General features: G+C 52.6%; 6 protein-coding genes across 8 annotated transcripts; 3 read left to right on the top strand and 3 right to left on the bottom strand.

The window, feature by feature from the left end:
• Positions 1-71145: 71145 nt before the first annotated feature.
• LOC119102528 (glutamate receptor ionotropic, kainate 2) lies at positions 71146-124867 on the top strand. 2 transcript variants are annotated; one of them, XM_037225912.1, is made up of 19 exons: positions 71146-71265; positions 82304-82413; positions 101920-102084; positions 102389-102573; positions 103182-103354; positions 104776-104917; positions 105656-105826; positions 106530-106682; positions 107680-107778; positions 109122-109229; positions 113400-113606; positions 113888-113972; positions 114791-114929; positions 116271-116408; positions 117490-117693; positions 118556-118785; positions 119108-119226; positions 120807-120953; positions 122899-124867. In XM_037225912.1, the coding sequence occupies exons 2-19, from the start codon at positions 82314-82316 to the stop codon at positions 123088-123090; spliced, it is 2757 nt and encodes a 918-aa protein (XP_037081807.1). In that variant the 5' UTR covers positions 71146-71265; positions 82304-82313; the 3' UTR covers positions 123091-124867. The 2 variants fall into 2 exon arrangements, with proteins under 2 accessions (XP_037081807.1, XP_037081806.1); XM_037225911.1 differs by lacking the exon at positions 116271-116408 and adding an exon at positions 116049-116186.
• Positions 124868-124984: 117 nt separating this feature from the next.
• Positions 124985-129539, bottom strand: LOC119102527 (glyoxylate/hydroxypyruvate reductase A). The gene is made up of 6 exons (XM_037225910.1): positions 129365-129539; positions 128852-129021; positions 128017-128233; positions 126695-126782; positions 126019-126289; positions 124985-125184 (listed from the first exon to the last, which is right to left on the bottom strand). The coding sequence occupies exons 1-6, from the start codon at positions 129486-129488 to the stop codon at positions 125053-125055; spliced, it is 1002 nt and encodes a 333-aa protein (XP_037081805.1). The 5' UTR covers positions 129489-129539; the 3' UTR covers positions 124985-125052.
• Positions 129540-130158: 619 nt separating this feature from the next.
• C3G (C3G guanyl-nucleotide exchange factor) lies at positions 130159-185314 on the top strand. Its single transcript, XM_037226459.1, is given in 19 exon segments — positions 130159-130250; positions 135610-135670; positions 158335-158454; positions 164452-164549; positions 168478-168617; positions 170452-170590; positions 173191-173538; positions 174109-174291; positions 174708-175013; positions 175233-175278; positions 176097-176295; positions 176829-176919; positions 177393-177582; positions 180876-181050; positions 182301-182480; positions 182739-183075; positions 183383-183532; positions 183811-183926; positions 184234-185314. Coding segments are annotated over 18 exon segments (2973 nt in total). The 5' UTR covers positions 130159-130250; positions 135610-135642; the 3' UTR covers positions 184361-185314.
• Positions 185315-187210: 1896 nt separating this feature from the next.
• LOC119103521 (uncharacterized) lies at positions 187211-190413 on the bottom strand. The gene is made up of 4 exons (XM_037227100.1): positions 190149-190413; positions 189161-189285; positions 188160-188394; positions 187211-187770 (listed from the first exon to the last, which is right to left on the bottom strand). Exons 1-4 carry the CDS (start codon positions 190255-190257, stop codon positions 187310-187312), a joined length of 930 nt encoding a protein of 309 aa, XP_037082995.1. The 5' UTR covers positions 190258-190413; the 3' UTR covers positions 187211-187309.
• Positions 190414-190450: 37 nt separating this feature from the next.
• On the bottom strand, positions 190451-213622 carry LOC119103009 (SUN domain-containing ossification factor). The gene is made up of 11 exons (XM_037226458.1): positions 213533-213622; positions 213040-213125; positions 211751-212036; positions 210947-210984; positions 198224-198873; positions 197079-197317; positions 196366-196539; positions 194765-194909; positions 191253-191348; positions 190575-190952; positions 190451-190467 (listed from the first exon to the last, which is right to left on the bottom strand). The coding sequence occupies exons 2-11, from the start codon at positions 213066-213068 to the stop codon at positions 190451-190453; spliced, it is 2052 nt and encodes a 683-aa protein (XP_037082353.1). The 5' UTR covers positions 213069-213125; positions 213533-213622.
• A 35838-nt stretch (positions 213623-249460) lies between these two features.
• On the top strand, positions 249461-287622 carry IntS3 (integrator complex subunit 3). 2 transcript variants are annotated; one of them, XM_037225631.1, is made up of 20 exons: positions 249461-249479; positions 249834-250239; positions 254947-255114; positions 256571-256713; positions 256941-257063; positions 257598-257738; positions 258263-258393; positions 258767-258912; positions 259264-259413; positions 260050-260211; positions 260454-260634; positions 261119-261250; positions 261627-261834; positions 262229-262378; positions 271212-271376; positions 272003-272117; positions 276221-276425; positions 285712-285874; positions 286298-286763; positions 287467-287622. In XM_037225631.1, exons 2-20 carry the CDS (start codon positions 250165-250167, stop codon positions 287536-287538), a joined length of 3096 nt encoding a protein of 1031 aa, XP_037081526.1. In that variant the 5' UTR covers positions 249461-249479; positions 249834-250164; the 3' UTR covers positions 287539-287622. The 2 variants fall into 2 exon arrangements, with proteins under 2 accessions (XP_037081526.1, XP_037081525.1); XM_037225630.1 differs by lacking the exon at positions 249461-249479 and adding an exon at positions 249506-249532.
• The last annotated feature ends 736 nt before the right edge of the window (positions 287623-288358 follow it).

Raw genomic sequence — 288358 nt, 5'->3', positions numbered from 1 at the left:
CTTTTCTCCTTGCTCAGAGAGACTTCCCATCCACTGGATTGATCCATTCAAGCGGTGGATGTGAACCGCGCTCCCGCGTTGGATCGGACCGAAGCGAACGATGAAGTGATTGGATCCACACTGTAAAGCCTGGTCTATGGTATCTCCCCATCTGGCAGCAAATCGATTTTCAATCCGCCACCATCGGGTGAAGCACAGTGAGGAGAAATCGGATAGCTTTAAGAAAAAGTCCACTCAACCAACGTCCCAGATATGGCGAATTAGACGCAGTCGCTCCCGAGGAGCATCTGATGAGGCTGCTAAATTCTCTGAGAATCAACTCAGCGCGCACCAACCGCGGCACGGCTATTGTGAAATGCTGAACCCGGCCATTGTCAAACGAATTTCGTTTTGAAGCTCCAGGCGCATTGTATTGGTCCCGCTAGATAACCATAGCATGTATCCCCGCATCGGCCCGGCTGGATGGCCGTAGCACGTACGCCCCAAAACTTCGAATGTTCCGGATATAGTTTAATATACCATGTAATGGGAATATATGCTTGAGAATATGCACGTCGTTTTGGTCAGTCTGTACATCGATGCACGTGGTAGAGAGGTCTGCCAGCCGACCTGGCCCCAGCGCAGGACGTGAGTCAGACGAAGGGACTCGGCAGGGATTAGATGTCAGTGCAGCAGTACTAGAGCGCCCGCTCAGGGGCTTCCCGGTCAGATGGTGCATCCGGGCAAACATCCAGTCATGCGCGCCCTCATCGACCACATCATCGACGTAGATAAACAGGAAATGAAAACTGCAGTGATTGAGTACAAGGCGAGAGTGCTGATGTGTGACGTAAGTAGCCGCAGTTAGTTTTTCAAGGATTTTGCTTATTCGGTCAACGAATGACCACACACGGCTGAGAATGTCTCGTTACCTACCATCTTCTCAGTGTGGAGCGCTGAGTGCATTTTACAGTGCGACTCCCATCAGCTTCATGGCCAATGCTATTGTTGGGTTCCGCCGCACAGTTAACAATACCGGGCTCACCAGTGCTCAATATTCTGATCCATATGAAAAATCAATCTATAGTATTCCAGTGAGCTTTAGAATGCATAACTTGAAGAGTCCAGATCGTTCAACCCCTACCAATAAGGCGAATCATCGCTTCTAAACGGCTGCTTACGTCGTCCACGTCATGTGCAGCAGCATGCCACGCATACTCGTCCACGTCATGTGCAGCAGCATGCCACGTAAACTCGCCCACTGCACGTGCAGCAGTATGCCACATAGACAAGTCCACTTCATGTGCGGTTATATGCCACGTAAACTAGTCCACGTCATGTGCAGCAATATGCCACGTAAACTCGTCCACGTCATGTGCAACAGTATGCAACGTAAACTCGTCCGCGTCACATGCAGCAGTATGCCACGTAAACTCGTCCACGTCATGTGCAGCAGTACACCACGTAAACTAATCAACGTCATGTGCAGCAGTATGCCACATAAGCTCGTTAGCGTGCCGAACAGCAGCGCCTTGGTCTTTAGTAACGTGTCGGCGGGCCCGCTGGGGGAAGGCCGGGCTGGGCATTGCCTGTCACGCTGGGCGGCCTGATTGCTAGCTGTCTGATCTCATCGGACTGGCGAATAAGTCACCGCTAAGCGTAGGCACGCTCGCAGGATAAGTGCCAGTGGGGGCCGCTTGTCGGCGCACTATTAGCCACTTGACCTGTTTACATTCCCCCACTGGGTCAAGGCTGCATCCGCCAGGGTGCTGCCAATGTTTGCTGCGCTGCATCGAAGTATGGACCGTACCCGGAGGCATAATTCCGAATGCATACGAGTCTATGTGACTGGTATGGGAAAAACATACATAAGTAGACCAGCAACACTGGGTATGTCAGTCCGGCCAAAAGACTCGTTGGAGGCATGTAATGTGTGTTGTTATGTGTACGAAGCTCTCGGAACAAGCGTGCCCGGGACGGCGTCGTGACGGTAAGAGCTGTCGGCTTCGTGATGGTAATGGCTGCCGGCTTCGTGACGGTAAGGGCTGCCGGCTTCGTGACGGCAAGGGCTGCCGGCTTCGTGACGGTAAAGGATGCCGGCTTCGTGACGGTAAGGGCTGCCGGCTTCGTGACGGTAAGGGCTGCCGGCTTCGTGACGGTAAAGGATGCCGGCTTCGTGACGGTAAGGGATGCCGGCTTGGTGACGGTAAGGGTTACCGGCTTCGTGACAGTAAGGGCTGCCGGCTTCGTGAGGGTAAGGGCTGCCGGCTTCGTGACAGTAAGGTTTGCCGGCTTGGTGACGGTAAGGGCTGCCGGCTTGGTGACGGTAAGGGCTGACGGCTTCGTGACGGTAAGGGCTGCCGGCTTCGTGACGGCAGGGATCTACCCAGGCTGTCTTGCGTCGGGCAGCAATGATTACACCTGCGCGCAGTGGTGGCATATGCGAGAATGCTTTCAAACTTTCAAATTCAGTGTTTGGAGCTCGCACCTACGGTAAACAGTGGGCTGTTTCCTCACCTATAGTGGGCAGTTGTCGGTAAACTTCACGGGTTGTCATACTCCGAAGACCCCTATGGTTCACAACCCCCGAGATGGGTCTCTTCGCATTTCGAGAGTGCAGCCTTTAAGAGTCTGAAGAACGATCTTCACAATGATGGGCCATTCTTCAAACTAACAGCTCCGCGCGTAGCCGGACTCACCTTCGAAGAGATCGGCATGAATCTCCTGTCTCTTGTAACGTGAGGATGTTTGGATGGCCACAGATGACGCAGCGTTTTCATATTCAGCTCGATTTTTCATATCCAAATGGACATTGAGCATCTGGATTCCAGAAATTATGTTATTTACGGCAAATGCCTCCTTTTATCTAACAAATATGTTTTAGACGATGATTGTTGACAGTGACCCGACGGTTTATGAAATCATCAGAAAGTGCAAGAGGCCTTGGATATCCGGGCGGTGTAGCATTCAGCCTAGGTGAGCTGGACTTTGTTCGTTGGGCACTCGATGCATCATGTCTCTTGATGTGTTGTGCTTCACGCACCATAGTTGTTGAATGCATTGGTGTGAGGGAATGCAGCTTGTCACAGCGACTTCCGCTGCTTGTTAATGGCTACAGTGCTCCACTACTGGATTTTACTTGCGACACGTCTATGACTCTCAATTTGAGGTGTTTCCCTATCTAGTGCACCGTCTCATATTGACGCGCGCGCAGTGTCCTGCGGCCATTGACTGGTGATCACGTCGATGTAACGATAAGCGGCATTTTTGCTACCAATAATTGCAGCGCTTCTGTTGTCCATGATGAGTTCGGTTGCTGCAGTAAACCATTTTGCTGCTGCTACTGAACAAAATTATACCACGGCCTTGGCCTGGGTTGATGTATGTGCCCAGTGGGGAAAGGTTGGTACCCCATGTGGTTTGCGAGCGGGAGAAGTTGCCTAGTCCTTCGTCGATTTTTCCTTCGATCGCTCAATCCGGAGATTCCGGCTGGACCGCGGCGGACGCCATATTTTAGCGTTGGTGCCAACGTCGGGCCGAGGCGCCACTGACGGTAGCGGCAACCCCCCCCCCCCCTCCCCCCCGCTCCGCGGCGACACCCCTTCCCCTCCCCCCCCACCCCCCAGCTCCGCGGCGACGCGGGAGGCGGCGTCGGCGATTGACGGTGACGGCGGTACCAACGGCTCAGAGCCTAGAGACGGCTCTTGTTTACAGGTACTGGCGAACAAGCCGGGACTGCACTACATCTGGCCGGCACGGATGCCTGCCTCTGGCAATGTGCCACTAACCCGACACTGTTGTCCGTCCCTGGCATTGCTGCCTCGCTCAGACACTACAGCCTTGCTGCGACACCGCTGACACGTCCCGACACTGCTGACTCGTCCCGACACTGCTGACTCGTCCCAACATTGCTGCCTCCCTCCCATACTGCTGTCTCATCACCGGCTTTCAGAGCCTGGTCGCACCCTGGTCAACAGAGATGGTAGAATACTTATACTTTTGGGAAAGGATGGGTAAGGCATACGAATTTCTAGTCTAGAAAACTGAAAGATCGCCACCTTATATCATCCGCCATTGTCAACCAATGTGATTGTGTCACGCAAGTTCAAGATCGATATTCAACTTCTAAAAGCCGCAAGAAGTCAGGATGCGTTTTGGCATCACTGCATGACAGATCATATGAGCTTTTGTTACCACACAATATTGATCCACAAGCGTTATTTTTCTTAGTTCTTTACCTGCCATGACATTACACAGGAATACCATCTAAAATGTGACAGGCATGAATGCCAAGATAATTGTGACGCCGCTTTTACAATTGGGTTATTTTCAGCATGAAAATGCTCCCGACCTTCGACATCATTGAGCATTATGTTCGAATGGACACAGTCGTTGTCACTTTGCGTGGTTAGCGTAAAGGTCCCGCGCCCTCGTTTGACTGGAATTTCAGGATTTAGTTTTATGTGGTAGTTGCTGTGTATGAAGTAACTACGTTTCACAGACATTGCTTACGTTTGTTCGACAGGTCATGCTTCCTGAACGGGTCACCACGAGCCTTTACGTCACGGGCGCGTTGCTAACGCAAAGCCAGCGGAAAGGCATCAAACGTTGAATAAGCCCTGTCACAGCCGGCGGATCTTTGCTAAATTTGAACCGGCATAGAGGTGACCGCCCCTCGCCACCAAATGTGATGTCATCCTACCGCCTGTTTCATGTTACCAAATATCGGATTATTTCTGCTAGGCAAGTAGCGCAAAGAGCTCACAATGTCACATTCAACATTTATTATGTCCATACACAACGTGCAGATTCTGTATGTACATGAACGGCTTAATAATTTTATTGGCGTCCAGTTTCACTTACGGTCTCTAAAACATTACAGTTGCATCATTATTGTACTTCATTATTATACTTATCTACTTCAAAAAGAAAGCAAAAGACCGGATTAGACACCTATTTTTGATCCGATGCCTGCCAAACAACTGACTAAAACACCAGGTGGTTGTTATTTCGATACGCTTAAACTAATTTGTATAGTTCACGAAGAATCCAAGAGATGTCGACAGCGTGGGCACTTACGCGGCAAATGCCGTCATAAATTCGATTCCTGGTACGCGCGAGTCCAGACTGGGTGGAGCTCAGGTTGGGTGGGAGTCCGAACAGAAGCATGACCTTCACTGCTCTGTCCGTTCTCTTATTCTTTGGGACATCCGTAGCGACATATTAAGGCCAATCACGAGCAGGGGTCATTCTCAGCTTGGCGTTTCATTCGAGCCGTAGCAGGTAGGAAGAGCTTGATAGCTAGATAGCCGACCGATTGTTGAATGTCAGGGGTGCTATCCGAAATGAATGGAGGTGACTGAAGCGAGCCGCTTAATTCGATGGGCCCACGAGTAATTAAAATCTATAAAATTGCTTACCGGGGACAGGCACCGCACATGAGATGCCGCCTTTCCTGCGAGGGTGTCTGTGCCCTCGGAACCCGGCGCATTGACATGAAGACACTGCCGCGCACGCTTTTTAGCATACGCATCTCGATCGGTTTGATTCCGACAATCTCTGCATTCGTGTGCTGAGGGCCTGCTTCCCTGCTAACAGTGACGGCAGACCTCACATCATGAGCTGCATAACCCCGTCCAACACGTCTGATTCAAGGAAAGACAATCATCCATCTTAATCTCAAATCTATACCGGCGAGCCATCCGAGCTCTCCAGACATTGCCCAATGCTTATGATTCCAATCATGACCAAAGCGGAAGAGCGGATGGCCGCACAGCGGCACTTCTCCCATTAGCTTTGCTCCAAATATCCTTTCGTCGACCCTTGATCGACTTGAACCAATGTTTCGATGTGACTGGTCGCGACGTCATTCTGCACGAACTAAGCCTCAGGTGTTGGCACTGAGAGATCTATGGCATATCACTACCGTAACAGACAAAGGGTAGCTCGGCGGAACCACTCGGGGCGAATCGGGTGTAACCGCGTGTTAGGAAGGGACATCTACCAGGGCTCAGTCCTGGCGCCGGTTCCTCTCATTGTCTTCGCCAACATTACGCTCCTATTTCTTTTTGCGAGGGATAACGTTGTACAGCACGTAGAAGGCATGCTGGTGAGTGCGCAAACGCACTCAAAGTCAACGCGACCAAATACTGAGTTGGCTCCTAAGACAACAGTCCAAATTTGCCCAACGCATAACAAATCAGTGAACGTCCGTGATGATCTGCCGGCTTTGCAGTCGGATGAAATATTGGACACCTGTCCTTGAAAAATTCATGTCGAGGGATTCTCTGCGTCTCTCTTGAGCCGTTGGTGCGTTGGGTATATGGTGATCAGCCTCTTCCTATGTACGAAGATCTATTCAAATGTAGTCAGCATTCTCGTCACTGCTCTCGCAGCTTCGTAACTCCAGTCTTGTTTACCGCCGTATGATAAATTGGGGCAACCAAAAAAGGAGAAAGCTCACAAGCTTGAAGCATACTTATCTAATGTTTGAACGACCAAAATTTGATAACATCCTTGACCCACGAGACGACTTGGCTGGTTTCCGCCACCACAGCCAGCTGACTTCGCACGTTGAACCAGACGCACAAGTCTCCTCCTGATCAAGGCGAGTAATCACCTCCGGAGTTTTCTCCTGAGTGAAGAGTGTAACGGGGAATGAAGCACCAGCCGGAATGCATCACTGCCAGTCTCTCGCTTAATAATCGAAGCCGGGAAAAGGCACTCAAGCTCCAGGAGATCGTCCCTCCACAGCCGCCCCCCCCCCCCCCCCGCCTATTGAGGAGATGCGTCATTCAGGCTTTGTTCACGCTCTGAATAGGCGGATTAGCTTAAGTACTGAATATTTTCAGGTACGTGCGTGTTTGACTGAGCGTGGGAGCAGCTTGAGTGCCTTTCTATAATCTACACATCCCGTTAGACCAGTTGCGTAGTAGGCATTGTATCCATCGGGTAACCCCATCACTTGGTGGGGTTATAATCATTAAGTCGCTACATAAATATATTGGGCATGTAAATTCCAATTCCGAGCTGGGGTCGTCGATAGAAAGTTCAATCCAAAGTTAAGGATGTCAATATATAGTTGCATTACATTGATAAAACTGTCAATGTGATGTCAGATAGGCATAACGGCAGCCAAACAATTGTATAACTTCGCACGGCAGATAACCTTCCAGACTTATGTTTTAAGCGAGATCAAGCAGCTGTTTCAGGCGAGGGAAGGCCGGCGGGTACGAGCGCCTGTGATGGCATCACTTGTCCCTGCTATTTCAGCACAGCCACATGGCAGGCACGGCTCAACAAAAAACTATGTTGATCTCTACCCTTGTGGGTTGCATGTTAAGTTTGAAGATTGACGGATTGATGTTCTGCCAAGCCTGAGCACTGATATTCCCGTGGTAGAAGGACTGAATCACAAATGAAAGCGGCAGCCAACGAAGGGACGGAAAGGTTCCACCTCGGACGAGGACAAGAACCCAAATGGCGGTATGTTGTGATGAGCTTCCAGTAACATTACATGAATATAATTTGGTCACCTGGTGCAGCCGCAATAGCAGGGGTTTAGTGTACAGGAGCAGCCAGAGGTGTGATTTCCTCTACAGTTGGGGAGGAGCATTCCCCCCCCCCCCCCCCGCTCTCTTAATTACAACCCATTCATACCACTCATACCTCAACCCACTTGCACCACTCCATCCTGTTGCCCACATCACATGGCATGGGCACCCCTGGATCTACCCACACCATGGAGTCCTCTAGTTCACACCAACCCGTTACACATTTCTGATCAGTTCTACCTACACCTTACCCATCCCTTTGATTGAGTTTTGCCGCACGTAACCGCTTCATTATGAAAAAGATTCCGGAAGGTTTCCGCCTGCCCCGATAGCGGCCTAGTTTGTTTGAGTGTCCGCCCTCTGATTTAATCAGTGGCGAGTCGGGTTTCAATCGCTTTATGCACTTGTCGTTTGCCTCCGACTGGGATGTTCTGTAGCACATGGCGGCAGCCGCGCTTACGTTCAGATGATGCTAGATGGCGGGACTGGGCGTGCCGAGCACTGTATCGCGTAAAGTTTTCTCTGCAAAATTTTGCTCATGACACGGAATTTTATGATTGGACAGTGGGGCAGCACTCGCACACGAGCACTGCTTAGCGGGGATACTGATCTCAGAAATGTAGCTTGTCAGAGGGTCATGCTCAATCTTAAAAGCGAAATTTATGTTTGCGTTAGTTTGCATACAAACATTTTGTTTTCCGCTAGAAGCTGCAGGAACAGCGAACGTGGAGCTAATGATGATCAAAGCAAATGCAAGCAGTAAGGTTGCGTGGTGTTCATATGAGGCATCTAAATAACACTTCGTATCAGTCTTATCCATACTCGCGCCCATGCCTGAAATTTTCCAAGCATTAAAATAAACCCAAACGGTTTATTCAAATGCTTGATGAATGAACCGTTGGTACCCTTAAAGATGAAGCCACTATTTTCAACAACGGGTTTATCAAACCTGCGAAGTGTTCTATTGCCGTGCATCTCTATTCAGAACTGTCTGCCATAAAGTCTGTACTCAGTGCATTTCGCTCCATTAAAAAACTAGGACCACGGAGCGTATTAAAAAGCATTTTACTTGATCACCTTCTTCCCTTCTGCAGGATCTGTCAGCTTTCATCTTGACCCTATCAAGCACGGAAACCCTTAGCCTTAATCCATTCGTCAACAAGGAAAACATCTGGCCTGTTTATGCACACACTTCTACTTCATGGTGTGTCATTACACCGCATATATTTCATCCATTTTGCACACATGCACCCTCGCAATCTTTGGAGAAAAAAGGGTGACACGGAGCGTGCCAGTAGCCATGGGCCGCGCCATGTTGGACCCAGAGTTGACACCAAACGGCTACCATTGGGTGTGCACAAACGGTCACCTGTCTTAACTAATACTTTTGGATGTTATGTGCAAACGATTCCGGAACAGACTAACATTAAGAGGGAGTGTCCCACCTTTGGGGCATATTTCAAATGTATACTGAAGTGAAAACGCAGGAATAATCATGTCTAAGCACTAAGTTGTGCCGCTGCAGCACCGTTAAGACATAATAATAAGGATATCCATTGTTATTATTTTCGAGCCCAACTTAAACTGCCAACGCTCTGTAACAACATCACGCCTCCTTCCTGCAGTCGCAACCACTGTCGTCCATGACAACGACCAAGTGTGCTTAGGCTGGTGCGAATAAAGGAAGGTTCGTGATCGGTCCAGCGGGCAAGAGCATGTTGCCGAGGAGTTGGCTGGTTGAAGACGGAACCGGTGCGTCACATGGCTCATGTGATGGATGCGTATTGAAACATACAGAGCTCATAACGTCCATTGTTCAAAGCGTCCAGGATCGCAGCATCCAGCGTTCACAACTTTCAGAGGCCGTCCAATATCCCTGAACAGAGGAGAATCAGAAAGTCCAGGCTCGCAGCGTCCAGAACCGCAGCACCCACAGTTCAAAACGTCCAACGCTCATGAAGTCCAGTGTGCGTGAGATCCACAGGTTGGGATACTGTCCCAATTGCTCGCAACCCTTCACTTAATGGTTTGGATATTACCCGATAGAGGGCTACCGTAGCCGTTTTCGCCCGCCGCAGCCGACGAGTGACGTCATGCGGTACAGTGTTGTCCAGTTAAACCATTGTGCATGGATATGGACAACGTTTTGTTGGAGCACGCAACTTTGCCGCGTCAGCACGCCCTTGGCAGCAGGCGCATCAAATAATTCAAGCTTTGATCCCTGGCTCGTGGCATCGGAAATAGCTGGCTACTCAACAGTACCTGCACGGTAATCGTGAAAATCAGTTGTCGGGGTGCCTGCTGTTTAGTATTGTGGGCTACGGATAAAATTCACCGCGGTATTTGGTTCCGCCTTTTACTATATGTCTTGGTGATGTTCCGCAACTCGCTTTTTGAAGGAAGTGATGACTGATGTGTGAAGCTGACTGAGTTTGATGACTGCTCCAGGTAGGCGCGCATGTAGATCCCAGCTCCTGGCATGCTAACCTATATTGGTTCTGATTTCAGTTGGCTATTTATATTGTTGGCTATTTATCTTTACATTTATATTCATTATCATATAGTTATATTTATATTTACATGGCTGGCAATGTATATTTAGCTTCCTCTCCCTCCCCCGCAATTGCAAATTCTTTCATACGCCCCTGCAAACAGGGCTTATTCCCAATTTTACATACCTTTGCTATCAAAGAGACGGGGTGATGGCTGTCTCATCAGCTGAATACGGAAACTACTCCCTGGTGAGACACGTGCAATGGCCTACCAACAGACAGTTCATTTCTTCAATTAGGTACGGTTAAAAGGGGACGAAGTTTCCCAAACTAAGATGGTTGGCTGAGCGATAAAAAAACAAAGAAGAATACCGTGGTAATATGCCAACACATTGATTTCCCTCCTAATTTGGCTCACTTTTTCATAAATCTGCAGACTGCAGCCCAAGTTACGGCGGGGGATGAAACCCCTGCAACTGAATAGGGAACGGCACCCCTGGTTGCAAGTAAATAGGCCGTAAAAAGCAAACGTTGGCTGCGAATGTATTTAACTGCCTGTCAAACGTCATGCAAAACACTGCGCACGTGCCGCACTTAAAGGCGCTGTTGATTCACCATCTGCGCAGTGGAGCCCAGTGTATGTCACCGAGCTGGCCTGCGATATATAAGGTAGATGAATTGGGAGAATAATGAGCTTGCATTCGCCATACGCATCATCAGTCTTGACCGGCCTCCTCCCTTTTACACTTCAGGACCTCCTAAGTATAAAATTTGTGGGTCCGGCAGCACCAGTCTGGATTTTGTCGAGACGGGCGCATGACGCGCCGCAGACGGGTGATGGTGGTATGGTGGTTACTGGTTAAGGTGCTCATCTCTGGACTTTTCCATCCTGGAATGGGGTCCTGGCCACACCACTACCGCATCCCACATGCCTAATGCCTGATAAATACGTGATAAAGGCGTTCCACCTCGAAATAGCCCTCGCAGCCGGTGAGATGTAAAGCCACAACCAGTATTACAGCCCGTCTGAGAAACAAACCGCCGCCCGCCGAATTCGCAGGCAATGCAAATATCTGTATATATTTGAAAATAGATAACTATAATTATAAAAATATTAAATCTCTGCATATATGTGCACACAATAATGTTGAATCGGTTGAACGCGGAACTCGAACATACAGGTCAGCCCAGAGCCTGCCCAGCTCGACCGGCAGCTACGAACGCGGCGGGCCGGCGGGCAAGGCAGTCCAGCTGCCAAATGAAGATCGCAGTCACACGCGCGCCGTCCCCCGTCCCAGAATGGAGCCACGCCACGCGCACGAGGCCTGTCCGTGGGGCAGCCCGTGTGCGGTTGAAACACTGCCAACTCAATCGGGAACCCCGCCACCTTCGCGTCAGAGCCCCTGACCCGGTTGTACCCGGTTCTCCGCGGTACAGATTTCGGCGGACCGGACACCCGGACATGTCGGACATCCCGGCATTTTGCTCGAGCTGGACGGGAGCCGCTCCTCCCCCCTCCGCCTTCTTCTTGACAGGCGCCTTAGCGGAAGAGCCTCGTGTCAATCAGGGGCCAGCACCGGACAAGGTCCCTCCCCCGTTTTCTTTAGGCCCAAATGCGTCGGACCGGGATCCCTATGCCATTTATTAAACCTACCACGCAAGGGACCTTTTAGGGACGGTGAGTGGCCCCGCGTTGATCCAGGGTCAACCATCCCGGTCAAAGGGCCTTTGGCGCCAAAGAGAGAGCAGCAATGTATCACGTGTATCAATAGTAACTGATAGGCAATCAGAAAGGGAACGGAAAGGCCCTTCAGCTTCAATCGGGAAATGCCTGGGGTCTCAAGTCTTGGCTGAAGACAATATTGGAGTTTGGCTGTCGAAGGGGAGGGGGCGGGAGAAGGGTGAGGGGTCCAGGAACCCCTTGGGAGGAGCCTTTTTCGGAACCGTGATGTCCAAAAAATGACCATGCTGAATGAGAATAACAAAGATATTGCCAAACAAAAGTTCAGATAATACCGTAGCAGCGTCCAGCAGCCCATGAAGCCCTCCTGGTATACTCGAGGACCCCTCTGGCTGCTCAGTTGGTACTTACTGGTCACCAGGGGTACTCTGGTATTCAAGGGCCCTTACACCTACTTAGACCTCTGTTACCCTTCAGGCCATGGACACTACGAGAACGGGGAAACTACTCGGATACCCAGGTCACTCAGCAGTCGCATTCACCGCTCAGTTACCCCCAGTGGCGCACACAGGAGATGTACAGGGGCAAGTGCCTCTTTTCCCTCTCCCCCCGCCTTAGAGCTGTGGGGACAGACAATCAAAGACCCAATTCGTGGTTACGAAGGGCCCGAAGGGCTCGGCGGAAATTGTATTAGGAATTCCGGTCCTACGGCCCGGGCCCTCAATAGCTGTCAGAGGGTCGTTTGCGCCGATCGCGGGCCTCCGGAGTCGATGAAGGCCTCTACATCGATCAGGCACCACCAGGACCGAACAATTCCAAACAGGAACAGGACCGGGTGCGTGACTTACATTGGTCATGGCCCCTGACAGAATGAGAGGCCCTTTGTTAGAGTGGGCCAGTACGCTTATCAGTGGGTTCTGTATTGGCAAGGGCGGAGAGCGCTGGAACATTGGGTGTTTTGAGTGTCACGGATGAATGATGCTATCTGTCAATGATGAGTACCTGTAATACGCAAATCCTTATATCTGTGCTGGGATATGTATATAGTATGTTTGCACATACCTGGTGTTACAAAAACTGATGTCTGTAGGTATAAGATCCATGTAAGAACAAGCATGAGATCATTTCAAGCTTATAAACGTACTACGATATTAACTTTGTCTGAAAGTGTCAGTCCAGAAAATGTCTAATGAAGGACGGGGCGTTAAGAAAGGTAAGAAATACCAGAGGCCAGTTTTGTAAACACAAAATTATCGCCGCTCCTTGCTAAAAAAAAGTAACTCAACCAAAAACACCTCCGCTTACCAAGTTCTATAAACGGTGCTGAGACCCGGTGTAAATTTGCCTGGCGACGGCTTTTTTGGACTCAGCCATCTCTTGCCTATCAGAAGTATCAGATACTATTGTACCGCGAACGAACATCTTTTGTTATTTTTATGATGGTTGATTGTGCTTATTGAGAACGGCAAATAGTTTTTGTTGTCACAAATCAGGTTGTACAAGTGTCTTATGCGTGTAATTTGTTAATTTTTGTATCGCAATAGCATTTTAACATCTATATTTAAAACTAATTTCCACCCCAGCGGTAGGCAGTTGTCACAGGTACACAGGAACATATAGCTCGCCGTGTGAAACTTTTGCGTTTTCTGACTAGCTGATAAGGGTGTGAAACATTCCGAGCTGCGTAAAAAAGCCAAAAATATTCACGGTTTTGCCGAGCAGATATAAAGTAAGCGTGGCATGTAGCTCATTGGTAAAATTTATTGCTGAGGCACATGCCAGATCTGAATAAAATAGCATTGCATGGGAAGGCGCTTGGCCATTATGGACGCTCTTCTGTTCGCCTTTGCAGCAAGATACGTTTTACGGAATCTGAGCTGCTTGTACAAAGTAATAGGAGCACGGCAGATAACTTCGTGTGAGAAGGTCGGTCCCTGTCTAGAGGAGGGTGGGGAGGGTCATGCCCATCCCCCTTTAGCTTGCTGGTTGTAAGTGCATGCTCAACCACAAGCACATCACAAGTAATTCGATGAAAACAAGGAAATGCATACTTTGAATAAATTACCCAGTTATTACCACCTTGGCGAGATATTGCGCACAAAATGAGAGGAAATGGCGTTTGAATTATGGTACCGTGAGGTGAGACACCTTCCCACTATCACTGACTGGAATGCTATGGTTGATGTACCCCCTTCCCCGCCATGCCCTAGATTAATTCGGGGAGCCGTCAAAACGTACATGATTGCAGCGTGCAGTGTTCATATCGTCCAGGATCGCAGCATCAAGCGTTCATAGCATTCAGAATGCGTCCAATTCCGTGCCCAATGGGGGCGCTCATTAGGTCCAGGGACGCAACGTCCAGAGTCGTATAGTCCAGTGTGCAAAACGTCCAGTATCCATAGCAACCAGGCTAGTTTGATTCCTGTCCGTAAATAGCACCACAGAAGCGTCTTTGAGTCCCGCCGCTATCTTCCTCTTTTGTCAACAGATAGCAGAGTCAACCTGGCATTCCACTGATGATCACGTGATGCGTGCAGTAAAGCATGGTTACTATTAATTACTTAGAGGCCTGGTGGCCATGTCCGGACTGGGCGCGACCGCGCCCCGGGGCTTCACTAGCGGATTGGGCGCAGGCGCGCCGGGCGGCGGCGCGGCCGGAGACATGGTGGGTGGCGCCGGCTCGGCGGGGACCGCTGCGCCCGCGGCGTAAGCGGGCTCTCCCGCCCTGCCGTTGCCGCCGGGCTCCCGAAAGCCGGGGTACACTCAGTTACTCAGGGGCCCTTCACATTGGTATCGGGTCGGGTTCTTTCCACTTGCTTGGAGGACCCCGTGCTGTTGCTGGGGCCCCATACAAGGTAACTTTCCGAGGCACTCGGTGCTCACGGGCTTCTCTTCATTGGCCTACGGTTCTTTCCCTTTTTGAGCTTATTTGCTGAGGACCCTTCACTTGTCAGAGCTCTCTCTGTTAATCTCACGGGCACTCTTGCTCACTTAGGGGCGTTAATTTATTTGCTCTGATCATCGGTTAATGCCCTTTGTTCAGGGGGTACTGTGCTCTGGCCGGACCCTACATGTTAGCCTGCCGGGGTACTCCCGACCGTTCCTGGGTTCCACCATATAGGTGTTAGGTTCTTCCCGCTTGTTATGAAGACCCTTCACTGTTCACTGAAGCCTGTTTGTTGGCCTGCCACGGCAGTTTCGATTATTCAGGTACCGTTCTGATTGGTCTCGGGTTTTCCCATACTATACGAGGGCCTACGCCTTTAACGGAAACCTAGATCTTAATCATTTTGATTGGGGCTTTACTTGTTACCCACTGATGACTGAAATTGCGGCTAAGCCGATTACGCCGAGGAATTTGTCCTCGTCATTGTCGAACATAATTTTACACGCCGCCGGCGTCCTGCATGCTACTTCCGTTGTGTATTGAAGTGACGAGTATTATACTTTTTACGATCATACGCTACGTTTTAAAATATTTTGAGGGATAGGATATTCCGTATTCCCCTGCAACAGACAAAACAAAACTATTTATTTGTCCTCAGCCATCAGCTGATCTCATCGACTACCCGGCTAACCATATAGAAGCTAGGAATCAAGCTTGTGCTTGATTTTGATGGCATTTAGCAGTCAATTTAAGTGTGTGTTGCTTAGTTTTCTTCGAAATGCTTAGCCTTAAAAAGACAGGATCCGATATGATCCCACGAAAATGAACAAACTCCATGTATCTGCATCCGAAGCACGCCTAGTTTTCTAGGGCTGTGCGCGGTAAGCTAGGTTCCCGTACACAAGCTGCATACATAAGAATATTAAAACTCAATGGCCCGAACACGAGGAATTTTGGTGGATACAACCCTAACTCTAGGGTGCTCATAAAGTAAGAGGCCTTCTCCAGTTTTCTAGTTACCGTGGAGTTTACTGCTTCCGATCACCCCGATATGGTGTGTTAATTTTGGCCGGCGCTTTTGTCCGAGTCGCACAGAGTGTTTAATAGTGATATGTACATATATATATATATATATATATATATATATATATATATGTATATATGTATATATATACATACTTTTATAACGACAGATACACGAAGCTCGCAAAGCATGCACGATATATGACTGCTGACTGACTCTTCTATGTATCGGGCTCCTCATTTTATTTCGGCGCCTAAAGCACTTTAAATCAGAGCACAAAACACGAGCATGCCAACCAACCATAAACTTTTCGCTGGACAGCACCCACTGCCGTTTTGACTTGGCAATAATTCTTCAGCCGTGCAGAGGATATTATTAGCACCACGCGCCGTGAATAACACAATCAACACAGCAAATCACAACGCTGCATGTCAGTCACCCAATACCGAGCCATTCATCAGTGCCTCGCTCCTCGTCTAAGTGACTCATTTGTATGCTACTCCAAAGAGATGATTCAGTACTGTTATACGTTTGTTTGCTCGGAAGTCGTTTGTGGTCATGAATGAGTAATGCATCCAGAATGTTTGGTTTTATTGTTTTGTGTGTAAATGATAGAATTCCAGTGTTTTGTGCAAGCGCTCGGCGCGCGAGGAGAGTATTGTGGTCGGGCTGTGCGTGATTCCTTGGTGCCCCGTCGGTGAGGTGCTCTGTGAAACGTCGGAATAAAAATGCAGTTACACCATTGTGGCATACGAAACCTTGCGGCAACACCTGGCAGCGGTCAGCAGACGGGTGGAAATGACCACGCACCGGAAATCGCCACTTTCCAACGCTTTATGAAATAAATGGGTATGTGTGTAAAAGGTGTCCCGGGCCGGGCGTTTCACCAGCGCAATTTTTAGATTGGTAGTCGGGACGGATTACGGGAAGGCGCAATGGAAAGGCCCAATCGCGCAATCCCTCTTGCTTGTAATGAAGCAGGTGCTGAATCCGTTCAAAGAATCAACTGGTCAGCCAACTAAATTGCATTGATAAAGCAAGCGTTGTGGTCACCAGCTGAAGTGCATTACGTCCATCCTGGAGTCCCCAGCGGCTTTTAATCTGGTGATAGCCCCCAGGACTGTACAGAGACCCTCACAAGGATGCATCACAACCGGTCCCCTCCTCGATGCGGCTTGCCCTCCAACTGAGACATCCAGCAACGGATCGGCGCAGGGGCCTTCGCTAATGCAAACAGACTAAATACTGGCATGGAAAGTCCAATAACTGGTACTGAGACACTAATTCGCCTTATCGGTTCCTGGTTGAAACGGTGCAAAGTATTTCCCGTCCGGTACTGGTGTCCCTGACTGGCACAGGGCTCTCCACTGTCTCATTGTACATGAGAACCCTCTTTTGTCATTTCTCATGAATCCTTCCATTGTCAGGAGGGTCCAGACCAGCACAATGGGCCCTTTGACATAAAGGAGCCCATCATCGTCCCCATTCAGCTAATGTGCTCCTGGCGGACCTGGGGCTCACTGCCGACACATGGTCTCCTGCTAGGGACTGTCGTCACTAACCGGCAAGGTGGGTCCTTCATTCTTTTAGGTGTCCCGACCAATGAAGAATGCTTTCTAATTGGCATTTAGAGATCTTGGACCAGTCTCTGCTTGGGAAATAACCCCTGGGCCCTAGAATAGCACGGAACGTATTGTTCAATATGGCTGTTCTCAGTCAGCTGTTTTAAATAGAGACACAGTCGCAAGGGTCTCCGGTCAGTGCTAGAGACACTCTTACATTTTAAGGTCCAGCCTCCGGGCTGTGATCCCTCCATATGACCTCTGGCCTGCCCTTCGGACCCTTTAATCGGGTCCTTGATATTCGGCTCCAAGGGGCCAAAAAAGGACCCCCGGGACCCATGAGACCCTTCGAGACTAAGAGGGAGGTGGGTAGAGTCGTGCTTTATCGGGTTCCCCGTGAAAATAAAGCTTTAAGGGTCATTTAAGTGCCCCTGGAATTTTGCACCGTTTTAAAATGAATGTTTAGGCTGATTGCGGTGTTCCAATTTAAATTGGTAGCTCATAGAAATAAATGTTATGATACCTCACAATCAAGGTTCTTGATGCCTTTTCACCGAAGGAGACGAGCCAGGATTTCAACAGTGTGAGGCAGGGCAATTTTGGTTCCCCCTGTATTTCGGTGCCCCTTGAAAGAGAAGTTTTGGACCACCTTCAATTGTTCTTTCAATCGCTCACTTGCATTTGGTGTCTCAAGGAAAAAAATGCAGTGGTGGTCCGAAAGAAAGGTGCTGCTTGGCAGAATGCACCGATGCAGGATTTCGTTAATGGAGAGGCACGGGCATTGTGATGACTCGTCGTAAGGTCCCAATGACAGCGAAAGCTGTTGGAGCCTGTTTCCCTCAACAGCGCACCCCTCCCTTGAACGGTCCGATTCAGATTTTTTCCAAAATGAAAGGCACACCGATTGTAATGGCGCTGGACTTTGGTGCCCTTTTAAAGTTATGGTTTTGGGCTTTTTAAATGACCCGCTTTGATTCAGAATCCCTTGGCCATCAAGATGATGTCGCCAAGCAAGGACGGTTTTTGTGCCTCATTGTCCGAGGGTCCGACCCAAGATTTTCTGAGGGCGGAAAGCTCAACAAATGTATGCCCCTGTAATTAATGGCGCTTTCAGAATAAGGGGTTAGGGCCCCCTCTGGTACTCTCTGGAACTGGCTGGTTCTTGAAAATAAGGTTATGTTGCCACGAAATGAATGATTTGGTGCTCCCTCACCGCATTGGCCGACGCAGAGTTTCGTTGGGAGTGCGGCACAAACGTCGCGGTGCCTCTGCAGTTTGGTGTCTCATAAAATATAGGTTATGTGGTTCAGAAATGGAGGTATTGTTCCCCTTTTGCCATGAGATTTGGTGCCTCTTTGGATATCAAAATCTACTTGAGCCTTCGGACCCGTCCCTGCTTTGTGGTGCCTCAGGAAGTGTGTACCTTTGGAAAATAAAAGCTAAGATGCCCTTCAAAGAAGTTTTTTGGTGCTTCCTTTTGGAACGAGCAGATCAAGAATTTTGCAGGGTTGAAGGGCATAGATATTGTGATGTCCATGGATTTTGAACCCTGTTTGAAACCAAAGCTTTGGGAAGGTTGAATTGCCAACTTAGATAGAGGGTCTCTTCAAAATAAAGGTTATGATGTCGCGAAATGAAAGTGATGGTGCCTCAAACTAATCATTTTGGTGCCCCCTAGCGCAAGGGGCCAAGACGGGATTTCGTCAGGGTGGAAGGCACAACAACGCCTCTATCCCTGAAATTTGGTTCATTAAAGAATGAATGTTGTGGGCCAGTTATGGTGCATCCGGATGTCAGCGCCTATCAAAAATAAATATTTGTGGTAATTTGTGGTGCCCGTGAAATTTTGGGACCTTTTTAAAAAAGGTTATGTGGATCCAAAATGAGGATTTTGCTGCCCCTTCATCATGATATTTTGTTCCCCCTCGCCCCAACAGACAGGAGGCATAATGGATGAAGTCTTTTAATGGATGAACATGGATGTGCTCTGTAGTCATCTGCAGAGCACAGGACTACCCAGACAGGAAAATAAGTGGATCTTTTCTTATAAAAAGTGGGCGACCAAATCTTAACATACAGGGCTCATCATGGCCGGTGATGCGAACGTGGCATGTGCCTTTATGTGTGATGTGTGTTGGCTTAAAGCCGTTTACCCGTGTAAGTGATACCTGACGCATGATGTGCGATGCCTGTTCAATTGAAATCGTTTGCGTGTGTAAATGATTGGCGATGTGGGATGCCTGTTTTCTTCAACTTGCTTGCATGTTTGGATGAAGCGTGATGCGTGATGCCCATCTGCGTGTATTCGTTTGCATGTACACATACGTTCGCGCATTATAATTCTTAGATAGGCACTGCATCTTTGTAATGGCTGGCAATCGCTTTTTGTTCAATCCCCTGAATGTTGGTGTCCTTTGAAAACTTTGGCTTGCTGTTTAAAAAAAAACCCTGAAAATCGGATAGGATAATAGGCAGGGAATTTTGAAATTGCTTCTGCTATTGTTTCCATAAAGGCATGTTGCCGAAATGTCAACCGAGCTATGTCTCCATTCTCCTGGTTTTCCTCTGAAGAACAAGGCTAATACTACTGTCTTATTCATGTGAATAATGTTACTCGCTAATGCACCGAACAGCTTACGTAATTTATCTTGTGCTTGTTCTCGCATGGATCTTATACCCACATACATCAGTTTTTGTAGCGCCGGTTATGCGCAAATAATGCTGGCTACGCGGGCCCGGGCCGCAGGGCCGGGATTTCTAATACGATCGCCACCGAGACCTTCGGGTCCCTCGAAGCCACGAATCGGGTCTTTGGTCGTCTGTCTCAATAGCCCTAGGAAGGCCGAGGGCGGGCACGGGCATTTGTACATCTTACGTGTGCGCTGCTGGAGGTACCTGGGCGGTGAATGCGACCGCTGAGCGACCAGGGCATCCTAAGCAGTTTTCCAGCTCCCTTAGTGCCCATAGTTGAAGGGCGACTGAGGTCTAAGTAGTCGTAAGGGCCCTTAGATGCCAGTGTATCCCTGGCGACCAGGAAGTCCCGACTGAGTGGCCAAAGGGAGTCTCCGAGTTTATCAGATTTTCTTAGTTTCTTAGTTTATATAGTTATCGTCCAGGGTTTACTTCTTGGATTGATATACGCTGCTACGGTATTGTCCGAATTTTTATTTGGCAATATTGTTTCTTTTCTCTATGGTGGTTTTTTGGATTTTACGGTTCCGAAAAGAGCCCTCCCCATGGGGTTCCTGGACCTCTTGCCCTTCTCCCCCCCTCCCCCTTCAACAGTCAGACCCCCAACAACCTTCAGCCAAGACATGAGGCGGCGCGCATTTCCCGATTGGGGCTGAAGGACTTTTCCGTCCCCTTTCAGATTTCCAAACGGTTATTATTAATACATATGATACATTGGTCCCCTTTCTGACGCCGAAGGCCCTCTGACCGGGATGGTTGACGCTGGATCAACGCGGGGCCACTCACCGGCCCGAAAAGGTCCCATGCGTAGCGGGTTTGATAAATGGCACAGCGATCCCAGTTCGACGCAGTTGGGCCCTAAAGAAAACGGGCGGAGAGACCTTGTCCGGTGCTGCTTCCTGAGTGACACGAGGCTGTTCCATTAATGCACCCGTCAAGAAGGAGGGGGGGGGGGGGGCTCCGGTCCAGCACGACCGAGATCCCGAGATGTCCGGCATGTCCGGATGTGCGGACCGCCGGGATGTGTACCGTGGCGAACCGGGTGAAACCGAGTCAGGGGCATCGGGCTCTGACGCGAAGATGACGGCGTGCCCGACTGAGCTGGCAGTGTTTCGACAGCGGACGGGCTGCCCCACGGACAGACCTTGCACGCGTGTGGCGGGGTTTTGTTCTCGGGCGAGGAACGGCACGCGCGTGAATGCGTTCTTTATTTGACGGCCGGGCTGCCTCGTCCACTGGCCCGCCGCAGGCGTGGCTGCCAACCGGACCGTCAAGCTGGGCAGCCTCTGGGCTGGCCTGTGTGTCCGAGCTCCGCGTCCAACAGATTGTACATTATTTTTCCCACATACATATAGTGATTGAGCGGTAACATTGTCCGCAAATTTGGGGGGCGGCAGTTCGTTTGTCAGACGGGCTGTGATACCGATTGGGGCTTTACGTGTCACCGCCTGATATGGCTATCTTGAGGGGAACGCCTCTAATACGTATTTACCAGGCCTACGTGGGATGCCGTTGTGGTGTGGCCAAGACTCCATCCCAGGATAAAAGATTCCAGAGATGAGCACCTTAACCACTAACCACCATGCCACGGACGCCCCTCTGCGGAGCGAATCTGCGTTTCGATAAAGCGTTTTATTCGATAGATCGATATCGATTCGATAAAGCGTCGATAGAGCGTTTCAATAAATCCCAGACTGATGTTGCTGGGCCCCAATTCTGTAATTAGGAGGTTATGAGGCGTAAAAGGAAGAAAGCGTGTCAAGACTGATGATGCGTATGGCGAATGCAAGCTCATGATTCTCCCAATTCATCTACCTTGTAAATCGCAAACCAGCTCAGTGACACGCACTGGGCTCCGCTGCTCAGATGGTGAATCAACAGCGCCTTTAAGTGCGGCACGTGCGCAACGTTTTGCATGACGCTTGACAGGAAGTGAAGTACATTCGCAACCAACGTTTGCTTTTTTACTGCCTATTTACTTGCAACCAGGAGTGCCGTTCCCCATTCAGTTGCAGGGGTTTCATCCCCCACCGTAACTTGGGCTGCAGTCTGCAGATTTATAAAAAGTGAGCCAAACTAGGAGAGAAACCAATGTGTTGGCATATTGCCACGGTACTCTTCTTTGTTTGTGTTTTTGTCGCTCAGCCAACCATCTTAGTTGGGGAAACCACGTCCCTTTTTAAACGTGCCTAATTGAAGAAACGAGTTGTTTGTGGGTAGGCCATTGAACGTGTCTCAGCAGGGAGTAGTATCCGGATTCAGCTGATGAGACAGCCCTCATCCCCTCTCTTTGATAGTAAAGGCATGTGAAATTGGGAATACGCCCTGTTTGCAGGAGCGCATAGAAAAACTTGCAATTGCGGAGGGAGAGGAAAAAGCCAACTAAAATCGTTAACAATATAGGTTAGCATGCCAGGAGCTGGAGAGCTATATGCGCGCCTACCTAGAACAGTCATTAAATCAGTCAGCCTTATACAGCAGTCATCAATTTCTACAAAAAGTGAGAAACATCACCAACACGCATAGTAAATAACGGAACCAGTACCGCGGAGTGTTTTATCCATAGCCTGCAATACCAAACAGCAGGCACACCCACACAAGTGCTTTTACCATTACCGTGCAGCTACTGCCGCGTAACCAGCTATTTCCCATGCCACGAGCCAGGGACCAAAGCTTTGAATTATTTGATGTGCCGGCTGCCAAGGGCGTGCTGACGCGGCAAAGTTTGTGTGCTCAAACAGAACGTTGTCCATATCCATGTGGTTTAACTGGGCAGCACTGTACCGCATGTTGTCACTCGTCGGCTGTGGCGGGCGAAATCGGCCACGGTAGCCCTCTATCGGGCAACATCCGAACCAATAGGTTAAGCGTTGCGGGACGGTATCCCATCCCGTGGACCTCACGCATGCTGGACTTCATGAACACTGGACGCTGCGAGCCTGGACTTCCTGGTTCTCCTCCGTTTAGGGATATTGGACGGTTTCTGAATGTTGTGAACGCTGGATGCCACGATTCCAGACTTTTTTACCACTGGACGTTATGAGCTCCGGACGTTTCAATACCCATCCCCCGATTCATCTCCTGTTGTAATGACACTGCTTACAACCCCGCGTATAAATATTTCGCTGTTTGGTGCATGCCTACACGGTACCTATCTACCAAGGAACACGTCTGGGTATCTCTCCATCCACCCCCTGATCTCACCAGGACCAACTTACCTTGGTGGCAGAAAAACGAAAGTAGGTCGTAGAATCTAGGCAAGCAGGTCTAGTGGGGTGTAGGATCCAGGCTGGCAGGTAGGCTGCTTTTCAGATACACAACCAGGCGCAGTTACGTATGTCTTCACTCCAAACAACGCGAGCCCGCTGGTATTGGTCTATGCATGCACATGTATCTCTAGAAGCTTTGCGTATGCATCCATTATCAGGTTCTAAGGAGTTGAGGGCTCTACTGTGGCCAAAATTTCCGAGTTTTTTTAACAATTCAAACCTGACAAAAGTATTATGCCTTTTACTCGCTTCCATTCTTTTCAGCCGAAATCTCAACCCGCATTTATCCGCTGTCAATCGCATACCCCCACCTGCAGCCGCGCCGACAAAACTGACACTACCGACAGCTGCTATTTCAAGGACGGCACGTGCCGAAGGCATCAACGGCAAGGTTGACAACGACGCTTGGCGATGGTGAACAGAAACAAAAGTTTTACTACTTGGCGCATGGACGCTTAAGAGGTGCCATGGTTAGCGCCGACGGCGGGCCGCTTGACAGCCAACGCTAATGTTCCAAAATCCATTTTCGGTGCGGTGTGCGGATGCAAAAAAGCTTGAAGAGATGTCGATATCTCATATCAAAACGAGCCTTAAAAAACAGCGAGTTCACCGTTGAAGTGATAGCATGTAAGCAGAACGCATAGGGGCGTCCGTATTTTTTGTTGAACTTCTCGTAAAGATGCATATATTGTATTACCATCTGCCCATCTGCCCATATATTAGGTATATATATATATATATATATATATATATATATATATATATATGGTCTAGCGTTCAATATGCACTAAAGGTGTCCTTCCGAGTGGACGACCATTTGCTACTAATCCCAGATCTTTTTCCTTTCCAGACCGCCAGCAAAACACGGTCGCATCGGGTTCTTCCTCTGAAAGACCCTGGCGGAATCCTGATCCTGAATTTTGATTAACTTTGAAGAAGTGTCTATCATGCGCATTTACATAAATAATACCCTGAAACCGCTGTTCTGTGTTTCTGCTAGACGCCTCTGTGTATTCGCTGATTAAAAGCCTTCATAACTTGGGTTCAGGTTAAACAGGGGCAGGTAATTGATAAATGTCCCGACTCATTTATCAGACACTAAATACCCAACGAGGTAACACGTTTCAGTGATTAACTTGAATTGGTGAGCATCAGATAATCGGCATGTGGTCAACATTACGTCCTTTCATTGAAGAGAAATGCTTTACATAAATTAAAGAGGCACTGAATAATGGTTGTTCATACAGAGACATGGTCTTGCAATAATCCTGCAAACATCTTTCTCACGCTAGTAGGATTATCAACAGCTTGGATTAAGTTGTATCACAACAATGGCAACATTAACCATGTGCATTAATGAGCTGCGCAGACCAGCCCCTACTGCCAAAATGGATTGCAAATATAATGGCATGTAATGGATTAATTACATGCTGTAATGCTTCAGTAGGTTCAAAATGCTGTCAAGATCATAATGAAGAAACAAATTGGTACCCTGCACCCTGCAACATAGGTGCTAGTGTTTCTTTCAGTTTACGAGCATCACCACGTTGTCCTGTTTAAACACGAGCATAAAGATAGGGTCAGGTATCGACATATCACATTTTATTGGGAGTCAGTAGACTTAAAGAATATCAAAATAATGCTCTCTCTCAGAAGTACAAACCTCGCACGCACACTCCCCATCATATCAAAATCAGTACAAGCCACTGGCACGTACCACCAGTGATCACAACCATTTCAAGCCCCTAATTCTCATTTTTTATTAAATAAGTGTGATTCCACACTTGCAGAGCTCGCGGTACTATCAAATTGCAGGTTTTCTCGCAATTTCCGCAATTCACCGTGAGCTCTCTTTCAAACAAAATCCCAACCCGGGTTCATAGTAATGCAGCATAAGAGGTTGTACCAGAAGGACACGATTTTTTTGTTCAAGATTCAAGTTTGTCGTGCAGTATGTGTTAAATATTTAGCAATATGTATAATATATATATATATATATATATATATATGCGTGTGTGTGTGTGTGTGTGTGTGTGTGTATTTATAAAATTACTGTAATGTTTTCTCGGTTGTATAATGCCTAGCTAACCCATAAACCCTTGCAAGACTCTTTGCCCCGGTGAACACGGCACCAACCGAGCTGTCCGTGAGAAATACGAGATTAGAAGAAGACAAACACCAACAGGAGAAAAAAGACGGGGTAGCCGTTGCGTCTCATTTTTAAAACATTCGGGAGAGCGCCATTCCTTTTTCAGTGTCATACTTTTTTGCAGATAGTGGCGTTCTTTTTTACAACTTCGGCTCATGGCCTAGATATAAGGAAGAACGCCCCGTTGACAAGGACTGCCGCACAATCCGAAAGTGCTCTCGCTTACGTTCGCGACAGGCATTCAGTAGCGAAATCTTACTAACAGCCAGTCACCTTCCGCGGATTGTATCATATGTGCCGCATCATCGCTTTTGCGAATGCATCAGCGGCCGTGCTGTGTTTGACCATAAGCAGAAAACAGCCTGTAATATCACGGCGATTGTATGGCCTTTCTATGACATCATCATTGCGGAGGGTGCTTTGAAATAGTTTCTCAATAAACCTTTTGCCACTTTTGCGGGCGTATAACTCAGGAACCAGAGGATTTTGAAAAGGATATGACTGTGAACTGCATCAAAAGGTCCTCATGATGGCTATTTCAGTTCAAAACTCCATGTAAAGGTGGAACATTCCCTTTAAGTGTCATTGCATGCGTGGATATTTGACAGAGTGGTGGTGGGCATTGACCTAGCTGCTTTGATCTGGGGGTGGCCTCACCCCCCCCCCCCCCCGCCCTTCGCTTGGCATGTTGTCATCTTATGCCATAATGCAGGGGCGGATCCAGGATTTCGTCAAGGGGGAACATGCAACATTGCGGGACCACTTGAAGTTTGGTGCCCCCTCCAAAAAATATCCTTGCCTTTTGGTCATTACATTTTAAGACAAGTCGTATGTAACGTACATACAAACACGCACACCCATACTTGTGTGCCGTGCTTTACGGGACACCTGGCTCAACCGTCACTACCGAGAACCACCCGAACGAATGGCGGCATCGCAGCCAAATTGGAAGGCCATGCAGCCAATTGGCCGTTTAGGAACAGGATAGGTCGTTCGAGTGGTCAAGCTGCCATCTTTAGCTTACACTGGCAATTGAAAATACCGAGGACATAGTGATAACAGAGGACCGTGTGTGACTTTTCTGTCATATTCAGCTGTGTATTGAGGACCAGGAGTTGCACCTGTAAATTAAGGACAAAGGGTCAAAGGCTCTTAGGTCGGGGGCATCGAACATCATTCAGAAGGACTCCTTGGGGGTTGCTGGGAAACTGAGGGCCCCTTTACCGGTGAAAGACGATGTCGAACAGTCTGTTTTGAATATATGTCGATAAATGTATCGCTTGAAACCAACATGTTAATTAATCAGCGAGGCAACGACCATTTCATAAGCCAGTGTCGCGGCCGCCTTTGAAAGATGACGGCGACAAACCAAACACGGCCAGATATCAATATGCTACCTTGTGCACAAGTGCGCAGCCAGAGCCTTGGCAATGGGCCAGGGGCACGCACAAGGTTGATAAAGGGTTCCCCAAAAGTGAAAGCCCCCCCCCCCCCAAACAAAAATTTCACTGGCATTGGAGTGCCCCATCGTGCCGGCCGGGGCTCTGAATGTTCTTCCAGCCGACCTTTCTGGCCTTTGGGCCCTCAAACCAGGCCCTTTATCGTAAATCCCGAGGCCCTTCGGGTCCCCTGAAACCTTAGGCAGGGGGAACGTGCCCCCTGTGGCCTTCCCTCCTCTGCGCTCCTGCTTGCGCGTCAGGCTGTTGGTTTGCGTTCAGATGTACGCAAATAACGGCGGATCGTAGGCTTTCTGCTGCTTAAATCATTCATCTATAATATAACAATCGTTTTACTTTATTTTATCATGGTGCCCTTTCCGGTCGTCCCGTTAAAGTATAAATCCAGTCGGATAAATAGTAGCACACGCCATGTTAATACCTGCTAGACATTCTTCATGAAAAAGCCCCGCCCAGGCCGGTTGATATCACCAACGGATTTTGGCTCCATCGACCTCCATACGATATTGGCTCCATGCTGCGGAATCGCCTCGGACCGCATAACAAATGACTACAGTTCATTAAACCACCCGATGAGTGTTTGCCCCGACGGCTGGACACCCGGGCCACTAAATGTTTCCGTCCCCAACGGCCCGATTAGAGTAGGAGAAAGAGCAACCAACGCCTTTTGGGTTTCCATGACCCTTTAGCACTAATAGTGCTAACAGTGCTAAAGCATCATCAATGGTGCGGTCGGCGGTACACTACTCGACGGCGGTTTTCCCAAAGCTTCTGCTGTTGCAACTGTTGCAGCAGAGGGCGGCCGGGGCTGAGGAGCGGGCAACGGATGCGACGCTCCAGACAGCGGTGGGAAAATTGACTCGGGGTGCTGCTGGAACTGTTTATCTGTTGACCGAGCTACTGCAGTTTCAGGTGCCTCGGCGGATAGCCGCCCTTCATCTCATTCGCAGGTGACTCCGACGGTCTTTTCTACAATGTCGGTGTTCCAGTCAGTATACAAAGCGCCATGTTGCTCGACCCTGCTCGCAAACATCGGTGTCTTAGGGCAACAGCACACAGCCTCTAATGCTGTGGATGTGACTGGCGGTGCGAGTGCGCGGCGGCCTCCATTGGTGGGGCACACAGTTTGTGACCCGCTGTTGGGATACGGCTTGTGCCGGCGTCAATGCAGTGGTTTACTTCATGATGGCCTCTTTTATGCGACTGAGTGTGGGTGAATGCTTCGCTGCTGGTGTAACTGTGAGTCACGTGCTCGCGCTACCTGTTAAATGTGCCTTTCCCACGGCTTGCGTATGTGTTGGGTTTTTATATACGTGTCAATTACGCATATGGACTTTCTTCATACAAGTGGAATCCATGGTGCGGCGGGACGTAGCAATCAGCTGCTGACCGAGGAAGGAGGACCGTGAAACACTAAAATCAATGAGTCAGTCGTTACAGTCATTGCAGTCAGTCACTGAAGCCAAACGAGCTGCCTCATAAAGATGTCGGCTGGATGGCTGATGCGAGATTTCGTGCTCGACGCCCACGAGTCCATTCCAGTCTTCAAAAACTAGTCAAAGGCCCCTGTGACCCACCACTTGCCACTGTAACAAGTGTGCTTTGGTTAAGTGTAGTGGTGTCAGATTTGCCAACGGACTTCAAAAATGACGTAGAGAAAGAAGCATTTGCATTGAATCCTGTATTGGAAAGATGCAACGGGAAAATGACACACCTAATTTGTTTCCAAATTGACATTCAGGTATAACGCATTTTTACCAATGGGATGGGTCTGTTTCCGTGCTTAGGTGTCATCTTCCGCACATAATTGCAAATCTCGCCACACTGCCCTCGGTGAGCACCGCTTTCTTACCGTTCATCAGCTCCACCTACACAGATTGCTACTATAAACAGGAGCAACAAGGAGATCGTTCTTGTCGTTGCGAAATTTACGAGCGAGCATCACCCAAACGTGAACGAATTCGACATCTAATGTGTAAGTCACCGAGACTCACTTCGCCTTACGACATGCCCTAACAATCACGTTATGGACAGGGATTTAACATCTCTCCATGAGCGCTAGGACAGGGCATTTTCTGCTGACAGGGCACGTAAGCATGCAGCTTGGCCAGAAACCTCCATGCGGCTAACAAACATGGAGACAAAGAGAAAACAAACAAAGATTTCTTCTCCGGAAACAAGTCTCCCTTCCCTTCCTGGCTTTTTGTCCAGATAGGACATTTGCGACCTCCACCGCACAATTGTCTTCACCCATGTCCTCCGGATCGTCCTCTTCTGCCATTGGTGCGCTGTTGAGGTGGTCGACCTCGTCCAGATTTTTCCCTTTGCAGACAGAGATGCCATTTTTGGTTTATTGGTTTTATACAACACGCATCACATCGCAGCCTACTCCTGTACATTTTGCTTTGATCCTGAGCATAAAGCACAGCGACTTTAAAACATGGAAAAAGGAAAACAACATAACTGACCCAAAACGGAAAGCCAACTGCATTCTCGCTCCGTTGTTTCGTAATCTACGAACTACACACTATGCACAACTACATCTTTAGAATACCGCTCCGTATTTAAGATCATCTAGCAAATGCATACAATTTGGCTCCAATGGTAATTTGCAGGCCGTCTAATGCTTGAAAGCGGAACTTCAAATACTCACATCCTTAACGAGTGTCTCTCTCGGGGAGTGATCTGGAAAGCCGAAAACGGGTGAGATATAAGACATTTCAGTTCAGAGCAGGATCGTGGCCCACACGTGAAAGAAAGCTGTGCTTGTGTTTTGAAGCGTGGGCATGCACTACGCTGATGACTCACGGGTGGTGGAATTAACATAGCTGTGCAATAGTCGTGTCCCGAAAGATAGCTTTCCAGTTCACAGCAAATCTGTGAATGAATATCGGAGGCCACAGGCCTCCCGTCCCCGTCTATATTACCCATCTTGTTAGAGCACATATACTGCCGTCAAGAAAAAGGAAGTGGTGGGGCGACGATGGGGGCGGAGAGAGGGGGACAACAATCAATCGTACTAAGCTCTAGCCACGCAGCCGAACTTAACCTGAAATTCGGCCAACGACAGCAGAGTGGCCAACATTCATCGTCAACACGATCAGCAGCTACCGTGATTCGGACGGCCCCCATGCATGGTACGCGCGCCCGTTGGCAAACTATGGCGTGCCTGTCTTCACTCCTATAGCCACGCACGCACAGCTGCGATGGGAATCGATTTAGAGAAGAGCAACAGTTTAAGTATCAACGCTGCCCGCATACGGCAAGTGTAAATCCATGACCTAATGTCCTAGGCTAACTACGCCCTGCACATGCCATGCTGTTCATGCATGCCATACGGTTAACAGTCGTAAGACAGCGAGGCATAACCGAAACGAGTTGTGGTAAAAAGCTTATTGCCTCTAAGCTTAAACAATCCATCAATAAGAAATGACGAAACTACGACATACAGGCGGCGGTGGCCTACAGACCGTCATCCCAGCCTCCGGACGAGTACGCCGCCCTAGCCCAAGTGTATGTCTACTGGCTGGTTGGTAAGAGTGGACAGCTTTCTGATCACTGCCATATCGCGGGTAGTGCAGGATGAAGGTAGTGTGCGCCATGATGCAAACAATATGATGTATTTGATTTATGATTTTGTATGGAGCGTGTATTGTGAGTGTGATTGCACGCGATATGTGAATGCATCAACAAAAATTACAAAAAAAAAACAGACAACCAACCCGCTGACCTGACCATCGCATTTGAAACTATCCGACGTCACACCGTGATGCTGGCCGCAAAACAGATGGGAGGCAGCTCCAATGCACACCAACGCCGTAACTGTTTTTGACAACGTGACACGCTGGAAGACCAATCGGCTGCGGATGCGGATTCCTGGCTGCGGATGGGCTTCTCCGCGCCATTGCGAGACATTCGTCTGTCTAGCCCCCGCAGACGAGATCTCTTCGCAGGCATTTTGGTCTGCCCGGAGTGCGCAGACCAAAACCATGCTTAGTGTCCCCTCGATGGATTTTTGCCAACACCGTTGTGGCCCGGAGCCGGATGTGGCAGCCAAACCCGCTACCACAAGCTATGCTCAGTGAGCGGCCGGACCCCACGCTCATGAAAGCGTTGGTGATTCCCGCGCAAACAAACCGGCGTTGGTGATGTGTATGATATATATATATATACATATATATATATATATATATATATATATATATATATATATATATATCATTGATCCCGTCGTAAAATGCGTAAAACAACATATAGTAATGATCCAAGGCTTGGTTCAATCGTCCTATTCATGGAAAATTATTAAAGAAACAATGTTGCATCAAACATCCTAAGCCATACACATTTCACATACAATGAAAAAACCGAGACTGCCAGCGACTAAAAACTTTTTAAAGCAGCTTCTGCACCCCGCCTGTTCGAATTTGGCGGCGAAATTGCTTCCGAGGCCTATTTCCACCATCGCCAATGCTTTTCATTGTTCTTCGGGTGGCCGTGCCCGCGGCAAATAATCTCGAGGACCCATGAGCTCGATCTCTTGACCCGAATACCCCAAAATCCGTCCTTCCCGAAGAATATCATGCTCCATATTACAAAAGCATATGAAAATGCTGTTGCGCGGAAGTCCTTAAACATCCCAAATATAGCCTGAGTTGCCTTTGTTGCAGTAAACTTTCCGGAGGAGGTCCTTCTTTAACTCTCCCAATGGTATACATATAGGCCATCTGAAAAAAATTGTATTTGCATGTTTTCAATAAAGAATGACGCCATGCACCGGTGGTGTCACAGAGGAGCACTAAATGTTGACAAAACCATTAAATGACGCGGATGCGGGTGTACCTACATAATTGCAGGCCGCGATATGTTAGTGGTGTTGGTGGTGGTGGTTGTGGCGTTGGTTGCAGAATAAAGTGGGGCTGGTACAGTCGACACATGCTTGCATGGAGCTGGGACCCAGCAATGAGGCTGGTGGAATGAGATACCAAAATGACGTTACACTGAGGTCACGCACCATGCAGGAGCTGTTATGGTCACAGACTGGTAGGGGGGGGGGGGAGAGGCAGACATTGGTGGTGTTGGCAGGATCAGACGCTGGTGAAACTGGCAGGGCAATGGGGTCAGCTGCATGGAGCCGACACTCGCATGGAACTGGAGGGGTCAGACACCATGGTGGGATGGGTAGACCCAGACATTGTGGTGGGGTGCATAGTGTCATGCACTGTAATGACATCCTAGTGGTTAAGGCACTGATAGGGGTGGTGGAGCCAGGCAGTGTAGTGACATATTTGTGGGGATCGGACGATGCAGTGGTGTTCGCAGTGTTGGACAATGTGATGGGATAGATGGAAAAAGAAAAGTATACATGAAATGCTAGGTTAGAAGCTGATGCCAACAAATGCTACATGGCACAAATGCTGCACAGCTTCTTCAGAGTAGTCATTTCCTAAATAATTTAAGACTTTCCTGACATCAACTGACCTGAAACCAGCCGGTCGCACCAAGGCTTTCTGGTCTTCAATCGCTTCAATGTCCAGTGGCCATCACATCACCTGAAACAGCAACAATGCTAAAAAAAATATTAAGTGGGTGGAGATTAACTAAGGACTAAGTAAGTAATTTTTGTTTTTAGCGCCCCAAAGGTGTTCATTGTATCTTAAACGAGAAGGACGGATGGACTTCCCGACATAGATTGAAACAAAACAAGGAATACCCCTTTCGGCGACCATTTTTGGGCAAAGCATGCTCAGGCTGAAATCGAGGGAGGTATGGACCCTATGCTCCTTTTAGAGCCCAAAGTCGTCTACAGAGCAGAGGACCACCCAGGCAGGGAAAAATTTAATCCATTCTTGCAAAAAATCAGCGACCAAATTTTAACATACAAAGCCCATCCCGACCGGTAATGCGAACGTGATATGTGCCTGTATGTGAGATGTGAGCTAGCTTAAAATAGTTAACATGTGAAGTGACTCCTGACGCGTGATGTGCGATGTCTGTTCAATTGAAATCGCTTGCATGTATAATTGATGCGTGACTGCGATACCTGTTTACCTCAACTCGCTTGTATGTTTGAATAAAGCGTGATGAATGATGCCTACTTGCTTGAATTAGTTTGCATGTACACGTATTGTCGCCTATTCTAATTCTTAGATAAGCACTGTATCGTGGTAACGGCTAGCAATAACTTTTTGTTTAATCCTCTAAGAGTTGGTATCCTGTAAAAACCGGCTTTCTATTTCCAAAAAAGCTGAAAAATCGAGTAGGGTCACCAGCAGGCAATTTTGAATCGATTTCTGCTACTTTTTCGATATAGGTATGTTGCCGCAATATGAACTCAACTATATCTTTATTCTCCCGGTTTTTCTTCGACGAATAAGGCTATTAATATTGTCTTAGCTATGTGAAAGATGCTCCTCTGCTAATGCTATTGCACTGAACAACTTACGTAATCTTGCACAACATTGATTTGAGCCAACTGACGGCCGTTACGTCTGAAAATTTATTCACAAAGCCGGATATGAACGACGCAACAGTCATATGATGGCTTGCCTTAATCGCGCTATGGCCAATGAAATGGCAGGATTTGAAGACATTACGCGTTGTGGGTGCCTGGGTGACCTTGAAATAGTCACCACAAAATGATATACGCATCTTTGCAGGTGTGTAGCTCAGAAACTAGAAAGGTTTAGAAAATTAGGAGGGTGCTTAAGAATGGCAGGACTGTGAAACATACTGAATGATCTTCAAGATGGCTAATTTCAGTTGAAACCCATACAAATGTGGCACACTCCCTTTTATGCTCCAGTACGTACCACACACTAAGGTTCCGATGTATGGAAAACCTTACGTTTGTAATGATTTCCCCTTCAAGGCTAAATTAGTGCCCAAAGCCTCTAAAAACGTGTTGTTCTGGGGGGATGGGGAACATGTCCGTAAGTACCTAACGGCAACATTTTTGAAATGTAACACATCACCCACTGCAAATGCATGAGAAAAACTGCAAGCATCCCCCTTACAAACGTCTGGTCTAGCGTGATAAACCTACCCAGACAATTGCATAATATTGCTGAAGTCAATCTCTTCAACCACCTTCAAAAGCTAACACACTGCCACTTCAGAAACAATCCTTATCGGCACACCATTCTCTAATCAATCAAGACTGATCAGTCCTCTATTAGCTACAGTTGTCGGAAAAGAGGGTTCACCAATCCCCTTCGAATATTCACTACTCACTTTTCCAAATCTTGCCGGACGACAATAACTTACATCCAACGTAAGCCCAGTCTTCTCGTTCGAGAGGCCACACACCGCAACGTCACCGCCGCGCTTGTTCCAAGAACGCGCAATGGCGGCGATAGAGCTACGTATCCCATGTGACAATACAATTTACATTAATATCTTTCATCACCAGTTTCAACGTGATTCAAAGTGATTTAAATGCTTACACCAAACGCAAACATCTTACAAGTGATGAGACCATATCATGGAGCAGCGTGATTTCGCATTTCCTTATTCATCTCTATTTTCTTCCACGTGACCTTGCCACCTGAAAAACTTACACACGCGCGCAGTTCGTCCAAGAAAACACACTTCACACAACCGGAAGTAATAATGCGCATAATGACGTCTTTCGAGGACCAGCTGAAAATCGAATAAACATGTTCAAACAAGACTAACTATATCATTTAAGGCCCCTGAAAATCGAGGTCCGGCATTTGGACCTCGGTAATAACTACCGGACCTCGGCAGTGACGGGTTGTTGGGTGTGTAAGCGGATTTGGTCGTCTGTTTTCACGGCACATAAGAGCACACACACACACACCACACACACACACACACACACACACACACACACACACACACACACACACACACACACACACACACACACACACACACACACACACACACACACACACACACACACACACACACACACACACACACACACACACACACACACACACACACACACACACACACACACACACACACACACACACACACACACACACACACACACACACACACACACACACACACACACACACACACACACACACACACACACACACACACACACACACACACACACACACACACACACACACACACACACACACACACACACACACACACACACACACACACACACACACACACACACACACACACACACACACACACACACACACACACACACACACACACACACACACACACACACACACACACACACACACACACACACACACACACACACACACACACACACACACACACACACACACACACACACACACACACACACACACACACACACACACACCACACACACACACACACACACACACACACACACACACACACACACACACACACACACACACACATATATATATATATATATATATATATATATATATATATATATATATATATATAGGTACGTGTATATGTATGTATTTATTTACTTATTCATTTATTTCATAAATATGGAAACCCATCTTACTGTGCATGGTCTCGTAAGGCTAGATGTGCTACGCATGCATACACGGAACTGACTCACTCTCTACAGATCATGTTAAGTGCTGTGGCTAAGTGTTTCGGAATAACGGGCAAAATAAACTTCAGTTAGGTGCTAACAACCATCAAAACCGAGCATGGACTTGATTCCTAGCTTATATTTTTAAGGCTAGCCGGCTGGGTTGATGACTAGTGCAGATTTTTTCCTCTGTTTTAAGGGAGAACAACATATCCTAGCATTTGAAATATGTTAAGAACGGGAACACTAGTATAATAAGTATCATACACCCAATAGCTAATAAAAATGGCACATGCGACGCCGGCGGCATGTCAAATTATGTTCGGTAATTGCGCGTAAAAATTCATCAGTGCACATTCGACCACTGCTTAGAGGCGAAGGCACCAAGGCTAATAGGGACGAAATCTGAGCGATCATGGGTGCCGCAGGAGGCCAACAAGGTGGCTTCCGTCAACAAGTATACGGTCTGCAGAGCAAGCAAAAAGGACCCAAGACCAACGTCGTGGGCCCATGAGCGAAAGGTAGTGCCTCGGCAGGCTGACATATAAAGCCCCTCCCAGAGCACAGAACCCCCGAGCGAGGGGGAATTATCCAAGACCGTCAATCAATAACCCCTGTGGGATCAAGAGTGCGCGGGCCGGTTAACAACACGAGCCACGATAGGAGTGAAGAGTTGTCCGCAAATGAGACCAAAGGGACAGAGCCCTCGATCGAAGTAGATGGTGCCTGAGCATTAAATGTCCCCGTGCCGTACCTTAAAAAACTCCAGTAACAGCACAAGGCCCTCCAAGCAATTAGGAAGAGCCCGAGACTTGAATGAGGGGCCCCTGAGCAACTGAGTGTACCCTGGCATACGGGGTGTGGAAAAAGCGTAAAGAGCCTTTCGAGCGAATTGGGACAATCCGCAGAGGAAAACCTGATCGATCAACAGTGCTCAGGCATGGAGGCAGATAGCGTCCTAACAGCACATTGGGCCCTACGAGAAAATGCAAAGAGATCAAGGGCAACGTGGAAAGCTCCTTAGCGGTCAGACTGACCCGGCAAGTGGGCATTTAGGGTCAGGAAACCAACAGCGTAATGAGCTTCAAAACTGCCCCCAAAGCAACACCTTCTCAATCCGCAAAAAAATGAACTTGGTCTGTTTATTAACTCTTAACTTTTGCAAACAATTGCTCTTGGTCGTATGTAGGCGCAAAGGCTTCCAATTTTGTTGTGTTTTTTTTTTTGTAAGAAAACCACGTCTGTTTAGCCGGTTATGGGCCCCTTCGGAGCCTTCAGGTCCCCTCGGCATGGTCCATGGGGCGTGGTCCCGTGCCTCCCCCCCCCCCCCCTCTGCATCCACCACCGGCCCGAACAGCTTATTAGATGGGACCCGCCAAAAACATAGGGCCATCCATTCAAAAGTAAATACTCACGACACAATGCGTAGGGCTCTGAACGATCGAGTGCGCCCGAGCAGGTTAACATACAGGGGCCCCTATCAAGAGCGTGGAGCCCTCCATTCAAATAGAAAGTACCCAAGACCCAATGTATAGGACCCCCGAATGATTGAGTGTGTCCGAGCAGGTTACAAGATAACGTTCCCAAAAAGAGCGTAGCGCTCTCCATTCAGAGGGGAAGTATTCAAGACCCAATGCAGAGGACCCCCGAATAATCCAGTGCGTCAGAACAGGTTAACATATAGGGCCCCCGTCAACAGCGTAGGGCCCTCAATTCAAATAGGAAGTACCAGAAACCCAATGAAGAGCGCCCCCGAATGATCCAGTGTGCCGAGCATGTTAACAAAAAGGGCCCCCAACAAGAGCGTAGGGGTCTCCATTCGAATGGGAAGCACCGAAGAACTTATGTGAATGGCCCCAGAACGATAGAATGTGCCCGAGCAGCTTATCAGAAAGGGCCCAAGAAGAACGTAGGGCCCTCCATTCAAGTAAAATTACCCAAAACCCACTGCGGAGGGCCCACAAAAGATGGAGTAGACCCGAGCAGATTATCAGGTGGTCCAGATGGGATTGTAGAGCCCTAAATTCAAACACCAAGACCCAATGTGCAGGGCCCCCGGACAATTCAGTGTGACCGAAGCGGCGAACAGATGGGGTCCCCGACAAGTACGTAGGGCCCTCCATTCAGATAGGAAGTGTCCAAGACACTATTTGGAGGGCCCCGGACATTCGAGTGTGCCCGAGCAGGTTACCAGCTGGGGCCCCGGCAAGAGCGCACCGCCTTCCGTTCAAATATAAAATACCCACGACACGATGTAGAGGGCCCGAATAATCGAGTGCGCCAGAGCAGGTTAACAGATAGGGTCCCCGAAAAGCGCGGGGACCCTCCATTCAAAAAGGAAGTACTCAAATCCACACGTAGGGTCCCCCACGATCGAATGGGACCGAGCACTTTATCAGAAGGGTCCCGACAGAAGCGTAAGGACCTCCATCCAAATAAAATGTACCCAAAAGTTTTGGGCCAAAACCCGGCGCGGAGGGCCCCCAAAAGATGGAGTGTACCCGAACAGGTTATCAGATGACCCCGATAGGTGCAGAGGGCCCTAAATTCAAACACCAAGAACCAATGTGCAGGGCACCCCGAGAAATCCAGTGTAGCTGAGGGGACCAACAGAGGAGGCCCCGGCCCCTTGTGCGTAGGGCGTAGGGCCCATTTAAATTCAACGTGCCCAAGGCACAATGTAGGTGGCCCCCAAATGATTGAATGTGCCCGAGCAGGTTATCAGATAGCCCCCCCCCCCAAAGCGTAGCGTCCCTTCCCCCCCCCCCCCCCATAAAGAAAAGAAGTACCCGAGGCCCAGTGTGAAGGGTCCCCGAACGACTGGTGTGCCCAAGCAGGCTATCAGATGGACCACCGACAGGAGCGTAGAACCCTATGCAAGCGACAGAGAATTGGAAGCGCCCTAGGCCAATGAAGAGGGCCCATGAGCATATCGCAAGTGTGTCGATAGGTTAACTGAGACCCACGTAAAGGGTCACTGAGCAGCCGAGAATACCCCGGCAAGTTAAGATATACGACACCGGCTATGGTCTACAGGGCCTTTCTGGTGAATGGAAAGAACATGTGGAAGGACCCGTGATTGACAAGAGTGCCTCGGCACGCTAGCAGGGAGGGCCCAACAACAGCGCAGGGCCCCCGAGCAAATGCAAATAGATAAAAGGCAACGTGGAATGCTCCTTAACTATCAAAATGATCCTGCATGTGGGCAAATAGGTTTCTCAGAAACAGCATGGGTCCCCTAAACAGTGTAATGAGGCTTAAAATTTCCAGTCCACAACTTTTCAAATCATTGAATAATTCTTTTGACTTCTCATAGGCCATCCACTTTGTCCACAACTGTTCTTGGTCGCCTGGAAGACCAGAGATATCCAGTTTTGTTGCGTTTTGTGTTTTAAAAAAACTGCACCTGCTCGGCCGGCGACGGACCCCCTCGAGGCCAGTGGGCCCCTTTGGGACCCAAGGAGGAGGGCATGGCCCCGTGCCCCCCCCCCCCCTAGATCTGCTCCTGTATATATCCAATATTCCGCTGTTGTGATAATAACTGGTAATTCACTGAAAGTGTATGCAATTCATTGCTTTCATTCAGTTCCCTGTGATATGCTTGTGGTTGAGTGTTCACTTAGAGCCAGGGAACTGAAGGAGAGGGGGGGGGGGGGGCATGACCATCCCCTAGCGCCACTGGTCGGGGACTGGCCCTCTCACACGAGGTTATCTGCTGTGTTCCAATTACTTTTTCATACAGCTCAGAATCCGCAGCGCATAACCTCCTGCAAAAGCGGGGAGAACAGCGACCATAATTCCCAAGGGCCTACCCATGCAATACCATTTTATTCCGATCTGATACGTGCTCAACAATGGATTTTTCCAATGAGTTACCTGTCACGCTTACTTTTTTCTGCTCGGCATAACCATGAATATTTTTGGTTTTTTTATGCAACTTCATGCTTCATACATTGATACATTGCTTCATACATGATTCATACATTATTCAGCTAGTCAAAAACGCAAAGGTTTCGCACGCCGAGCTTTATCTTTCTGTATACCTTTGACCGCCGCCTACTGCGCAGGTGGAAATAAGTTTTGAATTTAGATGTTAAATTGCTACGATATAAAAAACAAATCACATGCATAAGGCACTTGTTGAACCATATTTCAAACAACACAATCTGTTTTTCGTTCTCAAAAGGCATAATCGCCCATCGTAAAAATGAAAAGGTGTCTGTTTGCGGTACAATAGCATCTGATACTTCTGATAAGCAACAGCTGATCTTGGGTCTGAAAAAGGCGTCGCCAGTGAAAGCCACGTCGGGTGTCAGGATCGGTTATTAAACTTGGTGAGCGAAGGGAATTTTTTATTGAGGTATTTTTTGGCAAGGAGCGGCAATTTAAAAAACTGGCCTCTGATTTTGGTGTTTAAGGTGTGTGCACATATATATATATATATATATATATATATATATATATATATATATATATATATATATATATGTACATCTCTCTCTCTCTCTCTCTCTCTCTTTCTCTCTCTTTCTCTCTCTTTCTCTCTCTTTCTCTCTCTTTCTCTCTCTCTCTCTCTCTCTCTCTCTCTCTCTCTCTCTTCTCTCTCTCTCTCTCTCTCTCTCTCTCTCCTCTCTCTCTCTCTCTCTCTCTCTCTCTCTCTCTCTCTCTCTCTCTCTCTCTCTCTCTCTCTCTCTCTCTCTCTCTCTCTCTCTCTATTAAACGCTCTGTGCGACACGGGCAAAAGCGCCGGCCAGAGCTAGCAATGCACCATATCGGAGTGATTGTAAGCACAAACTCCACGGGAACTAAATCTCCACATATGTACACCACGAAAATACTAGAAAACTTGAGAAGGCCTCTTTCCTCGTGAGCATCCTAGAGTTCAGGGTTCCATCCACCAAAAATCATTGCATTGCGGCCAGTGAGTTTTCACATTCTTCTGCATGCAGTTTGTATGGGGGAACCAAGTTTACTGCGCGCAACCCTAGAAACAGGGCGTGCCACGTGTGCAAATCCATCAAGCTTGTTCCTTTTCGCCAGATCATGGTGGATCCCGTCATTTTAAGGCTAATTATTTCTGAGAAAACATGCCAACATATACTTAAATTGACTGCTAAGTACCATCCAAATCAAGTACCAGCTTGATTTCTAGCTTATATACGACTAGCCGGGTAGTTGAGATTGATGAGACCAGCTGATGGCTGAGGACTAATGCAGAATTTTTGCTTTGCCTGCTGCAAGGCGGTAGAGAATATTTTCTTCTTCAAGGGGCATGAAAACGTAACGTATAGGTAAAATAACTCACAATTTTAATGAACAACTGATTAAATCGAATTCGATTTTCAATTCATTCATTCAATTCAAAATTCCATTCATTGGCATAATCGGCATAGCCGCAAATTCAGTCATCAGTCGGTAAGACGTAAAGCCCCAAATCAATATTATTAAGATTTAGGTCCCCGTCAAAGGTGTAGACCCGACCAGTAAGGATGGCACCTGAGTGACCGAAACTGCCGTGGCAGACCAACAAAAAGGCTCTCGTCAACAGTGAACGGTCCTCATAGCAAACAAAAAGAACCTAACACCAATATGTTGGGACCCCTAAATGATCGGGAGGACCCTGGCTGACATATAGGGTACAGCCAGGGCCCATGATCCTATAAGCAAAGGGGAATAACCCAAGATCGGTGTAAAGGAGATAAAGTCCCTGTGTGATAAAGAGTACCCGGGCAGGTCAACAGAGAGGGCTCTGACAAGTGAAGGGTCCTTAGCAAATAAGTTCAAAAGGGAAAAAGTCATAGATCAACGAAGAGGGCCCATGAACATCGGGTGCCTCGGTGCGTTACCTTATGTGGGCCCCAGCAACTGCACGGGGTCCTCCAAGCCACTGGAAAGAACCCAATACCAATATGAACGGCTGCTGAGCAACCGAGTACCTTGTGCAGCAGCGGCGGGGCGAGAGAGCCCGCCTGCCCCGCGGGCGCAGCGGTCGCCGCCCGAGCACCGCGCCGCCTGCCACGTCTCCGGCCGCGGCGCCTGTGCGAGTCTGCCGGCGAGCCCCGGGGCGCGGTCGCGCCCAGACTGAATACGGCCACCAGAGCCCCGTTCTTCATGACCGAATGGAAACCCATTCCTTACTTCGAGTAAGCCCAGTCAATGGGTGACGAAGCTACCGACTTACCTATGACGTCACGGCCCAAGCCCATTCCTTATTTGGCCGAGATGCAAAGTAAGTGCGGTAGCTCGTGGTTATTTACATAGCAACGCATAGCAACGCTCACGACGCACTTGCGGATGGGGTAGCGTGGGTATGGGGGGTTTCCTAGACCCTCTAGATCTGCCATTTATAAGTTACGCTATTGCCATAGAGTAGTTTACTACTGTTGGTTAAAAACGCTTTAGTCAGGCTTACTTGCTTTACCTTAATGATAGTTTGTCAGGGGTTGCAGGTCGCGGCATACCTGGCCGAGGCGCAGTAGGTACACTGATGCGTCAGCCATCATTGCCTGCTTAGTAATTCGATCGCAAATGAACTCTTACATGCATTGTTACTTAAATCCTTTGCCCAGATGCTACTGCATTATATCGGTGAAAGTATTCCTGTAATGCAAGCTGATTTGTTTCATAAGTCTGATTGATTATTTTGAATTACCGGATCACAGGCATGGGTTGGTAGAGGTCAACCAAACAAGCTTGCAGTTGTGCGACCTGTAAGCATGATGGTTATGCTGCACGAAAATTATATTATTGATATGGTTGCACCTATTTTCTATGCCACTTCTTCACTGGCCTGTACCTTCATTGCATGCCTGACAGATATGAACAACGTGGAGATGGCGTAATTTTGGAACCCCGATGTTGAGTAATGTGTCATGGTGACATTACCTAAAATGTATGTTAACAGATTAAGGACTCGTATGTATTTCAGCATACCTTATTAATAGGTAACAGGGATCTGAGGTCAATTTTACTGATTGCATGCTAGTGGTATTAAAGCATGTGGAAGTACAAGACAGGAATATAAAATTGTCATAGCTGAACATTTTTATTGATGATAGAGGTCATATGCATAATTTTCAGAGACTTGTTCTGTACACATCAGGCTATGGCCTGCCCTTATCTTAATTGCATTGAATCTTCATAATGTGGTCATTATATATGCATACTTTGTCAAAGAAACATTCACGATGGCCATGACTTTGTCTGCTGTGTCTGACAGGCAGTGAGTTGTAAAAAATTGAATGTTCGTGAAGTTAGCGATTTATTCGGCGATTTTTTCAGCGACGAGTTCCGATTTCCCTGAAAAACGGTTTCATGGTCAATTGCAGCATGAGAACACCAAAAATGACCCTCATTTTGCAATATCATGTGACCTTCAAGGACAAAAGCTGGGTCAAAGGACGGGGAACTCGATATCACCCAGAAATTACCGGCCGATTTTCAACTAACAAATGTCAGAATATTCAACACAGAAAGAACTAGCGTCCGTCAAACAGTCCTAACCTCTCAAGGTCACCCTTCATGGTCAAACACAGGCTCAAAGACGGGGAACTCCACATCACCCAAAAATTACCGACTGATTTTAAACTTGGAAGCATAGGAATGCTCACCACCAAAAGAAATGGCGTCTGTCAAAAAGTCGTGACCTCTCAAGGTCACTCCTTAGGGTGAAACGCGGGTTTAAAGGACGGGGAACTTCATATCACCCAAAAATTGCTGTCCGATTTTTATCTAGCGAAGATAAAAAATCGCCACGGAAAAAGCTAGCGTCCGTCAAAATCCCCCGACCCCTCAAGGTCACCCTTCAAGGTCAAAGGCGGGCTCAAAGAACGGAAAACTTCATGTCACCCTTAAATTACCGGCCGATTTTTAACTTACAAAGATCAAAACATTCACCACAGAAAGAGAAAGTGTCCGTCAAAAAGTCTTCACCTTGCAATATTCCGATGTTTGCAGGTTTAAAATACGCCAATAATTTTTGGGTGATTTGGAGTTCCTGTCCTTCGAGCCCACGTTTCACCTTGAAGGGTGACCTTGAGAGATCAGGATTTTTGACGGACGCGCTCTTTTTGTAATGAATGTTCTGATTAGGTGAATCAAGTGAAAGTTTGTTTGTTTGTTTCTGGTTAGGTGAAAAGGCGAACTGAAGGGCGACCTTCAGAGGTCAGGACTCTGACTGACGGTGAGGTCTTTCTCAATGTCTTTCTCTGGTGGTTATTTTGATGTATTAAAGTCTAAATTCGGCCGGTAATTCAGGGTGATATAGAGTTCCCCGTCCTTTGAGCCCGCGTTTGACCTTGAAGGGTGAGCTTCAGAGGTCAGGACTTTTTGACGGACGCTAGCTCTTTCTCTGGTGATTATTTTGATCTCTTTGAGTTTACAATCGGCCGGTAATTTTTGGGTGATATGGAGTTCCCCGTCCTTTGAGCCGGTGATTGACCTTTAAGGGTGACCTTGAGAGGTCAGGTTTTTTTGACGGACGCTACTTTTTCTGTGGTGAATGTTTTGATTTTTTGTAAGTTAAAAATCAGCCGGTAATTTTTGAGTGATATGAATTTGCCCGTCTTTTTAGCCTGCGTTTGATCTTAAAGCGTGACCTTCAGAGGTCAGGAAATTTTGACAGACGCTGCTCTTTCGCTGATGAATGTTCTAATGTTTGTAAGTTACAAATCGGCTGATAATTTTGGGGTGATATGGAGTTTCCCGTCATTTTAGCCCGCGTTTGACCTTGAAGGGTGACCTTGAGAGGTCAGGACTTTTTGACGGACGCTAGCTCTTTTTGTGGTAGATGTTCTGATCTTTGTAAGTTAAAAATCGACCGGTAATTTTTGGTTGATATGAAGTTCCCCGTCCTTTCAGCCCGCGTTTGATCTTGAAGGGCGACCTTGAGAGGTCAGGACCTTTTGACGGACGCTAGTTCCTTCTGTGTTGAATATTCTGACGTTTGCAAGTTGAAAGTCGGCCGGTAATTTTTGGGTGATATCGAGTTCCCCGTCCTTTGACCCAGCTTTTGACCGTGAGGGCCACATGATATTGCAAAATAAGGGTCATTTTTGGTGTTCTCACGCCACTATTGACCTTGAAAGAATTTTTCAGGGAAATCGGAACCCGTCGCTGAAAAAAAATCACTGAATAAATCGCTAGCTTCACGGACATTAAAAATTGATGCATGACGTAGATGTCATCATGTTGTATTTAAGTATTGTTGGAATGAAATTTTACCGTCATGATGTAACCTAACTAGTCAATTATAGAAGGCAGTGGACGCTTAATTCCTAAAATGTTATGTGCCACGTGTTCACACATGTAGATGAGATTTGGCATGCACTAGGCGATCAAACAATGAAATTGCCACACTGCGTGTTGCCCAAAGTAATCCTAGTAACTGGGTGTACACAAATTAATGTCTTTCTAGATGTGGAAAGTCTCCAAACTTTTCAGTCTATGGTCCTTCCAAAGACACCCCCTGCTGCTCCTTAACTGTCTGTTTCCAAAAAGTGTGTTTGTGCTGATTTGAATGTATTGAATTGACTGTTCTTTCCCATCCGCTTTTATCTTTCTCAATCTCCACATTACAACATTTGGCTGGAGCAAGCTGCATACATCATCATCTTTGCCATGAGGTAGTCAGCCATGTGCTGTCGCTTTGTGATGCCCATGCATTGCACTTGCAGGTAAAACTAAGCCGATAGCACTCAAGGCTGCAGCGGAATATTTCTGGGTTGTACAGGGACATTGTGAACGTAGATCCTAGATCAAATAAGGTCCTAAATTTGCATTCACGTCAACCTGTTTTGGACTCAGAATGCTCAACTTCGTTCAGGATCAATCAGGGGAAAAATCACACTACACAGTTTTAGCCATGCGCGCTCGAACGTCTTTAACAAAAACTCCGACGCCCGGCGTTGCAGTCTCCAGGGGCCGTACCGCGTTGGTCCTGTGTCTAGTATTAGGCGGGGGCTAACGGGCGGACAAAAGCGACAACTTTTTTGAAGGAAGTACATTTGGACGCTTTAGGAGTAATTGGAACGCTCAAAAGGTGTTCCGAAAGTATATTTCATCCGTGCGATTTTAAGATTCTTCATATGAACGGATTAGCTTTCATAGCACTGCGAACCGTTGCAAGAATTGGATGGTAGAACTAGACAAGTAAAGGAAGAATCTCTTCTTCCGTGTTACTGTCGCTGTTGATCTCTTCAGGGGATGAGCTCAAAATAACTGAAGTTCAATGCACGCCACTGTCTAATTTCTTAGCGGCACCAATTGATTTTAAAAGACTTTTGACAGCATTATTTCACGATGGCTGTTCTCGGGCGCCAGGCGCCAACCCCACCACCCGGTGTTAGCTGCACTGGTCAAAGCCGCTCAGTCTCATGTAAACTGCACTTCCGGTCGCTGGTGCTCTTGCTCCTAGGATTGTGAGCACGCAAGCTCCAAACTGTTTTATGCAGTCCATTTCACATGATGATCCCGAACAAGGATGACGCCTCGTTTGTGTTGACCTTTTTATTTTTGATCTCATTTGATTCACCCTGTTAAACACAAGAAAACCCCTTTTCTTTTCCGAGCCAGGGACGCAGCGGGTAGACCAAAAGGGGGCACGTTATATTTACCGGTCGGGAGCTTCAGGGCATTCGGTTGCGGCTTCAGGGCATTCGGTTGCGGCTTGGGGTGCCTGCCGGCCGTCACGCCGGTTGGTTGGGGTGCCTGCCGGCCGTCACGCCGGGGACACAGGGGCGGCGTCCCCTGGTCTATACGGAAGCCCTTTGAGGGATACATCATGCCTAGGTCGCTTCCCTGCCGCTGGAGGCCGTCGGATCCGGCCATTTGTACTGAAATAGACATAGGGATCCTCCTTAATTCAAAAGATCTCTTATCGTCGCAGGTGTCCAATAGTTGGCACAGAGGCCAGCATTCGGCACAACGGGCCCCTGGCTGACATTGGATGGGGAGCCCTCCATTTGGTATCGGCGCTCTGCCTGACAAAGGGCTTCCATTATCACAACGCGGACTCACATAATTTAGTCTCATCTTCACTCTCATTTTCACCAGGCCTTGAGCAACGCAAGAGGCCCTTGGCTTTTGGGGTCCCGTCCCTGTCTCTGTCCAGCAGATATTGCCCTAGGCGATTCGAGGCCCCTTGCAAACAAAGGTCCCGACCAATGCAAATAACGGGTTTTCATTTTGTCCATGCTTAGAAAATGGGCCCCCAGGGCCCAGACCGACACGGAGCCGACTGTTCGGTGCTGGTAGTTTATGACTCGAATAGTCACACTGTCCCCAGTGTGTCCTCAATTGGTGCAATAGGCCTTCTAACTGACATTTGATGGCCCGGCCCTGCCTCCGTGCCCTCCAATCAGGCACTTGATCATCGATCCCGCGGGACCCTTCGGCTCCTTTGCGAGCCCTTCGAACACTGACTCAGGGCTAGTCTGAGCTCTTTGTAGATACTGTACTCATGTTAGGCACTGTGGTCCCCGGATTGACACAGAAGCCACTCATTGACTTAAGTACCCCGGCCAATGTAAATCGCGGATCTCGGCCCTGTATTTGCTAGATAAATAGGCCCTGAGTCCCAGACCTAAACCTGATTATAATCTGGTGACGAATCCTATGAGTGCCACGATCGTTTAGGCTCTACCATAGCAGCGACTTCCGCAAAATAGGATTGATGAGGACGAGCGGGAAAAAACTAACGCCATATACACAAAGAAGATAGGCTACCTCCCGGATTTGACCCAGTGACCTCCCAGTGACATTATGGAGTCGGAGTCCTCCCTAAACAGAACAGAAAAATACAGGCCTGGTCTGATACGTTTGCTTGCGCCGAAAGATGTTATCGTTGGGCATCATCATAATTTTGTTTGGCGTCGGTCGTCGAAACCAGGTTTCTCTAATCCACGTTGAGTCGCTGGTGTGTGGTTTCAGATGTTGGGCGTATATGGCTTGGGGGCAGGGAGGGTAAGTTGATTTGCGCGACTTATAATGTCTGCCATCGAAATCCCCGCTGATTGCCGCAAGGCGGGTGCAAGTGCATCACTCCCGTTAGGCTTGTCTGACATGGCCTGTGTTGGTGGTCGTGGTTGGACGATTACCGCTATTGGTTCAGTCGGCTTCGATTGATCGTCATGTTTTTGTAACTGTTTTATCGAATATTCATGTTGAAGTGAAGGCCGACACATTTCAAGGGTTCCTCCGAATGTAGACGTCAAGTGTCGTTTTGTTTTCATTTTCCGATAAGCCATTGTAGCAAAACAACGCAACTTGCCGCGGTCTGTATAACTTAAACATTTTTGAATAATACCAAAACACTCCAACAATAGTGTGACGCTAGATTAAACATGAGGGTTCAGTGGCCCACCCAAAAAATACAAATTGACCCCCATGAGCTTTGGTAGCATTTATGACACAAATGCTTTGACACATAAGTGTATTACAAATATTGCAGAAAGCACGTTGAAAAACAAGGGAAATGAAATGTATTGCCTTCATGGTGGTGAGCGGGGAGTCAAATAAGATTTCTCCCGCGGGGTCGGCTACTTCAAATGGAAATTCTGAGCTATTCAGAACGATTGCGAGAAAACTGATCATACTGATTATAAAGATGTGGTATACTCCCCTGAAGAACACTACAAACTCTATAAATTATGGTGCAATAGCTCCGTTGTTCGCGTTGCTGTTACCAGTAATCCGTTCACGGGATTAGCCTCAAAATTGCACTGAACTGTGTGCCCCAATATAACACCTGAAGGGTGAAAATTGATTTTGCAAGGTCATCGGTTCGTTTTCCCACGCCCACCGCCCATCGCCTGGTGCTGGCTATGGCAATCGCAGGGCTTCTCCTGGAACGTCCGAGCATCGGTAATTTTGCTCCCAAAGATTGTGAACGCGCCCGCTTGAAACTTTTTTCAGTGTTGTCAGTAGGTACCGATGGTTTTGTGCACCATTTCATGAAACAATATAACCACCATTGCACAAGTTGTATCCAAGACCACTAAACGAATATGTGAAGCTTATTGCCATATTTCAGGCATGAGTTGTAGCACCACAGAAGCTTGATATAATTTCAATACTGACTGGTGATGGAACTGTGATTCGTCTCCGTGATGTCAATAACATGGTTGAGGATTCCACGTAAAACGTGATGGCCACCTGCTTTATATGCGTGGTCTTTAGCCGGACATCCTTCCCACACACTGCAGTGATGTTTGGGCAAAGCACATCGCTCTTTTTGAAAGTGTGTACAATATAGCGATAAGTTTAGATTTACGCAGGTCAGTGAACTATTTTCCTGAAACTAGCTGTCAATACCTGTACTACAGTTGTCCAAAATCCCCAATTCTCTGGTTAATCTATTTAGTGTTGGTACCCACGGGCTTATCCGGGCCTGCAACGGGCGACCGCCAGCAACCGCGCCCTGTTTCCGTGGGGTGGAAACGCTTTAAGAGAGGGTGGGTAGAGGAAAAACTACCAGCTATGTCCTGATTGCCTGGAAGACGGAACGCTCAGATTGATGCGCGGACGCAGTTCACAGGGTGCTCTCATGTTGGCGCGCTGCTAGTAAAGATACGGCATGCTGCTGGCAGATTGAAAAATTACGTCACGCTCACCCATCCCTCTACGTACCGAGCGCAGCGGCGGCACCAGTCAATCGATAAAGCCCGATGGTGGTCATTCAGGGCCTCCTAAGGATGAGATGTTGTCTCCTGTCCGTCTTTGATGCGATAGGAGATGCTTCTTGCGTCGTCTGAGGCATCCTGTCGGCATGATGCAGCGTCCGGAAATTTCATTGAGACGCAAAAAGATATGTTTGGCACAAGGGATAGCCCCTTGCCCCTTTACAAATGGCAATGGGGCTATCCCTTTGCCCCCTGATAATACGCCGCTGCCCGATTAGCTTATGGGGTGCCAGACACGTAGGAGATGCCAGGGAAATCGGTGTAAAATATTCATATCATCCCTATGCCATTAAGGTGACGCTTCTGTCAAAGTTTTCGCCACGGTTTTCGTTTTGAGCGCTTGTCCTGCTGGTCCGGAACGGGGTCCGGGGCGGTGGTCTGGTGGTCTGGCATATGGCAGTGGTCTGTCAGCCTGTTCGTGGGCAGCTGTCTGTGATATTGGTATATGGGTCTGGTCTCTGGGGGTGGCCTGCGGTGGTGGTTGATCTGCGGCAGGGGTCGTCGGTAATGGATTTGTGGTCTGGTTCGTGGCAGCGGCCCGCGGTGAACATTTGGTGGCCTGGTCCGGGTCAGTGGTCCAGCTGGTAAGCTGGTGGCGGCGGACTAGAAACCTGGTCTGACGTGGGCCCGGCCGGCAGCCGACGAGGGCCGCCGCCCACCCCTGACCCGGCGCCTAGGCGGCGTCGGGTCTCGGAGACGGCGCCGACGGCCGGGCCGGCGCTGTAGCGCTCCATCGGCCGGGCCAGACCACGGCGTCCGCTCCCGTCCGACAACTCCAACGCGGTCGTGAGGAATCGGAACCATTCCAGTTTGACGAGCTCAAATGCAGGCTACAAAGTAGAGCCAAAGCGGGACCCGGCGAAATGTCGGCGGCCAATGCTCGCCGTGACTCATGTGCCATGTGGCGGCGTAGAGCCAGGACCGGCTTTAACACCGTAATGTACAAGTGCTACCGTCACCCTTCGGTCAGACGAAAGTGGGGCTGACTCGACACGGTATAAAGGCGTTAGAAGACAGACGTCCCTCCTGTACTTCTCCTTTTAGCCGCTCTCTTGCTCTGTTAGCTGGGCACGGAGTAGCCTGATCAGTGGGTGGCACAGATGGCTCTTGGCTCATAGGTCCTATATTTGTCATCCTAACTTCCAATGCTTTGCTTTCTAGCCTCTAATTATAAGCAAGCTTCTAATGTGTTGGTGTTATCACGGCCTTTTCAAAAGGCTTTGGATAGCAAGGGCTCAGTCTCAAAACAATGCTTGCAAAAATGCGGTCAAATTATTTTCCTACGAGTAAGAACTCTTGTGCACCGTCTAACGGTTTGAAATTCAGCCCACGGTGACCGAAAAAAATCAATGGGATCTAATTATCACTTGTAATTCGAGTGGTATAAAAGGCCTCCCACAAAACTGGACTGTGCTCCTCGAGCTCACTGGGCGTAATTCAAATATGTGTGCTTAGTCTGGCTTAGTTCGCCCTGCGTGCTTAGCTTTATGTTTCCAAGCAGATAGAAGGATGCTGATGTGGTACCAGTCACGGCAATATGCACGATGAAGTGGAGCACATTTGTTACTTTAACGCGCCCTCGATTGCGTGCTGGTCTTCTCGTGGTTATGGTGAGTCGTATAACCCGGTGGTGCGCGATTAGAAAGCCTTTCTGCTAATGTGGATCAGCCTCAGCCAGCCTATCACACGCCAAGCGTGAGTCAGTGCCTGTTTTATGAGCAATCACTACCACGCTTTGACAGGCCCTGATCCTGTCTCTTTTTGGCATGGAAATGCATACGCGTGATTTTTTATCCTTACTCGAGATACTCGAGTGATATACTCACTATACCTATCTTAGTACACCTAGCATACTGTTTAGTACTTAGTATTCTACCAGTCTGGTAGAATAACGAACATGGTATTCAGAGGCCCTGTCTTGAGCTAAAAAACCTCACATACATATATTTCCAATAGGAGAAATTCAGGCTTTCATGTATATCACCGAAGGCTTATGATACCTTTCCGTAAGGAAGGAAAGATAGACTGTGATATATATCAGCCGTCTTCACTAGCTTCAGTGGAATGCTTCACATTTGAAGATACTGAAGCAAGCATCAAAGATGATGAAACAAGCTCGCTCATAACTATTTGTATATGTTTTAATTGGAAAAGACTGCTCTAATCGGTACCATTCGCTGATTAATAAATATACTTCGCAAGCGTCGTCGTACCTTCCGTAACATTGATTGGGAGCCAACTGACGGCTCTTATATATGGAAATCGCGCTCACGAGCGCCAAATATGAACACTTCGATAACTGTAGTTGCCTTGGCCTTGTTCGCCGCATGGCTTATGGAATCGCAGGATTTGGATGACGTGTTATGACGTCATGCATGCCAAGGTGGCTTTGAAATTCCCATGCCGACGCACTTTTTCCGATTTAAACGGACGTGCAGCTTAGAAAATAGAGCAGCTTAGGTCCTAAGAAGGTCAGGGTTGTAAACAGCACCGAAAGGTCTCTAAGATGGCTATTTCAGTTCAAAACCCCATACGTGGAACATTCCCTTTCACTACGTAAAACAAGTGACGCGACCTCCAAAGGTTGGGTATTTAATTCCTTGTTGATAACAATATTAGGTAGCTACAATGTATTGGAGACCTCGGCGACGAAGGGCAATCTGCATATGTTTGGACTTTGGACGTGGCTTATGGCATAGAGCAATTCGGGTGACGAGTGAGTTCAGACATTCTAGAGCAGGTTCTTTACATTTAGGTATACTAATGCAGGTTCCCCTACGCGGCAATTTACTTTGAAACATGTGTTTCACCGGTCTGCAAGCTATTTATCGCTTGCAGGTCTTTCTTGTTATAATCAAATTCAAAGGCTATTTTTCGATGATCTACACGTACTTTCCGTCGACCTATGCTCAGACCGTGTTCTCCACCCAACATCATCTGTGTTGATGGCCAGGCACATATGTCGGCTCGTTATACCGATCGACTCCACTGGCTGTTTCCACGCCGTGTTTACCCTCAGGGCTGTTTTTAGGCCAGGAAGGTTTTCTCCTGCCGCTTAAACAGACCATGTTGCTCAGCTATGACGAGCTTTTCGAACGACGCAGGCTTCACCTCAGTGAGGCTAAGGACCTTGTGATTTTTATTTTCATCATCTGTTGAATTTGGTCCAGAATATTGTCATCTGGACTGATAATGGGAGTTTCGGGTGGCAACTGAGCGTGACTTCGTGCCCATCTTTAACTGCGCTATTTTCTTTTATCTCCTGAACCATTGATGGCACATACCATCCGGACTCACCCGTACTGAAAGCCAGAACGATCTCGTCAGCGTTAGTAGGGGTGAAGTCCTCGTGCCATGGCGTATTTCCGTTGTCAGCAGGCAGCAGTCCAGGATTTCTCACTGTTGTCAGCAGGTGGCAGTCCAGGATGTCTCACAAGTGGCGAGCCTGTTTTGTGTTTCTAGTAAACTCACTTAAATGCCATATTACAGATGAACTCTTGACTAGTGGGATTGAACTGAACCGGATTCTACAAACACAATCTGTGAAGAGTTATGCCCTGCAGCTAGTCCGCACCGTAACTTTGGTCGGATGAGTTTGGCAATAGGTGATTGGTATTTCCACCCCTCGTACGTCAGTGACCGGGTGTTACAGATTGCACCGTTGTCGAGAACATTCGGTTGGCCATTCGAGAACTTGGATAACTTCGCAGAACTGTGTGGTGGTGTAAGGGACAAACCGGAAATAGGTACCGCAGCCGTTATCCTATGTGCTTTACACACCAATGAGTAGTGATCCTGATCCATAAACATGCAGCAAAACAGTGGCGTCATCAGGTCACGTCATGCGGCGGACAGCCGGTCCAGGGCAGCGGTTGCCGACAGCAGGCGGAAGCGGGGCTCTCGCCTGCTGTCGGTGGGCGGCAGCCTTGCTCAGAGAGGCGACCAATGTCCGAAAGAAGGGCCCTTTTCTCTGACTACATTCTACAGGGGAACCCTGGAATTATGGTCTTTGCCGTATTTTGTTTGGTCAGGTGGTATGTAAACCTTCCGTACTGGTTTCTGCCTAAAATGCTGCGGCAAAACTTATCTCTCAAAAAAGCGAAAAGCAGCCTGCGAAATCCAGGCACATGAAAGCCTTGGCAAACTATGGGTCATTGATTTCGATTTGAAATTCTGACCAGCCTGTGCCCCGGCCGTATTTTTACATCTAAACTGTGGAGGAAGATGTTTCCCAACGACCCAATGTGTCTACCCATTCATGGTATTTCATCTCCCCAGGGAAAACAATGTTGAAATGAATGAACGATTTCAGGAAAGCTGGATAGTCTCATCTACCAAATGGCATTGATGAGCCGAATAGGTAAGATTGTGCACCGGTGTGACACAACTGGAGGTGCATATCTAGCGTGACAACCATGGCCTTCATCTATTCCCCCCTCCTACGTCGCCGGGCTTGCTGCCCAGCAAAACTTTCCTGAAGTATACCCTGAGCCTGACCACCTGAGCCTGACCACCTGAGCCTGGGCCTGACTAAAATTGCTAGATTCTGACATAAGCTTCAGACCTTCTCCCTGCTTGTGTCTTGTTCCTGACGTCCGCAGATGGTGACATCCGCCACCGCATGGAGCACGTCCTTAATGCAATATCCTGTTGAAGCTGAAGGTCGCTTTTGTATACTTGGTGACTGGCTCTATTTTGAGCCTATCCTGGCTGAAAGGCTCAGCTTTGTGTTTAGAAGACCTAATATTGCTCTAGTTCAAGGTTCTGCCGTTCGACCATGCCTTTGTTGCCGTTTTGTAAAGCTTGATACAGACGTCATTGCCATTCAGTTGGGATCGGACATGGCATTGAAAGAAGAATAGATATTGCCAATCAATTAGAGCTTTATAAGCACGCGCTGGACAAACTGGACCGCGCAGGCTGCCCCAGGTGACATCCATTTCAACGTGATCTGCGCCCGTGTCATATGCGCTCCACTTGTTATTACCACTTCGACGTTTCGGCAAGAATGCTAATCTGTTGGTGGATGGGCCATTATTGATGACCCTGAGTCGGTGGACCAGTAAGTGTCAGAAGCTTTGCCTGTTTATCAATTGCTCTTTCTGGCAAGGTATTCGCGTCATGAATGTATCGAGCTACGATGCCCGCATCTGGTGAGTATACAGACGGACCCGATTATAGCTCAATTGGTCTACCATTACAAGCGGAAATATGCCCGGTGTTGGGACTGAGGTCATATTCCGGCTAGGGTTGATTGCCCTTGGAACACAAAGCTTTCAGTCACTTCTGACCAGGTAGATTAATTAGGGTGCCACGTAAATTACAGAACAGATGTTTAATGTAATATGTACGTTCCTCACAAAATTCCCTGCATGATGTTTGTTAGAAGTTCAAGTTGTTTCTGCGTATACGGGGCAAGGAAAGGCGCGTTTACACTGCCACCTATATCGTCTCTAGCTCCATTTTGCCCGCAGTGTCGCTGACAGACTGGCCTACTGGTTAATGGTCGATGCACATCCGCCGTGCGCTCATCGCCCTGTGACCGACTCCGTCGTGTGCCCACCGCTCTCTGAGCCACCCGCCGTACGCTCATCTCTCTCTGACCAACCCGTCTTGTGCTCACCGCTCTCTGAGCCACCCGCCGTACGCTCATCGCCCTCTGACCGACCCGTCTTGTGCTCACCGCTCTCTGAGCCACCCGCCGTACGCCCATCGCCCTCTGACCAACCCGTCTTGCGCTCATCGCTCTCTAACCCACCCAAAATGGGACACAACCAAGGGCCAGTCATCACTACTTGGTTTGAGACTAATAGACGGTGCCTGAGTCTGAGTCCCGGTGGACCTAAAGTCTCTTCAGTCCCAATGATCGAGTTACCATCCTTACTCTTGCTATATGAGACCTTGCAATGTCGACTACCGTGGATTTTTTCGCGGAAATGTGTTTTATGTTGCTAGGAGATCTAAACAAGCTAAGATGCTACTTGCGCAACTCTTAACATTCCTCAGAATTCAGGATGGCGGCCGCCACCATCTCAAATGTGGGTCAAGTTTCATAACTTTATCTTGACGGCTTGGAGGGCCACGTGATCCAATTTTTCAGGCATTTCAATGTCAGAGACCCTCTTTCTGTCATCATTGGTCATGTATTGGATAAATGTTAATGTCAAATCGAGAGTCAAAAATCAAACTTGACCATGAATCACCAAAGTCACCTGTAGTGATCGACTTATGCTATTTCTTCTCGTACTCATTGCACGGGTACACCTTGCAGCAGCCGCATGTGTTATATGCAAGACACATGTATTATAGGACACTATGACACGTGCATACACATGTTCGATCGGGTGCACTATAGTTTCCGCTCAGAAACTCATAACGTAATTACCCAGAACTTGTTGAAGTTCCGTTACAGTGACTTTTATTTGAAGCCAGACTGCCTACTGTCTGGGAAACAGTGTGAGCCGAAAGACAGCTGGACCCACGCAGCTGGGTGCAGGTCGAACAGTGTGAAACTGTAAATAAGCACAGTAAAGAAATAATGTTTCAGTGACAGTTGGAGAACCTCTCAGGCTAGAGTCATGTCCTTTGTTACAATTCTTCCTGGGTTGTTTCTGTGCTGTTACTGTGCTGTTCACCGTCGCAATCGTCTCAATAGCAGTAGTCACTCCCGAAGCGTTCCGGGAAGAAGTGGCCTGCAGCAGCGCCGCTGAAAGCAATGCAGGCAGCGTTGCACGTTGCAGCTGCAACACTCATAGCGCAGGTCTTTGGCATACAGACGACTACAAGTGTTCGGGAGAAATCGTATGCTATTGTGGTTGCACAACCAAGCAGATGGACGTTGAAGACAGCGAAGGGGCGCTAGGTTTACATAGTGACGATAGCTGAAAAGTAGCACAGTTATGTGACAGATGATGGTTGGTGACATTGTGCTTGAGGTGTCTAGATTTCATGACACTGCATATTGGAGATCTTTCCTGTGTTTGTCATTTGACCACTGATTTGGCGTTAGGTTAGACCTTGCAACCCAATGATAAGTCCAGAAATAAACTTGTCACCCATGCTAGCACCAAATAAGAAATATTTCACTACCATTTATGTTATCCAGATAAAAGTAAGAAAATTGATCAACATTCAAGGCGGTGGTGACCGTCAACTTTAATTCTAAAAGTGTTTAAGTCATATAGTAACCAAGATATTAATATAGTAACCAAGATATTAAGCCAGACTAGTAACCAAGCCAACCTGGCCTTGTTCTTTAGGTATAACATGCCTCCGCGAAAAGACTTGTGGTAGTTGGCGTTGCGGAGTCAACAATTTTGCAGCTTGAACACAATCCAAGCTTGATGACCGTCCTGCCAATCATGCTTGAGAGTCCGAATCACGAGTTTAAGGGATTTGACACCGAGTCTTAATCCTGACCTATGACGTGAGTCCTAATTTAGATCTCGAGCATAGAATCTGGAGCCTAATCTATTAAGTTCTATACAACTGAACCGTACGTGGTGTGACTCAGAGTCAAAGTCCTCGAACAATGCGTCCGGGCTTCATTTCTAGGTTTCCACGTGTGAATGGATGTTCGCGTCCTGTGATTCGATATGGGATCGTGTGGCATGAAAGTCATCAAGAACATTAACTTTTGGTAGGGATACAGTCAAGAGTAATACCCGAATGCTGTAAAGGGAAATATGCCACATTGGTGTGATGTTTTAACTGAAACAGCCACCTTGAAGATCATTTGGTGAAGTTTGCGGCCCTGCCCTTCTTAAAACATGAACCCCTCGTTTCTGAGCCACACGCCAGCGAAGGTGTGCAAACCATTTCGGAGAGATTATTTCAAGGTCAACCAGGCATCCGTGACGTCATAAAAACGTCAATCAAGTCCCATCATTTCGTTAGCCATTTGGCGATCACGGCCAATATAGATACCATTGCCGATTCGCTCATATCTTGCGTTCGTGAGCACGATTTCCAGATATAATGGCCGCCGAATGGCTCTCAATCAATGTTGTGCAAGGCACGATGATGTAAATAAATAATGACGTATTGAGAAGAAAATTTGCTTAGCAGAGATAATTGTGTTGCCTACAGTAGCCTTTTCCACTTAAAAATAGGCCAATAATTATAAATGAACTGATTTCATCATATCCGATGCTTCAATATTTTCCAATCTGGAACATTTCCTTAAACACGCACCCGAGAGGCGGCTGGATACCACACGTTCGGCTGGGGGTGAGGTTGGATCAATTTGACCATCCCCGCTTAGATCTCAAAAATTAAGAGAGAATCCAATTCCAACACATCCACCAAATTCATCGGGTGAATTGGTCCGTAGGGTAAATCACTTGTGTCAAAATTTGGGGTTCTAAGTCATGATCTTTATGTCAGTAACGTCAAACTAGGTCTGACTCCAAGTTTGGTGTCGAAAGTGCCCCTAGGCTACCTTCCGCAGCCGCCTTCCACCAAAATAACTGATCTAAGATGAAGGTCACTGGTGTTCATCTCAGGTCAATGAAATCGTTTGACCTCAAGAAGGTCATTGTGACCCAAAACGCACGGAATTGTTTTGATTTTTTTAATTCAGATAAGCGACAAAGATAACTCTTGGCAGTTCCTAAAAATTGATCTGGGTCGTTTCAGGCCAGTGACCTACATTGGCTTTTAAAAAGTCCAAGAAAGATGCTTGTTGCGGTCTCCGTCATAAAAATTCAAAACAAGCATCAGAAGCTATCCCCTAATGCAAGCTTCCAGTAACCAAGCAAGTTCGTTTTGACCTCGGTGTGACCTTCATACTTCATCCAAAGTCAATAGAATTGAGCGGGATCCCTAAATTTAATTTCTAATTGCCTTAAAAACTATCTCAGAGATGCATTACGTCGTCCGAACTGCAATGTCGCATCAAATTGAACGATTCCCCGGCAATCAGCTTCGCTGACAGCCACGGCCTAATTTTGACATGGCATCGATCAGTGACCTTACAAAGTGCATCTTAAGAGTTTATACCAAATAATCCGCTGTTTGATTTCCTACAGCTATGCAAAGTGTGGTGTGGCTGCGTTGCGCCATTCGAATGTTATTTTGGAAGAACCTGCGGGGTCCAAACTGACCCCTCACCCGGGCACCTGTTGAACCTTTACATGATCTCTCCATGTCCCCCAGCTTTCCCTGTGTGACGTAGTTCTAGTTCTTTGGTTTCTCCTCCCTCAAATGTATAAGGTGCACGGACATGGCATGAAGTGTCATGACGTACCGCTTTTATTCCTAACAATAACCGACATGTGTACCCTCTTCATTCGGTGTCTTTTCGGCGAATGCTGGTGGCGTAGAAATCAGGCACGGCCTAACAAAATTGTTCATGTCTAATAACGTTAATTTGTCGCACGTACGACATCATGTTGTCTGGCTTGCTACGTCACACAGTCGTGATACTGGATCTGGTAATGCCTTGTGCTGTCAGCCCTACAAACACCTGGCCTGTGCCACGAGCGAAACTTTTGTGCCTTGTCGGACGTCTGATTACGGCCATGGTGGATCTAACATTGGTGTCAGTGTTGCACCACTTCAAGTATTCCAGCATTAGTCGTGCATGTTCCTCGAAAATCTTGCGCTGCTCCCCTGAAGCATATTTTTTTCAAACTGGCTTCTTCCCGCTTGCTCAAACAGTTTTTGTGATGCGATTGCAGATTAGTACTTGGATGTTTGTGGGTGCTAATAATAGCCCTCATGGCCCTCCAAGGTGGATGCTTAAAGATACTAGAAAGCCATGAATAGTGTTATGAACAATTGGTAAAGCGCAGCTATAACGTAGCCTTGGAAGATGCTAACATGTTCCACGTAGGGCACAGGAGCTAAAGTTAGGTAGCAGCTCATGCGTGGGGCATGTGTGCTGTCACCATACCACAGTCATAAAAGCACTCACATTGAGTTAAAAATGACTAGTGGTGCAATGGGTGCTCGAACTTCCTGCTTGCAAAGGAAGCGTTTACCTTCATTTCAGTACCACTCCCTCCTGTTGGCGACGCACAATACTGCCGCTGACGGTTTACAAAACTTTTTGCCTTTGGACGGCGGAATGGGTATCGTGGACGAGCGCGTATCCACGGCCTGCAGCTACACTGTGACCGCGCCCTTGTAAGAAGTCACAGACTGCCTCTGACCTACGTGCAAACCGACAGTGTGTAAATATATTCACGAGATGTTGTTTGACACGGCTTTGTTACTGATGAAGACCAGGGAGAGATCATCATCAAAGGCAACTGTACCCCACAACCCGATGCTGATACGCCATTCAGAAGGCTACATAGAGATGCCAGGATTATTTTTGGCCGACAGCTGTTCGATGTTCGGTGTAAGTTGAATCTAGTCCCAGTGGTTTGTTAAGCTGTTCCTTTGAGCCCTCCCCTGACTTACTCATGTCCTGTTGTGGACACGACTATAAATAGGACACTGGTGCGTTCTGACGTGCAGAGGGCTCGAAACATACTTGTTCCATCCCGCCAAACGCAACGAACCACATCGCTGACCTCAGCCGATGCAAATGAGGAAAAGCGTTGTTCAACGCTTGGGGGTGGCCTCATCTTTCTGACGCTCTTCAGTCCTGAGGCGACCGAAAATGCACACTTCCAGCACCTGGAAATGCTCATGTGTCACACGGCGAGGGTTCACAAGGCGTAAATTGTAGCCTCATACGGAAGGCTGGGTGGTAGACGGCAGCTAATCTCTTTTTATGTGCCGCATTTGGAACATGGCCATCTTAGCAATGAAATATGTGCTTGCACCGAATAAAATAGAGATCTTGGGTCTGTAAACGGCATCATACGTGTTCGTTTGTACCCAAAGGCGCGGAAATCCACCAGCCGGACGACTCCATAATTGTTTAAAACAAAACTGCCGTGTACAACGGTCCAAGCATGTGGTGTAATTAACGCGCACGTTGAAAGTGTCGAAACATTGCCTCGCGCTTTGCGGCAAATGAATTGGGAAGCTATAAATTCTCTCTTTTCAGCCTCTGATTATGATCTGAGCCTCTGAACAGATTATGATCGACAACCATCTCACAGATGACGTGGCAACTACGGCAGCAACATATGATATGTGACCAAACGATAAAAGTGATCGCTTTATGAAATCCGTGCAAAGTTGCGACTTACTCTCCTGACTCATTTGGCATACTTTTCCGTCAGTTTTTTGTTTTGTAGTGATGATAATGTGGTAGTTCTGGACTCAGAAGGATCCATTTGGGGGCGGGGGGGATAGCTGTCCGTTCATTGTACACTGTGTTAGCTCATACTTCATAGATTTACTAAGATACAGTACAATTTATCAATTTAGGATATATTAAGTTTCTTATCCAACCCGTAACATTTTTCGAAATAGATTCAAAACCGCGGCGGTAGTCTCACAGAGCCTTTAAGTTGACGTCACATCAGTTTCCGACTCCGGCTGAAAATGGCACGTCTGTGTCTTGCCAGCCCACTGAAACAGACGGCCGGAGATGGTGTTGCTCAGATGGGAGGACATGCGCTTAGCGGCCGGCTAGCGAGCCGAGTGGTGGCATCAATTTGCCAACAACTAACAACTTGTTCAAACCATCAACAACTTTAATTAAGTTGGTGCGGGGCCCTGTCAGTCCGGTAGTAATGAAATACGCAACGGAATTATGGGATCCTCGGGGCAACATGGCATTCCTTCGCACACATCTGAAACAACTTGATCGTAGTGCACATAGTTACGCCCGCCTGCACATGCGCATTGTGCAAAATCCCAAGCACCATTGGCGACGTAGCAACAAATCCCTGTCCGTCTGCACTCCTCGTATATAGCGGCATTAGCGTTGCCGCAGCACGGCGTCTCATAGTTGGGTCCGCCGGCGTCACCTCACGCCTGTGTTGCCGGCCCGCGCGAAACCACAGGCCAGCCGGCTCCCGCGGAGCGGCAGAAGGGCACCCGGCTCCCGCAGAGCCACAGAAGGGCTGGCGGCCCGCGCGAAACCACAGGACAGCCGGCTCCCGCGGAGCCGCAGAAGGGCACCCGGCTCCCGCAGAGCCACAGAAGGGCTGGCGGCCCGCGCGAAACCACAGGCCAGCCGGCTCCCGCGGAGCCGCAGAAGGGCACCCGGCTCCCGCAGAGCCACAGAAGGGCTGGCGGCCCGCGCGAAACCACAGGCCAGCCGGCTCCCGCGGAGCCGCAGAAGGGCAACCGGTTCCGCGGAGCCACAGAAGGGCTGGCGGCCCGCGCAGAGGTACAGGGATGCCGGCTCGCGCGGAATCACAGATGCTTAGCCGGCTCCCACGGAGTCACAGAAGGGAAGCCGGCTCCCGCAGAGCCACAGAAGGGCACCCGGCTCCCGCAGAGCCACAGAAGGGCACCCGGCTCCCGCAGAGCCACAGAAGGGCACCCGGCTCCCGCAGAGACACAGAAGGGCACCCGGCTCCCGCAGAGCCACAGAAGGGCAGCCGGCTCCCGCAGAGCCACAGAAGGGCAGCCGGCTCCCGCAGAGCCACAGAAGGGCACCCGGCTTCCGCAGAGACACAGAAGGGCACCCGGCTCCCGCAAAGCCACAGAAGGGCACCCGGCTCCCGCAGAGCCACAGAAGGGCAGCCGGCTCCCGCAGAGCCACAGAAGGGCACCCGGCTCCCGCAGAGCCACAGAAGGGCACCCGGCTCCCGCAGAGACACAGAAGGGCACCCGGCTCCCGCAGAGACACAGAAGGGCACCTGGCTCCTGCAGCGCCCAACCGTTTGCTCTCCGTCGCCAGCTGGCCTCCTCTCGACCAACCCCGCGTCGGGTCCGAGGGAACAGAACTTGTCTCTGGTTACAGGCCGTGTAAAACGCTGTGAGCCAGTCCGACTTGTGTCATCCAGCGCATGGCTAGTGAGATGAGGATGCACCGGTTGCGTTATTTCGGCTTTTTCTGTCCACCAACACTTGCCAGAAGTCTGGCGGAAGCAGATTTTGCAACAGGAGCTGTTTGTGATGCTGAAAAGCGTGCAGAAGCTATTTCATTGATCACTGCGTTTCACAAACCAGGTTTTAAGATAAAGCCCCGTAAGAAGGCGAAATGAGTTCGCCTCTTACCACTTATTTGTTCGCTGTGAGCTCTGGCTACGTCTGTTCTACTTCCATTTACATCCATCCATACGACTTGCGGCGGCTGAGCGAGACCTTCTCCAGACATTCCGTGCTTGTTTTCATAGCCGTTAGAAGGGAAGACTATGCCCGTCTCCCTCCGCTTTTCGTGAAAGCGAACCGTGATCATGTGAGCACGCAGGTAATACAATGTGATATTTGCTCTCCCACTTTTGGGAATGTTCACACATCCATGCTAGCTTTACCGGTGGGCATAACAAGGTTGGGTGAGGGCGCCGCTAATACGGCACTGACGATAGAGGCACAACACCTGCTAAATTCTTTTTCGAAGAACTGCTTTGGTCACGTCTAGTGAAGAATCATGCTGCCTGTTTTCTCTGGCATAACTATTTGTCAATGAATGTTATATGTTATGTACAGGTATAATTATTTATTTGCATTTATCGACAAAGTAACATAACGGGAACGAAAGTCAGCTATGTTGAACAGCAGCCACAGGGCACATAACCCCAGGTCACGACTGAAGCTTCATCACGGTGTGAACGCGGTTCTTGGCTCGCTGACGCCTAAAGCGATCGATGAGCCAGGCCAGCCTCGTCGCCTCTAAGGAATTGGGGGGAGGGCGCGCCCCTGGAGCCTCTCTCAACCGGCGGACAGCTGACTGAAGTCAGCAGCCCGGGCGCCAAGCGGGATAACAGCAGCTGACGGGAGCGGCAGCAGTTTTGACAGGTGGGTAGTGGGTACCCGGCAGGACTCCATGCTAAAACAAAATAACTTGGATTAATGTGCTCAAAGATGGCGACGATGGTCGACCAGATCAGGTCAGGTGCTCTCTGAATGTCGCGAAGCTGCCAACTCAAATGCCGTCCATAAGATAATATACATGTGACTGCTAGATCATATGGTTATTTGTGGCAGTAGAAGTACTTTTGACATTGCTTCAGATTTAGGTCATTTTGCCCCCCGAGCCCTAACCTATCACTTTTGACAGCTGGCTTGAGGCGGCGTCTGCGGCATGGATACGAGTGCGTCAGCGAGGCTGCACGCCGCTCGCGCTCACATGGGGCGGGTTATGTGGGGCAGAGCGGCGGGCGCGGCTACAGCCGGCAAGCAGACAAATGTGGGGCGGAGCGGCGGGCGCAGCCACAGCCGGCAAGCAGACAAATGTGGGGCAGAGCGGCGGGCGCGGCCACAGCCGGCAAGCAGACAAATGTGGGGCGGAGCGGCGGGCGCGGCTACAGCCGGCAATCAGACAAATGTGGGGCGGAGCGGCGTCCGCGGCCATAGCCGGCAGGAGACAAATGTGGGGCGGAGCGGCGGGCGCGGCCACAGCCGGCAAGCAGACAAATGTGGGGCGGAGCGGCGGGCGCGGCTACAGCCGGCAATCAGACAAATGTGGGGCGGAGCGGCGGGCGCGGCTACAGCCGGCAAGCAGACAATGGGGCGGAGCGGCGGGCGCGGCTACAGCCGGCAAGCAGACAAATGTGGGGCAGAGCGGCGGGCGCGGCCACAGCCGGCAAGCAGACAATGGGGCGGAGCGGCGGGCGCGGCTACAGCCGGCAAGCAGACAAATGTGGGGCGGAGCGGCGGGCGCGGCCACAGCCGGCAAGCAGACAAATGAGGGGCGGAGCGGCGTCCGCGGCCATAGCCGGCAAGCAGACAAATGAGGGGCGGGGCGGCGTCCGCGGCCATAGCCGGCAAGCAGACAAATGAGGGGCGGAGCGGCGGGCGCGGCCACAGCCGGCAAGCAGACAAATGAGGGGCGGAGCGGCGGGCGCGGCCACAGCCGGCAAGCAGACAAATGTGGGGCGGAGCGGCGTCCGCGGCCATAGCCGGCAGGAGACAAATGGCACGGCCTGTCGCTGCCGTTCCATTACCGTGACAGGTGATTGGGCGCCACGCGCGCTGCCACGCTCTCGTCTGCCGGCGGCGGAGGCCTGTCAGGTCTGTATCACCGAGCGATAAGACGTCTAGTGGCGACAGGGGAGCGTTCTGGTGCGTCGTGGATCAGTGCCAGCAGCGATATGGTTTTATCGCCCGTCGTCAGAGTTGTCCAAGCTGCTCGGATCGCAGTAGGCGGAGATATTATATTTGACGGCTGACGGTGGGACGAACAACGCAAGCGAGCGGCGTTGTGAAGATGGGGAGCTTGTCTGGCCCACCGTCTGGTCACATTTGCTCCTACATTAAATTACATTATGAGTCTCTGCTGCCTTGAGTCTGGGATTTGATACGGCTGGGGCGTGATTGCACCATGGAGCTCGTCCAAGCCCGTGTCTATTCCGTCCGATACCCGATGCCTGGGGCTTTCTCGCCAGATGGGCCCGTAGGTCCCTCAGTGGATGTCAGATTGCGTGAGCGCTGCACCAGGTCACAACTCCGTGGCTCCTTCGCCCGATCCCTCATTATGTGCGCCTCTCACTTGATGTCTACACCCACTTGTGTGTCCCACCGCGGGCTATGTCCAGTACGTCTACCTTCCCTGCCGTCCCAAACCATGGATCCCTTACCGAATGTCTGAGTCCTGGTGTAGCTCGCGACATGTCTGAGTCCCTGTGTCCCGCGCGGCATGTCTCAGCCTGGGGGTCCTAATCGGATGTCTAAGCCTGTGAGTCCCCGCCAGATGTCTAAGTTCGTGAGTTCCCGCCAGATGTCTGAGTCCGTGAGTTCCCGCCGGGTGTCTGAGTCCGTGAGTCCCCGCCAGATGTCTGAGTCCGTGGGGGGGATTCTGCCGGATGTCGGAGCAGTAGCGCGGGCAGGAGGGCGAAGGGGGCACGTGCCCCCCTCCCACTTAGGTTCCGAGAGGCCCTTTGGGCCCCTCGGGACCTACCATCATAGGCCGAAAGGCCGGTCAGAGATCGTATTCAGATCCGAGGGCTGGGCACTCGCCCAGGTCCGAGGGCTGGGCACTCCAATGCTAGTCAGAGGGCCCTGTGAGCTGATCAGCCCCCCACCCCTTGAGTCGATAAGAGCCCATATCTTGGGTCATATGTTCATTATATGTATGATACCACCAGTAACGCACAGTCTGTTCCGTGGCAGCATGGGCCTGAGGGCCCATTTCCCAAGCAGTGACACAGCCGGAGCCAGCGATTTGCATTGGTCGGGGCCCTAATGTCTGTCAGAGCCCCACAGTGCCTAACAGCGGCATTCTTTGGCAGGGGGCCCTCAGCTGGCCAGACGTAGTGTTTCAGAAGTCCTGAAAAAGCCTGGAGGGCCCACCGGGGCCGACGATATAAGCCTCGATTGGAGGCCACAAGGGGCTAGTCGAAGTCTTAAGCAGGGGCCCGGCCTGCGGGGACTGGCCCTCAAATGGCAAGTAGAGGGTCCTTTGCGCCGATCGGGGACCACCTGAGTCGATATGGGCGTATATGTGGGTCAGGCGCCACCAGTGCCGCACTGTCGGCTCCGTGTCGGTATGGACCTGAGAGCCCAATTCCCAATCAACTGCAAAGCCGGGGCCAGTAATTTTCACTGGTCGGGGCTCCTGCATCTTTCAGGAGCCCGCAAAGTCTAACAGAAGGTCCCGTGCTTGCAAGGAGCCCGAGCCTATCGGGGGCAGCGTTCGATAGGCCCGAAAAGGGGCCTGGGCGGCCCACCGAAACGGGCGATCAAAGGCCCGGATGGAGGGCATCAGGGCCCAAAGGCTTTATGTCACAAAAAATCGCGGCCCGTAAGGCCTTAAACTGAAATACCAGTCAGAGGACCTCTTACACCGTTTGAGAACCCCCGAGACAATGCGGGTGCTTAAGTCTGTTAGAGACAACAAACATCGGACTGTTGGCTCCCTATGAATCTGAACCCTGGGGGCCCATTTCCCGACCAGATGCAAGGCCGGTGGCCTTGGGTTGGCCACGATTTGCATTGGCCTGGGTCCCTGAAACAATGGATGGGGCCCTTGCGTCGGTTAGGGACCCACAGTGCCTAAAACGTGGTCACCTTCGGCTAGCGGCCCCTAGTCGGTCAAGGGCTTTGAGGAGGTCCGAAGAGGGACCAAAAGGCTCTTCGGAACCAAGGGTGAAGAGCCCAATTGAACTCAGACCTGCCCCCCTCCTCCTCCCCTTCATGTCGTGATTTTAAATGTTAGCCAGATGGCTTCTTTAAGGGCCCTGCTATTAGGGTTATCTTTCCCTTTTTAGGACCTCGACAAGGAGCTAAGCAGTCGGCTGCGTATCCGTCTGACCTCTGAGACCTATTTCCCAAGCAGGAACGAGGCCGGGGCCCGCAATTCTTAATATTCGGGGTTCCTGACACAATGAGGGCTTCCGTGTCTGGCAGGGTCCACAAATCCTAGCAGGGGTCAAGTGGCGGCAAGTGCCCCAGAGTCGACTAAGAGCGGTATTAGAGGGACCCGAAAAGGGGTCGAGGGGTTTCTCTCTCGAGGGGTAAAAGATCAAAGGTCCGATTTTAAAGCCTAAGAGGCCAGGGCGGCTGTCCGTAGGTCACATTAAGGACGTATCAAGGTAACAAGAAGATTACAAGGAGGTTAAGGTCGCACACGGCCCGCAGGGCCGTGATCTCAAATAACAGTGAGAGGGCCTCGTGCACCGATTAGGGACCTCTGAGACAGAATGGTCCTCTATTTCAGCAAGAGATCACCAAGAGCGAACATCGGTCGGTGCCTTGCGAGAATGCGGAGCTTCTGTATCGTTCAGGGACCCACAGTGCCTAACAGGGTAGTCTCTGTCGACAAGGGGCCTCGAGTTGGTCAGGGGAGATTTGCTCAGCAGGGACGGGGACGGGATTCCAAATGATAGAGGACCCGTTGCGTTGGTTGGGGCCCTCTGATAATGAAAGGAAACATGAGAACTTATGAAGAGTGTTCACATTAAAGCAATGAAAGGGTTCTGTGCCAGTTACGGCCCCCAGTACCGAACGGTGGGCTCTCCAAACCAATTTCAGCATGGGTCCGTTGAGCTGAACTGGAGTTCATGTGCCGGTGATTGAACTGCCTGCGGCGGCAGGGATGCTGTTGCATCAGTGAGGCTTCCTGCGTCATCCGGAGTCAAATGCGTCTGTCAGAAGGCCTCCCGCGTCAAGGAGCAGACAAATGCGATGTGACGAATACCTCTAAGGGCCGCCGGATCGGCCAGGGCATCCCGCCCCGTGTAGCTAGGGTGGCAGCCGGGAGAGACCCTGCGGTGGGACGAAATGGCACAATGGTACCGGGAACAATAATGTGCCCTCTAGTGATCTACTTAAGAGGCCCATTTCCTGGAAAGAAGTATGGGTATTATTAGTGTTGGCGTGGCTTCCGCGAAGCGCTTCGCTGTTCTGTAGTGCGTTTTCACGCGCTCGACAGATGTTAATTGTCTTCTGCAGCGTCAGCGAAGACTCGGCGAGAAGAAGTCGCAGCGTTTCTTCACACCGGATGCCGGTTACGATCCTGTCCCTGAGTCTGTCGTCCATACAGTGGGCACAGAAGTCGCAGAATTCCACCAGTTCCTTTATCGCCATCAAGTAGTCGTCGAACGACTCTCCATTTGCTTGCGGTCTTGTGTAGAATTCCTACCTGTCGAGGATGACGCTCCTTTGGCTCCTGCGGTGCTTCTCCATCTTGTCCAGCAGGTTGTCTGCTTAAGTGGTGTCGTTCACGCCCAGAGAATAGCGCACCACTCGCGTCCATTCATCGTCGAGGAGTGCCAGTAGCGCTGCTCGTTGCTCTTTGATGGGGAGGGAGTCGAGGCCTGTGAGAAGACGGTAGCCTTTGTGCTTCTCTCGCAGGTCGAGAACTCTCTCAGGCTAGCGGAGGTGGCTAGCGACGGCGTCGTCTGCGGGCTTGCCCCCTTGTCTGCCCTGCAAAGCCTGAGTCACAAGATCAGCCGTCCGTTGTTCACGCCGGATAGCGACTTCAACTTGGTCTTTCAACAGATTAGTGAGGTCCGCTATGGCAGCGGCAAAATCATTATTTCCATCCGCCATCGTGTCAAAACGCCCGCCTCCACCGGGACTTGAACCTATTGGATGCCTTTTTGGTGTCGTGTACTTTTCATGTGCTTTTCATAATCATTCGGCTTTGACTGGCCCGACTTCAGTGCCGTACTTGTGCCGAGAGGTACTTGAGGAAAAATATGCAAAACATGACATTCGCATGATATCACCTTACCGACCACGCCATGTCAAGTCCTTAGTTTGTTGGCACACACGATTAAACCAATCAAGCGATCTGTCCTTCTTTGGACACGCGCACACCCAGCCGACTTGGCGCATCTACTCTCACAGACAAGGTTGCCGTAATCGGCATATCGAACGGCAGCATGGGCTGCCCACACGTGACGTCACTAAACCCTAGCACGAACACCACAAATAAAGTGGGCAGAAATGAGCTCTAAAATGAACAATGTCAACCTATGCTTGCCGAAGAACTTAAGTATTTTGGAAAACGGAGTGGTGAAAGAAATTGCGTCAAAAGGTTTGAGCCTGCGCGCCCGCAATCTCGGGAACACGGACAGCAATGATGTGGGTTGCAGTTTCCGAGAGAAGAAGCAGCAGCGTTGACCACTGCAAGTAAAGCCACGCGGCGGGCGCCGGACGCGCAGAACGGCCTCATAGAATAATGGTTCCAAAAGTCTTCAAAGTTGATTCGTACCGTTCGAAGGCAAGATTCGGCGTATCCTTTTTAAAAACTGAAACTGTCTCTGGATAGATAAGCAGTTACAAGAACACGAAAAAACAGGGGTTCTTTCTTCACACTTCCAGTTCCACCATCAGATTCCAGCACCACTTCGCGATGCTGTTAAGGCCAATCCGTTCTTGCTATCAATGTAAAAACGCACAGGTGAAAGATGTGCTGGGACTGCCTTCTTTATGTGCGATTCGATGTTACAAAGCGTTTAACGTTATTTTTTCAGATGCATTTATCATTTTCGTCCACGCGTTAGTCAAGGCTCAGTGTTAGCCTCAGGGCCGATCCCGTGCGATCTACGAAGACAGCAACGCCTGGTGAGGAGTTTTTCCTTGCTAAGATTTGCGAGCGCGCATGCTCAATACTACGTTATATAACGCGTATCAATAATCAGCTCTGATTGGATATTGAACACTTTCAGACAAGCATGGCTGGGCCATGTTAATACAAGTTTTTGACCCATTTTGATCTAGAATCTACATTCGCGGGGTCCTTAATATTTATGTACCACACAGACGCCAATTCTGGCAAAGCCTTTAAGCCCCATTGGTTGAGAGAGAGAGAGAGAGAGAGAGAGAGAGAGAGAGAGAGAGAGAGAGAGAGAGAGAGAGAGAGAGAGAGAGAGAGAGAGAGAGAGAGAGAGAGAGAGAGGGAGAGAGAGAGAGGGAGAGAGAGAGAGAGAGTCCCTTGGACTATTTTAACCTGAAGAGCTGCAAAGACTTTTTCTGGAGTCGTTCAACGCATGATTTCTTTAGCTTATCGACTATGGAGTTCAGGCAGAATTGATCTCGCCATAGCTCGTATTCCAGTTATAGAAGGTAGAAATTAAATACATAAAAGAAAAACATGCCCTCATTAACAAAAGATTATGTTCAAAAACTACGCTTTATATATATATATATATATATATATATATATATATGGCCATACCATTTATCTTTAAGGGGGGAGGGCTAACTATCAGCAGGTTCTTTGTTAACCCTATGCCCACTTGTTACAAGGCTCTGGCTGCGCACCTGTGCCTCAGTCCGCGAGTCTCCGCCGGATGTCTGGGTCCGTGAGTTCCCCTGAATGTCTGAGTCCGTGAGCCACGGCCGGATGTCCGAGTCCGTGAGTCCCCCTGAATGTCTGAGTCCGCGAGTCTCCGCCGGATGTCTGGGTCCGTGAGTCCCCCTGAATGTCTGAGTCCGAGAGCCACGGCCGGATGTCCGAGCCCGTGAGCCCCCGCCGGATGTCTGAATCCGCAAGCCACGGCGGACATCTGAATCCGGGAGCCACAGCCGGATGTCTGAACCCGTGAGTCACCGCCGGATGTCTGAGTCCGTGAGTCATGGCCGGATGCCTGAATCCGTGGGCTACGGCCGGATATGTGGGCCTGAGGGCTCTGTCGGATGTCGATGCACGGTGGCCGGTTTGATGCCGCAGGCAGTACGCCCAACGCCACATCACCGCCTGCGGCGCAGCTGTTCTTGGCAAGAGATCGGCCATCATTGTTGCACAGTGGATGATTCAGGACCCAGCAATTCATAATTGATAGCAGATACCGTGTGCCATCAGAAACAAGACGGGAGCGTTCCACGTACCGTTCGTGGCGCCCCCTACCGATGGGTTCTGGAGCTCTGACACTACCCGAGTCTGGCACGTTAGGTTAGAGTACAGAAATCCACGCTGCCAAAGGTTTGGGAAACGCTTAGGTATGCTACTTCGTGCCCCTGTCCTCCGGACTGAGGCAGCATAACCAAACAAGCCCAATGTCAAGTGTCTATAATCAAGTTCATTTGAATTAACTGCTTGCACTGCGCTTATTATTGTCATTCCCACGTGACTCAAGTCTGGATGCATCACGGCATTATCGGTCTCTGTCGTTACAAACTCCCTTTAAAAACCGGCAAGATATTTACAGGCGAAAGCTTATCCGAACGGCACTTGGAATCATAAGTACAAGTATAATTTTACAATTGGTAACAAAGAGAATTTACGTAAAACTGTCTGTCGCCTGCGTGGATCCTCTAGCCCAATCCCGACCGAAGTTGTCAAAACACCTGCAGCGCATTTTGGCCTGGTTTTAGTCTGACTTCGACAGCCACACGTGGCTCCGACAGGTGCGCTTATATTCACTGCGACGTAGCGTCGACAGCCCCCCCCCCCCCCCCCCACTGCCGCCACCGACGTAGCTGATCGCCCCCCGCCTGACCCCGGCCGGGAGCCTCCGACCAGGCCGTTCGTTTGATGCGGCGACCTCTTCCAGTGCGTCCGCCGGGCTGCAGCAAGATGGCGCCGCTACGTGCCCCTCGGTAGAAGATATACGGGCGCGTGCAACGGGCCGACAAAAATAAGTCTGAGATCGGGCAGCGCGGTAGTGCAGCACAAGTGCGCGCGGCGCCCGGCGGGTGCGGCGCGGCCCGGGCGCCAGGTGTGGGAGTGTCCTCCCCCCCCCCCCCCCCTCCGTCGGCTGGCCGCGTAGCGCTCGGCTCGGCAGGAGCGCCCGTATAGTCGGGCGTCGGAGGTTGGGGCATGACCGGCCGGCGAGGCTTGCGGCGCGGCTCGCGAATGTGACAGGGTCTACAACGGTTCGTCACGTCATTTGAGGTGAGACGAGGCGCGGATCGCGGAGCTGTGAAGAGTTCGTTCGATGATGTCACGAATCAGATCTTATGTCTGCCTGGTCAGGACGCCTGGTGGGTTTAGACGCCAGCTTCGTCAAACGCCTGATATCCTGGTGCTTGATTTCGCGCTGCTTTAGTGACTTTAGTACTTGAGTATTGGCTGAAATATTCACAGCTCACGTAAGTATCACAGTTGATTGGAATCCTGAATTTTACGGCAAGCACTAGACGCTAAAGCCAAATACCCGGGCACATTCCAATATTAGTACAGTGATTCACCAAATCGCCAACGTTGCCAGACGAGACTGACTTGGAATGCGTTTCAGCACCTGATTGATGACTACCTAAATGAGGCATGGACATAATAGAAAATTCATGAAGGATCAGGCCTACACCAAGATTGTCTTTAATTCAATGCTCAGAAAGTTTTGGATAAACGCACCGGAAAAGTATGCTCTTCCGGTTTACTTCGCATCTTTCTTTTCACCAGAAGCTTTTCATTGCGTGGTAACCAGTAGGACGGCGTGCAAGGTCTTCAATGTGTGTAAATAGCTGGAGACCGAGCCAATGGCCCGGCAGCCTCCCCCCCCCCCCCCCCGAAGATGTGTTATTTGGTCAAATTCGGTCCACTATATGTTTCACGAGCGAGTGAACGATAATTTGTTTTCAATTTTTGGCCATCCTTACAAGTTTTTTGTTTCAGCAGCACAACAGTCACGACGATCAAATAGTGCATGCTTTTGATGACTCATGATGATCAAATATGCGCGTTGTGACTTTTTAATTCAATTTTCGGCTTTTCTTATGTTGCGTAATATTCGAGCATAATTTGGGGGGAACCACCATCGGGGACGAGGCGCTCACAGAAAACACTTCAACACCCCTGATGTCATTTTGTGACAAGGAATGAGGGAGTGATAATAACCTGTAGTTGACACCACCATGTCGTTTACCACCGAAAGCTGAGCAAATGGTGCCCGCCGCCTTTACGACCCGCGCAACAAATGTTATCAATGCATTAGAGTATCCCTCGGTTATGTGTCTACCAAGCAGAGCAGTGAGGTGCAGTCCATGCACACCACGCACAGATACATACATGCATACGGCGTTGGTTGAAGGTTGGATGCCGTTGAGCTCGATACTTCCAGACGGTTTAGATCCTCTAAATCGGATCATTCAAAGCGAGCTAAATTTTTTTGGTGACTGTAACAAGGATGTTGAGAAATTGCATACATTTCTGCAACATATCCGTCATAACTTAGCTGGACTGGATGCCAATAATCCTTGCCTGACCCAATCCCCCTTTTTGTTCAGGCCGCAGTGTTTGACATTGCGGGTCGGTCTCGGAAACTATGACGCCTTAGTCTATTACGTCTAGGTCGCACAGTGCTGAGACCGCTCAGTAATTGGTAGACATTACATCCGCTTACGCCGTGCATTTGTGAATGGACCTGTCGCTCGGATAATCGCCCTCGCCCATAGTTGCACAGCGTTCCGGCCAGTTACCATTTTTCCGGCCATCGCCAGGTGTTTTTGAGTTCTAAGGGTTGCGTGGCGTTCGGTTTTCAGCCATGTACTAGCTTTGACCCGAATTCCTCCTCGATGTGATCGGGCTTCGTCTGAGCCGGTCTGAATTTTGGATAGTTACCCACACTTTTGCCAGAGGCATGCATTCTTCAATTGTTTGCCAGGTAAAAACATAACCATGCAACAAATTCATTGTTGCATGGGTTTGTTAAAAATGATATTTCATCTCCGATCTTCACGTGAAACCGTAGTGATAATAAAGCACTGTTTTCAAGAAAATCGTGACACTGGTTGCTAGAGAAATGACAGTTATTTCTACTGTGATACGGGCTGTCTACTTTTGTTGGCGTTTTAAAACGACTATCAGTTTTTGTCGTGAAGCAGGTCCTGTCCCGCTTATGACCTGCAACGATACGTAATGAATCCAAGTTTTTTCGCCAAATTTTGATTTGTCTCGATTGCTCCGTCATCCGAACCACGTTTGGCTCGCCGATGGGCTCATTTTTCGTCGTCCTTTAGTGGTGTATTTGCGTGGGCGGGGGCGCGTATTTTCGGTTGTGGGAGGCAGAGACGGGGTTAACCATGGGTGGCCGAATTCAGCTCGTATTGCGGGCCTCCCAATGCAAATCACAGACCTGATGAGTTCAAAGTTCTTATGCTCAGTTGAGGCAGCGACCTTCAGTAGGTCAGAAGGCGCTGGTTAAAGGACATCGTAATGCTAAATAACAAATATTTGAAAGGTGCTCAATACTTCGAGCTGTGCTCATTCCCAAAAATGAAAATGGCTCAGAATGCCTTGGTAAAATACCACACTTAACAAGAAGACCCGGGAATGCACAAAATTTTCCGTTTTGTCCAGCCACTGCTGCTAAAAAAAGTTAAAAAAGATTAATCATCCAAGCTCTTAACACTTCGTATATAAGTACACGTCAGCGGCTACCGAAAAAGGTGGCTTTGTCGGAACTTTATAAAGTCTCACAGAACACTAGATAAGCACATTATTTGCCACAATTATTAGCCATCACGAGCATTGTCTGGACCTCAAGAACGTGCATAACCTAAAATTGATATAATACCAGATGCTATGACGAACTCTGCGCGTTCAGCGTGGGGCGAAGATTCCTAGTTTGCATCGACCCTTATATTTTGGGGTCTACATTCATTGTCTTAAGCTGATGTTGAAGTTGTTATTCTAAACCTAGTACTTGTTGCGCTATGCCTCATTGTTGCACGTCGATCTACTATGCATTCTTGTAGAGTTATGTACACTCTCGGTAACCACGCGTCTCCAAGGTGTTCATTACATCGGTCACGAATGCTACACTTGGTTTTTCCTACATTAAATAGCCCCGAGCGCAGGTTACAGGACACCTCGTATGTTACGTTATGCCGCGCGCATTTACCTTTCAGGTCATTCACCCATATATGACAAGTTTACCCGAGCTCGGCACATTGGTGTCTAGCGGTTATCGTATAGCATGGACTTCTAGGACCACTAGCCCGCGCTACACTAGCGCCGTGCATATCACTCGATCGCAAGGCGGCATTTATTTGTGAACACACCTCTTCGTCTATAAAAGGGAGTTTCACACAGACATGGCGTGTTAATTTCTTCGCCTTTTTACAATTTCTACGCCAACAATTGAAAGCGTATGCCATAGGCGGCAGACGTCCCTCGGTGTTCTGGGTGTCCATTTTCACAGAAAATAGGGAACCGGTTCGTTGTTTGATAAAGTTCTGTTGATTAGTTCATCGGGTTGTCACACAGAATCTGTGTCGAGCAATGGGTTGTCTTACTGATGCGTCCTACTATTATGCACTGGCATATCTGGCCACTTGTAGGGGAAATTCATCTAATTTTGCCTGTTTGTGGACAGTGAAAACTACCAGTCTTATACAGGGGTGAGAAGAGTGCGTTTTCTGTCACTGACGAAATTTCGAACCGTCTAAATTGTCACCTGCAACAGAATCTTTCAGAAACTGTTGCAGCATAACTCTAAATACAATAAACCAAATGACAAAGACCAATTTAATGCAATGTTTAATGCAATGTTTAATGCAATGTTCAATGGAATGTTTAATCCAGTGGTTATGCAATGTGGTATAACCATCAAACGTTTTTGTTTCGGGAGCTCATTGGCACTCAGGTATAATTTGTTGGCCATCAACCACTGAATGATGATTGAGACTTAACTAATAAAATTATTAGATAAAGACAACTTAACATAACCAGCTTGGAGGCGTGTAGTTCCCTGCTCAGACAGGGTTAGGGGGCTGTGCCTCCGAACCATGGATGTACTTTCCCATTTTCATTTATCAATTTTAAGCACTATTCTTCATTTATCACAATTTTCAGGGCTTAGCCCGCCAAACTAACTTCAAGAAATTACACATCTGCTCCCAACTGTGAAAATAAAGTGCGCCAAATCTGTGGCGAAACCTGTTTTGAGTGCATTTCGGAGACAGACGTTGTCATTCTTTCTCGCCCCCACCTTCGATCCCTCAATCTTACGCATTTTGCAAAACTGCATCCCTGTAACCCTATATTTAGCGACAACATGGTACTGCAAGCACCTTACAATATCACCTTTGGTTTTGTGCCGTCATTGTGCAATCAGCTGAGCGCGCAGGCGACTTTCACTATCTTCGCATAATCGTTACCGATGCAAAATCGTTATCGATGCCTACACTTCCTAACATGATCCCAATCACTTAGAGCAAAACTCATGCAATATTGGTATTAACGGATGTATACGACATTTTTGAACACCTCCATCTTCATTCAGCTTGGTGCGTAATATGATAAAAATAAAGCGTTTTATCTCACGCCTGTCCACCGATCGCAGAGCCAGAGGTGGAACGGGCAATGTGAGAGGCATACAGCAGTGATACTCTGTCTCTTACCTCAAAGCCGTTGTTACTCTCAGCAGCAGACTGCTCCGGATAAATTTTTCGCATGTGTCGCTCCAAGGTCCTCCGCTTACCCCTGGAGCTAGAGCTCAGGCATCCACAAACAATCCTCCTAGGTCGGCAGGGCTTCTCAACGCTATTTCATTAAAAAGCTGACGATTAGCTACGTTCTTCTAGCAAGTCAGCTTGTCACGACATAAACGTAACGAACAGCAGCCCAAAGCCTCGCACTGAACCTGACGTATTACCACGTGGCGAGCGATCAAGCCCCACTGTATCGAATGGCACGACGCTTTAACGACGCACATCTATTGCTATGACGCACCTTCATTCACCTTTGTCTCGTCCGTAGTGGCGTACGTAAGTTTTCATAATGGGGACAAAGCTCGCAATTTGCGTTGTTGTTTTAGATTAGTTTTGCGTGCCGCATACGCGTTTTTTGCATGGCGCATAACATCGCATGATTTCTTTCTGCTCATGCTTTTTGTTCACCTCACTTTTAAGTCACCAGACATCACTCGATCGCAAATTTCAGCGCGTCAAAAAATGTATGAGGGTGGCACATATTTCTGTGGACCCCTCTCCTTGAACACGCCCTTATCTGTGCCCTCTTTCACCATGAAAATACCAGAATAATTCTGATAAAAGTCGTTCAGCAAACCCTTTACTGCAGCCAATCCAAGGTGAGTCAGCACACAGGCCGGGCTAGGCCAGTGCAGGCCAGGCAAGGTCGGTGTGGGGCTGAGGGAAACTTAGAGGCTCATGGCACCATAACTTGTCTAGTTAAGTCCTGTCTTATTGCAAATTCGCTGTTATTAATTCAAAAAATTGGTACGTGTTGTGGAGCAAGTGTCACATTGGAGGGTTTCAGTCCAAAATTAGATGAGACACCTTAACAACGGATACGGTGATACAAAGTTTGCTTCCTCGCGTAACATTAGCTGAGAAGCATTGCGTAGGCGCTGAACAATCGAAGCAGCGTTCGCGTGTTCGGGATTTCCAGTGCGAGAATATTTCCATTGACAGGATTCGCCAGTAGTGTGTTCGGTTTGCTATGACGACAGATTGCACAAATAGTGTCGGGAACACTACGCTTCAGACACACGAGGAAACCTGCGTCTATCTTTACACTACGTTTCAAACAAGCGCCCCGACGAAAGAGGTACGAGAACCAGGGTGTCAGATGGAAAGAGACTGGGCCTTTGACTTTCTGAAAAGCAGCCTCTGGCGCTTTTGGTGTTGACTGATAACTTCTGGCAACCATGATCGTGGCAAGTGCATTTAGCTGCGGACGCCGCTTCGATGGTTCAGCGCCTATGCAATGCTTTTCAGCTAATGTTCCGCAAGGAAAAAGTTGGTACTTCCGCAACCCATGTTGAGGTGTCTCATATTAGTTATAAGGTCCTGCCCTTTCACTCGATTCACCTGTAAGTGCGAGTGTATTCGGCAATTCGGCATCTTTAAACCTGTTTGGGACAGTCCCCACGTTTTAAAAGTTGTGGAAGGCGGGAGAGGGGTGCCCCAAGTCCCCCGCGGGGGCGCCGCCCCTGCGTATTTGCACCTGTGCAGTCATCGCTCGCAGGGGTTGAACAAATGCAATTCCCTTTAGTGATTAAATATTGATAGAAGGCCCAAGGGTGCTCTCCAATGTAATCGTACTTCACTGCTGGATTTGAGTACCCGCTAGAATACCTTTTTGGGAGAGCACAAAACATAAATATACTGAAAGCCTAGTATCCAGGACGAGTGACGGGAGCCAAGAACTTGGGAATGAAAGCAAAAGAAGTATGCCTGAAACTACAGATGGGCGCTCCGGTGTTCTACGGTAAATAGAGTGATTAGATGGAAATAAAAATCGATATTCCATTCGAAGCGTTGGAAGTTACGGCGGGTGAGGGTTCTGTATATGGCTGGCTGAGTATGGCTGAGATGACTGTGTATGGCGTTTGGGTCAACCAGATTTATATAACTCCATGCATGAGAGTGGTGTCCGAAAAACATGACTGAGAAACGCCACGATGGCAAAGCAGAAATAATTTCGCCAGGCTATGGATGCAAGAAGCAGTGAGCAGACCGTTCAGGAAGAGATTAAGAGGAAGAGATGTAAAGGTAACAGCACGTGACCGCCATGTCCATGAAAGGAAAAAGTGTCCATGATGTCCACAAGATCTGCATGTAAAGCAGGAAGCATGGCGTGAAGAATGGTGAGAAAACATAAACAGAATTGACTGAAAAATATTCAAATCTTTTGCTTCCAATATCAGTTAACCTATGCTGATATGTGCTGTAGTGAAGCACTGAAGCGAATGAAAATTATGATTCGCATCATCGATGCCAAGTGTGTGGGTCCATCACGGGAGTATAGGCATGTAACTGCATGATATGCAAGCATGTCGATGCAACTTAAGTTCATACGCTTGTTCACAAAGACGCTGGTGCCTGCAAAACATAATAAACCGCGATTGTTGCACTTACCATGCACTATTCCCTTGAAATCAAACGAGTTCAGAACATTGGTATCTGAAAAGGTCGCAACACGTGTAGGTGAAATATGGCACGGTTTTCTTCTCCCTTACCTGGCATCCATCTTATGCTAGCGTTATGCCAATTTTCTTGTCCAACTTTGGAAAAGTTCCGGCACTTGTCAGATCATTATGAGACCAAAATCGCCAAATGTTGCACCACTACACTAATGTTTGCATGACATTACAGCATGAGACTATTTGCAAAAGTGGTGATATTTGAAATACGTACAAATGGTTTGTTTTAGTTGGGATATTTGTCTTCGGAATCAGTGGCCACAAGCAGGAAATATTCAATCTCATGTCGGCTAAAAATGATCTTAGCATGTTGATAAACCTGATGGCATATGATAACTAAAATATCACGTTTGGCATTGCTACTGAATCTATGCTCGCGTTTGCCTTTACAGATCCGTTTCTAGCGGACATATGCCTGGCTTTTAATGTTGGTTTATGGTACCTCCTTCCCCTCATCAAAACGAGGCCCTAAAATGCTCGTTTCGTCTAGTTCTTTCATTATCACTAGTCTTTAGCTGCCGGATCACATGGGCTATTTTGCAAGTAGGCTTTGGCTCGCAGTTCTCACTTATTGCTTCCAAATCCAATATACGATTAAAAGTTCCAGTCAGTTCGTCACGAATGCCACACCCTCGTTTCTGGATTCGATTAATTCACTCACAAAGCGTTTCATCCCAAATCCTGTTCGTCACGGACTCATTCTTCAACACCAGCTTGGATTGCTATTTGACAACACTCTGTCACTGAAATGCTGTCTGAGATCAAAAATATCTACATATATGCTTAAGTACGCATGCACGCTGCATAAGGTAAGCTCATCGAGTAAAGACGTAACAGTTTCTAACAATGCTTTCAGGTGAGATTCTGGCTCTTATTGGTGCCTTTGATTTTATGCTGAGTCTTGGTTGTTGCTGGATCATGATGATATTTCCAGGCTGGCTCCGGGTTCTTGTAGGATCTCTGGCAATGTTATTGGCTAAACTTTTGTGCTTAATGGATCCAGCGGCACAGTGTAAACTCTTCGTTCTTGCTGGACCCCCCGCCCCCCGCCCCCCCAGCATACTTCAGGCCATGTTTTGAATTTTTGTTGGAGTTGTTGTATCGCTCCAAAAGCAGTGTGATCAGCGAGTAGACAACAATACGACCAGAGGGTTGGCGGGCAGACCGGTCGGCAGCTCGATCGATGGTCGCCCTTGCTTGCGCCGATACCAAGAGGACACCGCTTCGGAATCGAAGAGCCGCTCCTGCAGGCCGTCGGCGGTGGGTAGCGACAGAGGCCGTGTCCCTAGGCTAGGATTTCTCGCCGCGTAGAGTGAGCCGGTCCGTCACGTCGTCCGGCGCCTTGACCAGCGCCAGGAACATGAGGCCGGGGGAGGGGGGGGGGGGCGACATTCTGTGACGTATGGACATCCGTCGCTCGGCTCGTGGCCGTCGATAGGCGTGGCGGCTCCGAGATTGTCACGTCGTTGACGAGTGGGACGATGCCCATATGCGGGTATATAGCCAGGCAGGTCCGGGGCTAGCAGCATGCCACCTCGTGTCACACGGGCCGTTACCCGCGCCGGGTGAACAGCTCGTCGATTTATCATATTCAGTATACTGAAAGTGATGTCATACTATCAAGATGGCCCAAATGGCGTTCAGTCGTATTTCATATTCTACTACATCCTATGACATCTAAAACTCAACCAAAATTATGCTTAACACCAGGCAGGACACAGATCACTGACATACTAATATTTCCTATGTATACATATATATATATATATATATATATATATATATATATATATATATACTCCCTTACTCCCACGAGACACCATCTCATTGTTAAACTCACATCTCAACCAGCACTTCTAAGCAGACGTTAACAGGTACGCCATGCTTGCGCCTACTCTGGTATATTACCCCAAACCTTACCTTAATTATCTTTATTTCCTCGGTCATAAAACGGCATCACATCACTGCGTCGGATAAGCCGTCAAAACAAATTGAGCACTTCAAATAAAAAGCGAACAGCATGGAGAGCGACAGCTTGGTTACGTCGGTCCTGCCAGCGTCATCTCTCAGGTTATCCGAAGTTTTACGTTCTAAATTAACTAGATATGTCTTATAACACCGGTATTTTGCACACAACCAGCCGAGGCAAAAAAAGAGCGTATGAGCGTTTTCCCCGATGCCGCGGAGTTAATCACCACGGCAACTCGGGTTTGACGGGGCTTAAGGCTGTGACGACACCAAATCCTCTGACCAACAGAGGCTTAGAATGATGTCTGATGTCATTTGCCCGTCCCGGTGGCTCAGTTGGTTAGGGAACCTGCCTCCCGATTCACCCACCCGTGGCGGGGTGGGTTCGACTCGCTTTAGGCGCTCGCTGCTTGCCCTTGACAGATATGGCCTGCGGCCGGTGGCAGCGGTCGCGATAAAGGTCAGTTGACGTCAGGGGGCAGGACGGACCGTGCCGAGCATCGCGGCACGTTTAACTTTCGCCACCAAATGCTGCCGTTGCCTGGAATTGCGCGATTGGATGATAGGGGTCAGGGCTCACACAAGAAGCACTGCTTAGCGTGAGCGCTGATCCCGAGATCAAATTTATTTTTAAAAATGTCCGAATGGACAGCAGGGGCTTAGAAACAGTGACGCTTTTTGTAATGCTTAAGATACCGGAGCGCCCCCGTCCCCCTGAGTGCATTCACGGGACTGATAAAGGTTCCTGTGAACAAGCACCGTCAGCCCGTGGAATCGCGTCTATGACTGATGGCACATGCGCAAACAGACACAGTATGTGACTGATACAGGCCACATAGTATGAACAAAATTCTGCCACTGTTAGCACAGATCTTGCCGGATCCGGCGTTATAAACTCATGTTTGCATGCTGGGTATAAAGATATCGTCTTTTCCATTTTGAGTTAATTCTGCTTGTCGCAGAACGTAATGAACAATTTTCACGCAGACAGAGTCGGCCAAATTTTAGCGTTATGCCCGCTATATTATGTCATCGCTGGTCTTATTCTCTTTTCTTCGGGCCCTGATCCAAGATATGTTCGCTAGTCCGGAAGGGATGGCTCTACTACCTGTGATTTTCCGGTCGTGTTTAAACAAGCGGGGGTTTTTTTCATAGTACGCTGTTGCATCAAAATATCACTAATTTAAGCGAATGCCGACAAAGTCCTCTTCGCCCGTCGCATATGGTTTCCCAGTCAGTTGTGATGTCGCCAGTTATGAGGGCTAAGCCTAAGTTTCTCGCATCGTTGAAGAATGCAAGTGCCCCCTATATCGTACAGCTTTTTCTGCTCTGTTTTTTTTTGAAAGCATGAATGGACGAATATAAAATAAATAAACAGATTGAATGGAGAGCCAACAATAATCTAAATGTGATATTGAAAGGCGTTTTATCAGTAATCTTGCGTGACCTATTACATGCAGGGGTCGAGTTTTTGCTCTCAAGTGGCTCATATGCAACATGATCACGAGTCTCTTACTGAGAGGCATGCCCATATTAAAAACGACATCATTGGATCCGTGTATTTTTTGCGCGGAACAAAAAAGAGTATTTGAGTGGAAGTCGAGCAAAGTATGACGCACCTAAATGACAAAATATTCAAAATCACCATAACAGGAAATAAGAATGCCATGAAATTGTGCCAGCTTGTTGCTTAGGAAGGGAGCGACTAAATTAGTTTCTGGAGAATATTATCGGACGGAGCATTCATTTCAATGTTGTTGGGCGGATGCATCCTTGCTTCAGGTCAAGAGCGTGCATGTATCATCCCATAGTGGTGCAGCCTGAGAGCGGCGACCCACGGACCTCAGGCTCGTGCTGCATGACTGGCCCTGTCACGACCTTAGAGCGGCGGCCTTCGGACCTCGGACGCTCGCTGCATGACTGGCCCTGTCACGACCTTAGAGCGGCGGCCTTCGGACCTCGGACGCGCGCTGCATGACTGGCCCTGTCACGACCTGAGAGTGGCGGCCTTGGGACCTCAGACGCGTGCTGCGTAGCTGGCTCTACCGAGCGTAACACCCCGATGCCTGCTTGCAGGTGTCCCCTGATGAGGGGCGGGATGGCTGCCCGCCTACTGTGGCTGTACGCTATCGGGCTTCAGGCGTCTTCCGTCTGGACAGCGCACGAGTACGGCGAGGTCTCTATCGGTGAGAAACTTCAGGCGTCTTCCGTCTGGACAGCGCACGAGTACGGCAAGGTCTGTGACGTTGAGTGCCGCTGGTCCGAGAAGTCTCCGCTGTCGCCGCCGCTGAGCCCCCGCTGCTGAACACTCTGTTGGCACGAGCCTCAGGACCGTGCAGCGTCGGAGCAGGGTGTGAGACGTTGCAGACGGGATCGTCCAATGGGTTTCCGTTTGGTCTGGCCGCTCTATCCGCTGTCTCCTTGTGTAAGCTCTTCTGGTGTTGCGCCGCTCCGCGTTCGTGTTCGTGGCGTGCTGTCACGTTGTTCTGAACTGAATTTACCTCACATCAGAATCTTGGCACCACCTCCCTTTGTCAGCTGTGGGAACGCCTTATAACTAACGGCGGGCTGAATGGTCACGGTGAAACACAGACCGGAATCAGAACTACCCAGCGTTGTAAATTACCAACATTCGAGGACACCCAGGCTACTGGTGTCCACGTGCCCTGGGATGAGTGCTTGCAGTGCCGAAGCAGGTCGATGTTGATGATGTTCTGTGAGCCTGTGTAGTGTTTGGTGTTTTATTTACAGGTCCACAGAAACTATTTCATTACATTGCAATACTACAAAAGTGTGCATTAACAATCAAACTGTCATTACAATTATCTGATCAGGGAGCCATGAAATCGGCCAAAAGCATGCGAACATAGAAATTGGCACAAGCGTTTTTTTTTTTTAGAAGCATCATGGTACAAACCAGGATGTGAGTTACATCGCAAGGTAACCAAATCCATCGCAATACAACACATTGTCGCATTTGAAAAGTCTCATGAATGTCTGCAGGAGGAGGATGGCTGCTGTGCACGCTTATTATGGACTTTTTGCACGGCGCTGACATGAACTATATGAGAAAAGGGAAAAAAACGCTGCATAGTACGAGATCAACAACGTCATATGTTTGTCATGTGATCTTGAAATCTATTCCCTGCGGTTTGATCGTCAAATCTTGACCTTTGTATGCCTTCACTTTTGTGCAGAAAGGCAGGAAACGGCTCGAGAGCCGTGAGGATTGGCGAGATACGTTGTCAATTGTTGATGTGTGTTCATTTACATGCACATTTCCCCACTACTATAGCGGGAACACCGCACTGTTCCAAAAAGCATCACTCAGCATCCTTCAACGCATTAAAATGTAATGAAAGAGCTTCAGTATCGCAACTTACAAGTTTATGAAGTGTTCTCCTTTAAGTACCATGACTTTGCAGTAGCTTCTGGCCACCCCAACAATTCCATTTTTTGTCGGAAGCTCAATGTCATAAATTTGCTTTTCACATGTGACCGATGGTGTCTTTCTGGCTCGTGATCTGGTTTCAGCATCAATCTTCTCATGGAATATATTTGGAGGCATCACCTACTGGACTCAGCTTCCATTCTAACAGCATCCTGTTTACCAAACGCCCGATAAAGATTTGTAGTGTTATATGCTATGCAATGGTGTTCTTTTCTTCGCATACCAGAGCATGAGTGCCAGGCCAAAGCGTACACAGCTGGAACTTAGAGTACAATCTGAGCAGCCGTACGCAAGCTCAGTTACCTAACTAATCATGTTAAATGAGATATACATTAATATTGTAAAGTTAGCGGGCCGCCAATATGCTTAGATAGTGGATGAAAAGAACGGTTCATCCCGTCCAGGTGTTTGTAAGCGTCCAACCAGAGATAGTTTATTTTCCTTGAGCGTGGCAAGATCGAGCAGTGTCGTATTTCGTGTTTGCTGCAGCAGCAAAGCTGGGGCCTGGCAGACGGCGCTCCGTCTGGCCACCTGCGCTGCCTGTCTTCGTCACCAGCCAGCGGCTGTTGCTCTAGCCCTGGTGCTTCCGCGGCAAGCCAGATAAACTTCCGAGCTTCCGGACAAGCAATCCTGCAGACAGATGGCGCAGGAATCGTGGATTGGAGATGTAGATAGGAAAGAGAGCGCTGATGTGGGGTGTCTTCTCATTCTGAAAGACGGGATGTACTACATCGAGGAAAGAAGGGTAACTGCTTGTCATAGCGTACGCTCTTCCATGAGTTTACGATGACACGGACAGATACTCGTAGCTTATGTCAACTAGCGACTCCCTGTATGAGTGGGAGGGGCATGAATGGACTTCACGGAGAAAGCTGTCCGCAACTCTTGTCGAACGGGTGTCTTGGCTATCTGCCGGATGGGCGGAGCCTTGTCGGCTACCTGCTCTCTGAGAAACTAAACACAGCAGAGCCTAAATAAAAACGAGAGCGTATACATTACTGATCATGGCTGTTGACAGCTACATGTACCGCAACCACTGCACCAACTTTCATGATATCGTCAGCAATCAATCCTGGCGGTCCAGTAACCCTCCCCTCTCCATTTTTCGATGCAAGGGCAAGAAAGCAGTGAAATATCATCAAATCTGTCATTTAAGTATCTTACGCCAGGAAAATACAGGCTCAAAGTACTGGAGACAGAACTGCAAAGTCCTTACCGATCAACTCAGCGTGCACTAATGACGTAGCACGTTCGAAGATCATGAGCATGGAAATGATCCAAGGTCGTAAAATGGCCCAATCCTTATATCCCATTTGCTGAGTGACACGCTTAGCAGCCATCTGGCCAATTTTCCCAACAATTCCAACAATCGGTTCAGCATGGTTATCTTTCTCGCCTTTGCATGTTTTCGTTTGGCGGTCTGGACCTTAGTCACGGCTCAACCAATGACAAGCATTGAAGCCGTCTGACGATCACAAGCTCTGAAACAACTTGATCGATTTTCACTTCTCACGACACCATCATCAATCTATTCATCATAGCCAATGTGCGTGTCCTTTTTTTCAATTTTGCGACCTTGTCATAGGTTAAGTGTCAGTAAAGGAACTAAATGCTGCGGACAATCGTGTCACCCGAAACCACCCGGGTGTGTTTCAAGAAACCTTCGCGGATAGCCACACAGACATGTGAAGATACATACATGAAACAGCACCGCTTTCGCGCCATCAGCTAAGACGGCCTCCGATTACCACACACAACATAAACATTGGTGGGTTGATAATAACTGTTAGCATAATGACTGTCTAAAACAGCAAGAGCAACGTTTTCACGACCCTGCCTGAGTTATGGAAGCCTGGTCCCATCTTTGTCCCCCAGGCCCCATCGATCACACCAAGGCGTGTTCAGACCAGATGCTCTTCGGTACGCTGGTACCGCCACCAAACATTTCCCCAGGGGCGTGAGCTAGCATTCCCACTCGCTGCGCGGTCTCCGGCACTAGGCACACCAGCGCTGTGTACTCTCTCGGAGAAGTGGCGACCTCGCAGCCCAGGAGCCGTAGCTGACAGGCCGGCGGGTGCTAGACGCTGGCTGGTGCTGCCAGTCATCGAACTCAGTGACGCTTGAAGTCACCAGAACTTTCTGCATGAACCCTCAACACTGCTATGGTGAGATGAAATGCCGCTTCGGGTCATTTGAAGGCATACAGGACATTTTTAGACACGGATAAAAGGGATTGTAGAAGCTGATCATGGTCTCCAAACGCTGCAGTAGTTCCTGCATGGGTGGGAAAGCCGACATGATATCGGATGCTTCAACGTCTGACCCGCGCTGGAACTAAGCTCGAGCCGTAGGAAGACTTACCCCTGATATCATCCAAGCCAGCCACCCAAAGACCCATCTCCCCCAACCCGCTTCCTGTTTGTTGGCGGCACGCCGCACGTGCCCTGATGACCTATGACCTGCCAGCGGACATCAGTCGGCGCCCGCGGCGTGGCTGCTGGCGCCGGCCGGTCGGTCGGCGTCGGTTTACGTTGGCCGCCTGCCGGTCGCAGGAACGCTAATGCATTGTTTATGATTCGACAAGGAGGTAAATTAGCCCCGGTGGGCCTCGGGTGGTCGTGGCCTGCCCTGTGAGGTGGGTCAGGCTCCGACCACGAATAGACACTTGGGGCAGCGGTGTCAAAACCTTGAGTTGTCGACACATGGGGTGGTGGCGGAGATGCGTAGTGGGCTTCCTTCTAGAAGTATGGCCCCGTTTGATTCATGCTACTCGTCAAGCAAGGTTTGGCTAGAGCACGTGTCATACATGCGAGTATCTTGTGATATAGGCCATGGCGTAGCACCGACGCCATGTTGGAATGCTTTGGCGTCCCTCCATGTCGCTTCCAGGATGTGGTAGTGAATGGCCCGCGAGGCCAAAGGCTTGGACCAGTTGGGCGGCAACAACGCTGGTCGTGAGTCACCTCAAGTCAGATGAAAGCTGTTTTCGATTGACCTTTGACATCTAGGCTTCTCGATGGGTATACCCTTCCAATGTGTCAGTCATAAGATCTTACTACCTGTGGAGCATCGCTCACTCTCGCCTCAGCATGTGTGCTTGCGATTTAGGGGAGAACGGCTATGGGAACGGCTCGCATTGCATTAAAATGTCCTTTCAAGATTGTAGAAGGTGGATGTGCACTAGTATTGTGATGACAGACAATTTATATATATATATATATATATATATATATATATATATATATATATATACATCTTGTGATGTCTTCGTCCAGCGGTTCGGCTCAGCTCGGTCATAAAGAGAGGGACGTGTAGCGACGCGGCGATCTGTATTGGACCGAGTCCAGTGGCGTCCTGCCCCTGCTATCCCTAGCAGACACGACATAGCATTTAGATCGGGTGAGCTACCACTCATAAGTCAGCTTGCATACACGCACCTATCACGCCTCCCGTACGGTCCGCCACGGGACGGCGGTCAGCGCCCGTGGGGGTAGACCGCATTCCACCGCGAGGCCGAGACCGCGTCGCGACACAGCAGGGGCGGCATGCTGTACCGCCGGGCCGGCTCACATCTCCCCCCCCCCTTCGGGACTGCTGGAGGAGCAGTTCTTAGATGTCGTAGCCCAGGCGGCTTGGTGTCCTTTGGCGAACGCTCCGTCGAAGAGCTGATGGCGGCGGGAGCTGAAATCGTACTCGACGATAAGGTGCTGGGCCTCTCCTTCTGATAGCGAGGTAGTCGTCGGTCCGTGTGATGTCACACACACACATACACACACGCACGCACGCACGCATACGTATATATGTATATATATATATATATATATATATATATATATATATATATATATATGTGTGTGTGTGTGTGTGTGTGTGTGTGTGTGTGTGTGTGTGTGTGTGTGTGTGTGTGTGTGTGTGTGTATTGTGAGCACGCCCAGCCCCGGCCCGGCGGCCCAGCAGGCCGCCCCTGCCGTGTCACGGCGCGGCCTTGGCCGCACGGTGGAATGCGGCCTACCGCTGCGGGCGCTGGCCGCTGTCTCGTGGCGGTGTATATATATATATAGATAGATATATATATATATATATATATATATATATATATATATATATATATATATATATATATATATATATATATATATATATGTTAGATATATGCCTCTCTCTCTCTATTCCAAAGCCTTGAATTTCGAATACCTTTTGTTTTGGGTGACTGCTACTAAAGTGTGATTTAAAACTCTAATATCTTGCATTGATAAGTCAGTACTATTAGCTTTATTCCTCGGAAAAACCAGGAGAATGGAGATATAGTTATGTTGATATTTTGGCAACATGCCTTTATCGAAGCAATAGCGAACAACTCTAGTATTCTGGGTGGATAGGTCTGCCTATTGGTCACAATGAATTTGGTTTTGCGCCTACTCTGTTTTCAAATTCGGTTCTGTATTGCCTTAGGCCTGCACATGTATTTCAGGCTGCCCTGTCAAGGTATGACTCTGAAAGATTCGCATTATATCATCAACGCACCTTTAATTTGGACAGTGCTTAAATCACCTAACCACTTCCACGCAATACGTTCGCCTACGCCGTGCAGCTGGCTTCGCGTCTTCACTTCATCTGGTTGCCGACACCTCGCAGCATCCTTTAAAATCCGAAAGCGGGCAGATTCACGATTTACGCACAATTGCGCATGATAATCTGCACGCAACGACCCACACCGCTTTTGTCAGCACGATTACCGGTTTTCGCCTTCGTTAGGATTATCAAGTCGCGTGTCGTTGCGGCGCCCAGATGGAGAGCTTTGGGTTTATCTCCGAACCGCGTTCTTCATATTTCTCGCAAGTTTAAATCGCAACGTTGCAGAAGTACGTCGCCCAGCAAACAGGCTGCATTAAACTGCCTTCACAATACTAAAGGATATTTTTTTAAAAAACTGTGCATCTTGTAGCTAAAAGCTTGGGGGCGGGGTGATCATCGGTAGCACAGACCAAATTTAAGTCTATCATCACTGGTGCGCAAGGTGTGACCCAGAAACGTTTTCTGCGACTGCCAGCAATTCAGGGGCGTGCAGAGTTTGTGGCTGTCATGGAAGCCTCATGGTATTGAAAACTGGACAGCTATGAATTGGTAATTCTTACACAGAGTTTTCGACCTTAGATGGACCACGAGGTATCGGTAAAATGACTTCATGGAACAAATATTAGTAATCATTATTACTGTAGTTCTCAAGCTGTGGTTGTGCTCACTCGTGGTCACTGGTGATCGTAATCACACCTTTAAACGTCGGGCACTATCAATATAACCAATGTCTCCTTGATGACTCCGTTTAGCCTGTATTCAGTAAAAGAACTCTGAGCTCATCATGCAGATTGGAACAGGAGCTAAAGTTTTTCTTTTTATATCAAGTTTAATCGAATATTTCATTAAATTTTTTGACATGTGTTTGTCCTGAGGTATGGTGGCTCCGATTCGCATACATGCCTGATGAGCATTCGTACATGAAATTGACCAAACTGGGTAGGGGCGAGTTGGCATGACCGTATTGGAAGTTAGAGAAACATACATAGATAGACATAAATGGGATATTTGATGTCAAGTGGCCATTGTTTGTTTAACTTTGTATATCAAGAGAGAAACAAATAGAACATACTGGTTGTTCTGATACCAGAGGCGGATCCAGGATTTCGTCAAGGAGGGGACCGCGCAACATTGTGCGGCCCGCTGGAGTTTGGCGCCCCCTCCAAGAAATATCCTTGCAATTCGGTCATTGCATGTTAAGAAAAGTTGCATGTAGCATATATATATATATATATATATATATATATATATATATATATATATATATGGGTACCTATATGTATGTGTGCATTCACCTTTTCATTTATTTAATAAATACGGAAATTCATCCTACTGTGCACAGCCCTGAAAAGCTAGGTGTGCTACGCACGCATACATATAGAGCTCACTCATATTCTACGGGTGATGTTAAATGCTGTATTTTTGAGGCTACGTATTTCGGAACAGCAGACAAAATAAACCTGAGTTAATTGCTAACAAGCATCAAAACCAAGCATTGACATGATTCCTTGCTTATGTATTTACGGCTAGCACGAATGGGCGATGTAATCAGCTGATAGCTGATGACTAGTGCATAATTTTGACTTTGTTATAAAGGAGCACAACATATCCTAGCATTCAAAATATGTTTTGGATGTTAAAACCACAGACTTCTCCGTTTTACGGGTGCGTTTTCTTTTGTCTGCCTTGGGTAATGGTGACAACTCTCCTAGCAGCATCCTTGCAGACGCGATCCTTCCGCTCGCTGGAACTCCTCCGCTGGGGCCAGCGCCGTTTACCTCGCCAGCTCTCCCGCTGCGACTAGCGTCACACTTCGCGCCAGCTCTCCCGCTGCGACCTGCGTCACCCTCCGCGCCAGCTCCTCCGCTGGGGCCACCGCCCCCCATCTCGCCAGCTCCTCTGCTGTGACCAACGTTACCCTCCGCGCCAGCTCCTCCGCTGGGACCATCGCTGCCAGCCACGCCAGCTCCTCCGCAGGAGCCAACACCGTCAGTTCCACATCCACTGGGCTCTGTTTCATCCGTCAGCAGCGATGGCGCGTAGTCTTCTTCTGTGAAGACGTTTTCGTCGGAAGACCAAAGACCGGTCACTTCGAAGCCCTTGATGGCTCTTTCGGGTGTTGCATCCGGTTGAACGCTTTGCCGATCAGCTGCCGAATCTCGTAGACGGTGATACCTCTGGCTCGGCTTGTCCGCAGGTAGTTTTCTGCCGCGACGTTGTAGCCGGATTTGAGTGACTTGAGGACGGATCGGTCGAGAGGTTGCATCTTGTACGAAGAATGCGGTTGCAGGGTCAGCATATGTATGTGGTGTTCCCTGGCGTAGACGATGGCATGAAGATACTTTTGGGACTGGTGTCCATCCAGTATGATCAGCTGTGGGTTGTTGTCGCTGCTTTGCGTCCACTGCTGAAAGTGCACCAGCCACTTCAAGGACAGTTACCCGTTCGTCCATCCTGAATCACTGGTACCAGCGATGGACTCTGGAGGTGTCCCATTCATGAGCTTGTCCAGCAGACGCTTTCTCGGCCAGTTCATCATCGGAGTTATGCAATATCCCGCGGTGCTGCAAGCAGCAACACCTGTCACAAGTTCGTCTCTTTCCGCACTAGTCAGCGCTCCGACGCAACGTTTCCCACACTTGGCCAAAACCTTTTAGGGTGTCTGGACGGTGGTAACACCAGTTTCGTCCATATTCCAAACCTGTCAGCTCTCGAACTTGAACTTTTCAAGAAGATCTTTAAAGATCTCGAAAAACTGAGCCACAGCGTCTTTGGTGAAGCCAATCGCCCGTTGGATGCTGGCTAGTTGCGGGTTTGTGAGGCTAATATCTGGGTCAAGGTTCCGAAAGTCGAATATTCCGGCGGATCCGTCTCGAAAGAGATGCGGGAGTTTCATACGTTCAGCCACCTGAAATGCCAGCCTCCGTAAGTCCACGGTAGTTAAGCCAAAAAGGCGACTTTCCATTTCAAGAATGTGTTCTTCGAAAGCCATTTCCACATCGGAAGGAATAACTGTGTCGTACCTTCCAAGATGCTGCTCTCCCGGATGTTTCACGTTACCGTCGTGATGACGTCGGAGTGTTCTAAGTGGCACACCATATTTGCGTGACACCTCCCGCACATCCAGTCCTTTTTTGAGAACATCCGGAGATTTTATAATGACAATATCGCCATATTTCATGCGCTGTGATTTTCGTTGGTATGCCCGCGCCATGCCTGAAACAGTCACTTTTATTGCGGCTGCGCGTATACACCCTCCAAAACGAAGGGCGGTTACGCACCGGGCTTATGCACCATCCAAAACAGAGGGTGGTTACGCACCGGGGTCCAAAATGGAGGGTGGCTACGCACCGGGCTTATAAACCCACTAAAAATATTTCAGATGGTTGTGCGTGTCAAGCATACGCGGATTGCCAGCCTTAGAGGGAAGCAAGTGCAAATATGCAGAATCACGTGCGAACAATCGGCTCTATGCGTCGTAGGCACCAAACGATCACGAAATCCATCAATTGGCTCTGAACCAGTCCTATTCTGACCACAAATTTTCGGCCGCCGGGCCCGCATCTCCAATGGATGGATGGCTAGCGTGCTGGTCTCGCACGCGGTAAGCCTGGGTTCGAATCTCGACGACGGCCGCTGCTAAGTGGGTGGGTTCATGGTCTATCGGCGCGGCGTGATGATGCCAACTCGATTCACCTCTAAGCGGAATTAATTCTAATTTGGACCTTTCGTACCGGGCAGCAGCGTAGTTAATGCCAGATGGAGTCTAATGCCAGAGGGAGGACTTAAGATAAAGAGGGCTCCGTCCCTCCATGGGGAGGGAGTCCATACCCTACAGAGATATTGAGGATCCCATGAAGGTTGACCGTAAATCTAAATGAGGCCAGCAACTTGAGTATACAGTAATTGAACATGTGTAATGTGTAACCATTATATGTAATGTAATGTGTAAAATGTGTAAACATTAGTGAAAAGTTAGGTGCACACTACCCTTCCGGGCAATTGCTTCAAGATCATTCCGTCCCAGCCCGGGGAGTCTACCAGTTGCCATTCTAGCGACGTGGAGGCAGCTTCGCCTGATGGGTTCGTCCGGAGACCCTCACAGATGTACGTGCTACAATGGTGCCCTCCCTGGCACGGAAGGCCCTTTGGCAGCTCCTGGCCGGGACATTTGACCCGGAATAGGCGCAAGAGCCCTCATTGGGGCAACAAAATCTCTGATAACCGCAGGCGATGCAATAACTGGCTCAGAGACCCATGCTTGGTCAGCGGACGCTTGGCTAAAACGGGGTGAAGGGCCCCACAAGGGCCCGGTCACCCCTGGCCGACTCGGGACTCCTTCCGTCACAGGACCCCCTGTTGGACACTCTGGGGGCCTAACCGTCAAAAGACCACTGATCGTTGTAGGGACTCCGACCAATGCAAATCGCGGGCCTCGGTCTCGTTCCTGCTAGAGACCTGGGGCCCCAGGGCTCAGAACAACACGGAGTCAACTATTCGGTGTAGTGGCCTCCGGCCAGAATCGGTGCCCGCACTGTCCCAGGGTTCCACAATCGGCGAAAGAGGCATATTGGCTGACATTTGGGATCACAGCCATACGGCCCCGGATGACCTGCAGCCTTTCGACCCTTACGGCTATTCAGCTTTCCCATCGGCCCGTTTATCGTCACTCTTGAAGGGCACATCGGTCTTTCTTCGGGCACCCACGTACGCTCTCTAACCAACTCGGCGGCCCTTGTCAACACCGGTCCTCCGGTTAGGCGCTGTGTATCCCTGGCCGACACAGGGGCCCCACATTGGCTAGGGGTGCACTGACCAATCTAAATCTCGGGTCCTGACCTTGTCCCTGCTTGGGAAATGGGCTCCCAGGCCCAGGCCGGGGCCCAATCGGTGCAACGGGCCCTCTGGTATTTGAGGGTCCGACTCGCGCCCCCCTCAATGACCTTTAGCCAGCCCTTCGGGTTCCATATCGGATTTACGGTGCTCCCATTTGAGATTTCGTCGCGGTCACCTGAATGACACCTCAGGCTTAGGATCAATCACTTTCTCTCCGCGACAGTCCGACATCAAGGGCAAACTGAGTTCGGGAGAGGGGCAAAAAAGTGGAAAATAGTAAAACTATCCCCCAAAACATACGGTAACAAGCAGGGGCGGATCCAGAGAGGGGGACCACGGGGCATGCCGTCCCCCCCCTCCCTCTTTGGTCCTGAAGAGGCCCATTGGCTTCGGGGCCCATAGCGGGCCGAACAGGCGCAGTATTTTTAACACAAAACGCAACTAAAGCGGGCATCTCTGGACTTCCAGGCTACCAAGAACAGCTATAAGCGAAACTGAAGGGCCTATGAGAAGTCCCAAAAATTACTCAATTATTGAAAAGTTGTGAGCTGGAAATTGTAAGCCCCATTACACTGTCTAGGGTCCTATGCTGTTTCCGGGGACCTATATGTCCCTTGCACGTTAATTTCAGTCGTTTAGGAACATTCCACGTTGTCCTTCATTTCTTTGGATTTGCTCGGAGGGCCCTGCACTGTTGTTGGGGCCCTTCCTGTTAGCGTGCCGGGGAACTCTTGCCAATAACGGGCCCGTCCACGGATTATTTCCATTCGCCAGAAAGGCTCTCTGAGCGGTAGCCAGAGTAGAGTCCCATACCTTAACCTGCCTGGGTTTTCTCGGTTGCTCAGGGGCCCTTTATGTGCGTATCGGTTAACCTACCGACACATTTGCGATACGCCCATGGGTCCTCTACACTGGTCTAGGGCGTTTCCAATTCTCTGTCACTTGCCTAGGGCCCTACACTCTTGCCGGGGGCTCATCTAATGGCCTGCTTGGGCACACTCAGTCGTTAGGGGACCGTCTTCATTGGGCTTTTGGTACTTCTTTTCTGACTGGGGAGCTTACGCTTCTGTGGAGGGGGGGGGGGGGCTATCTGATACCCTGCTCGGGTACATTCGATCGTTCGGGGGCTCTCTATATTGGGCCTTGGGCACGTTCTATTTGAGTGGGGCCCTACCCACTTGCCGGGGGCCCCTCTGTTCGCCTCCTCGGCCACACTGGGCTACTGATGGGCCCTGCATATTGGTTCTCGGTGTTTGAATTTAGGGCCCTCTGCCCGTATCGGGGTCATCCGATAACCCGGTCGGGTACACGCCATCTTTCGGGGCCCTCCGCATGGGGTTTTAGGTACTTATTATTTGAATGGAGGGCCTTAAGCTCCTGTCGGGGCACGCATCTGATAAGATGCTCGGGCCCATTCGATCGTTGGGGACCTCTACGTCTGGTTTTGGGTACTTTCTTTTCTGATGGAATGCCCTCCGCCCTTTTCGGGGGCCCTATCTGTTAACCCGCTGTGGCGCACTCTGTTATTCGGGACCTTCTACATCGTGCCGTGGGTGATTCATGTTTGAACGGAAGGCCCTACGCTCTCGCCGGATCTGTTAACCTGTTCGGGCATACTCGAATATCCGGGGTGCCTCCACATTGTGTATTGAATACTTCGTATTTGAATGGAGGGCCTTACGCTCTTTTTGGGAGCCTTATCTGTTAACCTGCTCGGGCACACCCGATCATTCGGGGACCCGCTACATTGGGCCTTGGATACTTCCTATTTGAATAGAGGGCCCCAAACTTTTGCCGGGGGCCCTATATCCTAGCCTGTTTTGGCGCACTCGATCGTTCAGAGCCCTAGGCATTGCGTCGTGAGTATTTTTTATCTGAATGGATGACCCTATGTTTTTAGCGGGTCCCATTTATTCAGCTGCTCGGGCCGGTGGCGGATGCAGAGGGTGGGGGGGGGGGGGGGGGGGCGGGGGAGGCACAGGACCATGTCCCATGAGCCATGCCGAGGGAGCCTAAAGGCTCCGAAGGGGCCCATAACCGGCCGGACGGACGCAGTTTCCTTACAACAAACGCACAACAAAATTGGATGCATTTGGGCCTACAGATAGCCAAGAACCATTGCTAGCAAAAGTAAAGAGTTCATAAGTAAACAAGGTTCATTCTTCGCTGACTGAGAGAGTGTGGCTTGGGAGAAGTTTTACGACTCATTACGCTGTCTAGAGGCATTACGCTCTTGGCTAACTGTCCCTATATGTCCACGTGCTGCGTCAATCTGATCGCTCAGGAGCTTTCCACGTTACCCTCGATCTCTTCCCATTTTTTCGTAGAGCCCGATGTGCTGTTGGGACGCTATCTGCCTCGTTGCTTGAGCGCTGTTGATCAATCGGGTTTTCCTCTACGGATTCTTCCCGTTCGCCCGAAAGACTACACACACTTCTTCCCAGGCCGCATATGCCAGAGTACACTAAGTTGCTCAGGGGCCCTTCATATAAATCGCAGGTACTTTCTACTTGCTCGAAGGGCCTTTTGCCGTTGCTAAGGCTTTTATAAGGTAAGGCACGGAGACGCTCGATGCTCAGGTGCCCTCTACTTTGATCGAGGGCCCTCTCCGTTTGGTCTCATTTGCGGCTGACTTTTCACTCCTATCGAGACTCGTTTTGTTAACTTGCCCGTGCACTCTTGATTTCACAGGGGTACTAATTTAAAGTCTTGAATAATTCCCCTTTGCTGGGAGGGTCCTGTGCTATGACCGGGGCTTCATAGGTCAGCCTGTCGAGGCACTACCGATCGTTTAGGGGCCCACCACGCTGGCCCACCACGTGAGTTCTTTTTGCTTGCTCTGAGGACCCTATACTTGTTGGCGGGAGCCACTTTGTTGGTCTCCTGCGGCACCCATGGCCGCTCAGGTTCCGTCCCTATTGGCCTTGGTGCCTTCACATTTGAGCAGCAGTTGAATACGCGCCGATGAATTTTTACGCACAATTTCCGAACGTAATTCTACATGCCACCGCCGTCGTATGCGTGATTTCCACTGGCTATTCAGTGTGTCACACTCATTTAGATTTATGGTCAACCTTCACGGTATCCCCAATATCCCTGTAGAGTGTGGACTCCCTCCCCCTAGCATTAGAAACTACGGTGCTGTCCGATATAAAAAGCCCTATTTAGAATACATTTCGCCAAGAAGTGAACCGAATTGGCATCATCACGCCGCGCCTATAGACCATGAAGCCATCCGCTTAACGTCGGCCGTCGTCGAGATCCAAACCCGGGCTTACCGCGTGTGAGACCAGCACGCTAACCATCCACCCAACGGAGATACGGGCCCCGCGGCCGAAAATTCGTGATTAGAACAGAAATGGTTCAGAGTGAGTTGATGGATTTCGTGATCGTTTGATGTCTACCACGCATAGAACCGACTTTTCGCACGTGATCCTGCATTTTTACACTTGCTTCCCTCTAAGGCTGCCAATCCGCGTAAGCTTGACGCGTACAACCACCTGAAAGATTTTTGGAGGGTGTGTAAGCCCGGCACGTAACCGCCCTCTGCTTTGGAGGGTGTATAAGCCCGGTGCGTAGTCGCCCTCCGTTTTGGAGGGTGTATACGCACTGCCTTTTATTGCACGCTGCCCAACTACAATATAAACACATTACGGTTGTTAACTTTAACGACATTTATAAGTTTAAAAAGTTAATCAACTGACAATATCGTTATCTTCCTGCAGTTGTCTTTGCTTAAAACTGTGTCCCTTAAAGGTTTTAAAATAGTTACGCAGATTAAACTTGGGTCAACCAGTCATTCAAAACCGATATATCAGGAAATATCAGGCAATAAAAGGCACAAAGTGGGCAAGCCGCCCCATGGGGCTTCTTACCTCACGACCTACTGTGGCGTTTTACCCCGACCAGTTAATCGGATGAAAAGCGGCGCCAAGAACGAGAACCAACACGATTTCAACACCAAACAGTGAGGTGATTTTGGGTTCAAATTACGATATCTCGATCTGCATTAACGGTTCTGAGCTGCAGTGTGGTATAAGCGATTGCCTTAGTTTAATATTGGAGTCCCAAAGTAGAAAAAAGCGTTCGCAAGCACATTTTCATTTTTATCTTTCCAACACCATCCAGGTTCCAGGTTCGTCGAGTTCCTCACGTGCGTCAATCTAGCAGCAGATTGACATCCAGTTGCCAGTTCGATATTTCGGGGCGTCACGATCGCCTCAAAATTTGGTGAGCATGGCCTTATTGACACACCGATTCTGAAAATCACTATCGTTGGCGTGGGATTCTGCGTAACTTCCGGTTATAAGGCGCGTAACATCGCCAGATTAACGTTGCGGGGCGTTTCGATTGCCTCCAGATTTGGTGTACAGGGCATTCACAACACGCTGACTTCGAAAAAAACATGTCTTTGGGGTGGAATTTTGCATAACTTCCGAGTTATACCACGCATAACACTCCAGTTGGATATTGCTCGGCGTCTCGATTGTCTCCAAACTTGGTGTACAGGGCCTTCTTAACGCGCTGATTCCGAAAATCACTGTCTCTGGGGTGGTATTTTGCGTAAGTTCCGAGTTATACGACGCGTAACACCCCAGTTGGATATTGCAGGGCGTCTCGATTGCCTCCAAATCTGGTGAGCAGGGCCTTCTAAACATGCTGATTCCAAAAAACGCTGTCTTTGGGGTGGGATTTCGCGTAACTTCCGAGTTATACGACGCCTAACACCCCAACGTGATAATGCGGGGCGTCTCGATTGCCTCCAAACTTGGTGTACATGGCCTTCTTAACACGCTGATTACGAAAATCGCTGTCTCTGTGGTGGGATTTTGCGTAAATTCCGAGCTATTAATTATAACTTCCGAATTTGCGTAACTTACGAGTTGTACGACGCGTGACGCGTTACGCGCCTTGTAACTCAGGCGTTATGCAAAATCCCACCCCAAAGACAATGATTTTCGGGATCAGCGTTTGGAACAGGCCCTGTACATAAAATTTTGAGCGAATCGATACGCCCCGCAACATCGAACTGGGGTGTTACGCGTCGTATAATTCGGAAATTACGCAAAATCCTGTCCCAAAGACACTGATTTCGGAATCAGCGTGTTGAGAATGGCCTGTGCACCAAATTTTGAGGAAATCGAAACGCCCCGCAACGTCGATCTGGCGATGTTACGCGCCTTGTAACTCGAAGTTACCCAAAATCCCGCCCGAAAGACCGTGATTTTCGGAATCAGCGTGTCGAGAAGGTCGTGCTCACCAAATTTGGAGGCGATCGTGACGCCCCGGAATATCGAACTGGCATTTGGATATCAATCTGCTGCTAGATTGACGGATGTGGGTTCGTCACGGTCTGCCAGCATGCAGCCCGCATTTTGTTTGTTTGACAGAGCAGAAAGTGCTTCCCGGAACTTTTAAAATTCTAAGATATCTTGATGGATCGTTTTATCCCGGCGGGGCGTCTTGCCCCACCTTACCCTACATAACGAACTAGAGGAGCATTGCAATGAATTTGCCGATACTGGGTTATTGTGCTACATTCAGGGGCGGACCTAGTATATCGTCAAGAGGGGCCACGGTACATTGTGGGGCCCTGGAGTTTGGGACCCCCCCCCCCCCCACCAAAAAAAATATCCTTGCATTTCGGTCATCACATTTTAAGTATATTTACCACCTCATTTATTCAAGTACGGAAACCTGTCTTACCGTGCACAGCTCCATTAAGCACATGCGTGCCGCGCATGCATGCGCATAGAGCTCACTCATTTTCTACAGATGTCTTTAAATTCTGTGATTTCGAGAAGAGTGTTCCGGAACAACAGGCAAAATCAACTTGAGTTGGCTGCTAACAACCATCAAAACCAAGCAAAGACTTGATTCCTAGCTAATGTATTTACGGCTACCCGGCTTGGCGATATAATCAGCTGATGGCTGTTGACTAATGCAGAATTTTTCCTTCGTTATTGGGGGGGGGGGGGTGGGTACCACATATCAAAGCATTAAAATTATGCTCAGAGCATGATGCACTACTATAATAAGTGTCACCCGCTCAATAACCGATGGGAATGACACATACGACGTCGGTGGCATGTAAAATTACGTTCGGCAATCGCGCATAAAAATTCATCGACGTATGTTCAACTGCTGTTCTAAGGAGCAAGGCACCAAAGCTATTAGCGACGGAACCTGAGCGATCATGGGTGCCACAGGAGGCCAACAAAGTGGCTCTCGTCAACAATTATAGGCCCTCAGAGCAAGCAAAAAGAACGCAAGACCAACTTGGTGGTCCGCGAAACGATCGGTAATGCCCCGGCAGGCTGACATATATGGTCCCAGCCATAGCACATGATCCTCCGAGCAAATGGGAATTATCCGAGACCATGAATTGATACCCCTGTGCCATCAAGAGTCCACGGACAGGTTAACAACACGAACCTCGATAGGAATGGAGAGTCCTCCGCAAATGACATCAAAGGAAGAGAGCCCTTGATCAAAGTAGAGGACCCTGAGCATCGAGTGTATCCGTGCCTCACCTTACAAGAGCCCTATCGACAGCACAAGGCCGTCCAAGCAAGTGGAAAGAGCCCGATACTTAAATGAAAGGCCCCTGTGCAACTGAGTGTACCCTGGCATATGGGGCCCCAGAAAAAGTGTATAGTCTTTCGGGTGAATGAGAAGAATCCGTCAAGGAAAAGCTGATCGACCAACAGTGCTCAGGCATGGAGACAGATAGCGTCCCAACAGCACATTGAGCTCTGCGAGAAAATGCAAAGAGATGAAGGGCAACGTGGAAGCGATCATATTGTCCCGGCAAGTGGGCATATAGGGTCAGGCAACCAACAGCGTAATGCCTCTAGACATCGTAATGAGCCCCAAAATTTTCCCCAAGCAACACTTTCTCAATCAGCGAATCGGGTGCGCCAGAGCAGGTTGACAGACCCCGAAAAGAGCGATGGGGCCTCAATTTAAAAATGAAGTACCGGAAACCAGATGTAGAGGTCCCCACGATTGAATGGGCCCGAGCATCTAATCAGAAGGGCCCCGACATAAGCGCAATGCACTCCATTCAAATAAGAAGTACCCAAAACCCAATGTAGAGGGCCCCCGAATGATCGAGTGTGCCCGGGCAGGTTTACAGAAAGGGCTCCCAAAAAGAGCGCAGAGCCCTCCATTCAGTTAGGAAGTACTCAAGACCCAACGCAAGGGACCCCCGAATGATCCAGTGCGTCATAGCAGGTTGATATATAGGCCCTCCGTTATAGAGCCCCCCGAGCAAACGTAAAAAAATGAGGGCTAACGTAGAATGCTCCTTGACGATCGAAATGATCCTGCAAGTGGGTATATAGATCCCCAAGAAATGGCATGGGGCCTCTAGACAGTGCACTGAGGCTTAAAATTACCAGTCCGCAACTTTCCAATCATTGAATTATTTATTTTTTTACCTCTCACAGACCCTTCACTTTCGCTTATAATTGTTCTTGGTCACCTGAAAGTCCTGAGACACCAAGTTTTGTTGCAATTTGTGTTTAAAAAAATTGCACCTGTTCGGCCGGCCATGCGCTCCTTCGGAGCCAACAGGCCCCTTCGGGGCCCATGGCGGGAAAGACCTGTACCCTCCTTTGGATCTGCCCCTGGTAACGGTACAGTCACGATCAAGTCTTGTTCAATATTTCGAGCAAGGCTAGTTTTAGGTAGAGTAAACCTGGGTTTGAACACCCACATGCCAGGCACTCCAACCCCCCTCCCCCCCGCCAAGCACTTCCCTGCATGAAATGTGCTAGGAAGTGGCAACCCTGGAATGAAACAGCTGGCGTCTGTAAACCGTTTTATTATTCTTTTCCATTTTTCTCGTTATTTGACCCATTGGTCGTTACTATTCGGATTGGCGCTGCTCGTGTAACCCATGGAACCTATTGTTCAATTCCAAATGAATGAATTACCTATCCAAAAACTGTAAAAACTTGTTGAGCCACTAGTACCTTCAGTCCCAAAAAGGGAAGCTGTAACAAAGCCGTAGGCGAAATGATCCCCGTTGTTTGGTTACAGACTCTTTAGATGTGCTCCCTCTCCCCCTCCCCCTCCCCACAGCCGCCCTTTGAATGCACCACTGCCCTTACTCGGTAAGAAATTATGGTTGCGACCAACTTCATCTGGTCGAATGGATGCTGGCTGCTTATGTCGGTAGTTTGGAAAACTTTCTGCGCTTATGTGCACCCTCTGTGGGAGACCTGTGCGATGAAACAGATATACATGTGTCGGTTTCTCATCGCTGACAGCCATGTTTCCTCACAAAACAGACGGCACGTGACGAGACTGCTCCGCTGCGTCAGCGGTCTCCGCCAGCCGAGCCCAATCCGGCGTCTGACGTGGCTGAGCTGCGGGGGTCAGATGGACTCGGTGACGCTGTGCTGAGCTTCGGGGGTCAGATGGGCTGGGTCAAGCCGTGCTGAGCTTCGGGGGCTCAGATGGGTTCGGTGACGCTGTGCTGAGCTTCGGGGGCTCAGATGGGCTCGGTGACGCTGTGCTGAGCTTCGGGGGTCAGATGGACTTGGTGACGCTGTGCTGAGCTTCGGAGGCTCAGGTGGGCTTGGTGAAGCCATGCTGAGCTGTGGGGGCTCAGCTAGCCAGGTATTTGCTGCCCGAGAGCTGTCTGGTCTCAGACGGCCAGGCCTCTGCCGTCCGGTCCGTGCCCATGAGGCGCCCGGTTTCAGACGGCCAGGGCCTTGTCGTCCGGTCCGCACCCGTGAGGCGCCCGGTCTCAGAAGACCAGGGCCTTGTCGTCCGGTCCGCACCCGTGGGGCGCCCGGTCTCAGACGGGTGCCGTCGCCAGGTGCGCTGCTGACGATGACTGAGCCGGAGCAGTCGCTGGTCGAGGTCGCCCTGAAGCAGGCCGTTCTGGCGGTCAACACGAACGGCGGTAACCGCTCCACCAGCCTCAGCCTCCAGCTGGAGCGACTGCTTGTCGAGGAGGACACCTTCGTTGCCTCCAAGCGAGGTTGGTCGATGCCGCTGACTCACTGCACCTCAGGAGAGGACTTGCGGGATGTGCCGTTTTTATCTGGCACGCCTGCGAAGCTTGTCTTGTCCACCTTGCGAATGTACGGCTTTTGTCAGACTGCGCTAAATATACGGCCGCCGGCGCATCCATCGATATGCGCGCCAATGTTGCCATATTAAGGGCTTCATTATTGGCGTACGGCTGTTGCCATTCGCCGTTTACTGATGAATTTCAACTCGTTTAGTAGTCAGGGGCTGTCGTCCCAGCTAACTCGCCCCCCCCCCCCTCCCCCACTCGCCAGTGTGCCGATTGTTTGGTCTGGGCGTGGTGGCTATCTTCGGGCCCCATTCGGAGACGATGGCCAGTCACGTACTCTCCATGTGCGACCACAAGTCGGTGCCGGTGCTGGAGACCAGGTGGAACTACGGGGCCCGCCGGGAGCCTCTTTCCATAAACCTGCATCCGCACCCCGGCACACTCAGCAAGGTCGGTGGCGCTCGAGGCGTGTGCTGACGGAGAGCGTGTTAGCTGCGGAGGTGGCGTTTAAAACCAGTCGGCTGGCTGTCACGCTCATTGTGCACATCATCAGTCATAGTTGTGCGTGTACATCAGGCTCTTGACAGGCCTTTTTTCGTGTCTTTAAAAAAAATTGTAAGTGATGTACGCGTGCCCTGAGACACAACTCAATGGCAATATTATCTGCAGTTATGTGTCGAGCTGTCGGCAGAAGAGTTATTCCTTTGTCTTCCGGTAACCATGTTGTAACCTGCAACTATGGTAAGATCGATATTGTAGCTCTAATTTTTGATTGAGCCGTTTTTTATGAAGGATTGTCGGGTAAAAATCGAAAACATTTTCAGGTTTTCCGAAATTTGTTTGAGAATCCACATTCCAAATCCATAAAATCCCGTATAGCAAATTTGTATGTAACTTGGTTTGTTGATTGCAACCTTTAACACACACAAATAACTCCAAAACAAAAGTGTTTAAACCTAATTCCGAAAACACTTTTAATGGCTTCACGCAATTTTTCGTAAAAAAAGGCTATTAGCTATTGACGGCGACACGTGAGTGACTCCCGGATGGTTGGTCAGGCATTGTCGGACATCATTCGATCGTCGGGATGGCAGAGCTTCACAGTCATTTACGAGGACAACCAGTCCCTGATGAACGTACAGGAGGTGCTGAAGCTCACGCTTGTCGATGACTCCATCAAGATAAACCTGCAGCAACTGCCCGTCAAAGACTACAGGACTGCAGACTACAGGCAAGGATAGAGGGCGGTTAGAGTATCGTCTCGTGCATGGCGCACCGCAGGGGTCCCGCCATTTTGAGTTCAGCGGTATATTGTCAGTCGGACCTAACACCGGCATTTTGAGTTCAACGGTATATTGTTAGTCGGACCTAACACCGCCATTTTGATTTCAGCGACATATTGTCAGTCGGATCTAACACCACCATTTTGAGTTCGGCGGTAATTGTCAGTCGGACCTAACACCGCCATTTTGAGTTCAGCAGTATATCATCAGTCGGACCTAACACCGCCATTTTGAGTTCAGCGGTATATGGTCAGTCGGACCTATTACCATCTGACTTCACCACAATAGCCACCACTGGTGATTACCTTCATGGACGTTATAAAAGCACGATCCCCGCGGTTGAGTATGTCAAGCCTCTTGCTTACATCCCATATATGGACATAGGATGCTCACACATGTGGTGTTTGATTTATTTTCGACATCATCAACAATCTTGATCTTGTTGTAAGGTCCCTATTTTGACCATTCAAGACTTGGATCTCCCCCCGCACCAAAAAATCGTGATTTATTTGTCTAAGAATGTTAATGAGATCCGGAAATCCCGCCCATGCCCGAAAATACTTGTTCAACCCACGAGTTCAAGAACGCCGGAAATACTAGTTATGGGTCATGATATGCACTGTAATTGCAACTCTCATTAGCGCCATAATTATACGTAATTGTATCACAGCGGTTCTATTGGTAACTGTACAATATTGTGATTAGTCCTCATGATAAATGTACCCCGTGATTATGGGGCATCGTATGAGTTAGGATGCAGTCAGTTTCGGGCACGATGTTGAACGTGTATATTACGTTATCGGCTGTGCTACGCGTTTTTTGTATTAAGTGACTGCTACACAGCACCGGGATTGCTCACGATGGCAGACAATGTCAATGGTGGTCATAGTAGAGGGTCAAAATCACTGGCCATTTCATCATGTTACGTGGTGATTGACCATGATCTCGAAAGCGCTTTTGGGACATAGCTGTGATTGACGGCTATGATATGCACCGGGACTTTGCATCACTGTATATCACTGCGGTTATCGACCATCATTACATTTTGCTACTTAGTTTAGTACATGGCACAGGCGATGTGCCCTCGCGATACGTGTGCTATATTTACACCACGATTATTAGTTGGCATGCACTGTATGTTCATCATAATTGTATGTGATTTGTGTTCGTGGTGTTGTGTTATTGGATTGTTTTCCCATTCATTATTTTCGTCTTGTAATTGACGCTTTTTGTCGTTATGCAGCCAGGACGTGCCTCGTCACCATTTAGTATGGTGTCGTAGGATGCGTATAACCAATTCACGGACCATGATCATGCTTCCGATTTTATCATGTGAATGTTGTTGATCGCGTGATCATGTTTGCCACAGGCACATCCTGCGGAGGATGCGCGATGAAGGGGAGGTGAACTTTGTCGTGGATTGTCGCACTGATAAGGTGTTGAAGTTCTTGAAGGATGCTCAGATGGTGGGCATGATTATCAAGAAGTATTCGTACTTCATAACGTCTCTGGTAAATATGGATCAAGAAGTATTAGTACTTCATAGCGTTTCTAGTAAATATTGCACTGTGTTACCCGATCTTTACAGTTATTGCCTTTTGATTGGACCCCGTAAAATGTTTCAGATGATGAATGAAAGGCTTGTATAAACGCATAGGCGCACCTGTAGCGGGATTTCTATTCGTTTTGACAACATGAGAACGCACGATGTTATCCGGTCGTAAATGTAATGCGCCAGTAGGACGAGCAGGCGAGGCAGCCCGCAAACTGTATTCATCATGGGTTAGTTGGGCTACTCAGAGTATTGTGTCTGTTGTTCTTGGGCATCAGTTGTATTGTGACTAGTTCATCACACGACGACCTGGACTGCCCGTCCGAACGGCTCGTTAAACACAGTTTTTGAAAGTGCGCTGTGCGGGGGTGCAGGGTCGTATTTATTTTGGGGCGGGTGAAGTCCCTACCGTAACTTACCCGGCCTAGCCCGCCCAGCTTGACAGAGGCCTCCCAGTATTGGACACCACCTGGTGTAAAGCCGGGGTAATACAACCGAGAAAAAACTAATGATGTCTTAACATGTCAATTTGGGTGCAAGTGAAGCAGCCCAGAGCCAAGCTCGAACTGAAATTGGCAATAACTGAATTAATCGATCCCATGCGGAGTGTCCAGCTGAATGGGAAGAACCCCTGGCTGTGCCGCCCCTCCCAGTGATCCTGCGCCACTGAGCTCGCCGCCCGCCCGGCCCGCCACAGGATCTGCAGACGCTGCGGCTGGATGACTTCCGCTACAGCGGCAGCAACATCACGGGCGTGCGCCTGCTGGACCCGCTGAGCCCGCACGTGGGGCGCACCCTGGTGGAGTGGCAGCGGCTGGAGCTGGAGCGCGGAGGGCCGCGGCTGGAGCTCTCCAACCGCCAGCTGACGGTACGGCCGCGGCCGCCGTTCGACCGGCCGCCGTCGCGTGGCAGTGACGTGACTCGGGGATGTTGTGACGCGCTGAAGGCGTAGCGGGAGGGGGGTTAAATGGCCTCACGAATCGGACGCGACAGTCCTGGGAGCCGTTTCAGGCGATGCACTCACCAATGGATATGCAGATGGTGGCCACTGTTCAGCATTTGAAGCTCTGAAGCGTCAGGGACGTACTCTGTACGGTTTCGGCGGCTAGACACCTCCAGCGGACGGCGCGGTGGCGGTCCGTTGGCAAATGGCGTTGGCATCGGCATTGGCAAATTGGCTCGGCTGCCCTCCTGTGTCAGTCACCGCGACAAACTCGCCTTAGTAGCTGCGTGGTGCGCTGGTACCATGCCATCAATTTGACAAGACTGCTGTAGAGTGCCCAGTGTCATTTTAGGCCATTTCATCGGCCAATGACATCTTGGCTAGGTGTCATTAATAATTTCTCATTTAGCACTGAAAAGAACGCCGGCATTGGAACATTTTTAAAAAAATTAGGATCATTGTATACGCGCAAAGTCATCTACTTCAAAAGCCAAGGCAGGCCAAAAATGAACTAAAGTGAACATGAAAAGAGACCGACATTTTTCACTTTGCGGAGTGTGACTGCCTTTTTGTCTCGTTTACTATCCCTCCCCACCCCCACCAACCCCGACGTTGTGTTCCCTTACAGACGGGCGCGGCGCTCACCTATGACGCAGTGACCCTGCTGGCGCACGCCATCGATGAGCTGCAGGGACCGCTGCCCCTGGAGACGGTGTCCCTGGACTGCGGCTCGGACGCCATATGGCCGCATGGCGAGTCGCTTATCAACTACATGAAGCTGGTAACTATGGCAGCGCGTCCGCAGCCAGAGTTATGCGGCCTCCCTGACCTGAGCAGCGGTGTACAATTAATGGGAGCCATGGACATCTATAGCAGCGACATCGTTTAGTTGGCAGGCTTTTCGCTTTCGTGACGCATTCGATCTTATCGACATTACCTGTCGCAGCTTGCACCCTCCGAGCTGGAGGCGAGTTTGTTGGTTCCTGCGATCTGCGTTTCAACAAACATTTCAGCACCACGGCAAACATGCAGCCAGAGCGGTGATCATCCTTCGGTGGTCACGCACGCCGCCCCGTCGCATTTCTCTGACACGCCTCGAGTTTCGATGGCGCTTGTGCACCACTCACCTTACGCCACGTCTTTGTTTGAGGTAGCGTACGTTGTGGTCGTGACGCGGACGCAGTATTGCCGGAGAACACTGTGCGACGCCAGGCTCCCGAGCCGGTGAGATAGCGCACGTTGTGGTCGTGACGCGGACCCAGTATCGCCGCAGGGTACTGTGCGAACCCGGGCTCCCGGGCCCATGGCAGAGCGCACACCGTGGTCGTGACGCGGACCCAGTATCGCCGCAGGGTACTGTGCGAACCCGGGCTCCCGGGCCCATGGCACAGCGCACACCGTGGTCGTGACGCGGACCCAGTATCGCCGCAGGGTACTGCGCGAACCCGGGCTCCCGGGCCCATGGCACAGCCCACACCGTGGTCGTGACGCGGACCCAGTATCGCCGCAGGGTACTGTGCGACACCGGGCTCCCGGGCCCATGGCACAGCCCACACCGTGGTCGTGACGCGGACCCAGTATCGCCGCAGGGTACTGTGCGAACCCGGGCTCCCGGGCCCATGGCACAGCGCACACCGTGGTCGTGACGCGGACCCAGTATCGCCGCAGGGTACTGTGCGAACCCGGGCTCCCGGGCCCATGACACAGCGCACACCGTGGTGACGCGGACGCATTATCGCCAGAGGGTACTGTGCGACAATGGGCTCCTGGGCCGGCAGGTGAAGTTTGACGGCCTGACGGGCCCGGTCGAGTTTGATACTGACGGGCTCCGGAAGTCGTTCAGTCTGGATGTCATCCAGCTGCAGGAGCAGGACCTGGTAAGAAAGCCACCCCTGGGCGTCAGCCGCCACCACGCCGACCTGCTATGACGCACATTGCAGGGGCAGCTATGTCAGCAGGTAACCCGCCGGTATGTCACGAGACTAGCCCATGAGGTGATTCGATTTGGCTCAGCTGCCAAAAGTAGTGCATTCGCGCAACCAGTCGGGCGGCAGACGCTGTTGCTTCCTCTGTTCCAGGGACTTCTGTCAGATGTGTCTGACTTAAATCTTCACTCCATGTTTTCAACCCACAGTTGTTGTTCCCATCGCTTGAATGAAATGCTCCACATTCTAAAGATACTGAAGCAAGCATGACATATGAAGTGAGTTCACTTGTCATTTTTGGTACGCTTTTAAGTGGAAAATAATGCTCATGACAACCAAGTTTCTCTTCTTAGTGAAAATGCTACTGAATACGTCCTCGCTTTTGCCGCATGCGGAGGTCACTTTCCCAGAGCATGCACAACGAAAACTAGAATAGCTGAAGCAAAGCGGAAAAGGTCTACTGGTAGCCATTCTAAGACATTACTTGTCTTGTTTTTAATGACGCACCTTTTAGAGGTCATAGCCCATAATGGAGGTCAAGTAAGCTTATGGAAACCATTTGTTGAAGCAAATATCACGCTATTACACGGAAAAAGATATGAATGGCCTGCCGTTGATACACTGCACAATCAAATCGTAATTTGGTGTGGGTGACAATCACCTGTTATGTGCTGCGCCCGGTGGCATGGCCGAGATCTGTGGACATCGCCCCCACCATCATCCGAGCTAGGCGGAATCGGCAGCGAGAACCGACGCGCTGGATAACTGCCAAATTGCAACAAACATATGCTAGCGTGACCTGCAACAAGGCAATTTAATCCAAAATCGGAGCCAAAATGTGATCCTCCGAAATTGTTTCGTCTAAGGAATGGACCCATCTTAGCCGCGAAAGATCTGAATCGCCAGGTATTTTTTATGGAATCACGCTATGGTGCAGTTGATTGAACCAAAGAAAACAATAAAGAACATGAAGTCCACTTGGGGAGCCACCAAAACGTCCTGCTCACAGATAGTCATTTGTGAATATGCACCAGGTGAAAAAGGGCTCGCAATGGCTAAGCTCGCAAAACTGTATTTGAACATCCGGCTTTCCCCGTCGTATACAAGTAAAAACTTATCTGAATTCAGAGTCAAGTTGAGAGAATGTTAAAATGGGACGTTAAAACGGTGCTGGTAAGTTGGATGAGCAGTGGGATTCTGCAAGAGTATGAGCCGATGTGTGGCCGTGTCTCAACACATGTAGACGTCAAAAAAGGTCGCGTGCCCGACTGTTAGCGATGGCGTTCGGTCCCCAGGTCAAGATTGGTTCGTGGTCATCTGCCGGCTCCGAGATGGTCCCTATAAAGTTACCAGAGCTGCAGACGGCCCAACCGAATCGGACCATCGTCGTGACAACAGTCATGGTGAGTCGACTCGGGTACTGGTGGAGCGCGCTCTAGGTTCTGAACTGTCTCGCCGGAGTTGACCGACTGTGCTGCAGGCGCGAGAACAATGAGCCAACCATGGTGCATGATGGTGCATGACTGTGCACAGTACTTGCTTTCAGCTTTACTTGTGAGGGGCATCTTAGACTGATACTGATAAATTTGTCTTGAAAACGTCGAACGTCTGAATATCGAAAATTGTCGAATGCTTGAGAAAAGCGATCCAACATACGACAATATGACGTCAGAGAGGGTTCGTTCTGGTTGCTGCACTCTATATGTAGTGACACTGATCGCACTATAATTACACCACGATAATTACAGCACGAATCAAACACCGATGATGATGCACTATGGGACACTTTTCCAGGGAGCTAGGATCGCTTTTCAACTAGGGTGGTAGTGAAAAATTTCATCGCAAAAAGACCATGCGGGAGTGAAAAAATCAATTAAAAAAAGATGGAACTTATGAGCTCGTTACTGATGCTTCAGCAAACAAAGACATCTATTTCAGGTTGGCATAAACGTAATATCAGGAACCTGACAAAGCCATTTCGTTTTTTAACATCTTAGGCCATTAAAGTGAAACAGAATACATTAACACGCGCTCGGGTGAGGGATGGGGGGAATTGACCCCCCCCCCCCCCCCCCGAGGGCTTTTCCCGAATGGTTTCTGAACGGCGCAGTGTAGCCGCGCCAAATTTTGCATAGCTGTAGAAAATTGCATAGCGGATAGTTTGACATACAAATTTTAGATGTACCTTGTAAGGTCGCTGACCTATGACAGGTCAGTCAGCCCATGGTTTCAGCGAAGGCAATTTCTAGGGAATCATTCAATCTGATATAACAACGGAGTGTTTGACGAAGACGTACATCTCTGAGATGCTTTCTTAGGCGCCAAAAATATTGAATCAGCAAATTACGTTGACCTAAGGTCAGGTATGATGGTCAGACCAAGGTCAAAACCAACCTGACTTATTACTCTAGGGCTTGCTGTATGGGATGGCTTCTGGTGGCCACTTCGAATTATTGACAGCAGGAACCGCATTATACATCTTCAATTGACTTCTTGGAGGTCAGAACAGCCCACTGACCTAAGATGACCCTGGTCGAACGTTTTGTTTTAGGAACATACTGCCTAGAGTAATCTTTGTCGCGCATTCAAGTGCTAAACGCAGATCAGTCTTGTATCATTTTGGTCACCATGACCTTCAAAGGATCAAACAAGGTCAATGACCTCAAATGGGCTTGTGAACTTTTCATTAGAGACAGTTGCCTAGGTTCTGGGGGCGCTTTGGAGACCAACCTGGAATTTGACCTTATTTGATCTTATTCGACCTGAAGGTCATGACCTAGGAAGCTGAAACCCCAACCTAAGTGAGTTCACGTATAGGTCAAGACACCCTGTAAATTTGGTGTCTCTAGCTTTCTTAGTCCTCGAGATCTCAGAGGGGGGTCAAATTGACCTCCCCCCCCCCCCCACACACCTGAGCGAAGGGCATTTCGCCGGCCAACCGGGGGCGTGTTAAAGCATGGTAATTTCATGACAGTATTATGAGCATAACAAATTATTAACACCAATAATTTGATGCTGCACCTTTCAGTTCCCTTCCACAGCACTTTTAAAACAAAACGAAGCAAAGGAATTCAATAGCAAAATAACAACAGAAAATTGAACAAGCATAAAACACTCAAACAAAAAAACCTTGGACTGCTACACACCAGCCCATCACCAGGTCAAACACAACGGACATACTTCTGGCTTCTTTTAAGATGGGGTCAGGGAAAACAAATATTTTGTCACTGTTTCTTACAAAATACCAATGTTTATTTCCATGAAAGTGGCCTTGCCTAACCTGAAGAGGCCTTACATCATCTCATCCTGTTTAACCTGTTTGTATCACAACAGCAGTTGTGGGTTACTGATTCTTGCACAATTCCTATTGCCACTTGCCATGCACTTGACCAACTTAACCTAACTTAAAGTAGCCCATTTGATGAACATCATCTCAACTCACCTATCTGTTGACAACAGCACTTGTGATAAAAACATGACATTAAAGCTAGTTTTTGGCTGGTTCCAACTTGCATTTTTATTCAGTTCATTTGTGCATGCCTGTTGACATCAAAGTTGACAACACACAAATCAAAACACTTTAAATCACTTTGAACAACTCATTTTGATTGTCATGGCTAATCTATGTCAAGGGCAATAATGGGTATGCTCCGCAAAACAGCCTCTCTTCTCCAAAAATAAGACAACTTTTAGATGGCCATATCAGTATTGCTGCTTGCCTTTTCAGCTGCAGCAAATGCATCCATTTTGGCTTGTTTATTCATACTTAAGGACAGAGTTTGAGATGTTTGCTTCACATTTTAAATGGGGTGGTCTGACTATTTGTTACCTACCAATATTTAACTCATATTATAATTGCTATGCAGCTTAGAGTATCCCTGTGTTAAAAATATAGTGCATATATACAGTACAGTTATTTGCCGGTCAGCAAACCATGACAGCTACAGAAAACATGTGGTTAACACAGCCATAAGGGACCACTTTAACAAATTTGGGCCAAATAACCAAGAATGCAGAACAAAATAAGCCCATTGCATGCCTTGCTGCATCATAATTTGTCTTATGGCAAAACTCGATGCATTAAAACAAAAAAATGGCTAACTTTGGTTACCAATCATGTGTTGGAAGCAGGTAACGTAAGCAATTCCTTGGTCTGCAGGGGACTTACTGGCTTCTTACTGCTCCCCAAAAAACAAAAATTCAGTACCTTTTGCATGGTCTGCTGGCAGACAGAGTCATCCGACTCACTCCCCAAATATAAATATAAATCATGCCCACCAACCGTCGATATTAAAATGCGAAACAAGTAAAAGGTGTACATGAGAACTAGCTCCATAGGGCAGAATTTCGCCATCAAACACTTTTGTATTAGCTGCGTCAGGTTTGTCCCAAGGCTCTGTATGGCATCATTTATTTTAATGCTAATGCCTTGCCGGGTAGCCTGGTGAGTCAGACACTCGAAAGGCTTGGATTTATCATTATTGAGCACCGCCATAAACCAAGAGAACGGTTAACCGAAGGTTTAAGAGGGCAAAAATGGCGATAAAAGTAAGTTCTGTGCTTCAAATTGTCTCCTTCATTCCCTGTGAATTGTTCACGCTTGGGTGCATATCAAACATGTTTGGGCGGCTGGCGAATAAATCCAATTTATGTATAAAATAGGTACAAGTTTGCAGTTGGAGCATCTTGCAGAGAAGTTGGTCAAAATTTTCAGCAGCAGATGGTAACTCTAAAGACAGTCGAAAAGGAAGGAAAAATACAGTGATATGACACTGGTAGGATACCAGGAAAAACAAAAGTAGCTAAATGAATATAAAGACTGGTATTTTTCTCGAAAAATTTTATAATCAGCTGCTTTGACTTATTCTGTTAATATAAGTGCTCGAATGGTGATATTCATCTTGTAAGTTTAATTTATAAGGCATTTCTTGAACTTTTCATTCATGCATTTCGGGAGCGATGCAATTTAGTGGTCAAGTTTGTTTGGGAAAAAGAAATACGTGGAGTAAAATTCTCTACCAGGCCTTCCTGGTGTTTGCACCAGGCTCTACTTTCGTGGCGTGGTGGTGAGACCAAAAGAATAGGGGATGTGTAAAAACCTTGCATTCAGCGCACGGCTGCATATTGTGATGCATTTTGTAAAAAACTAAAATTAATGCATGCAAACGGGTGGGGTCGCTGGGGTTCTTGGGCTTGGAGGTACCTGGCGCCCTTGCTCTGTGCATACATAGACATGATTCAGATGTAGGTGAGGCGGGACATAGCCATTAGTGTCCAGGTTCTGCGGAGCCTCGTTTATGCTTGGTGGTTTCAAGTGGTTTTGGTCAAGGCTCGGTTTTGGATGACATCTCAAAACCTCAGAAAGGGAAATAGGGGTTTGGCAAGTGTGATTAGACAATGTCAGGCAGGAGTAAAAAAATTCACATAAAATATGGGGAAAGGGAGTGAAAAATTTCTCCTCATAGGGTGTTGCTTTACACCCAAAGTGGGCAATTCTAGGACACTGCACTTTTATGTGGTTTACATCATCATGCAAGCAGCGACCCGAATAAGCCTGGTGCTAAACTCCGCAGAAGAAGCCGTACACCATGCTGAAGCCGTCCTCCACGCTGCGACGCGGCAACGATCGCTTTGAAGGTATCTGTGTCGACCTGATGGATAAGCTGGCCGAGGCGCACAACTTCAATTACACGCTGATCGTCAACCGGGCAGGCACGGCAGGCAAGCCCGACCCCGTCACCGGCAGATGGAACGGCATGATCGGGGACCTGCTGGAGAATGTGAGTCAGGTGGCCGCGGCTGCAGAATCTGTATGCACAGGCCCTCCCAGAACTTCAGAAAATTTGTGCAGAGTCTTTGGTGCACTTGGACCCAAAGAAGGTCCCAGATCCCGATGCCCGGTGTGGGGGCACGTCCTCAGATGGGCCAGTCGTCCTACTCTGTCACTTGCCTACGATGGCAGTAGGTCGTGGCCGAACGTGACGATGCTGATTCACAGACTGTCGACCGGTGGTAGCGGCGTGCCACGTGCGTGACTAATTACCGTGCCCAACAATTCCAGAGGGCGCACCTGGCCGTCGCGGACCTCACCATCACGGGCAGCAGAGGCAAGGCCATCAACTTCACCACTCAGTGGATGAGTCTCGGTATGCTGCTACTCTGACTCACTGCTTCTTGCCACATGGCGTGCTGTTTATAAATTAGCTTGTGTGAAATCCCGGTAGTATAATGAGAGAAAGCATTGCATGTGTTGGAGGAAAATGTTAAGGTACGTTCACTTACAACACGTCGCTGCTTTTGATGTAGAGATGCTTTACGCTCTTTTGAAGAGCTTGGTCATGTTAAATCCAAAAATGCGATATTGTTTATCACGATAGATTTGGGTGTACATGCCCGATATTTACCTTCTTCTCATCCCGCAAAAATCAAGTCCAAAAATATCAACCTGTTTGTTGTCGCCGACCATTCGTCAAACTTGGACCAAGTTTTCTCGGAGACACAGGTTTTGGGGGTCGTAGAGAAAGATCCATTACAACCGCACACCGTTATTATTGTGTTCCAATGCATCTCGCTCGGTGACACTCCATATATGAAACAGCATATGCCTAGGACCTCTGGATTTTTGGTTTTGTGTGTTGGCAGCATTTATTGTGACAACAATGGATCTTGAATAGACCAGAAGGTGTTTCTTAGACGACGCCATCAAGCAAGAATTGGCTGTGAAGAACTCGACGTTTCTGGCTGTATTCATGGCCACGAGTCCACTCGTGGCCATAAGTTCTCGGGATTGTTCGTGACTATGAGCACAGCTTGAAACTTTGAGCTGCGTCAATGAAGTCAATGCCTCCTTCAAAACGTGGTCCAAACAGTACCAACCGGTATAATGAAGGCCATTGTTGTCAGAACAAGACTCCTAGCATACAATGCTGAATAAAGCTAATGTAAGTGAACGTCCGACTCACAGGGATCAGCTTGGTATACACGAAACCGATGAAGCAGCCGCCGTCGCTCTTCTCCTTCCTCTCGCCCTTCTCGCTTGAGGTGTGGGCGTACATGGGCATGGCCATGTTCGGCGTCTCATTCCTCATGTTCGTCCTAGCCAGGTAAGTCATCTTTGCGCGAGGAAATCACACCGGTACACAAAGTTTGCTGGAGACAAGCAAACACTGGCCATGGTATTAGTTTAGCTTTCAGCAAATCTTTATCGCTGCGTTGGTATGTGGTTGTTTTTATCCTGTTTGCCTCCTGTCGCCACGTAATCCAGCGTTTCATGTGGTCGCTGCTTCTGATGGCTCCAAGTGGTTAGGTTAAGTTATGGCAGCGTGTATGCGCTGCTGTTCCGGTAAGCTGCGGGGATTTTATGGAGGCGCAGTCCAGCCCACTCCTGGAAACTTGTCAAAACGGTCTGTCCGCGGTACGGGACCTGCCATTCGAACGGGATGCCACACCAGGTTTTTGAGGCGTGAAACAGCTGTGACTGTAAAGGCGTCCGCGCCAAGTGTGGAGCACCTGCATCTGTATTCTGATTCAGCAACGATTTGGGCTGAACGATGACAACTGGCGTCCAGAGCAACTGGCTTGTCTTTCTGATGCCTTAGAGAATATTGCTACATTTTGGGCATTGTCATCTCGTTTCTGCGTCATACGGGCTGCCAGCTGTTGGCGGCTCACTTGACTCGCACTGGTCCGGAGGAGAACAGGCTGCTCACGACCTCACCTTGCTGAATGCGATGGTCTGTGCCTCAGAGCCGGATAGAGCCTGTCTTTTTCACGTGAGTCATAGTTCACTGGGCAGTGGCGTTGATACAGGCATCCGTGTTTGGCTCTACCGCACTACCTGCTGCCGACTGCCACCCGTTTCATGGCACGGAGGGGGGAGAGGGGGCGAAGCTGGTCGGCTTCCGTTGCCCTGACCTGACGAGCGGGACCGAGCCGCTACCCTGACCTGACAAACAGGGCCGGGTCGCTGCCTTGACCTGACGGGCAAAGCCGAGCCGCTGCCTCGACCTGACGAGTGGGGCTAGGCCGCTATCTTGGCCTGACGAGGGGAGCCGGTTCGCCGCCCTGACCCGACGAGCGGGGTCGGGCGGTGCCCTGACCTGACGAGCGGGACCGGGCCCCTGCCCTGACCTGACGAGCGGGACCGGGCCGCTGCCCTGACCTGACGAGCGGGGCCGGGCCGCGGCCATGCTGACTGGTCCCGTGCAGCGCTGCCTTTGCAGGTTCAGTCCGTTCGAGTGGTCGGCGCCACACCCCTGCCACACCGATCAGAGCACGCTGACCAACAAGTTCGGCGTGCGCAACTCCTTCTGGTTCAGCTGCGGCTCCGTGATGCAGCAGGGCTCCGACATCCTGCCTCAGTAAGCCGGCGACGCGGCGGTGGCGCCGCGCCGCGGCGGCCGCCGCAAGCTGGTGCGGCCTGACGCCGGCCTGACCTGTTGCAGGTTCAGCCCCTACGAGTGGGAGAATCCGCACCCGTGCAACGATGACCCCGACGAGCTCGAGAATGTGCTTAATATCAGAAACAGTTTCTGGTTTTCCATTGGGTCACTCATGCAGCAGGGTTCCGATATTGCGCCCAAGTAAGATGTTCGACAGTTTGACTGTTGCTCGCGCTAACAGACAGTTAGTTGCGCATAACGCGAAGTGTGCGAGTTTCCCCATCACTCAGTCTTACAGTGTGTTATTTCAGTGGACGTCCATAAAACGTTCGCGTTAAACTGCATGATCGCAACGGCGTAAAGTTTGCGTAAAAACGGTGCATTAATATGCCTCGGCAGGTCTGAGATTTTTCTTAGGTAGTGTAGAACCAACTGCCAGTCCCAATTCACAGACGGTGAATGAGATCCGTAGAGATTGCATGACGTAGGCTTGTAATGCCCCGAACGTTTCTCGGGTTTAATTATATGTGTTACCTTTTTAGTTATATGGGCGTTATCTTTTATTCTAACAAGCCGATGCGCGGTAAAATAACCGTTAACAAAGTAACTCGACTTTAAGACAGACGTATCAAAGATTCGTCCACCTACCATGACACCGCAGGGAGAAAAAATGTAGCAGAGAGGATACAAACTACCCTTTTCTTTGTATTGCCTTTAGGTCCCAGACTCAGGCTGTTGCAGCAACACAGTCTCCCGTCAGCTTTTGTGTCATCCTTTTGTTTCCCGACATGTGAAATTATTTTGAAATTGTCGACCCTTTAAAAAAAAATCCCTGCGGTCTTGCTAACAGAGCACTATTGTGTGTCTTCTTGGGCGTTGGAAGGGCCGTGTAAGTGATAGAACCACCAAGCACTTGTTGAACGCCGCGTCGTTTCGCATTGTAGGTGAAGCATTTAAGGTACGATCATATGTAGTTAAGCAACCGTAGCATGTCTGAGTGACGATGCAGAACGTGTAATGCGTGCTGACTCGACTGCAAACCAATGCCCCCTTATGCATGAAGAGTTGTGACCGTTATTAATTGAAAGGGCCAATTGTGTCACGCAAGTTCCAAAACGTCAGAAAAGTCACGTAGTATTAACTGTCCTTTTCGCAAAATGATGGTGGTTGGTTTCTTAAAACAATAACATATTCGTCATGAACAAACATGTGGCGTTTTCACGTTACCTGCTTTTTGCCACATGGTGAGAATATTCCGCCAAGCAGCCATCCTGTTGCCCAGGGCGATGTCAACCCGTATGATCGCCGGCATCTGGTGGGGGTTCACGCTCATCATGATCTCCTCCTACACGGCCAACCTGGCCGCTTTCCTCACCATCGAGACGCGGTACTCCCCAATCGAGAGCGCCGACGACCTGGTCAAGCCGCGCAACAAGGACATCAAGTACGGCCTGTTCGCCGGCGGCTCCACAGCCGACTTCTTCAGGTTAGTGGCCCAAACGCGTCCAATGGTAATCAAGGAGCGGTTGTTCTCCGACGACTCCATGGTGGACTGTTCAGGTCATCGAGTGCGCCATATACCGAAGATGTCGAGTCGCGTCGTTCGCCCTTGGTCGCAGGGCGGACTTAATCGGGTCAGTGGGCACGTCGGATAACACATGAAAGGAAAAAAGAGTTTCTCCACATGTGTAGTCGGCTCCTCATTTACAGGCCGGTGTTTGCATGATCTAATTTTGGAAACAGCAGAAAGTGTTACCCATGTGATGAGTCGCGCGGGTGCAGGAGGTTGTCAAAGTTGTTGTGCCTAGCCGTCGCATCGCGTACCTTTGAACGAAAAGTACCAACATTGTGTTTTATTCGGCGGAAGTGCAACCCTGCCATTTTTCGGGAATGTTGTTGATCTCCAGCAACACCTTGGAACGTTGGCAAGGCAATATTCATGTAGAGGCAACCCAATGTAAATGTTATTCCTGAGTCACTAGCGCCGACGTGCCGTGACCCCCTGTTTTTCTTCTGCTCGAAATCATCCCCATCTCTCACACAAACACACACACACACACACACACACACACACACACACACACACACACACACACACACACACACACACACACACACACACACACACACACACACACACACACACACACACACCACACACACACCACACACACACACACACACACACACACACACACACACACACACACACACACACACACACACACACACACACACACACACACACACACACACACACACACACACACACACACACACACACACACACACACACACACACACCTCACCGCGCCAAAGCATCTGATCGGCATCCTCTGCTCCCACAGGAAATCAAAAGTTCACCCCTACAACAAAATGTGGGATGTGATGAACAAGACCAAGGGCGTGTTCCGCAGCGACGACGAAGAAGGCATCGAGGCGGTGATAAAGAGCAACGGCAAGTACGCCTACTTCATGGAGTCATCCTCTCTTGAGTACTATGTGGCGCGACGCTGCAGCCTGACACAGGTTGGCGGACTGCTCGACAACAAGGGCTACGGCATCGGCGTCGCTGACCGTGAGTGTTGGCGGCAGGATCGTCGCCCGGCGCCAGTGTACGGCGCTCTGTACTGTCTGCAGGACGATATGGGCTTGCAAGCGTGACGGTGTCGCATAGCTGTGACGACACGTTTGGTACATTTGGTGTCAGCATAACGTTATCGCATCCGCTTGCGTCTTTTATTTCAGGCCGTGAAATATTGAATTGGTTGCCGTGGCACAGCTCGCCCTCGTCCTGCGCTCTGGTCATTTCATGTACATCTTGCGATCGTGTTCGTGGAGTCTGCTGTCACGCCACGATCAGTCAATGACTTCTGCTGGGCTCCGTCCCGGCGCGGCAGACTCGCCAGTCCAGGCGTCCGAACTTAGCGAGACCATCATCAAGCTGCAAGAGGAGGGCATGCTCGCGCAGCTGAAGAACCGCTGGTGGAAGGGCGAGACGGGCGGCGTGAACTGCGACGTGAGTCACCACCCGGGTCATGACCTGAGTTCACCGTCCACGGTTACCATCTGGAGTCATTGTCTGGAGTCAACACCCAGGTCACCACAGGTTATCACCACTTAGCGTCGTGGCCAAAGGTCACCACGTGAGATCACTGCCACAACCTGGGATCACCGCGCATTGTCACCACCGGGGGTCACCACAGATACATATATGTTGATTAGGCACCTCCATTCGATGAGCTAAGTGTTGTTCATGTCAATGCACGACAGCATAGTTTAACGCATGCGAGAAAAGCAATAACAATTATCCACAAATGATCCAAGACCAATCCTCAATTCAATGCTTCAGTATTGCATAAGCTTCCATTATTTCCCAAGCATAACTCTATAAAATATAACAAAGTTGGGTCACATCACCTGGACCCCGTTCGATGAATAGAGCCGGAGATTGAATGACCCCGACCACCAGGGGTCATCACCCGGGGTCACCAACTGGTCATCTTCAATTATCAACACCTGGGATCGTCACCCTGGACCCCTACAGGATTCATTACCCACTGCCATCGCCCAAAACCGCCACCTGGGATGACCGCCCGAGGTCATCACCCGGGTCACCATCCAAATTCACCATTTGGTGTCATTGACTGTGGTCACCACCCAGGGATATCACCCTGCCTGACCTCCCACGGTCATCACTCTCAGTCATCACTCAAGGTCATCACGGAAAGTCAACCCGGAGGTCAACGATGGCCAGAGGTCCTCATCTTGGGACAACGGGCCTGGCTATTATCTGGTGCACAGGCATGCCACGACGATGGGGGCGACAACGCAACAATCCAGTGAATCATCTTACTGCACGAAATTCTTTTGGACAGCGGCGTTAAGAGAGTGCCAGCGTTCAGTCCTAAATGAATAATTAAAAGTTCTTGAAGAAACTGCGTAGGTCGTCGTGGCATACTCTCTTTATTCATTTCATGTATTTTCTTTTGGTGGTAGTCTTTGTGTTACACCCTGTAATTCTGCAAATTCTGTGCCTGTGTATAGAACGTAGTAAAGGTGATGACAACACAGTGGTGCTTCAACTGTGGCGACGCTTCAACAAAATGAAGGCATAAGTCAAAGCGCGAAAGCGTCAATGCCACAGATATTTCAATACTTTTTTATTAAAAGGCTGGTTGTGTGATGCGAACTTTGCGCCCGTTGTGAGATTTGTTTTAGGTTTTACAAATGTTTTAATGCAGCTGTGGGCTTTCCGATCACAAGAACGAATATTAACAATACTTGGTTTTTTGTGGAATTACGAGGCACATTTGTGTTTTTTTTTACGCTCAAGAAGCATCCTAATGCTCTTTAAAAAGTGTGTAGGTGAAATCCGAGGCTTCGTACGCGATCTTCTTCGAAAGCCATGTTGTTTTGCATTGACTTCGCTTTATTGACACCTTGCACATCCTCCCGGCTGGCGGACCCATCATGGCACTTAACCTAGCACGTCTGAAATATTTTCTCAGCTTCAGCGCCTTCCCTAGTGAGAATCTCATCTCAGTGACCCTGCGGCCGTGACGCGGATTTGTTCTCACGCGTGACCCCCTGCCCCAGGCGAAGAAGAAGAAAGGCGTCAAACCCCTGTCGCTGAAGAACGTGGGCGGCGTGTTCGTGTGTCTCATCTTCGGCCTGTCTGTGGCGACCCTGGTGACCGCCGTGGAATTCCTCCTGGAGGCGTACCGCAACAGTCGAGACGAGGGTGTGAGTGGTCGTCACATACTGTCACGGGTCTGCGGCGAAGACCTGACTCCGTGTCAGAAACAGAGCCTCCGTGTCGCGAGTCGGAATTCGAGTCGTAAATTCCCCACAGTGTACTAGCCACAGTCCCATCGTTTTCATAGTTCATGTGTCCGAGTTTGAAGAGCCTGAACTGGCTTTGCCTGTGAGCTGTTGGCCGGTGAGTCCGAGGCAATGCCAGTGTCTTCAAGGTCGGGGGCACGAGTCGATCTGATTCTTACGGAACCGCAAAGACACAGACAGTATCATATTAGTTTCCCAGGGAAAGAGGCCGTCAGGCACAATCATATGCCGCGTAGCGACCTGGTCTGTAGACATTTATCCTCCACACCATGTTTTTGGTATACATGAACCCTCGCGCTGGCGGGCGGCGAAGAGTTACCGGCAACCTATGTATCTCGGGGACAATTTTTGGAATAACTCCAGAACGATTCGCGCTGTCCGATACTAGTAAGGCCGCGTTCCTCATCAAGTCAGAAGGGACCGTATTATTAGTGGGCACAGATCAGATCAATAGCCTTAACAGGTTTTGAGTGGACGATCTCGTACGGAACAAAACGGTTCTGAATACAGCACTTGCTAGTACTGCATTATTACATTTTAACACTTCTGTCTGGCAAACTTGTCTACACGTCGACACCATTTTATCTTCAAGCTGCGGTCTGATATTATAAAAGATCACTAGCCTAATAAGACCTTTGTCTAATTTCGAGTGGTATGCTCTCTAATCGCGTAAGGTATAACTTGTAGCTCTTGTATTACTCAACGGCTCCGCTCGTACCCCGCAGGAGACATAGTATCCGTTTTATACGTCCTATCAACACAATTTGATAAAAGCCTGTATGTCGCCAGAATTGATATGGTCCTTCCATCATCTACATGACACATTCTGCATGGAAGCTTTATCATAGGCACCTGGACTGCGTTCATCGTCAAGATGAACGCAGTCAGAACGCATCCCTGGCTGGACAACTGATGGGCCGTGGTCAAACACCACCTGTGTGTTGTGGGTTGAACATTTACATTTTTGATGGTCAAATCATTCAGTTGTTGAAGCTCCGCGGCCACCTGAAGGCGAATGGGAAAACATTTAGACGACCTGATGGACTGTTACCGCGACCTTCAATTAATAAAAGGCTTGCTAGAAAATGGCTAAGGGTAGTTCAGATTGGCATATCTAAAGACGTTTCATTTGTGATTGTACCTTTTTCCGTCTAATAACGCATGTGAAACAGGTATGTACCTGCCTCAGGTGAGACCTAAGCTGTCAAAGGTCTCCGTCGGTGAGTGAGTTACCATCGTAACACGGACGAAATCATTGTTCAGACTATCGTGCTCGTCAGGTGTGTTAGGATGTACACCCACACGCTAGACATGGTGTATATCACGCACATACTAACACAACAGACGAGCACGATATTCGAACAATCAGGCCATGGGCAATATTAGTGCCGCGTCTCAATCATTTGTTTGGAAAATTTGAGTGGCGTAGCCCAACTTCACGCAATATACCGCAACCACTTTAACCTAACCAAGCACGAGTTATCTAGAGCAAACCTGATGCCCTCCATGCAAATCTCTCATTTAGTTGGAGGGACGGAAACAGTTCAACTCACACACCCCATAATTACGAGGACAACTACCCGTGCACTGCACACCAAACTAGCTCTCTTCAAAATTCGCACTCTGGTCTTTTCCTACGCAAGCGTTGCGTGTGTGCACTCAACCGACGACATCATGACACTGCCCACGGCCAAGCCGTGGGCAGTGTCACCATACCGTACCCAGGCTTGGCTGGGCTACGTCTGTCACACCAGCGGGGCCCCTGCCTCCCTGCGCGGCGATGCTCGCCGGGCGTCCCCCATCTGAGCCGACCTGATCTGACCTGAAACGTCTGGCCTGCGCGCAGGTTCCGTTCGCGGCCGAAGTGGTGCGCGAGCTGCGCTTCGTCTTCCGCTTCCGCGGCAACACAAAGCCGGTCAAGCGGCCAGTGACAAGCGCCGGCGAGGCTGAAGACGTCTTCATTCCGTTCAGCACCGACAGCTCGCTGCAGTACGCGCCGGCCGGCTTCGGCTTCCCCGGACGCGATCCGCTGACCTGAGCGGCGCCCGTTCGGCGGCGAGTGCGTCCGCGCCGGGGGCTACTGGAAGGGTTAGCGCGGTTGCGCGGCAGACCCATCCGGGCCGGCCCGAGCGTCGGCGCTGCCGTCCTTGTAGAAGCCAACAGCTGATGTGCCGTTACTGGGGTTTGGTGGTACGGGACTGTCCCCAGACGACCGAGCGCGGTCAGTGGTCACGGAGAGGCCGCGTGTGTCACGACATCGGCATCGGCAGACTGGTCGGATCTGGGCCGAGGACCGGAGCTGAGTTGAACATGGCCAGGGCGCGAGGTCGGGACGAGTGGCGCAAGACGCGGCCGAACCCGCCAAGGCAGGTCTGCCACAGCCGAGTCCTGCGCGGAGGCAGATCGCGCGGCGCAGTGCAGCACAGTGCGCGCTGTTGAAGTGGGTGTTGTAACGACACGACCGGTGGCTTGCTGGTCCTCTCTGTCGTTACGGGAGCCTAACGCCTAACGGACTTGGTGCGGCTTGACTGAGTGCGGTGCCACTACCGGCTGCTTGTAACGGTAGGGTGCACCGTCCACGCGTGCGCTATCACACGGACTCATTTGGCCTCGTGTCGCCCGATCATCACACCATGTGGGTAACCGAGGAAGGATCACGCATGCGGTGGTGAGCCCACTCATGTTTCAACGGATAGCACTCTTGACAATATATTTGTATCCAGCGGTTCGTTCGAGATTCCATCAGCGCTACAACGCCCATGGTGATTGCAACCGACGGCCGGCAACCATGAACGTGCATTTTCGAAACAGGACAAACTTACGGGGTCAAAGCACGGTCCAGGCGATTTCGAATAACGAAAACAATGTCGTATCAAGGACAGCTACGCCACAGGTCGCTTACACAGGCGCGCATGTTCGCAAGGCCGGGAGCTGGGCCGCGTCGCGGCGGTAAACAAAGTCAGTCTGTGAGTACCTCAGACAAATACAACGTATGACGCACGCGCCACTCACCGACACACGATGGTCAATGGCAAGACGACGACGTTCCGAAATATCACTGTATTTCGATTTAGGCACAACTGTCTAAAACAAGTCGCGTATGACGAATGACAGTCGGTCGCACAGCGTCCTGCTGCAATCGAAAAACTCAACTGACAGTGAGCCAGGCTTCTTCAAACATCAGCCCCGCTGTCCACATATGTGTGAGTCAGGCACAAATATACTTTATTTCACTATTCATTAGTCATGCACGTAAAATGATAACGCCCAGCGCAGCATGAGCTCCAGCACAGTGGGGCAGACTAGCCGGAAGTAGAGTATTCACCGGCTGCTAACCCGAGCGTGCCCAGGGCCACCCCGCACGGAGTCCAGCGCCAGACGGTCCGCAACAGATGCGGTAAAACACGGCAGGAAGACGGATACGGCACGGGGGCCATGCCACCACCAACGTCAATCCTCAGACACATCACGAGTCACACACTCCACACTGATAGAGTTACATCAACTGACACCACCGCGGACTGCTGCGTTGTCGGTGGCTATCTGTCAAAACACAACCGATCTTTTTCGCTCCCTACGCGGCTGCCCATTTATATTTTGATGCTTCTACTACTAAATTTGGAAAGGAATAGTACACACCTGCATTCTGCCCACCCTTCATCCCTAATATTGACACCTTCGTGCAACAGATCCGACAATTTCGTATGGTGCGTATTGACGCTCGAAGTCAATACGAACCAGTGCGAAGTCACTCGAGATAGAGTCATGGTTTGAACTTCCAGCAAATTCGATCTCCTCGCAATATCCGCCCTCCCCCCCCCCCCCCCCCCTTCCTCTCATCTGAAGCGCTGCCACCGGCCGGCCGGCGGCGGGTAGGGACGACGGCTCGCTGGGCGGCCGTGCAGCAGGGCGCCGCGGCGGCCAGACCCAACCAGCCGCTCAGTAGCCCCTGCGCCAGTCGAGCCGGTGCAGCAGCGACCGTCCGGACCCAGCCAGTGGCTCAGTAGCCCCTGCGCCAGTCGAGCCGGTGCAGCAGCGGCCGGCCGGCCAGGTGGCGCTCCAGGTTGTCCAGGAAGGTGCGGCCCACCTCGTCCAGCCGGCTGATGTTGCCCACGTGCGGACTGATGGTCACCTGCCGACGGCGCTCCGCACGTCAGCGCGGCGCCTCTCTCACGCCCGGTCCGGTGCAGCGCTCTTGTGCTCTCCGCGGGGCCGCCGACTGACGGCTGTGACACCGCTCTCCACAGCGACCAGTCCGCTCACTGCTGGGCCGAGCTCATCGCCGAGAAACGCTCCTCATCTCTGGCGTGGGGACTAACGCACGCCCGGGGGCAAAACCGGAAAACCGGACACATGAGCGCCGCATTCAGGCGTCGCTCACGGTAGAAACAAACCAGCGCAACAGTTAAATCCGTGGCAGGAGCCAACTACCTTTGTAGCGCTTTAAACGAACACATACAAGTCTCCTATTGCACTGAATTGCGGTGGATCGCATAACCGGACATCACCGATGGTCAAGCTTGTATTGCACAAGCCAGCGTGCGTAATCCTCTCCTTTGCTATGAAAGAACCTACTAAATACCATCCAAACGGTTGCAAAGTCTCTGGTCACGCCATGCAGTATGGTCATAATCCCACCGCTACGCGATTCTCCGCACTCGGGATTGATGTGGGCTCTTGCAGCCCACGTTTCCCTCGCAGATCTCATCACCTTACCGCCCGCATCGTAAAACGTTTCTTAGGAACTGTCGCGACCTGTTGTACCACTTTGTATTGCTGTCTTCCCTGCCTGCTCCCCTCCTGGCTTCCGCGGCTCGAAACGGTCTATCCTGATGACCCTCAACCCGTCAATCTCCCAGAGCGATCTAACCTATTCCAAACTGAGCTCCAAGGTCAAGAGTAGTCTAGCCTGCCCCTGAATGGCCTCCCACGTCCCGATGCAGTCCAGCCCGGTTCCCTGACTGACCTGCTCCATGTCCCAGAGTGGGCTGTCGGCCGGCAGCGGCTCTGTCTCGAACACGTCCAGCACGGCGCCAGAAAGTTGGCCGGCACGCAGCGCCTCCACCAGGTCCGCCTCGCGCACCAAGTCGCCCCGGCCGGCGTTGACGAGCACGGGGCCACCCCTCAGCTGACCAAGCACGGCTGGCGACAGCAGGCCGCGCGTGGCCGGCGTGCTCGGTAGCAGGTTGCAGACGTAGTCGGCCGATTGCATGAGCTCGCCCAGTTGGCCGCTCGTGCTGCCGGGCGGGTATGGTGGTGGTGGTGGTGGGGGTGAGCTACGGTCGCCCAGCAGACCCGGGGAGACCGGGTCCAACGCACGGCGCTAAGCCCAGGGTGCGGCAACCGCAGGTGGCAGATCAGATACACCAGCCCCGGCTGGGCAGACCGGCCCATGCTGGACAGGCCAGCCCCGGCCACCGCATGGCCACACGAGGTCGAAGCGCAGCTGAACGGACATCGGGGCGGCACGCACGGTCGACGCCTGTCCTAACTTGCTTGAGGGATGTTGAGTAAGGCATTCTTCTCCACACACTGCAGTGCCTTCCGGCCTTCAGTACACTGAATCAATAAAATTATGTCTCACACACTAACTGTTCACTCACAACGGCAGAAAAAGGGGTCCCGTGACCAGTTCGACTTACAACATCTTGTCGAAGATTTCGTCAGGGGCCTTCTCCGTCCTCGCGAGCCCGTGCACACGACACCCCAGCTGCTTGAAGAGAAGGCCAGCTGCAAACGGGGGTGGGGTGGGGTGGGGCTGTTACTACTTAGTTACTGGGGGCTTTCCGGCGCTTTGGCTATGCGGTCCTGTAGCGCTCCGCGGGCAGCAACCAACATGTGTCGCCAGAAAAGGTGAGGAGCGTGCGAACTACCATCTCCAGGTATTCAAAACGTCACAGGTCGGCACAGCATAGGCGAAAGCAAAATACACAGCCTGCATGCGCTTTGAAGGCGTTCCTATCATTTTCGAGTCGCATCCTACGCTGTTTTCCAAACAACATGGGATAAGCACCGACCTGTAATTTACGAAGATGCGAGCACGACTAAAGGCAAGCTTCGAAAATTCATTTTAAGGCAACCCTCATGATTCATTGACAGCCAGTGATAATCATCCGGAGCAAAAATGCCAACCCCACGCACACGCTCCGCTAAAAGCCCATAGTGCTGAAGGAACACAATTACTTAGCCACTGATGGTACCCAGCACACTTATTTATTACAACTGGTAGTGTTAAATTCTTGTTTTAGTTGGTTATTTTGCGTCACCTTTGCTGTCATGCATCATTGACTTGTGTTAGAACCAGTTTTCTTGCTAAGCATGAAAGTCGTCGATTAATTATGCTACACATTCCATTTCAGACCCTTCCCGGTCATGCAATGGCCATGCCAAACTCCCCTCCCCTGCTGATCGTGTGGTGTAAGCGTAACATCCCTAACAGGTAACATCCGTTCCGCTCCTTCACGCTCGAGGTGCAAAAGAAAGACAAGCGCATTACTTGAATGAGCGGTAGCGGAAGACATCCGGCTTTGAAGATGGAAAATATTTAAAAAACATAAAATGACTTACAACCACACCGAGCAAAACGCCGTGCTGTCTAAAACACCCCTCCCCCCTTGTCATGCTTCAGTCATGCTCCATCCCAACCCTCTGCGCCTCCATGTGACGCGCAATGCATGGCCCCTAGCTAGCTGTGTACGTGGGCACGGGCGACAGCACCTCGGTAATAACGGGCCATTTTCTACGGAGGCTATGGGACCACACATAAAACTGTGAATGATCTCCCCAGTCCGTCACCCAAACGCCACTTGACGCGCCTGCGTCTCAACACGCACCGCACGTGCTCTGCCAGCTGTTCTCGTCTAGTCCTACACCACTGCCGCTTCGCTGGTCATGCCACCTCTCGCTGGCAGCCGGGACGACGCAGCTGCCGGAGCGGTGTGTGCGCGTGCGGCTGGTGCCTCACCCTGATAGCCCATCTGGCCGGTGCCCAGCACGCCGATGGTGAGCTGGGAGAGCGGCCGGTACATGTGGCCGCGCTGAGCCCAGCGGTGCTGGCGCTGTGCCTCCCACAGCCGCTGAAAGCCGCGCTCGTGGCACAGCACAGCGGCCAGCACCCACTCAGCCAGCTCGCGACCGAACTTGGCGCTGGCGAACCGTGTGATGGCAAACGGCGGTTCAGGCTGTTGACACAGAATGGTTCTTAGATAGGTTCTCACTGTGTTGGATGATGTGTCAGTCTTAAGTGAAAACAACAGTGCAGACGTGTTAAAAATTGTGATGCTCAGTATGTATACTGCATGTGCTGCTCACTGATCCAAACATGTAGACCTGGGTCAGTTTGTTGATGATGCAGTCAGACATCCAAAGAAATAAATCCACTTTTAACAAAGGTTTTTACCTGAGTGGTGTCAGTTTGTATACTTTTGGGTCATTGGTCACTCAATATTGAAAAAATCCAGGTTTCTATGATCTGCATGTGCATGATGTATAAATGTATGAACAGAGCACCATCAAGAAATCATACCTTTCTGTCAAAGTCCCCTTGACCTCTTAAAAAGGGTGTTAAACCATTTTATCTTCTTTAACCCTGATCCAGTTTCAAGCCCAAAATCATCTCATGGTTCATTAATCAGTACCAGTGTCTGTATACTATTTGCTAATGTACACTTTGTTAGCACCAAAAGAACCAACATAGGTTGGTGACCACACACTGAAAACATTACCATGGCTGATTACATGAAGTGCATTTCCTAGTGACTAATGCATGAATATTTACATTTTTACAGCTGGAAGCATACCTCATCTGGTTGGTATTGCTCCAAAAGCTCATTAATGCCAGCAAAGGTCATCTGGGCCCACTGGAGCTTAGGCACAGAATAGAGTCTGCTTCCTAGCAGCCCAGGAGTAGTAAGGAGCACCTCAGCCTTTTGCAGCTCCTCTGTGTAGTCAGTTGGCATGGCTTCATTCCCTGTGGTATATCAGTAATTGCATCAATTAACACTCCATGTTTGGTGTGAATCTTTGGCTTTGGTGCAATCTAGGAAATATTGGTGTTACCACAGCAACTAGAAAACTCCCTCCAAAACAATTCTTCATGCTCCTAAAAGGTGACTGTCCAAAAATGGAAAGTCTGTCTGAAACAATAAAATGCATTTTGTGACATTTCCTCCAAAATGATACAGCCTGAAAAGGCATAATTTCAAGTATTGCAGTGCAGAGAATTGCATACCCATATGTAGGGGTGTCACAGTGGCCTCAGAATTATGGCAACATCCGGAGAAATGGCGCCATAGACTCTGACACAGACGCACCTTCAACAGGAAGTTCGACATAGCTGCAGGACTCCGGGCCGTTCTTCGAAAGGTACTTGAGAGCCAAGGCCAAATCTGTTCGAGGCAGCATGATGTGTACTCTGCAAGCCTTTAATGACGCCATGGCAGTGCAACTAGGCAACTATCTGGCCACCACAACCCCTCCCCCTGGGCTCAGCAGGCTTGAAGCGTTGTAGAATAAGACTACGCGAGGTATTCGTATTTTGCGCGCATTGAATGTCTTAAGCAAACAGATGAACTCGCTAGCACCGAAACGGGTAATTTCACAGCTGTTCATGTAGCCATCAATATCGTCAACAATAGATGATCTCAATAGTCTAAAGACTCATAGATCTTGATTTGAAATATGCATTTTTATCTTTGAATCTGAGCATATTGCCCTTAAATGAGTATCATTACCTACAATTTTACTTTTGGATCACCGTGCTTGTGATGACGTAAGATTAACAGCTTTTTGTCTTTTAAAAGTGGTAAGAAATTTCCCCCACATTGTCGTGAGTGAAGGTAACTCAAAATTGAGAAGGTAAGATTAGCTATTGTGTGCCATCTTGATAGAACGCAGTGGCTTAAATTAGTTGAAAATACTTGTTTAGCAAGATATACGGCAGTAGGAATGTTCCCTAGCGACAATACTTTTTTACTTCCTTCGACGACAAAGGGAAAGGGGGTAATATTATGCACGGATCTGGCGCTTTTGTTCATCTTGCGTAAATGCTGCAGCGATTTATGGTGCTTTGGGTGCGAGTGGGCGGGGGACGTTGTCGGCTGGCAAATGGGAGGGGATGCGCGGGGTTGATCGGTGCTCCGGTACATTTTGGAAGCCTTTTACAAGCTTAAACGGCTGCCAGTCACCGATATTATATTTGTGAGTACGTGGGTATGTTGTTTTTGTCATGTTAAAAACAAACCACATAGCTAAGACTCGCTGTTCGCTTTATTCGAGACTTCCATCCGCCTCGGACAGGCTTCCGTTTGTTTTGTGGAACTTAAAATATGTGGGATATGTGCAACGTGCATGCCATACAGCAGATGAAGGCAATTATATCTGGCGTGATGTAGTTGTTCTCAGCATTCCTTTACTGGTTAACATTTTCTGGCATCAGGAAATGCTGTGGACTCAGCTGCCTGCCTGATGGAAAATCAGTCAAAGAAATTATCAATCATTATGCATAACTTTTGAGTACAACCTTATTGTCTTCTAATGTCTGCCATTGTTAGATTGCACTCCAGGTATCTTCCATAGATCGGCAGCATTTTACCCTTGCATGTAGGTAGTCATATATAGGTCAGGGTGTACTTTCCTACCTAACATTAGAAAAATCATTGTACACCATTTGTTGTGTTTAAGGCAGGACATATCATGAACAATCACAAAACAGGTAGATTCATGATCTTACCTTCAAATGTTTTATAATTACTATGGCGAGCTCCCGAGCGCTGCACCTGCACACAGCGGCCGCGACACCAGTGCCATTACTGTGCGCGGTCACAACATTGCTGCGCATCAAGCAGCATCAAGAACCATAAAAATGTAGGGGGCCAAGGTAACAAGAATCCATGGAATTTGATCCTCGACGCCAATGGGACAATGGGTTGCAGGGGGATTGGGTGGGGAATGTAAAGCAAAATGAGAACATTGCAGCTAAATAAAAGCTCACTATATGGTGCCTATATGTGGCGTGGAACACAGACGCCGATGGGATGCTGGGTGGAAGGGGATATAGGGTGGGGAGGTTAGGTTAGGTTTGGTTCAGTTTGGTTCAGTTCAGTGGGTTGGGTTTGGTTCAGTTAGGTTAGGTTTGGTTCAGTTAGGTTAGGTTTGGTTCAGTTAGGTTAGGTTTGGTTCAGTTAGGTTAGGTTAGGTTAGGTTAGGTTAGGTTAGGTTAGGTTAGGTTAGGTTAGGTTAGGTTAGGTTAGGTTAGGTTAGGTTAGGTTAGGTTAGGTTAGTTAGGTTAGGTTAGGTTAGGTTAGGTTAGGTTAGGTTAGGTTGGGTTAGCTTAGCTGAGGTTCTGGTCTTAGGTTCTATATATATATATATATATATATATATATATATATATATATATATATATATATATGACATAGACTTAATGGTATTGCTCATACAGGATGTTGACCTACTGGAAAGGTTGTGTGCTAAAACTTCCAAATATAATGCTGTTGGTGCTGACCAGCCCCTAAAACTGAAATACAAGAACTTGCACATGCTTCTTCTTTTGCAATAACACTTGGCTGGAGCACAGTGATATCATAAGTACATATGCATAGTTATCTTTATTTATCATGTAATGACCTTCCAGAAAGTAAAGGCAAAGCCTAAAGCTGCAGAATTTTTATTGTAAAGAGCAAATGTATGAAATAATAGCCAGCAATGTGCATGAATATGGATCTGATGCATTTATATAAATTTCTAGAAGCAATATCATTTCCTGAATTTATTCATAATTGTATTCACAGATGATTGAATTCCTTCCCTTACTGCAATGGAATATGAGCTGAGGGTCTTTTTCAATTGATAAATTGCTGTGATGCATGGAGGAAGACCATAGAAACATTATGCATGAGCTTTATTAGATCCAGATATGCTATATAGTACATGGAATTAGCATGGACCTACACATGCTCAACATAAGGAATGATAGATATTTAAGATGTGTGTGGACCAATATGAGCAGCAATAGTTGTTATAACTTGTAAGCCCAGTTTGAACCAAGTATTTATACAAAACATGTTGTATGCAGGTATTACATGCAAGTGAGGAACACACCATTGGATGTACTTAACATTTGTTTTTGTTGGGACCCTGAATTTGTAATTTGGCTATTCACCCACAGGCCATCACCACCAAATGGGGATATCTGTTTTTTTTAAATTTCATTCCTGCATAAGTATGTAGTGAAGATCAGGCTAAAGGGTATGTTTCACATTTGAAGATATTAAAGTAAGCATGAGATATTATGGAACAAACACTGATTGAGAGCCAATTGGCAGCTAGAAACTGTGCTCATTATTTTTTTTACCTTATTGTCACATGGCTTATGGAATGACAGGGTTTGGACAAGGTTATTATGGCTTCATGAATGCGAGGGTTACTTTGAAGTGCTCTCCCCCATACACCTATCTCATTTTTGCAGGTGTGTAGCTCAGAAACTAAGGGGCTTAGGCCTGAAGAATGGCATGATTGTGAACAGCACTGAAGGGTCTTCAAGATAGCTATTTCCATTCAGAACCCCTTATAAATTTGGAATATTCCTCTTAAGTATGAAGAATGTCAATATGAATTCATGACATCAAACTTTTGGCTTCTCAGCAGCCTCTGCATGTACAAGGTAGCTGCTTATATGTTTCACATGGACCCTGAACTCTGATATCTGACCTGTCTGGCTGATTGGCTAAGCCTGAGGCACCTTTATCCTGAGTTGGCCAGACTGCTATTTTTTCTTGATACTGGTGATGCTGGTGGGCTGGACCTAGATAAGGGAAGAAGTAACAGACAGTGAACACTATGCATATCATAGAACAGATTTAACATGCCTGCCACATAGGCAACAGAATATTGCCACTCTGGCAACCACCCACCAGCTGCATTCCCAGTTGGCATCTTGGGGCTAGGAGCCAGCTGGGTAGCAGCCTTTGAAGATCTTGCATAACCCAGAGGCCCCTCAAAGGGTAAGATAATTGTCGCTGAGTCATTTGTTTTTGTATAAACCAAAAAAATGTTTTCAGCTTTTGGTGGGTACAGTTCCTACAATGGTGTTGCCTGATGGCTGTTGTATACACCAGAACTCGCAGCTGGTAAAGCTGGTATGTGCTGTTTCTAGAAATATCAGTGATTTCATCTGCACAAATTGGCTCTATTTTTACCATGAGACTACACATTGTACAGAAAACCTGATGTCTTATGATGTCACTGAGTCCATCATCCTGCTCATCACCTTCCTGGGACTATCTGTTCTCTATGATGTGGCAAGTGCAGTGCAGTGTGTAAAACAAATAACAAATATAGTGTATAAACTAAACAGTGGTTAATGAATGTATGTTCACCTCATAGCTGCCACCTGCCCTTGTTTTACATGGCCATGTGTATTTGTCAAAGTAGGGTTTATTTGTCTTCATTTTTTATGTATGTTAAGGGGAGTGTTCTTCATCCTCTTTCATAACCTTTTGCATAACCTTATCCATGTTTACCTCCAGAACAATCCAGAAACTAGAACTAATCTATACCCTAATGTGATACTGACGCTGCACGTTAATTCGCCCCGACCCACAGCATGATTTCGAGTGAAGAACCACTCTCACACAAGGCATCGTCTGAAGTCAGTGGGTACGGTAACGGCGACAGCGGACAGCGGTGGCGATCCGTTTGTCACGCTGTGCTGTCGTGGTGCTCGGGGCGGGAGCAGGCGTTCCATGACGTCACTACAGCCTCCGTTGCTCCGGTGGCGCAGATGGCGTGCGCGGCTACCCTGAGCCGGACTGGCTGGGTCACTGCCTCTAGGCGTGTGCCTGCTGTCGGTATCGGAATGGACACCGTGCCCCCCTACCCCCTCACCACAACTTCAGCAGTGCGCAGGGGGTGGGGGTAAAGCTGGCATAGGGTACTTCACCGGGCAAGACAGGAGGACCACCCTGCCAGCAGTGCGCAGGGGGTGGGGGTAAAGCTGGCATAGGGTACTTCACCGGGCAAGACAGGAGGACCACCCTGTCAGCAGTGCGCAGGGGGTGGGGGTAAAGCTGGCATAGGGTACTTCACCGGGCAAGACAGGAGGACCACCTCGGCCAGTGTCCAGCGTTTTCACAGCCTACAATAACGAGGCGCAATCATGTCGTGACCTGCATTTAAAACGGCGCGACGGAAGGATCTTTGCATTATATATGTCCGTATCAATGCATATGTATCGCTATCACTAGCCCATATCGATTCGTTATACGACTGGAACTGCTCTGCTTTAGTTATGCATAGCTGACGGTGGTTATCGTGGGGCTATCGTGGTCTCATAGATTCAATTGGCTCGCTCGGTTCGATGGCGCCGGCCTGTACATAGCCTTCCGGGCGATGCCTCTTATCGTAATTTTACTTGGCTCGGCGCGTTTTGTAAGTGTAGTTCGTGACTGCCGTGCTCACCATAAAACTTCTCCGTTACAATCTCTGGGACTTATTGAATTACACTGCTTTGTTTCATGTTTTGATGTGAGCAGAAGCGCCGGTCTTTTGTCAAACCTTGCCCGTGGTCTAACCAGGCCACGCCGCGGCGGAGGCGGCCGAGCCGCGCCGGACGCCACGTCGCCCCCCCCCCGCCCCCCCAAGAGATCCGCTCGCTGCGCGTGCATCCGGGACGGGCCGGCCGGCGAGCCGTGTCCCGATCTTTGCACCTGTGCCCCGATCTCTGCACCTGTGCCCCGATCTCTGCACCTGTGCCCCCATCCCTGCACCCGTGTCTGGATCTCTGCACCTGTGCCCCGATCTCTGCACCCGTGCCCTCATCCCCGCACCCGTGCCTGGATCTTTGCACCTGTGCCCCGATCTCTGCACCCGTACACCCATCCCTGCACCCGTGTCTGGATCTCTGCACCCTCGTCCCGATCTCTGCACCGGCGCCCTGCTGTCCGTGCGCCGCTGACGGTCAGCAGCCAACACAACCGGCCGCTCTTCCAAACAAACAGAGGCGGCGGCCGCTGGCCGAACCGCCGGCCGGGCGCCGTCAGCGCCGGCCAGCGCTGATGCGGGACGCCACGCCGCGGCACGCGGTCGCGGCTGCCGCGCGCGCGCCGGCCGTCGGCCGCGGTCCGACGCGTCGTGCCCGACACCGGCGGCAGGCCGACACTGTTTACCGGCCGGGCGGAAGTTTATGCGTGGCAGCGGTGGACGGAAATTGCTCGCGGGCGTGGTGAAAGTTCATGATTAGTTTGGGAGGCGGCAGCCGGGCGAGTAGCCTCCAAACACTGTGCGGGCGGGAAGGGAATGAGACTCAGGTGTGCATACGGGCTCGGTCGCGACGAGTGTCAACGACTATGCGCCTCTGTGTTTTGACGCTGGCAGAAAGGTCAATGAGAGACTGATCCGACTGTGTAGTCCGCCGCTCTCGATTTCAGTCGTTTATAATTTGCGGGACGTATTGTTTATTGAATGTCGATAGTCGCGTCGCAATTGAAATGCCTGCACTGCAAACAGGGTGGCGGGTCCTCTGGCGGCGCCGTCGGCTTCACGTCCACTTGTGTTTCAGGCGCTATGGCGAAGTTCCGCTAGCTCGGCTGCCATGGACGCCCTCGCCGTGGACGGCTCAGGTGGGTCTACCGCGGCGCGGCCACGCACTCGCCCCTCTGCCGGGCCGGCCAGCTGACCGGTGCCGGTGCCGGCCCCTGCCGGCCGGTGCCGGTGCCAGCGCCGTGGTGTTTTGGCCGGTTGTGCTGCACGAGGACGGGTGTCCAGCTGCTGTTGGCCTGGCTGGGATCAGGCCGGGCGCTGACGTGACACTTGTTTTCGGCCGGGCACAGTGCATGTAGTTATCGTCAGTTGAGTCTCAGGGGGGCTCGTAATCCGTGACGGTCGTGCATGTAAAAGTTGATAAGCTTTTCCACTTGATTTCGTGACTAGGTATGTCGCAGGGAAGAAAATTGTGGCAATGTTCAAAAGGCGACGCGAAATTCTTCATCGTTCATTTTCGCAACAGAAGGCTTTGATTGCATTTTGTCGTACCGCGGACTCCTAGGGCTGTTCCAGTATTACAATGCACGTATTAATTCAGCCGGAAGGTTATAGCCATTAACTGCAGTTAGGCATATGATGTTTGAGATCTGAAAGCAAACTTGGTAAGCCCAAACGTTTCTGTCATACCTGCATGAAAGCTAACTAAAAGCAAGCCGTGCCAGAGCTTCCAGTTATCATGGCTCATTTGCTTCAGCATCGTGTTTGGCGTAATATTATGAACGCCCTGCACATTCTTGCACGATATATTTTTCCAGTAGTTCTATTTTGCCCTTTGAAGACGCTTGTTGAGATTTGGCCGTCCGGGTTATTAATTTTCTATATGGGAACTTGCACTGGGGTCGTGAATGAATTGCCGTCTGACTGGAAAGTCATTTCACCGGATTTTTCGCAGTTGCGGTACTCATACAAGTAAGAAAGTGTCACTGCCTAGACGCCCGGAAACTGCAGGCACGTACGTGCATCAGGCTGCTCAGACGAGTGGGGAATGCAGACGGGCCAGTATTGACTGATCAGACGTGCTGGGAATGCAGACATGCTGTGCCGTGCCGGCACTGACTGATCAGACGTGGGGTAATGTAGACATGCTATGCCGTGCCGGTATTGGCTGATCCGACGTGGGGGGAATGCAGACATGCTGTGGCGTGCCGAAATTGGCTGATCAGACGTGGGGTAATGTAGTCATGCTGTGCCGTGTCGGTATTGGCTGATCCGACGTGGGGGGAATGCAGACATGCTGTGGCGTGCCGACATTGACTGATCAGACGTGCTGGGAATGCAGACATACTGTGCCGTGCCGACATTGGCTGATCAGACGTGGGGTAATGCAGTCATGCTGTGCCGTGCCGGTATTGGCTGATCCGACGTGGGGGAATGCAGACATGCTGTGCCGTGCCGACATTGGCTGATCAGATGTGGGGTAATGTAGTCATGCTGTGCCGTGCCGGTATTGGCTGATCCGACGTGGGGGGAATGCAGATATGCTGTGCCGTGCCGACATTGGCTGATCAGACGTGGGGTAATGTAATCATGCTGTGCCGTGCCGGTATTGGCTGATCCGACGTGGGGAGAATGCAGACATGCTGTGCCGTGCCGACATTGGCTGATCAGGCATGGGGGAAATGTAGATGGGCCAGCGTCGCACCCCTCCAACATGTGGCAAATACATACACGCGGACATGAGATTGCTCCGGACGTTTGAGTAATGCGGGCATGACAGCCTTTGCTGGCTTAGGCGTTTGGCAAGTGCAGACAGGTCAGCATCAGATTTCTCTGACATATGGCAAGGGCATACGAACCATGAGGCTGCGGAGACGTCGGGCAAATTCCCGCGTAATTACGGAAGCTACATTTCTGATTATGGCTGCGACATGACCGCTACTCGAGCGGGTTTATAATGGCCATCTGTCTAACGAACGGTGCATGGAGCGTTTAATGGAATTCGCAGCTCGCCGAGCACCTGAGATTGTGACAACCTCAAGGGTGGGAACAGACAGTGGGTTGTAAGCCCGGCAAGCTTGTGATCGGAGTACAGCATCTTAATACATGCAGCATGCAGCTAGAAGTGATAATGAATTACGTCCGGTAAAGCTCAGTGACCGGATTTACATGGCAAGTGCATTTCGTCTGCGAGTGGATGCATCTCGTTTGCGTAAGTCACGGCTGAAGAAGATTTTCGGTTGGTGTGCCAGGTCCGAAAATAATACATATTGGATATCGTCCGACACGGATGGCGTTTGGCATTGCGTTTCGGGTGAATCTTAGCGACCGCGCACCTGTGCACATGATAACTGATCAAGACCCTCATGTTACCTTGAGCAGTTTTTGCGGAAAGGGTTGTCCACTCAGGCAAGCGAAACGTTTGACTTGTGCAGCGCCCACTCACCTTAGTTGAGAAGGAAAAAGGTGTTGGGCTGCAGCTATAACATGTTGCTTGGTCGTGGAACGCCCCACAGCTTGTCGCTCCACCGCGTTATAAATGTGTGAACGGAACTGGAAAGAACCCGTTGCTGAAGGTTCTTGTGTGATTGGGTGCGCTCTTCAGTCACCCGCACCACCCATCTCGGCTTTGGTATGTCGACCAGCGCCTCTAAGTGCACATGTTGCATGCGATTCGTGCAAACGGTGTGTGTGTTCTACCATGAATCAACCGTTTCAGAAGTGTTTATTTATGACTCCCAGCTCACAGCAAAACAACCGAACAGGCCTCCCAGGCGTGCTGCTTGGGTGCGCCGTCTGCTGTCCGTTAGCTGTAGAGAGGACCGGGCCTCTACTGACGTGCTGTTGGGATGCGCCGTCTGCTGTCCGTTAGCTGTAGAGAGGACCGGGCCTCTACTGACGCGCTGTTGGGATGCGCCGTCTGCTGTCCGTTAGCTGAAGAGAGGACCGAGCCCCTGCCGGTGCGCTGCTGGGGTGCGCCGTTTGCTGTCCGTTAGCTTTAAAGAGGACCGGGCTTCTGCCGGTGCGCTGCTGGGATGCGCCGTATGCTGTCCGTTAGCTGTAGAGAGGACCGGGTTTCTGCCGGCGCAGTGCTAGGGTGCGGTGTCTGCTGTCTGTTAGCTGCAGAGAGGACCGGGTCTCTGCCGGCGCAGTGCTGGGGTGCGGTGTCTGCTGTCCGTTAGCTGCAGAGAGGATCGAACCTCCCGGTGCGCGGACTCACTGGGTGCTCCGTGACTTGTGTTGTATCCCGACAGTGCCAATGTCTGGGGAATACCGGGTTAGCGGTCACTGTGACATCGGGACTTGTGGCATCTCCGAGCTGGCAGCGGGCTCGGATTCGGAGCGGACTTCGCAGCTGATGGCGCTGTGTGCGCGGCTGAGCGCAACAAAGTCACTTTGCACTTTCGTTCCGTTGTCGGGCCTCGAGAATATAGTGGCCGCCCCGGCTGAGGATTGCAAGTATGTTTGTCTCTGAACAGTCGATCGCGCTGTGTCCCACCATCTCTCGTGCAGGGTCGGACTCTTTTCCGCCTGGGGCAGTCCCCGGGTAGAAATTGTGCAGGTCAGGACGCGCATTAAGACACCCCAGTAGTCGCCACCCGTATGTCCGAACCTGGTCGCACTCTGGGACCGGGGAGGGGAATACGGCGCTTCGGTCCTCTTAGCCCCTTTTTAACCTCCTCTGGGCTCGACGTCTTACCATCCTCTGCAAGCCTCTCTGCAGCCGCGTCTCCTTGCTGGTGGTGCTTCCTCTCCTCCTCCTCCCGCACCGGGGGCCGATCCTGTGAGTCACTCCGGAGGCCGAGTCCCCTGGAGCGCACAGAGCCAGCCCAGAGCCTCGCCGGAGGCCAAAGTTCGCCGGCGGCCGGAATCGATCGCCGGTCGTCAGGTGCCCCCTCCCACACGGCGGTTGGGCGGGCGGCCGGCAGGCGGCGCGCGCGTCGCCGCCTCGCCGCTTCGCCGCCGAGACGCCCCGGCGCCGCCGCCGCGGCCAGTGTCGGGCCGTGTTTGGACCGTGACGCAGCGTGTGTCGCCATGGTGGCCCCGCGAGCCGCGTGAGCGCCGCCCGGAGATATGGTGCTGATCGAACCGAGCCACTCGGGTGAGTGAAGTGGCGTCAGCGCCGTCGCTGCCGCCTGTGGCGGGGTGGGGCCGCTGCCGCCGAACTGCCTGCCAGGCTGGGGGCGGGATGCAGATCGGCGGCTGGCGGCCGCTGAAGGTTTGGCTGAGATCGATGGTCTGGCTGGCTGCCGTGGCGTTTCCATGGGTCACGGGATGCGAGCCGCTGCGGTAATGCCACAGCCGTGCTGTCTGGCCGGATCGCCCGCGCAGTACTGCGGGGGCGTGCTACGCATGTGACCCAGATGGCCGTAGGCATGGAAGCTGGATTGGGGCTCAGACCACCAAATCTTGGGGATACAGTGTGGGCATGCCCAAAAGGTGATATGTCGTGGGATTTCGACCTAGTCATTTTTAATTTTAGAGAAGTTGGACGATGTTTTGCACACTTTTAATGATCCTATGCATCAATTTATGCTCAAGGGGATCGTCGCCTGTGTCGCTGTGGATGTCTGCTGGACGGACAACCTCAATGGAGAAATACAGCATCCTCTGAGCTCCCTCCATTGAGCGGAAATGAGGCGTCATTGCATCCGTTCCCATATTCGGCAGCGGGACCTCTGCAATAGACATTTGCTTCCACAGCACATCTGTGAATCACAGAGCCACTCGTTGTGTCCGGTCTTCTCGGCAGGCCTGATGAATGGCTTACACTTGCAGATGACGCGAGAAGTTTGGTAGGTGAAGAGAGGTCATTGGGAGAGTTGGTGTGACCCAGGACGGCACGAAACCAGCTCGTGTGCTGCCGTGCGTCACCTCCTTTATCCCGTGTGTCGCCCGCTCCGTCCGGTTGCCGCCCCCTCTGTCCCGTGCGCCGCTCCTTCTGCCCTGAGTGCCGCCCCCTCTGTCCCGGGTGCCGCCCTCTCCACCCCGAGTACCGTTCGCTCTGTCCCTTGTGCCGCCCCCTCTTCCCCGTGTGTCTCTCCTTCTGTCCCGTGTGCCGCCCCCTCTTCCCCGTGTGTCGCTCCTTCTGCCCCGTGTGTCGCACCCTGTGTCCCGTCCCCTCCTTCCCGTGTGTCGCACCCTCTGTCCCGTGTGCCGCCCCCTCTTCCCCGTGGGTCTCTCCTTCTGCCCCGTGTGTCGCACCCTGTGTCCCGTGTGTCGGCTCCTCTGCTCCGTGTGTCGGCTCCTCTGTCTTGTCCGGCCGCCGTGGGAGGAGCCCGGTCGATGCTGTAGCGGGCTCAGATAAACAGCCTCGGGCAGGCCGTCGGCTCAGACCAAATCAGTCACGCCCGGTCGCCACGGCGCTCAGCCAATCAGCCTGCTCCTGTCAGTTACGGTCGCCACCAAATAGCCAACTCCCGCAAGTTGCGACGCTGCGGCGGAATCGGTGATTCCTGCTGCTCACCGCTGTACCCAATCGGCCGACTGCTGCCAGTTACGGTTCTGCCCGAAATAGGCCCGCGGCCATCGTCGAGTCGGGCTAAACCAGGTCGATTTGGTCATAACTGCGGACGGAATTGGTCGCATGCTGCTGATCACGGTATTAAGGAGATGGTGTACCGAGTGTAAGGGTGTACGTCGCTGTCACAATCATCGGACCCCTGGCGGGTCTCACTGGCCGGGTCAGCGGATCGATACCGCCCCCGGCCAGCGGCAGATGACCGTGTGCGGCGCTCCCTCCCAGGGTATGTTCGGGAGGCGGCGGTCACGGCGCCGGCACGTGCCCGCCACGCCTCGTGCTGAGATTGCGCGGGGCGGGTTACAGGGCGATGCAGGCATAGTGCGGTGTCGGCCGGCGGAGGGGGCGCCAGTTCTCGGCTGGTGGTGCATGGTCTGGCGTCGGCTGGAGCCCCCGTTCTCGACGACTATCGCCACCGGGAGAGAACTTCGACAGAGCTGCTCCGCCCCTCCCGGGGGAGAGGACCTCGGCAGAGCTGCTCTGGCCCTCCCGGGGGAGAGGACCTCGGCAGAGCTGCTCCGGCCCTCCCGGGGGAGAGGACCTCGGCAGAACTGCTCCGGCCCTCCCGGGGGAGAGGACCTCGGCAGAGCTGCTCCGGCCCTCCCGGGGGAGAGGACCTCGGCAGAGCTGCTCCGGCCCTCCCGGGGGAGAGGACCTCGGCAGAGCTGCTCCGCCCCTCCCGGGGGAGAGGACCTCGGCAGAGCTGCTTCCGGCCCTTCCGGGGGGGAGGACCACGGCAGAGCTGCTCCGGCCCTCCCGGGGGAGAGGACCTCGGCAGAGCTGCTCCGGCCCTCCCGGGGGAGAGGACCTCGGCAGAGCTGCTCTGGCCCTCCCGGGGGAGAGGACCTCGGCAGAGCTGCTCCGGCCCTCCCGGGGGAGAGGACCTCGGCAGAGCTGCTCCGGCCCTCCCGGTGGAGAGGACCTCGGCAGAGCTGCTCCGGCCCTCCCGGGGGAGAGGACCTCGGCAGAGCTGCTCTGGCCCTCCCGGGGGAGAGGACCTCGGCAGAGCTGCTCCGGCCCTCCCGGTGGAGAGGACCTCGGCAGAGCTGCTTCGGCCCTCCTGGGGGGAAACCCTCAGCAGAGCTGCTCGGGCCCTCTCGGGGGAGAGAACTTCGGTAGGGCTGCTTGGGCCATCCTGGGGGAGAGAACCTTGGCAGGGCTGCTCCGGCCCTCCCGAACATTCTGCACTTCAGCAGGTTAGGACTAATTCGACCGGATTGCGTGCAGAAGGGTGCAGATCGCGGCAGTAGCCAGGTGTCGGCACGACACCGTCACGTAACAATCTCTACATTAGAAGAGGTGTGGTGCTTTGTTTAGTCGTTGGTATGCATCCAATCAAGAATGCAATATCTACCGTGACTTCCACAATAGATGCACGTGCTCAATATACCCTTCGATGCATGCATACACTGGCAGGGCGAAAAATGGCCCCGATGCCGACGCGCCCTAAAATACCAAATCATCACCAATACACTGGCAGGTACTGCGGACGCCGAACCGCTTGTCCATTCGTTTTTCATTGATGCTGGTATTTTAGCTCGCTCACGTTACGTTCACGCTCATGTTACACCACGCCATGATCATGATGACGTGGAATCGGAAAGTTGACCACAATGGATTCCGGTGCGATTTATTTGAAAGACATTCCGTGAAAATCGAGCTGCAAATGACGATTTTCTTCGCAGACCGTGGTGAAATCTTTCGAGACGTCCTGGCTTGGCAGGGGCCCACGCTTTACCTGACATCACAGCAAAGCTCCTGGCCGTATGCCTGCGGGCTGCCTACATGACCTGGCCCGAGGTCATGCATGTCTCGGCTATGACCAGAACTTCTGTCTGGCACTGTGGTAACCTCAATTCCGTGAAGGCGAAAGAATACATGATGGTTTGGGGGAAAACGACCTCCTGCTGTCCGATTTTGATCATCGCTTTTCTTAAAGCACAGGCTAGGCTCAGATGTAGTCGACTGAAGAATTAAACGTGTGGAAGCTTAAACTTAACGAACATTATAAATGGCGTGACAAATGGGCTGCCGATGACAGCAGATGACAGATCGCCGGATGTCCGACGAGGCCGCAAATCGTCATGGTCGTTCCGGTAGCACCGGTAGCTATCGGCTGACAAGTCATCTGTTGTTGAGTGGAGGACTGGTCAGTGGCTCTATCTGACATGCGATGCCGGGTGTGCAGAGCCGCCGACCGACCGCTGAGAAGCTCGGCGCTCGCAGGACTCCGACGCACCGGTCACGTTGGCCCACCCGTCGGAAATCCCGGCCCTGGTAACCGCTGAGAAGCTTGGCGCTCGCAGGACTCCGACGCACCGGTCACGTTGGCCCACCCGTCGGAAATGCCGGCCCTGGTAACCGCTGAGAAGCTCGGCGCTCGCAGGATTCCGACGCACCGGTCACGTTGGCCCACCCGTCGGAAATTCCGGCCCTGGTAACCGCTGAGAAGCTCGGCGCTCGCAGGGCTCCGACGCACCGGTCACGTTGGCCCACCCGTCGGAAATTCCAGCCCTGGTAACCGCTGAGAAGCTTGGCGCTCGCAGGACTCCGACGCGCCGGTCACGTTGGCCCACCCGTCGGAAATGCCGGCCCCGCCGGTGCTGATTGGAGGACGTGTGCTTTCATCTCCTCTGCGTAGCGCCCTCCTGCGCCGCGCACCACCGGGTCCAGGCCGTTCAGCCGCTCTGCAGTGTATCGAGCGCCATGCTTCGGCATGCGTCCTGCATCTGGCGGCCCGTCGGACCGGCCAGCCAGATGACAGTCCGCACGTCGCCGGCGGCCGCTGTGCCCCCTTCTGTCCGATGTCCGATGTCCGCCATCCGTTATCGCGGCGTGGCTGTGACGCGGCCGCGCAGCCTGAGGTGCGGCAGGTGTCCGCCCCTGTTGCGGTCTGCAGAGGCAGAGATTCACGGGACGGTGCTGCATCCCGCGAAGGTGCAATCCAACTACGCACTGTGTACACTACCAGTCGCGAGCGGCGGGAACGCTGAGCCAAACCGCGCCTGATTGTGACGTTATGGCCCGCGGCATCAGAGACGTGCCCTGGTTATGGTGTCACTTTTTGCCTTACCAAGCAAGCAAACGTGCAAAAACCGCTCGAATCGATGTCCCATCAAGAAATGATGATGATATCTCCCGCTTGGCGGGGCATCAATTTCATTCGTGTTTGGGCTTTCGCCGTCGGTTGAACGGGCGATCGCGCGAAATGCCCGATTGCGGCCTGCTTGCACCCGTTTCACAGGAGGCTTGCGCAAATTCGTGGAAAGTGGCTGGTATGCGGGGATGTCGCAGCGGCGTGGCCGGCTGCGTCGCGCCGCGGTCAACCCATGAGAAGTGACGGTTGGGCGCGCGTCCCCCGGCCGTCTTGGTCCGCTTCCGCGCCGCCCTTGCTTAACCGACGCAGCCCACCGTCGCCGTCGCCGCAGCCCCATATGGCGTGCTCGGCGCGTTTCGCCACCGGCGCGCCGTTTTTCGGCGATCTCCTGTGGGCGGCGACGGTCGTCACTCGATCGGCGCTTGCGGCGACCTTTTTTGGCATGTCGCCAGCCTCTTGCGCACGCCGACGCAAACGTATATGGGGGGGGGGGGGGGGGGAGCGAGGCGGCAAGCGGCCACAGGCCGTTCCGGCCGGCCGCGGTCCGAGTCGGGATCGATCGCGATCGTTCGGTGCGGCGGCGCTACGTGCCGCTACGGGCAGCACGGCGCGTGTGAGAGACAGGCCGGAGAGACGCGACCGCCGCTCGTTGGGCCCCGGAGCGGGAGGCCGGGACGGGTCCCGCCTCGGGCGTGTGACTGTCCCGGGCCAGTGTTGGGCCGCGGACCGGCGCCAGCTATATCGGGCGGCGCTGGTAATTGGGTGCCGCTGATTGGCCGGCCGGCGGGTGGTCTTGATGGCCCGACCCCGGGCTTGCAAACGGCCGCTGTCAGCTGGCAGCCGGATCTCTATTCGCGGTGCCGACCAGGCGGCGCGCACCCCGGATTTAACCGGCGGCACCGGGGCCGGGCTCGAATTAGACGGGTTGCCGGCGGCGGCGGCGCAGCGACCCAGCGACAGCCGCGACCGGCCCGAGGGGCACAGGGTGCTGCTCGCCTCTTGCCCGTGCCCGGCGCGTTGATCGGGCGGTCGATGCGGGACCGGCGCCCGCCACCGGAGGCGGATGTCGGCCGCCCGCCGTCTCAGACGGCGTCGGGCGCGCGGGGGCTCCCATGTGACGTTTTGGTTCTGATCTCGGATTGGCGCTGTTTGAGGGGGGGGGGGGGGCGTTCGTCCTATGCCCGAGGCCATACGATACGTGGCGCCCTTCAGAAGCGAGCGTGTCAGACGGGGTGCGGATGCTGATGAAGGCGTCTCAACTTTGTCGATATGCGATTCTGATTTTCCTCATCAGGCTCGCTGTCCTTTGTTAGAGGGTGTCAGAGAATTATTTGCAGCTACGGTCGTGGCACATCGCCGTGCAGCTATGCGATCTATCCTTTCGCGCTGGTGTGCTATGCCAGTTTCAGTCAGCGAGACGGATTTTTACGGCGTTAGTGCACCGTGACGACTGGAGTTTTATGATCCTTTCTCCAACAAAGATCTGGCACAAGATAAAAAAGTGCACAAGGCTCACGATGTCACCGCGAGAAACCGGCATTTCCCGCCTGATTGACTCGCCAGCGATCCACTCTCCGCCTCTCTGTCGTGGCCGCCGCCGCCGCCGCTACTCACCGTAATGCGCCAGCAGGTACAGCGGCTGCGGCTCCTGCGCGCGCCGCAGACCCACCGTGCCCGGCCGCCGATCTGTGACACTCGTGCCGCGCCGCTGGCGATCGCGGCTCGGCTCGTGCGCGCGCGCGCTCAGCCGGCCGTGAGAAACGGGTTCGGCGCGCGCCGGCGGCGGCGCCGCGCCGCAGGAAGGAGCCACCCATCTGCATTCCGGACAAGGCTGCCACGGCGGCGGCGATAGCCCCGTATGGTCGCACCTGTTGACCGGAAGGTGGTCCGGACCGGCTGATGGTCCAGCTGCTCGGTGGGGGCGGGCAGCCAGCCAGTTCGGGTCGGGTCGGATTGGGCTGGGAGCTGACGGAACGAACGAGTCCGGAACAGACGGAACGCCGTTGCCACCCGCCGTTTGTGCGTCATGAAGCTCGTCTTTGTGTGTACCAGCAGTTTCCGTTGTTTGTACCGGGCTGTCCGTCTCTTGCCTCCGTCTACGTGTTGGCGCCCGTATGTGCACCCGCATCTCGCCACCTGGCCCAAGGGCGCTGGCGGTTTCTGCTGTGAAATGTCTGGTAATTGTGCATTGAATCCGTAGTATGGTGTAGCACTCGTTGAATGCAAGTTATTGCTGGTTTCATCTTGTGTCACGTAGCTATGTTCAACTATATTGTCCGCTTGCACATATACGGTGGTGCATTGAGTGAGAACTTGTCATGCTGACAAGAATACCAGGAGCCTTAAGAGCCCAAGAATACCGTAAGCATACCAGGAGATACTGGTTCTGACTGATATCCGGCACACTGTGGTGTTTCCTCCATGTATTTCGTCGATGGTTTCCTCTATGCTCGTGGTATTTTTTTATTAGCATTGCCTCGGTGTGTGGCTGATAGCTCCCCGTTTCCTCAGTGTTGCTGCTTATTGTTTCACCAGCGGCTGCTGCACATTGTTTCACCAGTGACTGCTAGGCTTTGTTTTACCAGTGGCTGCCGCATCTTGTCGCATGTCTCAGCTGCGTGAGCTGCTGTGGTTCCCGTGTTTGGTCGGCGATGCTGCGTCTGGCTGCTGTTACCCGGCGTTTGTCTGTCGGACGCGTTTCTCCCGTGCGCGGCTGTCGTTCGTCGGCGGCCCAGTGTGGCGCGCCGCTGCCGGAGCCGGGCCGCTGTTTCTCTTGTGTTTGGCTCCGCCAGCCCGCCAGCTGGGCCGGCCATCTGTTGACGCCGCCGTCGTCACTTTCTTCGGGAGCGGCCGCGGCCGCGCGCCGTGGCCCACATGATCGCTGAGCCGGGCCGGGCCGGGGCCGACACGGGCCAGTTGGCAGCACGGAGAGACGCGCCCGGCCCCGCCCCGTCCCGTCCCGTCCCGTCCCGTCCCGCCTGGGACACCGGCTGCCCGCCACACCGGCCGGGACCTGAGTCGGCTGGCGGCGGGGGCGTCCGCTCGGTGCTGATTTCAAAAATTTCAAGAACGTCCACCCCCTGTCTGTCGTATTTTGAAATTGGACTTCGGAAATTTTTGGAATTACCCAAATTTTGATTCCAATCGGCGTCTCTGCAGGTGGTTGGAGTGATGCCGGCTGCGGTCTGGGGCCGGCCCTGGTGTGTGCCGAACACCCAGCCCGGGCGCCGGGTCGGTACGGTCGGCCACCCCGCCCCAAACGCTCCACATCGCTGTAGTGGAAATGGTGATTCTGGCGCAGCGTGTGGCGGTGGCGGCGGATTCTGGTGCAGTGGCGGCGGTCAGTGTGAATGTTCCGAAATGTAGTCTTCCGGGTTAGGCCCAGAAGCGGTGCGTCATGCGTCGTGCGAACTTCCAATTGCTCGCCGCCCGCGGTGCCCGCATGCACCCCTGCTGGAAGCCTGCCTGAAACAGCGGGAACTGGATGACAAATGTTCGTGCGGTTTGTGCATCATCGCAGTGTGCGACCGAGGTGCCGGACTGATGGGAACAGTCGCTGTGTTCTGCGAGTGTAGATATTGCCGCGGCTGCCATGGGGAACGACGCAGATAGTCGATTCACCCGAAGAGACACAGGTGACTCTCCGGGCTGTCGCCTGTCCGGTGTGTTATGCTAGATAGCCGCCTGATCCTGGTGCCCCGCCCATCAAGCATGTTGCCGTCGGCGTTTCCCCTGTCATGCATGGCGCTGCTCTGGTGGCTGCTGCCATCGGCTGCCCCGGCCCCGCACGCCGCTGCCTGATACAGTCGCGGCCGCCGGCGGTGCCCTGGTCAGCGTTGCGCCGTCCGGGCTCCGTCCCGAGCCGCGGCGGTTATCATGCGACAGCAGGAAGTGCGCGCTGCTTCGGGAAACTCGGCCGGCGGCGTATGGTAGGTGCCGTCGGCGCCTGTTGGGTTGGCGCCGTCCTGCCCGCAGGCTCCGACATGGCCGCGTGACGAGCGCATTGCCTGGCCGATGCGGCGAGCGGGAGGCGCCTGGTGGCGGTAGCTGAGTTATGCCGACTGGCTGGCCCGATCTCAAGAGATTGCCCGCCAAGGTATGACAGCCGGCAGGGGGCGACCGGGGTGGCGGCACCGACCGAAGCAGCCTGGCGGGCTGCACGGGCTCTTCCCCTCCCACAGCGCTGATGCGACCGGATGAAAAAATGTAAACGTCGTCACCATCGAGCTAAGCTCCATTCCCGCGCGGCTGGGGCACTCAGTTCGGCCCGATGACTGCGCGACGCTGCCGCGAACAGCCCCGGAGCAACTCGAACTGGTCCGGTCCCGACCCTGATAATGTTGGGAACTCCGCTCACCCGTCGCTCTTAGGCCGGCCGAACGTGACCTTGGTGTGACCGGGTAGCGTCAGCTGCCGGACGCTCTTGTCAACAGTCGCCAGCAGGCTGGTGCAGGCGCCGCGAGTCGGCTGTGCGGGCGGCCGCGAGCGCGCGACACTACCGGGCTGGGCGTTCCCGGCACATTGCCGCCGCCGCCGCTGCCGCCGCTGGCGCCGGACGGTGGCGCCCTCCTGCGATAGCGGCAGCGGCGGTCCTGCGGATTGGTCATGCGGACCGCGGCATCCGCGCACCTGCGGACACGCGAGCCGCCGGTGACGGAGCGCCGTTACGAACGTGCACGTGATTCGGCCGCCGCGGCGCACGCCGTCACGTCGGCCGTGACGGCGTCTGCGACCCAGCCTGACGTCGTGATGTGAGACCCGACGAGTTACATGGCGGCCTCCGTGGCTTCTCTGACCGCCGGGACGGCAGACGTGACATTGTCCGTGACGGCCGCCGTGACCCTGGCGGCTGTCGCGGCTGGCCGTCGGCCCGTGGCAGTCCGCCTCGGACCGGTCCGCCGCCCGGTACCGCTGGCGCGACCCGGCCAAAAAACGGCCGCCGCCGCCCACTCCGCCGCTGCCGCCGTTCGCGCCGGTTTACGACGCCGCTCGGAAAAACGGCGCGCCACCGCACGTGCTGCTCACCGCTGGCCTCGTTCGACGGCATAATCTGTGCCGTCGCGTTTCACGCAGCCAGACGGCGAGCGCACGCGCCACGCGCTAATTGCTCCATCGGCGTGGGCCAGGGCGGCCGCAGCGCCGGCCTTGGAGCGGCGCCGCGGGGAGGTGCGGCCCTGTTTGGACAGCGAGCGCGGCTGCACGGCCAGATAGCGCTGCCGTGCTCGTTAGACGCCGTGTCGAGCGGAGCCGGGCTGGGAACGGGTGGTGGATGACGGGACCTGCGTGACGTCACGGTTCGTGGAACTGCGGCGCAAGCGTGGAACCGGACCAAAGGCACGGTCTGTGCCTCGGAATAGCGACCGCCGGTGGGCGCTCACAGTTTGCGTTGTGACAACAAGGGGCGCGGATTCCCCGGGTCTCGAACCCGCCAGCGCGCCGGCGCCGCCGTGTGCCGTACCGGCCGGGCGCCGACCGCAGCGCTCCTGGCGGCCGACCGCCAAATTGCGCGCTGCCGTCACCGGCCGCCGTCAGCGGCGGACCCCCGGGACACGCGGACCCGCCGGCCGACTCGGCGCGGGGCGCGGTGTGGATGCAACCGTCAGCCCCGCCACGGTCGAGGTGGCGTCGGACGCGGACGACGTGTCGCCGCCATGTCGCGCTTGCGCGCTCTCGCGCCCGGTCGCTGTTTGGCTTGGCCGCCGGCTTGGCGACGCGGAATGCCCGACGGCCCGTCACCGGACGGTGCTGCGTGCGAGTTCGCTCCCACCGTCCTCTCGGTCGGTCCTGTGCTCGCCCCGCCCCGCCCCGCCCTCACCCCCACGCCAGTGTGGCAGGGCTCTGCGTGCCGTACAGACACGCAACGCCGTTGCACCAGAAAATGCGGACGGAAAACATCACGTACGCCGTAATTTCCTGTGCAACTCTGAAATGTGTGGAGCGTAAAATGCCGACGCGGAATTTAGACACGGTGTTAGCACAATATGTCTATTGCATCGCCTCCTTATCAGGCCAGACATTCCAGAACTGTTTTGAGGCAGTTATGCTCGGCCGTAATTCACAAGTATTTCTGCATTTTGTTACCTCACTTGCAACACGCTGCCCAGCCACCGACCCACCGAGCGGGTGCACTGGCGCGGCTGGTGTCGGCGATCTTTTTGAAAAACGGCTGGCGACGGGACGGCTGTTTTCAGGATTCGTGTGTAAGAGCTTACTTGCATCGTTACGGGGAATGCATGCTGCATCAGCTACACGCTGCATCGACGACAAGGCCGTGTGAGGATTTTGTCGCACCCTTGTGTCACAACACAGGGCGGATCCGGCGTTGGACCGTCTTCAAACAGCGGTGGAGGAGTCGAGCGGCGCCGCGGCAAAGCCACGCTGCGGCCACACCGCTGGGGCCTCCTGTGACGGTCAGCCTTGCGCAGCGGCGGTCCGAGTGACGCGGTCACGTGATCCGCGGTCGGACCGCCGGGGCCTCCTGTGACGGTCAGCCGTGCGGAGCGGCGGCCCGGGTAACTCACTCACGTGATCCGCGGTCGGACCGCCGGGGCCTCCTGCGACGGTCAGCCTTGCGGAGTGGCGGCCCGGGTAACTCCCTCACGTGATCCGCGGTCGGACCGCCGGGGCCTCCTGTGACGGTCAGCCTTGCGGAGCGGCGGTCCGAGTGACGCGGTCACGTGATCCGCGGTCGGACCGCTGGGGCCTCCTGTGACGGTCAGCCTTGCGGAGCGGCGGCCCGGGTAACTCACTCACGTGATCCGCGGTCGGACCGCTGGGGCCTCCTGTGACGGTCAGCCTTGCGGAGCGGCGGTCCGAGTGACGCGGTCACGTGATCCGCGGTCAGACCGCCGGGGCCTCCTGTGACGGTCAGCCGTGCGGAGCGGCGGCCCGGGTAACTCCCTCACGTGATCCGCGGTCGGACCGCCGGGGCCTCCTGTGACGGTCAGCCTTGCGGAGCGGCGGCCCGGGTAACTCACTCATGTGATCCGCGGTCGGACCGCCGGGGCCTCCTGCGACGGTCAGCCTTGCGGAGTGGCGGCCCGGGTAACTCCCTCACGTGATCCGCGGTCGGACCGCCGGGGCCTCCTGTGACGGTCACCTGTGATCCGCGGTCGGACCGCTGGGCCCTCCTTGACGGTCAGCCTTGCGGAGCGGCGGTCCGAGTGACGCGGTCACGTGATCCGCGGTCAGACCGCCGGGGCCTCCTGTGACGGTCAGCCGTGCGGAGCGGCGGCCCGGGTAACTCCCTCACGTGATCCGCGGTCGGACCGCCGGGGCCTCCTGTGACGGTCAGCCTTGCGGAGCGGCGGCCCGGGTAACTCACTCACGTGATCCGCGGTCGGACCGCTGGGGCCTCCTGTGACGGTCAGCCTTGCGGAGCGGCGGTCCGAGTGACGCGGTCGCGTGATCCGCGGTCAGACCGCCGGGGCCTCCTGTGACGGTCAGCCTTGCGGAGCGGCGGTCCGAGTGACGCGGTCGCGTGTTTTGCTGTCGGCCCGCCGGATTGGCCGTCTCCAGTGCGGGGCGGCCCCAGCGGAAGCACCGGTGCAGCCGGTGCCGTGGGAGGGGATCACGATCGGGCCAGTTGGCCCACCGCCGGCTCCGTAAGGGTGCCCCGCTGAGTAACGGTGTGGGAGGGCGGCCACAGGAGGCTTAGCCAGGTGCATTCTGTGAGAGGCACCAAACATGGCGCGGTGCGGCGCGACGGCGCCGCTCAGGTTCAGGCTCCGTGAACTTCATGAGTAAGTCTGCACCAGAAATTTGCGTGATAACAGTGCAACCGCTCGTGTCATGGTCATTGGAACGTAATGATGCACTCAGCACCTGAGGCTATGTGGCATAGTCTGCCTCTCACCCTGGCAGGGCAGGGGGGAGGGGCGGCTAGCGCGTGGAATTGAACCTCGTACCGCTGGTTTCCCAAATGTGCAGCCTAACCCTTGCACCACCGCCACCGCTTTGCGTCATGATCCTGGGGTCAAGTTCAAATGGCTCGACTTGTCTGATGTGACGCCTGGTGTCGGTCGCTAGCGGCGCGCGGTGGTCCGGGGCTGTTGCCTTCGCGCCGGTGCGGCGCTCCGGGGCTGGTTCGCGTCCGGTTCACGGCGGGGACCTGGCTGCGGGCTCCGCTGACCTCGATGACTCCGGGGCGGAACGACCGCAGGCCTGTCCGCCGCGCGCGGTCATGCGCGTCGCGTCTCGGTGCGTTGCCGCCGTCCCGCCGCCGCCAGTGTGGCCGGTAGCGGTGACCGAGCGCGCTCAACGTTCTGTCAGGCGGCCTGGCGGCGTCCGGCCTGACCGGCGAGTCCACCGGTCACGTATCGCCGCCGACCGTCAGCCGACCGTCACCGGCGCCGCTCCCGCCCCGCTCCCCGTCAGACGGCCGACCGTCGGCCGACCGTCACCGGCGCCGCTCCCGCTCCCGCCCCGCTCCCCGTCAGACGGCCGACCGTCGGCCGACCGTCACCGCCCCCGCTCCCGCCCCGCTCCCCGCCAGACGGCTCGGCCGCCAGCTGCGCCTTCACCCCGCCCTCGCCCCGGCCGCTGCGTCACGAGACGGCGTTGGAGGACGAGGGTGCCAGCTTGTCGTCAGTGGCGCGCGCCCGCGCTGAGAGAGCGGGAAGGCGGCCCAGAGCTGTCACCGGTGATGCACGCCGCAGGTGGCGGCGAGTGGGCCGCCTCCTAGCAGCTGCATCAGCGCCGCAGACCGGCCGCCGAGGCGCGGCGCCCGGTCCGATCGACGTCCGTCGCTGACAGTGGTAGACAGGCAGCGGTAACGACAGCTGATGGCCACCGACCACTCTGACAGCTCGCCGACCACCGTGAAGCCGAATGGGCACTTGACCCTGGCCCTGCCGGCCAGCACCCGCCAGCACCGTGCGTGCGCCCGCAGCCGTCTGATGGAGCTAGGGGAGCGTGGCGGATCCGGCGGCGCCGTTCCTGCCCGAGCCGGTCCCGTCGTGCCGCGCCAGGCCGACCCCAGCCATGTACGGCCGCGACGCGCCGCCAGCTGCAGGAGAGGCGACGCGCACCGTGTAGGGACACGCCGGCCCTCCCGTTCACCGCCGCTGCGGCGAGTGAGGGGCGGGCGCGAGCCGCTGGCCGTCGCTCGTCAATTAATGGCGCGCGATGGACCCGGAACAGGATATGTCGGGCGTGTCTGCTGCCCTTGGCCGACCGGCAGGCGCGCGACCGGCGGCGTGCCAGAGGCCGGGCCGGCGCGGCAGTTCGTCGGGTCAGGGATCATGCATGGCGCCGGCGCGCGGGGCTGCTGCCAGCCTCGCGAGAAGTGTGCTAAGGCCGCCGCTAAGAGCCCGACTCGAACCTGGGTCACCGACCTTGGTCTTAACGCGAGCTAACCCTCGGCCAAGGTCAGGGGCGAGCTCCGCCGCTCGCCGCTGTCCTGTCGTCCGGCAGCGGCTGGCTGCCTCGTCAGCCACGCGGCTGACGGAAGGTCAGATCTGGACCGCCGCCGCCGCCCCCGCCGAGCGGCGGCGGCGGCGGCGGCGGCGCTGTCCGTCCCTGGCACGGCGGACCGGGGAGAGGCGTCTGGGGGCCCGAGATCCCCGTGGCGCCGTCCCGTCTCACACTGGAGCCGTCATGCCGCGCGGGGTCACAACGCAGCACCGCGCTGTCAGGACTTGATCTACCACCAGTCGAGTCGGCCGCGCCACCTGCTCCTGCCTCGTTGCTCTCGGTCTGCGCCGGCGGCCCCGGTCGCATTACCCTTCACAGCGCCTCGTCAGTCGGCTGACGTCTGGCGCCGGCCCGGCTGAGGGCGGCGCGCCGGTCTGGCTGCTCTCCGTCAGTCCCGACCGACGCCGCCTCTGGCACACCTGCTGGACGGGAGACTGCACTCGAACGAGCTTAGCCAGAGCTAACACCGCAAGCCGCACAGGTGTCCAGGCGTAAAGCGACAAGGCGGTAGGGAACAGACGAGCTCTTTCGTGCTCGGTACTGGCCGTGCCCGGCGCTGGCCATGGCTCTGGCGCCGGTTCTCACTCTGGCTCTAACTCCGGATCTGGCGGCTCTTTACGCAGCGCTGGCTCTGGCGGTGGCTCTCGTATCATTAGCACCGTCTGCGGCGTTAGCTCAGCGCTGTCTGTGGTTCTGGCAGCAGCGTCGGCGGAGTTAGCTCAGCGCCGTCTGTGCCTCCGGCGGCAGCGGTGGCTCTGGTGATAACGCCGGCCCCGTCTCCGACAGTAGACCCGGCTCGTGACGCCTGTGCCGACTCCGGTCGCGGTGGGGGGCGGGGGCGGGGGGTGCGACGCTCATCATTCTCCGGACTTCTGTTTATCATGCGTCATCGTCACGCTCAAGGATGCGCCGGCGGGCCGCCGGCGGCGCATCCTCCGCCGTGGTTTAGTCCCGTCTCGCCGGATGTGACTGCGCGCGGCGCCTCAGTCCGGCGCGTCGCGCCGCGGCACATCGCGCTCGCCCCGCTGGTGCGGCCGCGGCCAACGCTTGTGCCGAGAGAGCAGGCTGGAGGCGTTTGGGAGCAACCCAGCCAAATATCCCGCGAGTAACCGTAGAGTTCACTATCTGCGGCTGTTGATCGGGGAGGACGGGCAGTCCACGAGCATTTGAGCTGCATTGTCCGTCAGCATGGGTATTGACTGTCTCCGCATTGATCCGGTCAGCGGGGGTGACGCCGCAGGTCATCTCAGTCAGCGATACGACCCTTGGGATCCGTGCGCCCTGGGCTTGACGTGTGCAGGTCCGGCCTTCGCAGGAGCCCGGCCGTGGGCTCGGTCGGCCTTCGCAGGAGCCCGGCCGTGGGCTCGGTCGGCCTTCGCAGGAGCCTGACCGTGGGCTCGGTCGGCCTTCGCAGGAGCCCGGCCGTGGGCTCGGTCGGCCGTCGCAGGAGCCCGGCCGTGGGCTCGGTGGACCCCTCGGAAGTGGTCCGCCGGGCCGGTCAGACCTCGCGCTCCGCGTCGCCGCCAACCCGTCGCCGGCTATTTCGGTGGCTGGCCGCTCGCTCCACCGCTCTGTCGGCGCTCCGCCTCTCTGCCCGGCCCGGCCCGGCCCGGTCCGCGCCCGCCACGGTCGCGGATGGCGCGGGCCTCGCCGCCGACCAATGGCGGGCCGGGCGGCGCGCGGCTTCATGTGTGACTCAACCGGCCCGACCAGAGTGGCGCCGCCGCCGGCCCGGCTGGGTGTGCCCGGACGTGGTGCTCGCCCGCGCGGCAGCAGCGACGCGCAGGCGAGACGGCACCGGTGACCGCGCAGCAGCGGCGCGGCGTTCGACGGTGCGTCGTGGTGTGTGTGTGTGTGTGTCTGTGTGAATGCGGTTGCGGCCGCGTGACGGGCGTGTGAGCGGTCCCCGCCAGCTGGGTCTAGGGTCGGAGCACAGCCTCAGGTTAGTGAGCACGAGCCCCGCCGGGTGTGTGTGTGTGTGTGTGTGTGTGTGTGTGTGTGTGTGTGTGTGTGTGTGTGTGTGTGTGTGTGTATGCGTGCGAGCGTGCGTGCGTGCGCGCGCGCGCGTGCGTGCGTGCGTGCGTGCGTGCGTGCGTGCGTGCGTGCGTGTGTGTGTGTGTGTGTGTGTGTGTGTGTGTGTGTGTGTGTGTGTGTGTGTGTGTGTGTGTGTGTGATGGTGGCGCACGGGCGCGGCTGGAGGGCCGCTAGGCGGGGTGGGACGTTGGCTAGGACCTGAAGAAGCCGGCTGCTCTTCTGGCCTGTGTAAGTGACGACCGATCGGCTGCCTTCCGCCCGGAGGGCCAAGTCATCACAGGTATCGCCCAACGCTGACGGACAGCTAATCATTTCGCACCACGTTCCACTCGGCTAGGTTTTGGAGCCCACTCTCACGCATCCGTCACCCGTCAGCCGGGAATCGCTGCCGACGCGACGTGGAAGCAGGCCAGCTGGGGTGGAAAACAGCGTTTGAGCACGCCCTCCAAACAAAGGAGCCGGCGGCCGGCGCCTGCGCGCGACGGTCGGCGACCGACGGTCCGTCGTCGGTGCTCCTGTGAGCGGCGGGCGCGGGCGGGTCGCCGTCGCCACGGCCGTGTCGGGGCAACGCCCCGTCTGGCTGCGCGGGCTCGGACGGACCGACTGGGATGCGGTGCGACGCGCCCGCGAAGAGCGGATGGCTAGAAAGCTGTTTACTGTGCGTGCGGACGAGATGTATGCGGCGCGACTTGGACCTGAGATCAGACCTCTCACGGGGTCGCGCGCCGTTCTTGTTGCTCAGTGTCGTGCGGCTTTCGTGCACGCGGGGTGGACCGGGGGGGGAGCGCATCTTCGCAGGCGGGGTCTGGACCCGTGCGCATTATTTCGTGAAAGATCATGGGAGACGCGCCAATGTGTGACAGGAATGGACAGCCGAGACAAGGAGCGTCACGGGTCATATTAGGAGCTAGGCTAGCGGTGCCGGACAACTATGGAGCGCTTTGGGCCCAGACGACAGTTTCGTGCGCGACAATATCGCCTGGTGCAGCCTAGGGGGCGTGACCGGGCCGGGGCACCGTTTGGCGGCGGCAGAGAACAGGAGTGCCGTTTGGCGACGGTGGCCGGGCGGTCGGTCTACGGCGCCCGGGGTCGGCCGGTCTCCGGCGGCGGCCGCCTTATTTGGGCGCTGGCCGACACGGCCTCTCGGCGCGGGCGGCGCAGCCGGTCGGACCGCCGCTGACGTCAGCGCGCCGGTGCGGGGCGTCGCCCGCAGAGGTCGACGCGGGCGGCCGCGGTCGACAACGACGCTCTCACTCGCACTCACGCGAGTATGGGCCTGCGTCAGCGGCTGTAGCAGCTGGCGGCGCCGAGCGGGCCGCGGTGTCGACGTCTGCCAGCTGAGCGGCCCCGGAGGTCGCGACGAGGCCTCGCCGGCCGGGTGACATCACGGCCGGCCTCTGCGCTGCACGGGTGCCGGTGCGCTGCCTCCCGGCCGCAGGGCTGTTTGTTCGCCATCGCGGCTCAGTCCGCCGCTCCAATCGCGTACGTTCCGTGCTGCTTACGTTATGGGGTGTTTATGGCGGGGTGCGATGGTTAGATCGGTGGCGCTAATTGATTGCAGTCATAAAATATGTTTACGCCTGCGGGAGGCCGTCATGCCCGTCCAGAGAGACGGTGCCCTGTGTGGAGCAACGCCGGGGAATGACGTGACCCGATGCCGATGCGCTCCCCGAACGATCTGAAGTCGGCACTCTGCGTTGTGCAACAGTGGCGGTGGCGGGTCTAAAGTCTGGTGCAACCTGGCCCCGCACTGATCTGTCTGCACCGGCGCCTGGCGCCCCCGTGCGCCGGTGCAGACACGGCATGCTTGGTCTGCTGATCTTGGACCGCTGATTGGCGCAGACGATTCATATGCACCGATCGGCCGGCGCTCGTGCTGGAGCACGTCGACGACGCCACGGCACGGGCACCGCGGGCCACGGAGGGGGGGGGGGGGCAGTGACGACGGCACAGCACGGACGCCGCGAGCGACGGAGGGGGGCAGCGATGACGGCACGGCACGGACACCGCGAGCGACGGAGGGTGGACAGTGATAACGGTACGGCACGGACACCGCGAGCGACTGAGGGTGGACAGCGTGATGACCGGACGTCACCGCTTGCGAGCGTTGAATGGCAACTCGGCCGTAAGTGCCGCCGCCCAGAGCCGGTGCCGGAGGCGGCGCTGGAGCCGGAGCCGGTGTCGCTCTGCAGGGCGGCGCGGCGGCAGGCCCGCTGTGGGTACAGCTGTGACTTCGATGACGGGAAGGTAGAGCCAGCGGCCGGGACCTGCGCCTCTTAATAAAGGGCGCTTGCCGCGGCCATTGAGTCTGCTGAATAAAGATGAGCAGCAAGCATGACAAATGGCGTCACCTGGGATGGTTGCCGAGTGGTTTGGGAGGGTGTGCATTGGTGCTGATATGGCGTGGGTCGGCGCGTTTTACCTCGCCGCGGGCGGTCGGCGTGGGAGGCGGCTCCGATAACGACTGGAGCCGGTCGGTGCGGTGTAAAATATTCCGATCACGCCCACGGAGGGCGGGTCGCCTGCCTCCGGCGCCCCTGCCGACGCCGTGTGCGTGTCGGCTCCGGGCCTTAGAAGCCAACAAGCCGTGGCTGGCTGATGACTTGCGTGGCGTGCGTGTGTTTTTGCTGCGTGTTTGGGAAGGCGCGCCCGAGGCTGGCGGCGTGCGCGTGTGTGTGATATGGCTCATGGTGGGTTGAGCCTGCGCTGACCGGGTGCGTGTCGGCTGTGTGTTTCAGAGGGTACCAAGCCGAGGCCCAACAACAGGCTGGCCCGCCGGGCGCGATCTTTCAAGGAGGACCTGCTGGAGAAACTCAACAACATGAAGACCCCTCATGTCATCCGCTCGCACAGTCCAGGTAAGCGCACGTGGCGCGTGGCAGCAAGTGTCAAGCGCTTGCTGGGGGCGCAGCGGCCCACATGCACCCCGGTATGAGAGCGAGTCTTCTGTGAGGTAAGGTCAGAATGGGGGATGTGTTCACCGACGTCAGAAGCGAGGGTAATCGTCACGCAAGGTGCGTCCCCTCGGTTCAAGTGGCAAGACAGGTCGCGACTGGACGACAGGGTCGGCTGCCCAGGTCCTCCGCAATCTGCCCGTATTGTTTGTCACTGGATGGCGGGAAGCGGGATGGGAGTAGTTTGTGTCGTGAAGGATTCATCTCAGCCGGCGATCGGCGCCGGTGAATACAGCTAAGAGCGGTGGCGCAGGGCGAGGTCGGCGCGGCGGCCCGGCGGCGGCTCCTGTTTACGTCTGCCCGCCGGCCCTCCGGACCGGCTGGGCTCGGTCGAGGTCGGCTCCTCAGCGGCCGGTGACGTCACCTCTGCCCGCGTGTGGGAGGCACCGGCGCGGTGGTGGCGGCCGGCTGTCGCGTGCGGCGGTGGTCGCTGGTGATTGGAAGGCGCTGCCGCCCCTCCCCTTCGGCCAACCCTTCCAGGATGACTCACGTTCCACGCGCAGGCCACGGTGCGGCCGCCGCCGTGGCTTCTGCGAGTGGCCGGCGGCGGTGCAGGCTCTCCGCCGAGGATACGTCTCCGACAGCGGCGGGTAGCATGCGATCACGCGCCGCCGCCGCCGGCCGGCCGGCCCAGTTTCCCGGCCCTATTAATAGCCGGCGTATTGACGTGGCGGGCGGGCGCCGGGCCGACCGTGCGTGGCCGCGCACGCCGGAGACCGGCCTCTGTCGCGCACGCTAGCGGAGGGCGTGAACACCGGCTGGAGCGGGCGCGCGCCGTACGAAGCCGGGGTCGTGTGCTTCGCGTAACTCGGTGTAAATATTGATGGCGGCTGCGGTGCATGGCGTGCGCCTCGGCTCGGTTCGGCCGCGCCGATAGGGCCGTGGGAACGCGGCGGCCGCCGCGGCCGGCAGCTGTCGCCCGGCAGGCCGTAACGGGCCGCGGCCGCCGGTGGTGGCACGCGCGCGGACCGTTGGCGGCGGCCGCGCTCTGACGTCCTAGCGAGGTCGGTGGCCGCCGGCCGTATCGACAGACGTTTTATTGACTGTCCGGTCGGACGCCACCGAGAGGCCGACAGCACGGCGCGCCGGCTATTCTGGGCCGCCGCTGGTTATCGGAGATCCGGCTGTGCCGGCGGCGTTATCAGACCCCGCTGGGCCGCAGCCACCGCGCTGGGACGCGCAGGAGGGCCCGACATGCCGGCGCTCCAGGCCGACGTGCCGCCGCTGTCGCGGTCGCAGGCCGTGCGTCAGCGTCGGCCGCCACGTCGCCGGCGTGCGCCCGTCCGTCATCACCGTGACGGCTTTCGTCGTGCCACCGCACGGCCGCCAGTGTCAGCTGGCGTGCGCAGCGTGGCATCTGGCGGCGCGAGGCGGCTCCTCCCACCCGCGGCCGTCATCGGTGCGCGTGCCTCGAGTCCCGCTCGGAGCTCCCCGCCGCCCTGATACCGCCCCTAGGCTCCGAGGGTCAGTCCGCGTCGGTCGGCCTGACGCCGTCAGATGGAAAGCAAGCGGCTGTGGCGAGTCGCGGCTGTGGCGAGTTACGGCGGCGGCGGTAATCATATCCGAACCGACACCGATTGGACGGCCTCGGAAATTGAGGGGAAAATATTTATACGAATTATCGCTTGATTTCGCGAAGCATCTGAAGCGTGACAGTCCTGGCGTGATGAATCAGATTTAATCCGGGCGGCGCCATGGCTTTGCTTCGCAAAACATCCACCTTCGCGTGATTTTTGATTTGCATTGGCGTTGGCTATCTGGCTCCAGTATACCCGCCACGACGGGACACCGGGGCTGGCCGTAACTGGGCGCTCACAAGCCGTGCTCGTCCGGTTAGCGCGGCGGCGGCCGTGCGGTGGCGATCGTGACCACTGGCGCCACCGGTCAGCGGACCGTTCAGGGCCACGGCCGGCGACCTCAGCTGCGCCGCCAGAGCGGCGGCGGGGCACAGCTGGTGGGTCGGCACCGGGGTGTCCCGCGCTGGCCCACCGAGCCGCCCGCCTGGGCCGGCTCCGTTAGCCGGCTGCGGCCGCGCCGCCGCCGTCTGTTGCACAGAGGCGAGCTGGGGCCGCGTGGCGTGGCAGGGCAAGCTGGTCGGCCGACGACGCCCGCGGCAGGATCGGAGCCGCGCCGCTAGCCTGGGGCTCTGGCTGCGGGCCGGGCTTGGACCATGCTACACGGATACGGATACCGCCATGGGATGCCGGTAGTGTGGTGATCAACCCGTCTGCGTTAACCACTGCGCGTTTGGAAAACCAGAGGTACTGAGTTCAACTCCTCGAGGTGCCCGACTTTGCTACCAGGGTGAGAGGCAGGCGACGCCACAAAGCCCCAGTAGCTGAGTGCGTCGTGAAGCCCCAGTGACACACACACACACGCACGGATGCCGCCGTGTCCGTGTGGCTAGCGCCTGGGCGGCGGCCTGACGGGCCATGTGCTGGCCGCGGCGGGAGCCGTCTCTCCAAATCGATGGTTCTGGCCACGGCGGGACGGTGTCCGGCTTATACTGATGTCAGAGCTGGCGCGGCCAGCGTTGTGAACTGCTGGCGAAGGGACCTACGGAGAGCCCAGCGAGAGCCCTTCCAAACGCAGACGTACGGAGAGCCCAGCGGGAGCCCTTCCAAACGCAGACGCTGTCCACCACATAGCCCGCTTGTTTCTGGCCTTCGACCGTTCCAGCGCGTCTCTGCGTCCAGACGCCACCGAAGATCACTGCGGCCGTTGAGGCAGCCGGAGGCAGCGTCCGGTCTCCCGACCCGCTCGGTCGTGGGCTCGCAGCCGCCAGGCGCCGTCGACCGGGGTCTGCGCGGAGTTCGTGGACCCGGCCCGGGGCCGGCCGGGCCTCCGGCTCCGCTGCACGGCCGCCCGCTGGTGACGGCCTCCAGTCGGCACCCGTTGCCGCGACTCGGAAGATGTGGGAGGTGGGAGCGGTGCGCGGCGGCGGCCGTAGTAGGTCGGCCCGGCGCTTCCACTCGTGAGCGACGGCGTCGGGAGGTCCCCGGGACCGGCGGAGGTGGGTTGCGCGCCGGTCGGCGCCGTGACCTTTACCGCCGCCGGCACGCTCCACCCCCATCGACGGACGAGCGGCGGTCAATAGCGGGCAGGCCCGCCGGCTGCGTGGCAAAGGTCGCAGCCGCGCGCATTCACGGATGTAGCGTCGAGACCGGGGCGGCGACCTCCGCCCCTCCCCTCCCCAGCAGGGCCCAGCAGAGCCCAGCCCAGCAGATTGTTCGGGGTTGCCTGTCGATGACGTGATGGAGATGGTCGTCATGTCATGTAAATGTGACTGTGCAATGCGTGGGCTGGATGTCGCTTCGTCGCTGACTCGCACGGTGTCGCGATAATGCCGATGAGATGCTGAACGGAACTCGCGGCACTCCAACTCGGGAGTCTTGAGCCAGCGGTCGATCCGCCGCCGTTTGCATCTGGCCGCTGACAGCCTGAGGGCGATGGTGGCTGGAGGTCAAGGCGAGGCCGGCACGAATCAAGTCGGTATCAGATGGACGGGAGGCCGGTGGCGACGATGTGCTAAACGAGGGGTCAGCGGACATCCGGAACCGGCATAGGCTCGTGTAAGGTCGCTGTGCATCGTCTTCAATGGGCGAGGGGAGGCTCGTCGGGGGTGACCGGAAGAGAGCGTTTGCAGCGGTGTGGGGCTGACGCCTGACCTCTGCGCTAACACGTGACGGGCCAGCAGGTGTGCACTGTGACGCGGAGACGCGCGTCATTGTAGGCGCACCGCGTGACGTCATCGGTCGTGTGCTGTGACGTCATTATCACACGTTTGCGGTGGGCGCAGCGACGGGAGGAGATTGGAGTGCTCTGCTTGAGTACGCTGGGCCTCGGCCGCCTGCCGCCAACAGCCAGCCCCGGCCTGTCCCAGTCGGCTGGAGCAGGCGCCTCTCAAAGCCAACCGGGCTGGCCGAGCTCGCGGACCGGCGGCGCCGTGTCGCCAGGGACGTTTGTTGGCGCGCCCAGGTCCGTGCCCGGGTCCGCCGGGAGCCGCATGCCGCCCCGCGCGCGGACCGGCCAGGCCGGTCCGCGCGCGAGCGTCGCCAGCTCGCCAGCGTCGCCAGCTCGGTGCCACGGCGGGCGGGCGGGAGGGCGGAGACGCTGGCGTCAAGCGTTCGGCTCGACCTGACCCTGTGCGCTGCTGTTTGTTGTAACTGCCGTGGGAATGCAGTTCGGCTTGTGAAGTATGTCAGTAGAGTACCTGCGGTCTTAAGATGCTACCAGGAGCTCCAGCAAAGACTTTTGACCATTTCCACCACAGGGGTATCAGCCAGTGGTTTAAGAAGCAGTTTGAGTAGCTGAACCGGCGTGATGTTTGACGAGGTCCTGTGTCGCCCGGCGACAGGCCGAATTTCGTAACTGGTGCCTTTGACCTGCATTCGTCGAGTCATGCTCGAAGTCGTTACACCTAGTAACTGCAAAACCCACTGCACACGTGCCGAGTGCTGCCGGCCGCCCGTGATCTGACGGCGTGAAATTCCCGACGGCTGCTTTCGATTTCCGGTGGTGATTGCCTCCCTGTTGAGCGTACGTGACCGCCTCCCCCGTGCTGCGGCTGTCGGGCGTGCGTTTGGTTGGCTTGGCGCCGCCGGCTGCGGAAGCGTCCAGCTCAGAGGGGCGTGGCCCGGGCCCGCTGGAAAGTGAACCATTCAACCGCGGCCGGAGCCTATTCGGCGCGCTGTTCACTCTCGACGGATTGCGGTCTCGGAGACTCACCTGAGGGCAATGGCGTTGTAGACGAGCGTGACGGGAGGCTCGACCTCGGGCTGCCCAGCACCCGCCACCGCCCGTCGGTCCACCGGAGGCCGACAGAGTCTTCCGGAATCCGGCCTGGCAGCGTCTGCCGGGCTGACCGCCCAGCAGCCATCTTTCTGGACGGACCGCGCCGTCGTGATCCTCGCACCCAGTCGCGTCTCAGACCGGGACGCCCCCAGCCCCCCCTCCCCCCCTTCCCTGTCCTCCTTGTTTGACCATCTCCGCCCGTTGAGCAGACTGAAGTCGGTGGTGGAGAGGAATGTTTGCCGATTTACAACAGCTCGCCCCCCTGCCGGTTGGCCCGCACGCTCATTCATGACGATGCCGGAACGTCCGAATCAGTGCAGCCAGGTGGTCGTATCATCGAGGATCTACATTGTAGCTTGTGACGATGAGGCGGTGCTGACTTAAAGTTTGCATGACGTTCGTCGCCGTGTCATCACTTACGGAAAGCTGGTGGTCACAGGGGTCTTACGATACGCCATGGGAGCAGGCCATGTCGTCGGCGGCGAATCAAATCCGGTATAACCACGTGGCATTCGAGTACCCTCCCAGCTGAGCCATCTCGCTGCTGATGAATCAGGGACACAGGGGTGTATGCTGGCCATGGACACGTTGCTGGCGCCTGGGGCCGAGCCTGCGTGTGTGAGGACCGCACATGTCAACACAGCAGCTGGCCGGGCAGAGACGCGCGGCCGTCTCGCCCGTCACAGGTCAGTGCTGCTGGCCCGCACCGCGTCCGGCCCCCGCCGGCGACGGTGCGGCAGGCCGCCGTCGGCCGTCTGCCCGCCGGGCACCAAAGGTTTCGCCCCCGTGACTTGGCTGACGCCGGCGGCGTGCGGCTGCACTGCGGTGTGCCGCTGGCACGGGCCTCTGTCCGTGGCGTCACGTGTGGCGGCTGGATGTCGCGGTTGGCAGCGGGGCCGTGTTTTGTCCTGGTGCGGGCGCGCCGAATGGCCGAATTATGCCGTTTTTGACGCAGAACACATTAAGGTTTGTTGTGTTTTGCCACTTTGTGGAGGTCATGCCCGTAAAGTTGCGGTGAATGGTTACTTCTTGCCCGATTCCAGACGTAAGACGCGCTGTTTCGTCGCCGACGTTTCACTGACGGCGGGCTTGTGTTGTTTTTTTCAGCGAAGAGGAGCGGCAAGTCACCGAAGCACCGCCGCCGGGACTTCTCGCCCGACCACCGGGCGTCGCCGAGCCCGGACTTCGGGACCATCTGCCGAGAGGTCAGTGGTGAACTCCCTCCCAAGTGGCCGTGTCCATCCGAGGTCGAGATGTCGACTCGGGGTCGGGAGGTCGGCCTTGAGCGGGGACGTCAGTCCAGTGTCCGGTGGTCGGTTCGGTGGCTACGCTCTGCGTCTTGTGTCAGTCCTGATAAGCGACTGTATTTTTGCGCCACGGGGGACAGTCTTGAAAAGATACATTAGTTCTACGTCCTGAAATCGCTCAGACCGATTTGATCCGCCGATCCGCCGATCCGCGAAGGCTGTCTCGGGCCTCGGTCGCGTTGTCGGTGTGCGTCATTACACCTGACTCGATGCGTTGAGTCAATGCGACGCTGGCTCTAATTAGCCCAGCACTGGGCTCCTTTGCCTACGCTCTGCAGCCCACACTCGCCGTGGGGTCGCTCAAGACGTCTCGCTAGAACTGAGAGGTAATCACCCAGCTTCAGAAGACTGTCTTCTATTGTGCCGTCCAACGCCGCATGCTGGAGGCTGTTGGCGTTGCCGGCGTGCGCATCAATTCCAGCTAATCAGCGCTGGCTCCCTGGGTACGTTCCCGGTTGTAGACAAACATGACTCGCTCTGTGAACGCTGGGACTTGCCGCGCTGAAGTTCACTCGGCCGCTTGCGTGCTGTGCTTGCCATCTGCCGCGCGCCGGGGCTGACCTTTGCGCCGTCCCGGGGGAGAACGCCGTTGGCCCGGCGCGGGGTGGGCGGAGTGCAGTCGTATGGCGCCGTTCGCCTGCCACCGCCAAAGAAGCTCGCCTTTGTGAGGAGTGACGGTGGGCTTTTGTGTCCATGCGGGTCTCGCTTCGACAAGTGGTGGGAAATGCGGTGCTTCGAACGTGGTCGACCGCGCCGTCTGATGCGTGACGTATTGACCGATGACGACGGATGCAGGCGACCCGTGTGACGGGCCCGTCCAGCTGACGGGCTGACGATGCCGTCGACGTTGGCACGCTGCAGGGACTTGATTCAGGTTATGCTCGGCGTGCAGGATGTTGTGACAACAGCGCTGACCCTGCCGCGCCGGTTAGCGTTGTCAGGTGTCGGACGTCCACCGTTTTCGGGCGAGGTCGCGCTGTGGCCACCCGGGGTCACGACCTGTAGGGTGCGGACGGGCCCATGTCCCGGCTCGAGGAGACCGGCCCGGGTTCGCCCCCCCCCCCCCTCCCCCTCTGCGCACGTGGTCTCTGAGCTCGGCACGGGACAGTGCGCGGGTGCGCCGGCACGTGCTGAGGTGCACGCGCGGCGGTCACAGAACCGGCGGTGCACACGTCACTCCCGTCGCTCTCCGTCGTCGTCGCGCGCCGCTGACGGTCGTGCCGTGTCCCCAGCCACACCACACGGGCCCACGGACACGGTGCGCGAGCTGTCAGCGATCGTGCGTGACTCCGCTCCTCGTCCCTTCGTTCCTGACGCCGTGCAGTGCGACCGCCTGGTTGGGAGGCTCTGTGGCCGCGCCGGGCGGCCGCAGCTCCCCCTGCCTGGGCCTGGCTGCAGTCGTGCCCTGTGCTCCGAGCTAGCGCGCCGCCGACGGCCGAGCGGCGGACGGGGCAGCACCGAGGCCGGCGCGCCTCCACCGGCACCCATGGGCCGCACGTCTCCCTCGGCTGTCGGTGTATCGCTCAGTGGAGCTGCTGGGCTGTCAGGGCGACAGTAGCGGCCGCGGCGGCCCACGCCACCACTGAAGTATCTATCGTGACGACTTTCTGAGAAGTGTCGAGGGCGCTGCCTAGTGTAGTTATCGGACTGCTGTGGCCTGCCGTTCGTCACACCATTCCACTCGTGAGATATATTTTGTCTTTTTCTTTATCAGTGAACCAATGAATTAAGATGAAGCTTGCGCTGCTTGCGCATAACTTTCGATTTAGTAGGATTTGATCGTAAATTTCCGACGGTTATGAGGAAGTGCAACGCTGTAGGTACCGCATGTTGTGCTGTCCGCCACTCCGCGGATCCGAAAGCCATGCTTCCCGTGGTAATGACACGAAACGAAGGAGGCCTCATATCAGCACGATAGCGTAAATGTTCAATGCAAAAGTTAGAATCGATCACGCGCGATCTGATAGGATCTCTGGCACGATATGTGCTATACGAATCCCAATAAATCGAACCATTGGAGAGAATAACACCACCAATCGAAGTCACGGCGTCCTTCGTAACATGGGCATGCTGGAGAAGTTGCGCACAATTCATAACGAAATAATGCATGCAAAAGATAGCACAATGCTTGAGTAGCCGCTCCTGTAAGTGATCCTCTGTTCATGTCTTTCAATTGTAGCAAGCAACGCGAGTTTTGGGGATGCGGAGTTTCCACAAAATCCAAGTTCCAAGTTGGAGTTACTCGTGGCCGCGTCTGCCCTGATCTCTCTCTACGACTTCTGTCAATATCCGCCGTGTAGTGACAGAAGTAGTCTTACCCCAAAGCAGCGAACCGACCGAGACAAAAATATCACCAAACTCCACGTGTCACCGTCGCCATTGTTGACGTCTTTCGTTAACTTGTCGAGGACCTGACGTCTCCCTCGCCGTCTTCCTATCCCCAGGCCTGCTATCTTGTGTGCCGTGCCTGACCGTGCCTGGGCTGGTGGCGGCCGTGGCGCGTCTCGCTCCATGTGTGTGTCGCCTTAGCGGGGTGTCTTGGCGCACCTGGTCGGTGCGGCTCCGGCGCTGGTTGCGCTGTGGCCGCCATCTGTGACCGTAATAGCGCGGTCCCCCGCCGAGCGGCCGACACCCCGGGGTCGCGGCCGCCCGCCTAATGACACGGCCGCCACGCCGCTCAATAGGTGCCCGGGCAGCGCCGTACGGCGCCGGAGCATCCCGGCTGGTGAGGCGGTAGCGGTGGCGGCGGCGGCGGCGGCGGCGCGGTGAAGCGACAGACCGGGCCCACCGGCCGACCGTTGGCAGGCAGCCGCGCCGCACCGGCGGGACGCTCGTGCGGCCTCGGAGCACCATCCCCGCTGAGCGTCGCGGACCCCGGCGCGGCCCGTGCTCCTTGCACTCCGCCTGGCCGATCATCGTCTCACGTGGGTCGCCGCTTGGCCGCCGTTCTGGCCGCGGGTCAGGCTGCCTGCCGGCTTGGCCCGCCGCCGGCCGCCAGCCGCACGGCTGCGAGCCGGCTCAGCTCACCAGCCCACCGCCGTCAACAACAGTGCCGGCTTCGCGCACGGCACTCCGCGCATAAGAAGGGGCGCGCCGGCCAGAGATGACGCGTCGAGCCGCGCAACCGTTAGCGACGCGCGTGCGCGGCGGAGCGGGCTTTTTCAGCTGGCGCTTCCGGAGTTCTCCAGCATGTAGGCGGCGAAAGCCGAGGCGTCGCTTGACTGCCGGAGGGTCATGTTGGCTCCCTGACTTTGCAGAGATATGACTTGATTCGTGGGTTCGGGTTGGCTTCTGGCTGCTTCCTAGTTGTGTGGTGTTCGAGGTAGAGCACGGAGAATACAATTGACGTTGATTCTAGTGACCTCCGTCCACTTTGTTTCGGTGGGAGCATGCCATCGGCGTCCGGGCTCGATGTGATCTCCGCCCACCGACAGCTGTCAGTGGCATGCGGGTGGTCATGGTATCAATTGCTGGGTGGTTTGCTTCGCATCTCCCTGGGAAACCAGTCTAAGACTGTGGGTTAGTTTATGGCGACATCTGACCCAGGTTTGTACCGCCAAAGTCTTACGAGGTTTCGATGATTGTTCGCGTTTTATTGGCACTCCTTTCAGAGCAGGCATTTAACTCATTCCAACGGCGCAGCTCATCACCGGTGATGTCCACGGTGATGATGCTCCACCCTGGTCATCCTCTCACCGCTGTCGAACTGGCAGGCGACTGTGTTCAAGCACGTTGTGAAGGCACTCGAATAGCCTCTTGATGACACCCACCATTGGAGTCGTGTGACGCCTGGTGACCCGGCCTAACTGCGCGCCGGCCTCGGCAGGTGGAGCTGTCGTTGAGGTATTACCAGGACGTGGTGCAGAAGAGCATGCTGGAGATGCTGCCGGGCAGCACGACGGCCGTGCTGGAGACGGTCGTCCACCTGCACATGATCCTGATGAACCGGCTCGGTGGCGAGAGCAGGTGAGTCCCGGCTGGCGGGTGGGCGGTAGGCTGGCCACGCTGTCATGACGCATGCTCACGGGGCAGGCGTGCGGCACTGTCGCCATAACGCCACGGCAGACATGCGTGAAGGATGTGCACCTCGAGCAAGGGCTGCATTCCCACCTCAATCATGAGTGGTGCGTTTGTCTGCCCGTGAGTACCACACGCGTCGGTGTTCTCAGTTTTGCGTCATCTCGCGCTGCAGTGAGAGTGGCCACAGTGTGCCGACGCAGCACAGCCGACGCGACACAATGCCGGCTGAAGGGCTGCTGGTCACCTTGGCCAGCCGGCGCTCGGCGGCTGCTCTCGGTCGGCGCGGCCCGGCCTTGAATGCGAGCTCGGCCCGTCCGGCGCCACCACTTTCCCTGCGCTGGCCGCGCCGTTTCCGCACTCGGCGCTCCGTCCACGCCGCTTTCACCACTGAAACGCGCTGCGCTTCGGCGCTAGGTCGGGCCGTGGCGGCGCGATCGCACGTGGGTGCCGCGTTTGCATCGGGTACGCGGGCCGCGCCGCGGCCGTGCGACGGCGGCCGCGGCGCCTGGCTCGCGTGAGCGGGGCGTCGGTGCCGCGCGCCGCCGCAGTGGTCAGCTGAGCGGCGCCGTCAGCTGGCGGATGAACGGCGGCGGCGGCGGGACGGGGCCGGTCGGAGCGCCGACTGTTTTACGGCTGCCGAATCGGGCCAGTTCATTCGGCTTGATTTGCGCCGAGAGCTGGTCCATTACGAACGCGAGCGTGGCGCGTGCGAACGTTGAGCGGCGCCGGGCGTGAGATGTGGTCACGCGCGGACAGGCGACCCGTCGCAGACGCGGCAGGCGTGGATATCGGGCCGCCGGCGCTCGGCCGGCAACCGGCGCGCTGAGGAGCGAGCCGAGCGGTCCGGCGGCTCCAGGATGACAGTCGGGCCGGCTGGCACTCGCACGCACTCCATGCCGCGGCGCTGGCGGCTGCGCGGCGCGGCCCGGCTGAGTCTGCTCGGCGGTTCGGGCCGGCTGCCGAGCAGAAGTGTGCCGGTGCCGGGAAGAGGGCGGTCGGTGGCTCGCGGCTGTCCACCATCGAGGGGGACGGTACCGTCGGGGCGGCCACTCTGCCGCAGTGGCCACCATCGAGGGGGACGGTACCGTCGGGGCGGCCGCTCTGCCGCAGTGGCCACCATCGAGGGGGACGGTACCGTCGGGGCGGCCGCTCTGCCGCAGTGGCCACCATCGAGGGGGACGGTACCGTCGGGGCGGCCGCTCTGCCGCAGTGGCCACCATCGAGGGGGACGGTACCGTCGGGGCGGCCGCTCTGCCGCAGTGGCCACCATCGAGGGGGACGGTACCGTCGGGGCGGCCGCTCTGCCGCAGTGGCCACCATCGAGGGGGACGGTACCGTCGGGGCGGCCGCTCTGCCGCAGTGGCCACCATCGAGGGGGACGGTACCGTCGGGGCGGCCACTCTGCCGCAGTGGCTTCCGTGAACTCTGATTGTGCCGGTCACTGCCCCTCCCCCCCCCCCCCCCCTGCTCGGATGCTGCCAGTGCTGTCGGACAAATTAGACGGCCACCAATCGCGACCCCGACGCAAACCATGACACCGCGGTGGCTTCTTCTCGCGGGACAGTGATTGGTTGAACGGTGATCCCGTCCTCTTTCTTCTCTCCCGCTCTCTGTATCACCACCTTTTAGCGACCCTCCTGTCTGTTATCTCTTTTTCGCAATTTTCTATGCGGCCCTATATGTGTGATTCGTCTGTGCTCTGTGCTCCGTCTCCGTTGGCCTGTCTGACCTTGTGCGTTCGCTTTTGACGCGTCTGACGCTGGCACCTTCTCTGCGACAGTTCGGCGTCGGCAGCCACAAAGCAGCTAAACCAGGCGCTGGCCGACCTCGTCAGCTGGTCCAACAACGTCATGCTGTTCGGCCTGACGCCCGGGCAGACGGCCGCCGACGTCGTCAACGGCGTCAGAAACGCCGTGTCGGTCAGTTCCCGGCGCGCCAGGGAACGGAGGCGCCCTGTCTGACGTAGTCGGGGCCGCGGTCGGGGACAGGACAGGCTGTTGAGAACTGGGCACGGGTCTGCCGCCGGTTGGTCGGGACCGCGGTCTATGTCAGGACAGGCTGTTCAGAACTGGGCACGGGTCTGCCGCCCGTTAGTCGGGACCGCGGTCTGGGACAGGATAGACTGTTGAGAACTGGGCACGGGTCTGCCGCCGGTTGGGCGGGTTGCGGTATGTGGCAGGTCGTGAGGCGTAGAGGCCATAGTGTTGGTTGTGGTGGCGGTTGTGTTCTCTTTAGTTTTGGCTTATTAACTAAATGGGTTGTTGTGTGGCTGCTACTTGTTTATTGCCTGGGAAGCACTAATGGCGATCATAGCCGGTGCAGTTTGCCTGCTGTGCTGGCCGTAACGTCCCGTCCGGGGTGTAGTGGATGTGGCGATGTGAGGTGTCGAAATCTTGCTGTATTCTATTAACTGTAGCACGCTGGCGTTAGGGTTTGTTCATTGGATATGACTGCACACTTGTCTTAAGGCTTAGAAAACACAGAACAAAATATTTCCAAGCCCAGATCTTGAAAGAACTGCAATGACTTGTTCTCATCAACCACTTTACGACCGCTCTTAATTTCAAAATGTTTTGTGTTCAACGCGGGCCCATGAGGGACAAGTACGCAGTGGTAGTCCTTCAGTCATGGAAATGTCTTGGCCAAAGCGTTAAGGCAGAAGGAAACCGCAAGCGTATTATGGTCTCACTATTCGGGAGTGATTAGAATGGAAAAGCTGTTTTTATTAGCATTTTCTTATTGTTCTAGGGAAAATGGATTTGAAAGCATTTGTATTGCTCGAACTGTCGAACTGTACAAATGCTCGAAAGCATTTGTATTGCACAACTCCCGTATCTTCAGCGGTTTAAATGGAATGTTTGTGGTTAGCGGCGAGAGCCATGATCAGGGCTGTCGCTTAGGATCCGTTATACTTGATGTGATGTATCACGTGTTTGCCACATGGCTGGATCCGTTACAGCCAGACCTCCGTAGCCCAGCTCGGCTACATTGCAGTAGTGCTGTTCGATTAGCATCAGCCGTTTAATGCTGCAGCAGAAACAACTCGGACGTTTTTGTCATTGCCTCGCAACAGTCAACTGTTGGGACGGATCTGGCAGTCCGACAGCTGATCGGTTTCCCTCGCATTTGTCAATTGCCTAGTAGTGTGCGGTCAGTAATGAGATAAGACTCACGCGTGTGCTGGTTGTGCAGGCTTATCTTGACCCGCTGCGATAAAGTTCGTCGATAAGCGCTATCAGCTGACCGGAAGGACAACTTTGCACTGAAATACGTGATCACTACCGTTCACATGCTGGCCACAACAGCCTAACCTGGCGACACATCGGCCTTTGTGTGTGCTTTATTATCCTGCTCCTCTTAAAAAAAAAAATGATTGTTGTCACATCATGGGGTATGTGGCTCAGAGCTAACAGGTTGGGTTATAGAATTGTGTGAGGTTCTTGCGAATTTAATTTGTATCAAAAGGAGAGTGCCACCTTTGGAGGTCACCATGAAACGTGTTATAATACGCGGGCGTGTGCATGTATTGTCAGGTATGATATCAGAATGCGGCCAGGTATGATTCAGAATGTGGCACGCTGAGTGATATTAGCAATGCATTCGTGTTTTATTGTGAGTATGGAAGGCTCCGGCAACGCTACGTACAGCACTAGACAATCATCTCGAATCATTTTGGTAGGTGTACATATCTGTTAGGCTGATTCCAACTAGGGTCACGCGATGCATCAATAATGAAATTCGAATATCGCATTGGACATACGGAATTTTAAGCTATGTCATATCCCTTGTTGTGCCTTCGTCCATGCTTTTAAACCCGTATTATGCCCCCGTCCATCGTGGTCAGTAAGATTGTAATTACTTTTGTAACGTATTTTCCTTGAAATTATTTATTACAACCTTGTTACAATGCACTATCAATGAAGTTTGCCCGCAATCTGATCGGATGAGCCAAATCTGGACAAGTATATACGCAGCTAAGTTTGGTCCTGAAAGGTGGCACTAATCCTGAAATACGTACGCAGTGATTGGTATGATGTGCAACTAGATGCCTGCTGTTCGCTGACTCGGTTTACGGGGAGACGTTTCGTTCGTTAGAGGTGATTGGTGCGTGGGTTGTGCGCGGCTCTACCGCCGGCAGTGGTCAGACCTGTCGAGCACCGGGCGTGATGAGGCTGAGGTCAGGCGCCTGGCCGCGCCTGGCCGCGCGCCCAAGTATCAAACAACGCTTATCACAACGCACGTTCTGAGACCCGTATTTGTGGAGGATGACTGCACTTTTTTCGGACCTTTCACGTCGTAATCGGATTATCTACTGAAGTGGCCAGGAGTGTGGTGTCACTGCATTTGATGAATATCATGCATAGCGATTGGACTGAGTCCGCTCTGTACCGAAAGCTTGTATTTTTGGTGATGGCTGCCCGAGTTTGAAGCCACGTTGCTTCGGTCAGTAGCGCCGCCCCTCCCTGCTGCGCCGTGGCCGTGTGCCTGCTCCTGGTGATCCGCGTGCCGCCGCCGCCAGACGCTGCTGCAGCTGGCGGGGGACGGTGCCGGCGACCTGGCGCGCCACAGCCGTACCGTCGACCGGGCGGAGCGGCGCTCGCGCGCGCACGCCGCCGCCGGCTCGCACCGCAACTCTCTGCCGGACCTGAGCGCCGAGAAGCCGGCCATCGTGCACTGCGGGCCGCACTACTCGCTGAGCAACGACAGCGTGCTGGAGGCGGCCGACACGCCACCGCCCAAGCCACCGCTGCCCGGCCGGCCGGCCTCGCTCTCGGACGCGCCCGAGCCGGCGCCACCGTTGCCGCCCAAGCGGCGCTCCAAGAAGCACGCGCTGCCTCTAGTCACCTCCACGCCGGTCAGCGGACAGGTGCGTGTCCCAGCCGCCAGGGGCGTGTGGGCGATACGGCCGGCAGCGCCACCGGGGCTTCCTGCGTAGGGAGGACCGTCGCCGTGTAGACGGCTGATGAGGACCGCTTGATGCGAGCCGTAGGACTACTTTTGTTGTGAGGAATCCCATCTGCACTTTCAGGCGCACTTGGTCTCGAGTTCTGAATGCGTGTGAGCGGCACTCAGTCGAAAATTGAGCAGCTTTTCAGCCACTCCGACTCGAGCCGAGTGCCCGCCGGGTCTGCCGTCGGTGGCTCGCAGCCGCTCCGACTCGAGCCGAGTGCCCGCCGGGCCTGCCGTCGGTGGCGCTCAGCCGCTCCGACTCGAGCCGAGTGCCTGCCGGGCCTGCCGTCGGTGGCGCTCAGCCGCTCCGACTCGAGCCGAGTGCCTGCCGGGCCTGCCGTCGGCGACGGTCAGCCACTCCGACTCCAGCTGGGGGCCCGCTGGGCCTGCTGTCGGCGGCGCTCGCGTCGCGAAGCGTCTGAAGGCATGGCTGGGTGAAGCTTGCGTCAGTGTCCAGTGTGAGTAACGCGGCGACCGTGCCCGGCAGCTGGCCAAGCGCGGCAGCTGGGACGGCCAGGCCCAGCGCGGCTCGCAGCACGGCCAGCAGCCGGCCGGCCAGCGGCGAAACAACTCGGTGGGCAGCGGCGCCGGAAAGTCGTGGGTGACCAACAAGTCACCTGACACTCTGTCGCCTGCCTCCAGTGTCGACTCGGTGCTGAACCACTCGCAGGTGCGGGCCTGCCGCGGCGCCGGTTGCGGCGTTAGGCACTTGTGAAGCGTGTGCGCTGCGTGATTTTGACGCAGGCCTTTCGACTTGGAGCAGATGGCAAGTGGAGTGTGCAGTGCACACTGTGAATCTTCCGCGTAATGAATGCCTTAGGTGCAACGAATGGCGGTAACGGATTATCGGGCGGAATTTGCGCCTGGCCTTGTGAGGCTGCCGGGACCGCGGAAGGCTCTGGTCGTGTCGTACAATGCCAGGACACCGTCGAACTGAGCCTGGTTAATCCTCATTAGGCAGTGGCCAGTTGACCGTCTCATGCCGGTCGGGCAAAACATCGCGCGTTCTCGGGCTGGTAGTCTGCTGTGCTGAACATTGAAACGGCCATCCTGTACGTGCCCTGACCCAACGCCACGCGTCGACAGGAGGAGTTCGCGCAGTGGAATAAGCACGGCAGCTACAGCAGTATCGGCAACTCGTCGGGCAGCTCGACGCGCGACTCGCGCCTCGAGGCTGACTCGACCACCTCCGACTCGTCGTTCTCGACGCTGGGACTCGACCAGTACGGCAACTGGCTGTCTTCGCCCGGTGCCGCCGGCCGCCGGCCCGACATCAACGCCATCACGCGGCAGCTGCGCGAACTGAGCGCTGCGCCCGAGCCGGCCGGCCAGCGGCCGGAGAGTGGCTTCGTCTCGCTGCAGAGTCTGCAGTCGGGCGGCGCCGGCGGCGGTGGGCGGGCGCCGGTGCCGACCGCCAGCCCGCAGCAGGCGACGGCGCCGGCGCGCGCTGCCGAGCACACGGTGACGCTGAGCGTGCCGCCAGCGCTGCCGCCCAAGCGGCGGCCGGCGCGCGGCCCGCCCCTCGGCCATTACGACAACCTGCCGTCGGGTGTGAGCGGCAGCTGCAGCCTGGACGGCGTGGTGCTGCGGGGACGCCGTCACCGCGACCAGCCGGACGACTCGCGGCCACCGCCGCTACCGCTCAAGAAGAAACACGGTACGCCACGGCGCTTTCGCATACACGTACAGCTGTCACATGTCCACAAGGACAATGGATCACTCTGTATCGTGGCCTGGCACGAAAGCCACCTGCGTATGACAAGGTGTCTTGTACATGGTCCTATTCACTCGATAACAAATCGCGGTAAACTTAGCGAAGTAATCATACATTTTCTCAGTTTGGAGGTACGCAGTATCGAATCACCTCGCATGTTCATCGACCAACTGCTTATGTTCGCGCCATCAAACGGCTCCCGCCTTAGAGCATTATTTTTGCCTCGTCATGACGACAGAACATAACAGAAAAGGTCATATCCTATTAGATGACGCAAGAAGAGAGTGGTCTTTTTACATTTTGGCCGTTTCTTTGGCAGCTCTGTAAGTAGGAGCGCCAAGCTCAGAAAATCAACATGTCGCTCGCTTGCGCGCACCAGCCGGCACCGTTGTCTGGTGGCAATCGTCGGCGGGCAATCGTCGGCGAGAGAAGGGGGAGGGGGAGCACACATCACAACAGTGCCGTAGAAAGGGGCGTTACTTGAGAGCGGACTGACTGCCGTCTCCGCTGTGGCCATGATCCGGCGGCGCCGCCCTCGCCTGTGAAGCGACGGGGCGCCGCGGCTGCGAGGAGGCGCAGCGCATGCGGGGCGCGGGACGATAGCGGGGTACGGTGGCCGGACGGTGAGTCATGCATGACAGTGCGCGCGCGCGCGCGCTCCGTCGCAGCGGTAAACACCACGCTGTTCTCGTGCGGGTGTGTCAGTGTCGCGCTCGACCGGCCTGGCAGCCTCTGACGCCGGCTCGCCGTCCGTGCCGCAGTCCAGTCATACATGGAGATGATCGGCGACTACTGTCAGCCGTCGCAGGCCGAGTTCCTGCGCCAGTCGGCGCTCGTACACCGCAGCTACGCGGCCCGCTGGTCGCGCAGCGAGTTCTCGGCGGCGCGCAGCTGTACCATGGCCGAGCACCTGCGCTCCAGCAGCGACGACAGCGGCGACGGCGAGGCGTTCGAGCACACGTGAGTGGCGCGCGCGGCGCCGGGGCGCACAGGGTACTGCCGGAGATGGGAGGGCGGGACGCGCGACGCTGGCGGGCTGGCTGGCTGGCTGGCTACCTGGTCGGCCGGTCCAACGTGCCAACGTGCTGGCGAGTGATGGTGACTGCTGTAGCAACAGGCAGATGCTACACTGCAGGTTAGTGTTGGTCGGGTCAGAGGCGGGCTTCGCTGGTTATGCCCGTCTGGTAATTTAATATGTGCTGCCTTATTATGGTGTTGCATTTGATTCAGTGATTCGCTCACAGCCTCTTATTTCGGGTCCCGTTCTTGGTGAAGGAAATGCTGGAATGGAAATTCGTGCGGAACGTATAACCTGAGGACCTTCTTGTGGTACCTGCTGGCGTCAACGCTGCCACTGCGCTCGGCTGGCGTGGCTTTCGGTCGGCGGGATCTGCCCGCCGTCTGCCCGCTCTCTGCAGACCGGGGGCGGTAGGTACCGAGCCTTGTGCGCCACCGGCCCCGCCCGCAGACCGTGGTTCGGCTGGTTCCCACAGACCGCTGGTGGAGGACCTCTCGCCACCGGCGCTGCCGCCCAAGCGGCGCTCCGGCAGCGTGTCGCGTCAGCTAAGTTCGCCGCCGCCGCCGGCCGAGTCGCCGCCGCCGGCCGCCGGTCTCCAGCCGCTGCCGGTGCACGGACGGCCCTCGGCCCACGTCGCGCCGCTAGCGTGAGTGCCAACCGGCGGGTGCTGCGAGAGCGCCTGGTGCGGACGCAGGTTACTGGCCGGCTCAGGGGGGCTGCCCTTTCGACCGCGTGGAGCACGCGTTGTGGGAATAGTTGAGTGAGTGTTGTGTTAGACTGAAAATGTGGCTGGTGTCAGGCAGAGCAGGACTGCTTCACTGGTGTGAAGCCGGCTGTGGAGCAGTGCACCCGGCGCGCTGTTCACCTGTGTGTGCGTCTGTGTGTACCTCGTCGGCATGCCCTCAGGCGGACCGTCGCTGCGCCTCCGCCGCCTCCGCCGCCGCCGCCGCCGCCGCCTCCGCCGCCGCCGCCGCCGCCGCCGCCGCCGCCGCCGCCGCCGCCGCCGCCGCCACCTCCGCCACCACCGCCACCGCCACCGCCGCCTTCTCTGCCGCCGCCGGCCTTGCCAGAGTCTGCGCTGGACGCGCTGGACGTGCAGACGCTGCTGGTGGTGAAGCAGTCGCACGAGGAGGGGCCCGAGCTGCGCGGCGGACCGATCGACGCGCTCGTGGCGCACGCCACCAAGGCCAACCGGAACGGTGAGCACTGACACCCTGCCCGGCGCTCACGCCTGGGCCGCTGACGCTTGTCCGCCTACGGTGCGGCGCGTAACGCTTTGCGCCAGGCTTGTGCTGGGTACGGCTGTTGGCTGCGCACATGGACACTGCGGTGGGGAGCGGCTACGTGCAGAAATGGACTTGGGAAGAGTTCTCACCAGTTTGGGTGTAGTTCTGGGCGACCTTATGGTACGTGGGATGCTTGTTCGCCCGGTTCTGGCTTTGGAGGACAGCGCTATTCTGTCACGGCGCGGATCCATGTTACTTGCCGGTCATCTGAAAGGCGTGGAAATGTGGGGTCTTCGCTTCGTTAGATCCAACTTCCTCGCGCCCTTGAGATGGACCAAGTTGTCAGTTTGCAACGTTACAGCGTAATGTTTCCTTCCATAGCGAGAGTAAGAAGAAACATGACACGTTTGAACTCCCCGTCTAAAAAATGTAAGCCGTCGTAAACAATGAACTGAAACCATCACAACCTGCGACCAATAAAAAACGCTTCTTGCGCCACAGAATCAAGGGCTGTTGGCCACGGCAATACACAAACTACCCTCCGTACGTTCCTGAGTGCACTTTTGTCAGCCCTTTGACGAAAAGATGCGGCCTTTTTCTAATTGACTTGTGATGTTGACTTCGATGACTGGGATATGAAGTAGCTTACGTATCAGCACAAAATGCTGTCGGTGTACATGCTGGTTATGAAGATGACACAACTTCCGGGTGTTCGATGATAGCCAGGACTAGCGACAGTGACGATGTTAATGAGTATGCGTGTCAGTCTTTATGGGCACATTATTTGGTTTTTAGGACATCTGCCAAGAGTCCTCAGCAAGTTTAAAAACAGCTCTGTGGGCTGTGGTTCTCGAATGTCAGTTTGTTTTCTCCAGGTCCCGTTACTGGCTTTTGCGGAACAGTGTGGCATGAGCGTAGGCCTCATGACGTGGCATGAACGCCCTGAAGGCCATTTTCTGGAACTATTGCAAGCCTGTGTTCTGCGTTCGTGGGTAGTACGTTGTACTGAGAGACATTGGGTGAACACAACAAAATCCAAATGGTGTAAAGTGCGGTGAACCTTGCTGCTCAAGACAACGGCTGTTAACGAATGCAGAGCAGCGGAAATATCGCCGCTGTGGTATTTTTCTTTTGTATTTTCTCCCACCGAATGCCGGAACGTTATTGCCTGCGGAGTTCCCCTGAAGTTGGCTTCCCTGAAACGCATCGACCTCACAGAGATGCCACGGTAAAGCCAAAATGTTGCAAAGTATTGTAACATAAGGGGCAGACGTATGGCAACAAGAATGGTTTCACACGTATCGGGAGATGCTTCAATTTGCTCCGTGTTTTGCTAAACATGATGTTCTGCTGGTCCAATCCCTTTAAAGGGTTTGGAGGCGCCTGAATTTGGATGCTCCCTTTAGTCAATAATCTCATTGCAGCTTCCAACGTCAATCATATTGTATTCGTATCACTCACGCAAACACCGTCCTTTGGCCATTTGCCGATTTTTAGCTGTCCCTGTCTGCCTTGCCTCTGTGAACAGCGGCTCAACCTAAACCAAACAAAGTTAACACATGAACCAACACATACCGCGCTTTGCGTAAAATAAAACATTAACACCTTAACTCATGCTTTTGAAATGACTTTGGAGTCAGTAGTTGTGATAATTTGTCAAAATTCGTATAGCGGTTAACACTGCAACTCTTGATTGTGAAATGACTTTTGAGTGAGTGCTTGTGATGATTTCTCGAAATTCGTGTAGTGATATAGTGAACACGTAACGTAGGATTTGGCTGCACTGTTTGTTCGGCGCTCTGTTTCGATGTAACCGTCACGCCGGCCGCGTGCACTGCTGCCGCGTGTCGCCGTCACGGCCGGCTCCGGCCGGCTCCGGCCGCTGGCGGGTGTCTGCGCATGGCGGCGCGCCGGGCCGAGCTGCCCGAACACCGTGCGACTGCACCGGCCGGGTCGCCGCGTCCCTCCGTGTATCTGGCTCACCGTGCTTGTTCTCCCCACCGTAGCTTATTACTGTCCGTCTTTCATCGCATCAGAGGAGCAGACCAGCGGTGAGTGGAGGCCCGTCATTTGTCGCTTCTGTCTGTCCCGCGGTCTCTCTCTGTCTCTCTCTCTCTCTCCCTCCCGGTCTGTCGCCTTCTGGCTCTGTTCGCGCCTCTCTGTTGACTTGAGCGTGCGTCGGGGTCGGCGCTTGGCTGCATCTTCTCGGCTGTCGCGTGCGAGGTGTTGGGGCGGCCTGGCCGCCGGTGGGGCGGGCTCGGGCCGACACCGCCGTTCAGAGCCGTGCCGCCGGCCGCGGCCCGCCCCGCCGGGGTCGGCAGCGGCAGACCGACCGACGATGGCCACCGGCAGGGTAGCCGCGACCTGCCCCGCCGGGGTCGGCAACGGCAGACCGACTGACGGTGGCCACCGGCAGGGTGGCCGCGGCCTGCCCCGCCGGGGTCGGCAGCGGCAGACCGACTGACGATGGCCACCGGCAGGGTGGCCGCGACCTGCCCCGCCGGGGTCGGCAACGGCAGACCGACTGACGGTGGCCACCGGCAGGGTGGCCGCGGCCTGCCCCGCCGGGGTCGGCAGCGGCAGACCGACTGACGGTGGCCACCGGCAGGGTGGCCGCGGCTGCGCGCCGCCAGCCAGCACTACGCGCTACCACAAAACTTGTTGCTTTTTTTAAGTGCTGAAGTTTGTTTGTACTTGGATGTAAAGCGACGGTGTCACCAGACTGGACAGAGAAGGTCTTTGCTCGCGTTTGCTCCCAACATTTCGGGACGTGCAAAATTGTTCGGTTATGCAACTTCGGGAAATGCTTATGTTTTCTCGTTGTCTTTTTAATGTCCTTTTTAATATACTTTTTAGTATTTTTTACTTCTGCTATGCCTCAGTTTTCTCTTAAATACTGTAACTATGTTAATCAGATTGCGACGGGATCTTATTAGCATGGTTCTAATACATTGAATTGCATTTCTGGAGGTTGTTGTGATGTATCATTTTGCAGGGTGCTCCTGCCTCTTTTGGTGGTGGTGGTGTTGGTTTGAACCTGTTTGCTCGGCGCGACTGCTTGTATCCGCTATCACCCTTCCTGTTACATGTTGACTGTGTCACTCTTTGGAAACAAACATGTCGAAAACCTTGTGTGGTGCTTGAAGCGTTCGTGAGCACGTTCTCTTAGCCCCGCCTGAGTACCAGTGTGGCCTTCGTCTTTGTATGCCGTGTATTTCTGTGCAGCGCGCCCTCCCCTCCTCTGCGTCCGCGCTCGGCACACGACTGAGCGCCGTCACCGCCGCCGTCCGTTGCAGACTTCATCTACCAGGAGGCGTTCCTCACCACATACCGCACGTTCCTGACGTCGGAGGCGTTGGTGGAGCGCCTGCTGTACCGGTACGACACGTTCCAGCGGTCGTCCGACCCGGCCCGGCAGCGCGCCGCCAAGAACGCCTTCTCCCTGCTCGTCAGAGTGGTGGACGATCTGGCGTGAGTGCTGAGCACGCCCCGGTGGCGCGGCAGTGGCTGGCCGTGCTCCGACGGCTGAACTGTTGGCCGCGGTGGTGGCTGGCCGTGCTCCGACGGCTTAACTGTTGGCCGCGGTGGTGGCTGGCCGTGCTCCGACGGCTGAACTGTTGGCCGCGGTGGTGGCTGGCCGTGCTCCGACGGCTGAACTGTTGGCCGCGGTGGTGGGGACGGCGTGTCACCAAGACGGTCGGCAAGGCCAGGCGAACGCAGGCCAAAGCGCAGGCCAGAGCGGGCCATCGGTGCGACGTGATGGTCGTCTCCTAAGCTCATATCAATGATAATGCGTGCGTTGGACCGCGCCCAGGGCCACTGGAGCGTGACAGAGCACGGGAGGCGCGTCGGCCGCTGCCCCTGAGAGCCGGTCTCTGGCGCGTCAGGGCGTGTGCAGCTCTCCAGGTCCAGATTCACACACTGTTTTGGGTTCGGTGTGCTTTTGTCAGACGTTGGTCAGGGTTGTCGGTTTGCCGTGCTTGCGTTGGACAGTGGTAGCCCGGAACTGAAGGTGGCGCAGCAAGCGATGGGAGCATTCCCCGTGCCGGCTTGTGATTTTAAATCCCGATTCGTTCAGTGTAATGCCCGTCTTCTCGTCTCCTCCCAGTCAGTGAAGCCTACCCTTGTGGCGGCGACGGTCGCTGGCGGCAGCGACGGGTCACCTCCAGTCAGGGTTACCGTGTGCGGATGATCCCGGGCGGACCGGTTGTCGCCATTGCGCGCTCGGGCTGCTGTTGTCGCCGTTTGGCCGCCGGGACCGGATGCGGCTTATGGCGGGGCGACCGGGGCCGGAGGGGAGGGCTGGATCGGGCCGGCAGGGGAGGGGAATGGCCTGTCCGGTGTCGTGCCGACCGTCGTCCGGTCCATTACGGCGGCCCAGACGGCCAGCCGAGGCCAGACTACTGGACACGGCACACCGCGCTCCCGGCGGACTGTCTGAGCGCGCACCCGCTCTCCCGGCAGACAGTCGGACCTGACACCCCGCTATCCCTGCACACTGCCTGACCTGACGCCTCACCCTCTCGGAACATTGTTGTACCTGACGCTCCGCTCCCACGGTGGTCTGTCTGAGCCCGCATCCGCTCCCCCGACAGACTGGCGTACCTGACGCCTTGCTGTCCAGGCGGACTGTCGTACCTGACGCCCCGCTCCCGGCAGAGTCGGACCTGACGACTCGCTCTCCCGGCAGAGTCGGACCTGACGACTCGCTCTCCCGGCAGACTGTCGGACCTGACGCAGAGCCTGCTGGGCACCTTGATGGAGTTCGAGGTGGGTTTACTGAAGAACGGCGATTTGATGCTGGCCAAGGCGCTGCGCAGCAAGATTCTGGAGAAGCATGAGACGAAACGGCGCCACGACAACCCGCCCAAGGAGCTGCCCGGCTTCGAGGATCAGTCGGCGTGAGTGGGCGTCGGGAGGTGGGAGGGATAGTGGGTGGCCTGGCGACTAGGCCTCAAAGAGACGTCCGCTGTTACGCTCATTTGGACGTTAAATCACTGGATGACTGGCGCCTGTCACTGTCGTGCGCCGGTGAGCGGCGGTGACCCGATGTCCGTCACATGTCTGTCCCGGTGCCCACCCGGCCGATGTGTGGCTTCAATCGGGCCGTGTGCGGGCGGCGGCGTCGTCCGGGTCTGACCTCGTGTCCCGGCCGCCAGCACGGTACGGCAGCCGACACTGCTCGACTTCAAGTCAGAGCACCTGGCCGAGCAGATGACGCTGCTCGACTCGAAGCTTTTTGTCAGCATCGAGATCCCAGAGGTGCTGATCTGGGCGCAGGAGCAGAATGAGGAGAAATCGCCCAACCTCACCACCTTCACCGAGCACTTCAACAAGATGAGCTACTGGGCCCGCAGCTTGATCCTCGACCCACGAGAGGCGGCCAAGGACCGCGAGAAGCTTATCCTGAAGTTCATTAAGATCATGAAGCACCTGCGCAAGATGAACAACTTCAACTCGTATCTGGCCATCCTGTCGGCGCTGGACAGTGCCCCGGTGAGGCCTGGTGCGCCGCGGTCGTGTCGAACCGCTCAGCTGCGGCCAGTTGCTGGCGGTCGCTGGCATCGTGTCGGACAACCTGGACTCCTTGACATAGGCAGGTCCCAGGTCGCCCCATGGATAGTTGCTCCCGCCGTCGAGCCTAACACGAGGTTTTGCCTGTGGTGTGTGACGCGGGTCGTGCGGCACGTGGCTCGACTCGTGACCGGTCCTGGTCCGGGCTGTTTCTGCTGGTTGGCTGCCCTTGGGCGACCGAGCATCCGTGTGGAGCGGGCTGACGCCGCGCCGCCCGCCTCGCCGGCAGGTCCGCCGCCTGGAGTGGCAGAAACAGATCTCCGAGGCGCTCAAGGAGTACTGCGCGCTGATCGACTCGAGCAGCAGCTTCCGGGCCTATCGCCAGGCGCTGGCCGAGGCCACGCCGCCCTGCATACCGTACATCGGGCTCATCTTGCAGGTCAGCGGCAGGCGCGGGCGCAGACGGCGGCGCGCTGTCGGATCCGCGAACACTGTCTAGCGGCTGGAGCTCTACTCTCCGACGGTCCAATGTCGCGCACATCTACATTTCCTGCGTCATTGCTGTTCCGTGCGACTCGCCCCGTGCTAGAAACGAGCGTACCATCGCCGTGCACTGTAGTGTATAACGCTGTGGTGCGTGCGTGCGTGCGTGCGTGCGTGCATGCGTGCGTGTGTGTGTGTCGGCCGGTGACAGCAACATTGTGATGTCGGCGGCAGGACCTGACGTTCGTCCACATCGGCAACCCGGATCTGCTGCCCGACGGCTGTATCAACTTCGCCAAGCGCTGGCAGCAGTTTAACATCCTCGACAACATGAAGCGCTTCAAGAAGGGGTACGTGGGACTGTGCGCTGGTACTGTGTTTGTCGCGTGCACAGCGGCTATGGTAGAACTTAAGCGAGTCCGTGTTGCTTCTGTCGGCCCACGGGACAGACGCCTGTATTGCGGTGGTGTGCGCGCAAAGTATCAGTTTGCCCATTTAGGTCGAATCATCAACATGTTAGCAGTATGAATGTGCTTAGAACGTGTTTGGAGGCATCTTGCTCTGCGCGTTGATTCTCGCATACATACTCGAATTCCATAACCGTGCGACCACTGGTTTTGATCATGGATCATTCCTATCATTCGGTTATGTTTCCAGGCAATACCAGTTCAAGACGAATGACAAGATTTTGAACTTCTTTTCGAACTTTGATAAATATTTCACCGAAGAGAAGATGTGGGAGATCTCGGAATCGATCAAGCCGCGGGGCCGAGCCAAGAAGTGAGCGGTCCTCCGCCGACCGTGGTGCCTCCGGCGGTCGCTCTTCGCACTCTCAGTGGCCCCCAGCGCCGACAGGGCGGCTACTCAGTGGCCGTCTGGTGCCACTGCGGCGCCGCTGCACGCCCGGCCGCCCCGGCGGAGCGCAGGCCGCGACGGTCGGCCTCCCTAGTCTGCGGCGTCGATGGCCGCGGCCGTGGCACCGCTCCAGGCCGCCGTCGGCGTCCGGCCCTCGACTCGCGCGACATTCGGGCCTGCGCGCCGCCCGGATGCTGTCTGTCGCCCCCTGCCCCTCCCATCTCGGCCGCCGTTGGCAGGCGCTGTGGCCGGCCTGGTCGGGGCCGATTATTTTATGCCGGCACGTCTAGTCAGCGTCCGGCGTCTGCGTGTCGGCGGCAACCTCTGCTGGGGATAGGCCGCTCTCCATCGATATTAATCAACGGTAGAGATTGCTGGCTGCGATAGTGGTGCGTTCTTGTTGTCCGCACGCCGGGCTCGCCGCCTCATTGTTGGGCTGTTCCTTCGTGCATAATAATCAAATGGTTTATTTGGAGCGTTGGCTTGTTTTGCAGGTGTACGGTGTCGCTGCACTGATGTGCCGTGCACTGGTCTCTAGTCAGGTGGGTCCTGGGCGCGCGGTCGACCCCCGTGCTATGGCCGGCTGGAAGTCGCAATGTCGTGTTGATGGCCCGCGCGTTCCGAGTGGGTGTACCCGCTTCGTGTACTGCTATTGGGTACGCCGGCGCGCGCGCGCGCGCGTGGGTATGCGTGCTGCGCGGCAGTGAAGTGGCCGTATGCGGGCGCCCGTCGCCCGGCGTGACTGCTTACGTGAGAGCGTTATTGCCTCACGTGGTGCGCACGTGTCGACGGAAGTGTCTTGTTTCCATGCGACGCATTGTTTTGTATATAAGCCCCGTTCATCGTGAGAGTGAGCTTTTATAATACATTCAACCTAGCAGCGGTTCGACTTCAACTTGGCCTCCCCTGCACTATATGGCAGTCACACACTACATCTGATATGTATGTTATACACTGTCATACACTATATCTAGTCACGTTCATGAGCCTAGCACTTATTTGACTTGGAAATCGTTGATACCCACGATCACGTGACGTCCTGTCAGAGCAGTGGCATGGAAGAAAGTCACTCGAAAGAATCGTTGAATTAGCAGTGCAGTCAAACGGTGACCGGCTTCAAAAACCGCCGCCTGCGCGGGTGGCCACTGCCGGAACTGACTGCCCGTCCGCGGGCGAAGCTGACCGCCCGCGGCGGGTGGTCAGCCCCCTTCCCCTCCCTCTTGCCGACAGCTGCGAGCTCCACACACCCGGCGGGGCGCTGCATCTGCGAGCCGGCTGTCAGGTGCGCAACCCATGTGGCGCTACGGTATGGTACAATCAGCTGCACTAGAGGCACGTGCGGCCACTGGGCGCGCCATTTGTGGCTTCGGCCCGCATTTGAATTCTGCTCGAACGCGAACGCCACGTTATTTCCCTGACGGCCAACCTACTGGCGGTTCACGTGACGTCCTGTCAGAGCAGTGGCATGGAAGAAAGTCACTCGAAAGAATCGTTTGATTCCTAACCTAACCGTCGCCGTTCTCCAGCCTAACCTAACCCACCTGACTAGAGACCCGATTCCAGAGCAAGATCCTGATCACTACCGCGCGTGCGCTTGAGCGCGGCGGCTGCGCGACCTACCCCGAGATAAGGCCACCCAACGGTATCCTCCGTTGAACGGCCATAGTCGGGCTTAGCCGAACCTGGAGCGATGGCATTCTTACACCCAGAAAGCTGCGGTTTACTTAGGGATGTTTTTGGGCGCCTTCGGATTTCGGTGAAAGAAGCCAGCTCCCTCATTTTGATCACAGGTATCGTAGCAGTCTGTTAGTCGGCAATACTCGATCGTTTGACCCCTCGATGTCAAAGAGGCTACTGAGTCTCATGACTGGGAATATGGCATTGGGAGAACTTGGTACTGCAAAGCAGAGCGTGACAAAACCAAGCCCTGTGCTTTTCTATATTTTTGTCTATACCTGTGTTCGTGTTTTCTCTTTGATCAGAGTGGCGCTATAATGAAAAGCAACCGACCCAGAAGCATCGAAATGGCGCAACACATGGCATGTCGGAAGCAAACTTGGGTCTGGAGCGGCCTATCAATTCTGGTGACTTTCCAGGCCTGATTCCAGGTTCAACGGAGAGACCGCTGTAAGACGAAAACCTACCAACATCACGTGACAAGTTGGCAACATAACTAAGAACAAAGCGATGTCACAGTGGTGCAAAAAAGTGTGTTGAAACATGGATTGAGTCAGCCATGGACTGCGCACTGTAACGATCCAATTCGAGGCTACAGATGAACACTTCAAACAAAAAGCACCGATTCAAAAAGCACAATCGTGCCGCACGATCGGTCCGTCCACATATGAAAATGACAACTTTGCTTCACCTCCGTGTCAAGGCCCAACTCATGGGAGCATTGTGCGCGGTGCCACCAACTCATAAGCATTGCAATGGTAGCATAAAGGTGAGTCAAACTGTGGCTGAAATCTGAAAGAATCTGCCCACAGTGCAGGATCTTGACGTTGCAATGGAATGCCAAGAAGAGGAATGTGTCGACAGATGTGTCGACAAATGTGTCGACAGACGCAGCCGCCCGCGAAGAACTGCCGCCGCCCGCACCGGCAGTGCCCTTCGGCAAAGGCCGCCGCCTGACCACACCCTCCTACCCGGCCCACCAGGCAAGTAAAGCATCCGTCACTACGCCCATCCCGCATGACCACACCCGCCTACCCAGCCCACCAGGCAAGTCAAGCCTGCGTCACTACGCCCATCCCGCCTGACACCACAACCGTCCACGGTTCACTGTATATTTATTCATCATGATCACAGCCAAAGTACGGTCTTTCCGGCAACACAGGATATTGCACGGCCGGTACCCCTTCCCTTTCTCGACGCACTACACCACCTGCAGCTTCTTCTTGACGCGTCGGCGCTCGTCGCGCGGCTTTGGCCTGCCGTCGGCCGGTCGGTCGCGCCCCTCGCGGTCCCTGTCCCTGTCGCGGCGCCGCGGTCCACCGCACCAAGGGCCCGGCGCCGCTGGTGGCGGAGGCGGAGGCGAAGGCGGAGCGTAGCCGTTTGTCAGCCGGCCACCGCCGTCGCCGTTCTCCAGCCGGCACAGTGCCGAGTACGGGTTGCTGGTGGCGGCGCGTCCGGCCGCGCCGCGCCGGTCCACGTACGCCACGGCAGGCGAGCTGGCGAACAGCACGCCCACGCCGGGCACTGCCACCTCGGTCGGTGCCTCGTCCTCCTCCGAGCTCAGCGACCACGTGCTATACGACCGTGCGACCCGTCCTGGGTGGCGGCCGCGCCGCGCCGCCGGCGCTTGGCCCTCTGCAATCAGCAGGTCCCGGTACGTCCCTGCGGCGGCGGCGGAGCGCCGGGTCAGTCATCTGAGCACCAAACACACGCTCTGAGCCGTCAGCCACTAAGGGCCGTCAACTCTGATCAGAACACTGAGTTTACGAGCAGCATCGTGTCCAGTAAGTATGCGGATTGGGAACAGCTCCGTTCACAAGAGCGCCTCTCCCGAACGCCCGTGACCGGTCCGGCCGATTGCGGCGGTGTTCTGCGACACGGCACGATATCATACGGAGCGCCGCGGCGCTAGCCACCCGGCCCGGTTACGCTGCCCCTCCCCCCCCCCCCCCCCCCCCCCCGCCTCGTCTGTCGCAGGCGGCGAGGTCGGGCCCGCCCCACCTGCGCCCTAGCCTCGCTTCGGTGCCCCGATCCGGACGGGTGCCACCCACCTGAGATGTTGACCACCTCGTCGCTGGGTCTGCGACGGTGTTTGCCGGCCGCAGGCTGGCCGGCGGCCGGCCGGCGCGCGCCGCCGACCGACTTGTTGCGCCGCAGCACCGGCTGTCGTGCGGACCGTGCGGGCTGCGCACGCGCCAACGCCGCCGGCCGTCGCGCCAACAGCGCGAACGCTAGCGCCAGCATCAGCAGCTCCGCCAGCATCAGCACCAGGTGGCGCTGCACCAACTGCGGCGGGGTGGGGGCCTGTCAGGAGGCGGGCACGGCAGGGCCGGGCTGGGTCGGTTGCCTGGTGGACAGGGCCTCCGGCGGGGGCAAACCCTAAGGGAGGGGCAGGTGCAGACACGGGCGACTTGTGTGGGCTCTGGCGACCAGGGGATACACAGGGGAGACAGACGGAGTTCATCCAATCATCTACTTCCGGGACTCCTAAGAGATGTCGAGCCGGCGTCATCTCATCACATAGGCATTCACCATGCGTTCCAAATCAGATACAGGATTCGCCCTCCAGCGACGATTGGTCCAGTACCAATACCGTAACGGGCACATCGCTCCACTCGACTACCATTCAAATGTAGTCTGAGGGTCGAAGGGGACCAACCGCGCGAGGGGCGGCCGTGTCCTGGCATTGAAGGGTACGCGAATCCCTCCGAAGTCCCGCCTGACAAAACTTCAGGGGCCATGATACTCGTTGAAATGGAACGGCACAACTTGCGAGACTGGTTCACGAAATCAGCAGCGAGCTGTGCTACGCGCACGCCCCTAGCACAGAGTCGCCCATGCTAACCATTCATATGTTTTTTTTAAAGCAAGCATCAACGGCCAGTTTATGATACCACGTATGTAGCTGCGTGGCGCCAAGTCCAAAACACATTTTTTACCTCATAGGAAAAAACAGTCCAGCATATTGTTGGACCAATGAGCACGTGTCCAATGCACCGGCCGACACGATCCTCAGCCCCGATGGCAACCAGAGAAGGTGGCACGAGCGTACCGTCCACGTGATGCTCTCCTTCTCGGCCACCACGCCGGCCACCACGCGCGTGAGGTTGAGGATCTGGCCCTGTAGCGAGCGGATCATCTCCTGCTGCAGCTCGTCCCGCGTCTCAGCGTCGTGGGCTGCCGCAGAGGTGGGGGCAGTGAGGCGGCGCAGCCGCCACCGTCATCACGCGGGTCCCGTATATTTGCATATATGGCACGCGTTTTCAGGAAATACGACGGACACTGAATCCTCAGCTTCACTACCGCATAGCTGGGAGGGACCCATCTGGTATCCCTGAATCACGGATTTCAGGTATTCGTACCAATGGTACCTTGAAGACGGACGAGGAGGACTCCGAAGATGAACTGGTCCGCGTAGCGCACACCCGACCGACACAATAATTGGAGTATACATGCATACAACTGCCCCCACGCCATAAGATGATGCGCGACGGACAGGACGCAAGGCGTAGCAAATTCTCTTTTAATATTTAGTCACAACCTCTACCATCCGATCGTGCAATTCCAGCTCAACGGCAGTCTTTGGGGTCGAAAATTTAACATGGCAAAATGCTTGGCATGGTCGGTCCTGCCCGCTAGACGTCACCTGACCTTTAAAGCACCCATTGTCACTGGCCGCAGGCCACCCCAGTCAAGAGCAAAGAGCAAAAGCCTAAGGCAACTCGAACCCTGCTAAACTGGCGGGTGAATGGATCGGAGGGCAGGCGCTCTAACCAACTGAGCTGTTAGGACAGATAGTGCTAAGTATGAGGTGTAGTTAATGACAGCGAGCATGCCATGTGGCAAGACAGTGCTTATTTGCATCGCCTCCTGCCCTACGTGGCCCTACGCGTCGATGGTGTGATGGAAGAATACGGTCAGAAATACACTAAGAGGGGGAAGCGTGAATGCCGCTGCACGCTAAACGAGTGCGGGTTAAACATAAGACGGGCGTGCTGGTATCCCGCCACATACCGGTGGGAGGCCAGCCGTCCACTCACCGGTCACCTCCAGCGCCGCAATCGTCTTGTTGAAGGTCTTCTGCATCTCCTCCACCTGCTTCTTGTAGCGGCGTGACAGCTCATCCAGGTACTGCGAGCTGAGCGACATGTTCAGCTCCAGCGCCTTGATCCGGTTGCTGAGCCGCACGAACACTGACTCCTTCTGCGCCGGCGGCGGGTCGGTGGTGGGCGGCAGAGGAGCTACCTGGCCCGGCTCCAGCTCGGGTAGTGACGGCGGCGGCGGGGCGCCCTCCTCCGCCGGCGCCGGCTCGCCAGCCGTCTGGTTCGCCGGCGCCGCCGTCTCATTGGCGGAGCGTTCCTCGGCCGGCACCACCGGCGCGCTGCTGTTAACCACCACCGGCGGCGCTGGCTCCTGTGCCGGCGCTTCGGCCGGCGGCGCTGTCGCGGCGTCCGGCAAAGGCGCGCCTTCGGCCACCGGCGGTCGCTGTGGCGCCTCCACCGCCAGCGCCGGCTCGACCGTTCCATTAGCGCGCGGCCACTCGGCGGCGACCGGCGGCGCCGGCGGCGTCAGCGCACGTACGGCGCACACCTGTTGCACGGCGTCGGGCGACAGGATGGCGCGCGCTAGGCCGCAGAGCGCCGAGTGGCGAGTGATGGTGCTGTCCTCTGGCGGCCGACAGATGTCGCAACTGCGCTCTGCGCGCCGGAACAGCGCGCCGCCGGCGGTGGCGGCCAGCGCCGTAAAGCGACAGCCGAGGGCGGCGCGCGCCTCGGAGCTCAGGTTGGCCGGCAGCTGGCGGGGATCCAGCGAGACGCAGCGCTCGACCGGATCCGAGTCGCGTTCTGTCAATAGCACCGGAGCCGCGTCAGGCAGACAGCTACCGGCACGCCCAGCACTGCTATGAACACCACCGAACACGTTCCACAACCACAACAGGCCAGTGAACGGCACAACACATTCTGAGACAAGTACGATCATTAACAGGGTTGGTTCTTGAGGGGATGGAAATCGCCAGTCATTTCAATCATAAATATAGGCAAACAAAACGACAAAGCGTGGCCCCGTCGTCCAAAGGTAGCAGCTTGACATCACGAATCCCTCCCCTGCCCTTCACCGCCGCGCCCGGCCGTCGCTCCACTCACGTCCGGTTAGAGCCACTTTAGCCGTCTGCACCATGCTGTTGACTGCCTGCAGCGCCCTGTTCAGCAGGTTTGGTCGGTCGGTGGGCTCGGCAGGCTCTGCGGACAGCGCCGGGGGCGCTTCAGAGGGCGATCAGGGACGCTCAGAGGGGTGGGCTCGGCAGGCTCTGCGGACAGCGCCGGGGGCGCTTCAGAGGGCGATCAGGGACGCTCAGAGGGGTGGGCTCGGCAGGCTCTGCGGACAGCGCCGGGGGTGCTTCAGAGGGCGATCAGGGACGCTCAGAGGGGTGGGCTCGGCAGGCTTTGCGGACAGCGCCGGGGGCGCTTCAGAGGGCGATCAGGGACGCTCAGAGGGGTGGTCCGGAGGCCGCCAGGGGGTGGTCAGGGGGTAGTCAGGGGGTGGTCAGGGCGCCGTCAGGGCGCCGTCAAGGGGCGTTTAAGGGGCGGTCAGAAGGCAGTCGGGGGGGGGGGGGGGCGGTCAGGAGGCAGTAGGGGCCGCCCCCTGACTGGCGGAGCGTTCCGAGCCCACCGGTTAGGGGGCGGTCAGGGGCGGTCAGAAGGCAGTCGGAAGGCGGTAAGGGGGGCGGTCAGGGGGCGGTCAGACGGCAGTCGAGGGCGGTCAGGAGCGGTCAGGGGAGGTCAGGGGGCGGTCAGGGGTCAGTTAGGGGGCGGTTGGGGCCGCTCAGGGGGTTGTCCGGGGGACGCCAGGGGGCTGTCAGGGGACGGTCAGGGGGCGGTTAGAAGGCTGTCAGGGGACGATCAGGGAGCGGTCAGGGGCGGTCAGGGACGCTCAGGGAATGGTCAGGGGTAGTCAGGAGGTGGTCAGGGGGCGGTCAGTTAACAGTCAGGGAGCGGTCAGGGAGTAGTCAGGGAGCAATCAGGGAGCGGTCAGGGGGTGATCAGGGGGGCGGTCTGGGAGCAGTCAGGGAGCAGTCGGAGAGCGGTCAGGGGGCAGTCAAGGATAGGTCAGGGGGCGATCCGGGGATGGTCCGGTCAGCTGTTGCGGACTGGAGGTGCCAATTTTCAGCTCACGTGCCCACAAGGCGCAGGTAAAAAGAGCTCAGATGCGATGCCACTCCCCCGTAACAGCTGCCGCCCGCAGCATGCGGGGCCACGAGCGCGACTGGAGGCGCCGCCGCTCCATGTTAGCGTCCTGTGCTCACTGACGCAGGTGCACTCAAAGAGCCGGACAGCGCTGCCAAACACGACAGCGGCCGTCCTGTTGTGATCCATCACGCCACGTCGTCATAGCGCAACACGGGCAATGACAATGACAGGTGTGTTTGTGCCGAAGGCGGTCCGTGTGGGAATCGGGCTGGGGTACACGCTGAATCTACTTATTCGGACGCACTCGAGGGATCGCCACCTGTCGGCCGACCACAACGGCCCACACTAGCTGACTTGTCATTTTCCCACATGCCCCCTCCCCCTCCCCTCAGTGGTAGCATAGCCGGTGCAGTTCACGACGTCGCTGCACCACTTGTGCATGGCGCGAATCATGAGCGTAGGATCACAACGGGATGCGGCGTTGGTGGTTATGTCTATGTGTACCAGACCGACCCTATCATTTGGCGATCACCGACCCCAGATCACGAAAACGTGTACGCTACGCTGATGGGCCCACAAGATCGTCTTGTATTTACCCACCCATGCATCCATCATCGCTTCCCCGACGCAGGATAATGCGCTAAGCTAACACTGAGGGCAACTAGCTGCCCTATCACATACTCGGTCCATCATTCTCGAGACAACCCAAAGAACGTGGTCACCGGGCGGTGGTCTTACAACTGAACCCAGACTGGGAGCGCCAGCCAGTCAGGCAGCCCGGGGGTCGGGCCCCAGGTGTCTGCTCGGCCCGTGCGGTAAGGGCAATCGAACGCACCCGCGCGCCGTCCGTGGCGTGACGGTTGGGCGACGCCCGACGCCACCCGCAGATCAATGTACCCGGTGCAGACAGCCGGCCAGCCGCTTGTGGTCCAGCTGACCCGGCGTGTCGGCGTCACGACCACATTAAAGGGGCCAACGCCGAGTGGGTACGGGTCGGGTCAGTTCCCCGCTAATTGTCGAAACAAGAGAGAGCCGCGTTACCACGTGGAAATCAAACCAGACCACGTACCGACAGCGACCCAGCCTAAATTTGAATCACACACGAGGCGATGTCCGCGCGTATCAGCCCACACCCACGCCCAGAGTATGCGGGCTGCGAGCAAAGGTAATATTGTCGGTTTGCACGTGTCAGTTAGTTCGGCACTGTAAGAACAACTAAGAGCAAGGTCTTGTTTTATTTTTTGCTTATTTCCGGCATTACGCCACAAATTTTTGCGCATTTCACCAGCGGCTCAGCGGTCTACCGTTGGCCACACACGTGTCGAGTCTGCGTAGTGCGCCACAGGCCGCCGGCCAAATGAACATCCGTGACTATCACCACCTGTGGTACAGACAGGTGGTGATAGCCAGCTTGGCGGAGAGGGCGAGGACGCGCCCGAACACTGGGATCGGTCGAACTCCGTGATGGAGGAGTCGCTGCGACCCAGTATAAAGATCCGTGCGCTAAAACACAACTGAAGTGGGGGCAAGAGTCTGAACCTGGGCCATCACAGCCATATGAGAGGCATTTTGTGAGCGTTTAGAAAACGAGCACCACTTAGTTTCCGCAATTCGCTCGATGACCCCCGATGCGTGAAGTAGAACACCCCGTCCAGCCAACTTACATGTCAAGTTTGGTGGAGAGAATGGGAAAGGGAGAGTGGATCAGCTTGATATTCACGCTGACTGATAGCGTCGATGACTGCCAGCGAATGTTAAGTTTTTGAGACACATCTGTGTTTAACGCATCACGACCGTCCACACCTAAGAATGCCAGAACGTACGCCAGGAAGACCTCGCAAAATCGCACTGGCTACCCGGGGTCGAACATCACAATACGCAGGACAGGTATTAACATATGCAAGGTATAGCGATGAGAATGCCGGAAAAGCAAAAGGATGACCGATTCCCAAGATCACACTGAAACCCCTAAAACCAGACACCGAGGACGACGAGAGTGCACGCCGGGCGTGGGGAGCGCTGGGACTGTTGTATCAAGCAGGTCCTAAGACGACGAGAGCGCACACCGGGCGTGGGGAGCGCTGGGACTGTTGTACCAAGCAGGACCGAGGACGACGACAGCGCACACCGGGCGTGGGGAGCGCTGGGACTGTTGTATCAAGCAGGACCTAAGACGACGAGAGCGCACACCGGGCGTGGGGAGCGCTGGGACTGTTGTACCAAGCAGGACTGAGGACGACGACAGCGCACACCGGGCATGGGGAGCGCTGGGACTGTTGTATCAAGCAGGACCGAGAACAACGAGAGTGCACGCCGGGCGTGGGGAGCGCTGGGACTGTTGTACCAAGCAGGACTGAGGACGACGACAGCGCACACCGGGCGTGGGGAGCGCTGGGACTGTTGTATCAAGGAGGACCGAGAACAACGAGAGTGCACGCCGGGCGTGGGGAGCGCTGGGGCAGTCGTACCAAGCAGGTCCTCGTACTCGGAAGTCTCGTCCGAGTGGTTCTCCGAGTCCTCGTGGTCGAGCACCTCGTACTCGCTGGCTCCGTACACGCGCAGCGTCGAGACGGTGCAGTAGTAGTGCGTGCCGTAGTTGCTGAGGATCTCCACCTGCCCGCGAGGGGAGTGTGGAAGAACGCGCGGCAACTCGGGCAATCGAAAACTATGCACAAAAACGAGCGGCAAACCTTGGTGACCCTCCAGAATTGCATACTGAAAGTACTACCACCTTATGCCACAACACCACAAACGAAATAAAACAGCATCCAGCAATAAGCACGATTCAAACCAATAATTTCCTCCACATTCCGGGCGACATCGTGGCATGTTTTGCGGAAAACAGCACCATTGCGCAGGTCGAAAATGCGTGCTTCCGTGCAATAGCATGAGAACTGCTGAACGGTTGCTTTCCCTTTTCTTTTTGACAGCGTAACGACCCAACACCCTCAACATACCCCCACCCGACCAAAACAAAACAAAAGAAACCAAAACGGCCCAATACCCTCAGCACCTCCCCCGCCCAACCCAACACCCTCTACATCCCCCGCGCAAACCGAAAACCAAAACAAAACAAAACAAAGCGGCCCAACGCCTTTAACGTTCCCCTCGCCCAACCAAAACAAACCAACCAAAATGAAACCAAACGACACAACACCCTCAACATCCCCGCCCAACCAAAAACAAAACAAAGCAAAACGGTATAACACCCTCAACATCCCCCCTCCCAACCAAAACAAACCAGGCAAAACAAAACAAAACGAAACAACACCCTCAACATCCCCCCGCCCAACCAAAAAGAAGCCCTCAACATCCCCCACCAAACCAAAACCAAAACAAAATAAAGCGGCCCAACACCCTTAACATCCCCCCCCCCGCCCAAACAAAGCAAAACAAAACCCTTCAACATCTCCCCGCCAAACCAAAAACAAAAAACAAAAAACAAAACAAAACGAAACAACAGTAACATGAAAAACACGCCCGCTCAAAAGTCCTAAACTTAATGAAGTTTAATCCTTTTCTCTTAATTCGTTTACGACAGATCTTGCTGTTCATCAAACATTGGGACAGTTTTTTATGTAGCTCTTTAGGGGAGAAGCACGGCACTGGGCCTTCGTGTTGCGTACGGCTGACCGAGAGCCCAGCAGCTACAGTCACAGGGCTACCCCGTGGCGCGGCTGAAACACCCCGCCGGGCTTACGCGGCATCAGAGCCGGGAGGCTCTGATGCCGCGTAAGCCCGGCAGGGTGTTAAGGTGGGGTGTTAAGCTCTGCTCTGTAGCTCTGCTCTGTAGCCCTGTAGCTGTGCTCTGCTCTGTAGCTCTGAAGCTCTGTGTGGGGTGTTAAGCTCTGCTCTGGTGTTAAGCCGGCAGGGTGTTAAGCTCTGCTCTGGCTCCGGCATGAAGCCGGAGCCAGAGCAGAAGCCGAAGCTAAAGCCAAAACCAAAGCCGGAGCCGAAGCCGGAGCCGGAGCCGGAGCCGGAGCCGGAGCCGGAGCTGGAGCCGAAATCCGGACCGGAACCAGAACCGGACCCCGGACCGGGACCGGGGCTGGAGCCGGTGGCACCTCACCTTGACAAATTTGCCGAACACGACGGTGGGCAGGTGGAAGGTCTGCGGGCCGCGGCGCTCCTCGGCCGTGAACTGGCCGACGCGGCTCCACTCGCGCGTCGGGTAGCGGTCCGTCAGGTAGACGGCGAACTCGCGCGGTGACGACGAGTACAGCTCGTCGTTGGAGAGCTCCAGCTGCCGGCGGCCGGCGGTGGGGCGTCAGTCGGGCCGCTGATGGTAGCGGCGCGGCGGACCGGCCGGCTACCGACATCGTCAGCTGGACCAACGGGCCAAGTCCACACCACAATTACAGCGTAGAACGTGTCCTGACACGAGCGCGCTAGTGCTCTACACCGGAGCCATATTATGGCATATTACGCATATGGCATATGGCATATTATACTATACTAAGGCATGAACTGAAACGTGTTTCCCGGAGTTCAACGTGATCATGGTTTGGATAGAGGCCCCAAGATTGAGACAACATAATGTACATAAAAAAGGAACAAGATCATTCCGCAGACGGTGACTGGCGGGCGTCTAATCCAGTCTGAAGGGTGACCCTGCTCAGACCATGTCAAGAGACAGAATGTTATGGCTGGGCCAGTGATGCGATCCAGTTTAGCTGGTAACAACAAGAGACTTTCCTACACCAGAGTGGGCTTCATTTACCGATCGTGACACCCAGTCGTCTCGACTGAAGCATCCCTCCCTACCACCAGATGGGCACTTACCCTGCTCGCCTGGATGCCCTCGCACAGTTCGACGACGAACCAGACTCGCGTGTCACAGCTGTTGAGCATGTACTCGTCGCGGCCCGGACTGAGCACGTTGCCCGCGGAGGTGGCACCGGGGTTAGCGGCCAACACCTTGGCGCCGCAGTCAGGCGACGCGTAGTTTTTGATGCGGTGCCGCACCGGGGGCTTCTTGGCCGGTTTGGCGCCCGGGCCCGACGACGGCGACACGGCATCACCTGCGGCAACGGGGCGGCCGGTCACGGCCATCTGATCGGCAGTCAGGGACACAATCACGGCGGTCTCATCGGCAGTCACGGACACAATCACGGCGGTTTGGTCCGCGGTCACAGACACAATCACGGCGGTCTGATCGGCAGTCACGGACACAATCACGGCGGTTTGGTCCGCGGTCACAGACACAATCACGGCGATCTGATCGGCAGTCACGGACACAATCACGGCGGTCTGATCGGCAGTCACGGACACAATCACGGCGATCTGATTGGCAGTCACGGACACAATCACGGCGGTCTGATCGGCGGTCACGGACACAATCACGGCGGTCTGATCGGCAGTCACGGACACAATCACGGTGATCTGATCGGCAGTCACGGACACAATCACGGCGGTCTGATCGGCAGTCACGGACACGATCACGGCGGTCTGGCCTGCGGTCACGGAAGCTCTCACACCGTTTCCTGGGGCGGAGGTGTACGGCTGAGGGCGGCAGACGACGGCAGGGTAGTCTGGTCTGCAGTCAGGGACGGGGCTGCGGGAGCATTAAGCGACCAGCACTAGGCCGGGGTGCCAACAGCAGAACACGAAGGACGTAGCGGGACGGCTTAGCCGTGCGTCAGTAGCGCGGAGCCGACGGTGATTGACGCCATGTGGCGTAGACGTACGCAGTACGGCGAGAAAATGATGACCCGTATGGACAAGGACGATTGCTCACCTCATTACCGTGTCAAAGCACCCCTGAGATCTTGACATGTTTTGTTGCGGCTACCCATTGACAGCTTAAAACATATTGGTTGTCCGAAACCTGCTGTGAGGCAATACCGTTATTTTTACCGGATCTGGGTCTGCTGATCATCCCATTACAGGGAGACTTGTGTCCATCGCAGCCGCACAGACCTACTCACCAGTCTTCTTCTGCGTCTCCTCCACGCGCCGGCTGGCCCACTCGTTGAAGGGTTGGATCTCCTCGCCGGATCCGGTCTCCAGCTGGCGGAGGCCGTCAGCCCGCTCGGCCGCCGCCGTCGTCCCATTGTCGGACGGCGGCTGCTCGGAGGGCGTCGCCTCTTCCGCGATCTCTGCCTTCGCCACCGCCTGCGCCTCCGCCTCCACCCCTGTCTCCGCCGCTGTCTCCGTTTCTGGCCCCGGCTCAGTTTCCGGCGGCGCCGGTGGCACTGGCGTGGATGGCAGCGTGCGTATATCCCGTGCAATCACCACCGGCGGCTCCGGCGGTCCCGTATCGGGCGGCGGCGGCTCTCCTGGGTCCGGCACCGTGGCCGCGCGTGGGGCCGACGCGTCCCCCGCCGGCGCTAGCGCCACTTCCGGCGTCGGCTGTTGCTGCTGCCAGGCCGTCGCCGCCGGCGTCGCCGACGCTGTTTGCGGCACGGGCGCGGCTGGCGCCAGCACCGGCGCCGGCAGCCACGAGTCCGCCTCGGCCGGCGCGTCGGGCGCCAACAGCGGCACCACTGACGCGTCGGTGGGCACCGGCAGCGGCGTGCCCGGCGCCTCACTGGGGGCAGGCGGTGGTGGCGGTGGCGGCGGCTCCGGCTCCTCACTCCTGCGCAGGCGGAGACGCGGTGTGTTTGTGAACGTGGCGACAGCACTCTCTCAGCCGGTTCGGTGAAACTTCGGGCCGTGCCACTGAGACGGCAGCCGGCCGAGCCCTCCCATTCCCAACCACTCGCGCATTCACCCCCGTCACGCCGCGCCGCCGTCCGTCTGGGCGGTCGGCGGCGGCCGGCTGGCTGACCACTCTGGTTAGGGCGTCGTCCAGCCGGCAGCCCGTCAGCAGCGCACCGCATCACATCCGGGCGGCGAGACGGCCGGCCGCTCGGCCACGCTGGCTGTGCAGCGTGTTTGCTGAGCCACCTGCCGTCATCGTACGGCCAGCGCCGATGGAAAACAGGCTGCTGAGCAGGCGCGGTCGGTCACCGGGAGCGAGTCGCTGACCCGCCGCCCACAAAGCCACCGGCCGCGCCGGGTCGCCGCCGGCGGCACGAGAGGAGGTGATCCCGGACAACATGCCACCACCCGGCAGCAGCGCTCCACAACACATGGCCGAATACCACCGAGCTTGTCACGTTGCGTGTTATGAAATGCCATAGAAGCGTGCGCTCAAAATCAGAACATGCTCCCATAACGTGAGCGATAACAGCCACATGATGTATCGTGTGTGCCCCCTGCTATCAGCATGAATTCAGACGAAGAGCCTGACCCTGTCGTGCAGGGGTCATCTGACGTCGCAGCTGAGCCGCAAGTGAAGCAGCTCGCCGAACCTCCTCCCGAATTCTTCGGACGAAGGAGCACCACGGCGGAGATCAGATCAGCATGCGACCAACTCCTGGGAAGCTCTCCTGGCTGACAGCCGCGGAGAAAAGCTTCCTTTTCCACCCTGGCGGACACCGCTGACAACAACGCTCCCGACTGATACCGGCTGAGGCAGCTTCGTCGACCAGGGTACGCGAGCACAGCTCGGGCGGCCGCCAGCGTCTCGAGCAGCCGCCCGCCCGCACCGGGCCGTCTCCCGTGCGCATCGGGCCGACCCGCCGCTGCCTGGCCGGGTGGCTGGTGCCGACACGGGCGGCTGGGCGCCGCGACCGGTGGTGTCACCTCGCACGGCACGAGTGTGCCGAGGCGACGCCGGTGGCTGCTGACCACGGCACGCTCGTACCGGCTGTGCTCGGAGGAGAAATCCGCAGACATTTCACCGGCTGCGACAATTTGCGAGCGCCAAACACTGAATGGAGAGAGGAGAGAGAGAGAGAGAGAGATAGAGAGAGGAGAGAGAGAGAGAGAGAGAGAGAGAGAGAGAGAGAAAGAGAGAGAGAGAGAGAGAGAGAGAGAGAGAGAGAGAGAGAGTGTGAGTGGTGGTGTTGTGTGAGTGTGTGATGTGTGAGTGTGTGAGTGTGTATGGTGAGTGGTGAGTGTGTTGAGTGGTGATGTGTGAGTGTGTGAAGTGTGTGATGTGTGAGTGTGTGAGTGGGTGATTGTGTGAGTGTGGTGTGTGAAAGTGTGTGAGTGTGTGAGTGTTGAGTGTTTGAGTGTGTGAGTGTGTGAGTGTGTGAGTGTGTGAGTGTGTGGAGTTTGTGAGTAGTGTGGTGTGTAGTGTGTTGATTGTGTGAGTGTGTGAGTTGCGTGTGCGTGTGCGTGTGCGTGTGCGTGTGCGTGTGAGTGTGAGTGTGAGTGTGAGTGTGAGTGTGAGTGGTGAGTGTGAGTGTGAAGTGTGAGTGTGAGTGTGAGTGTGAGGGAGGAGAGAGAGAGAGAGAGAGAGAGAGAGAGAGAGAGAGAGAGAGAGAGAGAGAGAGAGAGAGAGAGAGAGAGAGAGAGAGAGAGAGAGAGAGAGAGAGAGAGAGAGAGAGAGAGAGAGAGAGAGAGATGTATCACGCAGTCTCTATAGGACTGCACGAATGCCTGGAGCCTTTCAGATGGGATGTAAGCCTCTAAATACACAGATCACCGCACACCTCCATGCCACGACCAAATCGAGTAGCAGGCATGCATCTTCACCAACATGCATGCCCTGCACGGGCTCTTGTTTGCTCAGATTGCAATGTCAGTAGTAGAATGGCCTGGCCTGAATTGTCCTTGACTGAACTGAACTGAGCAGCACGTGGAACATAACATCAGGTGAGATCAGCTAGCTACGAGCAAGCAACTGCACACACCGTGACCACGGTGCTGACAGCCTTTCATGACCACCAGTGGGGGACTGGTGGCTCGGTTATGACCGCGACAAGAAAGCGGACGTCCCTGTACGCTGTGTCGCCATAATGGCGGTGTTCCGCACCTCTATGCCAGACGCGCCGTCGGACGCGTCAATGTACCGCGCACAGTCGGCTCGCAGGGCCCGCATCGGACACAGCGACCAGCCGACCCAACTGGGGCGCTGCGACTTGGCTCCCCGAGGCTGACCAGCCGCGGCGCCGGGTCCGGCTCCTCGAGGCTGACCAGCTGCGGCGCCGGGTCCGGCTCCCCGAGGCTGACCAGCTGCGGCGCCGGGTCCGGCTCCCCGAGGCTGACCAGCTGCGGCGCCGGGTCCGGCTCCTCGAGGCTGACCAGCTGCGGCGCCGGGTCCGGCTCCCCGAGGCTGACCAGCCATGGCGGCGTGGTGCCGATACCACGCCAGCCGGCCGCGGTGAGTCAGTCCGAGCCACTCAGCACGCGCGGACGCTGCATGGCGCCGCCGTCGCCGGTCTGGTTCACCGCCCCCCGCCCGCACGGCAAACGTCCCACCGCACCGGCACAACACATGCACCCGCTCACTCGCAGCCGCCGCGAGCTAGACTTCCCCTACCGGCATTCCCGGCTCGACATCCGCTCGGCCGGCCGGGCCGCCATGTTTACCTGGACGTGCAGTCGGCCGTCAGTAGGTTGGTGCAGCACACCACCAGTATCAGTGCCGTCACCAGCACCGATGCCAGCAGACCGCCGTCAGCCGGTCGGGCAGAAGGGCCGACGCGCGGACTCGTCACGGCCAAGTCACACTGGTGCCAGCGCGCCAGCAACAGGCGCCGCTGCGAGCGGTACAGCGTCGCGCAGCGCATGCGGCGCGGCACCCAGTGCTCGGCGGCACCGCAGCTGCGGCACAGCACCGGCCCGAACGGCTGTCGCATGGCCGCGCGGCCAGCGGCGCGCTTCGACTGCCGGCGGCAGCGACGTCTGGCGGCAGGAAGGCGGGCCGACCGGCGGGCGTGGGCTCAGCCAATCGATGGCGCCGCCTGAGCGGACCGGCGCTGACGGCCTCCGGCAGACGGCCGCTGAGGCGTGGACGTCCCCGCCTGACCCGAGAGGTGGCGGCCGGGCCGCGCCGAACGGCCGGGCTGGGGCCGAGGCACGCGCCCGTAAACAGGCCGGCCGGACCACGTCACCTCCGTGCGGCCCGCACGCGTCACCCGCGTCTCGCCGACGGCGCCCCAACCGCGTCCCACGCCGATCTGACCCAGAGCGCCCGCAGACATGTGCCCGCGCCACTGGCGCCGGGCCGCTGCGGCTACATACCGAGCCCAGGCGCTCCGCTAGCATGCAGCAGGTCGCGCCGGGCCCGTCCGCCGACCCCTAGCCGGGGCGTAAACACCGAACCCTGCCCCAGCCAGTCACGAGTGCCCGGCAGTCTCGGCAGGAGGTGATCGGTCACCAGCGCGCCAGCACGGCCGGCCGGCACGCAGGGCGTGCTCGGGCCGTGTCATCCGGGACGCATGCGCGATACGGCGGCGAACGCCGGCTGGAGTGCGGCAGTGCGCTTGCCTGGCCGCTGTGCACAACCACCATCGCACATTAGTACATCCGGCTAACCGGTGGGTCGACTAGCTCCGCGGTGACCAACGAAGCTGGCACCCCAGCAGGCGGCCCACAGTCTCTCACCCCCTACCCGTGCCCGTGACACGCCATTGCCGCGCTGCGGTGCATCAGATGCGAACGGGTCCTCACAGATACGGAACGCAGAGGCATGCATCGCGTGCGTACCACCCCGAGTATGCGTCCCAAGCCTCGAGAGATTTTCCGATTGCAATGTCTTCCATTGTTTCCATACCACGTGACTTCATACAATGTTCCCACAAGTCGGGAGGGGCCGGGTTCACACGTCACATCTAATTCGCTAATAGTGGCTGTATGGGACCCGATTGTCGCATCTCTGACACATGCCACTCAACATTCTATAAAATAATTAATACTATATACATATATATATATATATATATATATATATATATATATATAGATAGATAGATAGATAGATAGATAGATAGATAGATAGATAGATAGATAGATAGATAGATAGATAGATAAACTTGTTTCATAGAGGCAGCAGATGAGTTTTTACGGTTACCATAGGCTCCCAGCTGCGCATCTGGCACTTTCCCACTACATCGGGTGTCAAAATATGATTTTTCAGGCGCCGTGCTGAGAGTGGGCGAGTTAACCGGACGATACAGACAGCATCATAGGCGCAATGATGGATAGCTGGGGCAACCACTTTTGCACCGTTCCTGTTTGTTACAGCTCCAACCACAAACAGATTTTCAACAAACAGATAGATCACTGTAGTTCACATGGTAAGGTGTGCGCTGCCCTGGACATGCTGTGGGCTGAAAAAATATTTTTAATCGCAACTTTCTCCTCGCAGAAATTAGGGTCAAAAAGCTTGTATGGCAAGCCCGATCTATCTAAAAATGGGGTCCAATAGCATAAACTGTGTTGCGTGACCTTCATGCCCGCCACCGCCTTAGCTGGGCGTCCCCACCGGACTGGCACGGCGCTCGGCGCAGGCGCACGAGACTCACGGCCGCCCCATGCCCACAAAAAAACACCACCCGGCCGCCGGAGCGCGCCCGCTGCCCCTCGCCACTCAAGGTCAGCGCCGGGGGCGCTAGCCAGGTCCCCCTTCCCGCTGGCTCGGTGGTGGGGCGCAGCCGGAACGGAGGACCCATGCTGGCCGTCTGAGGGGAGGGGGCCGCCACAGCGGCGGGACCGACCGCGGCGATCGCGGGCCGTCTGAGGGGAGGGGCCCCGCCACAGCGGCGGGACCGACTGTGGCGATCGCGGGCCGTCTGAGGGGAGAGGCGCCGCCACAGCAGCGGGACCGACCGCGGCGATCGCGGGCCGTTTGGGGGGGGGACAATATATAGGGCAAACGCCATCATATAGCTTCCATTTATCGATAAAGACCTTGCAATCACGAATGTTGTGAGGAACGTTTACGGGTAACATTAAACAGACAGACGAGACAGTGCTGATAGCCTTATTCCTCATAGAATAACCAGGGGAAAGAAACGATAAATGTATCAATTTTTCGGCTACATGCCTTGACTGAAATGAATATCAGTTCTCAAAATTTCTTGCCAATCCCATCTCAGCTTTTTCTTTTTTAACAGCGGTTTGTTCAAGTGACCAACCTACAGGGGATTAAACAAGGGACAATTGCAAGCCATTAACACGATACGGGGTATATCTAATTAAAGATTAAGACACACGAAAAAATACGGTAAAAGCAAACAATTGCATGTAAACGGACATCACGCACCACGCATTATTCTTACATGCCAACGATTTCAACCGAACAGGCATCGCGCAACAGTCATCACTCATACATATAAACAATTTAAGTTCGGCGAATCCCGCCCACCGACGTGTCCGTCGAGCCCAAACGAGCGTAGTTTCCCACTAAACTGCACCACACGATGGCTACCAATAACAGCCAAGGCCAGCAGTCCCTGACGGTCGTGCGTTTCAACGACGCTGAAAAAGGTGTTTTGCCAGGGCCAGCCTTCCGTCGGCTACTCGAGAGCATGCAGCTCGCCAGTTCATCAGCGCGTAAGACCAAACAAGTGGTGAAAAGGAAGCACAACAAGCGGAACATTGTTCGGCGCACGGATGCAGCAGCAGCAGGACCGCCAAGTACGCCGGAATTCAGCGGACCCGCCCACCGCCATGTTGCGTCGTGTATGGCCTCGGTCGCTCCGTGCTCGACCTGCTCGCTGAGCGCCCGTGCCAAGTAGCGGACAGTGGTGCTGCATCTCGGATGGGCGCGCCACCCCCAGTAGTGGTCAGCTGGCCAAGTTAACATTCAGTAGGGCAGGATGAACACCTGGTTCGTGTCAGGAGCTCTCCCTGGAAAACGTTTAACTGGCGTGTAACTTCTGCTGGCTGTGCGTTACACACTGGAAAGAATGCCAAGAACTTGTTCTCTGTGAAAAACGAGCATGGAATACGAGCCCGTCCCGAGACTTCGATAGCGCCGCGTGCCACACTCATCACGACTAAACCAGGGATGCTGCTTGCGGGCTTCAGCCCATCCTAATTTGTCAAATCACACACAACTTGTCCTTTCAATGTACTCGGTGCCCAGGACCGACCCTACTCACCAGTACACGTTTAACCCACCTTCCGTCTACCGACGACACTTCCGTGCTCAGACGCTCAACTCCGAGTCCGCATCCAAAACAACAGCCGCCTCTCCTGGCCGGACAGACCACAAGGGAAACGACACAAAACAAGGAACGCTTTGTCACGTCATGATTCGACGTTTTTGGATTGCATGCTAAATTGATATGAACATTCATGGCGTCCCACAAACATATGCATGCATGTTTACACACGTATGTATATATGTATATATGCATATATATATATATATATATGCACATATACATATATATATATATATATATATATATATATATAAATCAGGTAAATGTATCATACATTGGGTAGAAACAGATACAATACTTGTTTAACGAGTTGTACATAAGGTATAACAATGACACTAAGCATCATCCTAAACACTAGCTCGGGCACGCGGCATCGACGGCTTCGCGAGTCTCCGGCTCTTGGGGAGGATTTGCCATTGGAGAGAAGGCTTATCTCCACCAAGAAACCCGAGCTGAATATAAGGTGAAAACGCACAGAAGTGCTCTGAGACTCAACTTTCAGAACAAAACTGTCAATGTAAACAGCTTTTTAGCTGCTACACAGCTCCAAAAATACGGTAGGTGTGGGCATAAACTTAGGAAGAAAATACTTACTTGAAAAGCTAGAAGCTTCCAGAATTACAAGCTACCATCCTTCAATGTTTTTGGCAATCACTGAGACCAGCTAGGGCATGGTATTTACTGCCAACTATTGCTATACAATGTCATTCAGCACGTTCTCAGTATAAGCCGCAATTTTAAGAATCTTTGTTTTCTCCCCAAGAGCCAAAACAAGATTTCAGACACTGAATTGAAAGGCATCGTTCCCCAATGATTCGAAATCAGATAATCCGGCGATTTCGTTGGACCATCCGCTTTTAGTAAAAACACGAATTGCCTAGGTACCAGTGAGATCAATATGCGTTATGAAATGCAATAAACTGCCTTAAATCGTCGCGTTGCAGATTTTTCACTACTCAGGCATCGGCGGTTATCGCAACAAATTATTATCATGACGTGAAAATGCGTAGCAACAGGGCCGCTGCAGAGACAACCACTCACAGAGCTGATGAAGACATTATTAACAACTCACAGGGTCGACGCAAACACAATTAACCACTCACAGAGACGTTAAAGACATCACTAACAACTCATAGTGCCGATGAAGACATAACTAACCACCCACAGAGCCGATGGGGACATAACTAACACGATCGCGATCACGACACGATAACCCGACACGAACACGATCACGACAAGACACGATCATAACACGATCACTCGAGGCCCACCGTAAACACGAGCACCCGAAGCCCACAGTAAGTATTCCTTTCGCAGTGAGGAACAGATCTGTCAGGAAGAGCGGTCCACAATAGGCTGCAGCATCGGTCATGTTGGCCGTGGTGTCTGGTGATGGCGGCTCAGCGATTGCGCTGCCCGTCATCCCCCACACTAAACACTGACCTGCCGGACAACGGTCCGGCGAGGGACCAGTCTTCCGTCTTATACACTAGGTCCACCTTCTGGCGAGAGCCAACACATCCGAAGAATGGGCTAAACGGAGCGCTACGAAGGCACGCGGGTGATCGAATGCGCGACCGTCTGCTTCTAACTCCATCTCGACCACGCCCAGATACTGTGACTCGTGTTGGATGTCGGCACATCCATGCATCCCCCCAGTTTTTCGGTGTCAGACATGCCTCGTCCACATGTCGGCCGTCGGACCGCAGATGGGCACAGCCGGGACGCATGACCTTGGACGTGATCGCGTTCGCGATCATCATCTCGCCTCAACGTGCTTCGACGTCCTGGTCGAGGGCTCCACGTGCACTGTCTACAGGCTGAGACCGCAACTGTGCTGGACGTTGGTGGGGATTGCGGTGTAAGATTCCGAACACAGGCAAGGAACTTCCCTTGGAGAGCGCCGTTGGCTCACGTCTCGCCAGGTGACCGGCATGTGCGATGGCATTACGTTTGAGTAATGCTAGCTCATTCACAAGTTTTGCTCTTAAAGGCCACCAGCGTTCGACAGAAAACTTGTCGACAAGCCGCAGGTCACCAGCGCCTCCACATTATGAAGAGCTGCAAGCAAAAGCAATGCGACCAAAGAACTGGTCCTAAAGGCATACCGCCAGTCTCAAACGACGTGGGAACACCACACGCCGCGGACGCCAGGCACTGGCGCTGTCGATGCTCGTTCAGTGCATCTGAATAAATATCGGGCAGTCCACGACGCATTGAGCCCCCACATTGCAATACCTTTCAGCTGGTATGGCCTTGATCCATTTCGGCACGATTGCTGCGGTGTGAGACTTGTCAGAGCAACGGCCATGCGCGACCAGCGAAACTCAACTCCATTAAGGCAAGTCAAGTATGCTGCACTCAAGCCCTTCAATGCACTGAGAAAGTGGCGGCGTACCTTCAGCGCTCGGTGATTTTCCGTATCAATGAACTGCGAGGGGAGAGAAGGAAGCAGGCGGACGGCCGACCCTCCCTGAACTGCGAGAGGAGAGGAGGGAGCAGACGGAAGGCCGATCCTCCCTGAACTGCGAGTGAGGAGGGAGCAGACAGACGGCCGATCATTCCTGAACTGTGAGAGGAGAGGAGGGAGCAGACGGACGGCCGGCCCTCCCTGAACTGCGAGAGGAGAGAAGGGAGCAGACGGAAGGCCGATCCTCCCTGAACCGCGAGAGGAGAGGAGAGGGCAGACGGACGGCCGATCCTCCCTCATCTCGGAAAAACTAGCGTTGACCCCACAGCGTTACATAAAAGCAGATGAGCTAAAACCACGTTTAATCCCAATCGCCTCAGCGGAATCACCGTCCTGGCCACACCCAAAACGCCACACCCTCCGCGGCAGTGTCAGTACGCAGCCGCCACCATGCCGACCGGCGTAGAGCTGCCGGCGCGGTGGAGAGCTGTACCCGCACCCGGAGCGTGTGCTGACGTCGCTCTACCGAGCCGGCGCGCTGCCACTGCGCCACGCGCGCACTCTGTGTGGGTCGAACGGACGACGGTGGTCGACGGCGTCGACGGCCAACGGATCGGCGCGCTCTCACCGCGTCACACGCGCACTCTGCACCGGTCGACCGGAGGACGGTGGTCGACGGCCAACGGATCGGCGCGCTCTCACCGCGTCACACGCGCACTCTGCACCGGTCGACCGGAGGACGGTGGTCGACGGCCAACGGATCGGCGCGCTGGTCGGCCTGCGGGGGGCCAGGTGCACCGACACGGCACCACACTCCGCCCCCTGACTGCTGGCCGTATTGGGGACGAACCATGGACCCCGGTAAATGGTGCACTGGCGAGACATCAGCCGCGAATGCGATCGGCTTCAGATGGAAAACAACACTATCGCAAAACAGCTTTTGGCCTCGATGTGCCATTAACACGCTGTTTTTGGTGTGTGACAAGTGGGTGATGACTGAGATGACCATTCGCACTATGCAGGCACATGATACCACCATACACGAAGATGGAAGCAAACAACTCAGGAACCAGTACAAGAGGGTCCCAGCATTAAGCAATCTCCATTTCTTAGAGAGTTTCATCACAGAAAGAGGTTCGCTGATGCGACGATGGTCTTGAGCTGGCCATGCGCTAGGTCAAGACTAAAATTGCTTGACTAATCGGCGCCGATCGGCCTCAGGTTGGCACAGTTAGTCTGGCCGGGCCAGGCCATTTTACCCTGGGATATCGATGTAACTGATCGATAACGTACTTGATTGATGGCAATCCAAGCCGCCAATGCGCGCGACCTTTAACATCAGACAGCCCGAATTTAAAGCAATGGAGCCGAGTGATTTGTGCATCCTGCTTTCGTCTGCACCCTGCAAAAAGACCCACGTCTTTATCTGTTTGGGTTGCCGAAATCAATGTCATTCCTAAAAGCGGTCCTGACCGGCCAATCCGCGACTGGCGCTCCATTGCTCGTGGCCCGTTGCACGCAGTGACGTACGTCGCAGCACTACGACCGCCCGTGATTGCCTTTGTCATGTCATTGATCGTCGCTGAGACTCCGCCGCCCGCCTGGCTGCACCACCGTGCTGTCATCTCCCTCGTTTACATCTGTGTCTCGCTTCGGCCTAGGTGTGCAGCATTTTCACAACTTGCAAAGCATATGTTCGCGATGCTAACGCAAAAAGGTGTGCAAAATTTAGGCCGTACTGCAAAGTTGAGATTCTTCATTTTCCAACCAACTCTTCTTCATTCCTTCCTTCTTCCATCCATTTCCATTTCCACAGCCATTCTTCAACAAATGTCTTGCAAGCGAACGTCTCGCAAATGTAACAGCACGCAATCTTTGAAAAAAGAACTACTATTTGTTGCTGATGATTGTGCGGCAGCACAGCTGTTTGCAATTAATAAATCGTCAAGTGCGATAACCGGGCCCGATCGGGTTAGCAGAAGGGAGCATTTCTCAGTGCAAGTACGAGTCACTTCATCTTCGGCATCGCTCGCAACGTCAACAATGAAAAAAATACTTCATTGCAATGCAGGGCGCGAGGGGGGGGGGCAGTCGGCGCGCCGGCGTTGGCAGGTCGGGGCGGCGCGCCAGGACGTCGGCTCGCATCATCCCCTTCCAGGGACGCCCGGCAGCGGGACACGACCGGTAGGTCCACCCCCACTCGGCCGCGCCGCAAGCTGCTGCCGCTGCAGCGACACACTGGCCAAGAGTCGGCAGCCGCTGGAGCGTGCTGTGAACCTCCCCTACACGTCCACGACCGGTGCCAGTGCAAATTGGCAGCAAATGAGGTCTCATGAAATCACTCGCCGACCGCACAGCACCCCGTCGCCGGGGTTAGCACATTAATGCCAGTGGGCCAGGTTGAGCTCGCTCCCGCGCTTGGCGTCCTGGACAGCAGGGGCCCACCTGCGACGTCATTGCCGACCGACACCGAAGCGATCACTGTCCCCAGGACGGGAGAGAGCTGTGAAATTCCTGTATTTAAGCCGACGAATAGCTCAAACAGCGAAATGGTAATACCACTAATCGTGCATCATCACAAGCAGACCGACTGGACTGCATTGAGATCTCCGGGCCACAACTCTTGCCTCTGTCGAATGGCAAGCCTTATCACGCCGGCAGGAGTGTTTATCCCCGCGGGCGGGCGGCTTTCCTCAGCTCTGCGCTGTGGCGTGTCCGATGGTGACGCGGCGCACGCGCCGGCGCCGGTGACAGCTCGCTGCCGTGGCGGACACGACCTCGCGGGCACGTGTCAGAAATCGATCGACGGATCCGGCAAAATGGCGGTTGGCGGCGATGGGGTGGTGTCAGGCAGACCGACGCTGGTTGATGTGCGCGGAACGCGAAGGCGGACGACGCCTTCATAGATCCGTGCGTCGACATACGCCCGCGGATCGAGAACACACTCACGTTACGGCGCTCTTCACGATCGGGCGCCAGCTATGCAAGACGTGCATGTTGGTCCCATGAAGACGTCATATGCTTAGGTCCTCGTACGAATTACTTGTGGACGAAACATTGATTACTTTATCATCGGTTATCACAACCAGAAAAACCTGATAGAGACAATTACCATACGATACTCGAAAGCCTCAGGTATGCAAGATGAACCATGCTAGTCTACAAAGGATCCCAAAATTGAAATGGCCAACAACATTTAGCGTGATAAACATGAGATGTCTGGGTAGCCCACAGTACTCCACAACTCACTTCACTGCCGATTCTATGGACCTCCATGCTCCAAATGGACTTACCTTTCGAGATTAGCATTTGGTGCAGCGCCCTTGGCGTCCTGAAAACGGAAATACGCTGGTTAATTGCGGACCTGTGATCCAGAGACTCACGTCTCCAGGCAGACCCGTGATCCAGAGGCTTACGTCTCAAGGCAGACCAGTGATCCAGAGACTCACGTCTCCAGGCAGACCTGTGACCCAGAGATTCACGTCTCCTGCGGACCATGAGATCCAGAGCCTCGTCTCCAGGCAGACCTGTGATCCAGAGGCTCACGTTTCCAGACGAACCTGCGTTGCAGTCCTGAAGCATCTCTATCCGACATGATCTCAAAACGCCATAAGTTTCCAGGGATAAATGCGAAATGCCGAGACGCGGAAGGATAAACGACGATGATTGAGATTCCCATTACCGTGACGGACTTGGAACACCCAGGTCGCCAGACATCTATGATTACCTTTGGGCCTTAAGCTTTCACGTGGAAAAGCCAGGTTCGATTACATGGCCTCTGAGCGCTGATTACCACAACTGCATTTGGCGCTCCATAAAGGGTTGCACAACGACGTGCGTCTCCCCCCCCCCCCCCTTCCCCCCTTCCCTTGATCGGCCGCTGCTCCAATCACGCGAGGCATCCGCACAGTAGTTTCTGGCGAAGTTTGACCCGAGCCAGGTGAGCATCACCCCGACTGAACCTAGAGCACACGCTTAAGTGCGCACATGTCTGCCTGCAGGGCAGTCTCCCACATGACGAGTGCCGCTCGGACACCACCGTCGGCCCGCAGTCAGCCACCCGGTGGCGTCGGGCACGTGCCGGCCCGATCGCTCACCAGCGCGACGTGAGCACTGGGCGCGCCATCCGAGGCGCACGTGCTGCCGGGCGCGCCGCGGCCGTCCTCCGACAGAATGCCGCGCTTCAGATCCTCCAGCTGCTGCAGGCTGAGCTGCAGCCTACTGATGGTGTCGTCGATGATGCTGTGCGGCGGGCTGCGGCTGGGGTCAGGCTCCGGCTCTGACTCGGGCCCTGGCTTGGCCGGCCGGCCAGGCCCCGCCACCGCCACCGCCACCGCCGCCACCGGCTCGGTTGTGCCATGCACAGTAACTGCCAGCAGCAGGCTGTGGAGGGAAGTCCGGGTCAGGTGGGATTAGGCTGATCAGCCTGCTGAGACACTGCCGCACAGACAAAAAGCAGCTTCTTGACATGAAATAACACCTCAGTTTTAACTGCTAGTGGCCTGGTCCATATTTGCCAATGTCAGATTTTGGCCATCAAGTTATTTTGTAAATACTTTTCACTGCCTGCCTCTGCTTTAGAACAACAAAAAAGCTAGTGTGACCCATGTAGTGAAGCCAGATGTGGGAGTTCAACCCACTGCAGACTAGCAATTTAGTGTGGTTTTGCAAAATGTGGAGGTGATAGGAAATGAACATGGGGTACACGAAGAACTGTGCAATTACCTAAAAAGAAAACTTGTCCATCTAATGCCATCATAAGAAGGCTCTTAAATTGTTGGTGAGGATGGCCATGGCTTCAGCATTAAGGTCAAATCAAATTGGTGTGGAAAATGTGGACCAGCATTTTAATAACCTGAATCACCCAGAAGAGTGGACCACATTGTGGCTGTGAACTAGTGCCCATATAACATGAGGATTCCTCTTCTTAGACACATGCCACAAGGAGAAGCACTGTCTAGACAATAACACTGAAAAGGCAATCCAGCAGCTCATTCACACTGGTGAGCAAAACATGTTCAAAACATCAGGAATTGCTGCATCATGATATGCAACATGAGATGCATTTTTAAGTCACCTTAAACACTTGTGCTGCAAATGGGTTGGGCCTTTACATAAATGGTAATTAGGTTTAACTTGTCAGACTGCATCATTTTGAGAGAAACCTAGGCTACTTTGTACAGGCCACATTTCATAAAAATGCAGCACATTACTAACACATCATGGATTTTCCATTAATTTGGGATACAGTTTGCTCTTTGCAATATCCTATCATGGATTGTGCCACAATCAGGATTTGTTTCAGTAACATTTTACAACCTATAGCAATAAAGGACAACCAGCAATACCATGATGAAATCCTTCCAGCACAAACAAACCTACATACCAAACCATGGATGATTGAGATGCAGTCATCACAGCTTCACGGCTCTCTGGTGCTTTCAGGAGGCAGATGTTAACCCATGAGCAGGTCTGGAAGAAGAACAACTTATGAAACAATACAATGTGAAGATAACACAGTCTCGCTAGCAGGATGACACCATCATCAGACGCCTGTATGTCATACATCCCAGGAGGCACCCAATTTTGCTTCCATGTGGGGCAGGTTTTGGAGTTTTTCACTAAAATGGAAACAAGGAAAAAGAAAAAAATTTAAAACCTAACAGCTTTGCATTCACAAACAGGCAAAATTAAAAGAAGCATGAAACATTCTCAACCGTTTCTCTGCAAAACCCTTCTGACGGGCCGCTAACCCTGTATTCTCGGATAATGTCTCACTTCTTTTGTTGAGCAGAATCATACCTGACATCAACTTCAAAGAGTGTACTTATCATCAGATATATCAAACGACAAGGAGAAATAGTGATAGACTCGCTTACCTGTACAGACAACACGCAAGTACTTAATACCCTTAACTTGCACCTCCCCAATGACACTCGCTATCAGAGTGGCAAGCCAGCCGAATTGGGTATCATCCAGGGCCCAAAGTCTAGTACAAAATATGGTAGCAAAGGCGTACATTTTACGACGAGCCATAGAGTTCCATGTTAAAATGCTCGTCTTCAGATCCACGGTTTTCTAAATTTTGAACATATATACGCACAAAAAGTGTATAGAAATGTAGCTTGGGCAATTTTCTTTCAATTCCCTGGATCAAAAGTATGAGCCGTGGCACTCCTTTTCGAGCTATCAGGCATGACATAGACCCATGCACGCGTCCCGATGTCCAGGCGTAACATCGAATTTCGCTGCCGCCAGCTCTTTTCAGCAGAGTTGGGATGGAACACGAAGTGAATACGGTCACTGACTGGCGATAGAACTATTGAGTGCAACGATATTCTGATTGTATGCACACACACACACACATATATATATATATATATATATATATATATATATATATATATGGCTGTGCGTATACACCCTCCAAAACGTAGGGCGGTTACGCGCCGGGCTTATACACCCTCCAAAACGTAGGGCGGTTACGCGCCGGGCTTATACACCCTCCAAAACGGAGGGCGGTTACGCACCGGGCTTATACACCCTCCAAAAATCTTTCAGATGGTTGTACGTGTCAAGAATACGCGCATTGGCAGCCTTGGAGGCAAGGAAGTGCAAAAATGCAGAGTCCCGTGCGAGAGGTCGGTTCTATGCGTGATAAACATCAAACGATCACTGTGGTATTGTAGCGCAGTGAATTACGGCAGTGTTTCAACATGCTCCGCTGCGCCGTTTGGAAATATAACCCACTCACGAGTTGATTGCGACTCGGCGAGCGGCGTGCGTGGGATCGTGCCTGAAATTATGGTGTGTTTGGGGCTTTTGTGTGTTATGCACGAAAGCTAAAGAAGTGTATTGTACATGGTGCTGTTCCTGTGTGCGGTAGCCGTTTGGTAACCTGATGTTAATGTTAAAGGCACAGGTTTTTCTCCATGATTTTAGTGTAAGGCGGCATTGGGCCGCTAGTTGCAGGGCGTTGAGTACTTTGCCTGCTGTCTTGCACTATGCTTGTGTGTGTTGTGTTTCTATAGCTGCAGTTTTGAGGGCATGTATGAACCTGGTGGTACAAAATATACCGCATCGTTGTTATTACATGTTGTAAAGCTGATGCATCTCTTCAATTAATCCAGACACTGCTCAGATAACTAGCCTCTTTTTTATTTTTTGTTTGAAATCATTTTGAGGCATGATGCATGAGCAGTACAAATGACAGCTAGCAAACATAATGCCATGAATATTTGTGTAGGATTAGGTTGCAATCTCATCTGATCACACATTTTGGTTGTTTTGGGGACTGAATCCCATGTCACATGAATTTGTCATCATCACATCATCATCCTTAGGTATATGAGTGCATGTAAGCACATTATGTGATGGATATATAATTTCCATGAAAGTGATCAGATATGACACTTTTTGTAGCTGTTCCATTGCATGCTTTGTGGTCCAAGCTTCATATCTGGCCTCCTTTTTTTGATTTTTTGTTTGAAATCATTTTGAGACATGAGATATGAGCAGTACAAATGACAGCTAGCAAACATAATGCTGCAAATATTTATGTATAGGCTTAGGTTGCAATCTCATCTGATCACATATTATGGTTGTTTTGGGGACTGAATACCATGTGAGGTCAATTTTTCATGATCACATCATCCTTAGGTATATGAGTGCATGTAAGCACATTATTTGATGGATATATAATTTCCATGAAAGTGATCAGATATGACTATTTTTTGTAGCTGCTCCATTGCATGCTTTGTGGTACAAGCTTAATAACTTGCTGTATGAGTCTAATTATATCAAGGGTATCATAAAGGCCTAGCTCTTCATTTGAAACCTGATGATAACTATAGCACTCTAATTTTTTTGCTTAGATATACCAGGGACCTGCAATGAAATTGTCAGAAACAGGTACCCAAGAGGGAGGTGTGGAAAGAGGGGTGTCTGCAGTCTTTACGGTGAGAAGAACTGTCACAAGACTGTGCTGCTGTGAATAGACATTGGACATGCATTGGTGCCCTAAGCCACCAATAGTGAGAACTGTGCATGCTCTATAGAAAAGAAATGCTGTGACCAGGTCTTTTACTTATGTCCAGCGAACAGATACATGCACCCATACCCATAACATGACCAACAGAACAGCGTGTGCTGAACCACATTTCACACACACCATATTGCACGGCGGCACCAATGAGGTGGTCCTCCCCACAACCACACAACCAATCACATTCTTCATCGAACTGGTCCACCCAGGCCAGGAGCATCTTCCACGCAGATCGGGTGAAGCAATGTCCCAGAGATAGCAGTACATCTGGATTTGCTTTCAGCCTGCCGAGGTGGATGACATCCCAGGCCCGTACGTCCCCTTCACCGAACAGGCCTTCATTCGATGAGTTCTTGAGAATCCAGCGTAGCATGGCTGCAACAAGGGCCAGTAAGATATATTTTGCGCTATGGAACGCGCGAGATAATAGCAGAAGTGAACGTTACGGTGGAAGAGATGACCCAAGAGTAAAACATACGAAGCCAGTAACCCATGTAAAATTGTGAAACTAGACTTCCTCGCTGCGTTGCAGCATTAGTTTCTGATTCTTTGCAGGCAGCAGTGCACTGACATGCAGCGTGCGCGGGGTTCTGTTTCAATAGCTTTCACCTCAAAATTAGGTTGCCCTTGGGAATGACACGGGAGAATTATCATCGACGACATGCGGGACCTCGGACCCGTGTATACTTTTAGTACATGGTGCCCAAAGTATCACGAAAAGTGCGACTGTGTTTCATCTCAACGCCGTTACAATACACTATGTTGCGACCTCTATGCTCTTCACGGCTCAATCTTTCTCGTTTGAAGTCAAAACGTATTGCGTACATAGGAATCGTGGCATGGGCCGTTTCCCGTCGAATTAATGGGCCTTCGTGCCGGACGGTGTCGGGATGACATGACAATTTGCAAACGCCTTCACCAGGTGCTTCGTCGCACTTTTCTGTCCGCTGGAGGTCCCGGAGAACAAATCCTTATACGCTGAAGAAGGCGCAGCTATGTTTTAAGCTCGCAGGCGAGTGCCGGTCAACTCGAAGCCACAGGTTGGCCCGCAATGTTGGTAATACACTCACTGTTGACAAGCAGAAAGAGAAAGAGAGAGGAAGGGAGAAAGGAAAGGAGGAAGAGAAAGGGAGGGAGGGGGGGCGGGAGGGAGGGAGGGAGGAAGAGAGAGAGAGAGAGAGAGAGAGAGAGAGAGAGAGAGAAGGCGAAAGAGCAATAGAGCGATAGAGAGCAATAGAGAGCGATAGAGAGCGAAAGAGAGGTGTAAACCATCACTTGGCATGTAATATCCCAATTGTAAGTCGTCGCATCGCAGCTATCAACAGCGAAACTGCGTAACTTACCATTCTGCTTTTCGAGGAAAAGCAGATCTGGGAAGGTCTTCAGAGTTCTCTGTTTCAGTTCTGGCAGTCCGATGACGTTGCCGTACTTCCGCGCGGTCGACCCTTATTCTCGGTGATCTTGGCAGGTTCCTTCAGATGTTCCAGTTCGGCGACATGCCCCAGTCGCCTCCACATGCCTCGATCTGTGACATAGACAGAACCAGCACCAAAAGAGACCTGATCGGAACTGCCAGCGAAAGGGACCTGGCGGCCCTCCTCGGTCTCACCCTGGCTGGAACTTCCTGAGGAGAAAACGGAGCGCGCCTCTGTAGCCACACCCTGCCTGGAGCTGTCTGCGGAGGAGACGGGGCGGGTACCTCCAGCTGCGCTCTGGCTAGAACGTCCTGAGGAGAAGACATCTCCAGCCACGCTTTGATCTGGAGCAGAGTCTGAAGGCTGTGACTCCAGGACAGTCCGACATCACAGCAGTCCGACATCAAGGGCAAACTGAGTTCGTGGAGGGGCAAACAAGTGGAAAATAACAAAAGTATCCCCCAAAACATACGGTAACAAGCAGAAGCGGGTCCAGAGAGCGTTGCCATGGGGCATGCCCCCCCCCCCCCCCCGGGCCACGAAAGGGCCCATTAGCTGCGGGGGGCCGACAACCGGCCGAACAGGTGCAGTTTTTTAACACAAAACGCAACAAAACTGGGTATCTCTGGACTTTCAGGCGACCAAGAACAGTTGTAAGCGAACATGAAGGGCCTTTGAGAAGTCGCAAAAATTACTCAATGATTGGAAAAGTTGCGAACTGGAAATTTTAAGCCCTATTACACCGGCTAGGGCTCCATGCTGTTTCCGGGAAACTATATGTCACTTGCAGGTTCATTTCGGTCGTTTAGGAGCATCCCACATTGTCCTTCATTTCTTTGCATTTGTTCCGAGGGCCCTGCGCTGTTGTTGGGGCCCTTGCTGTTAGCGTGCCGAGGAACTCTTGTCAAATGCGGACCCTTCCTCGGATTATTTCCATTCGCCAGAAAGGCTCTGTGAGCGGTAGCCAGAGTCCCATACCTTAACCTGCCGGGGTACTCTCGGTTGCCCAGCGGCCCTTTACGTGAGTGTCGGTTAACCTACCGACACACTTGCGATATGCCCATGGGTGCTCTACATTGGTCTAAGGCGTTTCCAATTCTCTGTCACTTGCTTAGGGTCCTACACTGTTATCGGGGGCCCAGCTAATGGCCTGCTTGGGCGCACTCAGTCGTTTGGGGACCGTCTACACCTGGTTTTTGGTACTTCCTTTCTGAATGGGGGCCTACGCGTCTGTGGGGGGGGGGGGAGGGCTATCTGATAACCTGCTCGGGGACATTCGACCGTTCGAGGGGGGGGGGGGGGGGCTCTATATTGGGCCTTAGGCACATGCTATTTGAATGGGGCCATACGCAATTATCGGGGGCCCCTCTGTTCGCCTCCTCGCCCACACTGGATTGCTGGTGGGCCCTGCACATCGGTTCTCAGCGTTTGAATTTAGGACCCTCTGTCCGTATCGGGGTTATCTGATAACCTGTTCAGGTACACTCATCTTTCGGGGCCCTGCGAATGGAGTTTTAGGTATTTCTTATTTGAATGGAAGGCCTTAAGCTCCTGTCGGGGCCCCAATCTGATAAGATGCTCGGGCCCATTCGATCGTAGGGGACCTCCACGTCTGGCTTTGGTACTTCCTTTTCTAATGGAGTATGGAGTGCCCTCCGTTCTATTTGGGGGCGCTATCTGTTAACCTGCTCTGGCGCACTCGGTTATTCGGGGCCTTCTACATCGTGCCGTGGGAAATTCACACTTGAACGGAAGGCCCTACGCTCTTGCCGGAGCCCCACCTGTTAACCTGCTCGGGCACACTCGAATATCCGGGGGCCCTCCACATTGTGTTTTGGGTACTTCCTATCTGAATGGAGGGACCTACGCACTTGTCGGGGACTCCATCTGTTCTCCGGTTTGGCCACATTGGGTTGTTTGAGGGCCCTAAGTACTGGGTCTTGGTGTTTGAATTTAGGGCCCTACACTCCTGTCCGGGTCATCTGATAATCTGCTCGGGTATACTCCATTTTCGGGGCCCTCCGCACTGGATTTTGAGCACTTCTTATTTGAATGAAGTACCCTGCGCTCTTGTCGGGCTCCTTCTGATACGCTACTCGGGCACCCTGCATCATTCTGGGGCCACATACTTCAGATCTTCAGTGCTTCCCATTCGAATGGAGTGCCTTACGCTTTTGTTGGAAGCCCTTTTTGTTAACCTGCTCGGGCGCACTCGAGCATTCGGGGGCCCCCTACATTGGGTCTTGGGTGTTTCCTTTTTGAATGGAGGGCGCTACGCCTTTGACTGGGCCCTATATGTTTTCTTGCTCTGATATACTGGATTATTCAAGGGTCCTCTGCATTGGGTCTTGAATACGTCCTATTTGAATGGAGGGTGCTACGCTCTTTTTGGGAGCCTTATTTGTTCACCTGCTCAGGCACACTCGCTCATTCAGGGGCCGTCTACATTAAGTCTTGAATACTTCCTATTTAAATGGAGGGCCCCAAGCTCTTGACGGGGGCCCTATATATTAACCTGTTCTGGCGCATTCGATCGTTCAGAGCGCTACACATTGCGTCCTGAGCATTTCTTATTTGAATGGATGGCCCTATGTTCTTAGCGGGCCCTATTTCTTCAGCTGCTCGGGCCGGTGGCGGATGCAGAGGGTGGGGGGGGGGGGGGGGGAGAAGGTGGAGGGGGAGGCGGGAGGGGGAGGCACAGGACCATGTCCCATGGACCACGCCGAGGGAACCTAAAGGCTCCGAAGGGGCCCATAACCGCCCGACGGACGGTTATGGATAGACATAACCGTCGGACGGACGGACGGACATAACCGACGGACGCAGTTTCCTTACAACAAACGCACAACAAAATTGGATGCATTTGGGCCTACAGATGACCAAGAACCATTGCTAGCAAAAGTAAAAAGTTCATAAGAAAACGAAGTTCATTCCTCGCTAATTGAGAGTGTTGCTGGGGGAATTTTGGGGCTCATTACGCTGTCTAGATGCATTACGCTGTTGGCTGCCTGTCTCTATATGTCCACTTGCTTTGTCAATCTGATCGCTAAGGAGCTCTCCACGTTACCCTTAATCTCTTCCCATTTTTTCGTAGGGCCCAATGTGCTGTTGGGACGCTGCCTGCCTCCATGCTTGAGCACTGTTGATCAATCGGGTTTTCCTCCACGGATTCTGCCCATTCACCCGAAAGGCTACATACACTTTTCCGGGGCCCCATGTTCCAGAATACATTCAATTGCTCAGGGGTCCTTCATATAAATCTCAGGTACTTTCTACTTGTTTGAAGGGCCTTGTGCCGTTGCTAGGGCTCTTATAAGGTAATGCACGGAGACGCCCGATGCTCAGGGGCCCTCTACTTTGTTCGAGAGCTCTTTTCCTGTCGTCTCATTTGCGGTTGACTTTTCACTCCCATCGAGACTCGTGTCGTTTATCTGCCCGTGCGTTCTTGATTGCACGGGGGTATCAATTCACAGTCCTGAGTGGTTTCCCTTTCCTCGGAGGGTCCTGTGCTATGACCGGGGATTCATAGGTCAGCCCGTCGAGGCACTACAGATCGTTTAGGTGCCCACCACGCTGGTCTTGAGTTCAGTTTTGCTTGCTCTGAGGTCCCTATACTTGTTGACAGGAGCCACTGCGTTGGTCTCCTGCGGCACCCATGACTGCTCAGGTTCCCCCCCTATTGGCCTTTGTGCCTTCACCTTTGAGCAACAGTCCAATACGCGCCGATGAATTTTTACGCGCAATTGCCGAACGTAATTATACATGCCTCTGCCGTCGTATGCGTCATTTCCACTGGCTAGTGTGTCACACTAAAGTTAGATTTACGGTGAACCTTCGCGGGATCCTCAATATCTTTGCAGGGTGTGGACTCCCTCCCCCTAGCATTAGAAACTACGGTACTGTCCGATATGAAAACCCCCACTTATAATTCATTCCGCTTAGAAGTGAAGCGAGTTAGCAGCATCACGCCGCGCCAATAGACCATGAAGCCACCCACTTAACAGCGGGCGTCGTCAAGATTCCAACCCGGGCTTACCGCGCGAGAGACCAGCACTCCAACCATCCATCCACTGGAGATGCGGGCCCGGCGGCCGAAAATTCGTGATGAGAATAGAAATGGTCCAGAGTGAGTTGATGGATTTCGCGATTGTTGCATACACGCTCAGTGCAGAATGATGGGAGTTTATTGGCTGGGCAGGCTTTCAGGCACAATGCGATACACGTGGCAGGGCGCGTCGCAGTCCACTCGTGAATTGGTTATATTTCCAAACGGCGCCGCGGAACATGTTGAAACACTGCCGTAATTCGCTGCGCTACAGTACCAGAATTCCTCCCCTCTTGGCAAAAACTAGCTTAACGGTACATACTATAAATCCAGGCGCTCTGGCGTGCTCTGGCTGCGTACCGGACGAGCAGGCGGCGGAACGTGATTGGCTGTTTCCGCCGTTCGCGCGCCACTGGGCTGTGGGAGGCTAGTTTCAGTTTCCACGGATGGAGCGGACATCGCTGGCTGGTTGACAGCTTTCGCGGACGGAGCGAACGTCGCTGGCTTGCTGTCAGTCGGCTGTGGTGCCGTCACGTTCCTGGGCGCAGCCACAAACGGCTGTGAGGTTAGGCTACCGGGTGCGCAGTGCTTCTCTGTTTCGAACAGTCCATCCTCTCCAGACGTATAACGGGGACGGATGTGATCGAAGTGACGACGGAACTGATGTTCATCTTGCAACAGAACCTGGCAAGACGGTCCGCAGACATCCAGTACGGTTCCTGGGAGCCACTTATAGGCCGAACCAGTCACTTCTGTGATGAAGACTGGGTCTCCCGTACGGAAAGACCTGTTGACAGAACCACTCGCTGTGCTGCTGCGGTACTGCCTTTCCTCCGACGGGTGAAGCTGCGTCAGGCGCGTTCTTGGAGCACGTTTGAACAGCATCTCTGCTCGGGCTTTCCCTGTTGCTGTATGTGGCGTATTCCTGTACTGGAACAACCACCTCTGGAGCTTCGTGAGCAGAGGAGAGAGGCGTTGCTTCCTGATTCCGGTTTTCACGAGCTTCACCATGTTTTCCGCTTGACCATTAGATGCAGGGTGAAGCGGAGGGGTGAAGACATGGCGGATGCCGTTGGCGCTTGTGAAGTCGCTAAACTCTTTACTGGTGAAGCAACCACCGTTGTCGCTCACGATTACTACGGGGATCCCATGTGTGGCGAATGTAATCGGTAGGTAGTCTACGGTCGTTCTTGTGCTGACGTCGTTTGTTATCCAGACGTCTGGCCATTTGTTATACGCATCCACCACGATCAGAAGCATCTTGCCTTCTACAGGGCCAGCGTAGTCAACATGTACTCTGTCCCATGGAGCGTCTGGGTACCTCCATGGTTGAGAGGGCACTTTAGGCGCTGCTTTCTGGTGTAGCTGGCATGCATCACAGACTTTGGTGAGCTCGGCCATGTCTGAGTCCATCCCAGGCCACCAGACCTGACTGCAGGCACGACATTTCATAGAGCAAATGCCGGGATGTCCTTCATGAAGGAGCTTGAGTGCCTTTTGGCGGCACCGTGGTGGCATCACCACTCGGCATCCCCAGAGCAAGCAACCGCCCTGGATACTCAGTTCGGCATTTCGACACTGGTACGGCAGGAGAGCTGGCGACACCTCTGACGACTTCATCCGTACCGGGTGAAGTGCAGACCTTCAAAGAAAACGGCATCCCTTCTGGTCCATTCTCGAACATCGTCCACAGTTACCAGTTCATCAACAGCTTCACGCATCTGGATGACTTCCATGAGCGGAGCTACTGCAGCCTCTGCCACCGTTTCAGAGGTTGGCAGGCGGCTGAGGGCGTCTGCTGCTGCATGCTGTTCTGCATTGCCGGGGACGTGTACCAGCTGGTACTCGTAGACGTCCGGCGTGACCTTCCATCTCACCATATGTGGTAAGACGGCTTCTGGCAGGTTCTTGATTTTCCCGAGGAGCCCCAGGAGCGGCTTGTGGTCGGTTCTGAGCGTCAAGGGTCTTCCATACACGAAGCTGTGGAACCGCTTGACGGCGAAGACCAGAGGCAGACCTTCACAGTCGATCTGACTTTAGTCCGTTTCAGCTTGGTTCAAAGTGCGGGAGGCGAAGGCGATTGGGCGTTCTCCTTCTGGTGTCATCTGACACAACACAGCTCCTAGGCCATAGGAGCTGGCATCTGCTGACACGATGACTGGTGTATTACCGTCGAAGTGTGCGAGACAGGGAGCCTCTGAGAGAAGAACCTTCGTTGCCCTTAAGGCGTCCCGCTGCTCTACGCCCCATCGCCACGCCACGTCTTTCCTCAGGAGTGCATACAACGGTGCAGCAACCGCACTCAGCTTCGGGCAGAAGCGACTGTAGTCATTCAGCATGCCGAGGTACGTCCTCAGTTGTCCGACGTTTTCAGGACGTGGGGCGTCTCGCACAGCTGCTACCTTCTGTTCTGTTGCGTGCAGACCTTGTCGATCTGCACCCTGACGTAGGAGACCCCTGGCAGGAACCACCTGCACTTTCTTGGGTCAATTCTCAGGTTCTCCTAATGTGGTCGTCTCAGTACTTCCTCCAGGCTAGCGAGATGTGCAGCGTCGTTCGGACCTGTGACACAAATGTCATCAAGAAACATCATGGTGTTTGGGATGCCAGCTAGCAGGGTTTCTATGTGGCGCTGGAAAATAGCAGGACAAATGCTAACTCCATACACCAGTCTGGTTGCTTCAAAAAGACCTTTGTGCGTGTTGACCACTGTGCAGACTTGGCTTGATGCTGACAATGGAATCTGCAAGTAGGCCTATTCCAGGTCGATTATTGTGGACTTTTGACCTCCAGCAAGTTGGGTGAGAAGTTCCTCCACTTTGGGCAGTGGATATTGCTCCAAGTGACTGGCTCTGTTTATGGTTAGGTTGTACCTACCGTAGTCATATTTTGCCATCTGGCTTCAATACTGTCACCAGGGATGCAGCCCACTGTGCTGACTTGCAGGGCTTCAGGATTCTGGCTTCGATTTGACGATCTAGCTCCTCTTTCACCAATGGTTGCAGAGCCCAGGGCACCACTCGCGGTTTGCAGAACACTGGTTTGACATTCAAATTTATCTCCAGGTGGGCTTCAGTGTTGGCTTTCCCCAACTCGGGCTTTGTCAGATTTGGGAACTTTTTCAGTATCTCTTGTGCTGTTCCCTCCAGTGAGGCCTTCACATGGAAGATTGCATGCCAGTTGAGTTTCACCTTGGAGAGCCAATTTATACCCAGTAGGGATTTGCTGGATCCACACACTATGATCAGGGGTAGCACTTTCTTGCACAATCACCTTGACTTCCCCTATCACAGAGATGGGCTCACCAGCATAGGTTTCCAGTCTCTGTCTGGATTCTTCCAATTTCCTGTTCGGCCACAGCTTGCAGAACAGCTGTTCCCACATCACTGACACTGCTGCACCAGTATTGACTTCCCACAGCACTGGCTTTCCATCCACTTGCACTGTTATCTTGATTGGATGGTTTTCACTTGCTGTTGTCTCCTGCATAGACTTGTTGATCCTCAGGAGGTACTCCTCAGGTGGGCTTTCATGCTGGGCTTGCATATGGTGCAGTTGGTCCATCTGTTTTACTATGGTAAAACCATGCTGACCTTTGTTGCAACATGCTGTTTGAGTGTGACCATGTTACGTTTTCCACAACGAAAGCAGTCCTACTTTTTAAAGGAGCACTCCCACTGGCCATGTTTTGGGCTGTAGCATCTTGCACATATTCTGCATTTGAAACACTGTGACTAGCCTGGTTGCTTTGGTGCATTTTCTTTTGCATCAGGTTTGAGGTGGGCTCTTGTTTTTGCACTATGTTTTGAGCCTGGACATTTGCCTGTGGCACAGCAAAGCTGTTAGAATGGCATGCTTCAATGGCACATGCATGGGGTCTGGCTTGCTCCAAGCCTCTTGCAAATGAGTGCAATTCTTTGAGTGTCATTTTCTGTTGCAGGGCCTTTTCCATCACCCTGGAATCTCTGACTCCCATGATCACCTGCTGGCGGATTTCCCAGGCGGAATCAGTGAAATCACAAGTACTGGCAAGGTGCCCAAGGCCAGCCACAAATGTGTCAGTGGACTCACTTTCCATTTGCACCATTTGGTGGAACACATCACACTCATCATCCATATTTTTCTGTGGAACAAAATAAGACCCAAGCTGCCTGCACATCTTTTTGTGGACATCTGCGGCCTCTCCCGCAGCAGGCGGGGGCTGTGGCAGTGTTTCTTGCTGATCAAACACTGCAGGGCCAGCAAAATGGAGCAAGTAGCCTTTTTCCGGGCAGGATCTTCTACTTCCATCGCCAGACACATGTTTTCTAGCCGAAAGAGCGATTTAGGCGACCGGTCGGTGTGCGTCACATCAAACTGCGGCAATGCCATCTCTTTACAGACGGGATCCTAAACTTATGGCGGGCAATTCAGCGTGAAAATAACAAATGCAAATTAATATCCTCACCGCTAATCTTGCTCCATACACGCTCAGTGAAGAGGGATGGGACTTTGTTGGCTGGACATGCCTGCAATCACCACCCCGCACACGTCGCTTGGGGCATCGCAATCAACTCGTGAGTTGGTTATATTTCCAAACGGCGCAGCGGAGCATGTTGAAACACTGCCGTAACTCGCTTCGCCACAATATCACAGTGATCGTTTGATGTTTATCAAGCATAGAACCGACTTCTCCCACGAAATTCTGCATTTTTGCACTTCCTTGCCTCCAAGACTGCCATTGCGCGTATGCTTGACACGTACAACCATCTGAAAGATTTTTGGAGGGTGTATAAGCCCGGTGCGTAACCGCCCTAGGTTTTGGAGGGTGTATACGCACAGCATATATATATATATATATATATAATGTATACTTAAATCAAGTATGACATGAAGATGCAGCTGCTGCGATGTGAAACGTGCTGCGAGTTATCGCAAGAAATACACATGAGATCTCTTTATATCCATAACATCTACTTCGCGGGTATTAGCTGGCTGCCATGCTACAGGCAACAGCCTATGGCTGTGGTGCATACCATTATTATGCCTGACGCATGGAGCCTATCGCGACGGTAGCCGTCCAAAGCTGGCCGTCCCTAACGCGGCCAGAGATAGGACCAAACGCTGTGTTAGGTACTGTTGGAAATCACAAATTTTCCTAGTAGCGGAGTACAAATTTGTTACAGTGAAGTACAAAATTATCCAAGTGCTGCGGGTCACTACAGTTTTATTTAGGTTATCTTTGAGAGATAACAGTACAAGGGGTGGTACTCAACAAAAACGCCACTTTTCATATAGAGCAGCTGATGCAAAAACACTTTAACTGAAAGAAAACACCAGAATTAAGCATGGCACGCTGAAAGAACTCAGTCTCATATTCTGTAATATGCAACACATGTGCATATACATGGGTTTGCAATTTATGAAAGGATCTATGCGAAAACCCTCCAAAAACGGAGAGTAATTTGGCATCGGGCTTATACACTCTCCAAAATGGAGGGTGGATACGATACGCATAGCCAGAGAAAAATGGTACAAAAGAGTGCAAATGGACACGCCACAGACGGCCACCTAGTCATGCTCCACCACGATCACGCTACTCACGCCCCACCACGGTCACGCTACTGACACTCCATCACGGTCACGCTACTCACGCTCTACCAGCTAACTGCTTTTTTTAAAACAGCTAAGCATTCATGCCCTCCACCTTCCAACTCCCGGACAACACACGAGGCCCTGCACGTCCCACGCGAACAATAGAGACAGGCAGCACTCTTCACCGATTTACCGAGTCAGTGCAAGTACAATGTCTCACAGACCCGTGCAGGCCGGCCAAAAGGGATGGGAGTCGATCACTCCGCTGACTCCGCACATTCTTACTGAGCTTTTGTCGTTTTTCAGAACGCTGACCACGGGCGCCGCCCAATCCGAGGTCTTCACTGGTCGTAGAATGCCCCGCTCGACTTGCTTATCCAGTTCCGCATTTACGAGCGGTAGCAGAGCCAGCGGCACGGGCCGAGGCTTGTAAAACTTCGGTGTGACCGATGGGCCAATGTTCAGACTGACCGTTTGCGTGCAGGCGCCTCCGTCGTCCTGGAACAGCGCTCTGTATTGCTGCTGTAGGCCGGTCAGCGGTGATGCCATGCTGAAGATGCTTTCCCATGGTAGCCGCAGCTGTGCAAGCCAGTCCCGGCCGAGGAGTGGGGGCCCGTCGCCTTGGACCACGAGCAGGGTCAGCGTGGCCTGCTGCGCGCCACACTTCACGCGCGCTGTCAGTCGGCCGTGCACCAGCACCGCATCTCCCGTGTATGTGGTCAGTGACTCCTGGCCCAGCTCCAGCGGAACACTCTCCAACTCCGTCTGCCACATGACCTCGCTGATGATCGTCCGACTTGCGCTCGTGTCGACTTCAAACACCAGTGGCTTCTCGTGTACCTCCACCGTCGTCTTGTACGGAGGAACACGGTTCGGAGTCATTGTACCGTTCACATGTGACACGCTATTTTCTCCATCCGATTCCACGCTGTCCACCATTACGGTATGCACCGCTCTGCACACATTCCGAAGATAACCCACTTTTCCACACCCATAGCAGGTGACTCGCCTGTGTGGACATTCCGGCGATGGATGACTACGGTGACCACAGCGCACGCATGCTGCTCCACCAGCGGATCTGCCTGGCAGGCTGCCAAAACTCGCCGGCCCAGCCGCCGCCGGCCGGAATGGGCGGGATCGTCGTCTCAGCCCTTCCGGCGGTGGCGCCGCCGGGCCTACTGCGTGCAGCGGCTCCGGATTGCCTGTGGAGCGACACCGATCTCCTGCGCATCAGCAGCTGCTGTCTCCATCGCGGTCGCTACTTTTACGGCGGATTCCAGAGACAGGCTGTCTCCCTCCAGCAGAAGTCGCTTCAACATCGCCCCGTTGCTTAGCCCGCACACCAATCTGCCCCGAATCTGCTCCTCCAGGCGATCACCGTACGAACGGTAGCGGGTATTCGAGGCGGGTAGCTCTGGAGCACAGATACTTCGCAGAACCGAGTACTCGCGTGACCCACAGGCGCTCAGAAATACTGCTCGTTTCCTCGGCGCAGACGTGATGGCGTTAGCAGCCAGAAACTGTTCAAACCGCTCCAGATACTCTCCAAAGTCCGAGTCACTGTCACTGTACTCACCGATATCCCCAATCAGTGATAAAGCCATCAGGTGGCCGCCACTTAAAAAACGAAGTTCACAATCCCATCCTCGTCACCAGTTGATATCTATCCGTGGATGACCAATGAAACAATTCGCTCGGCGCACCAGCCGCGTGCGGTTCTGTATTCCAGACTCCCGAACAACCCACAGATCCGAGCTGAGTCCCCGACCCCGGTTGTACTCAAGCAGTCCGCCGCGTAAGTGGCGACACCTCTTGATTGCGACTGCTAGCAGTCCACCTATATACATATCATGTGTGTTCACTCGGTTTACCCCCCAGTAAAACAGTGACATTATCTGACTTAGGTAATTTAATTTCTCAGTTACCCGAGCCGTTTATCCCATGCACAGATGACAACAGTCCACATTACATGTGGGGCGCAGACCGATGCGATCAAGGAGATAAACTGTGGGAACACGTGATACGACAACATGCATTGCATATTTTGAACGATAGATGTCCATTATACTGGCCTTTGGTCACACATAGATATAACCCTCTCATCCAGTAGTATAGGTCAGCATATGACATGGTGTACTGACAATGATCTGCACTCTAGTGATCACTTTCCAGTGTATATTACATTCGAAATGGAACAACGGAATTTAACCCGCATGTCTGAAATGTGAACAAAGCAAAATGGGCAGAATTTACAGACAAATGTGATATGCGGTTTGATGAAACGGCTGGTATCGACAACCTTGCGACTATGACTGAGGCTCAAGTCAGAGTGGCAAAGGAAACCATTCCTCAGAAAAAAACAAGAAAACAAAATACGGCTGCCCTTGGTGGAAAGAAGAGTGTAAAGACGCTATTCGAAATCGTAAAAGGGCACTTAACCGATTTAGACGGAGTCGACAGGCTGTCCACCTAATGGAATACAAACAAGATGAAGCAAAGGCCAGGCAGGTTATTCGTAACACCAAAAAGAAGTCGTGGGAAAAACTTTTGCATGTATTCAACTACACTACCCCTGTACCGCAGCTGTGGAGTATCATACGCAGATTTACGAAAAAAGAGAGGTCACAAAGGCCGCTACCTGTTTTGAACATTGATGGTACTCTTATTGATGACACTGAGGAGGTAGCAAATGTGTTGGGAAGACATTACTCCAATATTTGTGCTTCCCAGAACTACCGGCCAAAATTTAGGAATCGTTTAAATGAACTGATACAAGCAATGCCAAACTTTTCTTCTGACAACAATGAGGTATATAACGCTGTTTTCACCATGGATGAGCTCCAATAGTCCATAACATTGTATGGAAACGTCTCGGTAGGCCAGATAAAATCCATCATGTTTTTTCAGGCATACGAGTGACAATCAGTTAGAGGAAGTTCTGAAAATGTTTATTTATGCATGGTGTTCGGAAAGCTTTCCAGTCCAGTGGAAACACCCCATTATTATTCATATTATGAAGCCTGGCAAGCCAGGCGGTCAACCTGAATCATATAGACCGATTCAGCGGACGTCCCGTTCCAGTAAATTAATGGAAAGGATCGTGGCCGATAGACTTTCATGGTACATAGAAAACAACAATATGATATCAGAGTATCAATGTGCTTTTAGGATGGGAAGATGCACCTCAGATCACCTAATTTGACTGGAGTCTGAGGTCAGAAGAGGTTTGTCTACCATAAATATACCTTAGCGGTCTTCCTTGATTTAAAGAGCGCTTATAACCTGACATCAAAGGTGGCACTCCTGACGAAAATGTACCAACTTGGTTTTCGAGCACGCTTAATGCATTACCTAAGGCCTTGTCTAGATGGTAGAATCTTTCAGATGGAATGCGGTGTACTCTCCAGCTTATGTGAACAAGAAAATGGGTTTGTGCAGGGTGGGGTGATATCCCCTATTCCGCTTAACATCATGATAAACGACATGTTTAATGATGCCCCCAAAAATATGTCCAACGCGCTGTATGCTGACGACTGTACAATGTGGGTACACTGTACAACTGTACACTGTACAATGTGCAATGCAAAGAAGAAGGATTATGCCATGAATCAAGAGAATGCAGACAGCGCTGGATCGTGTTTGTGCCTAGGCAGACAAATGGGGTTTATTTTTTGGCATCCGAAGTGCAGCACGATTATTTTTAAACGGTTTATGAGGGAGCGAGAAGCAAGGAATATACCGGAACCCAAGATTTATGATCAGCCTGCGACTTATTCTGAACAAGTAAAATTTTTCGGGGTCATGCTGGACTCCAGGCTCAACTTCAACAAACATATTGAGTACATCAAGGCAAGGGCTTTAAAACGAATATCAATTCTAAAATGTCTCGCAGGACGACGATATGGCGCTGATAGAGCCACCCTCCTAAGCATCTACAAAGCAATGATCAGGCCCATTTTGGAGAACGCATGCCCCATCCTAGATGGGCCAAGTAACACAGCGATCGAGTCATTAGAATGTGTTCAAAATGCGTGCTTACGTATAGCAAAGGAGGGTTGAGAACTTCGCCCATCCTTCCATTACAGCTCGAAACAGATGTTCTTCTCCTTCGATTGCGACGCCATGAATTGACAATAAGATACCGCATGAAGGCACGAGGCGAGAACAATCATCCTTGTCAGAGACTTGCCATTGAAACGACTTCTCTACACCAAGTGGAAAGAGAATATGTGAAAACAATCTCTGGTTTTCCACTGAACGAAAGAATGGCAAGCATACGTAGCGAGATAGAATTCGACTTCCCTCATGACTTAGAGAGAAAGAAAGGTTGCATACCACCTTAAAAGCTACGCAAATGTGAAACCAAAAAAACTCACGAAAGAAAATAAGAGTGCTCTGAATGTACGTCAAATGCTAAATGACTTTTATGAACTAAAAATGGATACCCCTGATTTCACTTATATTTTTACGGACGGTCCAAAAACTACTGAGGCATTGGGCGGTGCCTACGTCCACAGAGAAACCTATGCTCGATTTAGCCTGCCAGGAAAGTGTTCAGTGTTTGTTGCTGAAGCTGCGGCTATATCTCAGGCAATGAAATATGTGGAAAGCAAGGGTAACCCGAAATGTGTAATATGCACTGATTCTTTGTCGATGGTCACTGTGCTAAAAAATTATACTTCTAACCATTCGGTGATGATAAATATTTTTGAAACCTCGCACCGTTTACTAGAAAAGGATTCGAAATTAAAATCATGTGGATTCCAGGTCACTGTGGTATAGACGGAAATGAAATAGCAGATACGCAGGCAAAGGCGGCAGTGCTGTTAAACGAAATGCTTGAAACCCAAATTGGCTACAGAGAGTACTCACCGACTTTGTACCCCACTATAAGAAATTCTTTCAACAAAACCTGGCATGGGCATGAACCACATACAACACTGAAAACGGCAAAGGAGAATATAGGACAAAAGGACTGCTCAACGAGGATCAACCGGGGCGAAGAAATCATCCCATGCCGACTACGACTAGGACATACAAGATATATCCATTCGTTCCTTATGGATCGAGAACTAAGACCAACCTGTGAAAATTGCGTATGTACTCGAACAGTACAACATACGCTAGTGGAATGCTCATTGTTTGCGCGTCAGCGACGACGCATTGTGGAAATCTGTCACAAATATGGAAAGCCATTTGGTATGAAATCGCTAATTGGCAATAATTATCCAGTTCTTATTGACGAAGCATATAAATTGTTATGCCTTTGCAAACTTTTGAAAGAACTATAGTGCCAGTGCATACTTCTGCGTAAACATGTGTGACAAACCTGAAGCTTGTAAAAGTGTGGTTTATCATGTGTGTGCATGTGTTTTTCTGCTTGTTTTTCTTTCGATCCACCAAGTAATATGATTACTGTGTGTGCCGCTTATCAATGATTTGAAGTTCAATGCGAGGTCACAAATGTGCTCAAGTCTTGTGAGACATCGTTATTGGTCATGTATGGTGGACATTGTTATGAAAGCAGTGATTGATCAATCTTTCTCTCTCTTCAGATCTCTCTCTCTCTCTCTCTCTCGCGAGCGGCTCGCTCCTAGAGCGAGCGCGTCTCCTGCTCGCTCGTCGCGCTCGAGCGCTCTCATCTAATCTCTCTCGGCTCGCTCACTCGTCTAGCTCTCTCTCTCTCTCTCAGTCTCTCCGCTCGCTCTCTCCTCACTCTCTCTCCTTTCTCTCTCTCTCTCCTTCTCTCTCGTCTCTCTCTCCCCATCCTCTCTCTCTCTCCTCTCTCTCTCTCCTCTCTCCTCTCTCTCTATCTCTCTCTCCTCTCTCTCTCTCTCTCTCTCTCTCTCTCTCTCTCCCTCTCCTCTAGCGAAGCAAAAAAGATGAAAGACCTGCCACCAATTTGTCGGGCTGAGCGAACCGTAAGCATAGACGCGAACTGATTGATAAGGTAGCAATATATAGATATTTAAATGCAACGCATGGAGAGCAGATTCTGTGCCGGAGTGCTGACGAACAAAAGTGCGTGCCACCGCGATTCATGCCGTGTCGTATGTCGCTGAAGTTGCGAGATCTTGCGCTTTTGTTTGAGTGTGGAACGAACGAGGTGATAGAGGAGACCAGGCCTGTTGGTACAAATGAGTAGTTTACTTGTATGCAGATACAGTGATTTCTAATTCTGTAGCTCTAGATATTGTCCACTACTTACTACTAATGCATTCTTTGCACCAGTATCCACCCCGTAACTAAATCTTCCATTTTCCTTTACCATGCTTAGTCTTCAAAGTATACTAAAATAAATCTGCAAGGAAAATCTGAATACAAAAGGAACGCAACGTGGACAACTGAACGGACACTTCAGCCCAGGTGGCTATGCGCCCTAGTCCAAGACAAGACAAGACATTCTCCTATTTGCATTGCCATGACACAGTGGTGTTGCGTGAGTAGGCGGCCGTCTGTGGTAGGTGATTGGACGTGTGGTTTTGTAGGGCTGTTCATTGCATCTTTGGCAATTAATGCGGCTCGTCGTTAATAGTAGGTCAAATCACGTTCAAGTTTGAGTTGGTAGGGCATGGGAAGCATAGGCGCAGGAACGCTTCAAAAAGTGTGTGGGGGGGGGGGGGTAAGCTCAGGGTGTACTTCAGGAACTTTTTCTGGAGAGTGAGCCCGATGACCAGGGGGGGGGGGGGAGGGCTGGGGATGGAGGTTGTCATCGCCCTTTACTCAAAGGTCATGGCTGCTATGCTAAATATGCATCTAGAGCTGTTTATCACTGGTGCACAATCTGGCTTATTCAACTCATCTGTCATTTGGCAAATAAAGCTATCCAGCTTCCTTAGATTATTCATCTATTTTAACATTGTCTTTCCTAGGGAGGCGAAATTCCACGAGCGGGTGGGGATTTTGGGTCATTAAGGAAGCCTCTGCCTCCACAGTGTAGATGCTAAAATACGGCCTGGGTATAGGCTGGTGAGAATTTTGAAAATGGATCGATGACTAACAGTGCGACAGATTTTTCATGCGCCGTCATTTCGCGGGTGCGACTGAACCCTTGAAATTGGCTCATCACTCAAGAGCATTTTTAATAATCTTTGTAAAGGTGAAAAATATTATTAGAACAAGGAAGTGTTGGTGGTGGTTCAAACCTAGCGCACAATCGATGTCCGCTTGGCAGCCATTTCGCGCGCTCAGAGTATTCAAATGTTCTGAGCTGCGTGTGGGATAGGTCACGTTCAGAAGCTTTGGCAATGTGTGATTCCGAAGATTTTACGTCCGCGATGGACAAAAACGCCGCGAAGTCCCTTCCCGGACATGAGTACATGTCAACTGAGTTGTGAGGATATCAAAAGAGCTTGGGGGACTTCTTACACCGTGCATACTTTAGAAACAGGTGATATTTTGAAACATAATTGTTGAATTACCAGGCTTGAAAACTGTGAGCCAGTTTTTATTCAATATGCCCTGGGGCAAGGTTCTGTTTGCCAGTCTGCAGACATCTATACACTGCACCAAATGTTTAAACTACATTGGCGTGCTGGACCGTGAGGTTGAGCCCGCATAACTCCGGGCAGGTAAATTGCACTGAACTTTGCGTCATTTCTTGTGAATTTGCTTTCAGCATTGTGTGAAATTACTATGAGAGCATCATAATGTCTCAGAGCATCCGCTCATTGCAACTTGAAATTGGTTCTAACAGTGCGCCAAACTTAGGACTAGAATTTATGGCATGCATAGACTGGAACTGTTGGAGTGATGATGATATTACTGCATCAGCAGTAGAGACCAGGAGGCAGGGTGGGTGGAAGGGGGGAGAGCCAGATCAGTCCATTCCATCCTCTGATTTGGGTGCTTGTATGATGTCATTGACAGAAATCAGGGTACTAAGCTAAGCTCTAGCTTGGGTCAGGACAGATAGTGTTGAATCTGTGTGAGTAAATTATCTAGAAATATGAGTTCATGGAAAGTGGTTCTGTATGCACCCAGAATATTTGTGACTGTGTGCCAAAGTTGTGACTCGGATTTGTTGTGCACATGAGTGAGTGCATGGGATGCTTGGGAAGCATGAAAATGTTGCTTGATCTATTTAGAATCAGGTGTAGGCTTGCAAATGATTATTTCCACAGATAAGACTCTGGGATATTACCTGCCCAAGTTTGCCATGTCAGTGGTATTGATATCCCAAGACAAGTGCAGGGATATGCACCATGAGCAGCACCATATTCTGAAGTAGATTGGCCTTAGGAGAAAGGTGAATGATGTAGCCATATAATTTTATTTGAAAAACACTACGCCTGGTTTTAAGCATGTAACTGTAAGAGTTGACTGCTGAATGCCTAATTATTGCATATGGTCCTGATTTAATTCCTTCCTTGTCAAGAAAATATGAAACATGGAGTGTAGATTGCCTTCCATTTTATTCATAGAACAACAAGAAATGCAATTTTCCCAAACATGTGATGGAATCAAGCCCATTTCATATGATTATCTATATGTGTAACCAACCCACAAAATCCTTTTGATCAACCTGTCCATAGTTGGAGCATGGGTACAATTGGTAACAGCATGTTTTGAATACGGTTTAGGTATGGTAAGGGCCAGGGGTGTGTAAAGAACTTGAGCATGTTTCAAGCAAGAACTAGGGAATGAGAATAGCATAGCTATGAGAAGCAGCCTCATGATCATGAAAGCAGTTAAGTGTAATGTCTGTCACAGAAACATAACGTCTGTCTGAGGGTACACATAACCTGTGTCTGATGACCAGCGTTATATCTGTCCGAAAGTCAACATCATGTCTGTCCGAAGGCCAACTATTTTCATTTCTCAAAAGGCGTACTGACGAAACCGTGATTTTTCGGAGTTTCAAGCCTGGAAGGCCCAGAATGAGGCTGACACGGGAGCGGTGTACAACATCGCTTCCAGCCGACCCCGGAGCGATACAACCGCCCGCTACTTGTGCTCCCGGTCCGGCGCGTACGCACCGGCGGGGACCGGAAAGAGCCGGCTCAAGTCGCAGGACACGTGCAAGCTGGGCTACCGCTGCACGTCGGATATCATGGCGGCTATTCGAGAGGACGGCACGGTGCTGGTGACGGTGCACCCATTCCATTACGGCCATGACATGAGTATTAGCAACATCCCACGCGTCAGGATCCCCAGCCTCCAAAAAGCTGCCATGAAGGGTGAGAGTTGAGAAATGGTATGCTGATTGAGGGCATAGGATTGCTCGCCATGACTTAAGTGTTGTGTGAGAACAACTCGTGCAAACTTTGGGGTTAGGTGCCCAGTACAGTATCAACTCGTCGAAGTCATTCACGCATGGTAGTCGAAACACTGCCAAAGCACTGATTCAAATAGCTTATAAAGACAAGTATTAACGCCGTCGTCTTCACTTCCAGAAAAGCTGCTGACTGGGGTGTCAATGTCTCGCATCATGAATGATACCCGTGAGGCGTTCGGGGCTGAAGCGTCAGCAGGCACCAGTTCCAGTCATGCATATTGGCTCCAGCGACGCGACCTCCACATGTGTCGGTCTGTCGGTATCCCGGCAGCGGATGGCAATACAGTAAACAACCGGAACGAGGTCATCAGCGTGCAGATGCTCGCGGAGGAGATACGGTCATCAGATCAGAATGGTAAATTGGCGAAGATTCGCGTCATTGCACGTAGCTGGCATGTCGACAGTGGACATTTGAATTTCATTAGGCCCGGGCCCGCGGAGTTAGGATCATGGGTTTTGGAGCTTCAGGGTCATGGCTATGGACAGGACAATGCTTCAATCAAAACCAGATCAAGATCCGACTAGGCGTGGTACCTATTTGCTATCAGCTCATTTTCTCCGCGCAGGGCACGAACATTCGCAGCTCATTTTTTTCGTACGCAGTATTCAACAACAAACGGAACGCATTCGAAACATTTGTACTCCCATGTGAGGTATGGGCGGGCTTGTGAAGCTGACTGTGCGCAATTGAACGCAAACCGTCTGTGCACAAACCAAAAAGCTACTAATGTCTCCTGTAACTGGAGACGTTTTGGATGGTGACAGCTTCTCCCAATGCAGTACACTTTATCTGATAGTTGAGACTACCTTCGTAACTAGCCATACGCTACCAGTGGCCCAATATGCAAATATGACGAAATCAAACAGCAACGAGGCTTCAAAATGTAACAAAGCAATGGTATTGTCATTCGTTGGATGTGTGTAATGAAAGCAACGCTACACCTTGACTGCGCGAATCGCTTTTCGTTCACCTTTACACTAACTGTAAACGATGATGGATACCGTGCGTCAGCAGTAGACCAGATCTCCGCGAGGCTGTTGGTTGAGCGGAGAATGTAGACAGCAGCTATCAGAAAATATCCGCTTTGTCAGGGCCAACCCGCAAATGTACAGCGTATGGTTTTTGGCGTACATTTGGCTGGAAACGACATGACCGTGTGGCCGTAAAATGTTACCAAGTGTAGCTGACCGTGGCTAGAGGGATCTCCGAAATCACAAAGCTCCGTTCAGCTGAGGTGTTGAGTCACTTCAAAGCGCTGACATATCTGAAACGCCCTATCTCGTTCGGAGTAACCTCTAGTGCTAAATGGCAAGATCCCTTACCCGATTAACTACAAAAAAAAATGCCTGTGGCTTGTTCTGTGCCGCCAGCCTTGGCTGTGACCGGATAAGAGATCGCCATAGGTTGATGTGCATTCGCACGTGCCTCACGGAATGAATAAGTGTGCTCAGTCCAGTCTGCGTGAATTGCAGTTGTCCTTAGCACGTGGCTTCAAATCCCACCTTTGACAATGCTCTACTAGCCAGAGTCCGGTGTGCTTTTGGACAATCGCTAGGCATGCGGACATAACTAGTGTTTTCTCCACGGCGCTGGACAAACATTCATAATGAGCATGTACACATCAATGAACTGGGCCAATATTTACGAATGGGTGGTTGCTGCAGCGTCTGGTTCGCGGACGGAAAGCCGTACCGTACCGGTAACGGCCCTCCTTGGCTGAAGATAGCATTTTTGATGGGAAGATGTTGACCACGCATACCATACATAGGCTATGAGCGTTAACCTCTGCCCATTTCATGTCCGTCTCATTTCGTGCACAGAGACTATTAACTTATGCTCGTCATGCAGCATTAGTTGTTATATGTCCAGAGTTCTTATACATAATATCGTCAAAACTTAAATTCTAACATTCTACTTCTAAGGCTGTGACATTGTAAAAACTCGACGTTTCAAGCTGTACTTAACATTGTTTGTGACCCCATGATCGCCCGTGATCATCTCTTCACTGATCTGATCGAACACTCGTAAGCAGTGGTTTCAAGCTATGTGTGTAAAAGATGGTAAGACTAACAAAGCAACATGACCAGTAATCGCTTCTATCCTCTAATCGCCTCCATCTCGGCTCTACCCGATTAAGATGGAAAACTTTCCATTGCCAACTTGTAACAAAAGCTGAAGAGCATAGGCTGAAATCAGATCCCGATCTTCACCAACCGGCACCACAGCATCATGTCAACACGTAAAAGTATGGGCAGATTAGTGCATCAGACGACGTGGTCGTAAATAGTATGGAGTCTGCCCGTTTGGGACTTCAAAAAATTAAAAAAGCTGTTAATTTTTATAAAATTTTTGGTTAAATGGCAAACATGTCGCTGGCGACCCTGGCCAGGCAAATCCCTAACACCTTTGGTTGTCAGAAAAACTATGAGAGCCCTTCTGTAACACCAGGGGCAAGTGGAAACCGCTTTTTACGGCACGTCAACTAGACATTATATTCTTCCATCACGGAATTACAGTCGAATTGTGAACACCCCGTAAACATATTTCCTGTGATACATTCCTATGTGCGCGTTCTCGTGCATTGGTATACCCGCTCGCAACGTCCTGTCATTTATTCCGTACTCTGTGCTTCGCCGGCAGCAGTACGCGGCCATGTCGCACCTCGGACCACTCAGATATAGCAGGTGCGTGCATCTAGCTGTCCCTTGGTCACCCATGCCTGGGAATCCCAGAACGACACGCACTGAGGGCTGATCATGATACTCCATTAACGATCGTGGTGTTCGGCGTCGCCTTTGGACAACTGGTCACGCGTTCTCGTAACAGCAGGATGATACATGCCACTACCGAGCAATTTGAAAACAAATGAATGGGATTAGGACTGGGGCATTCTATGGTACAGTAGTAACCTTGGAAATACTGGAATACAGAACTTACAATTTAATGCGCCGCAGATAGCGCGCAAGGATTACATGCCAACTTGTGGTCTTGTGATAAATTACTTCGTGCATTATCGGTATAGCAACTTCGTCAGCTTCCGTCCGCTGAAGATAAAACCCGGTTTATTCGTCAAGGATGTCACCTGTCACTTTAAAGTACGTCTCAGAAATAAATAAAAAATGTCTGACGGCCACAAGGCAAAGAAAATACTTCAACACGTCCAGGGGGTCGATTGAATACCCTTCGCTCGGATGAGGGCTAATTTGACCCCCTGAGATCTCGAAAACTAAGAGGGCTAGAAACACCAAATTCGTGGGCTGGATCGGGCTGTATGTAAATTCGTGTGTCAACATTTGGGGTTACTTGGTCATGACCTTCAGGTCAAACTCCAGATTGGTGTCCAATGTGTTACATACATTCTCATGCAACCGCCGGGAACCTAGATGATTCTTCTAAGCAAAGTGTCACTGGTGCTACTTCAAGGCCAGTGACCTTGTTTGACGTCTAAAAGGCCATGATGACCCGAATCACGCAATACTGCTCTAATTTTTGCAGTTGAATAAGCGTCAAAGGTTACCCCAGGCGGTATTTTCGTATAAGGAAAATGCTTGACTGGGTCGTGTTAGGGCCCCTGCTAGTAATAAAACCTTCATAACTGACCCCAAGTCAAAGGAATTTGTATTTAAATCTCTGAATGTCCGATAAATGAAAAATCAGGTGCCTGAGAAGCCGTAGATGTCAGAGATCTACGGCTTCGTATAACAACACTTCATGCCGTCGGATTGGACAATTCCCTAAAAAATTGCCTTCGCTGAGTCCATTGCCTAACATTGACTAGCCACAGGTCAATAGGTCAGCGACCTTACAAGGTGCATCTAATGTTTGATGCCAAACAAAATCGCTGTTCATTTGGCAATGGTATGTAAAATTTGGCACGGCTATGCCGCGCTTTTCGTAAATCATTCTGGAAAAAACCGGGGGAGGGGGGGGGGGGAATTGACCCACCTCCACCCTAGCACGTGTTAAAAACCTGATGTTCCTGTTGGAGTTTTGTGACCCTTATTTCTACAATCGCACATAACGCTGAACATAACAGGTGTTCAACATTTGCATTGATACGGTTGTTAAATTGCATATATATATATATATATATATATATATATATATATCCACATTATAATCGTCAATATAATGATGCATAATAGTTGTTAATAAAGAACGACATCTGAAAAAATTTCACACACTTTAACCATTCATTTCATAACATTTACCATTCGATTCCGCACCCCTCATAATGTTTTCTATACAAGGTCCGGTGCCCTTTCTAGGCGTTGTATTGTGTCCAACTCTATCATTAAGCTACATATATCGTTTGCCATAATTCCATTTTCCATGCGTACTTAACATAACCAGGTAGGAAGCATGACACGTGCCATCCAAGAAACATCCATTCAGTCCAGTCATAGGTCATGTTTACCGAAATTACCGAAGAGTGCCGTTCCAAGGTATTGATCACACGAGCCGCAGTGATGAGTTAGATAGGAATTACTATGATGAATATCAGAACAGAAATATGAGTATTAGCTAGCTCTGAACAAATCATATACGTTTCCGCCGCGTTTCTTTGGTGAAAGCCGCCCACATTTGCGTCCTTTGCCTCAGGGTTAAAGCACTGGCTGTTTTGTCCGATAGACCATAAAGAGAAGAAAAATCGAGAGAAACCACAACAGTACAAGGTGGCCGAAAAAATGAGGCAGCGTCATAACATTACACTGCATTTCAGGTGCATCGCAGCTCTTCTCAAGTTCGAAACCAGCCACATGGTGAAGATGGGCCACAGGCAGCTGTTGCAAGCTCCAAGCCTGCACGGCGAGCAGATCGTCAAACGGCATGCCAGCGGCCCTAGTGGCTTCCGGCAAACCCAGTGCCGTATCCGTTCCGGGCAGTTTGCTGCCTACCTGGAAAGTCGCCAGCGGCGACGCCACGCCGGATCACTCCGTGGCACTGGAACACCGCCGTTGCGCTGATCAGAACTGCGACCAGCGGTGCCAGGAGTGAGGAGTTTGTGTGCACTAGTTCCGGTGTGACTGCGTCGACTGGGTGGAACAGAAACTAGTGTGCAAACACATCCACTTGGTTTGCCTCCTAGTCACCGATGTGGCCATTCAGGCATGGCAAGGCCTAACGCCAAGACCCGACATCATCCTTCCGAACACGTCATACGAGCCACATGAGACCAACGACAGACCAGGTCGTCTCAGCCCATACCAGCGCCCCATTATGGCAAAGTACGCAGAGCAGTTAGCGTGCGTGCCCTCGACATCAGACGATGTTTTAAAACAAGTGCACACCAAGCCGCGGGAAGTGGACCAGCTGTTGACGATCGGAGCTGCCCACGGCCAGGAAGACCTGCCAGTCGCCACGGGCGGAAGCCAAGCGTGGAACGCCAAGGTCAGTACGCAGCCCAAATTCACATCCCGTCGTCAGAAGCGGCCAAGATCGCAGTCTGCCCAAGATAGGCGCGATGGCGCAACAGCTTGGGCCATCGTGGGCGCTCTGTGAGATGGCGATGTTGGCCAGGAGCAAGTCCACTTATCCACGTGGATCATGCGCACCAGGCAGTCAGCAGGCGATAGATGCCAGCTGTTGGCATGGGCTGGTGTTTGATGTGTGTGTATGAAACTACAAGTGTAGTAATACAATTGAGTGTACCCACAATTTACAGGTGCATCAGAGTACCACGACACCTTGTCATAAGCTGTGGTAAAGTCACACCAGAAAATAAATTATGCAAATACAAAAAGAGCCCACACAGTGGTTTTCAGTCAACAATTTGGGTTGCCATTTTAAGTCTATACAAAATAAAAGCTGCATGAGTGCTATTGCATAAAATGAAAGTGAATATATCAGTCCATGTCATGACAAAATGGCAGACATTGATATTAATGCATAAGAAAATCACAATGCAGCTGCATCATTACACAGTGGGCCAGGAAAGTGAATGGTCCGAGATAAGGACCTGGCAGTTGGTCTGCATGGGTCCTTTAAGGAAGGATGGAAATTACTGCAAGAGGCCAAGCTAAATGTAAGCAATTATCCCTCGATGGCATGTTTACATTCTATATTTCACACTATAGATAGGCATTTAGGAGTAGTCACATTAAAATGCATCAGGGAAACATTTTCAAACATTACCACCAGAGCAAAAAAATCTTACCAAAGTGCAACAAATACCAAAAATATTCTTCAGACTAGTACAACATACATATAATTCCAAAAATCTTTGAAGAAGCAATTGGCATGAAGTACTTGCAAATGTCACACAATGTGAGTACATCACTTGCACATGGCACACAATGCAAGTTACCTTATTCTGAAGTCACATTATAAAGTGATTTAATTTACCTGACAGCACTAAGTTGCAATAAACAACAGTGGTTTCAGGATGCTGCCAGGACTGTCTTCAGGGGGCATAGGTCAGTGAGCACACATCACACAATTGCTTTGCTTTTTGTGAGGTTCAGTCTATGACACAAAACAAAAGCATGGTGTAAAGGGGGAGGGAGGGTATTTCATTCTTCTCAGACTACTCACAGGCGCCGACACACTCATGAGCAACCACGCCTCATTTTTGCTACTTGGAATATGAATCAGCTGCTTTGCTTTCTTTATGCTAAATGTATGGCTGAAATACATATTAAACACCAGTCTAGTCATACCAGCACCTAGCCAACCCAATTACGAAAATCGCTCATATACAGCGAATATGCATATTTCAGTTTCATTCCTTGCTGTCCTTTCCCATCTCCACGCATTTCTTCCACATTTGCCAAGTTACACGAGAACAACTGGAAAGTGCAAGAAATCTTTCGGTCTTCGCAATGCATCAGAATGTCTATGGTGCGTTAGAAATGAACCATTTCCAAGACCTCCTGCTGCTAATTGTATATTTTTTATCTTTCAAAATATTATTAAAAATACTCTTGTGTGTTGAGCAAATTTTAAGGGTTCAGTCGCACCCGTTTTCTACTCCCATCGAAAGAAAAGAAATTCACGACGTCCACCTCTACACAGCCTCATTTCGTCTGGATGGCCTTGGGTTACCGGGTTGCCCCGTTTAGTATGTGTTCTAATAAACTCTGCCACTTTTAGTACGTATCGGTACTAAACACCGTTTCCCTCTTAGGGAGCATACGTACTAAATATTCTCGAGGATGTGTTGAACCAACACAACACGGAAATGGCGTGAACGATCAGCTGATCGGCCAAGGAAACCGATGGCCGGAACCGCGTAAGGCAGGGGTCATTAAACCATACTTTGCATGAGGCCAACGGAAATATAACCACGATAGAGATTATATATATATATATATATATATATATATATATATATATATATATATATGCCTTTTTAATAAGCACAGTTCATTTCAATGTTTTGCTACGTCCTTGGTAATGGGGGTAGGTACACCGCGTGCTCGGAGCAAGGGCACCAGAGAGCACTTTCAACGGTGCTTATTGCAAACGCTCTTGAAACGGGACGAGTGATGGAGTATGTAATAGGCGTCCAGAAGTGGGGCGTATGTAGCAACACAGCGTGCGTCTGTTCGCGTGCGCACCTGAGACGCTGGTGGGTACCTGTTGACTTGAAGGAAACATGCGCCTAGAGCCTGAGTGGGGAGAGTTTAGAGGCAGCATGGCCTAGTACACATGTCTCGTGCGAAGGAGGCACCAGCTACGTATCATGTACTAACAACACTTTCCGGAACATAGAATTGGGTTTTGCAGTCATAAACACAACACGGTATATACTAAGATCCACACCAAAGTGACATAAATGGGGCTTACGCGCGGAGCCGAATGATGAATTAGGAAGAAAGAACGGGCTACGAGGCCATGAGGCGATGAGGTGTGTATTGTCGACCGATCTTGAACAAGGACGGGTCCAGAGTGGTAGGGGATGGGAATGGGATATGGCTATGCCCCCTGTCCCTTGGGGCTAGGGGGCAGAAAAATATCATGGTTGAGGGGCAGCAAAATCTTCGTTTCGGATCCACATAACCTTTATGCTCAAAAGGCTCCAAAATTTCACGGGCACCACAAATGACCACAAATATTCATTTTCGATGGGCACTGAAGTTCGAGTACGCCATAACCGGCCCAAAACCTTCATTCTCTAAAGGCACCAAATTTCAGGGATACAGCATTGTTGTGCCTCCTACCATGACGAAATCGTGGATTAACCCCTTGGGCCAGGGGGACCAAAATGGTCAGTTTGGTACACCATAACTTTTACTTCGCAGCACCATCACCTTTATTTTAAAGACAGGGCAATTCTATCTAAGTGGGAAATTCAGACTTCCCAAAGCTTGGTGCAGGGACTGCAGGGACACTACAACGTTCGTGCCGTGGCATCCACGAAACCCTGCGTCGACCCATGAGGTGAGGGAGCACCAAGTCCTTTATTTCGGGGCAACTTAGCTTTTATTTTCAAGAATCACGCACTTTCAGAGAGTACCAGAAATGGCTCCAACCCTTTATTCTAAAAAAGCCAGTAATTCCAAGAGCATAGCTATATTGAGCCTTCCGCCCTGATAAAATACCAGGCAAGGCAAGGAGGCACAAAAACCGTCCTTGCTGGACGACATCATCTTGACTGTCAAGCGGTGCTTAATCAATGGGGGCCATTTACAAAGCCCAAAACCATAATTTCAGAAGGCACCAAAGTCCAGCCGTCTTTCAATCGGTGTGCGTTTCTCTTTGGAAAATTCTGAACGGACCGTTTAAGGAAGGGGCACCTTGTTCAGGGAAACAGGCACCAACAGCCTGCGTTGTCTTTGGGGCTTTAAGATCAGCCATCACAATGCCCGTGCCTCTCCATGAACGAAATCCTGCATTGGCCCATTCGGTCAAGCAACACCTTTCTTTCGGACCACCATTGCATTTATTTCCTTGAGGCACCAAATGCAAGTGAGTGATTGAAAGAACAGTTGAAGGTGGTCCAAAACTTCCCTTTCAAGGGGCACCGAAACACAAGGGCACCACGATTGCCCTGCCATACATTGTTGAAATCCTGGTTCGCCTCCTACGGTGGATAGGCAGCAAGTACCTTCATTGGGGGGGGGGGGGGAGGCATCATAACGTTTACTTTTATGAGCCCCAATTTAAACTGGAACACAACAATCAGACCAAACATTCATTTCAAAGCGATACAAAATCCCAGGGGCACTTAAAATAGCACTAAAGCTTTACCTTCACCGGGAACCGAACTAAGCAGGACCCCCCCCCCCCCTCTACCACCCTCATAAGTTTCATGGTTCCCATGGGTTCCAAAGGCCATTTCTTTATTCCTTGGGGCCGAAGATCAAGACCCCGATCAAAAGGTTCGAGAGGCAGGCCAGAGATCGTATGGAGGGATCACAACCTGAAGGCCGGACACCAAAATGTAAGAGTAGCTCCAGCACTGACCGGAGACCCGTGCGACTTTGTCTCTATTTGCAGCAACTGACTGAGAACAGCCACATTGAACAGTCCGTTCCGTGCTATTCTGGAGCCTAGGGGTTATTTTCTCGAGCAGACAAGGCCAAGATCTCTAAATGCCCATTAGAGGGCATCCTACATTCGTCGGGACACCTGAAACAATGAAGGACCCACATTGCTGGTCAGTGACCACAGTCCCTAGCAGGAGACCATGTGTCGGCAATGAACCCCTGGTCGGCCAGGAGCGCATATGCTGAATAGGGACAATGATAAGCCCCCGTATGTCAAAGGGTCTATTGTGCTGGTCTGGACCCTCCTGACAATGAAAGGACTCATGAGAAATGCTAAAAGGGTTTTTTATGTACAATGAGACAGTGGAGAGGCCTGTGCCAGTCAGGGACACCAGAACCGGACGAGGGATCCTCTGCACCATTTCAACCAGGGACCGATAAGGCGAACTAGTGTCTCGATACCAGTTATTGGACTTCTTGTGCCAGTAAATGGTCTGTTTTCATTAGCGAGGGCCCCTGCACCGATCCGTTGCTGGGTGTCTCAGTTGGAGGGCCAGCCGCATCGAGGAGGGGACCGGTTGTGATGCATCCTTAGCAGGGTCTCCGCACGGTTCTGTGGGTTATCACTAGACTAAAGCCGCTGGGGACCCCAGATGGGACGTCATGCCCTTCAGGTGCTGACCAGAATGTTTTACCAACGCAATTCAGTTGGCTGACCAGTTAATTATCTGAACGAATTAAACAGTTGCAGCATTGCGAGCAAGAGAGATTACGCCATTGCGCCTCCCCATTGCGCCTTCCGGAATCCGTCCCGACTACCAATCTAAAAATTGCGCTAGTGAAACATCCGCCAAGGGGACGTCTTTTACACGCATACCCATTGACTTCATAAAGCGTTGGAAAGTACCAATTTCGATACGTGGTCATTTCCACCCGTCTGTTGACCGCTGCCAGGTGTTGCTACAAGGTTCCGTATGCTACATTGGTGTAACTACAACATTGTAGTTCCGACGTCTCACAGAGCACCTTACAGAGGGGGCACCAAGGAATCACGTATAGACCGACCACAATACTCTTCTCGCGAGCCGAGCGCTTACACAAAACACTGCATTTCTACCATCTACACATAAAACAATACAACTCAACATTCTGGATGAACTACTCATTCATGACCATAAACGATTTCTAAGCAATGAAATGGATCAAACTACTAAATTATCCCTTTGGAGCAGTATCACAAATAAATCACTTAGACTGGGAACAAGACACCGATGAATGGCGCAAGTATTGGGTGATTGGCATGCAGTGTTGTGATTTGCTGTGTTGATTGTTATTCACAGCGTGTGGTGTTAATGATGTCTTCTGCACGGTTAAAGAATTGCTTTTTGTTGCCAAGTCAAAACGACAGTGAATGCCGTCCAGTGAAAAGTTTAATACTGGTTTGCATGCCCGTGTTTTATGTTCTGATTTGAAGTATTTAAGGTGCCGAAATGAAATGAAGAGCCGGGTGTATAGAAGAGTCAGTCGGCAGTCCTATACCGTGAAAGTTTTGCGAGCTTCGTGTGTCTGTTGTCTTAAAAGTATATATATATATATATATATATATATATATATGCATGGACGTATACATCATTGTTAAACGCTCTGTGCGATTCGGGCAAAAGTAACAGCCAGAACCAACACGACACCATATCGGAATGATCGGAAGAAGTAAACTTCATGGTAACTAAATCACCACGACGTACACTGCGAAAATGCTAGAAAACTGGAGAAGGCCTCATACTTCGTGAGCTCCCTACAGTTCAGGATTCTATCCACCGAAAATCTTCACATTCCGGTCATTGAGTTTTAATATGCTTATGTACGCAGTTTATATACGGGAGCCAGCTTGCCGCGCACAGTTCTAGAAAGCTAGGCGTACCTCGTACGCAAGTACATGGAGCCTTTTCATTTTGATCGGATCATGGTGGATCCTGTCATTTTAAGGCTTAAGTACTTTGAAGAAAACATGGCAACATACACTTTGGCTGTTAAATACCGCCAAAATCAAGCATAAGCTTGCTTCCTGGCTTATATACAGGGCAGTTGCAGAGGGGTTAGTAGGGCAGTTGATGAGATCAGCTGATGGCTGGGGACTGATGCAGAGTTTTTACTTTGTCTGTTGCAAGGGAGTAGAGAACATCCTATTCTTTAAAATGTAGTAAAACGTAAGGTACAAGTAAAATAACCGTCACAAATTCAATAAACAACGGAAATAAGATGCACGACGTCGGCGGCGTGCAAAATTGTGTTCGAAAGTGACAAGAACGAATTCATCGGCGTAATCGACATAGCTGCACATTCAGTCCTGGGTCGGTAAGAAGTAAAGCCCCAACAAAAATGATTAAGACTTATATACCCGTCACCGGCGTCGGCCTTCCTATAATATGGAAGAACCCGAGACTAAAAATGGCGGCACCCGGGCAATCGAAACTGCCGTGGCAGGCCAACGAAGAGGCTCCAGTGAACAGTGAATGGTCCTCATAACAAGCGAGAAGCACCTTGCACTAACATGGTAGGACCCCTGAACGGTCAGAAGCACCCCGGCAGGCTAACATATACGGTCCGGCTGGAGTACAGGATCCCCTAAACAAAGGGTAATTACCGAAGATCAGTGTACGTGAATTAACGCCCCCGTGTGGGCAAGAATGCCCGGGCGGATAAACAAAGAGAGCTCTGACAATTGAAGTGAATTTAATTGCCATCAGCAAATAAGCTCAAGAAGGGAAAGAGCCATAGGTCAACGTAGAGAGCCCCTGAGCATAAAGCGCCTCGGAGCGTTACCTTATATGAGGCCCAGCAACAGCATGGGGTCCTCCAAGCAAGTGGAAAGAACTCGATACCAAAATGAGGGGCCCCTGAGCAATCAAGTGTGCCTCGGCATTTGGGGCCCCGGCAGCAGCGGCGGGGCGGGAGAATCCGTTTACCCCGCGGGCGCAGTGGTCCCTGCCGAGCCCGCGCCACTCACCATGTCTCCGGCCGCGCCGTCGTCCGGCGCTTCTGCGCCCAGTCCGCCGGTGACCCATGGGGCGCGGCCACGCCCAGGCCAGACACGGCCGCCAGGCGTCTAGGTAATTTATAATAACCATGCTTGACTACGCATCGCGTGATCATCAGTGGAAGGCCAGGTTGACTGTCCTCTGTTGGAAAAAAAGAGGGAAATAGCAGCAAGACCCAAATATGCCTCTGTAGTGTTATCTAGTGGCAGAAGTCCAAACTAGCCCGGTTGCCATGGATACGGGCCGTTTTGAACACCAGACTTCACGACTCTGGACTTTGCGACTCGGGACGTTGCGTCCCTGGACCTTATGAGCGTCCCCAATGGGCTCGCATTTTGACGTTTTCTGGACTTTTTGAACGCTGGATGCTGCGACCCTGGACGATATGAAGACTGGACGGTGCGATTCTGGACGTTTTGATGCCTCCCCGATGTTGTCGTTAGTGTTGGCTTACCCACGCTCCTCACTGACCACCAACCGACCGACTGCGTCTAGAACCTACTCACAATCAACTGATAATTGGGAGGCCAAAATGGTGAAGGTTTTCCACTCCCATAGAACGAAAAGAGATTCACGACGTTCACCTCTAAATACCCTCATTTCCTCTGTTGAGTCTTGGGTTGCCGGACTGCGTTGGTTAATATCCACGCGTGCTTAACTCCGCCAGTTTTAGCACGCACCAGTACTAAACGCGGTTCCCCTCTTTGCAAGTACCCGTACTAACTAGGCTCGAGGACGTGTTGCGCACGAATACGTCTTAACACATCCGATGCAAGCAGCTTTTCTGAACAGAATGCTGCTCGTCTTGGTCACGGAGCGCGGTTTTGTTCGGTGAATGGCTTGGTTTGGTCTGGTTTGGTTTGGTTTGGTTTATGGTCCGTCAGCAGACTTTGACCACGTTGTTGAGTGACGTCATAGCATTGTATAAGCCAATCCGAGTATTGCCCATGCGAAAGTGCTGTGGGTCGTGCTGGGAAATACGAGAATGAATGGCGGCAATGGTGTGCAAACGCTAAACCAAGGCCATAGAGCAACGCTGGACGTCGGGTTGCGGGTGGGGGGCGGTTTCCGGCGAGATTTGACTGGCTTCTCAGTTTTGTCATCGTTGCACGTCGTTGGAATAACGTTTTGGTGGACAGGGTACAATTATTTTCCGGATGTGGAAGTACAGGTGCTGGGGGACCGCGACGTTCGGCGAATGAATATTGCGAACCTCGCAGCGCATTCGTCGCGCGTTCACTAACTCCCCCGTCCCGTCGCTAATGCCTGAGGGTGACATTCGTAACCCACAAGAGTGGTTATTATTTAGTGTGATGTAAATTTACTGGTTGTGCTTAACTTATTCAATGTTATAGCACAAGCCTGGTGGCAAACTGAGTGCAGAAAATGAAGATTTTGATTTCTGTTTGATGAAGTTACGCAGTTTGATGCCAATGTCAAACACAAGATGGTTTAGATGGAAATGTAGCAAATTTGACTGAGGGATTAGTAAATAGGCCAAGGGACCCAATGATGTGAAGTGGTGTTGAGCTCATCATTGATAAAATTTCAAGATTCCTTCTTAACCATGCTGAAACTTAAAAAAATGAAGAGGACCTTATCTGATGCAATTTAAGGCAATCTGGTCTGCAATGTGCCAGTGTTTCATTTAGGTACACTGCTGTTAAGACAGAAGGTTTCTGTGCAATGGAGGTCTCCAAGGCTTTGGGATCAAGACTGTTCATGACAAATGCTGTAGAAACAAGAGATGAACATGATGAGGTAAGTTGATAAAGATCTGTCAGTTATTGTTTGCCACACTGTGGAATACCATTGATTCTGCTCAGCAAGGAATCCTGATATATCAATCCACATTATTTTGAAGTTCAAATCATTTTGACTTGTTTTGCTCATCTTGGTATTTTTTGGGGGCATTTTATTGGACAATGATGTATGCTTATTTGTAAATATATGTATATATATATATATATATATGTATATACACATATGTTTATATACATATACATATACATATATATCAACTTGGCAAGTGATTTTTAATTCTGAATGGAGAGGAAATAATGTCTTGCTGGTGCTGTATGATGCCATCAAAGGCCTGAATGGACGCGTGCTGTCCATGGCGCATCATTGAGACACAAGTTATGCTTTTGCTCTCACCTCATTCCAAGTTATGCTTTTGCCACAGTATGTCTGTCCTTCACAGCATTGTTTCCAGCAAGTAAGCTTACCACATCATCTTGATAGCATATTACTGCATTGGTGTTAGGTTCATCAGACCATGCAATGGCAGTGTTCTCCTAATGGAAGCTGCAGGAAGTTTGTCACATGGAGTCTATCCTAGCTGATGTCAGTGCCTGCACTATAGATAAGCACATGCTGCACATGTATATGCTTATGGACATGGTACTCATGGCTGCTCAGCCATACTTTCATTGCCTTTGAAGCTGAATATCTCATGAGATGCCATCCTGACTTATAGTTTTGCATAGATTGCATTTGCATATGAAGATTCTGGCAATAACAGTGATTGGATCTTGAATGGTGTAAAAGTTTTGGGATTTGAGAAACATCGGAGCTGAAACCTGAGCTTTCAGATGTCATTTCAGTCATATTCTTGCTGCTTAGCATGGTGTTTTAGAAAAGTTTTTCATTGCACAAGATGGTATTCAGCTGTCTAATATTAACTGTCTTGCTTAAAGCCCATTTATTACCCAAGTATTAGAATCACCTGTATATAGATCCCTAGCTAGTCTGAAGCAGCAGCAAGAGCATCTGTGTACTATGATTGCCTCAATCCCATTAGTCTGCTGGTGAGACACCTTGAAGCCAGCAGTCATAAGGTATATTCATAATAGGTGGCAGATCATTTTGACAAGCAATTCAAGGTTATAAAATAGTACATTAGAGAATAGGAATCATCATATCAGAGCTTAGTTGAATAGGTTGCCCATTGGTGGCAATGATTTGGGCACAACCATGCAACATGCTTCTCTTGTGGATAGGGGCATGCCTGCCACAGTGTGGAGGATATGGGGAGCATCTGACAGTTGAGCATGACCTTGTGACCTCCTGCTGTTACTTTGTCATGTGTGTTTCCCAATTTCTGGGCCAGAACCCATGTTGTGGCATCATGTATTTGCTTTATTAGCCTGTATTGATTTCAGCGTAATCTAATAGTTTTTGAAATAGCTGAAGGTTGTCACACAGTCACCCACTCTGGAACACTAGAATTGTATTGTATAATTGTAATTTACTGGAGAGTATCATATGTATACAATGCATCCAGGTCTTATATATGTGTATATATATATATATATATATATATATATATATATACACACTATATATATATATACACTATATATATATATATATATATATATATATATATATGTACCATATATTGCTATGAACTTGCTGCATAGTATCATATCTATGCCATGTTTCTACCTCCTAAGCAGCCCGATGGTTGTTGGGAACATTCATCGTGCAGTCTGTAATTATAATGAAAATATGGTCATTATTAGAGACACAAACCATTCAGGTTTAGTTGTGTGTTGCCAGTGTTACTTAACAGGTGATTGGATGGGGGGGGGTCACATCGACGCCTGTGAAGGTTTTTCCAGATTTTTTTTTCAAAAAAGAAAAATTCTGAACAGTGGCCTGGCCACACCAAATTTTGCATGGCTCTAAACAACTGAGTGGCAGATTGTTGGCATACAAACTTTATATGTACCTCGTGAGGCTGTTGACATATGGCAGGTCAAAGTCAGGCCATGGTTTCAGCAAAGTCAATTTCTGGGGAATTGTTCAATCTGATGCAACAACAGAGTGTGAGATGAAGCCATGCATCTCTGAGATGCTTTCTTAGGTAACACAACAGTTGAGTGAGCAAATGACATTGATCTAAGGTCAGGTATGAAGGTCAGACCAAGATAAAAAACTTTTGGTACTCTGGGGCTTGCTGTATGGGATAGTTTCTGGTGCTCATTTCAAATTTGTTTATGGCAGGAACTGCACTGTACATCTTCCATGGACTTCTGAGAGGTCAGAATAGGTCATTAACCTAAAATGACCCTGGGCAATATTTTGTTTTTAGGAATGTACTGCCTAGCATAATCCTTGTAATTTATTCAAATGCAAGACTCAGAGCAATCCTGTATGATTTTGGTCACCATGACCTTCAAAAGGTCAAACAAGGTCACTGACCTTAAATGAGCTTGTGACCTTTTGCTGAGAAACAGTTACCTAGGTTCTTGGGGCGTTTTGGAGACCAGCCTGGAGGTTGGCCTTGTTTGATGTTACTTGACCTGAAGGCCATTTTTTATTTTGTTTATTTTAGGTGTATTTTATTTTATGTTCTATTATTTTATTTTATTAGTTTATCACATTATATATATATATATATATATATATACATATATATATATATATATATACATGCATATTGTTGCATAGTATATATTATATATTCATATCATGTTTATTTTATAAGAATACAAAAAAATTGAAAGTGATTGAGCATTATCTGTTTTTCCTGATGGTGAAACAACTACTCTAGATAGAGGTGTTTGCAGTGAGTCATCTTGCAATACAAACTTTGATAAAGGCTAGCAACAGTTAGCAAGTTCCTCTAATGGACACCATTGCCTACATGAGCATGTATGGTGCTTGATGATGTATGATTATGCACACTAGATGTTGCCATTGAACCATTCATAATATGACCCAACCTAATTTTCTATTGTGTTAGGATACCATCTCATCAACATGCATGATGAGCTGTGTGTGCAAGGATGTTATAGGGAATTAAGAAAAGGTGTCACACAAAACCCATCAGAATGTCATGCAGGATATCAGTATTACAGCCACCCAGGCAGCAGAACAGTTTTCCACATGCTTTACAAGACCTAGTTGTTCATTAAATGTTTCTGTAGATACTATGCCAGGGTATCAACTTCCTTCAACTTGACAGACATGCTCGCGTTTGGCGCACGAGCGTTAGCTGAGTGTGTAATGAGCGAGCAGTTGGCGCCTTCGGCTTCCCCGTTGGGGCCGCTTGCAAAATTTAGTTGGTCATGGCACCTCGGTGTTAATATGGCTTCTGTAATCGCTGGCGATCCATAAAGGGTGATGACGGCATGCGTTGCGCTTCCTTTTAGTGAAGGACAGTTTACCAGAAGGTATATTGCTGTCATTGAGTGCCTTCTTGAAATCAGTACAGTCCAAAAGACCGTGACGGACCGGATCGCGATGAGACGCATGAGAACGGGGCACAGACATGCGCCGACTGATGCAGCTCAGCGACTCATCTGAACGCATGAGAACTGGACATAGAGGTGTGTCGACTGGTGCAGCGCAGCGACACATCCGAACAGTGTTGGGGAGAAGTGTGTCAATGTGGATGAGATTACAGGACTTCGGATTGGCCGTTTCGGCGAGGAAAGTCTCTGGCCTGGAGGTGCCCGATGTGAACCCGGAATAAAGAGGACGCCGACTGCGGCCAGGATCAGCCGGCGGCGCTTGGCACCACCATCCAGGGGGCGATGCGGCCTTTGTTGGGAGCGGAGGGGGGGGGGGGGGGGTGAGGTGGTTCTCAGTCTGTCGCGGTTGCCAGCGCGGAGGCAGCTGTGAACCATACCCTCAGTTTCACCAGGACGAAGTTCTCGACAGAGCAAACGCTGCCCTTATAACGGATGACACAAAAAATAAAACGAAACATGATGTCTGCCATGACGATGGTATGTGATGTTTAAGAGGAGGCGTTCGCTTCAGGAAAGCGTGAGGTGACACGCTAGCTCAAATTAGACTTGCCAACCAGCGTCTTGTAGTGTGGGTATGTCGAATTTCAAGGTTTTGGGTAAAAGATGACCTCTTATAGACGATTTTGATCTTTCGGGTTTGGGCTTGTTTCGTAATGTTGGTTTCCCAATCAGGGATTTGTTGAATTTTTCCCTGGTTGAAGCGAACACATTTCAGTCTGTTCCTCACCCGTTCCTCCCCCCCCCCCCCCCCAGGCAGCTGTAGTCTGCAGGCCTCAAATGTCAGAATGTCTGCTTTCATCCGTCGGATGTATTGGGCCTCAGTATATTGATTTCAGCACGTGTTCCATAGGTGCTTTGTTAGCCCCATGCGAGACCAAAACAAATACCTCTTTTGAAACTCAGTTGTGCAAAAGGCGCACGTCAATTGCATTAAGTGAATGTCATTTGCTCTTCTATTTGCACACAACATGGGGTCCCAGAGAGTGTTGTAGAATTTACAGTACATTGTTACAGGATGTCCTGTAATATTGCGACGTTGTTGAAGACAATGCGCTTTACACTTTGACTATGTCGTAAGGTCTGGTGTACATCCAGTTTTCAAAAGAAGTGCATGGAAAATCCACTGCATGCTTTTACGAGGATTTAGGGCATATGGTTTGATGCTGTTAGATGGCTGACGTGTTCAAATTGTGCTATGTTTCAGAAGTATGATAAGTGCTACCAGATGGTGCAGAGTCTTACCTCAGGTGTATCAGAAAAGGAGGCTCATGATGCCCTGAACAACAGCATGTCCAAAGGTCCACAGGCTCATGATGACATATCTCAGGGCCTACTGGTGTGGGTCCTGTCTGACCCAGCATCTGCCAACAAGGTGAGCTGGAATATAATGTTTCTGCGTGTTCTATTTCACCTTTTGTATTCTTTATATGTGATGTTTTGTCCCTTCTTTGCTGAGAATGCAATCGTTCCTAGCTGGAGCTGCATGAAAAGCTCTTGTGCGAGGCTTTGCTGTGGTTTCGTGGGCTGGGGAGGCTAAGGACTACCAGGATAGCATCAGGTTGCAGAGGCCTGTATGGACTGCGGGGATAGTGCCGCGTGGCAGTGGTTTGTCCCAGGGACTGTATGGACTACCGGAATAGCACCAGGGGCAGAGGTCTGCTCCGGAGGCTACATGGACTACCGGGATAGCGTCGAGCGGCGAAGGGCTGTCCGTGAGCGGAAGATATATGGCTCGCTGGTAGCATCGGTAATAGTGTCTCTTGTGGTCGAAAAGCCAGACTTTTGGATGGAAATGTCCTAGCTCGATCCCCTTCACAGGAAACTGTTGCGGTGTCCATAACGGCGACGTCAAGGACCGTAGCATGCAGTTCACGGTCATCCCATTTTTGAGGCCTAAAGTCCTCTGGTTCTTGAGCAGGAAGACCCTGAAGATGTGTAGACTGATTGTGCGAGACTTTTTCAATGTCATCCAGGCATCTATGACACCAGAATAACGTCATTCAAACCCTGCCATTCCATTAGCCGTACAGCGATCAAGCTGAGGACAAATGAAATTGTCGAGTCGCTCATATCTGGCGTTCGTGAGCACGATTTCCAGATAGAACGACCGCCAATCGACTCTGAACCACTGTTGTGCAAGGTACGATGACGCAATCAATGACGTATTGAGGACCGTGGTTACAAAATAGAGAAATTGTGGCGTGCAGAGCCGCTTTACCCTAACCTCCGACTGTCGTGGGCGAATGTGCGAATACTCATCTAGCTCGTCTCACCCCCACCTGGTTTTCGATGTCAGAGATACGAAATTACTGTAGATTGCCCAGTTTTCCGTCGGAAAATCCTGACATGGGGAGAAATTGTTTTGAGAATACGTGAATTGATGGGTGGTACTTGACGTTCTTCGCCGCCGCAATGTCGTTCCTCGTAAAAATTAATAAAGATTGATAAGTGAGCGACACGGGGCTTGAGTTCCAACACATTTCGCTTCCATTGATATACAACGGGTGGCTGGCATTTGGCCAGATGTTGTACCAGACCATGACATGGTAATGCTATGCTCCGTTTCCGGGGGGGGGGGGGGGGGGAGGGGAGGAGGGCAATCAGGCTGTGTGTTCCTTTTCGAGGTTGGTCGATTAGGCTGTGTGATGTTCCCTGGGAGGTAGGCCGGTCAGACTGTGTGGTGTTCTTTTTGAAGTTGTGCCGATCAGGCTGCGTGGTGTTCCCTTTGGAGGTGTGCCGGTCAGGCTGTGTGGACGCGCGCGATGTTCGACCCGAGGTCGTTACCTGACGTTTCAAAACGACAACTACGTTCCTTTCGTTTGTTTCAGATATACAGGGACTTGACTTTAGTCACGAGAGATGGCTTCAGTGCAGTTATTGCACAAATGCAGTTCCTCATCATGGAGAAATACACCAAGCTTCTAGAGTCGGCAAAGCAGCAGTTGGTGTGGCTAATCCGAGAAATGATTCGGTGGGTCACTTTCATGACGTTTTTATCAGAGGATATTGGTAGCATGTGATTGACCCACCTATTGAAAATGTTAAGTGAAAAGTGAAGCCATAGAAGAGGCATGCTCATTGCATATTTATGTAGGTCCTGCAGATCGGTTTTGCCCTAATTTGAGGGGTGCCACCTTATGTCGTCCGGTAACAGTTGTAAAAATGTTCTACTGCTGTAACCAGTTGACCCGATTTCAGGAACTCAGTGAATGGTACGGACGCGCTCTGCTGGAACTTGATGCGGCAAATTGTTGGTGGAGATGTGTCACCAAAGAACATTTGGCTGGCGGAAAGCCTCTTGGACATCTATGTCGAGAACAGGTAATGTTTTGATGGTATCTAAGAAATATCCCCTCGTAGATCTTGAAAGTTTTATTTGTGACAAACGAATTGTGTGTGAGAATGTCGATTTGAAGAGTGTGCTATGTGCTAGCTTGAAAGGCTATTGTTTATCGTTGTGTTGACGGTGGCCCTCTGAAATTCCTGTCATGTTTGGCAGTGTTACGCCCAGCTTATATGGCCCCGAGTGACCCGTACCAGAACGTTGGTGTTCAATTGGGTCCCGATGTTCACCCACGACGGAAATGTTGCGTGGACAGCCAAGTGGTAACTGGCCACCATGCATGATGTGGTGGCCACCGACGAACAATTACTACAGCACGATTAGTCACGGCTTTGGACCCGTGGGTCAGTTACACTCATCCTAGCACTTGTCATCATTGTGCTCATTGTATTGTCGTCAGGACAGATTCGGCCATCGTGCGGGTGCGTGTGACACCCTGTTTGGAGCGCAGTACCGCCCCCCCCCCCCCCCCCCCCCCCCTCAGCGTCGTCACGCTCACGTGCCGGCCGCAGATCGTGGCTGGAGAAGCACCCGTTCCTGGTGGCGTCGGCCGTATACTCGTACCTACGCATCACGGAGGACCACCTGGCGCCGCCGTACCACGCGCTGCGGCAGAAGGAGACGGCGTTCGTCGTCTCCCTGCTTCGGGAGCGGTGAGGCTGGCCGCTGATCGGCTGGAGCGGACGAAATAGGGCAGAGGTGCCGCAAGTGAAGCTGCCCAGAGTTGCTGTGGGCGATCCTGTCTTGCTGCTCAGCCACAGTGGGAGAGGTTGTTGGCCGTCTGTTGGAAGGTCCTTGTTGCGTCACGGTGGCTTTGTGTGGCGGCAATTTTTGAGAGAGCTCTGTAGAAGGATTCGAGGGAGAGCAGATCCTACTGTGGGGATGGACGCGATTCGGCACATCGGGTTCTTGTTGGTGAAGGTAAGTCCCGGTTTCATGCTCAAGAAGTGGTTCTGCCCCGAAGAGGACGCCGCTTACTGTATGGCCCGCGTCGCCGTCCTGACATCACCAATCGTCACATGACCAGCCTCCGTTGCCGGTCCCGTCTCCCGCACTGGCTTGGCTTGGCGCGGCGGCCGGCTCCCATGCCCGCCGCGTCCGCGGCCCGGCCCCTAACGGCGGGGCGTGCCCACGATCTGCTCCCCCCTCGCTGACGGTCCGGCTGTGTGTGCGGCAGGTTCGCCGACTGCATGATGATCGGCCGGGACCTGGTGCGCCTGTTGCAACACGTCTCCAAGATCCCCGAGATCGAGGCCGTGTGGCGCGACCTGCTGCACAACCCTACCGTGTTCCTGCCGACGTTCGGCGGTGAGGCGGCTGGGCACCGCGCAGCCAGCCACCAGTGCCACGCGCCCGTTTGGCTAGGCCTTGGGGAGGGGCGGGGGAGGGGAGGGGAGCGGAGAAGGCGTGCAGGGCACGCGGTGTTTGGTGTTAAGGGTTGCGAGAACGGATTTCAACACTTTCCGGCGTCAAATTATTTGTCCCGTAAACAAACGTGTTGGCATGTGCTGGTTACCTCCATCGGTGCGATGTGCCAACTTTTGTGCGACCGACAGTGTTGTTGCTGGGCCCCAGGCCTGATGCAGCTGATACAGTCAGCACCCAGGTGGAGGACTTGGTGTTGTCTTGCCAAGGCTGCTGCACCTGGTGCAGTTCCTCTGACTTGGTGTTGTCTCTCCAGGCCTGCTGCAGCTGATGCAGTCGCGCACATCACGCCGCTTTCTGCAGTGTCGCTTGACGCCCGACATGGAGAAGAAGATCGTCTTCCTCACCTCGCAGATCCGCTTCGGCATGCAGAAACGCTATCAGGAGTGGTTCCAGCGCCAGGTAAGTAGTACAGCTCGGCGGCGTGGAGCCAGCCGGCTCCCTCGCCCGTCGGCGCTCTTCGCGTGCTTGACGCCAGCCGCCACCCCGACACCAGCCGCAGTGACAGTACACCAGGTCAGGTCAGACTCATGCGTTCCCTCCACGTCAGCTGGCTGTGGCCAGCTCCCTGATCGCGCTGTCGTGCCTGACGGCACACGTGCGCACCCTCCACGACAGCCGGCTGTGGCCAGCCCCCTGACCGCGCTGTCGTGCCGGACCGCACACGTGCGTGCTCTCGGCGACAGCCGTCTGTTACCAGTCCCCTACCTGACTGTCGTGCCTGACCGTCGTGCCGCTGTTTCCGCCGGTCAGTACCTGTCGACGAGTGAGTCCCAGTCGCTGCGCTGTGACCTGATCCGCTTCATCGTGGGCGTGATCCACCCGTCGAACGAGCTGCTCTCGTCGGACATCATCCCTCGCTGGGCTGTCATCGGCTGGCTGCTCACTACCTGCACGGCTCAGGTCAGCCGCCGGCGCGGCGCCGCCCGGCAGGAGGTCGGCGGCAGCGCCCAGCTGCCTGGGCCCGCTGCAAGCCGCGTTATATGGCGTATTCAGCGCTCTTGATAAACTCTCGGGGAGGCAACTAAGGCGACTGACACTTGTTCTGAGGAAAGGAGGAAATCAATTATGCGTGGTAATTAGTCTAGTCAGAATCGCTGTCATACTTCGTTATGGATTGAATCACACGCATTTAGTTGAGCAGCGCGGGATAACCATGCCTTTAGTGGGCCCTACAGCCCAAAGTGTTATCATCGTTGTAGTCAATCAAAAAGCAAAATGGAATCGCTCTTACCGAACGCCAGCTGCAGTGCGGGAGAGCTGGATGGCTCTACACTCATTGGCAAACGCACGGCTTGGCTTCCCACACCAGGCCTGCGCCGCGATATTCCTGTGCGGTTCGTGCAGAGAAGGCACCAATATACGTTCGTTCGTCGTCAGCCACACCTAGTGGGTCAGGTTCACAAATCAGGTCCAGTATTTACTGTGCGATGTTTTTAGTAAAATTGCTGTGCTCGTGCATTGCCGTAAGTGGACGTGCGGACCAGTCTGCCATCCGCAGGGCAAGAGTCATCTGTTGCTTCCTTCTGTGTCCGCCAGGTGGCCATCGCCAACGCCAAGCTGGCCCTCTTCTACGACTGGCTGTTCTATGACGCGGAGAAGGACAACATCATGAACATCGAGCCGGCCGTGCTGGTGATGCACTTCTCACTGCGGCCGCACCCGGCCATCACTGCCACCCTGCTGGACTTCATGTGTCGGGTGAGCCTCGGCAGCCGGGGCGGCGGTGGCGGCCGGGCGCCGGCCCGCCGCCGTCTCTGCCCCTCGAGGCGGTCCCCTGGGGGGAGATGTGTTGAGGTGAGCCGGTCAGGCCGTGTGGAGTCGCATGTGGTGTTCGACCGGAGGTCGTCACCGGACGTTCATCCGCTATCGTGGAGCGGTCGTGATGCGCCATCAGGCATGGTCTGACCCGATCTGACCTGACCTGACTGGACCTGCCACAGGTGATCCCGACTTTCTACCCGCCGCTCACGGACAGGGTGGGCCAGGGCATGTTCACGGCGCTGCGTCAGATCATCAAGATGCGCGTGCTGCCCTCGTTGTCGCCGCTGTTCCAGAACGCCAAGCTCGACAAGGACCTGCGCAAGATGCTGCGGGACCGGTTCACGGAGTTCTGCACCGATGGTGAGGCGGCCGGCGGGGTCAGCTGACCAGCAGCGACACATGAGACCGGTCTCCCCTCTACTTAGTCCCTTTCTCATGCAGCAGCTGTGCGGTTGCAGAATGGCTGCTGAATGCGGTGTTGTGGCAAGATTTTTTCAGCATTTGGTGTCAACTTGGACCGTTTTGAGAGAGGAAATTGTGAATTGTACAAGGTGTGCGGAAATAAAAGCAGGAGTGCATGACAGAAAACAGTGTGGACCAGGTACGACCAGCGGCTGTTGCCACGTGTTTGTTGGACTTACCCATCTGAGTGTTGTCTTGTGTTGTATTGTGGACTGTTAGTTTCGTCCACCTGAGATTACTTCCATCACATTCGTGGCTGATGTGGCCGCTGAGAGATATTCCAGTTGAAGGTGGTTGTCAGGTACCGGGTCGCGCACTGCCCACACGGCCGGCCCTGCTCGACCGTTGAGTTGACACTCTCTCCCTCCGCCCGCCCCGCCAGTGGTGGTGAAGTCGGACGAGTACCATGACATGCCCGGTGCGGAGCCCATGCAGACCGGCCACGACTTGGTGATGCCCAAGTCGCCGCCGGCTGACGAGGCGGCCTTCAGCGACGAGGAGGACGAGGTGGTCGGTGAGTGACGCTGGCGGTTCCCTCCCCCCTCTCCGCGGGCGGTGGGGCGGGCCTCACGGTGCCGCGCCGAACGGCAGCCAATCCGAGGACAGACGCTCGTCGGTGGAGTTTGGCGCCGTGTTGGAACGACTGTGGATTTCGTTTGATTGTTCTGTGGAGCAGTTGTGACGTGTCCTGCTATAAGGACGTTAGATTCAGTACAGGTTTTCTTACTAGGCGTATTAGTAGCGACACCTAGCGGCATACCACCAACTGCCGTGGATCCATCTGCTGGATGACACCGTTTCCAGTGCAGGAACAGTTGCTCTGGTGGTATGTTGGGTCGTGGGCCGTCCCCTGGCCATGTTGGCGGTGACCGGTGTCGCCGTGCCGCCAGCCATGCCGGTGAAGACGGAACAGGCGGCCCCGGAGCCGGCGGAGCCGGTCGCGGCGCCGCCCGGCCCGGCCGGCGACGAGTCGCCGCAGGCCGCCGAGCCGCAATCGCCACCCTGCGGCGAGGAGTTCGCCGAGGCGCTCGAGTTGTTGGGCCCGCCGCTCCGCGAGCAGCTGACTCGGCTGCGCACCGAGACGGACCTCGAGCTGCAGTCAGTACCAGCGCCCTTCCTTCCCTCCACCACCGCCTCCTATCTGACTAGATGCCGGCGCATTGGGCTAGTCTCATTTTGCAGCAACTGGGCTGGGAAATGTGGCTTTCAGTGGGTGAAGGCATGTTTAGCTTTAGCTCGAGGCGGAATGGTGAACTTCTGGGCTTAGCATATTGTATCGTTGGTTGGTTGGTTGGAATGGCACCGAGAGATGTGCAGTGTGGTCAGCTTGTGCTTGTAAACATTCGGGCAGCTCAAATGGGCTTAGCGATTGGACGCGCCTCCATGACTTCACCAGCCAGCCTACCGTAAACCTGTCGGTAAGACAGCCGCCCGGCACACGGGAGGCGTGCCGGCCGCTCTTGCGGACTGCTAACGAGCCGCTGTCGGCCAGATGCGGGGCGGTGGAGCGGCTTTGCGTGGCCGCCTGCGAGTACGAGCTGCCTGAGGAAGAGCTGAATGCCCTGGCGCTCTGCCTCTCGACGCTTTGTAGCAAGACGCTCAACTCGAACATCTACCCACCCGAGGAGGACAACCACGATGAGTGAGTGGAGCCAGCGGCGGGCTAGCGGCCGAGTGGAGCCAGTGGCGGGTCGCTTTGCCGGCGCCGGCGGCGCCGTGTGGTGGACCGGCGCTGGGAGCGAGGTGTTTGTCAGGAGCGGGCTGGCCCGTTTGCCGACTTTCTGGACGGCGGTGATGGAGCAATCGTCAGGCGTGACGATCAGTGTTTTCAGTTGTGTTCCGAACTGTCTGCTGCCGGCTGGGAGCAGTCCGTAAATCGAGCGGGGGTCGCCGGTGAAGGTCCGTATCATATTGTCCAAGGTACAGAATATCCAAAGGTACAGAATGTCCAAAAGTACAGAATGTCCAAGGTACAGAATGTCCAAAGTTCGTAATGTCCAAAGCACACAATGTCCAAAATGAGAAGTAACTTCCAACATGGTGCAGAGTGGAAGGAGTCCGTATCATAATGCCCGATGTCCAGAAGGTCCAAAGTACATAATGTCCAAAGTACAGAATGTCCAATGTACATATTGTCCAGTGTACAGAATGTTCAAAGACCAATGCTTCCAAACTAGTTCCTGGAGCGGCCGCCAGGGTATGAATAATTGCCCTTATTGGCATGCAGCATTGCCCCGCCCAGCGCCGGCCGCGCGCATACAGTCAACACCATTACGAAGACCACGCGCGTGAGGCATGCCGGCCGGATTACTAGCTCAGTAACAAACCCATGTCCGCTCCACGACGCGATGGAGCCGGCTGGAGGTGCCGCGCCGAGCATTTGTCGCTGATTGTCAGTTTGCCTGCATTTTGGGCTGCTAAAAAACATTGTAAGCAGGCGGAATATGAAAAGGAATTATAGCCGCGCTATGCCCGAAAATAGACTTTTCGAAATCGATGCCAGCAGTGGGCAATTCTGGACGCTGATCTTGACTGCTCGATTATCAGTATCATGCAGACATAAGTTCGGGTTAACAAGTTCAAACAAGTTAAAATAACAAATAAGCTCGAGTTGATAATCGTATCCGTCATCATACACCTGCATTGTGGTTACTGTGGGATGGATTTTAGCAAAAGCAAGCTAACATCAAAAATGTTTCGTGGTCAGTAGCGAATATCGTTGAATAAGGGTGAATATTCTTCAATATGGTATTATAGAAACACACCATGTCTAGCAAGTGCGGAGAGTAGATCGGAACACAGACGGTCAAATTTGAAGCCATAGATGACCAGCACCAAGAATAAGGTCAAGGTGTCCAAGGCAATAATTAAAGCGCCATTTCTAAATGTACTTCACACGCCGCTAATGTGACGTCCCAAGAGGATGCATGCTTGCTTGCCTCGAACAAAGTTGGCGATTGCGCGCAACAATTTAAATATATGAATACTTGTCTCCTGCCGTTAAAATGTCTTCCTTACAGCTAATGTTTCTTGTGCGATGCTGCATCTATCAAACCACGCACGCGCTGCAGTTACATAATGCGACATTAGGTATACATTACGTGTTTACCTGTCATGTTTTGCTACCAGCGATGTGCACACCTTCTGTATTTGTGCGCCACTGAGATGTCCAATGAACCGGTCTGAAATCTTACGTTTCGCTTATCCCAACTGAACTGTCCCTGTACTAATGTTCCTGGAGATTCGATGTCTTGCCCTTTTTTCATTTCGTTTCAATCCTTTGGCACATACATGACGAACTTTTACCCCCAACGGAACATTAGGGTTTCCTGGAGCGGTCAACTAGAATGAAATTGGGATGAGGAATGCTAGTCGTGCTACCCTAAGTTCGTGCATATTGTTTGCAGGGGTCCCGTATTTATATATATATATATATATATATATATATATAATGTTTGTATATGCATATAATCAATAATATAAGTATTGGAACCCATGTTGCACTGTGCAGGCCTTAGAAAACGAGGACTAAAATAGCTAAAGCAAATTAAGGCTAAAAGCTAGTGCTACTTTGACTAAAAAGCTAGGGATGTAATGCACATATCTTTTTATCTTAAAATTTAATGACATTTTTTTGGGGGAGCCCCAAATTCAAAGGGGCACCACAATGCTGCGCGCTCCCCCTCCCCTTCACGAAATACTGGATCCGCCCCTGTTCGCAATCATTCCGTTGTGCAGTGGTAGCACGGTATACTCCTGTTCTTACATGACGTCCTCTATAAAGACGTGGTCCACATATGCATAATGCGTTTGGTTCACCTTGCTACGGCTTGTTTTTGGACGTGAAGAGGAATTACATCGAGGAGGCGCTATAAAGCGGCATCGGACACTGGTTTTGACGGATATATATGGTCATGGAATACGAGGAGCATTTCCCATTTAATTCAATTTGAAACGTATTTTGTTCACACGACTGAAGGCGAGAAGAAACGCGCAACGCCCTTAATATTTGAAATTCCATGGCTGCTTTTTCTTTAGTCATGGGCGTGTCGATGCGAAGTGTAGTATCATCGGGGCACCATGGGCTTGAAGCGTATTGCTGTGGTTTAGGTCCCATCTAGCAGTACTGCAAATATGGTGTCGAGGAAGTGATCAACTTTTTTGAGCGTTCTGTGCCGGTATGACAGACATGTTGGGGTAACGTTTCTAATTTTAGCACAGAAATCTAACCAGTCAGTCTCCTAGGCTCCGATGTAACAAATTTCGTCAGTATATCTGATTCGCAACCTTGATTTAAGCCTCATTTCGAAAGACGTGTGAATGAAAATAAGTACTAGAGCTAGGGGTGGTGCACGGCTATTACCTATAGCTATACGCTCAAGTTGTGCACTGAGTTTGCGAAGAGCACCAGGCTATTGTCAAATCTGTGACATGGTTCTTGGAAAAAGTCGGAAGCACTCAGTTGGTGTAATACCGAAGAATGATATGCTATCAAGTTTTCCCCGATTATGTTCACTGTACCGACCCTATTCATTCTGTAATTGGAGTGTTCCTACAAGTTGTTGCATTCTTTGTCACGTCCAGCGTTTTCGCGTGTAGTGATAGTATCTGAAGCAATCCTTAATTATTTTTACTATATCTGGATTCATCTTTCTTCTAGTTATATGCCATAAAAAGCCATGATCGCACATGCGACCCGCCGATGACACATGCGCGTTTTGGTTCATGGAACTAGCTCATGCCAGGGTTCTTTGCCGAAATCGATAGAAAAAGGACTGTCATAAAAACTTTATCAAACTTGTCATATATGCCTCAATCAGAGGTGTAGGAACGTTTCAAAAAGTGAGGGGCCAAGCTCAGGGCGTACTTCAGGAACTTTTTCTGGAAAGCGAGCCCGATGACCGGCGGGATGGGATGGAGGTTGTTATTGCTCTATTCAAATATGACTGCTATGCTAGATATGCATCTAGAGCTGTTTCTCACTTGTACACAATCTTGTCTTTTCGACTCACCTGCCATTCGGCAAATAAAGTTATTCAGCTTCGCAAGATTATTTGTTTATTTTTACGTTGTCCCTCCTTGGGAAGCGAAATTGCACGGGCGGGTTGGCATTTTGGGTCATTAAGGAGGCATCTGCCTCCACAGTGTAAATGCCAAAATACGGCCCGGGCATAGCTGGTGAGAATTTTGGAAGTGGATCGATGGCTCACAGTGCTTTTAAGAGCCAAGCCACATAATAATCTGTCATATGTTCCTTATCTGGGCCCAGCTCCTGTCCGCCGTCGGTGGCCACTGCCCTGACCCGGATGTCTCCTGCATGACTGATTGCGAGTTGATCGTATGACTACTTTGTTGCATACTTTTGGACCAGCGTTACTGCTACATGGTGTATGAAACATGTGTTGGACACCTGCAACAGTATTTTTCCGAATTATCTTCCCTCATACCACACCATCGCAGGAAAATAGCCCCCGCGAAGCTTTCCGCATTGGGTATGGATTGACCCAACGGACACTTCGTTGTCCATCATGCAACATACGCGACTTAATCTGCTTTTGTGTGTAGGCAGGGGCGTAGCCAGAGCCTTGTCAAGGGGAACACAGGGTTGACAAAAGCCCATGTTATCGTGATACCCCCCCCCCCCCCCCGAATCCCCGGATATAGCGTTAACAAAGGACACATTTTTCTTCGTTTTAGTGTTGTTTTTACCTTGTAACCTGAACGGAAACAAGGAGCTACCGTGAGGGGTGCCGGTAGTGCAGTGGTTAACGCGTCTGCGTTAACCACTGCGCGTCTGGGAAACCAGAGGTACGGGGTTCGATTCCCCGCGGCGCCCGCCCTTCCTGCCAGTCATGCAGGCGACGCCATATAGCCTCAGCAGCTGAGTGCGTCGTAAAGTCCCAATGACACGCAAGGAGCTACCGTGGGCTCAATTCTGTTGTATTTCGAGGTCAATAAACTGTGGAAATCAGGCGTTGAACGACTGCATGGAATAAATCACCGACGCTCTTAATTTACAATGGTTTAGTTGACTCTTTCTGAGCCGATATAATTCAGAAGCCTTGCAATAATTTTCATCTGGGTTCTACAGACATTGAGGACATCGCGAAGGTAGATTGTAGATCGATGTGTTTGATCCAAATTTGAAGCTGAAAATTTGAATAGATTGAGTTGTCAACAATGTGTATTAACATGCCCAAGCCATGTTTGTCGGAAAATGTTCACCATTCAGGTGATGTCTGTTAGTGATACAATTTATGCAGCATGCTTTTTTAACATGCGCGCTCGCAAATCTTAGCAACGAAAACCTCGACACCAGGCGTTGCAGTCTCCGTAGTCCGCGGAGCGTTAGTCCAGTAGCTAACTTTTAGCCGTGACGCACCGGTGGACGAAAATGATGACGCTTCTGAAATTATTACCTTTAAACACTGTAAACGGCTATTAATAAAAGTTATGTGACGTAATTTTGAGCATGAGCAGTCTAAAATGTTACAAACGCAAGCCCAGACCACAGGCGTTGCAGTCTCCATAGGCTGCGCGGCGTCGGCCTGGCAGCTGATACTAAGCTGTGGCCAACGGGTGGACGAAAATGACGCTTCTGAAAAAGTACTCTTGAACGCTTCATGACATCAGATCTTACATTAAGAAGGCAGTCTGAGTACATCTTTCATGTGTGCAAATTTTTGACTGATGAAAAGAACGGATTGGCCATTAAAGCACCGTGAAGTGGGGCTGGAATCTGGTGGTTGAACTAGCGTGAAGATAGGATCTCTATTTTTCGTGTTTTTGCAAGTATGTATCTATCCAGAAGACAGATAAACACGACGCCCGCCGTCTGGTGGCATCTGCAGTGGCCGAAACTTTCCGGTTTTGCGGAAGCTGCAACCCAGACCATTCTTGTCCTTTCTCTCGAGGTTGCGGGCGGGTATGTTCAAGCCTTTTGATGTGATTTGCTTCACTAGTACATTCTGAGAAAAATGAACGTTTTCAGGCAAACACGGTATGAACTTGCTCGTTTTTTTAAAGCTTGTTTCGACGCATCCTATTCAACACTAATGAGACCCCGCTCTACTCAACAATAATGAGACTCCTTATTTCCTTCCGGGTAAGGGCCTCTTGAGTAGAACATCAGGGGTACATTACCGTTTCCGGTCAAGGGCCGAAGGGTCATTCCGTCCCATCGCAAAGTGTCTTCTGGCTATCATTCTTGCGACTCGGGGCAGGATTTCCTGTTCGATCCGGAGGCCATTGGAAGGATATATATCACATTGTTCCCATCCCTGACACTGGAGGCCTCCTGACCCGCGCAGTTAGCCCCGGATCAGCACAGGAACCCTCATTGACGCAACAACACCCCTGACCGCAGATGGTGCAATAACTATCACATAGACTAGTTCCGTGTTTTTCTGTGTTGTTCAGAGATATTGAGTTTTCCCTGACCGTAGATTGTAGATGGAATGGGGTTCCTAATTTGCATTAGCATGGCTAACCCGTGTTCGTCTTAATATGCTCAAGATACTGTCATAACTGATTACTGATAAGAACACTACGTAATATGGTCTTGAACATGCGTGCTCCGAAGTCATGGCAACAGCATCCCCGACGCCCGGCGTTGTAGTCTCCAGGCCGTGCGGCGTCGACCTTGCGGCCGTAACACTAAGCGGTGTTCAATGAGCAGACAAAAAAGATGACGCATCTTAAGGGCGATGTCTGGTGAACTAGGTAAATCGACATGCATGTTAAATGTAGTGCAGAAGTAAGCCAAATGCAACCTTAATCTGAAAGTTGGAGGGGGGGAGGTTAACATTGCTAGCCCCCCACCTTGAACAGGGGGGGGGGGGGCATGGTCCTCTGGCCCCCCGTTCCTACACCCATGGTCTGAATGGACCAAAAGTAAAATGTACAGAATGGAGCAGAATACACATTATATGGTGTATGGTTCTGTACGCACAAGACGTACACAAAATGTCTTGTAGTCTTTTTTCGGTGAAATTGTATGTGAGGAGAACAATGCATCGCACTTAGGCTTGTTTAATGAACACCTGGGAACACATGCCTACACAGAGCGTACGCTTAAAATCGGGGGAGTAAGTAGTCGAGATACATGTACCAGTGGCACACATTATAACATACTTAAACGTTTAAGTGCGCATTTCAGCAACGGCATAAGACAACGCGGACCAAGGATATAATAATTGATGTGTATCGGTAAACTTTGACAGAGGCGTGAAATGTTTATTGTTAGCGCTGTTGTTCAGGTAAGGTACGTTCAGCAGTAGTCGTCTGCTGATTGCTTTGGACACTGATTTCCTGTAGCGAATTGCTTTCTGATCTGTGATAGAGTCCATCGAAACCTTCCGGCCTAGCCACCGATGTCTCGTGCAAGCCTTATCATAATGTCGTGTGCCTAACATAAGGACATGAAAGCTTGTATGCTTGGTTATTTTAATAATTTTTCTTGTCAGGAACTGCACAGATTTGCACCAGTTGCGATCGTTCGCAGGCCTTTTGAGTTGCGTGTTTTGCGTTAAATTATTCACAGGTGACCACGTTTACTACCTGAACTGTTGAATTATCACAGTATTTTGGAAATACAGACGTAGAATCTTAAAGTAACTAAGTGCCTCCCGGTGTACCGACGTACTTGTGTTTTTGGCATAGATCTCATAATTGTGAGAAAAAATCTTGCGTGCGTGCGTACGTGCGTGCGTGCGTGGGCGTGGGTGTGGGTGTGGGTGTGGGTGTGGGTGTGTGGGTGTGGGTGTGTTACATTAACGGTTGCCACACGTGTAAGCGTTGCTTTTTCTTTTAACGAGTGATGGATTTCAGGGTTTGCCCTCATGCCATGAACAGAGGCAGTGTCACCGACTTCCCTTGTAGTGCGAGCATATCCAAAAAACCGAAGTTGTCCTCAGATTTCGCCCACTTCACAAACTAACTTCCTAGATATATGAAACTAAGCGCAGCCACCTCTCAGCCTGGCGGGATTTCATGACTTGTTAATCAGTGCCTCCTCTTGGACTGGTGGGACTTTTAGTAACAGAAACGCAGCCGTAGCTCAATCAGTTATTGCGTGGTGCCCAGCCCACGTGTGACGGTGTGGGTAGATTTGAGTCCCCCCGTTATTCGCCCCCAGCGCTCCACATTCGCTATTTGCCCCATTTCCTTTAAGGGTCTCATCTTGGGGAGTAGAAGGGTCTTCCGAAGTCTCCTGAGCGTGGGTAATCCGAGTGTGGGTATTCCACGTATAGATCTTCTGGGAATTAAGCCTTCCGAACATAGTTTTTCTAACCCTCACCTTTCCCAGCTCGGGAGACAAGCTCACCTTTGCTGCTTCGTCAGCGGCGGAACTGCTTCGTTGCTTATGAGTTACTGGATCGGGGGAGTGAATGGACAGCCGTAGATAACAACAGTCATGTTTTGACAACTTGGATGCATTTTTATGCGTTTTATGCCGATGTATTATTATGTATTTTAAGGAAAAGTCACCACCAATCTCTCGATGCACCAGGTAATTGTTCTAAATGGTATCACGTGCAGCACCTCGACCACAAATGGCTATTCATTTAACCATATCCTATTATTTGCAATGTAGCGTGCTTCGTAATATGTTACAACTTTTACCTAGATCCCAGTGATGGATGATCAGAAACAGGCTATTTACCCGATAAGAAGCATAGATCATTGATACCCATACTTTCCCTTTCTTGCAAGGTTTACTCCGTTGGACGCCGTAGGCTAACTGTGGTGAAAACGTGACAGCGATCACTTAGAGTAAACAACAGTTGCAACAAGAGGTTCTAGTTGCATATAGCTATGAACAAACAGCGAACACGCCCCCGGTCAGACACAGAACAAGTTCCACGTCGGCTAAGGGCAACGCTGCGGCGCTTTCACCGCAGCTCCGCGCGTGTCCAACGCCCCTCTCCATGGTGCTCGTCTCGTATTCAACGATCACTTACAAATCGAGCGCGGCCTTGCCGACCAACAGCATCCTACACCATCTGTACACCGGCGTGGGAAATGAACCCGTTGCTATGCTACCCACCGACCGCATGCTTGTAGTTTTCGCACTGGCGTCGACTGTATGCACGCGGCCGACGCTGGGCGTAGCAACGCTGCCTACCAATAAGGGCGATTATTCACACTCTGGCGGCCGCTCCAAGAACCATTTTGGTAGCTCTGGTTCTTGGGCATTCTGTACTGGACATTACGTACATTGGACATTGTAATGTGGGCACCTTGGACATTCTGTACATTGAGCATTATGAAACGGGCCCCTTCCACTCTTCGCCTTTTTGGAAGTTATTTCTCGTCTTGGACATTATGTACCTTGGACAATATGAACGCCTCCCACCGGGGATTATGACATCGCGGGGGGGGGGGGGGAGCGACCGGTGTGGAAGACTTCGTGAGGACGTGCGTGCCTGAGGACTGCACGGTGACCGAGGTCGGTATGCGTGGCGTACGCGTAGGTCGCTGGAGGACTCGATCAGCCAACCTCTGTTCGTGGTGATGCGGTGTCTGTGCGACGCGCCCGAGGAGGACCCGACCCGCCAGACGCTGGTCTGCCTGCTGGCAGAGATGAGCTGCCGCGCCTCCCGGCTGCCCTACCTGCTGCTGCACTACATCAACGTCAGGTCAGCCGAGCGCCCCAGTGCCGCCAACCTGACCTCACATCACCTCCCGCTACCCTATCTCAGTGTCTTTCGGGCTCCTGCCACGCATCGCTCGTGTGATCCATGGTCCGTGGTGCTACGAACCCGTCCGCCGGGCACCACGGACCCGTCCTCCAGGCACCACGGACCCGTCCTCCGAGCACCACGGACCTGTCCTCCGGGCATCACGGACCCGGCCCTCGGGCACCGCGGACCTGTCCCTCAGGCACCACGGACCCGTCCTTCGGGCACCACGGACCCGTCCTCCGGGCACCACGGACCCGTCCCTCGGGCACCGCGGACCTGTCCCTCGGGCACCACAGACCTGTTCCTCGGACATCACAGACCCGTCCGTTGAACACAACAGACCTGTTCGCCGGGCACCACGGACCCTTGCGCCGGGCACAAGGGACCCGTCCGCCTCGCTGGCAGCCCACAGCGGACGGATCGGCCTGTGTGTCTCCCTAGATACGAGTCGTATGGGCCGTCGGGCATTAAGGCCTGGACAAGTCACAGCCAACAGGTTCGTACTGTCCTTCTGGTAGTGTTATGGTTGTCCTTGTGTGAGGCCATTTGCGCCACAGATGCAGTTCTTGTGGAACTTACAGGATTGCCAAAGAAGAAAAGGAGACGAAGGCCAAGTGGTTCGGCGTGTACAAGGAGCTGTGCCATGCGAGGGACACCAATCGGGAGCTCTCTGCCTGCGTAGTGGAGGATCTCAAGGTAAGGCCAGGCCTGTACCTGAGGCTCCCCCGCAAAAGCCGTCTCAGCTCCCGTTAATGTCAGCTCCGTGACGTGCTGACATTACGGCTGTGGTGTATCGTATGGGTGCCACTCGCGCAGCACACAGTGCTGGTGCAACGTCTTCTGGTCCTCCTATGACGATTACTGGTCACTTAGCGATCTGGTGTATTTCATCAGTTGTCTAACGATTCGATACATTTCACTGTAAAGGGGAGTATCGATGCGTCAGCGCGATGGAAATCGGTCATGCCCAGTGATGCTCAGGATGGATCATGGATGTCAAAGAATAATTCAACATGAGTTCAACAAGGATCGTGGTCTCAGAATATTTATCGGTAGAGCTTATGGAAATATACTGCATCCAATAAGGCAACCTAGCAAAGTTAGATGAAAAATCCTGGGTTACAATACACCCCTCGCCAAATCTTATGAAAGATCTTAAATCGCAAAATGTCCGTATGGAAATGCGCAGTAAGGTCCTGTGTTGTGGGGACTCCTTCAGCAGAACTGAACCCCGTCTCGTAGGATGTATATTGTGATAATGAATCCCGTCTCGCAGGACATATATTATCCTACGAGACGGGACTCATTTTTATGTCATGATGTCAAAATTGCAAGGTATTTAACTAACTGGCTTGGTGTGAGCTCCAACTGGTTTTGAAGCCTGTGCAAGTCAGGCGGCAGTCAGTCAAGTATAGCATGAATTGAAGCTTAGAAGCTTGCTCCTGAGTCAAATTAAATAACGGCGTTAGGTTAAAGGCAATGTTCCACATTTTATGGGGTTTTGCACTGAAATGGCCATCTTAAGGAGCTTTGGATGCATTTCACGGTCATGTCCTTTTATGACCTAATACGCTCTGGTTCCTGGGTTACACGTCCGCAAAAGTGTGGAAAGGTTTATTGGGAGCCTACTTCAGTCACCTTGGCATTAATGACGTCATAGAAACGTCATGCGATCGCCGTAATACTCCAGGCTGTTTTCTGCTTATGGTCAATGCGAGACGGCCACTGACACATTCGCAAAAGCGGCGATGCGGCACGCGTGGTACAATGCGTGGAAGATGATGGGCTGTTAGCAAGATTTCGCTGCTGAATGCGTGTCGCGAATGTAAACGAGAGCTTTTTCGGGTTGGGCGGCACTCCTGAACGGGACATTTTCTCTACTTCTAGGCCACAGGTCAATGTTGCGAAAAGAGAACGTCAAAGTTCGCAAAAAGTGCGGCGCCCGAAAGAGGCACTCTCCCAACTGTCATGAAAAAAGAAGGCGCGGCGACAAATATGTTTTTCCCCTGCTGGCATTTTTTCTTCTGCTGACGTATTTCTTATAGATAGCCCGGTTTGCGCCATGTGTATCGGAGTGAAGAACCTTGTACGGGTGTATGGGTTAACGAGGCATTACAAAATTAGGGAAACTTTGCAGTAATTTTAGATACATATTTTACGCAACATTTCACACATATTGTACGGTAAATTTAAATATTGAACACAAAATTGTGTCGTCCAAGTACGACCTCTTGAGCTGCATTACTACGAACCCTCGTTGAGACTTTGCTTTACGGAGAGGGCACGGTGAAATGCGGTGTTAGAACCGAAAATCTGTATGGAATTTGTGAGAAAACGTGCTATTTGATAATCACGCGAGCTGTGCAAGTGTGAGATCACACTTATTAGACAAGAGTGCGAATCATTGGCTTGAAATTGGTGTGATAACTGGCGGCGCGTGCCTGTGGGTTGTATTGATCTTGATGTGATTGGGAGTGTGTGTGTCAGGTTTGTGTTCTTGAGAGAGAACATTGTTTTGGTATTCTTTAAGTCTACTGACTCCCAGTAAAATGTGATGCATCAATACCTGCCACTCTCGTTATGTTTGTACTTGAACATGACAGGGTAGTGCCAGCATCCTCAAAGACACTAGCACCTATTTTGCCGTGGTGTACAAAAGTAATTTGCTACTTCATTATGGTCTTGCCAACATTTCGAACCTATTGAGGCATTACAACACATAATTAATCCATTGCATGCCATTATATGACCAATTCATTTTGGCAGCAGGGGCTGGAGTGTGCAGCTCATTAATGCACACGCTTGGTATAAGCTCACATGATACTACTTTGCAAAATTGTCTTTCCCTACAGTATCCAGAAATAATAGTGCTGTATTACTATTGATGCACATACCGTTGTCTTAACAGTTCTTGGATGAAGGCAAGCATTGCTTGTGAATCATCAATGTCACAATGTCACAATCAATGTCATCAATGCTGCAGCTTGAGTGAGATGCTGGGTGCAGAGAGAGGTGGAAAAGTATTGCTGTTGGTGTCTTACAGTACCTCATGTTTTTATCATGAGCCTGGTGTGCATTGGCAGCTTCATCACTTCTTTGCATTTTGCCCATCTGGCCATAACTAAATGTACTTATTATGTCTCCAGCATTGTGCAAGGTCAGCATGTTTGCAGTGTCTCTTCACTACATGCAAGCGGCCTGATGTCCGCAGCATATTGCATGGCTGTGAAAGTGGAATACATGTTTGCATCTATGTCACCTATGTTTTGCGGATTCCCCAAAACAGGCTGAGCAAGTGATGTCGGTTGTTGGTTGTGTGCTTTGCTTGAAGTGATTTGTATATTGTATCATGTATTTTTGGTCAGCCATATGTCAGATACAGAGCAAATACAAGAATGCATGCTTGACCCATCTGTTCATGATGGGATTTATTATGAAAGTAGTACAGATTGCAGTACAAAAACCATATCATTCTTCATTATGCCATGCCACAGTACAGCTCTGAGGTAGTACAACAGTGACACTATTGACCTGTGTCATTACACATTGCACCACATTGGTTGACTGCTTTATGTCAAGCCTATGAGGTAACAGCTTAAATTTGTGAATGACTGGTGAGAACTAGTCAAACAACACTAAAGGACTAGTGCCAGCAAGAACGTTGTTGCACCAGAATGGTTATATCATGGTTAACTGGTAATTGCATGATTAATCCTAAGCAAAATAAAAAAACATTCTTGGTAGCTCAACCGTGCCACCTTCGAATAGAAATAACAATACTTTGGCAGTCAATTCATAGCAATGTTACAAATTCGTTAAGTTCTACATGCAGCTGTATTTTCAGTCACAATAAAGAAAGTAACCACTGTGCACATCACATGATATCAACGTGAGGACTACAGCACAGCAGGCAAGGATAAGTCAATGATACGGTATATACATCCTTAACAGTCAAGATTTCGGTAAGAGATGCATGACGCTATATGGCAGCCTTCACAGTATATTGGGTTATTACATTAATAATCTGTCATAAACTCTGGCGATCGGCACTCTGCGTAGATCAGACAGCCCACCAAAGCTTCTGTTACCACCAGTACCAAGGCAAAAATCCACGACCAGGCTATTCGTTAACCCGCTATCCGAAACAGTCCCCGCGACGAGAATGGCCGGCTGGTGTCAGCTTTCGTGCGTTTCGAAGTATTCTTTAGGTCTGGCTGTCAGATGCTGCCAGGTATTGCTGTCGTCACAAAACCATTCCATGACGGCATCAAATAAGACGTCCTGCGGTGCATTTTAAAAAGTTCGAAATTTTGCTACTTCGGGTGCTTGCTGCTTTTGAACCTCGAAGGCCTACCAATAGTTACAAGTAAGCCTTTCCCATCATATCTGAAGTTTATCTCAGAATCTGCACATGTGGAACATTCCTTTTAACTGGATTTAACGAAGATAAATCTCAAAACGGTGAGCTGGGTGTTCTGAAATAAAGGTGTGAGACATGTGAACTACAGCAGTACATGCTGAACCTATGGCGGTCTTTGTAAATGAGTCCTGGATCGCTGGAGATCGTTGAATGATTTTACAAAACTAGGTTATGGTGGATCCCGGCAATAACTTGAGTGAGATCTTGGGGCCTAAAAGGTCCTTCGACACAGCATCCAGGCACATCTCGGGATTGCAAGTGGTGTGGCGTGCACGTTTGGTGGGAACCGGGACTACCAAAAGGTTCCCGTGACGGGGATCGAACCCAGACTTCCATTACGAGCGTGCCCTGTGACAACCTGGCCACTACCTTGTTCCAGACGTGTCAGGAAGAGGAGCAAAGCCTATTCATCTGGCTGGTGCCCAGCCTCTTCACCCACCTGAGCACGGCATGCGTCGGCAACGTGGAGCTGATGAACATGATCGTCAGCTCGCTGGACTCAAGCCAGCTGCTGCAGCTGCTCAGCCACATCGTACAGGCCGATCTAGTCATGTTCAGAAAGGACTCCTTCATGAAAGTGCTCAGTAAGTGCCGCGGAGACGGCGACGTACAGTCACAGTAGCTCAGAATCGGGTTGGTCTACGTACGGCTTGATCAATGGAGGGTATCAGGCCACGCTCCAGTGGATGTCCGCCTCCTCGTTCTGGTTCGGATACCTAGAAATGGGGCCGCCTGTGCCAACGGAGAATCATCAAAATGTCCAGGTTCGTAGCGTCCATTGTTCATATCGTCCGGGATCGCAGCATCCAGTGTTCGTATGGCCCGGGATCGCAGTATCCAGCGTTCATAACGTCCAGAATGCGTCCAATTTCGTGCTCATTGAGGGCGTTCATAAGGTCCAGGGACGCAACGTCCAGAGTCGCAAAGTCCAGAGTTGCAAAGTCCAGTGTTCAAAACGTCCAGTATCCATGGCGACCAGTCTAGTTTGGATTCATGCCGCTAGATAACACTACAGAAGCAGCTTTGAACCCTGCCGCTATTTTCCTCTTTTGTCAACAGATGGTAGTCACCCTGGCATTCCACTGATGATTACGTGATGCGTACAGTTAAGCATGGTTACTATAAATGACCCAGACGCCTGGCGGCCGTGTCCGGCCTGGGCGCGGCCGCGCCCCGGGGTTCACCGGCGGACTGGGCGCAGACACTCCGGGCGGCAGCGCGGCCGGAGACATGGCGGGCGGCGCGGGCTGAGCAGTGACCGCTGCTCCCGCGGGGTGAGCGGACTCTCCCGCCCCGCCGGTGCTGCCGGGGCCCCAAATGCCGGGGTACACTCGATTGCTCGGGGGCCCTTTATATTGGTATCGGGTTCTTCATATCGGGTTCTTTCCACTTGCTTGGAGGACCCCGTGGTGTTGCTGGGCCCCCATATAAGGTAACGCTCCGAGGCACCCGATGCTCAGGGGCCCTCTTCGTTGACCTATGGCTATTTCCCTTTTTGGGCTTATTTGCTGAAGACCCTTCACTCGTCAGAGCTCTCACGGTTAACCTGCCCGGGCACTCTTGATCACATAGGGACGTTAATTCATGTACACCGAACTTCGGTTATTGGCCCTTGTTCAGGGGATCCTGTACTCCAGCCGGACTCTATATGTTAGCCTGCCGGGGTGCTCCCGGTCATTCAGGGGTCCCACCATATTGGTGTTAGGTTCTTGTCGGTTGTTATGAGCCCCTTTACTGTTCACTGGAGCCTTTTGTTGGCCTTCCACGACAGTTTCGATTGTTCAGGTGCCGTTCTTACCGGGCTCGGGTTTTTCCATATTATAGGAGGGCCTACACTGTTGACGCGGACCTAGATCTTAATAATTTGTATTTGGGCTTTATTTCTTACCGACCAATGACTGAATTTGCGGCTATCCCGATTACGCCGATGAATTCGTTCTTGCCATTGTGGAACGTAATTTTACACGCCGCCAATATCGTGCACCTTATTTCCGTTCTTTATTGAATTTGGGGCGATCGTTAAGCTTGTACTTCACGTTTTAATAGATTTTGAAGGATAGGATATTCTGTATTCTCTTGCAACAGACATAACAAAAGCTCTGCATTAGTCCTTAGAAATCAGCTGATCTCATCAGTGTCCTAGAATTGCCGACTTTGGGTGTAAAGCAGCACCCTATGAGGAGGAATTTTTTACTCCTTCTCCCCATATTGTATGTGAATTTTTCACTCCTGGGACACGTATGGCTATGTCCTGCCTCACCTACATCTGAATCATGTCTATGTATGCACAGAGCAAGAGCGTCAGGTACCTCCAAGCCCAAGTACCCCAGCGACCCCAGCCGCTTGCACGCATTAAGTTTGGCTTGTTTACAAAATGCATCACAATCTGCAGCTGTGCGCCAAATGCAATGTTTTCACGCATCCCCTATTTTTTTTGGTCTCACCGCCACACCACGGAAGCAGAGCCTGGTGCAAACACCAGCAAGGCCTGGTAGAGAATTTTACTCCACGTACCTCTTTTTTCCTGAGGAAACTTGACCACTAAATGCATCACTTCCAAAATGCATGAGTGAAAAGTTCAAGAAATGTCTTTTAAATCATGCTTGCAAGATGAATATCACCATTTGAACACTTCTATTAACAGATTTTAAGTCAAATCGGCTGATTGATTGACACCAATTTTACGGAAAAAGTACCAATCTTTATTTTTATTTAGCTACTTTTGTTTTTCTTGATATCATACCAGTGTGATACCACTTTATTCTCCCTTCCTTTTCGATTGCCTTTAGAGGTACCATCTGCTGCTTAAAATTTTGACCGATTTGTCTGCTGGTGTCCTGTCCTGTTGTGTTGTTGGTGTCCTGTAAAAACTGTGGCCTGCTGTTAAGAAAACCCGAAAAATGGGGTAGGATCATCGGCAGGGAATTTTGAATTCACTTCTGCTATTGTTTAGGTAAAGGCATGTTGCCGAAATATCAACCAACTTTATCCCCATTCTCTTGGTTCTTCTCCGAGGAATAAGGCTGCTGTTGTCTTATCTCTGTGAATAATGTTCCGCGCTAGTCCACTGAACAGCTAACGTAATTTATATCGTGCTTGTTCCTACATACATAAGTTTTTGTAATACCGGTTATGCGCAAATAATACCGGCCACGCGGACCCGGGCCGCAAGGCCGGGACTCCTAATGCGATCTCCACCGAGCCCCTCGGTCCCTTCGGAGCTACCAACCGGGTCTTTGATCGTCTGTCCCCAGAGCCCTTGGGCGGGAGGGGACGGGGCACGGGCCCCTGTACATCTCCTGTGTGCGCTACTGGAGGTAACTGAGCGGTGAATGCGACCCCTGATCAATCATGGTATCCTAGTAGTTTTCCAGTTTCGTTAGTGTCCATAGTTTAAAGGGCAACAGAGGTCTAAGCAGTTGTAATGGCCCTTGAATACCGCTGTACCCCTGGCGACCAGGAAGTCCCGGTTGAGCGGCCAAAGGGTTTCACGAATTTACCAGGGGGGGCTCCTGGACTGCTAGACGCTTCTACGGTATTGTCGCAAGTTTTATTTATAAATACTTTTTGCTCTTCTCATTTAGTATGGTCATTTTTGGACTTAGCGTTTCGAAAAGAGCTCCCCAGGGGTTCCTGGACCCCTGGCCCTTCACCTTCCCCCCCCCCCCCCTTCTACAGCCAGACCCCAATAGAGTTTTCAGCCAAGACTTGAGACCCCATGCATTTCCCGATTGGGACTGAGGGACCTTTCCGTCCTCTTTGAGATTTCCAATCGTATACTATTAATACACATGATACATCGGTTCCCTCTCTGACGCCGAAAGCCCCCTGGCCGGGGTGGTTGACCCTGGATCAACGCCGGGCCACTCACCGACCCAAAAAGGTCCCAAGCGTAGCGGGTTTAATAAAAAGCACAAGATTCCAGTTCGACGCATTCGGGCGATAGAGAAAACGGGCAGAGGGACCCTGTCTGGTGCTGGTTTCTGACTGACACGAGGCTCTTTCATTCAGCCGCCCGTCGAGCAGGGGGGGGGGGGGGGGCTCCGGTCTAGCACGAGCGAGATCCCGGGATGTCCGGTCCGTCGGGATGTGTACCGCGGCAAACCGAGTGAAACCGAGTCAGGGGTCTCGGGCTCTGACGCGAAGATGGCGGCGTGTCCGACTGAGCAGGCAGGGTTTCGACCGCGGACGGGCTGCCGTACGGACAGGTCTCGCGCGCGCATGGCGAGGTTCCGTTCTCGGGCGGGGGCCGGCGCGCGCGTGAATGCGTTCTTCATTTGGCGGCCGGGCTGCCTCGTCCGCCGGCCCGCCGCGGGCGTGGCTGCCAACCGGACCGTCGAGCTGGGCAGCGTCTGGGCTGGCCTGTGTGTCCGAGCTCCTCGTCCAACCGATTGCACATTATTATTTCCTTATATGCCGTGATTGAGCGGAAGCATTGTCTGCAAATTTGGCGGACGGCGGTTTGTCGGAAGGGACTGTAGTACCAATTGGGACTTTACGTCTCACCGGCTGATATGGTTATTTCGAGGCGGAACGCCTCTATTACGTATTTACCAGGCATTAGGCACGTGGAATGCGGTAGTGGTGTGGCCAGGACTCCATCTCCGGATAGAAAAGTCCAGAGATGAGCACCCTAACCGCTAACCACCATGCTACCGTCGCCGCTCTGCAGCGCGAGCTGCACCGTCTCGATAAACTCCAGACTGGTGTTGCTGAACTCCGAATTGCATACTTAAGAGGTTCTGAAGCGTAAAAGGAAGAAAGTGTGCCAGGATTGATGAAGTCGATGGCGAATACAAGCTCACGATTCTCCCAATGCATTCGGCCTATATATCGCAAACCGGCTCCGTGACACACACTCGGCTCCGCTGTTAAGGTGGTGAATGAACAGTGCCTTTAAGTGCAGCACGTGCGTGGCGTTTGGCGTGACGTTTAGCAGGCAGTTGAATACGTTTGCAGTCAACGTTTGCTTTTTTACTTCCTATTTACTTGCAACCAGGACTGCGGTTCCCCATTCAGTTGCAGGGGTTTCATCCCCTGCCGTTACTTGGGTTGCAACCTGCAGATTTGTGAAAAAAGTGAGCCAGATTAGGAGAGAAGCCAATTCGTTGGCATATTGTCACGGTACTTTTCGTTGTGTTTTCATCGCTCAGCCAACCAGCGTATTTTGGTAAAATACGCCCCTTTAGAACATATATAATTAAAGAAACGAATTGTTTGTAGGCTGGACCATTGAACGTGTCTCACCAGGGAGTAGTATCCGGATTCAGATGATGAGACAGCCCCCACCCTCTCTCTTTGAGAGCAAAGATATGTAGAATTCAGAATAAGTCCCCTTTGCAGGAGCGTGTTAAATGATTTGTATGTGGTGGAGGGAGGAGAATCAGCCAATTAAAATCGCTAACAATATAGTTAAGCGTGCCAGGAGCTGGAGATCTATATGCACGCCTACCTGGAGCTGACATGAAATCAGTCAGCCTTACACATCAGTCATCAGATGTTCCTCCAAAAATTAGAAACATCACCAACACACACACAGTAAATAACGGAACCAAATACCGTGGATAATTTTTTCCATTGCCCACAATACCAAACAGTAGGCACCCCGACAAGTGCTTTCCACGTTACCGTACAGCTTCTGCCGAGTAACCAGCTATTTCCGATGCTTCGAACCAGGGATCAAAGTTTTTAATTATTTAGTCCGCCTGTTGCCAAGGGCGTGCCGACGCGGTCAAGTTTTTGCGCTGAAACAGTACCGCATGACGTCACTCGTCGGCTGAGGCGGGCGAAATCGGCTGCGGTGGCCCTCTATCGGCAATATCTGAACCATTACGTGAAGGGTTGCGAGGAAGTGGGACGGAATCCCAAACCCGTAGATTTCGCCAGGGAGCTAGAATCGCTTTTGAACTAGGGAGTGTGAGAACTAGTGGGAGTGAAAAATTCCATCGCAAAAAGGCCGTGCGGGAGTGAAAAAATCAGTTCACAAAAGATGGAACTCATGAGCTCGTGACTGATGCTTCAGCAAACAAAGACGTCTATTTCAAGTTGGCATGGACGTAGCATCAGAAACCTGACAAAACTATTTCGTTTTTTTAAATCTTCGGCCATTAAAGTGAAACAAAACACATAAACACGCAATCGGGTGGGGGGGGGGGGCAAATTGACCCGCCGAGGGCTTTTCCCGAATGGTTTCTGAATGGCGCGGCGTAGCCGCGCCAAATTTTGCATAGCTGTAGAAAATTGCATAGCGGATCGTTTGACACGCAAATTTTAGATGTACCGTGTTATCTCGCTGACCTGTGACAGGTCAAAGTCGGCCCATGGTTTTAGTGAAGGCAATTTCTAGGGAATCGTTCAATCTGATACAACAACGGAGTGTGACGAAGGCGTACATCTCTGAGATGCTTTCTTAGGCAGCACTAATATTAAATGAGCAATTTGCGTTGACCTGAGGTCAGGTATGATGGTCAGACCAAGGTCAAAACCAACCTGATTTATTACTCTAGGGCTTGCTGTATTGGATAGTTTCTAGTGCTCATTTCGAAGTTACTGACAGCAGGAACCGCATTATGCACCTCCAATTGACTTCTTAGGGGTCAGAACAGGCCATTGACCTAAGATGCCCCGGGTCGAAGGTTTTGTTTTAGGAACATACTGCCTAGCGTAATCTTTGTCGCCTATTCAAATGCAAAACGCAGAGCAGTCTTGTATCATTTCGGTCACCATGACCTTCAAAGGGTTTAACAAGGTCAATGACCTCAAGTGGGCTTGGGACGCTGGGGGCGCTTTGGGGACCAACCTGGAATTTGACCTTGTTTGACCTTATTCGACCCGAAGGTCACGACCTGGGAAGCTGAAACCTTAACCTTAGTGAGTTCACGTATAGGTCAAGACACCCTGTAAATTTGGTGTCTCTAGCTTTGTTAGTTCCCGAGATCTCAGAGGGAGGGGTCAAATTGACCCCACCCCCACCCCCACCCCACTTCCCCACCCGAGCGAAGGGTATCTAGCGGGCCAACCGGGCGCTTGCTAAAGCATAGTTATTTCATGACGGTGTTATGAGCATAACAAATGATTAACACCAATAATTTGATGCTGCACTTTTCAATTCCCGTCCACAGCACGTTTAAAACAAAACAAAGCAAAGGAATTCAATAACACAATAACAGAAAGTTCAACAAGCATAAAACACTCAAACAAAAAAACCTTGGACTCCTACACATCAGCCCACCACCAAGTCAAACACAGTAGACATACTTCTAGCTTCTGTTAAGATGGGGTCAGGGAAAGCAAGCATTTTGTCACTGTTTCTTACAAAATACCAATGCTTATATCCATGAAAGTAGCCTATGCCCAACCTAAAAAGGCCTTACATCATCTCATCCTGTATAACCTGTTTGTATCACAGCAGCAGTTAGAGTTACTGATCACAGACAGAGTTACTGATCTTGCACGATTCCTATTGCGACTTGCCATGCACTTGACCCTCTTAACCTGATTTAGAGTAGCCCATATGACAAACATCATCTCAACTCGCCTATCTGTTGACAGCAGCACTCGTGATAAAAACATGATATTTAAAGCTAGTTTTTGGCTGGTTTCAACTTGCATTTTTATTCAGCTCATTTGTGTATGCTTGTTGACATCAGACAAAGTTGACAACACACAAATCAAAACACTTAAAATCACTTTGAGCAACTTATTTTCAATGTCGTGGTCAACCTATGTCAAGGACAATAATGGGTATGCTCCACAAAACGATCTCTCTTCTCCACAAACAACACAACTTTTAGATAACCATGCCAGTATTGCTGCTTGCCTTTTCATCTGCAGCAAATACATCTATTTGGGCTGGTTTATTCATATTTAATGACAAAGTTTGAGATGTTGGCTCCACATTTTAAATGGGGTGGCCTGACTATTTGTTACATACCAATATTTAACTCATATTATAATTGCTATGCAGCATGGAGTATCCATGTGTTAAAAATATGGTGCATATATACGGTACAGTCATTTGCCAGTCAGCAAACCATGACAACTACAGAAAAGATCTGGTTAAAGCAGCCATGAGGGGCCACTTTAATAAATTTGAGGCACATAACCAATAATATGGAACAAAATAAGCCCATTGCATGCATTGTGACATAATTTGTCTGATGGCAAAACTCGATGCATTAAAACAGAAAATGGCTAACTCTGGTTACCAATCATGTGTTGAAAGCACGTAAGGTAAACAATTACTTGGTCCATAGAAGACTTTCACCCCCCAAACATAATTATCAATCATGCCCACCAACCTTCGAAATTAAAATGCGAAACAAGAAATAGGTGAGCATGATAAACATCTCCGGAGGGCAGAATTTCGCCACCAAACACTTCTGTATTAGCTGCGTCAGATCTGTCCCAAGGCTCCATATCGCAGCATTCGAATAGCATTGCCAGGTAGCCTGGTGAGTCAGACACTCGAAAGGCTTGGATTCATCATTATTGAGCACCGCCATGAACCTAGAAAACGGTTAACCAAAGATTTAAGAGGGCACAAATGGCGGTAACCGTAAGTTCCATGCTTCAAACTGTGTCCTTCATTCCATGTGAATTGTTCACGCTTGGGTGCATATGAAACATGTTTGGGCGGCTGGCAAATTAATCCAATTTATGTATGAAATACGTACAAGTTTGCAGTTGGAGCATCTTCCAGAGAAATTGGTCAAAATTTTAAGCAGCAGATGGTACCTCTAAAGACAATCGAAAAGGTAGGAAGAATAGAGTGGTATCACACTGGTATGACACCAAGAAAAACCAAAGCAACTAAATAAATATGAAGACTGGTACTTTTCTCACAAAATTTTGTAATCAGCTGATTTGTCGTAAAATCTGTTGATATGAGCGCTCGAATGGTGGTATTCGTCTTGTAAGTTCAATTTAGAAGACATTTCTTAAACTTTTCACTCGTACATTTCGAGGATGATGCAATGAAGTGTCCACGTTTACTCGGGAAAAAATAAATACGCGGAGTAAAATTCTCTACCAGGCCTTGCTGGTGTTTTCACCGGGCTCTGCTTTCGTGGTGTGGTGGTGAGACCAAAAATGGGGATGCGTGAAATCTTGCGTTTGGCGTACAGTTGCAGATTGTGATGCATTTTGTAAACAAACCAAACTTAATGCGTGCAAGCGGCTGGGGTCGCTGGGGTTCTTGGGCGTGGAGGTACCTGGCGCCTTTGCTCTGTGCATACATAGACATGATTCAGATGTAGGTGAGGCAGGACATAGCCATAGATGTCCAGGTTCTGCGGAGCCTCTTTGATGCTTTGTGGTTTCAAGTGGGCTCGGTTTTGGATGACATCTGAAAGCCTCAGAATGGGAAATAGGAGTTTGGCACGTGCGCTTAGACGATGTCAGGCAGGAGTGAAAAATTCACATAAAAGATGGGGAAAAGGAGTGAAAAATTCCTCCTCATAGGGTGTTGCTTTACACCCAAAGCCGGCAATTCTGGGGCACTGGATTTCACGCATGCTGGACTTAATGAACACGGGACGCTGCGAGCCTGGACTTTATGATTCTCCTCGGTCCAGGGATTTTGGACGATTTCTAGATGCCGTGAACGCCGGGTGCTGCGATTCTGGACTTTTGACCGCTGGACTTTATGAGCTCTGAACGTTTCAAAAGGACCCTAGAAATCGACGCGCCCTAAAACCCCAATAATCATCAACGTTTCAATGCGCATGCGCGCCAACGTGTCGCTGCGTTCTTCAAGTGCGGTTCGGCTCCACGCATGCGCAGCTGGAGTTTGAGGCCCAGACTCAGGGTGTGCGAGCCAGTACGGCCTCTGGCACCGGACCGCGCACTAACGGCGCCGCTCTGTTGCAGACGCCAGCTTGGAGTGGGAGACGTTCGAGCAGTACTGCCTCTGGCAGCTGGTGGAGGCACATGAGCTAACTATTGACTACATCCTGCCCCTGCTGACGCGCATCCAGAGTCGGGAGCACGCTGAGGCTGTTAGCTGCGTTATGCTGATGCTCAAGCGGGAGGAGTGAGTGCCTGTCCCGGCTTTGCGGTCAGCGGCTCTGCTGGGATTTCCGTTTCGGTCTTGACATTACCTTAGCTGTCGGCGCACCCTAAACCACCCGTTACCAAAAGGTCCGGCCCGGCTCCAGATTGGCCTTCCCCGCAGGACCGTTCATGCGACGCTGATTATGCACGGTATGTGGGTGGTGCTGGCACTGGACGTGTCCTCTGGTACACACGAAATATACAGATTTCAGTACGAATTAAACAGCACCACACGATTCCCTAGGATAACGGCCTGGCGCAGGATGGAGTGGCGGTGAACAGAGGTCCTAGCTAAGTTGTTAATGTAAATCTTCGATGTAGGCGTTCACTGAGTGGCACTGTGGTGGGTGGCTGAGTGACGGGTGGTGCGCCGCGGCTGACGGCCTCCTCTGCCTGCTGGCAGGCCGTGTATGGAGCTAGTGAAGCCGCTGCTGCAGCGAACGGCCGAGCAGCCACACGACGTGTTCGTCGCCTCGGTGCTTAAGTACTGGTCGACTGAGTACGAGGAGCAGACGGCGCAGCTGATTGCCAACCTCATCAACCGCACCAGCTTGACGCCGAGCAAGCGACGCCGCAACTCGCCGCGCGCCAACCTGCCCACCACGGAGCAGATCCTGGGCCACCTGGACCAGATGCGCACCGCCCTGCGCACCGCCTCGTTCTGGAGCATCGACGAGGTGCAGACGGCGCTCAGTGTGGCACAGAGCGGCTCCAACGAGGCGCAGCGCAAGCGCTTTGCCGACTTGTTCGCGCTGATCGAGGTGGAGGAGGAGGCGCGGACGCGGCGAGGCCGGAAGGCGGCGGCGCGTGGCCGCGCCACCACCAAGAGCATACAGAAGACGGAGACGGACTCGGACGACACGACCGAGGTCAGGGCCGGCGTGCGCGCGGCCGAGTGCTGCGGCGGCGGCGGCGGCGGGCCGGTGGTCCGCGGACCGCTTGCTAGCCCGGCGCCGCATCGCGGTGCCATGGCCGTTTGGAGGCGCCGCCGCGGTGTTGTCCTTGCAGTTGTGGTCGCTCTTGAAGCAATACTGTGGTCGGGATCAGTTGGTGTGTCCCGCAGGGCGCGTCGCCGCCGCGCGGCTCGTTCACGCGCCCGACGTGCGTCGTCACCCGTGAGGGCCGGTGCCTGGCGTTGGTGCTGTCCGTCCGACGGACGCGGCCGCGGCGCGGCCAGCTCGTGGCGGAGGCAGCATGCACCTGGCGGTCGCTTCTCGTTCGTGCCGCGTTCGGGTCTGGTTTTCAATGGGCGTTGTCGATTGAGGTATCCAACGATGCGTGGCTATTCACGCGGTGCTAAACGGTCGGCCGTGTCTGCATCATAATCGCGCTGTTTTGTGCTCCGCGTCCTGTTCGCAGCATTCGTGTATCGTGCACATTGCATTCGACCGCATTTGTTCGCGTTTGTGAATGGCACCACAATCCCAATCTTGTGTTCTATTTTCGTTCAGGATGGAAACAGTAGGGCAGGCAATTTGGGTCACGTCTGTTTCGCGCCGCGTACTGCCCGCACAGCGTGCCGGGTATGTGACCATGCCCGACTCCAATTGACTGCGTGCTGTTCTGTTTTAGGACGAGGAGGTGATCAAGAAGCCGGCCAAGAGGAGACGGAGGAACAATCAACTGAACTCCGACAGCGATTGAGGGCCACAAGTGTTTTACGCGGCGGCGCACTGCCGACGCACCTTTTGCGGGAAGTGTTTTTTTTTAATATACACATTTGATGTAGCCGCGATTGTTTGGAACGTTTTCTTCCGCTGCGGAAGCTGGTTGGACCTGGCGTCAGTTTGCTTCGCTGAAACCGCTGGTGAAGACTTGGAGCATCGCCTAGCTCAGTGACGGATGGAAACATGGGGTGACATTACGCACCTTCCAAGCAAGGAGTACACAAGGAACACGAAGTGGGCCCGCCGCCCGACCTGCAGCGGACGGCGACGTGCGGGCTGTGCTTTGTCGATTTGCACAGACTCGCGCTGCCGTTCGGTTATCAGCCTCTCTAAGCTAATGCAAGCAGCTGAGGATTCCTCTTACGACAGCCGGGCGATTGCCGCCACTAGCTCACGCGGGTGCATCCAGAATACAGAACAGGCCGCGAGACAAACATAGCGCCACCAACGCTCGCTTCATGACATCTTATGAGCAAGAAATTACTCTCATCTGGCACGGCAGGAGGCCCAGGATGTCCAGGGAGCGGAAACACGGACCCGCGCCTCTGGTTGTTACGAAGCCTTCAGCAACGTTTTTCCACGCCGCACTTGGACACCGCATACGCCTGGACCGCGTTCCCCATTGTCAAACACCGTCCGCAAGTTACAACCTATGGTTATAAGGAAGTACGTCAAACATCCAACGTGCGTATGACGCAGGCACTTCCGACATCATAGGTTGCAAATCATGCAGGCGCTTTGCCTATGGTGAAAGCGGGCCTGGTTGAGTTTGGTCTGTGCAGTCGTCCTCGGTACAG

The sequence above is a fragment of the Pollicipes pollicipes genome, unplaced genomic scaffold, assembly GCF_011947565.3.
Source record: "Pollicipes pollicipes isolate AB1234 unplaced genomic scaffold, Ppol_2.1 Scaffold_5724;HRSCAF=6776_pilon_pilon_pilon, whole genome shotgun sequence".
NCBI lineage: Eukaryota > Metazoa > Arthropoda > Thecostraca > Pollicipedomorpha > Pollicipedidae > Pollicipes > Pollicipes pollicipes.
This window is presented reverse-complemented; position numbering and strand designations above follow the sequence as displayed.

Coding starts and splice junctions, on each gene's coding strand:
- LOC119102527 (XM_037225910.1), bottom strand. CDS start 129,488: ATGGCGTCATTAAAGGCTTGCAGAGTACACATCATGCTGCCTCGAACA. Junction 126,783..128,016: donor CGGCCAGATGGGCTATCAGG/GTGAGGCACCAG, acceptor CCCCGTTTGCAG/CTGGCCTTCTCTTCAAGCAG. Junction 125,185..126,018: donor CACTCTGGGACATGGAGCAG/GTCAGTCAGGGA, acceptor CGCCGTCGGCAG/GTGACCATCAGTCCGCACGT.
- LOC119103009 (XM_037226458.1), bottom strand. CDS start 213,068: ATGACTGCATCTCAATCATCCATGGTTTG. Junction 212,037..213,039: donor TCTCAATCATCCATGGTTTG/GTATGTAGGTTT, acceptor TTCCCTCCACAG/CCTGCTGCTGGCAGTTACTG. Junction 191,349..194,764: donor CGAGTACGAGGACCTGCTTG/GTACGACTGCCC, acceptor CGCTGTCCGCAG/AGCCTGCCGAGCCCACCGAC.
- LOC119102528 (XM_037225912.1), top strand. CDS start 82,314: ATGAGGGGCGGGATGGCTGCCCGCCTACTGTGGCTGTACGCTATCGGG. Junction 102,085..102,388: donor CTTCGTTGCCTCCAAGCGAG/GTTGGTCGATGC, acceptor CCCACTCGCCAG/TGTGCCGATTGTTTGGTCTG. Junction 118,786..119,107: donor CGGCATCGGCGTCGCTGACC/GTGAGTGTTGGC, acceptor CCGGCGCGGCAG/ACTCGCCAGTCCAGGCGTCC.
- LOC119103521 (XM_037227100.1), bottom strand. CDS start 190,257: ATGTCGCTCAGCTCGCAGTACCTGGATGAGCTGTCACGCCGCTACAAG. Junction 188,395..189,160: donor AGGAGAGCATCACGTGGACG/GTACGCTCGTGC, acceptor ACCCCGCCGCAG/TTGGTGCAGCGCCACCTGGT. Junction 187,771..188,159: donor CGAGGTGGTCAACATCTCAG/GTGGGTGGCACC, acceptor CCGCCGCCGCAG/GGACGTACCGGGACCTGCTG.
- IntS3 (XM_037225631.1), top strand. CDS start 250,165: ATGGAGGTCTCCAAGGCTTTGGGATCAAGACTGTTCATGACAAATGCT. Junction 259,414..260,049: donor TCACTACCTGCACGGCTCAG/GTCAGCCGCCGG, acceptor TGTGTCCGCCAG/GTGGCCATCGCCAACGCCAA. Junction 276,426..285,711: donor CTCCTTCATGAAAGTGCTCA/GTAAGTGCCGCG, acceptor GCTCTGTTGCAG/ACGCCAGCTTGGAGTGGGAG.